The following is a 285,653-nucleotide window of genomic DNA, read 5'->3' as shown; positions in this document are numbered from 1 at the left end:
GGTACTTTTCTCACACCTCTTGTCTCTTTTAAGGATGCTCTTACACCTCCCTCGCCCCGCTCTATTAAAAAAATTTTGACCTGAACTCCCCCTTCACCTATTTGATTAGACTGGTTTATTTGCGTTAGCAAAACTTCTAGGGAACCCTGTTAAAATCGACGATTTCACTGCTGATTTCTCCTGAGGCACTTTTGCTCGGGTCTGCATTGAAATAAATGTTTTGGACCCTCCAATCAAGCAGATCTGGGCGGGTTGGGGAGAAAATACTCTGGACTTAGATGTTGTTGATGAAAAGATCCCAGATTGTTGTACTGATTGCAAGATGTTGGGACATTCTACTGCTGTTTGCTATTCTCATGGAAAAAATCCTAGGCCCGCTCGGCCCACCCGATCTACTGTTGCTGTCTCTCAGCCTCCTCAAGGATCTTGGGGACACCAACCAGAAGCTCATCATGACTCTAGGCGGTCACTTTACTTTCACTCGAGTGACCCTAGTATTATCTGCGTCTTTTATTGTCGTGTTATTGTTTACATTTGCATTTAGCCTTATGAGGAGGTCTTGGTCTAGTCCCCCTTCTCACTTAGGTGTTATTTTCTTTGTACGGACGACATTTTTATGTTTCAGTTATTTACAGGTAGGAGTCCACCAAACCCCCCCTCCCCCGCCACACTGGCGGCGTTCTTTAAAAAAAAAACCCCTAAACCAAACCAAACCATTCGCCCCAAAAAATTTTCTCTCTAAGTGAATAGTGTCACAAAAAGCCAAAAATTCTCCAAAATTTCGCCCCCATGCCGGAGCTGGTTCCAGGCCGGTTCACCAGACCACCTGAATTGCCTTCTCACGGTGATCAACATATCCAAAAATCAGCTTCATCGGAGCTCGTTTGCTAGGCCAATTGCACGTCCAAAAGTCCAAAAATCGTGCAATTTCCGGCGAATTCATTTTAATGAATAGATCCGATCGCAACTTCGAATATGGAATTCAAAGGGATCAAATAGGAAAGGATAAAACTTTTCTTCCAAGTCACAAGATAAGAGCCCTTTCCAGTATCTTTCTTTGATTACAGATCAAGGTGAATCATCGCCTTGGCATCCGTTCATCGTCTGGCAAGGATTTTTACATCGTTGGATTCCTCTCCTCAAGGCGCTCCTAGGGTCAAAATTTCAGGTCATTTGGAGTCCGTTTGCCCACCCAAATCGACCGGAAAAGTCACGCCATTACTTTTCACACCGATCCCGTTAAAATTTTCATCGATTCCGGCCAACTCCGACGTCAGTTGTGAAATCCAAGACCGGATCCAGAATCTTTGGCAAAATCGAGTCTAATGGTTCAGGCCCCGTCACGTGAAGTCTCCGATTCCGGTGGTAATTTCAGATCTACGAAGTTCGACACCGAAACCCTAGCTGTGTCGGCTTCAAAGTGAAATTACTCCGACATGGATACTTGTTTTTTCATTTCCTCTTTACAGCAAGCTTCCCAAATCATGGGTAATTCAATGTTATCGCAACTGGGCATAATGCTTCTTGAAAGCTGATGAATACTAAGCGTTCCCTTCTTGTTTTTCACACTCTCTCTATATCTTTGCTGACGGTCTTGGCCTGTATTTACAGCAGCAAGATGATCGTATATCAAGACTCAGCGCATGTGACCGTTGCAGTTTGAATGCATTCCTTGGAGTTTGTGTCTTGTCTTTTTCCGACATCTCTTCTGGAACAATTTGTCTTTAAGCTTTGTTGTTCGGTCCATTATTGTCCTTTGACTGGACAAAAGCTTATGTACCTTTGCACACAGCTAGATTCCAATAATGTTGACTGTCGTGTTCCGCAACTGATTGCTCCTGACTGAATTTCTGAACTGGTTAGTTGAACTGGTCTGTAGTTGAAGAGGTGAAATCAGTTGGCTCGTCAGCTGAACTGATTTCACTGGTTCAGTTGAACTGATCAGCTGGGATCTTCATCAGTTGAACACTTCATTAGCTGGCCGGGCTTCTGAAGGTTTTCTGCTGAACTACCTTTCAGCTGGTTAGTCAGTTGAACTGATTTAAGATACATCAGTTGGATTTTTTTCAGTTCATAAGATCAGTTGGTGCGCTCAGTTGGCGTATCCGATAGTCTTCAGTTTGGGCTGTCAACTGATTATTTCAGTTCCAGTTTTCTACGCACTTAAGGTAGATTATTATAAACACAATAACAAGTTTTGTTAACATCAAAATCAAGTAAAGATTGCAAACATAAAATGTTCCAACATAGTTGTGTTGTATATATCTGCACCAAGGGTTCCAAAGATAACCAGACTTATTTATAGTGTTGTTTGAGTTGTCACTAAGAGTTTTGTGTTAGGCAGTGATAAATCCTAAATGAAGTGAGTTTGTACGAGGGTTTTATAAGCCAAAGTCTTTTAGCGAATTTCTTCCTAAGTGGAAGAAGATGTGACGAATGAATGGTTAATATTCGAACATCCATAAGTATTATGCCTCGTCTACTTGTACTTTTGATTTCAGCCTGCTTTATTGTTTTTATCTAACCACATTGTTAAATGCTTACTTACATTGAATATATTGTATCACTAGTTTAGTCGAACCGTTTCCACACTCAAAATCTTTTAAGTAGTATAGATACTTATAGTCGTTCAAGAAAAGACTATAACAGCTAGGGGTGTTCATCGGTTGGTTCGGTTCGGTTTTTGATTTTTTATTTCAGTTTTTTCGGTTTTTGATTTTAGAAATATATGATCCGATATCCGAACCATTTTCCTTCGGTTCGGTTCAGTTTTCTACCAAAACGGTTTGGTTTTTTGGTCGGTTAATTCGGTTTTGGTATAATTATTTAAATTAATAATATGAATATATTGTAAAATATAATATGTTAACTTTTTACATGTTTCTTAGTAAAATATTTAAATATAAGGTCTAAATTAATTAAACAAACAACAATCAACTAAAAATTGTTCAAAATGGTTCTTCATTCACTTAATATTATATCAAAATATATAATATAAATAAGAGTAGGTCTCTTGTGAGACGATCTCATGAATATTTATCTGTGAGACGGGTCAATCCTACCGATATTCACAATAAAAAGTAATACTCTTAGCATAAAAAGTAATACTTTTTCATGGATGACCCAAATAAGAGATCCGTCTCACAAAATACGATCCGTGAGACCGTGTCACACAAGTTTTTGCCTATAAATAAAAATATAAAAAAAATTATTAATTTAATGAAATTTCAGTTTTTTGGTTTTTTCGGTTTCGACATATATAATCCGAAACCGAACCAAATAAACTTCGATTTTAACATTTATATCCGAATTACAAAATTCGGCTTTCGGTTCGGTGTTCGTTTTTTTCAGTTTGGATTTTCGGTTTTATCGAAAGTTTGAACACCTCTAATAACAGCTAATACAGTCAACTTGTTGTTCAATAAATTTTAAAAGAATTCATTCACCAATTTCTAAATTCCTTTTTGATCCCAACATTGTCCTTGCTCACTTGAGCATTGTACTTATTAGTGACATTATCTCCATCGTTCGTACTTTTTCCTATGCGCTAGGAGTGTCTTTATCAGTTAAATTCTCATTCAGATAGTCATCATAATCTATAGGCTTGGGACTTTGTCGTCAAGCTTCAAATTATTGAGTTTGTGATTTTATACTTCTTGACGACAAACTTCTAAATTTTTGATATTGGAATATCGTTTTCTCGCACCAATGGTAGTTTAAAATTTTATTTTTGACATTCAAAAACTTTCTTCAGGTGTTGTATGAAATAAATCGTTCACAAGGTGTTTAGATCAAATTTACCTTTGCGTACTTAATGTTGGACAGCGAACCAGTCTGAGATTAGCGGAGTTGGTTGGACCTGCTTATAAATCCCTGCAAACAGATCTTTCTCCTTCTTTGATTGTCAAATAAAGACTACGATCAGAGATTGAATTCCTCATATAGATCTCACTAGAGATCTAAACGATTTAAGGTCGAAACTGGATCCCCAAAATTTTAAAAATTCGCAGCGTTGTGGCGACGTCGGAGCGGGACGCTGGTGGTGGATGGGTGGCCAAAATTTCCTTGTGAAATTAAAGGGTGTGGCCAAAATCCTTGTGAGTGAGGATAAGATTTTTGCGTGTATTTTTCTTGTATGGTTATATTCCTATGTTATCAACATTGATAACATATTGATAAAAAAAATTCATCAAAACCCTAATTAGCGTCGTCTCCCAAATCGTAGAGGAGAAAGTAGGAAAGGGAGAGAAATTCATTCATCTTCCATTGATCTCATCTGATTCCTATAGTTTTAGGTATTCATATTTGGTTTTGCTATTTTATTTCCGGACTTGATGATTCAATTTCTTAGTTTTTCTTAAGTACTTAAGAATGTCCTTCATGGGTTTCCAATGAAATGGACCAGGATTCGATTGACATCTTCTTACAACACTAAGTGCAAATGCAATATCAGATCGAGTAGATATCATATCATACATTATACTGTCTATAGCAGATGCATATGAGATGCGGCTTATGATTTCTATCTCATCGTAAGTCTTAGGACTCATAGACTTAGATAGAGTCAGACCATGACATATTGAGAAATATCATCTCTTGGACTCCTTCATAGAGAAAATCCTCAGTATGGTGNATATCAATATTCATAATACATAGGATGCTTCACTCATATCTTTTATGGAGAATTTACTAGCTAACCATATTTTAGTGGACTACAATATCCCTACATCATTCTCAATAAGTAGTATGTCATTAATAGAAAATACTAGGAATGTTATTGCACTCCCACTAACCTTCTTATATACATGTGGTTCTTCAGGGTTTTTAACAAAATCAAACTCTTTGATAGTGTTGTCAAATCTGAGGTTCCAACTCATTGATACCTGTTTGAGTCCACAGATGAATATCTGAAGTTTGCATACTTTATTCTCACCTCTTACTGATGTGAATCTTTCAGGTTGAGACATGTAAATCTCTTCCTTAATGTCACAGGACTGATGTTTTTACATCCATCTGCTATATTTCATAGTCATATTATGATGCTATGAATAGCAATATCTTAATAGACTTGAACATTGCGACTGGAGAAAAGGTTTCCTGATAGTAAATATATTGCCTTTGAGTATATCCTTTTGCCATTAATCTTGCTTTGAAGGTCATTACTTTCCCATCCGTCCTAAGTCTCCTTTGTAAATCCATTTACATCATATGAGAACAATTCCCTCTGGTGGATCTACTAGGGAGCATACTTGGTTCGAGTACATGGAGTTTATCTTAGACTACATGGCTTCAAGTCATTTGGATGAATTGACATCTGATAATGCTTCTTTGAAGTTTTTTGGATCACATCCAAGAATAGACTTATCATGGCCCTCTTCAAGAAATAGGCTCATCCTCTTAGGTGACCTTGAGACCCATTCAGACCTTCTAGGAGCACATGTTTCCTCAACTGGTAGTTGGAGTATGGGTTTTACCATTTGAAAAGTGGGTGGTTCCTGAATATCTTAGAGTTTTATTATTCCGCTTTTTATATCTAATAGAAACTCCTTCTCCAATAAGATATCATTCCTTGAAACAAGCACTTCTGTTTCCTTGGGATCATAGAAATAGTATCCAGCAAAATTATTTAGATATCCCACGAAGTAGCACAAATTGATTCTATTATCCAATTTGTCTTCTGCTGTCTTCTTCACATAAGTAAGATATCCTCATATTCTTAAGAAATAATATTTGTGTGATTTTCCCATCCATATCTCACAAAAAGTTTTATCAACTGCATTTGTATGGACTTGGTTCAACAACATTGCCGCAGTTTCAAGGCACAAATCTCCAAAGAGATGGTGACAATTCAGTGAATCTCATCGAAGATTGAACCATGTCCATCAATGTCCGATTACGACATTATAACACACCATTCAACTGCAGTGTGGCTGATGTGGACTGCTGTGAGATAATATCATTCTCCTTAAGGTAGTCTTGAAATTCAGTACTTAGTATTCTTCACCTCGATCAGATCAAAGTATTTTAATACTCTTTTATAATTGTTTCTCTACATCAGCTCTGAATTCTTTTAACTTTTCAAAGGTTTCAGACTTTTATTTTATTAAATGCACATACACATATCTTGAGAAGTCATCAGTAAAAGTAATGAAGTATGATTGGTTATACCTCGTGCTAACACTTAGCGGGCCATACATATATGCATGAATCAAATCCAATAGATCATGTGTATGTTCTACTTTCTCTTAAAAAGAGGCTTTGGTTATCTTTCCTTTGAGATATGACTCACGTATTTAAGAGAGATAGTTAATATTTGACATGTCAAACATGTCCTATCCTACTAATTTATACATTGTTTTTTTGGGAAATATGTCATAGTCTAGTGTGATTGATTTAGATTATCTTGTTTTTTTTTGTTGATATCGTGTTTATTTGGACATTGTTAATTGAAACATCTTTTATTTTTAAGTTACACAGATTATTTTGTAATTCACATGTTCCAATTAAACATTCATTCTTGTAAAATATTGTAAACACTTTTAACTAATAAACAAGAAAATTCATTTTTATCAAGTATAGAAATACAAAAAAAATGTTTTCAACTAAGTTATGAACAGTTAAAATATCTCTGAAACGATCTCTATAACTTAAAAACAAAGTTTTTAAGTATTCTTCACCTCGATCCGAGAGCTAATTGATCCATATGAGTCATATATGGATCCAAAATGATGGGTTCCTAATCCAATATTACATAAGTTTAAAATATTTTACATTTCTTCGATCTTCAAAACTCTTGAGGATCTGGGTCCACCATATTCAAATATCGATCTCCCACTAAATCTAATATTTACATTAAATTTCCATGTGAGATACAAATTTATGGGTGGGAACGGGAATCCCTGGCTACAATGTATTGGCTCCTACGTATTTCGAAACTAAATTCAACCACGTCACCTGACGACCCTCAATCGAGTCGTTAAACAGATCAAAGTGCATGTTAGTACATAGAGTTTCTACGTTGTCCCAAGTCAAAGGACTAATGGTGAACAACCAAAACTGTAGACTATTCCACTCGATAACTGATAACCACTTGGACAGTTCGAGGGAGGAATACTAACATCATCAACATTGTCCAAAGATATGTCAGTGAAATATGTCATTTACATCACAGATGCTAGTCTCAAACTCAGGCGACCTATATCCTTATTTTAGGCGGCTGATTCGACTAAGAACATGTTTAGAACATATGGTAAATTTCCTAATGAGTTTCATGATCTTACGTTGAGAGGAAATCCTCATGGTACATTTTGAATATTCAAGGGTTTTACCTATGCGACTTCCATGAGTATACATATAAAGTAATTATCATAATTGAATAAAATTATAAAATATTATTAAAACGAATATTGTTTTGCATAAGAGTCAATAAAACTCAAACCACAAGTTGGCTCGTTGAGCACTTTCTAACAATTAATATGTTCAGGGAGTCTAATTTATGATGTGAGACTCCGAATATTTCGATGTAGGAAGGATTTGGATGCCACTGTTACTGAACCAGCTGAGGATGGATGTTGATGCGAGCTATAACGGAGATAAGAATATCTACAATATTGAGGCAGTAGTAAGAAATTCATTTGGCCAAGTTGTGAGTGCAAAAGCTTGTGTGATCCATAATCTTAGTTCAGTGAAAGGAGTGGAATTGGTTGCTATTCATACGAGTATGGGTTTCTGTCTTCGTTAAGGTCTTACCAACATTTGCATTTACTCGAGCTCACTTCTGGCGGTTCGAGAGCTGATGAGTAAATATGAGGATTGTGGTCCCAATTGTTCGGTTGTGTTGGAGATTCAATCGATTACGGAAAACCCAACTTTTATTTCCTTACTGCTTATGAGAAGATCGGTTAATGATGTTGTTCATCAGTTAGCTCATAAAGCTATTACATCGGAATTGAATCTTGAACAGATTAATGAGGATTGTCTTCTAACATAACACAATGATAAATTATAAATATCAAAAGTGCCCGTCAAAATAATTTTTTGAGGCATAAATACAATTCCTCTTATTATTATCAGTTTTGGAATCACTATTCTCGCTAGGCAATTAACTCAGTCTTGCGTAGCGCACCTTGCACCGATCATCATATAACGGATGTATCAACACGACATACGTTCGTAGAGTATCTCAACATAGAAATGCACATTATTTTGTCTGTTGTAACTAATAACTAGGAAATCATATTCTGCAAAACTTCTTTTTTATTTTTCCTTTTTGGAACTAAAAAACCAAATATTCCAAGAGGAGTGGTCTGCAATATGATATATATTCCTACGTATGGTCTGAGAATAAATCACTAGACTTGACGACAAGTATCAACAGCAGAACCATCTAAAAATGGCATGTCAACTTCAGACATACAACATCCGTGCCTAGTTTCATATCAAAACACACAGAAAACTGTAGGAAAAGTGCAACGTAAAGGAAGACTAATAAGGCACTTCATCTCCTTCGCTTTTTTGCAGCCTTAGTTTCACTTTCTTGAGACTTCGCACTATCTGGTGATTTCCCTCTGATGGATTCTTGTGATTTTGCCAAGTCAATGGTTTTTCCCTTAATGTGATCAGTTTCTTTCAACTTTGACGAACTAGATTTTGCTGTCCCTGTTCCGTTGACACTACTGGATCTGCCACTTTGTGGAGTATTACCTTTAGAATTGACATTTCGATGGCGGTCTGGTTTCGAGTGGCTCGAAGTTTTGGCAACATCATCTCTAGATCTACCAGATGTCTTGGCAGAATCTTCATGAGATTTGCCCCTGTGTTTCTGAGAAGGGTTTTTATCCTTGACAGGATCTGCTATAGATTTCCCACTGGATTTTGAGTTACTTTTGGACTTCAACTCTGCTTTGCCATCATCCTTAAATTTGCTTCCAGATTTCCCACCAGACTTTACATCTTTCGGCTTACCAGAAGATGTGGACTTGCTACAAGCCATTGATTATTAGTATAATTTGACCTTTAATTTTAAATAAAAATGTACGGGGGAACTGAGAATTATAAGAACAACCTTTTAAGTGAACCGTCTATCTTCCTCCGCTTGCTTGACAATTCAGAAATGGGAAAACCTTTCTTCTTCCTGCGCCTAGTAAAAGAAAGAAATAATCAGCATAAACATTCACAAAATGATTCCAAAAGATAATTTCTCCATCAAAATTCTCCCCACTAAGGAAATTTCCTGGTCAAATTTTAGCAAGGTTTTCCAGCAAGTCTAGGAATTTGTTTTGGGATTGGAGAATTTGTTTAAAGATATGCCACTATAAGCTTTTGATGGCTTTAAACCATTTCACCTTCTTTCAAGATTTGAAAAGTCCAAGTTAATGGAAAAAGTACTTGAACATTATCAACGGATAGTTGCTAAAGTTCAATGGATAGTTGCAACTTGTGAGAAAAGCATGCGTTTTCCCGTTGAGTGAATTCATATATGCCTAAAAAGTAACACAAATTATCAGATTCATTTGGTTCGTGTTGCATGGGCCAGATGATAAAATGTTTATCATATATGGACATACAAAAGTTCATCTTAGTAAAATAATTCCCTTTGCCGAATAGATTCAACAAAACAGGAAACAATAGGACCAAAATTACTCCCTACAAAACATATTACCATACTATGCATACAAGCAGCCGAGTCTGGCGGGATTTACATTTTAATTCTGACATCCCGTTCTATTTAGTTCCACATTGTTAACATCAATGAAGGGATAAATATAAAATAATAAGAATAATAAGAAAAATAATAATCATCATCATCATCATCTATAGACTGACTAAGGAAACTGGTTTCAGGAAGGAAACATAATTCTAACGGGGAAATGCAGATGATCCAGGGATCTTCCCATTGCTCCTGCACTAAAAATGTAAATCTCATCCCTTAATCCCAGACAATAGTTCAAGGATGGATACCCAGCTACCATAAATTGACACAGTAGATATAGCTGCAAGCCTTAATAGTTGAAGATAAATACCTTATTTTTCATGAAGGGGTACTAGGAAGTAACAAAACATGGAAGAGGCAGCAACTGGAGAATAAACTTACATGTCTGAGGATGCATCAGGACTTGAATGCTCAATAGATTTGCCCTAGTCACACAAATTGTCAAATATATCATATATATGAGGTCTTAATAGAAATCAGCGAATTTTTAATTCTAACCACGGCAGCAAATGAATCATCTCCAACCAATTCCCATCGCTCCCTTCCTAGATTTAGTACTTCTTTGTCGCCATCATTATACAACACCTATTTCAGATGGAAGCCAGTTTACACTGAAACAAGTTTTACATGCAAATCAAAGTAATTAATGAAAGAAAGAAAGATATTTTTTCCTCACCATATGCTTCTTCTTGACAGAATCAAAAGAAGAAATAACACCTTCATAAAACCTGACAGCGATGAAAGCATCATAAAAAAAGTAATTTTGTTCATAAACACTTTTATGTACAGAGTGGAATGTAAGGAGGATTTACATCTGATCTTTTGGCCACCAGACCTTAACTTTTGAGCCAACCAATTCCTCCCCGTACTCTTTAGTCTCAGATGTCTGACACAAAATAACAATAAACTTAACTGAACTGACTTATATTGTTGAAAGTTTGGTTGTGCACTTTCTCTAAATGCCAGCGCAACAAAGCGGTTTTACACGTGTTTCAAAAGATATTTCAAGGGCAAAAACAATACTATTACATGCGATGCATTCGTTTTTTTAAAGGAAAAATAAGAAACAAACTATCAAAAAGGGAGATGGACATTCACCACTTCCTATGATGTCCTTACCAATACTTGATGAGGAACCCACCCAAATTTTCTCATTATCCAAAATCTCAACATTTTTTCAAAAAAAAAAAGAAGCAACTGGAAATCTCTCTGACCAAGCATAAATAAGACAGATAATAATGTCCTCGATTTGACCGATATCCAAACTAAACTTGAGGAATACAGGTGCAAGAAACCTCTGGTTCTATAGTAGGATATGAAAGTCACGATAAAAGAAAAAAAGACATGACGCACTTTCTGTATGCCTGGAGATCGTTTTCTCTTATTACTCATCCTTTTAGTTTCTTCCACACTGTCCTCATTTTTTGATGATTTTAAAGGAGTCCTTGGTGAGGCAACCATGTCCTACAGATGAAAAAGAGAAGCATGTGTTGAAACAAAAAAATATATCGGTCAGGAAAAGTAACTGAAAAAAAAATTAAAAATAAATAAATAAAAAATCAAGAGAAAACATGATTACTTGTCCATGATCTTCTTTGGAATAAAATTTCAAACTATCAGGTTTCTTTTGTGCACCCTTTTTCCTTACTTCTTTCTGTGACAAAGAGGATCCATCCTCCACCTTGTTACTAGCATCCCCCAACTTTTCAGTTGGATCCAGTGATCTTGCCTCTGAATCACTGGTACTCATACGATCATTCTTGGATAAAACTTCTTCCGCCAAAACTTTATCCTTGTCAATTGTCTTGTCAGATTTCTTTTTCAATGAGCGACGCTGCTGTTTTGCTTTTAAAATATCTGTTCCTTCAAGTGCCTTCTTAGTCTCTTTTGTACCCAAGTTCTCCTTCCTGTTTGCTCGACCAGCCTTCTTAGATCGACTATTGGCAGGTATGCCAGGGCTTTGAGTTGAAGATGCTAAATTTACATCCACTTTCTCAACTGCTTTTAATTGCAGAGGATGAATACTAACATCATCAACATTGTCCAAAGATATGTCAGCTTCAACAGAGAGAATCTCATCAGGTGAACCATCTTTAGCTGCAATGTCTTGGTGACATGGCACTTGCTCATTTTGTTTCTGATCATCAAGAAGATCTGAAGACACTGCTAAATTATTATCAGGTTTAAACTGTCTTCCCTTTCTCTTAGCATCGGTTTCCACTTTAAGCCCCGAGATCTTTGGTTTTCGAGCACCCAAATCATTAGATACATTTTTGGACATTGATTTGTCCTCGACATTTCGGCTAGAATCTGCCATGTTTGAATAGTGTGCATCAGGAATTGTTTCTTCAGTCATGATCTCATTGATACTGCTAATTGACTTGGGTGATCTTGTCACAGGGGCATCTTTATCCAGCACAGGTGTCTCAGCTGAACCCTCTTTAACCACCTGTTCAAAACCAATGAGATCAAACAATCACTTTTAAAGCAAATGGGAAAGGCTGGTGAATATTCACAATCCACCAACTTGATTAGTCGAATGTGATCCTTCTGCCCCTTTTGGCGAAAAGAAATTCTGGCTAACAAATATATTTTCAAATTGAGGCTACCCATGGTCTCTCTGTGTCCAGAATTATCCATCATTCATTTGGTTTCAAGAATTAGTACATTTTTTGGCGAAAGAAAAAGTCATTGGCTAGCAAAGCTCGTCATGGTTACCATGAATAATAAGAAAATGAGAATAACATGTCAAGTTATGCTTGCAAGATTTTAACCCTAGTCAGACTTCACAATAACACTTGTGAGAACTTTATTGCAGGAATGGCCCAGGAGAAATAGACAAGGTGGTCTTGAGCAATGAACATATTTTAAATCATAATAGAAAAATAAGAAAAATGAGGGGTTGCATCAGCAAGAAAAAAAAATCGATTTACAGTCATACACTTACAACCGAATGAGAGCTTTTGCCCATAAAAAATTATTGGCTTTCAAAGCTGGTGCAAAAGGCAAAAATATATAAATATATTGTCACTAGTATCCCAAAATATATGAAAGAATCAACAACTTCCTTTACAATTTTAACATATTATTTGACTTGTTGAAACTTTACAAAAACAGAACAGTAAAAGGGCGAGAACTAGATGGGGAAATTATTTCAAAGTGATGATTGCAAGACAGAATTGACAAATATAATGAACCCATTTGGAAAGGCGTATATAATATAAAAAAGAACATTTAAGCGGGTTTACTTTTTACAACATAAAACAATGATAAAATTATAAATGTCAAAAGTGGAGCGTGAGAAAATTTTTGAAGCGTATCTATGTTCTCGCTCCGCAATCAACTCAGTCTTATGTACCGCATATTGCATCAATATTCATATAACGAATGAATGAAAGTGACATATCTTCCATAGAGTATCACATAGAAATGCACATTATTTGATCTGTTGTCACTAATAACTAGGAAATTATATTCTGCAAAACTTGTTTTTTTCCTTTTGAACTGTTATAACTAGGAAATGCACATTATTTTCTTTTTGGAATTAAAAAACCAAATATTCCAATCAACTAGCTTATCTGCTAATAGAGGCAAAACATGTAAGTTTATAAAAACAAAAAATTGAGGCAATACAAGCAAGTTTTTTGAAAAATAAAGGTAATACATGTATTAAAAGGAGCTGAAAAACAGAATCTGACAAATCAATTAACTAAAATGCCTGAGCACCATTCCTCAAAAGTAAGGTATGCCAAGACTTAATAGCAAAGATCTCAAACTAAATCCTTAATGACAATAACAAAACCACAAAAATGTAACAACATGACATATAGATATAGTACTTCCCTAAATGTTTGAATTTGGAAGAAAGTAAAACTGACATCACATGTAGACTCTGGGGATTACCAAACCAGAAAGCAAGAACTCATAGGTAAGATGATTTGTGATAGAACAGAAACTGTACCTTCCGGTATTTGGAGATGTTTTCATTACTGTGCCCACCAGTACTAGCATTTGGCTCGCATGTGGAAGCTACAACTCCGCTATAATCATCAAAATTAGTATCTGAAGTTTTTAATGCTTGTGTTAAATAAGGTCTAAGCTTCAGTGCACAATTCTGAATAACTTTCTCAGCTAATTTCTTTGCGATTGGAAGAACCTCCTGTCAAGCATCTATTAATTAGCAAAGAAATAAAGGAGGGTTCAAAGTTTGGATAAAAGTCTAAAAATTAACCTTATTGTTCCTTTTCAAGGTATCTAAAATGGGATTGAGTAGCTCTGAAGAGATATCTTCACTTTCTTCTATGACCAGTGTCATAACGGTCTCCATGGATGCAAAAATGATTTCTGAATGATGAACTCTGGAAGTATCACATTAACAATACTTAAGCAGTTCAGACTGAACACTGCCATAAAATAGCATAGCTTTCATGGTTAATCGTTACACAATCCAAAATCCAACAAGTATTAATTGCCATCCCTTTTCAAATATGATGCAGTATAGTGTACAGTTGTGTAGATTACCCACCTAAAACTCCAAACTTTGAAGGCACACTAGATATTCCTAAAGATTCTCAAAATTCAATTTCTAATAAATTCTTTCAATAAATCCAACATCAAGTTCCCTTCATCAATACATTGCGTAATTATTAATCTCAGTTTCATCTCTTCAATTGAAATTTTCATCAATTTAATTGTGTATCTCATGATTAATAATGCCTGATGTCACCAGAAAAGGACTTAGGCTTGAGGTACAAACCACAAGGCATGGGCAGCAAAAACTCAGCAGTGAGCCATTTCTAAGAAAGGCGCCTAAAAAATACTATTTAAAGTTAGGTAGGTAAATGTCAACACGAAGAGCAAAGAAAAATGATAAATATTTCCGTGCATATCAACTAATTATCAATTTTCTGTTTTTGAATAATTGAAAAAGAAAAATTTTGCAAATTTCAAAATTGCCTAGTTTCACATATACTTACTTCAGTACTTCACTTTATCCTTCACGTGTTACCAAAACTCTTACTCAAGTACCTCTATTGTTTCTTTTCTAGATAGTTCCTATAGCTTTACTGAATTTTGTAAGATTTTGATCAAGTTTTTGAAATATTTATCAAAAGATTTCATTTACTTACATACTTACTTCAGTACTTCACTTCATCCTTCACGTGTTACCAAAGATTTCATATACTTACAGAACTCAAATTTGCACGTACAACGACGAGGAAAAATCAGTAGAAAGTTGGCTAATATGGGCTTGAAGGAATGTGAAGCAAATAAAACCTTGTCAAAGGCTAGACATAAAACAACACTCAATCAATACACGCCCAATATGTACCTTATAGCTTTAAGAAAGTGCTGAAACATCTCAATGATCATCTGATCACATTCTAAATCCAACATGATGACACAAGACCTGACTTTTGCCACAGTTTCAAGAATAGAGGCCCTCTTATGATGAGATCTGCTAGATGTGTCTGACAAATCCTCAAAAGATGATACAATCAAGTGAAAAACATCCTGTATTATGCCCATATGAAAAGTTATGAAAACATCCCAGGGGAAAACACCCATGTAGTGAGAGATGGGGTAAGAACTGAATCACCTTCATTTTGTCATCATCATATGGAGCATCTGGGGCAGTAATTCGGGTGATCTCACCGACGCAAGAAGCCACACCTACTTTTACATCAACATCAGAATGCTTTAGAAAATATTTTGTAATCAACGCATCCATTAGCGGTGAAAGGGCAGTTAGCATGGATTTGGCAGGTGACTGCTCCACTTTTGATAGAAGTTCCTCAATTCGCTTAAATCAAATCAAAAGAACAAAAAATATAAGAGACTGTATACCAAGATAATTAATTAGCTGGCATAAACAAATTGGAAATGAATTTTTTTCATCTTAATGAATTTAAGGATTGTTACCCCCGATTAAAGCATTTGGTGGCTAATGAATCTTCTTTTGTATTCCATCAGTAATAATGTAATATGTAGAAGGAGAGTTATATTCTACTCAAAAACATGCATCCCCTCTTTAAAAAAAAAAAAATAAGAGGGATATACTCATATAAGTGAACAGAAACAAGGATCAAGTTGCTCCAACAAAGAACATATGTATATAGTTACATGGATAAAAATAATTGATTTCTCGTACAAAATAAAGGTAATTATTAACAAGGCACCTTGTGATGTTTATAATTTTTCAATCACTCAGTTTACAGTGAATCCTTTTAGTAGGTTAAACTACTAGAAATTCTGAACAATGGTTCCAGTAACTGAGTGTCACGCCTTCCAGTAAAAAAATTGAAGATGAAACAACACAATTCAAGAGATTAGTTTGGAGGGAGAGAGATAGCTTACATCGAGGAGACGGAGGAGCTCATCGAGAGAAGAGGGGGGCTGAGAAAGAGCGTTCCCAGCTGCTGTGAGCTGTTCTTCCAGCTCCATATCTGAAAGCGTCGGCATAATTTTCTATCAACAGATCGTTCTACACAAATAAACAATTTGCAGCTCGATTCAACAGCACCGAATAACGTGAACTCAGGAACCCTAAGAACGACGGGTAGGGAGAAATTTTAGTTATTTCTTTTGATCCAATATAATATAAATTAAATAATATTATCAAAAAATATATAATATTCATATTTTGTATATATTTCATATGTGAAAACCCTAGAATAACCCTAGAAGTGTGAAATTACTTATTAAACTATTTCTTGGTAATTGGTCGCACAGTTGAAAACGTTTCATGTTTTTTTTTTTTTTTTCACATCAGTACCTCTCTCTCAATAGTACGCAAAAGTTAGAACAATGTCAAAGTTTTTCTTGATTTCGATTATCAAAATCAAGGGATTACGGTATAACACCGTTCTTCAATTAAATCGAAAAAATTTGTGGGCCTCAACTTTTTAACGCATAATATAATATCAATATATAATAGTGGAAGTGTTATTAAAATTTATTTAAATCCATGGCATAGACGCTTTTCTACACAATCATATTTTATTTTATTTACAATGCAATGCAGTACAATACAACGAATTAGCCTTTTTTTTTCCTCCGGTTGTGGCTCCGTTCACCTGTATCTGGATTTTATAGTAAATAGAAGAAACATAAATTCTTTGAGGATTTAGTGTATTGAAATGAAAGAGACAATGAAGTATCATGTCATGACTGTCCCGACTTTAGAATCGATATGCAGGCTAAAGAGGTGTCTGGAACATTATTTTGTGTAGCACTTTTCCTCACATACTCATGTAGAATCTGTATAATTGATTAGTACGAGCCAAGGTGAACTTACGATTCCGGACCCAAGTCATGTTGTTCAAATCAACCATATACCCGGATTTTACCTCGTTGTCGTTGGACTCACTTTCCGGACCTAAGCCACGTTGTCCGGTGAACTGGAAATCTGGTACAATGACCGTTGTTCCGGCTCCATTCAGTCGTTCGTTTTCAATCATATCTCATTTATTTTACCAAGAATCAAGTACACCAGACAGTCAGATAAATCAATGTGATCATATATAGTTCGATTTATTCAATATATTGTATTTTATGAAAAAATTTAATAGTTGAGAGAATTACGATAAATTCCAGGCCAAATGCCAAACAAGTCATTTTAAATAAAACCGATAATGAACATAAACTTCATATCTTACTCAGTTATTTGTTTTGACAATCCAATTGCTTCGATATTCATATATACATCAATTTTATGATAATTCATGTGCTAGTAAGATTCCTTGATAAGTGATTTGCCTAAGTTCAGATCTTGATTAAATTTGAGTTAGGACCCAACTTTAAAATTACGAGAAAAATCATAATAATTCCAAATTAATTCCAAAAATCCTGAAATTTTCACATTAGGTGTATTTTGTAAAGTGCTATAACTTTTGTATAGAAAGTTTTTTCAAATTCTGAACTCATTTTATCCAGATCGTATATTTCATGTTGGTCTACTATTGGTTTTTCCGGCCTGAAAAAATGAGACTTTCACTACTGTTTCCGGCCATTGACTTAACCTTTAGCATACTTGGCATCATGTCCAACATTTTCCTTTCTATAATTAAGTTCAAAAACAATATGCATGATTGAAATCCAGAAGTATCAAAATTAAAGTTAACCATCCCAAAATTTTTAGGAAATTGATTTTGTTTTTCCTCCAAAAATTCATAGAAATTTCTAGACTAGTTTGAAAGCTTTGAAATTTGAAATTATAGTCTAGAAAAAGTGGAGAAACCTTCGAACGCGAAAATTCCGATCATCGGAGCGACGCGTGTAATGGCGTGTGACGATGATTCCGACGACATGTTTCGGCAGACTCCATTCATCAATATCTACAACTTTTGTATACAAAGTTTTCGGAGAAAAACAACATAATTTGCACAGAATTTGAATTTTTAAACTGGACGGCTAGCAAATTTGCTATCGGAAATAAGAGCTTCCGTTGACTTTCTAACCGATTTACTAAAATGCATGGATTCTACTCAACACCAGGAACAACATATGTGTTATAACCGAAACCTAAATAAAGATTTAAGTAAGATTTTCAAGTGGATTCTACTCACCAGGAACAAACTCCCTTCCTTAAAAAAAATCTGGTCCCCATATTTTCTCGTTGCTCTTAAATAACTCGTGATATTGTCTTTTAACATCTTCTTCTTTTTCCCATGAGGCTTCTTCAATATTGTGATTACGCCACAGCACTTTTACGAGTTGAAGTTGTTTGTTGCGTAGCTCCTGAGTTTTTTGATCAACTATTTGGATCGGCCGTTCCTCAAAGGATATATCTCCTTTTAATTCAACTTGAGTGTGGTTAATAACTTGATCTGGATTCCTTAAGAACTTTTGAAGTTTTGTGATACATGAAAGACGTCATGTAATCCTGAGAGGTTTTCTGGAAGTATTATTTGATATGCCACTGATCCGATTCACTTGATGATTTTAAAAGGTCCAATGAATCGTGGCTCCAAATTCATACAATGCTTTTACTCCTTGGATAGGAATTTTGTTTCATCCATATCCCCGGATGCTTTTCTGCTACGTCAACTCGAATTATGGCTGGTTGATGTATATTCTTTCTTTCAATTTCTCTCAGTTCTGTTGATATATCTGAAATTGAGAAGCTATAAGCTCGTTAGTACCAACCTTAGATTTTCTCTTGTCAGTTTGAGTTATAAAGTTGATCTCTCCCGAGGTGAAGTGTTGACTTGAAGGCTCGAGATAAATATCCAGAACTTCAATTTTTGCTTTGTCCAACTCATCTAAAGATGATTCCGACTTAGCACTTGTACTAGGGTTATTTGAATATCCTGCTCTATGTATAAATCCTTGTACTCGAAAACTCTCCATTTAAGAAACCAGTGGCTTCTTAATAGTCTGGAGGATCGCGTTTTGCAATATTGATCATATCTGAGTATAAGCCTATAAACAACCTGTTATTCGATAAGAGACAATGCTCTTATCAACTTATTGTAGCCTATACCCTCAAATTCTGTATTTAAGGAAAGCTTATTGAACTCGATTTGAAGTATTTCAAGGTGTTCCCTCAAATGTCTCTACATTTTCATGATGGCATCGACATTAGCGTTGTACATCTCTTGTTAAGAAATTTGCAAAAATATTTTCATGAGATTTAATAATAAAAATATCAAAAATATAATTTTGACACAAAGCTTACCATCTCAATAATCTAGCATTCTCAGGTTGAGATTCTATTATATTGTTAAAAAAGTTTTTACATGTGTTATCAACTTTTAAGGTAAATTTCTTTGTAAGTAAAAATAATGAATGATGATACCCCCGGGATAGCCCGGGTCAGGGGTATGAATTGTGCCCGGGCTTTTAGGAAAATTCCCGAGACAATTGGTAATGCCCCCATCGGTGCCTAGGTCATAGACGATCCGAGATATTAAATAGATAACCCAGATCAGGACAGAATTGCAGAAAGAGATCATAAGCAACAAGAGGTCCGAGCTCTCGGGCGGATTCCCAGCTGATGACTCACTACCCGGGAAAGCCTCGATATGAGCACCACACTCGAGTGTACTAGCAGAATAGGATATGGGCAGTCGTGCCATCTCTGACACCGATCCAAGTGGTTGAAAAAATCAGACAGGCGAGATATGACTAGTATGGGATTTGACATGTCAGGATATAGGGTACAATCAGCCGCCCTACTATAATTAGTAGGTAGCACAAAGAACGAGGTCATTATTACTTCTCTTACTATAAATATCAGGTTCTCTCTTTGCACATTCATTTTATTGCCTACACTCTTACACCAATATCACAACCATCACTTGGTTACATTGGTTTTTTGTTGAGTCATTTACTGACTTAAGCATCGGAGTGGCCACGCCGGACACCCCTCCGGCACCCATTCACGAGTTCATCTCCTTGTCTGCAGGTCACAGGGAAAGCCATATCTCACACTGCTCTTATTCCCTTCATTATCTTGATAGCAGATCCGGTGGAACACCCGACCCGGCTCATCCATTTCACCCAGATCGCATCAATGACCATTTTTCAAAAGCACTTTTTATTGTATAAAATTCATTTTCATTGATATGTTATCGTGTGACTTGTGCATATGATAATAGTCCACTGCAATGCCTACATGTGTGTTCTGCATCTAGTGTGAGGTTACAAGAATCGCTGACCACCAATGATCACTGATATCTGCATATAATATCATATTATCTCCATCTTGAACAATAAAAATTTTTGGAAGATTTTGGCAAATCTCTTTTAGCTGGCTAAATCTCTTTATGTGTTCTTCTGTCTATATAAATATTGCATTTTTTTTAAGTAATAGACTAAACATTTTCCTTGTTTTGCTAAATTCTTAATGAACATTCCAACAAAGTTAACAAATTCTAAGGAACTTTGAAGTTGTTTCTTCTCTTGAGTTCATCAGAAAAATTCTGCATCTTTTCCGATATGTGTTCTTGCATAATTTCTTCTAAGTCATCTATTTATACTCTTAAGAAATTAAATCTTCCTAGTAGCAATGACTGTCTTTTTTTCGGATAAGACTAGCATTTGTTTTTTTACAAATCTTAGAGAAAATATCTAAATATTTAATATATTTGTTCATTTTTTCCGATGCCATAAAAAATAATAAATATAAACAAGCATAAAATTAATATAATCTTCTAATAGATTATCCATTTTTTTAAATATCTTGGGTGCATTAGTTAAACTCATCCGTAATGCTTTCTAAATATAATGACCTTGTAGTGTGGAGAAAGTGGTGAACTTCTTGTTTTCTTCCGTCATCCGAATCTGATAAAATCTAGACTTACAATCAAACTTAAAGAACATTTTTGCATTACATATATAATTGATTAAATGATCTCTACTAAGTATGAAATATCAATCAAATTCCAAAATTTTATTAATTTCTTGATAATTAATAGCTAATCTGGATTTTGTTTTTTTTTTTTTTAATTTCAGAAATCATGGATTGCTAGAAGGTGATATTCATGTTTTAATTAAATCAAGGTTTAAATGTTCTTTGATAATAATTTGCATATCCTTTTGATCATTTATATTTATCGAGATATGCTTACATCTATTGAACTCATATTCTTTGTCTTCCTTAATTTTAAGGCTGACTTGGAGTTGGTTTCTGTCTTACCATGCTAAGGGATTTTCATTGTGATTTTTTTTTTATCATTTTCTTGAAATTTTCTAAGGATACTTTTGTTTCGAATTCTACATCATTATGGTTTAAAGCTATTTTGAGGAATTTTATTTCATTTGGTTGGAGGTTTTGATCTGCTTTTAATTGAAGCATTGTTCCTCCAAATCGTCTAAAATCCTTTATTCTTTGGGTTCAGAAGTTTTTATTCATCACCACGCTTGTTGCGAAACTGAATTGACAATTTTATATAAAATTTCTCTCTTAATCTCTGAAATATGATTTTGTGATCATATGATGTTGTGAACACTATTATTCTAGTCTCATTTTCCTAGCAGAATTTCTACTCATGTATCATGGAAATTAATCGGTGGTATTTTCACCTTGTACCAAAGTGTTTGTCCAGTACTTCCGTTTAATATTTCCGTCATCTTGATCTCTTTACATAAAATTACGACTCGCTTGGAGAAATATAGTCTAGCAATCTAATGTTTCTTCTTCCAATTATTTTGGAAACACACCTCTTTTTTATGTACATACTCCCGTTTCGTAATCAATATAAGAAGCAAAATATTCTACTTTATATTGTTCATATAACATCCCTACTGAGATGTATATTGTGAATGAGCTCGTGATCATTGGATTTTCCACATTATATCATCTACCATGAATTCCAATCCATTCTCTAGATGTTTTTAAGGTTTGTGTTTTCGAGAAATCTAGTCCAATCACTAATTGATCTAATTCTTTTCCTTAGATTCATTTAATATGAATTTCAAATTCACCAATATTGATAATTCTTGGGTAAGTTCTTCTGATATGTTGTTCCAAATAGTATATAATATTACAAAAAAATTGATTTCATTGTCTAGTAATATCAAATAATATTTCGACTTCTCTTCACCATTATGGGCATCTAAGTTTTCCTATTGTCGAAAAGCTTTTTAATACTTTTTGGGCTTCCTGGACATGTGGTTTCCCCACTTATGACTTTTTATTCTATCTCCTTGAAAAGATAGTCTTATTGACTCTAATATAAGACTTTGATTCTTTTGTAGAATCGGTTTGTCTTAGATCTGAATATCTATTTCTTGTATTAAAAGAAACTCGATTTTTTTTTGATAAATTGTCAGAGTAACTTTTCCAATATTTCTGATATTTCAATAAACTCATTTCTAATAAGCAATTCTGAGTGATATGTATTAGATATAACATATGGAATTTGATATATAATAGAATATAGTCTATTACCATTTCCAATATTTCTGATATTTCAATAAACTCATTTCTAACAAACAATTCTGAGTGATATGTATTAGATATAGCATATGAAATTTGATATGTAATAGAATATAGTCGATTACCATCTTTTATCAGCCTCTTTTCTTCGAAGTTTTGATGTAATGTTAAGGCTCGACTGAAATCTCGATCTTCCAGGTTTTAGAAAATTCTTGGGTAAATTACTCCTACAATTTTTCATGCGCATAGATTTCTTGAGATTTTTCTCAGTATTAATATTAAAGATTACTCATTCGTTTACCGCATATAACAATGTCAATAGGTGAAGCTATTTCATATATAAAAGTAGTTTTTATCATCATCTAGATTGTTCTGATACGAATCCAGGACATAGTTCGTGCTACTTCTATCTTGAGTTTTTGCAATTCCTCCTTAATTTCTTCATAATGAATTAATTGCATCTCTATCTGGTTTCCCGTAAGTTTCATTGGATTTAAATTTTCATTTTGGAAAATTTATAGATTAGATTATGCTTTCTGTTTTTTATGTCAAGATTTCCTAAGAACTTTTCTATATATCATGTAGATAATTCTCGATATCTCTGTAGGCTAGGATTTTCCATCATGTTTTTTTGGATCATGTTATGAGATATTATTGTTTGGCTAAAGAAACCAGACAATTATTCATGTGTTTTGTGTCGAAACACCTTGTCTTCGGTCAGATTCTGATTTTATTCTATCAATTCTTCCCGACTCAAGATTTCTTCTTCTTCGAATATCTTCAAACTGGTATACTTGAACTAGATCTTTATAATAAATCGCTTCTTCTATATCCAAAGTTGGTTCGAAGCATTTTATTCGTTTTTGGTTATTTTTTGGACAGTTGGTTGAAATATGATCTCTTGCTCCACATCAATTACAATTTTTAAAACTTTCACTAGCTCGTGTTTGAGCTCTTCTGAAAGTTTTCTTTGTTGGTGTACGTCCTGTGCTTCGAGATGAGTTCAATGCTTGAGATGACATCCTAGTTCTTGATGGTAAACTTCTTTGCCCAAATTTGAAAGATACGGCTTTTGTCTAGACCAGATTGTTCTTGGTTTTCAAGAACTACTTATACTTATGTTATAGGAATGAGATTTAAACATGTTCCTTTTCTGTCTTTGTGGTTTACTTTCAATTATTTTTGGAAAATCATTTTCTTTACAACATAAATGAGTACGTTTATTAATGCCCCTTAAGCGTTTGTAATTCTTTTGGTTCTACCAATTTTCCTTTGAGAAAAGAGGTCATTCGTGCTAAAGTATCTGGATTGCAAGTGACATATTCCCTAATTAGCATTTCTCTCATGTGACTTGGCATTTTGGCGAAAAAAGTTGCATTACTATATTTTCTCTGACTCCTGAATTTCATTTATATTTAGTGAATAATATAATATATACATCCACCAAACAGATGTCATGTAATTCAAGACTTAAAGAGTTTGAGTGTATTTCTTTTTCTTCTACGTGTTTTGACTGTTAAAATAGTTCACTCCATTAAATTGTGCTTTAAATAGAGTAGTCATTCTCCCAACTTTCTCACTCAGATTCTCAAACTAGGACTGACGCTTTGGTTTCTGCCGAAATCATGTCTCAGACGATTTTAACTAATCCAATGAGACTCATTTCTAAAATTTTAATGAATCCCTCTTTGTTGAGATCATATGTGTCTGATGCGATTCTCATAGTCGATGTCCACTCATATATTATATCTTCTCTGTTTTTAAAATCCAGTACATCAAGGTTAAGTATAACCCCACAAGGATATATTGATTCTAAAATAGACTTCCCATAGTGTGTTTGGTATAAGAGAATTTGATTTCTCCTTGACCTTTTTCCCGTTGGGTGTGCTTCTCCACCTTCTTGAAAATCTATTTGGGTCCTCTCATATTTGTATTATGACATCTCACACTTTCTTTTGGTAGTTCATGGAAAGATGACCAAGTTATTGAGGGAGGTTCACCCCCTATTGTATTCATATTCAGATCTACGACATTGAGATTCGCAAAAGATTTCTCACTGTCTTGAAAATCTTCTAGACCAATCATTTCTATAGTTGTCATCAACCTAATTTATTTTATGAGACAGTTTTAATCAGATTGATCATTTTTTTTGTTGGTTAAAGGTTTTGGCATTACCTTAACCTTAACCTTCTCTCTTTGGTGTAATAAGGGTTCAGCACCAAAAGATGTTGGTAACTTTCCTTCCGAGATTCTTTCACTAAAACTTGGTTGTTGTTCTAGAGTTTAAATTCTTGTTTGAATATCCTTCAATGTTTATAGAATTTCTTCTTGTTTTTCAAGGATTTCTTCGATTTTTTGTGATACCTAATATAGCTGATTGTCATAGTTATATATCATCTTTTGAATTTTTCTGAGATCTCCGGAGAGTTTAGAGGACTCCATAACTATTTCTAAGAACCTATTATTTTGAATAATATGTTTTAGGACTCTGATGTGTTTTTTTTTGTTTATGTTGTCTAACATTGGTTAACTCTTCTTTTAAATATTCTAAAATACTGGAGTAAGTTGTATAAATATTCAATAACATATGGATTTTGCTGCGATCACCTCAATTCCTTCGGAGCCTCATGGGGAATGCCACGCGCCACAAGGGACAACGGACTTGGCGCGTCGGACCTGTTGTATGGCTAGCCGAAAAAGCACCACCCCCCCAGCAAATATGAGAATAGAAAACCCTATTGATTTCCCCAAACAAGCACGCGCCGCCTTTTTCCGCTGTTCCCAAAAGTTCTCTCGCTTTCTACCTGCTTTACTTCTGTAGCTATTACGTTCATAATTTCCACCTCATTTTCAGACGCAAAATTTGGAAATTCCATATTTATCTGCATTTTGTGTTTTGCGTATTGAACTGAGTTTATTGTGAATGATCGATCTTGATTGAGAAATAGCAATCTCGACGGTACGATTTTTTTGTATTAAAATTGTTCTTAGCTACTAGTTTTCTTGAACACTCTAAATCAGGAAACTCTAATACTTTTTATTGGTCACTGAATGCCAAGGCGGATTTTATAAAACCCATCAAACTTTCTGATTTTGGGATTAGATTTGAGATTTATTACTTTTAAAGTGTTCTTCAGATCGGTAAATGAAGTCGGTTAAGTAGTTAGACATTGTAGCTTTTGTTTGTGATCTTGATTGGTTTTTAGTCTCGTGATTGGGGGTTGAATGTTTTATTAGGTGGGTTCTTATTTAAAAGAGCAAACTCAAGGCTTTTTCATATAAAGCTTTGGTTTTGTGCTATTTTCTGGTGTATAAAAATATGGGAAAGCCAACCGGGAAGAAGAAAATTTCCCCGGCATCAAAACCCATTGATGGCAATGGGAAGCATACCAAAACTTTGGAACGTAACTCCAAGTCATTTGATGAAGACACTGCTATCTTCATCAACATGTCTCAAGAACTGAAGGACGAAGGAAACAAGCTGTTCCAGAAACGTGATCATGAAGGTGCAATGTTGAAGTATGAAAAGGCCCTCAATTTGCTTCCAGCAAACCATATCGATGTTGCTTATCTGCGCAGTAACATGGCTGCTTGTTACATGCAAATGGGCATAGGCGAGTATCCTCGAGCTATAGATCAATGCAACTTAGCACTTCAAGTAACTCCCAAGTATAGTAAGGCTCTTTTGAAGAGGGCAAGGTGCTATGAGGTCTTGAACAGGCTTGACCTTGCTCTAAGGGATGTCAATAGGGTGTTGAGCATGGAACCCAATAATTTGACTGCATTGGACATTGCTGATACCGTCAAAAGGGCAATTGAGAAAAGGGGTCTGGTGGTTGAAGACCATGAAATAGTTCTGCCCCCAGACTATGTTGAGCCTTCTGATACACCTGTTTCTCGCAAGGTTGTGAAAGAGAAGGGGAAGAAAGGGAAGAGTAGCAAGTTTGACAGGAAGAATGAGGAATCCAGGGAGAAGAAAATCAATGAAATTAACGAAAAGAAGGCTGATGAAGGTAAAATGGTTGTAGAAGAGAAGAGAAGTGTTAAGGAAGAAAAAGTGATTATGAAGTCTGTGAAACTGGTTCATGGAGAGGATATTAGGTGGGCTCAATTACCTGTAAATTGTAGCTTGCGTTTAGTGAGAGACGTAGTTGTCAACAGATTTCCAAGTTTAAAGGGTGTGCTCATTAAGTATAAGGATCAAGAAGGTGATTTGGTCACCATCACTATGACTGATGAGCTGAGGATTGCTGAAGGATTGGCAGATCCTCATGGATTTTTGAGACTGTACATTACTGAAGTTAGTCCGGATAAAGAACCACTTTATGAGGGAGTGGGCATTAAAGAGGATCTGCAAAGCTATGAGAAACCAACCATCATTTCAGAGAACAGTATTGTGGATAAAGTGCCATTTTGTGTTGAGGATTGGATTGTCCAGTTCGCAAGGCTGTTCAAGAATCATGTTGGGTTTGATTGTGATTCGTACTTGGATCTTCATGGAATTGGTATGAAATTATACTCAGAAGCAATGGAAGAAACTGTTACGAGTGAAGATGCACAGGAGCTGTTTGACATCGCTGCAGCCAAGTTCCAAGAGATGGCTGCATTAGCCTTGTTTAATTTGGGAAATGTCCACTTGTCTAAGACAAGGAAGAGGTTGCTTCTTGCTGAAGATAGTTCTACCGAATCCATATCAACCCAGGTCAAAATTGCTTATGGTTGGGCTCAAAATGAATATGTGAAAGCAGGGATGAGATACGAGGAAGCTCTAAAAGTCAAACCAGACTTTTATGAAGGGCTTCTTGCACTAGGTCAGCAGCAATTTGAACAAGCAAAGCTTTCTTGGAGTTACGTTATGGGAAGCAAAGCTGAATTAGATATAGAAGAATCTGCACAGGTATTGGAGTTCTATAATAAGGCTGAGGATAATATGGAGAAAGGTATGCAAATGTGGGAAGAAATGGAAGAAGAACGTCTTAATGGACTCTCTAAATATGAAAAGGATAATTTAGAGTTGCAAAGATATGGGTTGGATGGGCTGTTTAAAGATATATCTGCAGATGAAGCTGCCAAGCAGGCAGCAAATACGAGGTCTCAGATTTACCTCCTTTGGGGTACAATGCTATACGAGCGTTCTGTTGTGGAATATAAGTTAAGTCTGCCAACTTGGGAGGAATGTCTAGAAGTTGCAATTGAAAAGTTTCAACTAGCGGAGGCGCTAGAGACAGATATTGCAGTTATGATAAAGAACCATTGCTCAAATGAAACTGCTCTTGAAGGTAGTGCATTCCCATTTTCATTATTTATTGTGGTCTGTTCTCTCTTACTATTTTCTTGCACTTTCATGAATAGGTTTCAAAGTTGATGAGATAGTACAGGCATGGAATGAAATGTATGATGCTGATAGGTGGCGAACTGGTTCCGCATCTTTCCGGTTAGAACCCTTGTTCAGGAGGCGCTCCCCGAAACTTCATTCTCTATTGGAGCATCTTTGAATTATCTGCCTGTTAAGGTGGTCTGTCGGAGAAAAAAAGCTTCGGAATTATTTCTAAACTGTCAGTGGTTGTACACCTCCACATTGTTTCAGGTAATTACTGTTTAGATTTATTATTGAATTCTTTTGGATTTTGATCAAGATGCTCTCGCCTTTCTCAATATTTTACATTATGCTTGTGGTGTTTATTTTCCATTAGATATTTACTCTACTCTTTTGTGCACCATAGTAACCTTGTATACAGTAGGTACTTAGTTCTAACCTTCCAGGGTGATCTTTTTACAATGATATGAATTGTCGACTTTTCTCTTATTTATTCATGGTTACCTTTTCCTATTTATCCTCTTGTTGATTTGGGTTGAAATTGGAAACGGATGAATTATAAATCCAATTTTTAATGTTTTGAATTCTAATAAGTTATACCACTGGTTGGAGCTCTTATCAAGTGTAGAAATTTAGAGACTGATTAAGCACATGGGACAACTTATATTTTTTGGTTCCAGTTATAGAATCTTAACTCTCCAGATTATATAATGACATAGGTTTTGTTATTAATTTAAACATATTTTACATAACATTGTAAAAGTTGTACATGAAAAGTTGTTTTTTATTAGGAATATTATTGCAAAATAAGAAGATAAAATATCACCAAACATAAAATATTTAAAAGATTGCGAGACTTTGGAAAAAATAAAAAAGTGAACTCCGCCATTGTTTGCTTGTTATTGTTATATGGATCATACTTCATTTATTCTTCATGTTTATAATTTTTTTCTGATGTCATTTGCCAATGATATCTGCTGCAGGTATTGTGACCATATATTTTGTGAGTTATCCAATATTATGAAGCAACGGCAAGCCTAATTTGGTTAGCTTGTTGGCACGAAAAAGCTGCTTGATTTTCTGTTTGTTGGAAGGAGAAATCAGGTTCTTGTTTTTGTTTTTGGATTCAGATGTATGGAGTCAGGGTATTGATGTGTAAAATGTGTGTGTGTGTGTTTTTATTTTTTAAACCAGTACGAGGTGTAAGATTTGCTGGTTTGTTGCCCTTCAATAAATTTTTAATTTTTTTACTACGTTTTCTTCAATAATTTAGGTACACGTCTAACTTGCAAAACAAAATAATCAAAAAGTAAAAGAAGATAATTATGCACATGGTATTCTAAACATGTTTGCGCGTGTATATATATTACACTAATCGAATAATTCACATAGTGATAAATAAATTTGTTGTATTTCTAAAAAAAATTAATTTCAATCCCTAAATCCTTGAATTTGCCTCTTGTCCAATATAGTTTGATTTGTTCGTATGTGTAATTAAAGATAAAAGAATGTGTTGAGTTTTTTTTGAGTCAAATGAGTTAATATACTTTGATTTCACAAAACAATCAAAATAAACAAAATCATATTAATGTTAATCTAATGTGTATTGTTTTGATTGATTTTTGTATAATTAATGTGTGTTCTTTAGTTTTTATTCATCTACTTTTTTGGTTGGGTACATAGATTTTTATGTTAATAATGGTATATTTAACTTTTTTCGTACAAAAATTGAATTAAGAAGTTGCATTCATATGCATTATATTTTATCTTATTTCTATAAATAATAAATTTTATCCATAATATATATGTCTTCTTGTTATTTTAGTTTGAGTATTTTGTTAAAATGTTAATGAACTCACTCTCTAATATTGTCCTTTAGATTTGAGTCAATTAAAATATTATGTCATTTAAAATAAAATATATTCAAGGTAAATTATTTATCACAAAATTTTCAATTACCGTAATTCTCTTATTATAATTATTTATATTACTTCATTTCACAATATTTTTAATTAACACACACTTAATTAACAGTAGATTTTTTTTTAAAATCATGTTTTAATTTTCATTCGGATATGTGATATTTTATCGACATAAATTTGCTTGGTTTTTTATGCAACTACGATACATGTGTCTTCTTCTTATTAATTTTGTAATGTAGATATATTTGATCATGTTTTTTCAATTTTATACAAATTTCATATGATGATTCAGGTAATTTGAATTCCTAAATGTTATATTGTATTGTTTCTTCATTTGTTTCCAGACAATTAAACTTCATATAACATATGTTCAAATTATTTTCTACCCTAGATTGGATATGTAAAATTATTTAATTTATTTTCAGTTATCACTTGTTAAGTTATATTATTTAAAGAAACTATATTTGACTCTTATGGTTTAACTATGTTTTAATTTTTTTTAAAAAAATTTCAAATAAGAGTTTGTCTTTTTCATTCAAATAGAAACATATGTATAATGATTATCCTTTATTATTATTATTATTATGCAATATACGTTGTAGTTGAATATTGAATTGTCAATTGATATGTTTTTTAATATCATTGATTCAATGAAAATATTGAGAAAATTTGATGTATTTCAAAAAATAAAAATATAGTTATTTTTTTATTCTTAGTTCTCTTCATTCATTTCTTTTTCATCTAATTTCGTTTTGAATCATAATTGTAAATCAAAATTCGTACCCATGAATATTTGGACTATGACGTCGAAGTGAATGTCATTTCTTAAAAATAGAAAGTATACAAGTAAAAAATTAAATTTATATTTTATATTTGCCATATAAATATGTGTTCATCTTTCTCGTCTTTTATTATTTGTATTTAGACATGATAAGATGAACTTTCACCTTATGATTTTAAATAATTGATTTATCTGTTTCGTTTATGACGTTTATTATTTATTAATTGAAATTTTTTATTTTGAGACATAATTATCCAACACTTTTAAAAAAGAAAACATAAATTACTATTATTTGCTTTAGAGTGATATATAACAAAAAAAAAAAGGTAATATAGACCAGTTTTGAGGTTGTAGTATTATTCATTTTTATTGTGAAAGAATAATAATTTGGAAATAACATATTTTTGGTGGAATATATAAATACGTTGGGGGCATGAATCAAATGAGAGTTGCGTAAATACAAACTAAAAATCAAGCAATATTTTTCTATATCCAAAAAAAATACACAAAATTAACAAAAATAATTTTTTGTATTAGAATAATCGATTTAGATTTGTTTGGTTTATAATTTTATAACCAATCAAAATAATGATGATTGAAAACCGACCTAAACCATACCATCCATGCAGTTTAACGATCGGTCCTATTTGTAATAAGAATAATGTTATAGGTACAACTAAAATATCGTACAACGATATGTACAACAATAATTTCGTGATATTTTGCTATTATATCGTAAGATTTTATTATTATTTCGTGATATTTTGTATTGAATTTATCGTGAAATTTTGATAAATGAAATTTTTGTATTGAAATTTTTATGTTGTAAAAATTGTTATATGAATTTAGTTGTATATGTAACATTATTCTTGTAATAAAACACAAAAACCCGGTTGGGACACCCCTAGTTGAATTCAGGAATGAGGACATGTCATGTTAATTCCCGTTTTGGCCCTGGCTTTCATATGTTATTACCCAGAATGGAAATCCCTTAAACAAATTTGGGAGAAAACCGCGTTTCGAGGCTCAAAATTGTTGGGGTCCAACAACGATAAAAATAGAATAGCGATCAAGATCGATGGCTACGAGTTCCAAGAGCAGTTCGATTCTGCCGTTAGCGGCGGGAGATTCTCCAGTGAGGGCTGAGGAGAAGCTCTTCAAAGGATCCGCCATGACTAAGCGTGGTGCTCAAGCTGCCATCTCGTACATGACTTGTGCCGGTACTTATTTTTTTTTAATTTTTAATTTTATTATTATTATTAAAAGACTTGAATTAGTTGGTGTCGAGAGAGGTTTAGAATTCAATTATTTGCGTTTTCGTTCTAAAGTTTTTTTATTTTTTTTTGTTCAAGTTTTTTGTTTCAGTGCCTTGAGGGATGATGTCGTTTGGAGTTGTCATTTTTTTTTAAAAAAAATTATTGATATTTAATTTGGGCATTTATCGAAATGGTTTATTGGTGATTCTACGGAATTTTTATGTGAGCATCCAACGATTATGAATTTACCGTTGCCCTGTCTACACTCATTTAGTTGTGATACATAATATCAGATTGAGAACTACTCCAGTTCCGAAGAATCGAAATTTATAGTTTCTAGCTGAAACAGTGGCAGATCCCCTCAAATGTTTCGAAATTTTTTTCTCCTCCAGCCCACTAATCCAATTTCCTAGCTCAACTGCTACGGAAACCATATTTTTTCAGTTTGGCGTGCAGAAGGATGGTAAAAATCCAAACTTTAATCTTTATTGGCGCACTTTGGGCTGATGCTATCACTATGTACCTGAAGTTGTATATGCTGAGGGATTAACCTTGGAGCTAATGCGCTTGAATGATTATCATAATCATAAATATGAGATCCTTTAGTTGGAATCCACTTACAGCCTCACAAAATTTTTGTCCCACCTAGTATTTGGGCATCTACTCAACTACTCAATCTCGTCATCAACAGTTACAAAGACATTTGTTGACTTGGTTTTGCAGTGCTCTTGGTAATGTTCAATAAAGCAGCTCTATCTTCTTATGGCTTTCCGTGTGCCAATGTCATCACCCTTTGTCAGGTATCTGAACAAACCTGATTTTCATTTGTGCTCAGCAATGGCTTGTTTAGTTGTGATCTATGTAGCATGGATACTCCTTTTTTTTTCCCTGAAATATCGGACACGGATATGAATCCGATACGCTGATACACGTGTCGGATACGACAAAATTCGTGTTGTTGACTTTTTGTAAGTTTGGCCAATACGTCTTGGACACGATTAGGATATACCTATACCATGGACACGATAGGGATACGTTTCTGGATTTTTTTACTTCTTCTTCTTAAATCACCCATATGTACATTATATATATATATATATATACACAATTGTATAATTATATATATATATATGTAATATTTATATATATTTAATAATTGGCGTATTCTAGCCATATTGTGTCTTATATTTCTAAATTTTGTCATATCGCTGTATCCGTATCGTATTTGATACGATACCCGTACCTATATCCATGCAATATAGGTTGTTATGCAAATCTTTCTTCATAATTTATCTTGGTGTCAGCATCTTCTTAGTGTGAAATAAGTATTTTGTAGGTTGACCCTTCCAAAGGCTTGTTTCTTTGGTGTTATGGTATAATCTATGACAATCAGCTATCCTTAACTGTTTCATTATTCTCGGCATGCATTGTGGATTCTTTTCTTGTCAATCTTTCTTTATTGTGTCTTGTATTACTCAGTATTCTGTAAATTATTGGTCATCAAAAATTGCCTTATAAGATTTCTCACATTAATGTGCTCAATAATTTATCTACTGCAGATGATAAGTTCGTGCTGTTTCCTTTATGCACTACTACACTTAAAGATCATTTCTTTTTTCTCAAACGAATCAATATCCATCAGTGATAGTTCCAAAGCATTGGTACCAATGAAGACATTGTTTGACACTTCCCCTATCGCTCTAACCTATTTGCTTTACATGGTGATAAGTTTTCTCCTTGCTGATCTTCCATTACTCGTCTGTCGTAAATAGTAAGATTCTTCCTCATAAAAATGAATTGCTTACATGTTTTCCGGATTCCTCTGAAAGTTAGCCACCATGGAATCTGTCAGAGGTGTAAATGTACCCATGTATACAACCTTAAGGAGGACTACAGTTGTGTTTACGATGATAGTTGAGTATGTTCTCGTGAAGCAGAAGTACACCATTCATATCCATGGGAGGTAATTGGCCCTTTTATCCTACTGATACTTTTCATAGAGATCTTATTCTTTCGAATTGTTAGCACCTCTGTTTTGGGTTTGGATTGAAGGCTTTTGCTATTCATTTGAATTTGTCAAAGTTAATAACTTGTTTAAATATGATACATATTTTTTTTAATACTCCTTCCACTTTCTTCTTCACGATCTTGTATGGAACTCTTTGAGCGGAAACATTAAGTAGAGTACAACAATGCTTGAATTTACTTGTTCTGTACACCTTTGTTTAACAAATGAGTGATTTTCCAGTGTAGCATTGATCGTCCTGGGTGCTTTTATTGCGGGATCCCGGGATTTGTCATTTGACTTCTATGGCTATCTTCTTGTTTTTGTATCCAACATCACCACTGCCATATACCTGGCAACTATAGCTCGCATTGGTAGTACTTCATTTGCTGTCCACATGTCTGCTTTGCATCTTGCTTCTTTGCCTCCTTGCTGATATTTTGTGTACCAGGAAAATCCAGTGGGCTCAATAGTTTTGGTCTCATGTGGTGCAATGGTGGGTATTTGAACATAATATTTTCCCTTTCAGAAACATTTACATGTCCATTCTTTCGTTTGAAATATCATGACACTCTTTTTCCAATATAGGAATTTTGTGTGGACCTGTTTTACTTGTGTGGACTCTTTTTCGAGGTGACTTGGAGATGACAATGAATTTTCCAAATTTGTTTTCTCCTGGTTTCCTGGTAATATTTTGCTGCTGACATGAACTTGATTATATATCAATCTATTCTTCCAAATTTGTTTTCTCCTGGTTTCCTGGTAATATTTTGCTGCTGACATGAACTTGATTATATATCACTCTATTCTACGTTTTTTCTTTATGACTATGTCACTTCATTCATAGACGAATTTATATTTTTCAGTTTTCAATCGTCTGATTAAAACTAAACATTAATAATCGTTCTCTGCTGCCAGGTTTCTAGCCAGTTTTGGCTGATTACTTCTTCATAATGTTTCACTTGGCCCTTTCATCATGTATTTACCAACTCACTTTCATTTGATTGATGTCCTGAAAAATTCAGAATAAGAATTTGGTTGAACCATTAGTAGAAATCATATGGGCCAACCAATCAATCTCGCACCAATAACTTCAATCCCATTTTGGCTTCAGATTGAACTTTCCTCGAATTATATTCAAATGCATTTGAAAATTAGAGATTCTATAGAGCTGAACGGACCCCCTGAATTATTACAAGCTAGAGAAGTTGATGTAGTCAGAGTCAGCATCTCTGATAGATTTAGTAAGGATCCTCTTCAATATTTTTAAATTCAAACTGTTCTTGGGAGAGAAACCGTTCCAGCTCATTGTTTTGGATAAGCCTGTAATAATCATCATGAGTATGAATAATGAAAAGTGTACTTCTTTTTTTTTTTTTTTTAAATCTTTAATAAGCATATTTATTGTGTTCTTGAAATAAAAAAGGATCATAAAGCTCACTCATTGGTAAATTGTTCACGCTGTAAACCCAATTTTAGTGAAAAGGATTATGGGAGGTTTTGCCCTATCTATGTTTGGTCGCAATTTTATTCTTGTTTCTTAGACATTTTAAGATTATTTCTGATGGCAGGCAGTGTTGTTCTTGTCCTGCATACTGGCTTTCTTCCTGAACTATAGTATATTCCTGAACACCACTCTGAATTCAGCACTCACACAGACGATCTGCGGTAATTTGAAGGTTCGCTCGTAATAATCGGTCCATCTATCTTCCTCCCATTTTTTTCTTTTGGGGTTCTCGGATAATGCTCTGATGAATATCTGTGGTGTAATATCTACCTCATTGCAGCAATGACCTGGAAGGGCTAAATGCATAATGGTGGCATTTAGCTTTCGCGTTTTGTACTCGATTCTAACTTTACCTACTGTACTGTTTGTTCAGGATCTTTTTACGATTTCGCTTGGGTGGGTAGTTTTTGGTGGGCTGCCATTTGATTTAGTAAGTGCAGTCTCCATCTTGTCACCTTGTTTTGCCTTCAATTTATGATGTGACGATGATTTTCATTACATTTGCAGTTGAATGTTATTGGGCAACTTCTTGGCTTCATCGGCTCGGGACTGTATGCGTATTATAAGCTCATTGGGAAGTGAATCCTTGAGCTGAGGAGAGTCAATTCTTTTGTAGTTAGGAAGGAAGCAACTGCAGCCTACACTACACTTAATCTATTGTTTTACTCGTAACAATATAATCCTGGAAAACACCGAAAGCTTCATTCCCTTCTTTCTTGACAAATATATACTCGTATATATATTTTTTTTATTATTATTATTTATTAATTAATATATTTTATTGTTGCAATGGAAAATTTAAAAATAAATCCTATTTCTTTAATTCCCCAAGCATATGTTATATTGGTGAAAAAGGAATAACGAGTTTGAGTTTTTTTACTTCATTTGCAATTCTTTTTAAATTAATCGCAATCTCGACAGTTCCGCTTTTACAGTTAGAAGGCATGTTATTGGACCGGATAAAATTGGTTTTGTACCTGATTAAATTAAACTGGTTCCGGATTGTCAAGTGATGAATCTGAACGAATCATCATGTACAATACCGGATTTGACAGGTTTAGGATTCATCAGAATGTAAGTATAATCCAATTCAAAATCAAAATCGAATTAAATTGGAACGAAATCGGATTTGACTGGATTAAGATTAAATTGGAATCAATTTTTTAAAAACTATTAAATAAAAAATTAGATATAAATATCGGGAAATTGGGGATCAGTCCCCAGCCGTCGTTTTTTTTAGTGTTCAATCCCTTGGTATTTTTTTAGTAAACTTCCCCTATAAATATCATGTCAATTATTTATTTATTAATTATATATTTATATGTATGTAGTGAATATACTATCGATCTTGGTCGGTTCTGATATCGGATTCAAACGGATCAGATTAAAATGATTTCAGATTGATGGGCCCTAGTATTTATATGATATAAATACTAATTATAAAAATTATATGGGGCTTAATTAAACGGTTGACGTAAAGCTGATAAAAATATTTGACTAAATTGGTTTGTATTTTAAAATATTTATTTTTACCAATCGATGGATTAGTGTCGGGTCAATATCGGCCCGGTTTTGTCGAGCAAACTACAAAGTACTCCAACCGAATTAACTAACTGTCTTCTAGAATCTTTCCCGACACAATCAAAACTCTCTAACCCCAAATTCTTCCCAAAGAATCGAAACCAAATTCTTGTTGGAAGCTAATTTCAGGGCACAGGTGATTCCATTTTCTCTCGAAAATGCATACTTGGGGGAAAGGGGACGACTCTTACCAGCGTAGGTTTTCTAATGGATCAATGTGTTTGTTTCTTCCCGTAGTGTCATGCATCGACACCGCCCAACCAAGGAGAAGCCTTTCTTACGATAAGCTTCCTCCAGAGCCCATCAGTCTCACCGTTCTTAAATTGGATGGCTCATCTTTTGGTACATTGCGGTTCCTTTCATGTTTGATCTGTATGACATTCGTATTTTATTCCTGTCTATTTTATGTCAAACGTTTTCATTGTCCAGGATTATATTTTTTCTCTAGTTTTATGTTTATAGGAATTAAGTTGGCAAAGACAGGGACTGTTGGCGAACTCAAACTTGCTGTGGAAGCGGCATTTGATCATTTGCCAAAGAAGGGGCCGACTAAAGTTTCATGGTAATTTCGTTTGCATGTGTGTGTGTTTTTTTTTTTTTTTTTTTTTGTGGGGGTTCCATGGTTATTTGGTTGTCTGATTAGTATCTGGGAGTGGTGGCCAGTATTGATAATTTTGATTGGTCCAAAGGATGTATAAAAATCTTAGGCCTTGCGTAGCTCTGAAAAATTAGAGTTAATAAGAAATTTAGAATTTTTATATCATTTGTACTTCTCGAAATATTTTTTTTTTATCATGTAGTTATCTGATAAATGATTTTGATGCCATGTGAAAGGTATCGCACTACGATATGGTGTGCAGTAACTTGAATTGTAGTGCTGTGAAGATTTGAATTTCATTAGTTGTCTTAAGAAATGTATGGCACCAACTCAATATTTGGAACTTTGGCTCCAATTGTAGTACTGGTTGACTGCAGCAGATTAAATTGCATAATCGTCTTGCATGGATTTGTTAATGATTTTCCTATTTCGATAGAGAGCGTGCAATCTATATTTGGATGTTTCTATGATTACTCACTAAGTAATGTTGCCAATAGTGTAGGACTGGATGTTTTATGGTTCAGTAAGTAAATTGTTGTTAAAATGGCTGGTTGCTTATACTGTGTTTATTTTATATGGTCTATACTTGTACAAATTAAATTTGAAAATAATATACAGGGCGCATGTATGGGGGCAATTTTGTCTTTGCCATGATGGCCGGAAGTTATTGATTGATAGCGATTATATAAGAATGTGTGGGATCCAGGATGGTGATCAGGTTGGTTTACTGATTGGAACAGATAACCATTATCATTAATGCACTTACTTGTTCTTATTGGATAAAGTTTTGTGAACATGATGGATATAGTTCACTTAAACTTCTAGCTGTATGATAAATGTGCTCCAGTGGGATGGTATTCTCAGACATGATTTCATGCTGCCGTAGAATAATCAAGCACTCAAATGCCCAAATGCGCTAGCCTTTTTTCCACAAGTAATAGAAACATTATAAATCATATTAACTGATATTTCCTTCATAAACTATAGCTTGTCTGAAGCAAGTAATGTTTTTGGCAAAAAAAGCCGCAATAGTTGAATTCCTTCTTTGCTTTGTCAATAATTGCCTCTCCCTTCTACACTTCTGAAAATCCTTCACTGTATTTGAACTTGGTTTGGAAATTTTGGACCACAATTCACATAATTTGTTTGGTTTAAATATGTTCATTTGATAACCACTTGGAAAGTCCGAGGGTGGGTTGTTCGGTACAATCATCGTATGATTACTCATCTGCATGATTGGACATCTCTATGCCCTTACCATGAAACACGATACACAACATCACAGACGCTAGTCTCAATCTCAAGCGACCTTTATCCTTTTTTTAGGCGGTTGAATCGACTAGGAACGAATTTAGAATATACAGTGTTTACAAATGGGTTTCAATATTGAATTACGATTCATTTGTATTAAAGTATAATCGAGGATTTTATCTATGCTGATTGCATGAGTATACAGATAAAGTAAAATGAAATCATAAAAAGTTAAATTATATTAAATCAAAGATTGTTTATTACACTTGAGTTAATAAATTCCTTAGCCAACCGTTTGCTTGCAGGGCATCTACTCTAACATCCTTATCTTTGTGCACTTTCAGCTTCAGTTTGCTCGTCATGCGTCCAATTATGACAATTTAGTTACTGTGTTTGATAAAGATGACAGTGATTCAGATTATGAACTCAAGTATGTAAGTTGTCTATGCTTGTATCTTCTTGGTTCTTATGTAGTCTTTGTGGGAGCTATATTACTTGGCAGCTCCATCATGAGTTATGTGCTGAGTTCTGAGAGGATCTAGTCAATTCCAGTTGGCATGTTAGAACTAGGTTTGATATACTGAAACCTACTCACAGGAATTGAAAATCAATTTTCTCCGTCTTTCTCTCATTGATAGTTTTGGCTTTTAAGCCAAGATTAAATCTCTGTCTGATGTGTCAAGTTGAGTCACTTTGCAGTTCATATGGCTACAAAGGAAGACAACAAAATGGTGAAAAGAATAATGTTAATGGTGGGCAGAATGTCGCTAATGTCGAGTTGGAAAGTGGCGTTCATTCACAGTGTGAGCACAAGATAACTCACATGTTGAGAGGGTTGTTTTCATATAGGAAGCTGCATGGTGCCCCGATGAGGATTGGAGATGGAACTATTTTTTCAAAATTTTCCAATAGAGGACTAGGAAGTTTAAGAAAGGTGATAAGATCATACAACAGCAAGTATGATTCTCAAACATAAACTTGCAAAGTACAATAAATACCATTGTACTCCACTCGGGTGGATGGATTTAGATTTGACTTGGATTTTAAATGACAAGATATGGAAATTAATGGATCCGAAATGACAAGCTTTGGCGCGAGTTTCAAATATCTCAAACAAAGGAATGTAATATATCTGAATGATGAATTTAAAAAAATTTAATTTCTTTTGTTTTGCCAAACATACTTGATGATTTGGATGACTGATCATAAATCCATATAACTCAGATGTATCAATCCAAATGCAACCGCGGGAGTTCTTGACCAGATTCACAAGGGAGTCAACTGTGATTGAAATTGTGCTTTTAGTAATAATGTATGGGAGGCTGGGAGTATCTCTGTAAATTCTTGACCGCATTTGAAGTAAAAGAAAGACTTGGTTACTATTAAACGTGTTAGGTGGCAGATTTTGTTACTGGAATTGGATGATCTTTAAGGCTTGCTCCTGTTTCTTAAGTTCACTTGTGTGATTGATATTCTTGTGGTAATACTGATACATCATGTTGGAGCTACTTGGGTTCCTTCTTATAACGTAACTGATGTTGAGTCCTCGTTTATTATTCGGATTAGTGCACGCTGGAATCAGATTAAATTGGAAAATTATTGAAATCGTAATACATAGAGGAATATCTACAGCATGAATAGATTATTATAGTGTATTTAATTTTTCAAAGTTGTTGAAAATGAATATGAAACTAATAATATACAAAGGAAGGTTCAATAAAGGAAAGAAAACAAGATGAAATATGCCACTTCATATATATTTGGGTTTGGACCCTTCCAAGTGTTCAAAGTTCTTTACGGAGAGCGGAAGTGGACGCTGTTGAGCTTTGAAAATGAAGACCTTGTAAAGTGTCAATTTTTTTCAAATTGCCTTATTTTAATAATAATAATTAATTTTAAATATTGCAGTAAACTGTAAAATTACCCTATTTTTTGCGTATTTCCTTTGTTTGGAAAATTTGTTTCATGCTTTTGAAAACCATTTTGGTAACTGGAACGGCCTTTTCTATATGCTTTAAAGCTCAAGCCTCTATGTATATTAATATCACAGTGAAAATAATTCAAGCGTCACCATATATCCTGCGAATAAAGAATGTACATGTATTATTTTCTATATTAAAATTATATCAAATTTTGGTCTCTATGTTAGCACGTTATTATTTTCACTCACACAAGCTGAAATTTTTTCCCAGGTCAATGGTTATTAATAAAAGGCATTTCCAAGACTTATTATGATACAAATGAGACAAACGAATCCTGGAAAATACAAAACATCTCACAATTTGAATACCCAATTTTCATGCTTTGCCGTCCTGGAATATCAAGCTGCGAAGCTAGAGAGCCCCAACAAGAGCTTCACACACAATAACTTCTTTCACCACGGAATCAACAACACACGAACTTAACAAATCAAGTTTTCATCACAAACGCAACACATCAATGCCAAGACTACTCTATAAGATAACCCAGGAGATCTAATCAAAAGAATGCAAATATACTCAACATAGAACGAGAGCATGGGTGTGCACCAAATCTCACTTCAGACAAGATGGAAGAGTGGGTCCATGGCAAACAAAACCCATAACAACATACACAATTACCAGCAGGAGTATCACCAACGCAACCCTGCAAAAAACAGTCACATATAACTGGCTTGGAGACAGAGTAAAAATAACAGGTCATCATATGACACACTCACAAAGTGAGTTCTATATCAAGTGGAAACAGCAGGATATTAAATAAAAAACTTTTACTACATCTATAAGTGCATTTGTTGCAATAAATCGTGTAAATTCTTTCAAAGAAGAAACTGCCAAGTCCATTCAACTTACGTAAGCCAAACATTTCTCCACCAGACAGTCCTTCTGAAACGTCGTGTCTGCTTCCTGAATCTTAAAGTGTTTCCTTGCATAGTGGCAGTCTTATCGACCAGCAGCTCTAACCGATCACCCCTGTCTAAGACTTTATCGATATTTTCTATCATGACATTTCGCACCTGTTATAGGTCACAATTAAAAATTTGACCTTTCACTGCTTCACAGTAATCAGAGACCAAAAGAAGGAATCATAGAGTAACATTTTGCTATATTAGTGTGAAGAAGATAGAGCAGGCTACATTCAAGAATGAACCAGGCCCAAACTAGAACCCAACCATGGTGAATGGTTTGGTTAACCAGGTCCACAACATTTAATCAGCATGCCGTTAGACTGGGCGAAGGATTGGAACTTTCCCAACCCTTAAACCGCAGGTTCAATCGAGTAGTTCCTGGACTGCCTGTTTGACCCATGGTTCAGCCCCTTTGTTTGTAGATGCCCACAATTTCATGATAGCTTTTGTAAAAAGCTAATATTAAGTGGTAGTTGGTTAATAGTCATAAACCCGTTGGGTTGAGTTGACAAGTCTTACCCGACCGGTTCAGCCAATCTTTTTTCAATAAAGGACCATGTTCACTTGACCATTTTTTATCGATGGCCAACATCAAAAGGCCATTAAAAACCGGCCATGTTCCATTTTTGTAGAAATCTTTTTGATAAGTTAACTCATGTTCATGTCTAAAATCTATAAACACCTCATTACTTAATTTTTTGTCACAAACAGCTCTCTAATTCTTTCAACTTTTAAGCCCTTGACTCTTTCAATCCTCTCAACTCAAGTGAAAATTCTCTAAAATCGCTCTGTTCTATTCTCATATCATACTTCATTAATTCATATTAAATTCTATTATTTATTTAAAAAATCAAATAGAGAGTTCAAGTTCATCCAGCAAAGATGAGGGAAAGTTAGCAATTCATTACTTTGGTTCAACACCATCACCTTCACCTCAAGCGCAATAACCATATCGATATAACCGATGTTAAGTAACATCATACCTTTCCAACTCAATAAAATATGAGTGATGTCCCAACCCAATGGAATTGAATGTACAGGTTATTACAAGATTTTTTTGAATATAGAGATGCATTAGGTACGTAGTTTTACACAAAATATAATAGTACAAATGTATATTAATTTTTCCACCAACAGATATGTTTAGTCGTATTTGTAAAATTCTAAAAGTTTTATTGACGTTATTCAACAATTATCTGTAGTTTATTATCCAAGTTCTCTCTCTTTTTTTTTTAATCATCCAAGTTCGAACGAATTGTTGTTAGATTGCAATAGTTTTAAACAAAGACTCTAATGATGAAATTCAGTCTCATTGTGTTTTAAAAATGAAAGCTGAGTTTTATTACCTTCCAGAAATTATTTACTTGATTTTGCTTTAGACCATAGGCTTAAATTCGATGTTTTGTGAGGGATGTTAACCATATTTATGTTGCTTTAGTTCTGATTAAATATGACTATTCTCCTGATCCTTCATTTATCCTACATAATATTAGAGAACGTTTACATGATATTTATGAAAAAATATTGTTTTATGCTTGTAGACGTGTTAGTCTACAAGAAACAATGAAACATAAATTACTAGCAGTAGAAGTAGCTTTTCTAAACTTACAAAAACCTCACTGTTTGTAAAAGAATTGGACAAAATATCTGAGAGGATTTTCATGTTCTAGTCAAGAATTTGAATATTTATCTTACCACTAACTTTGAGTTAAGTTATACAGAGTGATTTCGCAATAGCGATTGCAAAAGGTTTAGAGTTAACTAGTTCTATCCATATAGTGAAGGAGATTCTAGTTTGCCTTGTCTCAACAGTTGCTGTGGAACAAGTTTTTAGTTCCGGAGATAACTTGTTGGATGAAAAGACGTTTCATCATTTCTCTCAACCATTGCTCGATGATTGGACAATAATAGCCGCAAAACGAATACAAGGAAAGGCTTCTGATTCTCTGAATGGCAAGCAAGGTGGATTTGACACGGAAGCAGCAATCACAATGGAATGAGAGTGATTGAGTCACGACATTTTTTAAGGTAAGAAACTACATGGGCTTTGATTCTTCTACGTCTTATGAGAATATGTGAGCAACTTAAATTTAAAGTTCAAGCAGTTTTTTCCCTTTAAGATTTGCAGAATTAAATTTTAGTTGGAATTTTTTTTATGATTTAAGTTTCAATCTTTTTTTCATACTTAGGGTGAATTTATATACATAAATTGTAGCTTAAAAAACACTTAATTAAGTCCAAGTTTTTAAAGTGCTACGGTTTTGGTTATTGGATAAATGTTGAAAATTGTTTTTGTTTTTTATTTTTAGATATAAGTAGAAGCAGAAACCCAGAAACCATAAATTCTAGCTTCTAAAAAAGCATTTTTTAAGTGTTTTTTAAAATAGTTTTCGTAACCAAATAATACTTTTAAGAAAAGCATTTTTTTTTAAAAAAAATTATTTTAGCCTATTGGTTTCTCCAACCAAACGGGCTCTTAAGCTCAAAACTTTAAGTCTTTGAAACCTTTTTTTAGTTTTAAAAATTCGAATGGTTAAATATAATTGATAATTATTTTTCCTAAGTTTTAATTTTAAATTAAAAATCAAAGGTAAGTGGAACGATAGTTACCCAAAACCACCATTTTAAGGGTGGTTCCTGGAGCCGGCCAATAACCACCATGATGGGTTATGATTTAAGGGTTTGGAAATCCAGATCCTTCGACCTGCTAGTTCCAACCAGAAAACCCGCAGGCCATGGACCGCGGCCTAGTCTAAAAGAAGTTGCAAATTATTGGCATGGAAATATGTGTATATAATCTAGTGTCATTTGTTACTTTGCCCATTTAGAGAACTCTCAAATCAAACCATCTAGGTATTTCACCACTACATTCAAGTGATTGGAGTTGGTATGATTTAAACAACGAAACTTGAAACATGATAACGTCCTGTAAACCTTTGAGGGGATGAAAACTTGGAGCAAAAAAGAAATCTAAGAAGACATCTCAACAAGAGCATGAATCCCCTGTATATGATTCCAATATCTTTAGTTACCTGACTCATTTCACCTCTTAGCCGGTTTATCCTGTCAGCATTTGGATCATTGGAGAAAAATTCCATTTGCTGGCCGAGGACCCTTGAAAATTCATCATTCATGGCATAAGCTTGTGCCGACAATACAGCTCGGCCATATGTCCTCACAAATTTTTGATGAATGTCTTCCAGAAATTCAAAAGGAATTCTCCCTGCACAGGTGTCAAAGTATAACAAAAAGGTTTGCTCAAGCACATACAAAGGATGCATGACATATAAATCATGAAATTGCCAAATAACTAGAAAAATCTCGTTGTAATTATGCAAGTGTTGGGACTGCAAAGTGCCACCTAATCAGATTAGAATGCACAACTGAATAGCAATTTGAAATAATTACCAAAAAAGAATACCATGTAGCAACCAACGCCATCATGCTGCATCAGGCATTTTCCCAATTAATTGCAAAAATACCAAATCCTAAGCAAATGCCGAACAAAATATCCAGTGGCTGGTGAAGTACCACAATGATCAGCGGACAACTGCTTTAACTAATGGTGTATTGCATAATTAATATCATAGGACTAAATCCCTCATAAAGTTAATATGAATCTAGTAATCATCCTATCCAAACGCCAGCATTTGGCTTGTATTCGTAAGTATATTTACATACCCTACTTCAAGCCTTGAGCTCGTAATATTTACAAAAGGTATAGTCTTTCTGTGATTCCCAATCATGTGTTTTAGACATCACAATATAATTAATTTACTCAATAAGTAATATGCAAACAAAAGCTTTTACTCCATTTTAATCCACGATTTTTTTAATGTGGAAACACCAACAAGCTAGGAATAATCTTTTTCTCTGTACAAAATAGTTTCTCTGACGCTGCAGGCATAACAAAATTACTGACACCTGAATTTATAAAATGAAAACTCGGTAAAACGTTTTCAAAAAAAAAAAAAAAAAAAAAAACACAAAAAAAAAAAAAAAAAAAAAAAAAAAAACACCCTCCAGCAATCAAAACCAAACCCAAAGAGAGAATTATCAACGCCCAGAAAATTAGGCATATTGAAAACCTCAACAAAACAAGACAACTTTCCAGATCCATATGTGCAGCCAGAGATGAGAATACATATACATGGCATTCTCATAAGCATCCATGATCCATCCATACGTTAATCCAGAAACAAAGTAATGAATCGCATTTCAAATTCCACGTTCATGAAACAAAAAAGCCATGATATCCATCTCCAAATTCCGATATGAGGCAATTTTTATGAAGCTAATCTTAAGCATAATAAAATTTCATGAAAAAAAATCGAGAAAAACAAAAATGAAGAAAAAGATCAAAATTTTTCTCGTACGTCCAGCTGTGTCGTCCGCCATACAAAGAACGGTAAGTCCATCTGTGCGTTTGACATGGAAAATGTAGCGATCCTGAGAATAAGAAACGTTGGTGTCGTTGTTTCCAGGGATTTTCTCCAGGATTTGGCGCGCAATGGAATTCGCCGTCGTCGACGCGGAGCTGAATTCCGCGAGCACAACGGGCCCACGTGCCACTAGCGCGTACAGAATCGCCATTCCCTCTCTTTCTGGAAGCCTCGCCCTCCTTGGATTCAATTTTGATTAAACTATTTACTGAGAGAAGGGGGCGTCGACCACTTGACTTCTCCTTAATTACAGAGTGTTCTTATTTTTATGAAAATTGATGTATATATACACATGACAAATAGAGAAATATTTTAAATATAACATAGAATAATCACTTTAAAGGATCAGAAATCGGTAATAATAAAATAAATTAGGTGCATCCAAGACACTTATTTATTGCAATGTGGGAGATTTAGGAGTTATTATGTCCAATATAAATCATTAAAAAATTATGATAAGCTGTCTTTTTTCATAAAATCATATGTATCTTGGGAAATTTGGAGAGAAGGGAGTGCATTCTGAAGTATTTTAAAAAAAAGGATCCATAACTCAATTTACTTAAATGTCCTTGTGTTTTAAGTGTAAATACATCATTAAATTTGATTACATATATACATTTATTTTAAACACGTAATTCATTCTCATCAGTCGACACAAGCGTGAATCGACCAAACTTAGATCGACCATCTATCCACTTTTGGATCTATCTAAGACCCAATAATGATCGACCAAAGACCAAACAATGATTAACCATTGTTTGGTCGACCAATTATCGATTATTGATTTGTTCAAAGACCAACATGTTGGTCGACCAGGGTCGACCAAAGCCAAATTGCAGACCAAAGCTTTGGTCGACCAACAATTGTTGGTCGACCAAGCAATTGGTCTTTGACCAAAGCTACCAAAGCTTTGGTCGACCAATTAGCTTTGGTCAAAGACCAACAATTGGTCGACCAAAGTTTTGGTCTTTGACCAAGCTTTGGTTGACCATTGAGGGTCGACCATTGTTCATTGTTGGGTCTATTCAATATCTCGATTTGGGGAAAAACTCGTAAATTTTAATTGAGAGAAGATGTGTGTCGATCGAGAAGAAAAAAAAAGAGAATTAATTAAGTTTAATTGCAGTTAATATAATAATCAAAAGTCAACTCCTTGTTTCTTAAAAAAAAAGTCAGAGTCCTTATTTTTTAAATACTTTCTATCTCACTCCTACTTTTTTAACTGACCCGTCTATCTTTAAGTCCAATTTATTTAGGGTTCACAGTCTGAAACAAAAATAATCATCATTTTGTTTTTTAAAATCTGGTATTGATCTGTTTAAATTCAGGAAAGTTTTCAACATCGTGAAAAGATAAATCTTTTGAAAAAAACATATAGCATGTGGTGGTCGAAGCACCGATACAATAACGTATGAAAAATTTCACGCATTCTCAATTTACGTAACTCTAATATCTGAAAGTTTCCACACTTGATTTAGACATTTCTATTAAATTTTGTGATGTTTCAACTTAATACTTTACATTAAATATAAATAAATGGATTTATTTTATTATATTATATCAATATATTAAAATATTTTTAGTTACTAAGTTGTAATTTTAGTAGTACATAATTATAATATTATAATATAAATAAAGATTAAAATATCATTATACCATCTTAGGCTTGGAATACAAACTGAATCTGATACGTGACATAGTTTTACTAAATATTTCCTTAGTGGCTTTCGCACATATGGAGATTATTGGTTCCCAACCTATATACCATATTCAAATCACTGAACTAATAAAAGGAGGTATTTAATTTCGATAATAATAATGAATATAAGGTTCATATATGACAATTTTACAAAACATAAAAAGAATTACAAAAGATATACCAGAGAAATTAAACAACAGAGGATTTCCTGAAGACAACTTCAGAAACATAAATTCAAAAAAAATCACCCATAAACGCCTTAAACGCCATCTCTTGGCTAAGCAGGCTGAAGAGCTACAACAAGAATTTATGCATACTAATTAACTTTGAACCTTATGTTTACTATTTCTTGGTTCGTCTTTAAACCTTATGTTCCAACCATTAACTCTTATATTACATCAAATCCCAAAATTTAAATAAAATCTTTTATCGTTTCAATTTAATTCCAAGTTACAAATAAATATAGATCATGGTTTAGTAATATGATGATTTAACATTAATGTTTTAGCATGTCATTCAGGCTAATATATGAAATGTAAATATTAAAAACAGTAAACAGAAAATAAAAACACAGTAAACTTACAGAATTGTAATCAGTATAGAAACCTTGATTGAATAAGTGGAAGCTTTTATTAAAAAGAATTTTTTACAAGATAGGAATAGAGGGGAGCAGACTCGACCGTATTTTTTTAAGAACACAGAAGTAACCTATAAATAGATGGAAGAGCCGGATATGAAACCCTGGATTCCAACTAAAAATATAAACAATACAATGCTTTATTAAAGTAAATAGTAACATTGTTACAAAATTCAAAAAGTCTACAGTGATATGCCACCCACTTTTTGATGTGATATGCCACCATGATACGGCTTGATTAAAGATGAATATCCTAATCATATTTAATATTATCTTTTAGAGAATTTTTGAGATTTTCAAAAATATCATCAATTTGAGAAACTTGAAGAATATCATTCTCTGGATTTTGTGCATCTTGCATCTGCATTAGATGGATAAATTGATTCTCGCTGGATTCAGACGCCATAGATTTATCTGATTTTGAGTCTGAGCATCCAATATTCTGATATAAATCCTTTTTCATTTCTTCAATATCAAATTCAATCATTTTTTCTTTTGAATAAATCTCAGAATATTTCTGAATGAGAATCTTAAATGGACTCATAGAGGCTTTCTCCTTCTCTTGTTGATTATGAAATTCTTTCTGATATAACAAATTTTTTTCCTCCATTTGATGAAGAGTGTCATAACCATAAGGTTTTTCTGTTTCTGGATCATCTCTTAATAATTAGTCCCTAAATTTAGGGGAACTGACTCGCCATATGCAAGGGATACCTTCATCAGTGTACCTAAATTCTTGTTGCCATTTCCAGATCCATGGAATTCCAAATTCCATAAAGAACAGACATAAAGTCTTTCCATCGATCCAATGTCCAGAAAAGATTTTTTAATACTTGGGGAAACATTTAACCAAGTATTCATAGATTTTATAAAAACCTTTGGCAAAATTTTTGCTGATGGTCCAAATATCTTCCACCAGATGAAGAACTAATTTGGAACATGATGATGAAAAACATTTTCACAAATCTTTAGAAATCATGTATGTTTCCTCTTTTCATTTTCATAAAATGGAGTTTTATTAAAACTCTCAATATAATCTCAAAAATTGAATTTAATACTCATTTTATGACTTTCAGAATAAAATTCTTTTTCAACCAATGGAGATATACTCCATTCTTCAATAGATATTATCTTTTTGATAATGAACTTAGAGAAGTTATAATTTCCTTTTTGCTGAGTATTACTGAAAAAGTGAGTTATATCCACATTTTTTTGTAGAGATTAGAAGATTTTCATAAAATCCTCTTTGTTTATCGGAACTATATACATATGATGTATTGGTTAAATATCTTTCCATGATAGTCCATGGAGTTTTCTTCCATTGAGTATCTTTTTCTTCTATAAGAAGAATTAATTCACGATGTTTTGTCTCTGTATATAGAGCTGAATCATTATCATCATCTTTAATGATATTAGCATATGATGTTGAATCTTGAGAATGTGTATTATTTCTCTGCTTTTGTTTCAAAAATTCTTGAAACTCATTGTATAACTCAGTATTCTACTCAGTATTACTGGCTGATGAACTGGATAAGTTCTGGGCTATTAGCTTCTGTTTGCCATGCTGTGCTATAATATTAGAGGGTTTTCCCCTACCACCTCGCCCTCTATAAGAGGACTCTTCTCTGCCTCGAGAATTCATATCTTTGAATAAAGACATTATGATAAATATTCTCGAGTTAAAAAATCAGGTAAGTGATTATCTTCACCTTTTTTATAAATGATTTCAAAATCAAAAAGAGCTAAATGAGTCTGCTATCTCGCAAACATTTGTTTAGAAACATCATGTTTAAAATCTTTTAAAAACATAAATTTTGCAGATTTGCAATCAGTTTTTATAATAAACTTTTAATTAGATAAATCATCTTGAAATTTTAGAATACATCTAACAATAGCTAAGATTTCTTTTGCCACTGTAGAGTAATTTTTCTGGGCATTATTCCATTTCTCAGAATAAAAACGAATCAGATATTCCTGTTTAGTTTGGGGATCTTTTTGTTTCAAAATTCCACCAAAACCTATATCAGAAGCATCTGTTTCTACAATTTTATCCCATTGGGGATTAGCAGGCATTAAACAAGAAAGATTTTTAACTTTTTCCTTGATGTTTTTAACAGCTTCTGTATGCTTATCTGTCCAGGGTAAAAGATTTTTCTTAAGTCTATCATATAAGATAGCAGAATCTTTAGTAAGATTTTGAATATAATGAGAAATAATATTTAAACTTCCTAAAAATCTTTACAACTGAGTTTTATCAGTTATAATATCAGGAAATTTTGATCCAAACTCAATACTTCTTTGAATAGGAATAATTTTTCATTTTTCAATTATATGATCTAAAAATCTAATATTAGTTTGAAATAAAATCATTTTAGATTTTGAAATAACAAGGCTATTTTGTATAACAATATTTTCAAGCATTTCTAAATGTTTAAAATGAGATTCAATATCATTAGAAAATATTAAGATATCATCTATATAAACTATTATAAAATTGCTATACCAATAAAAAAATATTATTCATTATTTGTTGAAATTCTGAAGGGGCATTTTTAAATCCAAATGACATTACTGTCCATTCATAATGTCCTATAGGAACATTAAAAGCATTTTTATATCGATCAGATTCTTTAATTTGAATCTGCCAAAATCCTGATTTTAAATCAAATTTTGAAAATATAATAGCATTAACCAATCTATCTAATAATTTTTTTTTATTAGGAATAGGATGCTTAATCCATTTTAAAACCTTATTAAGAGGTTTATAGTTAATTACTAATCTAGGAACTCCTCTTTCCTGCTCAGAATGTTTATTAACATAAAAATCTGTACATGACCAAGGAGATTGAGAAGGTGTTATTAAACCTTTATCTAGTAAAGAATGAATTTCTTTTTTGCATAATTCTAAATATTCAAAATTCATTTGACAAGGTCTTGCCTTGGTAAGAATATTTATTTCCTTAAAATCTTCTTCATATGGAAGATAGATTATATGTTTCTTTCTATTCCAAAAAGCATTTGGAAGATCATTACATATTTCTAATGAAAATTTATTATAAATAAATTGAATTTTTTCCTGTAATTTGGAATTTTTTAATTTATCATCTATAGTTAATATTTTCATTTTCTCTTTTAAAGAGTTAAGTTGAAAAGTTTTTCTATCAATCTTTTCTTGTAATTCATTAAGAATTCTATGAACATGTTTAGTTATAAATTGAAAAAAAATAGGATTACCTTGATAAGTACCTATCATACCTGTTTCATCAACATGTTTTAAAGGATATATTTGATAAATAAAAGGTAAACCAATTATTAATTGGCTAGAAATATGTTTTTTTAATAAAAAATTGGTTTGAATACAGTTTTTATCTTTGCAAATATAAGCTTTAGCTAATTTATAATTTATTTCTAAAGGTTGTCCTCCTGCATGAGAGAGAATGAGTAGTTTTATGAAAATATTTTGTAAGAATTAATCCTTCTTGTATAACATTTAAATTTGCACCACTAACATTTAGCCCAACATTGATTAGCATAATGTCCTGGTTTTTTGCATTTTCTACAAATTATTAATTTATTTTTATATTTTTCTGTTTTCCGTAAATCACAGATTTCTTTTCTTTTCTTCTTTCTATCTTTTTGTCTTTCGGACAAATGTCTTTTCTTTCTATATGGTCTTTCGTCTTTATCTTTTATTTTCTTCTTACATTTATTAGGTAGGTTCATACCAAATTGATCACAAAATTTACCTAATTGTTGGGTAAATTAAATTCTGTATTGATCTTTGCTCTAGCAAAAGATCATTTAGTAAAATCAATTTTTTGTTTACTATTTATGGGTGATTTTTTTATGAATTTATTTATTTTTCTGAAGTTGTCTTCGGAAAATCCTCTTTTGTTTAATTTCTCTGGTATATCTTTTGTAATTCCTTTTATATTTTGTAAAATTTCCATATATGAACCTTATATTCATTCTTATTTTGGAAATTAATTAATGAAATTAATAAATCCTGATGGGAATAGGATTATGAATCTTAATAGGAGAAGGACTCCTGATGTGATCAGGAATCAAGCTCTATAAATATTTCATTGATGGTCATATTAAATAAGACTGTTTTGCACACAAATTTTGACCACCAAAATTTTCTCATCCCTCTCTCCTCAACAAGTTTTCTAGCAACATAATTTTTAAAGAAAAAAATTTCGACCACCATCCACCCCATCGCCGCTATATTTCTGAAATTGCGGAGATCTAGTCTCAACGTAAATTCGTGTAATATTTCTAGTGCAGTCTATTTGAGGATTTCAGTCTCTAATCGTGGAATCTATTAGACGATCAAAGGAGGGAGATATGTTTGAAGAGATTTACAAGAAGTGTTATTTCAGCTTAAAAACCAGAATAGTCGGAGCTGTCGTTAATCACGCAAAGGTAAACAATTCTAAACATTTTATGAATATTTTAATTCATACGACACCCAATAAACATTTCGAACGTCAAAACTAAAATTTTTAAACTTTTGATGTGCCTTGGGTATGAGAAAACGTTTCTCTAATAGCGGTATCAGAGCATTGGTTTATAAATTTAGGGAGTGAGAACAAACCATAAACTAGGTTCACTTTAAATAATTAAAACACAATATGTAAAATATCATAACATACACCTAGAAAATTGGTCATGGCTCTCGGCTATCGACAATCTTTTATTATTTATAATACATGTGATATATTATAAATAAATAGTATATTTGCATTATTATTAATATTATAACAAGAGTTGCATGAATTCGGCAAGCATACAAACAAATATGACACAATATTTTAAAATTAATGATGAGAAAAAATTTTAAAATTAAAATTCTCCTTTTGGATAAGATCCAAAATTTAAATCAAGCCCATTAAAAAGAAAGTTTAATATTACCTTGCTTTTCGTCAACAGTGGTTGCATGATGAGCGTTACCTGCGGTCAGTGTCTGGCTCATATTATTAGGGAGGCCTGGACGTCGAAAAGCTGTGACTTCCACTGACATACTTGATGTGAACTACGTGGAATTTCATGACTTCGGCTCATATTATTGAGTGATTTCATGGCGACCGTCCACTAAAGTTCAAAATTGATGGGTCGGGTTTGACACGTAAAGAGAAAATACGTGAGGGTTGCAAGGGGTTGCAACTTGCAATTGAGCTTTACCTTTTGAAAATGTGATTGCCTGATATTATTCTGGATCATGATTTAGAAATTAGACCTTGCATACTCACTAAGAAAATTGGATTTCCCGTTTTCATCAGAGAGTGGTGAAAATGTCAAAATAGTGAGAGACAATTCATGAAAACAAAAGTCCATATTCTATGTCTTATAAAAGATTTTAAAATACTTAGTAATGTTTATTCTGTTTTTTTTCAGTATATTTACGATGTCTTCGTGAAATCCTCTATCTGTTATACTCGATCAAAACAAGTTAACCAGATTTAACTACCACGACTGGCTGAGAAATCTAAAAATCATTTTAAACTACAAGAAAATGACATATTTTCTCAAGAAAGCTTCTCCAAAAGAGGCTGCTGTCAATGCCTTTGCTGAGAAATTGACTAAACTTGAGAAATGGTAGGACCAGGATCTACAAGCAAGAGCTATATGATGGCTTCTATTTCGAATGAGTTGCAAAGGCGGATTGAGGAAGCTGTAAATGATGCTGACATTTACGGACACTTATAATAGTTGTATGGTGAACAAACAAGTTCATTAAAGAATGCTATTGTCAAATAGTTTATGACGTCATGCCTACAAAAAGGGGTCTCAGTTCATGATCATGGTGGGAGGATGATTGGGCTCATCGAAAGGCTAGTGGGCCTGGACCTTGTTATTCCAAACGAATTGTCTACAGACATTCTACTGCTTCCACCTTCGTTTGATGGGTTTGTGGTGAACTTCAATATGAACAAGTTTGAGGCCAGTCTTGAAGAGTTGGTTAATATGCGAACAAGCTATGAAGGAACCATCAAAAGGAAAAAAAACATGTTTTCTTATCGCTCTTTGTCATGGATAAAGAAAGAGCCAAAAAGGAAAGGGATGAAACGTTCTACTCCTTAAAAAAAAAAAACAAACAAACCGAGTAAGGAACAATCACCTAACACTTTTAAAAGGTCCACATAGCCCGATGAAGTAGAAGATGTTTGCTTCCATTGCCAGGAACATGGACATTGAAAGCGCAATTGCAAAGAATATACTACACATAAGAGTTCTGTCAAGGGTATGTTTTATATTGAAGTAAATGTTTCAATTAATTCAACTTCTTGGGTATTAGATATTGGATGTGGATCTTATCTATGCAATGATTTGCAAGCGATGACAAGAAATAGAATGCTAAGGGATGATGAGACCTTCCTGAGGATGGGCAATGGAGCAAGATTTGCTACAAAGGCCTTGGGAGACATTTACTAAATATTAAACAATAACTTTAAGTCGTTTTTGACAGATGTTGTATACGTTCCAGATTTGGTTAAAAACATTATTTACATTTCTATACTTGATAAAGATGGATTTTCTTGTTTAAAATGGTCGGAATGCTGTGTCAACAAGTGGGACGTCCATAATACCTTTTCATGTTAAGCAAAAATAACCAAAATCTCCCTTAGTAACGTCAAGTGTCCACTCTTATACCACTTGAAAGGTTATTGTTTAACATAACAGTACTATGTAATTGAAGAATTGTGTGTTTCAGAGGTATATGTTGTGTGCGGTGTTGTAAAACCTAAAACAGCATGTAGCGGAATAATTCAACATATAAAACTTTACGTAAATAAATCAAGACCCAAAGAATTATGCACAAGTGTGTTCACTTGTGCAGTGCCTCAAGGCAAAAGATTTACTAGAAAATATTGCCAGTTTGCACAAACGAGATACTAGTGTATTAACAAAAATCTAACTACCTTAACACAACAAGTGAGCAAAGTGCATCAAAAATATTCATCACCAAAATAATCAAACAACTATGGATGCAAACTCTATGAAGTCAAAATCTTGTTCAATGAGCAACTCTGAAACAACACTTTGATATGTTGTTGTGGTTAAGCTTCTTCAACACAACCATACGCCTCGACTCGAATACTTGATTTCTTCCTATTAAATCACATATTTATGTTCATTCTCTTTCTCACTTGCAGCGTCTCTCACTCTTCATTTTGTAGCCTCTATTTTATATATATATATATATATATATATATAGTTTAATTAGTAAATAAACTCTTTTAAATAAATCAAGACTTAGTATATATCTTATCATTAATAACATTAGTCTAGAAAGACAAAACTCTATATTTTTATGCACAATATTATTAAAAAATATAATAAAAAAATAAATTATGTCTTGCCCGAAACATTTTTCATTTCATAGGTCAATAAGATTGTGTAATGTTTGTCTCCAAAATTATTGCCAAAACCACGACTAATCGACTGAAGCATTTCTTCCCTCATATTATTTCAGAGGAACAAAGTGCTTTTGTGCTGGGTAGATATATTATTGATAATGTTTTGATTGGTTTTGAATGTTTGCATACTATCCAAAGACGTGGAGAGAGAGGTCTTATGAACAGAGAGAGGTCATGATATGGCATTTTGACAAGAAGGGTGAATACTGTCAAATCCGGTTATAAGCTTGCTATGAATATAGAAAAAGATGGAAATAGCGTAGGGTCACATAATTGTGCATCATCTTATCAAAAAATTTGGAACTTGAATCTCCTCCAGATTTAAAATTCATGTGTGGCGAGCCATTTTTGAAACACTACCTACCAGGGTAAATTTATGTATGCGAGGGATTGCAATCGATTGTACATGTCCAAAATGCAAGAAAATATTAGCGGAAGAATGTTCGCATGCCCTTTGGTTATGTAAAAATGCACAAGAAGTTTGGAAACTTTCTGCATTATGGCCAGTTTTAACTTGTTTTAGTAGTGGACATTTGTTTGATCTTTTTTGGTGGGTAGTGGAAAAAGGAAATGCAGAAAAATTGGTTGTATTTGTGATGCTATGTTGGAGTATATGGTATGGTCATAATAAATGGGATTTTGATGATATTTGGACAGCACCAATAGAGGCTATAGATTGCGCGAACAAAATGTGGAGATCCTTCTTGTTATGTAACAACACTTTTCCTTCGGTTTAGTTTGATTCAACTCAAAATGTTTCCTGGCAAGCTCCTCGTTCGGGAACCATCAAAGTGAACGTTGATGCGGTGTCAAACAGAATTTGGATTATTCTTTTGTGGGAATAGTCACTAGGAACAACACTGGAATGATTCTTTTTGCGAGTGCAAGAATTCTTTCTGAACATTTTGAACCATATCTTTCTTAAGTGTATGATGTGTTGGAAGGTTGCAAAATCGCTTTAAGAGACGCAACCAAAGATTGGCTTGTGGAAACAAATGCTCTTTTGGTCACTCAAGTTATCTCAGATTCAACTATTACAGGCCTAGCCTTGGAACTCTTTTAATTGAACAGATACGAGTAACATGCAGATCATTACAAGGAATTTCTATTTAGCACAGCCCACGATCTGCCAATGAAGTAGCTCATGTTATGGTTACACATGATCTCACTATTAATCTTAGAGCATCTCCATCAGCCTCCCTAAAACCAAAATTTATCTTAAAATTTATATTTGGTACTAAAAATACTTCTACATCAGCTACTCAATCAGATTCGTATATTTAGATTTTATGAACAGTGAACCAGTAAATTTGGAGAATGAAATTCATTTCCTAAATAATAAAATATTATTTGACTCTCATCAATCTCATTTCTCACTTTCCCCTTTATTTTTCTAGTTTTTTCTTCCCTCTCAAGTCTCAACCCACTTTCTTCTTCCCTCTCAATTTTTTTTTTCTCTATTTTACATATCGACAAAAAAACAATGGAAGAGCACATGATGATATAAAAGAATTATAATTCAAGGAAAATATCCCGTCAAAATTCCGGTATGAATTGGTCGATTTCGTTTTTTTTCTTTCTGCAATTTGGGGGGAAAAATAAATCTAGCTTGCTTTTGAAATGAGTTTGTTACTACTTTGATATCATCTAACTTGTTGTTTCAATTCTGCAGATTTAATTTATATTTTTATGTAAGGATTTTTCTTTGCATGCACAGATCGTCCAGGACTTTGTTGTGATAAACCTGGACTATCCTTGTGTAAACCTGGACTATCAACCTGGACTATCCTTGTTGATGGTATTTTGGATTCCTATTACATTTTTGTGTGCTATTCAATATATTATTTAGTTTGTTATTTGGCATAAGGTTATTGTGGAGAAGATTGAAATGTTTTTATCTGTTTTATTGTTTACAACTTTCTAAATTGTCTTTGCTGGAATCTTGATCACTTATAGTCAATTTGCTGGTAATTTTGATCTTTGCGTTTATTTTTTGTGTGGATCTATTTGAATGATGGACATTATTCTAGGTTATGTTTGTATGTTTCCATGGACATTAAATTTCATTTGTCAGTACTCGAATTCATTCCGAAGAAAGGGGTCAAACTCGAATATAAAAAAAGGCTACCTTCCCTCTTAGAAACTTCCTTGAACAGCCACCGCCCCTGGCATCTCCTCTGTAAACTGGATCTCTTCTCTTAGGTTAAATAACCGAATCCCCTAGCTCTCGATCAAACCCTTATCCCCCAATCACCTTCCGGAAAGGAAGCCATCGAAATCGTAATCTTTTTGCATAAAAGGCGATTAAGATTCTTCACTCAAATTTTACAAGATAAATATCCAAACCTTCTGAATGATTTGGCGACGGCTATTCCGACTCCTCAAACTACCCCCAAAGGTACCAGTAAATAAACTTGACGAGGTGTGAATTTCACTCGTGAGGAAGAAAAATATTAGTTAGTGGTTGTCTTACTACGAGCTTAGATGCAAATATTGAGAGCAATAAAAAATTCACCACATTTTGGAGTATGATACATCAATACTACCATGAATGCAAGAAGCCTAACTTTCAGGAACAAACTGTTCACTCACTAACAAATTGTTGGAGCTCTATCCAACGTTCAGTTAATAAGTTTTGTGTTAGCTTAGCTCAAATTGAAAACTTGCATCAAAGTGAAAATGATAATGTAAATTTTTTTTTTGCTTAAGTTTTTATGTTTGATATCCAAGCACTTTTTGGATTTTTTATGCTAGTGATGTGTATGTACTTTTGAAAACCATTCTTTTGATCATGATAAATTTGCATTCATTGCAGATTAAGATTGAAAATGCAAGCTATAAAGATAATGAAAATAACGAATTTACATTTGAGCATTGCAGGGCGATATTAAGATATCAACCAAAATGGATACTGCAGAAACAAAGAAGTCTAGGAGGGGAAAAAAAAAAAAGAAAATTCACTTGCGCTTCTCCTTCTACCCTAGAGACTAAAAATTTGGGAGATGAAGACATCTCTTCAATGTCACCTCTTTGGGAGAGACCACAGGGCACGAAGGCTCAAAAAAATCAAGAGAAGAAACAGAAGCACAAATAAGAAAAACTAAACAAATAGAAGCAGTGGTTGAGAAAATAACCAACGACAAAAAGCAACTCCATGATGAGAAGATGGCCAAAATACATGTTGGAAGTAATTGAAAAGGAGAAGATTAAGCTGAAAACAAAAATTGAAAAAGAAAAGGTGAATTAGAAAGATCGTTTGATCACGATGGTAGAGGAAGAAAAAGATTAAAAATTATGATGATGGATATTAGTGGATTGGTTGCAGAGAAACAAGAGTACATTATGAAACGCCAGTTACAAATTCTTCAAAATATGAAGATTTGATATTTCAGATTTTGTACTTTTGGTTTTATTTTTTAAATATACTAATGGATTCTGGTTTTTGGAACGACATTTTAAATTTTTTTATGATTTTTAAATATGTTACTTCATTACACAACATTACATTAAAACCAACTTTAATTCAAATGCAAGAACATTTTAAATAAAATGTAAAACCCATATTTTAGTTTATATTGTTTCACTCTTCACCTAGTAGCATCCACTGATGTTCAATAATATCAAACTGGAGTTGTGAATGAGATTCTTTGTTTCTAATGCCACGATGCAATTGACGGAAATCCACAAATTGAGTAGTGGGATAACGAGAAATTGGTTCCAGGTTTGTATCATCTTCTCGGTCATAATCAAGCTCATATGCTCTAAAGTAGGAATCTTTCTCATCCCCAACGATCATGTTATGCAATATTATCCAGGCCGTCATAATATCTTTCAGTACACATTGAAAAAATATCGTGCCGGTCCACGAACAAATGAAAAGCGTGCTTGTAGAACTCCAAAGGCTCACTTAACATCCTTCCTTGTAGATTCAAACAATTATTGTCTTTTACGACCTTGTGGTGCTGGATAGTTTTGACACATGTAGACCATGGAGGACAGATTCCATCTGCAAGATAGTATCTCATAGTATAATCGTGACCATTGATTGAGTAGTTAACCTTAGGAGCACGGCCTTCAGCAAGTTCTGCAAATATATATTAGACCTTTCAAGCAAGTTGATATTTATTATGCGACCTATATATAAACCGAAAAATGGATGTCATATCCAAATATCATAGGATGCCACCGCTTCCAAAATGATTGTTGGCTCCGGAGCATGACCGATATACATACCTTCCATATAAATGGACAATTCTTACATTTCTAGTGTATGCAGTCAATACTCTCCAACATGTCTGGAAATACTCGTTTCTGATCACCAACTGCTAGCAATCTAGCAATGTCATTGCTATTTGGAGACCGTAGGTAATCATCTCCAAAGATCGAGATTACTGCTTTGACAAAAAGTTTCATACTTCTTATTGTGTTGTTTCTCCGATTCTTATATATATACTCATCCCTGAGATCAACTCCAACTCCATAAGCAAGGATCCTCAAGGCAGCAGTCACTTTTTGTAAACATGAAATCCCAAGCGTTCCAACAACATTTTTTCTTTGAACGAAATATGGTTCATGACTCTCCACACTATTAAGAATTCGAAGAAAGAGGTCACGATTCACCCGAAACCTTCTCCTAAATATATTAGAAGGATACACTGGTGCATCAGCAAAGTAGTCATCGAAAAGACGTAGGTGACCCTCTAAAAAGATTTCTCCTAATAAACGTATGAAATCGTTAATTTGCTTGGAGTACGTAGTTTGTGAATCGTTTACACCTTCTTCGTTATCCAAATGAATCTTCAATTGAAAATACAGTTACATTTGTTTCCAACTCATTATATCAGAAAAAAGTAAAGACTTGTAATTACGAATAAAAAGTGACATTACCAGAAAATTGATAAAACAAGTTATGTTTGTATTAGCTCAATGATATATATGGGCATGTGGTGATGACATTTTAGCGTAGTTTTATACTAAAAAATATAGCTGTCGAAGGAATATGGATATTAGAGGAACATAGCCTTTGCAAAAATAAAACTATTACAAAGATAATAATAATAATAAAAATATGGAGAGAAAAATAATAATAATAATAAAATATAAATACATGATAAATTATAGGGCAGCTGATGTAGTACTGTGTAGTGAAAAGTGGATATCTAAATTTAATAATGTAGTTTTACCCTAAATTACACATTTTGGATAGAGAAGCTAGCTGGTGTGGATGCTCTTTTATTTTTGATTCACTCCTTTTGTATCTAATAATAATAATAACTGCACATGTACACAAGGATTCATACATTTTCCCAAAAAAAAAAAAAGAAAAAAAAATCATATAAGAAACAAAAATTAAATATATTTTTTTTAAGCAATACGATATTAATGTAATTCAACCGGTTTAAATGGTTCTGGATTGATCCGAATCCGACAAGCATATATAGAGCCACGAAATTGTCTCCTCCAAACCGACGCCCCAAAAGGACTCTGGATAACGTCTAGCCACTCCAATGGCTTCTCTCTTGAAATACTGCAAACCTTTGCTTCCCCTGGGCCTCCGCAGAGGCTTCGCATCAAAATCCATCCACTCTAAAATCAATTTCCACTCACGCTTCCGTTTTTTTCTCCCAATTAGTTGCTGCAATGCTCGTCATTCATTGACCACTTCGAGTGGGGAAATTAGTCGTGATTCTGAGAAAGATAATGATTTGCTATTGAAGGAACTGCGTCTGTTCAATACAATGACCAAGCGGAATGAATTGTTTAAGCCTAAAGTTGAGGGTAAAGTCGGGATGTATGTCTGTGGCATCACCGCTTATGATCTCAGTCACATTGGCCACGCCCGTGTTTACGTTGCTTTTGACGTTCTCTACCGGTACATTCTTCTGTTTGGGTGTAAATTAAGATTTTTATTTGGATCAATGAAAAGTAAATGACGACATGATTACTTGAGATGTTTGGTGCTCGTATTATCGAGCACAGTATGGGGCTCTTCATTATCCATTGGTTATCAGTAGCCCAAAAAATCAGAAGACCTTTTGTTTTCTAATGTCATTTCTGAATTCTAATTGGAAACCTTGTTAAATTAAGCTATGCCAAATATAACTCGTTGCCAGCTATCTACTTAGGCACACCCAGTGGCTGCGGACCCTGGGCCTGGGCTGGGGGTGCAACAGAGGTATCTAAGTTCTAATTTTTAATGTTATCCGTGTTTGTGTGTGAGTGTCAGTGTGTATATATAGACACACATGAGGAATACGATAGTTTCTTCCTCTAAAAAAACTGAGAGAAATTAGAGTTTTGAGACATTATATTGGATAATTGTGATATATATTTGGTTTTATTTTGGGAGAATCAAAGCATTTTCTCAAACATTACCCATTTTGATAAAATTATTCCATTTCAGAGGTGACTCTCCGGTTCATCTCTGCTATCTGCTGAGAACGAATAAAATCTAACATGTAAGGAGTTTCTAGAAGATGTCAAAATTTTTTTTATTTGTGACAATAGCGTGGAAATCTTCCTTTGCTTATGAGAAATGATGGGTGGTAGATCTGAAGGACAGTTAAAAAAGTGAAAAAAAAAATTAGAAAACAGTTGAAGTCAACATTATTTAGTTATCGATGTTTGTCTGCGAAATGAGTTGCTTTAGTTACAAAGTTTTTTGCGTAGTCCAAGCCTAAGTCAAAATGGTTTAAGCTCTGCTTCATGATTATTTTTGCACTTATTGAATTGCTGTTTTGTTGAGTCTTCCTGCTTATTGATGGGTGCATTTGTCAATATTTAGTATTGTGTTAATTTTTTACTTATGTTCTAACTTTCGAAATTAGGCAGATACCTCAAGTATTTGGGTTATGAGATCAACTATGTCCGCAATTTCACTGATGTCGATGATAAGGTACGCTCTGGCATTCTTAGAAAATTGAACCATGAAGCTATTCATTTCTATATACCTTTTTTTACATTTCATGTGCTTGCAAAAACTATTCTTAGGGTAAAATGGTGGTGAAACAATTTTAATTTTTTGTAGCAATTGCTGAATTTTATTCTTTTTGGAGCATTTTTGGGGGGGGGAACAACCAAATTTGTTTGTTAAGAAATACCAACTGCTTCTTACATATTTATGACAGGATAGCTGAGCCCGCATTTTCAAATTCTGTAGATCATTATCAGAGCAAATGAATTGTGTGAGGATCCTATCAAGTTAAGTAGACGATACTGCGATGAATTTCATCTTGATATGACTTCTCTTAACTGCCTTCCTCCTTCAGTGGAACCTCGTGTCTCTGAACACATTTCGCAAATCATTGGCATGATTGAACAGGTGCTATACTGATATTTATTCGTGTTGATCTTTCTGTTTTGGTCAATGATAATAGTATATCCTAATGCAGTATGGTCACGATAATTTCTTCTGATAAATTAAATGTGGATGGGATTTTTGTTGAGCTTTAAGTGGTGACCTAACATGCTTTCATTCTCTTCTTACAGATACTTGAGAATGGGTGTGCATATACTATCGGTGGGGATGTTTACTTTTCTGTTGACAAATTTCCCGAGTATGGACAATTATCAGGGCGTAGATTGGAAGATAACAGGGCTGGTGAGCGGGTAGCGGTAGACTCAAGGAAGAAGAACCCAGCTGACTTTGCTTTATGGAAAGTAATTCCTTAACTTTAGAGTTCAAATGCATTTCTACATCCGCACAAAAGCAGCTTCTTGTGACTTGAATTACAATTAAACATCTCATTTCTTTGAAAAAGAGATGTCCCTGTCCATTGACAAGAGCAGTTTCTAAATTATGCTCTTTAAGTTTATCAGCTTTATCAATTATTTAATGTTATGGGTGATAATGACAAGTTTTCTGGACATTACAATTTAGGAGACACCACAAAGTTCTAAAAGGCCTTGAGCTTCATATTTTTTGCCAATTAATATGTCGACAGTGAATTTACGGATTTACCTCGATGTTCTCACACATATTTGAAGGGATGTCGTTGAGGTCAAATCTGAAGGTGGGAGAGGTTATTATTTAGCGAACTGGTTTTTATTGCGTATATGCCATCTAAATGCTAATAGGGAATAAGACCATTGTGTTTTGTGTAATTGGAGAAAATTTGTAGCCTTTAGATTTTATTTGGTTTCAAGATTATGATTTTCCTTTTTATGCAGTCATCAAAGGAGGGTGAACCTTTTTGGGAGAGTCCATGGGGTCCTGGAAGACCTGGATGGCATATAGAATGCAGTGCTATGAGTGCTACTTACTTGGGCTATTCTTTTGACATACATGGTGGTGGAATGGATCTCATTTTTCCCCATCATGAAAATGAGATTGCACAAAGTTGTGCTGCATGCCATCAAAGTAATGTTAGCTATTGGATACACAATGGATTTGTGACCATCGACTCTGAGAAAATGTCAAAGTCTCTTGGGAACTTTTTCACTATCAGACAGGTGCAAGTATTAATATATGGTTCCAACCTTTTCTTTCTCTGGCACACTTACTATTGGTGTTCACTTTTGAGAAATGTTAGTTTGTGAGTGTACACAATTGAGTGTCTGCTTATGAATGTAGATAATTTGATTTTTTTGGTTTTAATTTCAGGTCATAGAGCTTTATCATCCACTGGCTTTAAGGCTTTTCTTAATGGGCACTCACTATCGTTCCCCAATCAATTATTCTGACATGCAGCTTGAAAGTGCTTCTGACCGTGTTTTTTATATTTATCAGGTTCAGTAGTCCTCAATACATCATTAGGATTGATGTAGATTCTATTTTTTTGTTCATTTGTGCAATCAACAAGCTCTTCATTTTTCCCATTATAAGCTTTTATCTTCTGCAGTGGTATGGTTTCTGATGTGTTTTCTGGTCTGGTCATTCTGATGTTTTAAGCAGTTTGGTGTGTGCATTGTGCCTTAAAATTTTGAGAAATATTATGCCTGGAAACTCAAGGTTGCCACTAGTGCGACAGAGCATACCTAGTTCACATATGGTGGTTCTCCATGCAACCAGGGAAGTGTGTTACTTGATCCAAAGAAAATTAAAGCTATAATTTTGCAAAACACGAAGTGCTTTAGAAACTTTTACCAACATTCACTTTTCACATATGGTGGTTCTCCATGCAACCAGGGAAGTGTGTTACTTGATCCAAAGAAAATTAAAGCTATAATTTTTCAAAACACGAAGTGCTTTAGAAACTTTTACCAAAATTCACTTTCCACTTGTTTTATACTCGATGCAATTACGAAGAAAGTCCACCTTTTACTCATCTCGGATATTAAATTGCTATGAAACTGTGCATTTTTTGTTTGTGAGAGATTTTCAACCATGAGTTTGTTCTGACTGCAGACATTGCATGATTGTGAGAATGTCCTCATCCAGCATGACCTAGCTGGTTTGAAGGACTCCATTCCAACAGCAACAACAATTTGCATCAACAAATTCCATGATGAGTGTTTGACATCAATGTCAGATGATCTTCACACACCTGTAGCATTGGCTGCTATGTCTGAACCATTGAAAACCATCAATGATCTCCTGCATACTCGTAAGGTGCTTTATTCGAATCTGGAAGCAATTTTAATTTTTGATGTAGTTTCACAGGCTCCATGTTTTTACTCAATGCTTTTACCTCCTTGAGTTCAAATATGTCCTGCACTAGATATTTGATTAAATATTGGCATCAATAGTAAGATGGTACATATGGCTTGCATTTTTAATAGCTCATTCAGTGGTAAAGCTCCATTGTCATATATGAATTAATTTCCGTTTCCTTTTTTACTGTGGCAAAGTCATTTAATACATTATTGGAAATTTGAACCGGACAGTTGTGACCCGTGGGCTTCTTTCTGCAGGGAAAGAAACAAGAGTTAAGAATAGAGTCACTTGCAACTTTAGAAAAGACAATTAGAAGTGTACTTACTATTTTGGGGCTTTTGCCTGATAGCTACTCTGAGGTAAAATGAGCTTTTTTTCCGCCCTATTCCCACAATCATTCTCATTTTGCACACACACAGAGGGGGCAGGGGGAGGATGTACTTGTTTGCAGCTGATGGCGAGTCCTGGTTTTCTAAAAAGTATGTACCTGTGGAGCTGTGAGTAAGTTGTACAATTTCATGTCATGCTTGCATGTAGTCATTGCTCTCAGATCAAGAGTTCCTTGTCGTCCTTTTATATTCTGTGAATACTGGTTGTATGCAGTCTAATTAAGATTCAAGACTAATAGGAATATCTTTCTCAATGGTCTTGGAATTCTGTTTCATGACCTTTTGATATTGAACCACTTCTGCTGCATAAATTTATTGGATTTGCTTTCGTAAAGTGATATCAATTCTTACCATTTTGTTTCTTCACGTTTAGCTATTAATTTGTTACTCAGTTTCCAAACTTCATGTCTTGCTGTCAGATTCATAATTTTCTTTATTGTTGGTGTAAAGGAATGTGATTTTAGTAAGTTTTTATGCATATTCCAGGCATTGCAGCAGCTGAGGAATTATGCTCTGAAGCGATCAAAGTTGACTGAAGATGAAGTTTTGCAGAAGATGGAAGAGAGGAATGAAGCCAGAAAAAATAAAGAGTATGAAAAATCAGATGCGATTAGAAAGGATTTGGCAGCTGTGGGCATTACACTGATGGACAACCCAGAAGGCACATCATGGAGACCGACCATTCCTCTGGCCTTGCAAGAACAATTTACTGGAAGCTGAGCACCCTTGCGAAATCAGTTTCAGAATTATACTTTGATTGAAATCCACGATGGAGGATACAAATTCACAATTTAAAATATGTTCGAGTTTGTGTGGGGCTGTTTTCTAGGAAGAAGTTTACTGCCTTTTCTTCTTAACATTGGATTTGCGCTTGATGTGAAAAATCAGGACAAAGAGCAAACCATCAAAAGTTCTCTCTCTCTATCCAGTTTTGCACATGTATTAATGATACAATTCTTATTATTGTTATTTTTAAATCATCATCATCATTTTTTTTTATTACTTTGAATAACTCGTTGTTATTCTTCTTAATAATATCATTATTTGGAAAATAATCTAATTAGACATAGTTTGATACACTGGATAAGAGATAGATTGATAAATAATCATCTTTATCTCACGTTTGGTACCTTTTTAGAAAGCTCATGATAATATCATGGGCCTGTGATAAATAATTTTATACAAAGATAAAATATCATTTCTATTAGGTGTGATAATTTTAATTTAATAGTAAAATACACCACAAATGATTTAATTGCCCTCAATTTATAAAAATCCTAAACCCTATGTTTGATATGGAAACCCGATTTTGAACACGTTGGATTTTTAATTTGTTAATTGTAGTAATTTTGGTTTTTTAGAAAATAACCAATATTAGTTTATTGTTTTTCAAATTTTTTGAGTACTTTTTTTGTTTTATAAGTGTCACATGTAGTTTTAAATTTAATAAATTACATAATTATTTTTTTTATTTTTCTTTCTTTTTTGCCATAAATTTATAAAAATAAAATGATATTTAAATTATCAAATAAATTTTTTAAAATTATATTTAAATTGTAACGCGATTTTGAAATTACAAAATTTATTATGAACAGATAATTATGAACTCAAGAAACAACTTTGAAATTATAAAATTTATTATGATAAAGTTAATTTTATCATTACAATCTAATATATAAATTTAATCACTCTTATTAAAATCATATCAAACATTAAATATAATATCCTACATCTTATTTATATTTAACTTATCATATTATATAGCACATGTTTATCTATGTCTTAGAATCCACTTGATCCAGTTGATATGTTGCTATTTTATATGAACATTAGAATTCATATTTATTTTTCTAATAATGTTGCACAAAAATATAAAAATAATAATATTATATTGTTTTAACTACATTACAGTGTCTTGTGAAAATTATCAAAGATGTACTCAATTGGCCGTTTGGCAATATAATTAATTAAATATTTATAACATAAACATTAAATTAAATTATGATTTTTTGGGGGGCAAAAGAACATTCAACTTCTGGGAGTAATTATCAGTTTGTGCCTGATTGCCACTTAATTGCTCATTCATTCATTAATCTGAATCAACCGCACAGCTGAAGATTGCAGAAGGAAGGGATGAAAATGTTATTTTAGCAGTTACCAATCTGAAAATGCTTTTCCCCATCGCTCAAACATTATCAGTTTAATCGACCTTCTGATGTTGGTATTATCCGTCTTCTTCGGTACTTCTTTTGTGATCGCAGTTAAAGCGCATGATCTTGAAGACACCCAAATGTGATAAATGACAAGCCCATATATTATGGGTCCAGTAAGCATTAGGATCAATCTAGAAGAATTTATTGTTGAATCGGTTGTAACAGAATGCGGATAAGATTTCACGTGTCAATAGCTGGTAGCTTGATTCATCTGTATAAATAAGTTATCAAAGTGTAAATGAAAAGCAGAGAAGAAATGTTTCACACCTGTATTGTTTTTCCCCTTCATCTACTTTTCTAAGTTGGTATCAGAGCCTCACCATGGCTAACGCCAGCACCGGCAGTGCTTCGCCCATCCTCACCGAGGTGGCAGCAACTGTTCCAACCTTTTTGTCTATTAACCCAGCCAATCAGATTAATTCCGTTAAGCTAAGTGACGATAACTTCCTTCTATGGCATCTTCAAGTTCTTGCTGGAATTCGTGGCTTGGGATTGGAGGATTTCATTCTAGCAGACCCCCCCATCCCTTCCAATGAGATTTCTGAAGATGGCACCACTATTACTAGCGATCTTAAAATCATTAACTGGAATAGACAAGATCAGCTCCTGTTTTCCTTCCTCTTATCGTCTATGACAGAAGCTGTTCAAAGCCAAATGATTGGGTGTACCACGTCCTCTCAACTCTGGCTTCGGGTCTCACGCTTATTTGCCTCAAGATCGAAGGCGAAAGTAATGCAATATAAACTACAGTTGCAGACCTTGAAGAAAGGAAATCAGAGTATGAAAGATTATCTGAGCAAAATGAAACACCTCATGGATATTTTAGCAGCATGTGGTCATTCCATCAGTGAGGACGATCAAATCCTTTATATCCTCAGCGGAGTAGGCTTCGAATATGATTCTGTCGTAGTTCATGTAACATCAAGGGTTGATACTTTATCATTCTCAGAAGTTGCTGCTCTCCTTCTCACTCATGAAGGACGTCTGGAATTGCATAACACTAGCAATGACACTCTACCTCATTCAGTGAACATAGCTACACTCCCTCCACAGAAAAAGCCTGAGAATTTCTCTTCACCTCGTGGATTCTATTCCCGTGGTCGTGGTCGAGGTCGAGGAAGGAATACTCGAGGAGGACGACGTTTTTGGAACAATAATAATGGCCGATCTATCTATCAAATTTGTGGGATTGCGGGCTATTTAGCAGAAATTTGCTATTACAGGTTTGATGCTGAATTTGTTCCTAAACCTGCAAGTTCTTCTCGGCCACCATCACAGGGATTTTTGCCTTCACCGCACCAAGGTCATCCACGACCTCCTTCACCAATCTATCCATCCGCAGCTTTAGCCACTGCTACCTCAGAATCTGCCGAGGATGATTGGTGGTTTCCAGATTCAGGTGCTTCTCATCATGTTACAAACAATCTTGGAAATCTCGCAATTGGCTCCGAGTACACTGGAGGTGGTAAGGTTCATATTGGAAATGATGCAGGTCTGCCTATATCTCATGTTGGTGATTCTAAATTTCGTTCTTCTTCCTCTCGCCCCTTTATATTAAATAACTTACTCCGTGTCCCTCGTATTACTAAAAATCTTCTAAGTGTTAGCAAGTTTGCTCATGATAATAATGTCTTTTTTGAGTTTTATCCTTCTTTTTGTCTTATAAAGGATCTAGCCACGCAAGCTGTTCTTCTCCGCGGAATTTTGCATGAAGGTTTATACAAGTTCACTCTTGGGACTCCTCTTCCAGCCACCTCTCCACGACCCACATGCCTTCACTCCACAATTTTAGCCTCATCTACTATTCCTCACCAGCATTCAATCAAGGACTCTCCATCCATTTTGGACCAGTGGCACTATAGATTAGGACATCCACCCCTTCCTATTGTTAAGCAAATTTTATACAAATGTAATTTGTCGATTCCAAGAACTGCTGTTATGAAATTATGTGAAGCTTGTGAACTTGGCAAAAGTCATAGACTCCCTTTTCCTAATTCACAAACAGAATTTTCAAAGCCTCTTGAACTTGTTTTCTCCGATGTTTGGGGTCCTGCACACACTCCTTCACGCAATGGTTTCAAGTATTATGTCAGTTTTGTCGATGCCTTTAGTCGATTCACATGGATATACTTTCTTAAATTCAAATCAGAAGTTGTTCAAGTTTTTTCTCACTTCAAAAACCATGTGGAACTACAACTCAACAATAAAATCAAAGCTGTTCAATCTGACTGGGGTGGGGAGTATCAATCCTTAAGTTCATTACTTCAAACATATGGGATAACACATAGAGTTTCCTGTCCTCATACATCAAAACAAAATGGTGTCATTGAACGAAAACATCGTCACATAGTCGACACTGGTTTGTCTCTTTTAGCTCATGCTTCCATGCCGTTACATTTTTGGGATGATGCTTTTTCCACGGCTGTTTACCTCATCAATCGATTGCCTACAGTTGCTCTTCAGGGGCTTATTCCTCTTCAGTGCCTCTTCAAAAAGTCACCAGATTACTCTTATCTTAAAACATTTGGATGCCTTTGTTTTCCATGCCTTCGTGACTATAATCCTCATAAACTTGACTTCTGCTCCATCCCGTGTACGTTTCTTGGCTATAGTGACAAACACAAAGGGTATAAATGCATTAGTACCACTGGTCGTGTCTTCATTTCAAGGCATGTCAAATTTCATGAGCAAAGTTTTCCTTTCCAGAAACATCTTGATGGTTCTAGTACCACTTCCATACCTCAAACCTCTTCTCGTTCATTTCTGTATTTGCCAAAAGTTCCAGCCTCTTTTACCTCAGCATCTCTAGCGTCTCCACTCAATGACTCTTCACCTCAGAAGTCCTCTGCTCAATCTGATAATACACCAGCAACTTCATCTCGTGTTTCTTCATCCCCTGAACAAATAATTTCTTCACCATCACCTTCTCCTCAAGTCATCACACCTGCGCATACTCCATTGAATCTTCACCCGATGGTGACTCGTTCCAAGGATGGGATTTTCAAACCAAAAGTTCACTTATCTATACATTCCAGTTTCTGGGAGCCATCCTCATTTCAAGAGGCCTGCTCACATCCTGAATGGCGAAAAGCTATGGAAGTTGAATATCAAGCACTAATGCAGAATCATACATGGACTCTTGTAGCACCACCATCACATTTACCTATCATTGGGTGTAAATGGGTTTTTAAACTCAAAACAAATCCTGATGGCTCTGTTGCTCGATATAAAGCCCGGCTTGTCGCAAAGTGCTACTCTCAGACTCCAGGGCTTGATTACAAAGAAACATTCAGTCCGGTTGTGAAACCTACCACCATCAGACTCGTTCTGTCTGTGGCTGTTTCTAAAGGCTGGCGAATTCAACAAGTTGATGTCAATAATGCCTTTCTACACGGTCAACTTACTGAGCTTGTGTATATGCATCAACCACCAGGGTTCGAAGTCTCAAGTCATACCTCTAATCTAGTGTGCAAACTGAATAAAGCTATATATGGGCTCAAGCAAGCCCCGCGAGCTTGGTTCGAACGTCTATGTCATTCTCTAAAGCTTATGGGTTTTGTTGAATCTAAAGCTGATGCCTCCTTATTTGTTAAAACTCACGCCACTTCTGTAATTTATGTGTTGATCTATGTTGATGATATTCTAATTACAGGAAGTGACACTACTCAAGTTCGATCACTCATTTCAGCGTTGCACAATCAATTTTCTCTTAAGGATTTAGGAGATGTGAATTATTTCTTGGGCATTGAAGTTTGCAGATCACTGGATAAGTCCATGACTCTCACTCAGACTAAGTATACACAAGATCTGCTTCTCCGCACCAAGATGAGTAATGCTAAAGCTTTGCCAACGCCAATGACTTCTGGTCTCAAGTTGTCTTCTAAAGAAGGTGATCCATTTGATGATGTTACACTTTATCGCAGCACAGTAGGAGCACTCCAATACTTAACTATTACTCGCCCAGACATTGCCTTTAGTGTCAACAAAGTGTGTCAATTTATGCAAGCCCCTTCACACTTGCACTGGAAGGCGGTAAAACGCATTTTACGATACTTAAATGGCACACTTGGATATGGTATTCGTATCACTCCTTCCTCAGCTTTTACTCTACAAGGATTTTGTGATGAGGATTGGGGTAGTGACCCTGATGATCGTCGATCCACCTCTGGTTTTTGCTGGTTTTTTGGGGGCTTCGCCAATCTCGTGGAGCTCCAAAAAGCAACCCATTGTGTCAAGATCTAGTACTGAAGCAGAATATAGAAGCGTTGCTAATGCTACATCTGAGCTTCTATGGCTTCGATCTCTTCTTTCTGAGTTACATGTGACTGTCTCCAGTCCACCTATTCTTTGGTGTGACAATCTCAGCACAATTGCACTAACTGCCAATCCGGTATTACATGCAAGAACCAAGCACTTAGAGCTTGATCTCCATTTCGTTCGAGAAAAAGTGTTGGCCAAAGAACTTTCAGTACGCCATGTTCCTTCCATTGATCAACTGGCGGACATGCTTACTAAACCATTGTCAGCAATAATGTTTCATCGTCATAGGTTCAAGCTTTGCGTGGTTCCTCATCCCCTGCAAAGCTTGAGGGGGCCAGTTAAAGCCCATGATCTTGAAGACACCCAAAGCCCATGTGATAAATGACAAGCCCATATATTATGGGTCCAGTAAGCATTAGGATCAATCTAGAAGAATTTATTGTTGAATCGGTTGTAACAGAATGCGGATAAGATTTCACGTGTCAATAGCTGGTAGCTTGATTCATCTGTATAAATAAGTTATCAAAGTGTAAATGAAAAGCAGAGAAGAAATGTTTCACACCTGTGTTGTTTTTCCCCTTTATCTACTTTTCTAAGTATCGCTCGCACTCTTCTTTTTCCAAGCGTCCTGGTTAGTGTCTCTCTCTCTCTCTGGTCAGATTTTTTTTTATTTAAAAAAAAATCTGACTGGGATATTAGTGATTGATTGATTTATGGGTATCATGGACTGTATAATTTAATACCTGGCAAGCTTCATGTGATCAAGTTCTTTGATTGATTTTCTTTTTCTTATATATTCTTTATCGAAAAGAAATGAGACTCGGAACCAAATAAAATTGTTCCCATCCATACCCGGATGAGCTATCACAAATTCCTGTTTTTTTTTTTTTGCATGAATTATCCTTACGTTTCATTTACACTATTGTCGCAGGTCCGCTTTTTCATTATAAGAGTCTAGTTAATCAAGGGAAGTTGCAACACGATCCTTGCCAGGAAAAGGTTACTTTCGAACTGAATAATCTGCTTCGGAGGTTGAGTCGATACGAGAAGGAAATGAAAGAATTCCATGCGGAACTTTTGCCTTAGATGATGCATTACATAAATTCTTTTCATGTACCCCATGCTTTCTTATTTTTGTGCCCTTGCATTTTTCATAGGCAAACCTTGCGAAATGGGAAGAGGACCCGGAAAATACTCGACAGAAGCTTTTGATAGAGGCAGCGAAAGGGAAACAACAGGAAGGTTCGATTTCATCTGTTAAAAAGCATCGGAATTATTATTTCAAGATGTGGACGTCACGGTGAGGCAACTTTTTTATGATGCAGTTGTGCTTGTGTGCTGCTTGCCTCGGCGCATGTCGCAACTGATCACATTCATGGGGATTAGCTTTGCAGTAAACAAATATGGAACTTGTAGATTGAGAATCTCACATGTTTCCCAGCATACATATGTTGTACTAAGTCATAAATTTGCATACCTTTTATTTTGATTTTCTTTGGACTAGTGTATGCTGAGATATGTTGTAAACAGAGGACAAAACAAACATCATTTGAACGAAAAATTTAATCATCGTCCAGTCTAATTTTCAGAATGTCTATTTCATTATCCGAGTTTGTGGTTTGTGTGGTATAGTTTCTTAGGTCCTATGAAGATAATAATCTCCCTTTTCTGTAGCTTATGACAAGAAATCCCCATTAGATGTTTCGGATCTAGTCACAATCAAATTCATCATGCATCGTGGCATCGATTAAAATTTCAAATACTAGGAGATTTTTGTAGTTTAGTGGATGTTTTGATATAACATTTTATTTAAATTTAGGAAGAATAGACTATCTTTTGGTTTGGAGTTTTTGTAGTTTTGTGGATGTTTTGATATAATCTTTTATTTGAATTTAACTGTTTAGGGTGTATTTAATTTTAGTATTGTGAGCTAAATACAGTGGATCGGAATATTAATCGTTGAACGATGAAGATTGATAATCGAGTTTTATATTTTGTTAAATTAACTGTTGTTGAGCTATTTGATGTTGTATATTGAGATTTTTATGATTATGTTGATACGGTGATAATTATCTGATAACTATTCTTGAATTATATAGATACGCAACAAGACTCAAGATCAAAGAAATAGTTATATATCTTTGATCTTTATGCTTGTGACGTATCTATATAATTCAAGAATAATTATTGTTGATGTTTTAAGTCGCAGTACCATGAGAGTGATGTATTATTGATGTTGTTTGTCTCAGTAGTAGGAGAGTGACGTATTGTTGATGTTGTTTGTTGCAGTAGTAGGAGAACGACATTTGTTGATATTGTTGGTTGTGATATAAGTCGTTGTCCAGAAACAGAAAATGTATTATTCATGTTATGATTTCAATTATATCTCATGGTGTTCATTTAACTGTTATTTATTACGATGATGTGTGTTATGTATGCTCACCCTTCGGGTTATTTTTTGTTGGACATGTTACATAACTAGTGCTAGGATATGATATAGGAGAAAGACTAGGTGTGTCTAATCAAAGAAGTCTTGTAGTTGATAGTTGATAGAGACAGTATAGTTTATTGTCGTATTTGAGTTAAGCGTTGTGTGATGATTATATTGTCTCTGATACACTAATGTAAATAATGTGTTAATTGCATTATTTTGTCATATATGCATTATATTATTATTTAGTCGAAAGATTTTTATGCATATTATGTCACATATTGTATGATTACGTGACAAAGTTTGGGCCGCCACACTACTGTACCATACTCCCCTCAATCTAATGGCATGATAGAAAGGAAAAATCGAACATTGAAAAATATGATGAATGTCATGTTGAAAAATTTGAGCTTACCTCAAAACTTGTGGAGGAGCAATATTATCAGCTAATTATATTTTAAACAAGATACCCTACAAGAAAAATGTAAGACGTCGTACGAATTGTGAAAAAATAATAAACATTCTTAACTTGAAAATGTTAGAACAAACGAAGGTTTTTCAAAGGAAGAAGAACTAGGCGAAGTAAAAGGCTAGAACTTTGAAGTTCTTTGGTCCAGATTTCCACACTTATATGCTGAAAAATGAATCAAATAACTTATAAGATTCTTTGTCTGCCCGGAACCGCCATACTAGAAAGAAGTCATCAATATATAAATAGATTTCATTGTACAAAACCATACTTAAAAACTAGTGGATCTTCCATAAGGTACCAAACCATTGGGACCCTGAAAAGAAAGTATAAAGTTGATGTTACAGTAGGAAAATACAACGCTAGAATTGATGGCTAAAGACTATAGACAGAAAGAAGACCTTGACTTCTTCGATACTTATTCACCATTTTCGAGAATAACTTTCATTCATATACTCACTGCAATTGAAGCTTTTCATAACCATACGATATACCAAATGGATGTCAAAATCTCATTCTTGAATGGTGAACTTGAAGAAGAGATATATATGAAACAATCCAAAGGTTATATTGTTTGGGGTCAAGAAAGAAAAGTGTATCGATTTGTTAAATCTGTACATGGACTTAAACAAGCAACCAAGCAGTGGCATAAGAAATTCGACAAAGTGATGTTGTCATATAATTTTAAAATTAATGAGAGTGACAAATGCGTTTACATTAAAGGAACTCGAGAATCTTATATAATATCATGTCTATATGTAGATGACATACTTATAATTGGGGGTAATCAATATATGATCAAAGCAGCAAAAAAAATTTGACTAAACATTTTGATATAAAAGATATGAGCATTGATGATGTTATATTATGAATTAAAATCTCTAGAACTTCAGTAGGAATTATCTTATCTCAATCTCATTATGTTGATAATGTCTTGAGGAATTTTAATACATACGACTCAGTCTCGGTAAAGACGCCCATTGACATGAGCGTCCATTTGGATAAAAATCACGGAGAACCAGTATCCCAGTTAGAATACTCAAGAATTATTAGAAGCCTTATGTACATCCCTAGTTGTACTCGACCAGACATCGTTTGTGCGATAAATAAGTTGAGTCGACTCACTATTCATTGGAACGTTTTGACAATGATGCTTTGATATTTAATGCATATATTAGAGTATCGACCGCATTTTACAAAATATCATGTGGTACTATAATGATATAGTTATTCTAATTGGATTTCTAATACCAAATACTCAAAATCCATTATTAGCTATATTTTTAGCTTTGGTGCTAGCTCGGTCACTTAGAAATCATGAAAACAAAATTGCAATGCTAAATCCACAATGGATTTTGAATTTATAGTACTAGATAAAGTTGCAGAAGAGCTTAATAATTTTTTTAGAGAATATACCTTGTTGCAATAATGATACATTGCAATAGTCAGTCGGTAATTACAAGGACACAAAACAACATATACAATGGTAAAGCTTGACATATTCGTCAAAACATAATACAGTGCAATCTCAAATAGAGTTATCTCTATTGATTATGTCAAATCAAATGATAACTTGGCGGATCCGCATATAAAAACATTAAATAGAGATCAAGTGCACATATTGTCTAGGAGAATAGGTTTAAAACCTACAAAATAAAGTTTTCACATTGGAAACCCAAATCTTGGTTCAATATGACAACTAAATTATGAAAACTTGAGTGGACATTCGGAAATAATTCTCTTCTCATTCTTAGGACGGTGAATTTTATTTCCTATCAATGTAGTGAGGTTAAGTATCAAAATTTTAATGATTACTTAGCTTGTAATAGGAAGAGTATGGTAGGATACTCTTAAAAAAAGATCACTTATACAAGTGTGAGGGCTGGCGCCTCAACGAAATACTTATGAAGCCAAGATGTGTTCTATGACCAAAATGAACACAGCCGGAAAAAACCAAATAGAAATTGTAGGAAATGTATCGTGTAGGTACTATTGTCTGATTTAATACAAACCACCAAGATGTTCAAGAAATCAAGTTCACTTCAAAGCCTAGGAAATCCGATATATTCTACTTAGGAAAGTTCAAAACCAAAAGTCACCTTTCCTGATGCAATAATTATTCATGTAAGCTTTCTTCTCGACATCATTTGCATTCATGCATTAATTTTATTCATATGGAGGATTGTTGAAATTTTGTTGAACTTAATGAATTGAAATTAAGCAACAAACACAAGAAAGACTCGAAACAAAAGCAAAAAAAAAAAAGAAAAAGAAATTTGGTGCGTCGAGTAATGTCTGCACTAAGTGTAGGGCACGCCCCTACATTGCTGCTCTATCAGGGAAAATCCGAATAAAATTGGGCACAAAGGTGCATTTTCAGCATGCCCACTTTCATCCAGATTTTCCTGGACAGGGTTATGGAGCGTGGGTGTGCCTGTTGTCCTATTTCACAAACAGGTACAGGCAAATTCGAGTTTTCTTGACACTATTTCATCCAAATGGAATCTCCTAGATTAAAATCACTTGTATGGACCAAGAGACACCCGCTTTGATGAAAAACATATCATTTTAGTTTGGAAAGATTAAATAGAACATCAAGGATCAATGAAAGATCACTTTTGCATCAAAAATTATTGTACTCATATTGTCTTACTTCTTCTTTCTAAAAAGAGAGATTTACTATATTTTTGGGTTATTGTGTTGTATCTTTGAGAATTATTGACATATACTAAAGGACCGAGACGAGACAAATTTTGTTAATGAAAGAATATTCAACACTTGTTTCATCTCATTCTCATCATGGCTGCAAAGTTCATTTGTCATTTTCGAGATTCAATATACCTACCAAATAACATCATTTTATGAGGAATAATTAGGCTGAAAATGGATCGAGTTTTGTAGTATCGATGTAAGTAGTTGAAATTTAAATTAAATCCAGGGTGTGAGTTTGACGTTACGTGTTATTCCAAAACTATTCTCTTATAAAGCTTAATTTCTCATTTTTTGGTGCAGAAATTATAATATGAAAGGATTATTTATTGATTGCGTGACAAGATATTTCCATCTATTCTATTCTTGTCCTTTCCTGGCTGATACTGATATCGAAATTCGAATGACCGAAGAATTCATGACAAGTTCCCGAGATGAGATCCATCCACCCACCCACGCTCCTTTCTCTCAGTTGAACTCGATTTACTCGCTCTCTTGTTTCTAGGGTTGGATTTTATTTTAATTTTCTTTTGTTTTTCAATCTGGATCCCTTTAAACAATAAGAATGGAACTCAGGGAATTTAGTTTCGTAGCATTTTCCTTTTCGATTGATATGATGATGATGATCTGAATGCTATGTAAATTTTATCTTTCTGGTCGTTGACTTATTTTTAATTAGGCGAGCTTCTGTCTACCAGTCATCTACGTTGATCTAGACTCTAGACTACATTTGATTCTGCTCCTGATCCTGTTTTTCACTTAATGATTTACTTCAATGAAGAAGCTGCATTTTGTACGTTTGGTTTGAGCCGTTTCTTCTATTATCCCCCCCACCTTTCTTTCTTTCTTTTTTTTTTGTTATTAGGCAGTGAATAACACTTTGTAGAAGATTGCCAGAAGTGTCAAAATCGATCTTTCACAACAGTTTGACTGACTCTACATGATATTTATGTGGTATACTCTGATTGACACTATGGGGTTAATCTGCAGTAGACAGCAACGTAGTCAAGCTGATTCTGAAGAGCATGAGCATGTACATCTTCTATATTTACCCAAAACTTTCTTCACGTGCTTATTGTTTTTTACTATTATTATTAGTATATTTGTATTTAGGCATTAATACATTTATGTGACCTTGATTCCCAGACTGCTGAAATAGAGAGGAGAATCGACCAAGAAACGAAGGCAGAGAAGCATATTCAGAAACTGCTACTGCTTGGTATCCATACGGGAAAACTGCTTATTGATTCTGCCATATGTTCATCGATTTAGATGATCAGACCAAATATAAGGACCTACATGTTTTCTCGCTTGTTTTTTTGGGGTTTTATTACTGCCAACACGACCAGCTACAATTTCATTGGCTACTTTTAAAATGTATCCTACTTTTTGTCCAATCCTTGCATACCCTTCTAGGCACAAGCTTTGGCTTTGGATAGAAGATGTTGTGATACTTTATCTCGTGGCATATTATAAAACATCTCTTTTGGCTCGCTCATAGTTTGAGATGTCTTTTTCCACAATCTGCCTATACACAAATTAGTGAAAAATCTAGTAACAGAAATTACAAGGGTGTCAGGTGTCTGCTTAAGGTCTTCCAAGTTTTGTCTAAAATTGTTCTTGTGATATAAGCACACATCATAACAGTATCTTCTCTTGCCTTTGTATGTGTTCTTCGTTTTTCCATTCTTCTTTAATATTCACTGGAATGTGCTTGTTTAAGGTGCTGGAGATTCTGGGAAGTCCACTATTTTCAAGCAGGTAAGATGTCCTATTATTTTCTCTGTGAACATCACAAATTATTTTATGCACACATTTCTTTTATTATCAGATGACTCAGGTAGGTGCATGTCAAATGTCGTGCAGATAAAACTTTTGTTTCAGAGTGGGTTTGACGAGGCTGAGCTTAAAGGATACATCCCTGTAATACATGCCAATGTTTATCAGACAATAAAAGTATGAAATACTTGGAAGGTTGTGTTGGTTTATTCCCTTTAGGGATCAAGTACAATTTTTTACCAGTGTTGATGGCCTGAGAAAATGAAGTTTCCAAACAACATTATGTAGTACTTGAAGTTGTACCTGCATGATACTATCCAGTTTGAATTGATTATTGATGCTCACAGATTTTACACGATGGATCAAAGGAACTGTCTCAAACCGTATCTGATTCCTCAAAGTTCACCATATCTGATGAAAATAAGGTCTGAACAGTTTTTCAAGATTTAGCAAAGTTTTGTTTGATAGTGATTATTTCAGATGCCCATGTATGAAATTTAAGATTTCCCAAACGTCCGGTTTTGGTGATGGAATTTACTTTCAATGGTATTTCTTGCATTAGCAAATTGGGGAGAAACTCTCAGAAATTGGTAGTAGGTTTGATTGCCCAACTCTTACAAAGGAACTTGCGAATGAGATAGAAGCTCTCTGGAAAGATAGTGCCATACAGGTCAATTTTCCTTCATCCAAATGGCTAGGTTAATCGTTTGCTAGATTCCGATGTGTTTTTTAATTACCCGAATTCGTTAGAGTTTTATTACAACTAATGTTTGAATGTGCTCTGCAGGAAACATTTTCCCATGGCCACGAACTTCAAGTTCCAGATTGTGCAGATTATTTTATGGAAAATTTGGAAAGATTGTCAGATTCAGACTACATTCCTACAAAGGTGAGTGAAAACTTAAGTTCTCACACGCCTCTTTCTTTCCTTTTTGCTTCAGTAATTTAAGGAAACATCTTCTAGCAGTGTCAACAATAGATTTGTTGCCACAAAAAATGAAATATCCTTTTTATGTCAAGTTGGTGAAGATATATTTTTATATTTACATATCCTCCATTCTCCCATCCCTTCGAATTTTCAGGAAACCTTCACCCCCTATTTATGAACCTTGCTGCAACCGATCAACAAGGATAAAATTTTATGCTCTTTGGTCAATCTGGCTGCGTTGTATACCACTCATTTTGTTCTTTGTCTGACCGTCCATGACCATTGTCTTGTGTTTGGCTTCTTTTGTTAGAATATTGGAGAACTTCTACGGAATCAGATTCGATATTATTGATAGCGTTGACATAATTGTGAATTAATATTTGATTCCCTACCATGTTTATTCCAAATTAATATGATTATTATTTTCTGAAGTGAGGGAATGATAGAGTTTTAGTCCTGTGGACATTGTAGCATGGATACATAATTTATGTGTTGGCTCTTATACTTTCTATGCTATATTTTCCTATTTAAAATTGAACATGTTCCAGATGTTTAATTTAATTTTTGTCTTGAAATAGGAGGATGTCCTTCATGCTAGGGTTCGGACAACTGGTGTTGTGGAAATCCAGTTCAGGTAATAAGTGGTTCTTTGCCTCGAGATTATGGATGAACCGATTTTCCATATCTATGTGTGAATAAAAGGTTCTCTCATTTCCTTGGGTAAAAGCAGCATTTATTGTAACAATGTGTTGAGTTACTCTTTATCTGTAGATTGACTTTAATTTTAAGATGATGAGATAAGTGAAATTTCTTCACATTTCACTTACAACGTACCATTATCGACTGTTTGGCTTTAGATTATCGGTTAGCGCTTTGGTGATATGATATAATGCATGCTCTATTTTTAATTTTGGCAGACGACTTCTTTAAAGTTTATTTAAAAAAAACTATTTGAATGAAAATTGTGTTGAAGAATGAAATGAAGTAGGTAGTTTTAATGATGTAAAAAGGTTTATATCATCGTTGCTAATTGTTTAAACATTTGCAGCCCAGTTGGAGAGAACAAAAAAAGTGGTGAAGTATATCGACTCTTTGATGTCGGAGGCCAGAGAAATGAAAGAAGAAAATGGATTCATCTATTCGAGGGTGTTGCAGCTGTGATATTTTGTGCAGCTATTAGTGAGTACGTTTGATATTCCTCCTTCTCGGTTACCATTCAGAAAGAACAAGCTTTTGACATCTTGATGGCTTCCTTGTTGAAGCATTGACATTATTTAGGATTGTGACCTTAATTACCATTACTCGTTACTTCAATCTTTTACAGCTCTTACTGAGAAGTTTGTATTTGTGTAGTTTTCTCATTTGATGTTATGCAAATGTTGTTACTTACACAAGGTGCAATACTTTGTTTCAGTTATGATCAGACTCTCTTTGAGGATGATAACAAGAATAGGATGATGGAGACAAAAGAACTCTTTGAGTGGGTCCTAAAGCAGCCTTGCTTCGAGGTTTTTCCATGACAAGTTACAAGATATTATGTTGTTTTGTTTGCTAAGAGAACTTGTTCCTTTAATATCAATCCAGTTAATGGTATATACTACTGGTCTGCTGGCTAACCCTTTTCCCCTTAAATGCAGAAAACTTCTTTCATGCTATTTCTCAACAAATTTGATTTATTTGAAAAGAAGATTCTGAACGTAAGTGAATGGAGGTCCACGACTTCTGTTGGCTCAGCATCCATGTGATTGTGATCATAATTTTCTTGTATACAGGTCCCATTGAATGTATGTGGGTGGTTCAAGGATTATCAGTCAGTTTCAACTGGAAAACAAGAAATCGAGAACGCATACGAGTAAGTGCATTCTTTTACCCTCTTTGAGACTCGGATGAGGTTTCCGAATGGGCTCTAGCCTCTAATCTGAGATTGTCTTTTCCTTAAAGCTTCTTCGATGCCTTTTAAGATCATCATTTGAACCCTGATATACAACAGGATAACACATAAAATTACTCGATCTGTCATAATTTAGCATGCACTCAACTTGTGATGCTTGACATCAGGTTTGTGAAGAAAAAATTCGAGGAACTGTATTTCCAGAGCACGGGCCCTGACCGTGTAGATCGGGTCTTTAAGATCTATAGAACGACAGCCCTAGATCAGAAACTTGTGAAGAAGACTTTCAAGCTTGTTGATGAGACGTTGAGACGAAGAAATCTATTTGAAGCAGGTCTATTGTAATGACAAACTCAACTTCAAGATTTCATGTTTGCATACAGCAGAGAACGATTTAAGGTTGGCCTCTTTAAGTTCCACAGTTTGCAATCCCAATTAAGATTTATGTTGATAATTTTCTTGCTTGGAAACCTTTCAGGTGCTTTTTTGAATAGGAGGATGGATAAAGTGCCACTTTAGAATTTGTAATCTTTAACATTCATCCTTTGTGTAAATCCCATATATTTTCATAATTATAATTTGACCGTATAGCTCTTTTTGGATGAGTGCCAGTGGTAAATGGTTTTAAATTTGTCAAAGAATAATGAAAACGCGCCTCAGATATATATTGATTCAAAAGTGAAAGGTGCGAAATATTAAATGCTATGCTAGTGGGAGAAAACAGAGGAAATGGAGATGTTCAAGGCACTATGCAAATAGGCATTCGGTGGTTGAGATTATTCATTGTTCTATATCGAGAATGTATTTTTACTCAGTCGAAAAGGCAAAGCAAGAGTATTTGACTACAAGCAGCAAAAAAATTGTCAACTTTAATATTTTCTGGAAAATAATTTTCGATTCACATGATACTGCAAAATCAATTATTAATTAATAATTGTAAATGATACGAAGCCAAAACTGTTTTTAACTTCAATCCGATAACTTATTCGTCAATCAACGAGTTGAATAAGTTAAAAACCAAACGAAGCATTAGGAAACAAATGAAAACCGATGCTTCGGGTTCTTTTATGGTTGGTGGTGATTTAAGGGGGATGGAATGCCCTTTGCTAATGATTATTACATACGAATGACTATGGGACTGTTAAGGGGTCTGTCCGGATGCTATGTATGAATAATATAATACAATGATGATTAATTACATACTATTACCTATATAATTATATTATATTATATTATACTTGTATAAAAGAGCGAATGTTTTTAGAATTGTGATTTATCTTTTAAATATTTTATTAATTAATATATTTTAATTAATTATTAATATTAATTAAAATATATATAATCTATTTTTTTCTATTACCTATATTTTAATGAACTTTAATTATCTATTACCTATATAAAAAAACAATTATTATTATTATTATTAGCTATATAAAATAGACAATGTTTTTAAAATTGTGAATTGTCTTTTATGTCCTTCATTAATTTATAGATTTTAATTAATTATTAATATTAATCTATTATTACCTATATATCTATTATCTATTACTCTATTATTATCTATATAAAAGAGTCAATCTTTTTAGAATTGTGATTTGTCTTTTATGAATTGTTGTTTTGAACCAAAACATTTTGATGATGTTGTATATTCCTTTATGGCTTCGTGATGCATGAGATGATTTATCCAGAATTAAATTTGTTCACTCTTACATGTAGAACAATTATTATTACATCAAAGCAAGCTGCCAATCTTTTTAGAATTGTGATTTGTCTTTTAAGTCCATCATTAATTTAAATTGTGATTTGTCTTTTATGAATTGTTGTTTTGAACCAAAACATTTTGATGATGTTGTATATTCTTTTATGGCTTCATGATGGCTGTATATTCCTTTATGGCTTCGTGATGGCATGAGATGATTTATCCATAATTAAATTTGTTCACTCTTACATGTAGAACAATTATTATTACATCAAAGCAAGCTTTAAAAAATTGAAAATAAATCAATAAAAAGCATGTTGCAACTGTTTCAATTCTGTTACCAAAATTATCAATGGGTTTGATTGCACCAATTGTGTGAAGCTGAATATCGAGATCATCCTAAGTTATTGCAACTATAATTAATTTTACATGCTTAAAAACATTTAATTATTTTGTATACTTTCTCACAATTAATTTTTCAAGTACCACATAACAATGTTGGTCCAAGATGAAAATGAAATAGCTAGGGTGATGTTGTTCGAAGAGGTTGCTCAGACATTTATTGGTTGCTCCATCAAAAAATAATTGACATGCATACTAAGGTGAATTAAAATATTTACTTGAATAATATTATAATAATTTAATACATATTGCCAATAACTACAAATTTTATATTGCATAAAAAAAAGTAATTTGGAGCATGTAACAATACTTGATCAACCAAGAAAATAAGATCACAATTTTCTTTTCGAATTAGACAATTCTGTCTCAAGTAAAAATGGAATAACATCAATAATTGTGGATGGATTAGAGAAACGACAACTCAAGAGAAATACTGATAAGAATACAAAGAACTGAAACATCAATGAAATATTAAGAAAAGAACGAACGCAAAGGAAAGAGCAAAACAAGTACAACATGAAGATAAGAAGACACGAAATACTAAGGAAATGAAAAAACCACAGAAAAAGAAACAAAATTCATCATGTTCCAAAGGAGAAACCATGAAATTTAAGATAATGAAAAAATAGATGATTTCAGTAAAATGATGAGAAAACTTAGACAAAACAGTCACACAGAGATGATCCAAAAACTGAAAATTAAACAAGAAAAAAATTGATAATGCTTTTTTATATTATGAATAGTTAATAGAAAATGTCCTTTCGATTTCACTTAATATAAGTGTTTTATGTTCACTTACTCGTTACAACGTTTATTCACCACGTGCAACGCACGTGTTACTTGCTAGTACATATAAATGTGTGGATGTGTTTACTTATTTTCATTATCAAATAATATATGTGGTAATTTCACACTTAGTCTATTAGTTAATAATTAATACTAATTAACCACATTTTATGCTTATGGTTTTGTGTTTTTGATTTTTTTCCCTTATCTTTTTAACATTATAATATTAATTATGTAATATTTCATTCTATTTCATTTTTAAAAAAAATTATTCCATTCTATATACATATAAATATATGGATGATAGAAAAGTTTTCCAATTGTAAACGAGCGTGAGAGAAATAAAGTTGAGTTATATTCATAATGAAATGACCTATTATAAAGTATATAGATTTTTAAATTTATACATTCAATAAACAAAATTTGATAGTATTTGAAGCATATGCTAAAAATGTTTATCTAAAGGTAAATTCGACCATGGTTTTCAAGAACACTGAAACCAAAACCAAAACTAAAATTTTTCTTGACTTCAGTTCCAAAATCAGTTATCATAATATATAAATTTAAGGCATAACTGTTAAACAATTATTTTCACCGTCTCACATATTGTATAACTATTTTATTTAATATTTAAAAATGGATAATAATAGCAATTTTTTAAAAAATTATATGTTAGACAAATTTATAAATTCAGTACACAAAATTTGGTAGTATGTGGTCTTTTGATATATAATTTTTTATTTATATATATGTTTTTTTATTATTTATGAAATTTTAAGAAAATAAAAAATCTACAGTCAAGTAGGTGACAGAAATATTGAATATAATTTGATGATACAATTCTAAAATTTAAAAACAAATGATTTTAAATGTTTAATATTACGACCTATTTGATATTNATATATATATATATATATAACTAGCCTTCACATGTACATATATGTATGTATGTATAAAGTTTTCCAATTGTGAACGGACATAATTACCCTTCACATGTTTACTTATTTTCATTATCAAGTAACATGTGTGGTAATTTCACACTTACTCTATTAATTAATAACTAGCCACCGAGGCACACGCGTTGCGCGTGTCATGAATATATGAGCCTGATATATTAAACATTAATGATAGCACAACACCGTGACACCAAAATATTTTGTATCATGAATATATTCTTGAATGACAATGGATTTCGAAGCTTAAATAAATATGCAAACCTCAATTTGTTACCTTACATGATATTGTTTTTTATCATTAAAAATAATATTATTTTGAAGCCGTAATATCATATCATGTGAAATAATGTTAAACTTCAATGTAAAAAAAGTAAACAAATAGTCCAAAGATTGTTAAAAAAATATCAGAATATCCTCAAACTAAATTTATTAAATAAAAAAAACTCAAATTTGTCTTCTAAATTAAGCTAATAAATTGAAGAAAAAAACTATTACAGTTGTATTTATCGTTAGGCATTTTATGCATAAGTTAAATTTGTCGGATTCCTACCTCCATCATCCGCGTTCTCCATGTATGAATCTTTAGTTATAAATACATATGCAGCAAATATTCAAATACGCCATATCAGTATATATATGCAATTGTGCCAGTTGAAAGTTTGGATTTTTGTTATCGCAACTCTCCTAGATCTTGAAATATTTGAGTTTAATATCTATAAACCAAAATGTAAATTTATCTGTAGACATTATAATAAAACAATGTCCAAGAAGACCTAATATAATGATTTAGTGACTTAGTTGAGAATATGTGAAATATTATATCATAGGACCTTGAAGCTCGTAATAAATACATTATCATCTGCAAGATCAAAACGAAAAAACTAATTTGATATGATCACTAATATAAATCAACATAATATTTCATAGACTATAAACTTATTCATTATTAAAAACGAACCAGATGAAGATGTGGGCGAATAGATATGATCCATTGAATTGAGTATGTCATTTCTATAAATACTTTATTTGCAACGTGTATCTTTCAGCTTTTGAAAAAAAAAAGCACAAAGAAAATTCATAACCAACAAAAAAATTCAACTTATGCCAAAAAAAAATCATAAATAATATGTTTATCCATTAGACACTAACAAAGTACGGTGCAAATTTGAATCAATAAATATAGAAAGTGTAATACCCATGCCAAAAATGGTTATTTGGGAGACGTGATAAGATAGAGGATGAGAAATAGATAAACGTTGGCAGAGATAAAACCATGTACAGAATACATGGTGCCACATATAGCTGGCTGTGATTGAACATAGATAATTGAATATATATATTAGCATCCCCCAAATTCTAACGCTGACACATATAGCATGTATTTAACGATTAATGTAATTATTTGTGCATAATGTATTTTTTAAAATTTACAATAAAGAGAGTTGATTTACTTACACTTTATCATTCTCTATTAGGTAGCAATACGTCTTTGAAAACCACGTTTCTTGTGAATACACTAGATCGACTCTGTAAATTCCCGTCTTTTACCAAAATTTTTGTAGAATTTTGGGAGACTCCTCTTGTAAGTGCCACATGTAGCTGACTGTGGCTGAACACATGGTTACGCAAAAATATGCCAATATTTGGGATTTTTTAACATTGTGCTTTGTTTATTGTCAAAACAAAACTAAGCCTTACTGTCGACGTGTCAACTCAAATGGTAATCCAAAATTATCTTCACTTTCCAAGGACATTCTATGTAGAAAGCACCTAGTACCTTTATGAGGACCTGTTATGATCTCGGAATCTATGAAATTTCTACCAAGACTGCGGCGCGGCATATTAATCTTGTTCCACTACATAAACCAAGTTCAGGCGCAACATTTCTCAAGAGCATGATAGGACTTCCTACTTTCAATATGATTTTATGTGGTGGCAAACCACTTGGACTAAGGAAATTTAAAAATTCTTCTTGAAAAATGTTGTGATTGTCGTATTCTACACTATCCCGATGTATACTCTTTTCCTCTCGAAGAAACTTGAAAATGAGCATTTGATTAATATTGTCAACATCAACATTTTTTGGTGTGATGATGGCTCTATAGACCATATAGTTTTCATCATTAACATGATTTATCATATTAGGAAAAACAGAATCAATCAACATTTGAATTGATTGTTCACCTTCCCGTGGTATGATAATTGAACTGGTAATTTTATGAAATCATGATTCATAGTATGTTGCAATCCATCACCTATACGCAAGAGAAATTGCGAGAACTCAATATCTTGAGCATACCTCATATTTTGTTGAAGTTGTATTATCTTTACGCGATGCCTAAATGTTGACCTTGAAATACTTGCAGCAATTTGTTCTGCCTTTGACCCTCATTTAACAACCGGTAACACTTGTCGAAAATTGCCACCAAAAACCATTGTCTTCCCTCCAAATGCTATCTGATTTTTCATAATATCTTGGAAACTCTTACTGACGGATTCAAAAGCATAGCGATTTGCCATTGGAGCCTCGTCCCATACTATGGCTGATGCACGCCTTATTAGTTCTGCAAGTTCTGTCTGTTTTTTTATTTTGCAAAGTGTTGATGCATTTGGTCTAAGTGGAATCTGAAAACATGAATGTACGGTTCTTCCACCTTGCAACAATGTCGCAGCTATCCCAGATGTTGCTACTGCAATTATAATTTTATCCATTTTTCTTAGATGTGCCAACATTGAGCGGTATAAAAAAGTCTTACCAGTACCTCCAGGACCATCAATAAAGAAAAGTTTTGATTGGTTATGCATAATACTTTCTATGATGGTGACAAACACAATCCTCTGTTGAGCATTCAAATGTTCAATAGATCTCAAATCATCATCAGAAATCTGATAAGAAAGCTCATCCTCAATTATTCTTGGTAGCGGTTTGTCTACTAAAAACTCAGCACTTATTGATGGCAAATCAAAATCATCAAGTTTCTTTTTGTACTGATGCAACAACCTTCGTATCTCAAGCAATAACTTATTGATGATTAAGTTACTTGATGAAATTTCTTTACCATAATCTTCACACATGTAAGGATGGAACTCATCCCGGAGTTCTCGAACTATTGTTGGTTGATAGAACACCAGTATGGATACAAATAACCTTCTCAATGAAGATGACATTTTAACAGAGCGTGCTTCTTGCAGACATTGTTTTACATAATCATCCTGTTTGAGAAGCCCCCTTATTTGAGCAGACTCCTTAAATGTTGAATATGTTATCTCATTCACAGTCATCAGATCTTCAAAAGATGTTGGACCCCTAACATGATTTAAAAGGATACGAAGATAAAACCTCTCACCTTCAGATGGCGACACAATATATACTCTTCCAACCACTTTATTGTTGCTTTTTCAACGAATTCATTTTTTTCCAGATTTTATCCATGTGTAATATTGTAGAAATTCTCGATATAAATACTTTACAATCAATTCAGGATCACAATTTATTTTGAAAAATTACGTAAGCATAGTCTCGAGTTGTCATCATCTGCAAGTAGATCACTTATGTGTTGTTGGGGTCAAAATAAATCAAATGTAGGTTTGGTGTATGTATTTGTAACCTAATGACTGAAAGATACATCTTACTGAACTCAAATAAGAAAATTCGCCATAATGCTTCAGGCGCACAAATCCACCTTCCATCCACATATTGTTGGATTTCATCACGATTTTGTCTATTTCATAACTCTAGTGCGACTCGATCAGGACATTTATGGATGTACTTATATATGTATTTGACACATTTAATCCCTCCACATACTTCAACATTAATATGACAATCATATTTTAACAAAAGCCACTGATTGTATGGGACAACCCAACCATTATCAATGAAAGCATCGTCATTGTTGGGAATTGATACTTGGTCACCTTCACGTCTTCGATACAAATGATATGAATCATTTCCTCGAGATGTGTATTCCACAAATGGCTTTGAAAAGTTCTTCTTACATTTACCACTTACCATACATGGACAATTAGGATTGATTGATCCACATAGCCCATGTATCATATGGTAGACAACTACTTTGTGTAGATTGGGATTTTCTGTTTGTAAAGGTATTTCAGCACGCAACAATTGAGTCAAAGTGATCGGAAGTATACAACTTGTCATTATTTTCAAATATGACTAACATATGAACATGAGGAAGCCTTCTTTTTTGATACTCAATGACGTACGAATAAGAGCATATCTTATCTAAAACCCTTCTATCCACAATATCTTTCTTAAACTCCTCAAATCGTCAAGCAGTTTCTCTCATGACCACACGATTCGTTGTTACTCTGGGTCTTAAAACTTGTTCTTCTTGTCTTACCTCTTGTCTGCAGCCACTACAGGTATAGCAGGGGATGCTGCTGGCTGCCATGCTATAAATTCGAAATCCTCTCTAGACTCAATAATGTCCATTGGAAAGTCATTTTTAGGCCTCAAATCAAAAAGAATCGGATGATCACTATCAAGTGCTAATCATGAATCATCCATATGTGCCTTTCCCTTTTCCTCCATAGTATATCTCCCCTCACAACCTGCCAAAGTATTACTGTCACCAGCAAAGCAATCCATCTTATCCATTTCCCATCCAAGGTTCGAATCTTCTATATTATCATTAGAAGTCATCCTGACGCCTTTTTGTTCACCATTTGCTTTATATCCATAGTTAAAACCTACAATTTCCACATCATCATCACTATCATCAGATTCAATATCAATAATTTCTACTCTGTTTTCTTGAGGCCTTTATTGAGCATATGAAATTTATTTTGTACCGAAATTTCGATATGATGCATGTATATTTTTTTTTCTATATGAAATTTATTCTGTATATTTATTAAAATTTTATTTGGTATTTCAATCGATATATACAAAAATATCGAAAAGTTTCAAATCTCATAACGAACAAAATTCTTATAAATAATAAAATCATAATACTTTTAAATAATTAATATACAAATAGATTAAGATGTGAAAATGAATCTATAAAAAAATTAAAAAAATATAACTAATAACGGTAGAGATGGTATTATATTGATACCATACCGAAATTATTGATATGAAATGTATGAAATTTATTCCATACTGAAATTTAGATGTTGTATCGATATATTTTTGTACTATAACGAAATTTTTTGTACGCTATATAGTTTTCTGTGAAAATTTCGATATGTCGTACCGAACCATCCCTACACCAAATATTTTTTTTTTTGTAAAACGACAAATATTTGGTTCTACATAATATAATTTATGGACATATAAATAATACGCAATACAATTATTTATACATATTATATATTGTATATTATGTGTGTATAGATAATATAATATTATATACATTTTTATACACATATATTTATACAGACTACAGACGGGGGATTGAAATGTTTTGTAAATATTTTTTTTAAAAAAATAATTTACCCCGTTTGTGCTAGTAGCGGGACATATTAAATATGGTATTTTTTTTATGCTCTTTCCCTGCAAGAAGCAGGGAGTATCATTTTTTTTAGTTTATCATTTAATGTTTTATAAAATATACAAAAACACGCTAAAATTTTAGGAAAAATACCACAATCTAATAAATAAAAAAAATGAATAAAAAACCGCCATTGTGGTGATTGATGAAACAGCTGAGAAAGTTTAGCTACGTACGAAGAGTAGGAATCCCCGAAAAGGAGTAGTATGCGTTTTGCCTATGAGAAATTGGACTTACACTTGTCAAATACAACAAAGTAGCCTTTTTCTTTGTTTTGCAGTGGAAAAGAAAATTAGATAAAAATATATATATGGGTTTGGTTAAAGGGGATGGACGGGAAATTATCTTCAAATACAAATCATAGAGCGAGCCACACAGTAAAATGAAACTCATCACATGTATGTATGATTTCACAATACAAAATAACTGTGCGAAAAGAAGAACATTTCAATTTTACAACTAAATTTGGGTCAGTCATGCCATTTGAATCTTTAAAAATTATTATGCATTCCGTTGACATTTGAGAGAAGCAATATCGCATCAAAAGGAAATGCATCCAACAAAGTAAATTTATCATACTTACTAATAACAATGGATTTCAAGATACTTCCATAGACACGCGGAAGTTAATTCACCAATGCATACACTATTTATTAATGCAAATAATGATCGAACGATGCTTTAAGATCTCTCATCACGTTGTTGATAGGCTGCTAAAGATTCGTTTTAAACTCGGGCATGCTGCACGGAATGTTCCCATGCTTGATGAAGATACCTGTCAAGAGCAAAAAAATTCACCGATATCTCAGAGTTCACCTGGAAATAAAAAATAACAAACAATACCAAATGGATCGAGCATGAAATTCTCTAACCTTAGAACAGAAGCGGACATCAAGTGTCTCCAGCATGATACACTGTTTTACTGCAGCTTCAACAGCTTCCCCATCGATATTACAAGACTAATCGATATTATATGCATAAACAAAGTATAAACTTAGGTTTAATTGCCATTGAGCAATATTTATCACAATGGTTGTAGAATTACATGAAATGTACCTGAAGAAAAAGACTGGTTAACCGAGGACAGTCGAGCTTCAAAACTTCTAATGAGTTACAATTGCTGAACAAGAAAACATGATGACAAAAGTTAGCAAATGAAGAGATAAAAATGTCATGGGGTCAAACACAGAGCAACGAGATCATGTCGGAGACACTACCTCAAGTTAAGAAAGAACAAATTGCAACATGATAAGTCAACTTCCTTCAAGTTTGACGACAAGGATAGGTTTAACAATGATAAATGGAAACATCCCGCTGCAGGAGGAATAACCACCTTCCTGATATTTGGACAACCAACACAATTGAGGTTCTGCAGTAGACGGTTGGTTCGGTCTTTTTGGAGGTAGTCCATTTCTGAAGAAGAGTCAAACGACCCGTAGAAAGTTTCAACTAAAGATCTTTTATCACAGTGAAAGCCCCGATCCAGATCATGCATATTGACACAACCATTAATGCTGATGTGTGTTAAATGTATACAGCAAGCAAGCAGCTCTTCTACTGCTGACTGGCAGAGCGTTCCATAGGACAAGTCCAGTTCACAGAGCTCTGGTAGGGCATTGCCTTTATAGAGAGGCTCCAGTGACGTGTTATCAAGATACTTGCATGCTTGCAATTTTAGAACCTAGATAAAAATGAAGCAGCAATACAAAGTATGTTCAGATACAATTCATGTGATCATATATAGTCCCTCGGATAATTGATAAAAGCACCACAACACTCTTAACTTCTCTGCATAAACAACAGAAGGGATGAAAGGGGGAAAAAGAATAATTATATCAGTCAGCACCATGGCTATGCATGGGTAGCAACTAAATTGGGCCTTACTTGGATGGTGAAAAATATCATAAATAATAGGAAGCAAAATATCACCTTCAAATACAAACAGGACTTGAAAACAGGCTGCAAGTTAACCAAAAAAGTGTAGGATAAATCTAGGTAGGTCAAATTTGGAAGGCAGCGTAAAGATAACTGTCCATCAGGGCCAACAGAAGGACACGACATCAATATCAATGATTCAATGAGAGGACATGAAGATGCTGTAGCAGACAAGCAGTCATCCTCAAGTTGGCTGCACATGTAGTCACAAGAAGAATCAGTCAGACACATGAAGATCAAATTCAATGTTGTGTAAAAGTTGCCAGGCTGAACAACCACAAGTAGAATCACCTGCAGAAAGATGCATCCAAAAAGGTCAAAAGAGGGCAACAGATTAATGCCTCGGATAATACGCCACACCCCTTCAATTCAAGGGAAACCATGTGTGTCGCTCCAATACAGAGTACATTCAATTTAGGGCAAATGCCCAAATTCAGGCACCGAAGACCAACCTGTGACAGAATCATGATAAATCCAAAAGTATGCTAAGCAAAATAAATCAATTCAGAGGGCCATAATTTGCAATGAGGTTGAGCAAGCAATTATAAAAGCTTGACAAACTGGCAAAAAGGTATTAAACACAAACAAAACTATTTCTACATCAATTTTCCCAAGGAAATTCACAGGATGCTTGGCAGCAGTCATTTAAAATGGATTTCAAGCCCAATACAAAGGATTAAAGGTAGATGTTCACTTACAGGAGAAAATGAAGCTCTTTCAAGATGATCGCAACCATCCAAAGAGACGTGTTCAAGACAAGGGCATCTAAGTTCAAGAGAGGTGATTGATCGGCAACCGCTAAGCGAAAGACTGATTAAAGATGTACTGTAGAAACTCACAGCTGTCAAACTCTGCAAAGAGCGATAGTTGCAATTAGATATGGCCATCATGTTTACAACGAAAACCTTACCAAACTACGGAGGTAAAGTAAGATGATGCAGAAAACATAACACCTCACAAGGTATGAATTGGCAATCTGAAAAGGATGTTGTATAAACTACAGAAAAATGGATGACGAAATAAGATAAAATTTGAAAATAAATGAACTGACAAAATTATTGCTAAGCACATATTTTCAAACACAAAGAGAGCTAGTTTACCACACCCATCCATCCTAGGGAATTCGATAATATATGGTGCCAATGCTATGTTCCACATGGATAACCAAAAATATAGTCAAAAGGTAAGAAGAAACCTATGAAGAAATGGCATGATATAAGTTGTTCTACAAGGGAGGACTTACCAGAAAAGGACGTGTGATTAGCTTATCGATATATAAGGTTATTGCTGATTAAGTTTTACAAATATACAACCACAAATATTTGATAAAGTAAATATAAAAAAAATTAAAAATGCAAATTTGCAATGACGAACCTCGCAGCTATCAAGAACTAATGATCTCAACATAGGGCAGCCTCCTCCGCTACTATAAACTTTGCAAATAGAATTCCTCAAAGATTCACATTCAGTGAGGTCTACGTCTTCCAAGCAAGGACATTCCAGTGCTAAACTAGTCAAGCTTTCTTGTTTTTGCAAAACTAACTTCTGCAAGAATAATTCAGGGAACTTTGTCACATGGGTATTTAGTTACATATATTTAAGGACATGACACTTTCCTTACACATATTTAACAAGTTGTACACAATCATTAATAGACCACATACTTTAAGGACCTTCGAGGTAATGCTGATTCTCTGGAGAGAAGGGCAATTAGAAACAGTAATGGATAACAACGCACTGCTTCTCAGATTTAAATCAACAAGTCTGCAAGGAGGCAAATAAATTTTAATGTATGAAAAAAAAGATATTTGAGTGTAAGAGTAGAGCATACTTGCGACAGTGTACAAGCCTTATGGTTTGCAACCGCAAAAGATCCAAAGATACCGATGTCAATGAACTGCAGCTATCAAGTTCAAGAACCTAAAACAGATATATAAATCCTATCAGAATACATTTTATTATATAATATGTACTCACAAAACCATGAAAGAATAAATGATGAAATGCGCAAAACAAGTGTTAGGTCAAACCTCTAGCATATGACAATCAGATATAGCAGCCATCGAAGCTGATGTAACACCTTCACAGCTATGAAGCTTAAGAACTGTTAACATTCTCAGTCTAAGGACTTCCAGGGAGAGTCACAATGTTAGAGAAAAAATATATAAATAAAAATAACATAAATTAACAAAATTTAAAAAGTTATATTACTTCTAACGAGATGTTTGGGCAGCATGAAGCATCAAGAATGTGGAGATTCTCACAAGACCTAGATATCTCTAGTATTGTCTCATCACTGACAGATGAACAATTAGACAAATCTAGGGATTCCAAGAGTGGGCATGATGTTGCGGCAGAACGGATTGCAGCATCTGAGAGCTTGTGACAAGAAGCTATATCAAGCTGACGTAAGAGGGGACAATTGAGAACAGCTTGTGGCATACTACTGCGTTTCAGAGACAATGTTTCGAGCTGGGGACACCTGACAAGGAAATATGAATAATAATATAGAAAAGATCGATTAAAATTTGAAACTTGCTTCACTGCTTAATCACCTGATGGAAACACGTAGCACACGGCATTTCACTATCTGAAGATCGAGCAGCGTATCATGATAAAGGGGTATTTCCTGAATACCATTACCCAAAGTAGTATCATTGACAGTTAAACTCCTCAACATGTGGTAATCTGTTAGTGCTTCGAAAAAAGTCTCGCCTAACTGGCCTTTACCCAGACTTAAAATCTCAAGATTCCTGAGCCACAAAAATCATATCAGTAAACATATAGGCCACAAAATTATAGAATTATCCAACAAGATCAAATTGAAATTACCTTAATGCAGAGATTGCTTTCATTGCAAGTGAATGGATTGCAGGAGTACCATAAACATTTACAGCAGTAGCATTTGGATATCGTTGACACATCTTTTCAACTGAAACATCAACTAACCCAAGTCAATTTCCATTTGACTAAAAAAAACTTAGACATGGGGGTAAAGCTAAACCAGAATCCATCAAGTATACAAGGATAATTCTTCAGTAACTTCAAACGATGTTTATTGTAGGTGCGGTTCACATTTTTATTATACACAAGAAATCATTATTGTTCATGAGCAATAGTAAAAGCCGTTTCAGGCAGTTGAGATACTAGCCATCAACTTAAATAAATCCTCCCTCTATTTTAAAGCTACATCCAAACAAGTTAATCTAACAGGTTATGAGGATCTATATCACGGGATCATTCAATATGTCTATTTCTCAAAATCTGTTTACAAAAAGCTGTTGAATAAATAAGGACACAGGAATAAGGAATAAACTCACAACGTCGTGACGATATGAACTGATTCTCAAAATTCAAATACCACCCGAAATCTTCATGAGAACTTGCATCCCTCCACTGCCTACAAACCATTGCAGCTCGGCAAAGATCAATTTGGTCCAAGAAAGAAAAGACCTAAAACAAAACACTAACACTTAAACCTCACCATTCAGAACAGCGGAAAATTAATTTACTTTCCTTCAGGTCATTTAAAATACATACCATATGCAGTAAGTCATCGGTAAGATCCATTCGAACCTCTAGATGATCCATTTTTAAGGGATCGAAATCATTTCTAGCATTGTCAGATGCAACACGTAAATCATACAAATTTTCATCACCAACATCCTTATGCACAGGAGCAAGGTAATGCATTTCATTCCCGAAATCCGAGTCCCAATCCCTGCAAAACAAAAAAAATATGGCAAGGCTAATTGTTAACTTATATAATACATAATCACATGAAATGACTAACGCAATCCAGTAAAGAAGTACAGCAATGATGGTATGATTTGGCCACTCGCATCAAGGTTCCAGATTAACCGTGCAAAAGTTGAAAAAGAAAAAAGTAAGAAACTCGTTCAAAAAACCAGAAAGCTGATGATTCGTTTAGCTGACACAGTGACACCAAGCTTTGGCAAGAAATTTAATAATTCTGAAAAAATATGTACTCAGATGACCGGATATCCACAGAAAGGCAGCTACTTATATCGCAGAAATATTTAAACTTACTGTCTCACGACCAGGTGGCTACAAGTTTACATATAAAATACGCTGAAAAATATTGTAGACACGGATAATCTTGATACAACAAATTTTAATTTTAACAAGAAAAGTGTGAATGAGGACACAAAGTACAAGGACACAGCCCATGAGTATAAAATCAATGACATCTTATGAAGCAAGCAAAAACAAATAAAGTGGCTTGGTCTTGGTGATACTCACATAGTTCTCAAACCTAACTCACAGACTTTGTAAACAGTTATTCGATCTCCAAACATAACTCGACAGCCCAACAAAATCTTTAAAATCAACGTCTAAAACTACAGAACAATTAACAGACTTTTATTCCTGCATGTCCTCGCCACGCCTAATACAGGGCCAAGTAAGAGCAAACCAATGACATTCTCAATAAGGTAATGGCTGCTGAACATTCAAATCTGCACGTAGAAAGATGGTAAAACCGAGTTATTTATAGAACCTCAATTTAATTGGGGCAACAAATTTCATCAGTAGAGGGAGTTTTACAACATAATATAAAAATGGTCACAAAATTTTATATTAAAAAAACATATAACAAATTAGCAATTACCATGTGCAGACAACCTTTTAAAATATGATCGAAAAACATAATACTGTTCAGTATTGAAAACACAGGCACAGGCGAACACACACGTGTAGCGAGAGAGAGAGAGAGAGAGAGGTCTCACAGAGCAAAAGAGTGAAATTTTGGCCGTTTATTTGGTAAATCGCGATCATATTTCTCTCTACCCATATCCACAGCTGAAGATGATGAAGAAGGCGGCTCGCCATTAAAACCTAATTTCATATTAACGTCCACTTGACTTCCGCTGCCACCACTAGCAGTATATCTCAACCCCATATCGTTCACCCACTTAAAAAAATCCTCACCTCTCTCACCGATAACACCATCGAGATGTAACCTGTCATTATCCTCTCTTCCAGTGGCATCGGTCACCCGTAACCCTATCCCTAACCCCTCTCCCTCATCACCATCTCCGATATTGCGTAAAGGTAGACAAAACCCTAATTCAGAGTATCTTTCGCCATTTGCTCGTCCCGGTTCTCCTTCATCGGCCCTCTCCCGTTTTCAACACCAGAAGGGTATATTGTATTCACAACAGCATCCATTTTATCATCCTCCTCGTCTTCAACTCCAAAGCATTTAAAAAGAAAACACCAAATCTTCATACACCAAAAACAAGAAAGACAACTCAAAGTAACAATGTCACGTACGTACAAAGAATCCTAATTTTACCAAAACAAAAGAAAAAGAAAAAAAAACCCAGAAGTCGAAAACATGTCACAAAGAACAAAAAATAGAAATATCATGCCTTCTTTACTCCCAGTCCGTTCAAAATCGTAGGGAAAAAAAAATAAATTAAGACAGACAGCTGTACGTATACGCGATCGGGTGACCTGGGAGCATTATGGAGCGCTTGTGCTTCGATTAAAGATCGGCGGCAACGGAGATAGTTGTCTTGCTTTCCTCTTTTGATCTTTATGGTAAACTTATCGTACGACGTCGTCTAGAGCAGTGAATCGGGCTACGATTTGGGTCACGTAGATTGGGCCCGTTCCTATCGGATCAGGCCCTTTCTTGACCAAACCCACACCCAAACCATCGTTTTATATTTTATTATTATTTTTCCCGATTTGTATATATAGTAAAGTAGTTAAAGCGTTAAAATGATAATCACTTAGATTGCCAAAGGGCAATTGTCAAATGATAATTACCAAAATAAATAAGTTTTATTTTAAAAGTAATAAAACTACACCAACTTATATTTTTGTCTCTTATTCCTCAATTTTAATATAATATATATTATACTGGTGGTGTAAGTGTTGCATGCTTGCTTATAGATAATACGATTGGGACAATATAAAAATTGGTATTGGCAGTATGGTAATGATTGGGGAAAAAATAGTGGCAGTGCAACCAGTCACGAACTTTAAAAAAGACATTGGTTATGCGGATCTACGTATTTCAGAAGTCATAGACCTTATAAAAAAAAACCCGTAGTTGCAGATTTTATTCATGAGAATAGATTGACTAATAATGTAGCTCATAACATTGCTCTTTTTTCTTCTTACTACCATTCCTCTTTTGTGTGGATGAATGGTGAGTTTCCCTCGTACTTAATAAATCTTGTAACAATTGATCTATCGCAATAAAATTACAAGTTTTGCTGTCAAAAAAAAAATTAATAGAAGATAGAAAGATATATATATTTAGTGGTTTTACACAATGTTTTCATAATTGGATATGTCGATCTATTTTAAAATAACTGGTCAAGAGATCGGATAGGAGCACTGTGACTAGTTCGAATAAACCGAATCGACTGGTCTAGTTCTGAACACAATGATTCTAGCAACGCAATTCATGTCTACATGTTAAAAATATTTTTTGATAAATAATTTTTGTGCAAAAAAATCTTATGTTATGATATTTTAAAAAATAATTCAAAATTATATATTATGATAAAGAAATATTTTTATTAGGTTGTGATCGATAGTTGTAGATGATAAACCAACAATTTCTTATGATATTTTTATTAAATAAAAATGGTGTATTTTTGTAAATAGAGCCGATAAATATTATGATTATTAAACAACGAGGTATTTATATTACACCAAGTATTTAAGTGATTTCATAATATATTTAATTATTGTTTAAAAGTGACAACATGATGGATGTTTTTGCATCAACTTTCTTAATTCTCCTCTCTTTTTTTTTATCAGTCTGTCACACTCACACCAGTCCTCTATCTATTCCACTTTTAATTTATACATACATACAGCAAACACAACCAAATTACAAAAACAACTCATGACTAGATAACAAAATGTTTCATCGTTTCGTACATGGGAAGTCTACTGTGTCCAAACGACGACAAGTGATCCAGCTCGAACAAATCCGAACTCGAATCACTCATTGAATCCTCATCATCTTCTTCTTCCCATTTTTTCCTGAAACCATACGACATATCATCGCTCTTCTTATCATTTTTATCATCCTCTTCAACTGTCCTATTCTTCACTCTTATCCGCCTCAATTTCAAGTCATCCAATAATTGATTTGTAATTACCGATGAATGTCTTCCAAATCCTTTACAATCCCCACCAATTATGCTCTTAGGCCTTGATTCTCCATTCAAAATGACGCTCACAGGATCAAATCTGACCCTTCTTTGAATACCATTCCTCGTCTTCTCCCTTGATTTTGGCGACTTCTTGCTCAAACACGGCCTAGATGCCGAAGAACAATTTGACGATGATCCCACCGATTTCAAATCTCCTACTTGATTCCCTTTGCTTGAATCAGCATTTTTCAACTTCTTTTCGTTAGCATGATTGAAAACAGAGTTGATAAAACTTGTTAGCTTCCCGCCAGGCGAGATGGGCTGCTTCATTTTTCTCAAACTCGCGTAAATCTTCAGAGCTCTTGACTTGGATTTAAACAAATTTTCGTCCCCCATTTTGTAATCATCCAACTCATCTTGTCTGTCTTTCCCTCCGACTCGGACAGGTTTTGGCCTCTCGACCGATGAAAAACAAGAAACTCTCGACTTCGTCGAGGAACTGAAGAAGTCAGCGTCCGGTGAAGAGGAAAGGGCACCAGAACTGTCTGAAGAAATCGAATTTGAACTGAAATAAAACAAATCTTTGTCTTGGAATGACTTGTTTTCAGATTCTGCCACTAATGAACCCCTTCTCACCAAAAGATTATCATTTTCTTCTTTTAGCATCCATTTTTCAACAAAACAAGCCCTTCTGAAACTAGCCATCTCTTCATCTTCTGCACGGCGGCTGCGGCAATAATTACCATTCCCACTGAAATTCACCTGACCTTTTACCAATTTGTTATCTCTGTAAAAAAAATTCGAGTCCTCGGTATTATCAGCATTTGCATTAAGGGACCGGTAGATTTCATCAAGAAGGGTGGAGGAAAAAGATAGTTCGTCGCGGTGATTTTTTCTTGATTTTTCTCGGCTGTACATTTTATGAATCCGGATCCGGATTATTGATTTCCAAGCCAAAGGGTTCCTGAAAAACAAATAATAAAAAAATCAGAAGGGAGAGAAAAGATCTGCTATCAAAGAGAGCGAGAAACGAGAAAGAGCTAGCTTGGCTTTGATGAAGGGATAGGAATAGGTAGAGAGTGTATTTATAAAGGACATATCTCCTAATCTAATTTGGCATTTTTCTGTACGGTCAAACATAATTAAATGATTTTTATCTCAAAATCCATTATTTAGCAAGAAATATAAAAGGTCGTTAAATGTATTATTTTTTTTTGCTAAATATAAAAGGTCGTTAAAAAAAAATAATACATTAAATTGACGACCATGCCATGCCCATATATAATTTGAATTTGAGGACAGTATATATATTTTATAATTCTCAATTGATACCCATCGGAGAACTTCTCAAGCTTATAAATGGTTATGTTATTTTATAAATATTATTACAAAAATATTTACTTAACCTTAGTTATATCCTACTAATCTATATATATTATACGTAACAAGATCAGTAAAATCTGAAATACTTGGCATTTGAGAATCTTCTTCGTCTACTACTTTGGACAGAGTTTATTCAAATAATTTAAAAGACATCCATCACTGTTACGGCTAGCTTGAGAACTTAAAAGGTCATTCTTTTTGTAACGGAAAATATTATATAAAATATAACAATTTCAATATATAAATATTTATTTGACATACGATAAAGTATCGATTATACCATATGTAATAAATAAATAAAAAAAATTATAGTTGATGATTTCCATTGTTTTAGACAGTTTCTAAATCGACCATTTTATATAACGAAAAAGTAAAAAAATCTACCGTGATTGATTACAATATTGAGACAAAATTATGGTCGGTGTCGACTTAATTACCTAAAATATTTAAATCCTTCGAAGAAATTTACTAGAATATTGGCAATCAATGCCAAATATATATTGTTTTAATGAAATTAAGGATTAAAATGAAATTTACTTCTTTTAATAACTCATTTATTATATTTAACAAGTCTGACTCAAAAATAAAATTTACTTCTTTTAAATACTCATTGAGCTCGTTTTCTAGCTATTTGAGCATTCTTAGCCAAAAATTTAACTAATATATAGAAAATTGCATGGCGAGTTTCTTATTTTATAGCATTCACATGTCATTTATTTACTAAAACTTCAATGTGATACAACAAGTAAACAATGCATGTTGCTAAATTCACGGCACAATAAACTAGACGAACTTGAGCCACACAAACGAGCTCGAGCTTCCAAACTTATGAACCAAATACCATTAAACTCGAGCTCAATAAATTTAATTCTCACAACTCTATTATATTAAATAAAATATAATTTTTTTGCATAATATTATTTTTTCCAACTTTTTAAATAATGTCGTTGTGAATTTTTTAAATATATTGATTTTCTGTAAATTGATATTATTATTATTAATCTTAATTATGACTTTATTAATTGATATAAATATTTTTAATATATCCTAAAAATAATTTAAAAAGTTGATCAAAAAATTCATCTAATAAATTTTTTGAAAAATATTTATTTATTGTTTAAATTTTGATAAACAAAATAATATATTTTTTTAAATATCTTTTTTATTATTTTATTAAAGAAATCGAATGTAACAACATAATATTATTATCTTTATTTGAGCATTATCTCAAATGACATATATTTTTATAATACTATTTAAGATTTTAATATATTTTTTTATATTATTTCAATAGTTTTAATAATTATTCAAACAATGATATTTTTTCATTTTAATTATTAATTACATAAATTAACATATTGTGCATCATACGTGTGAAATATTAATATACATAACAATAACAAGATATGAGTGTTTTATTAGGTTGTCACGTCTGACTAGACCTAAAATTGAAATGTGTTTTGCTCAAAAGTAGATTTTGTCCATTCTACAATTGAAACCTATCCCAATATATAATGTGATGAAAAATTAATTTTTTTTAGATCGATCATCAATATATAATGTGATTTTTTAAAATATAATGTGATTTTTTAAATATATATATATACACACACACAAAGGAATGATTAGATGTTGAAATGCGAGAAGAACTACTTCAGATGAAGGATATAGTACCAATAAGAGCACCCACATTGTGGTGTTAAATGGACATTATAATACTCATTTAACACCCCCTCTCCATTGTGAGTTGACATTATAATGCTCACTCACAGGAGAGAGAGGGGCATTCATTCAACTCTTCCCATTTTTTATTATTTTTTTAACTTTTTTAATATTTTTTTTTACTTTTTTTAATACTTTTTTATTATTTTGTTTAATTTTTTTATAACGGTTTTTTTATTTTTTTTTATTATTTTCAATTTTGTAAATTAAATTCGAATTAAATTATTAAAAATCTTAAAAAAAATTTAACGGCTAATTTGAAATCTTTTCTATAAATATCCACCAATGTGTACACATATTTTCATTCCAAGTCACTACACTCTTCAATTCTACTCTCTAACATTCTACCCATCTATTTTTTTAAGTTCCAACAATCATATTTTCTATCCGAAATGCATGAAAATAATAAGGCATTTTTTACAAATTTCTTGAATTCTATGAACAACCCGCAAGAATATTCATCTTCCCAAAATCCACAAATCCCACCAAATTATCAATACCCACATTCATTTCCAAATATGTCGTTTCCTACACAAAATCTTCAAAATTTCCAAGGTTTTGGGAATTCTATGAATCATCATAATTATGCCCCTCGAGGTCCATATCAACCGCTTCCAGCCGAATATTAACAAAATATGAGTCATCCGTATTTCACATCGTCGGTTGTTCATGGCTATAGTACCCAGCACACAACTGTTATGCCTTTCACATCTCCGATATTAAATGAACCTGCAACTCCGACTTTTGTCCTGGAGACGCAACTTTCCGATCGTGAATCTCTAATTGAGGTGGTCAATTTAAAAAAAGCGGATTCAAACGTTGAGAGTTCAAGAAAACGTTCGAGTTGGACAAAGGTTGAAGATGAGGTCTTAGCGAGAAATTTTGTCACTATCAGCGATGATCCAATAATCGACAATGATCAAAAGACGGATGTTTTTGGGGGACGTGTTGCAAGCTACTACAATGAGAATCGTCCTCTAGGTTCAAACACCAGAAGTGCAAATGTTATACGGTCACATTGGCACAATACAATCCAAAAGAAGGTATATCGATTCAACGCAATATCTAAACTATTTACCAAAAGTTCATTTTTTAGTATTATTGTATTTTCGAGTGATTGTAATTTTTAATTATTGTATTTCTCATTTCGATTAATGTGATTTTCAATTATTATCATCTTTGCAAAATTGTCATTGTAAAATAACTGTTGGAACATCTAGAAAATGATTTAAATATTGTAAAACATGTGTATTTAAAAAAAAATTTAAGATGATTGAGTGGACTGTGAGACCCATAAATACTGAGTGTTAATGTTAAAAGGAATGTGAGTGAAAGAGATATGTTGTTATAATAAGTATGTAACAATGAACTCCACGATTTTTGATGAATTGGTGAGTGTTATAACAATTCACTATTGCGGAGGTCCTAAGCTGCTATGACCAGTTAGAAATCTGCTTTGCCAAACAAATAATATATAATATTATTTATATTTTTTTATGAGAAAGTCTGTCATGCAGTCCGGTGAGAGAAATATGGAGAAACCATATATGTCTTGGACATTAATTAGTTAATGTGTCAGTATGTCATGCGCATAGGATAAGGATCTCTGCCCCCCATAAACCTAGTCAAGTTCACATGCTCGTTTGATTATTATTAATTCAATTTCAGACATAAGAGGTTGATTTCCTAAGATGCATCACTTTCCGTGCAGAATTCTTGTCTGTCCAATATTTAAGATTGTTGAATGTTTATGATTCCCATGCATCTTCCCTTGGCTATCTATACAAACCATACATACATATTGCTAGCTGTATGTATGCTAGCTAGCTAGGATACTTAAAACAGTACTCCATGTAATTTGGTGCATGTGAGACAAGAACGGGTCCAATCAGCAGTGGGAATAACTGAAAAATATCTGTTATTTACTATGAAACAAGAGGAAAAAAATACTACGTACTAGCCAGTAATTAAGACAAGGGGGACACGTGCAGATCCAAATGACAAGTTATTGCAAATCTGCTTTAGCTTACGTATTATATACCGACATATTTAGGCTCAGGCGCAGTAATATGCAAAATAGATATATTGTCATAGTCTGACAGGCAAAGTTGTTTGCGTTTAGCAGTAGGCTGTCACTTTATTCCACGTGCACTTCGAGGTCCCAATTCATGTCATCACGTGCTCATATATACCCCATTAGACTAATAGACATTGACAGAAAATGACTTCGATTAAATTCTTAATACCAAAACGTTAATCTTTATCTATATCTGTTCTACTCAGTGACTGCAAAAGTTGAGTCCACCAATTAAATTTCTCTACCAGCTTAAAAAACTAATCTAGCTTTTTTCGATCATAACTAGTAATTCAACGATGGGTGCACAAGGATTTGTTGCCCGTGATTTTTAGATTATTACGTACCAATGAAGGCTTGCTAATTAAGGTGGCCTCACAAGAAGGTGCATCCTCCATTTCATCTTATGTCAGTGTCAAGTTTTTTTCAGACTTTTATAATTTTCGGAAAATGGAGCTAGCTAGCTAGTATCAAGAGGCAAGTTTAAATTCAAATAATGCATGCGGAAGGGCACGTGTTTTGACACAGATACACGAGCTTGAACAAAGTCTTGCCAATACATGTGGAGAAAATGTGGGCTGAAAGTTTTTTGGGCATGTTCGATTTCTTGACCTGAATTTGCATCCATCATGATGTATATTTCAAGATAAAATATTTACAAGACAAGTAGATCAAGTCTTGCTATTCGAAATTTGCACCACTTATTTCACTCATAATTACGAAAAACGTTACAAGAGTTTAAACAAAACGCTGCAGAATTTCTCTCAAGAAGAAGCACAAGATTTCGAGACATGTTTTTGAAAAATAATTTGTAAGTGAGCTTACATATATAAAATTTTGCACAATTGTGTTTGTAAATGAGCTTACTGTTTTAAAATTAGGCATATATATGTTTTGAAAAATCCAATCGCGCAGGGTTCCTTGTTCTATATTTTGTATATGAAAGAATTATTATCATTGTTATAATTTAAGTTTGATATGAGAACCCTAGAGCATTAAGAATTAGATACTGATAAGTAAACTATGAAAAATAAGATGAAATATTAGTGTTATACATTTTTGATTTGTTATGATATGTCTTGCCTTGGTATTCGAAAATTATGTACGCATATATATTGTGCATCAATCGTTCTTATTGTTCAGTGTTTTTCCAAATAGTTACAACTCACTTTCTTTCTCCAGATAATAACGAAGAACAAATAGAGAAAGATGGACAAAATATGTTTTATATATGGGGCTGATGGTAAAGAATAATTCAAGATTTCGGATTTAGTTTAATTTTATTATCATTATTTATTGTTCAAGCTGTAAAACATTTTCTTAATTCTATTTTGTTTTTGGAAATATTCATTGTAAAAACAAGTTATTTATGAAATAAATTGGTTTGGTTTATGTTGCGCTGCGAGACTTATTGTTTTAGTTGTGTGATTGTTAAACAACGCTGATGTCGAAAACGGCTCGGTCTCGAGGGTGTGACCCTTTGCTTTTCAACTGACCTCTAATCAAATTTTTGAGGGATTTGATGAATATTTAGTGAATCAAAACATGTTTACTTTCACTTTCTGGGAAATTTACATTTTGTAAAGTCTAATGGATAAGGTCTTAATTCAATGGAGTCAAAATGCCTGGCAACATCGATATCTTCTTTAAGGAAAGGGCCGAAACAAACTTTAGGAACATATCAAGCAAACCTAAAAGTGTTGGTCGTTTGACCTGATATTTTGATTGATGGAAGCAGAGATTTGGGTTGATTTTTCAATTTTGACAAGGGAATTATTTGACAAAAGTTATTGGCGCATATTTCTCAAATAGGAAGCAGTGAACACGAATTTTAATTATGGCATATGAGACGATCTCACGGATCGTATTTTGTGAGACGAATATCTTATTTGGGTCATCCATGAAAAATTATTACTTTTTATGCTAAGAGTATTACTTTTTATTTTGAATATCGAAAGGGTTGAACTAAAGATTCGTGAGACCGTCTCACAAAATACCTGGTCTTTTATTATTTGTCCACGTCAAGTTGATGGCGTAGCAGAAGATTGTGCCGATGAATAATTCCTATCAGCAAAAATAAGCTCGTAGAATAAACCGAGGGGGCAAATACGTGTGGTTAAAGGTGAGACGGGGAGAAAAAACGTTGAAACTACAGGCATATGTTGTGCAGGATCGAAATGTAAAACTGCGGAAGAAGTTTACCGTCAGAGCAGCTTCTGATGAAAGACACATCGCGGTTCTTGCAGGCATGACTTATGAGAAGTGTTTTGAACTCCAAGGTAGATTCTTTCTGTTTTTTTCCTCTCCGCATTTCTGTACGAGTTTAGATTTTTGAAGTCTACAAAGAACACCAAAGTTTTGATCCAAATGACAATGTTGATGGAATTGTCATATGTTGATGCCACAGAGATGAGCAGAAGAGTGGTGAATTTGGACTTCAAAGGATTTCACTGGACGGGGATGAGATACGACTGGAAATCGAAGGTGGGAATATATCTGCCTGATCTAAGGTCTACAGACGTGAATGCGGAACCAAAGCATCCACGGTCAGGGCCATGGCCTGGTTTTCTGCTGCGGTGTCTTCCGGGATCCCTCTAATTTTCTTGAACGTCCAAACCGAACAAATCATCACTTCGGTATGTATCATTTTTCTTTGTACTCTTCAAATCTTTACATTACTATCGGCTCTAAGTTTGTTTAAATACTCTTTTTAAAAGGAGAACAATCAGGTGAAAGGCACGGAGTTGACTCGCAGCAGACAACAAATTATCAATACCACATTAAACATAGTGCAAGGTATCCGACTCTGGTTTCTCCCTGGTGTGTCAGAGGTTTCACTTGTACAAATCCCAGAACCTGGAGAAACCCGATTCGGAATGGACATGAGACGAACTGAGTAGGTTGATACGTCTTGAACCTCGTGAAATGTTCTTTATTATTTGAATGTGATTAACAAATGTATGTATAGCAAGGATTCGTCTGCATTTCCTCTGTAGCGAATGGGACAGCAGCAGAATGAGCAACACAAATCACTTGCTCGTGATTTCAAGGCTACAAGGGAAGAGCTTGATGCCTTCAACAGTTGATTTAGAGTCTTTACACACTGTTGTGACAATGCCGAAATCAAGCAAACATTAGTTTTGGCGATGGAAAACGCTGAAACCGTTCAGCTTCATCTTATGTCGTGGCCTAATCAGACTCCAAGGGAACTTGGGGCTCCGACTCTTCGGCCTCCTAACTAGCACCGCCTGAAACTTTGAAACATTCGTGACGTTTCTCTACATTTTTTCTTTTTATGTGGAATAAACAAGTTATTTGGATTCGATCAGTGTAGATATACCCCTTATATCTGTCTTACATTCTCAATAAAATTTCCTACAATCTATCTTCTTCTTCCTCTTTTCTAGTTGAGAAAATATTTGTTAGAATTGAGTGTCAAACTCGAGATCGCATCCTAAATTTAAGATCTTGGTTTCAGAAGGACTATAAGTCGAAAAAACTAATCCATATGATCGTATAATGTCTCGTATTTGGTGTATGAGAAAAGAGATGGCAACGGCCCCTAGCTTAAGTTTTTTGGCCTTTAAGTCGAACTTAATAAGTTATGTATCTCAAATAGTAGGTGCGTTTAGTTTTGTTTAATTAATCTAAGTTCTGAAGAACTTTTCCCACATACGGCTCAAAGACATAACAATGATTGATTGACAAAGAAAGTAAAAGTGGCGATACTTGGGCTCTCTTCACCACTGATTCAGGCCTTGAGTTGATCATCTGATGAATGCACTCTTCCGTGTAGGAAGAGTTGTATATGAAGAGAGATTGACTCTCCGAGTCACTTACAGACATGTCTCGCGGGAACTAACTAAAAAATGGCCAATTATCTTGCAATATCGGCACATGCATATGCACATGTACGTAATACCAAACTATTTTATTTTATTATAACTGATTTATCTTTTAATTTTTCATACATATATCTTAAACTTTGAATTTTAAATAAGAAATTCAGATTATTTTTCTGTTAGCATTGTAACCAAATCAAAATTATACAATTAATTCCCTCATCTCCTTCAAATTTTCGAGGTTTAATTCTTAATTGTCATTCAATCAAACGTCAGTTTACATTTGTATGTGTATTAAATGTAAATAAAATGACTGCATGGAGCGAAAGCAAGAATGTGGTATTTTAGAAAATCTATGTTCGATCGCACATAAATTATCAGTGTGACACCCTAAATCCCACTCAATAATGTAACAATAATTACATCATGGACTCAAAAAGATATTCATGAAAAATCTTGATAATGGATTTATATCATATACGTTCCACTAACAAAAAGAGTGTCATAAAGTGAGAGTAAACCACATCGACATCTCAAACCCTAGAAAACTAAAATTTCTTAACCACGAGAACAAATTTATTACAAATCCCGATGATAGCAGAATGTGTGTGATGATAAGAGGCATAAAGAAATTACCATGCATTTCTACATTTTTTACAGAATTTACATTGAAGATGCTATTAGGAAGATAAAGTAACTAAAACCAGGGGTCGAAAATACACAAAACATTTCCTTACCCCTTTCTTTCTCTTCCTCTCCCAAAGCTTCATTGCACTTAAAACTCACTAAGCAAAGTTCTCTTGAGTTTTGGTTGAAAGCCGCTTAAGAAACTCATAGGTCGTGATCATGGTCGTGGCAGACATTGACATAGATGCCCATCTAGGTCCCAACCCTCTGTAACAAGCACCTAATCCACCTTCCCTCAGTAACTTCTTCACGGTTTGTAAAATTGTTGGTGACCTACTACGCACACTTTCTTCGCTGTCCAGAACCTGCAACCGTGTCTTGATCGTATCGAGTGGCATTGTCACCAATGCCGACACTCCACTTGCCATTGCAGCACTCAGGCCCTGAACTGCCACTACAGTTTTTCCATCCGGCCTATAACCACTTCCACCATTGTCGTTCTCATCTTTCTTACAGATATAACAACTGACACCACCCCAGATCGTCCTATGTGCTATAGAGTAAGACGCCCACCACACTGCATTGGAGGGTGCATAAGTCAATATAGATATCCCAAATCCCCTATATAACCCCCTTGCTCCATCCATATGTATGATCTTACTAAACGCATCGATCCCACCGCTGTATTTTTTCAAGCCCACCATGCAGGAATTTGTGTTACAACTACCTCCTCCTTGAACCATTAGTCTCTGGCTCACAACATCAACTGGTGTCCAAACTAATTGTGCAGCCATTGCAGCCGTTAGGCCTGCAGCAGCATTAGCAATAGCCGAGGCCGAGGCATCAGAAAATCCAAATCGACTGCTTGCTATGTACCCGACATTACTCTTAGTCACTTCAAGCGCACCCATATACAGGGCTCGTGCAGGGATAGTTCCCATTATAGAAGTCCCAAAACCCCGATAAAATCCCCTGAACCCCTCGCTCCTCATGATGGAACCCGCCATTTTGAAACAAGACATCTCATTCAACATCACTTGCTGCCGTGTTTTCAACATAACGATAGGATAAAGAGTGCCCGAAACACCAGAAAATAAAGCAGCCCCAAGGAAGAAAAACTTGGATTTATCAAGCATCTCCCAATCTATATCAGCAGGAAGATGGATTTCCGTTGCAGGATCATCTTCCGCAGCACTTAAACTCATCTTCGCCACTTTTAGTTTCTTTATAAGAACAACTCCTTCGCTCAAACACACTCAAACTTTCCCCAAAAAGAAAAACACTAAATCTTAGCTTCTAGCATAACAAAATCCCAAATTTATCTATTTATTAACACACAAAAAACGAGAAAACAATCTAGAAACTCGCAAAAACACCAAACAAAACGAACCCTGGTCGTTATTTATAGAATATTAAAAAGGGTCGAGCTCAAATTACACTAGAACCAACTCAATCTTAGCGACGAATGTAATATTATATAGCAAAACAAACTACTTTTTGCGCTTACGCAAACAGATAAGGGACCGAAAGTGAGTAAGCACAAAAAAAATCCAGCATATCCTCACCAGGAAATCCCAGCAGATCATCTGGATTAAAACAAGAAGATCTGATTCAAGAGAAGCAGTGGAGATTTCTTAACATGTAGCTGAAAAAGTGAAAAGGTTGGCGCAGTGAGTGTGTGCGTGTTATTAATCCCTAATGGATTTGGGCGAGGGTTTTGCGGATCAGAGAAAGACGGACACGTGTCGGTAGAGACTTCGAGAATTTCTCATCTCTCTCCTGCAATGCAATACATTCCTACCGGCCGGTGTTAAAAAAACGGTTCAACTTGTAAATCGGTTCAGTCGGACTATAAATCAATAAATTGTTATATTGTTCAAAATAATAATATAATATACTTAAATAATATATTTTAAANAAGAATAAAAGAAAAAACAAAAATTTTAAAAAAATTTAAAAATGGAGTGAACCAGTCAGACCGAACCAGTACAACTGGTTTTTGACAAATTTTGACTTATTTTTAATCGGTTTGATAATTAAAACGTGTGACGCCCCAAACCTTATCATGTAATCATATAACATATGATGTAACATGCATAAAAATGTTCAGTCGACTACATAATAATATAATGCATATACGACCAAAGTAATATAATCAACACACTGTTTACATCATTGTATCAAATACAGTATAATCATTACACGATAGATAACTCAAATACGACAATAAACTATATTGTATCTATCCGCTATCAACTATAAAGACTTATTTAACTAGACATTTATAGTCTTTCACCTCTATTATATCTCATGACAGGTCATGTAATATATCCAAAACAAACAGTGTTCGATACAACAAACATCATCATAATACATATCAGTTCCATTAACAATAACATAAAATATTCTTTAGAAAAAACATAAATAAAAATAAACTTTATACTAATAAAAAATTAAAAAAAAATAAAATCCAAATAATCTTATATATATATATATATAGGAAAAAATAAAATTTTAAATAGAGAATTGATTTCTCGCTTCGATTGAGGTACCACACACAATCACACGACAATTGAATGGGCGAGTGAATTGATTTATTATATATATACATATATATTCTTTTGATTCAATCTAATATTTATATATAAAAAAAACTTAATTAATTTCTCATTTACATTAATGGGAAATCGAGACATAAGAGGGTATACAAACCAAAAAGTGTTCTTGAATTGTTTTCGATTTGATTTTTTAATGTATTTAAAAAAATAATATGACACAATTGTTGTATCAAATTCCCAAACAAGTCCAGTCCACTATAAATAGAGAAGCCCAAAAGCATGACCTCATCCAAAACCCTACTGCGGATCTGAACTGAAAAATGGCGAGCAGCACCTCAGAACCCACGACTTTCAGAAAATCCGAGGAGGACGACGACGAAGACTCCAAGCCGTCCGCCGAAGATGAAGATACTGGAGCTCATGTTGCCCCCATCGTCAGACTTCAAGAAGTCTCCGTCACCACCGGTGAAGAGAATGAAGATGTTCTTCTTGACTTGTGAGTGATCTACTACTACCATTTCAAGTGAATTTTTAAGTTTTTTTTTTTGGTTTTTGTGTAGATTGCTTAAGGTTGCTTGGATTTTAGGTGATGGATGCTAAGATGTAGGTTTTTGAATCGATTGATACAATGGTATGAAATTTCAAATCATTTTTTTTTTGTTTCTGCCGGAAACTATTTTTGGCCGCTGAACGCTCCGATTCATTAGATTAAGGCTTATTTTCTATTTTTTTGGTGTTCTTTCCTCTGTACAGTAGTGATTTTGTGTGATCATCGATCTGTGGCAGCCAAACTAGTTGTGATTGATAAATTTATAGTTAGATGAAGTTCTATTTGTTAGGAGCTTTGCTGCACTCACTAGTGGTTATAAACATGCTGGCATTTCCTTTATTTCATGTTTTGTGGAAAATTTATTGAATAACTAATTGACTGCAGTGGAATCATTATAATTGTTATTGTTTTTAATATCAAATCTTTTATGTTGGTAGGAAAGCAAAATTGTATAGATTTGACAAGGAGGGCAACCAATGGAAGGAGAGGGGAGTCGGCGGTGTGAAGCTTCTAAAGCACCAGGAGACTAGTAAAATTAGGCTTGTCATGAGGCAGAACAAGACTCTAAAGATCTGCGCCAACCATCTTGGTTAGCTAATCATATACTTACATTTGTTTATCTAGTTGAACTGTATGGCTTTATGTTTATACGACGGGATATATACTTCTCATATCCATGTCGGTGGTGTTAAAAGTGATATTTCCAAATTTATATAATTTGTGCAACTGTTCATGTCTTTATTTTTTAAAGAAGCGTGATATCTGATTAATAAGGTGGTGCGTATACCTAAGTCTTAGGTTTACCTTTGTAATTACAGTGCTGCCCTCATTGTCGGTGCAAGAGCATCAAGGGAATGACAAGTCATGTGTATGGCATGCTGCTGATTTTGCCGATGGAGAGCTAAAGGAGGAAACTTTCTGCATTCGTTTTGCATCTGTGGAGAGTGAGATAATTTTACTTTACCTATAACATGCTTTATTGCGGTTTTCAAACTTGCAAGTCCAAGCCTGGTGCAGGGCATGAGTTTTGCAGGGGTAGCGAATCTTCTTAGTAGGTTTCACTTTAATTACTGATAGAGGCTATATTCAATTATTTCCTGTTTATCGGTGTGATGTTTAATACTCAAGTCTCAAATACTAGCTATTTAATTGTCTATGGTGGTATTGGGCTAATCTTATGGTTGGAAATGTTCATTTTCAGCAATGAAATTGCCACTATCTTTTGGCATCTTCAACTAAACTTTGCAACCTTTTCCAGATCCCTATTCCTGTGAATTGTTAAGATTCCATCGGATATATTTTCTGTTTACTTGTGGCAGTTTATTTTTCCACAATTTTAATGGTTGTTCCGTGTATAAATATTGCTTATAGTAAGGCATACAATTGCCTCTTTTTTTTTTACCAAACTCGCGTTCCCCAAGGTTGTTGAACCTTATTCTTTGATTTTAATTGTCCCCATCATTGTGTAATCGTCTGCTGCTAATTCGAATCAAGCATTGCCTCTGGGCAATAAGTACTAGGCTTTCATCAGTATTTTTGTTGTCCAGTGCTGCTAGTTCTGTTTTAGTTTTTCATACCCTGACCAATTCATGATTATTTCAGATTGCAAATCATTCAAGGAAAAAATTGAAGAAATCACAAAATCTCAGGGAGAAGCTGTTGGAGACAGTGCAGAAGGCGTCACTGCAGCCAATCTTATTGAAAAATTGAGTGTTGAGTCGAAAGAGAATGAAGAGAAGAAACCAGGGGCCAAGAAAGCGCCTTTATCTGAGGAGGAGAAAAAAGAACTCGATGAGTAACCAGAAAATTTGGCTACAAGGAGTGAGATCTTTGATTTTCTCATCTGGATTTTTACCGAGCAGGGGTTGAACTTTGAGGCATGCTTTATTAATTTGAATAAACCCAATATCAGATGTCAGATACCAAATTAATTGAGTGTGCAGACTTTTGGCTTGGTACGTTTGTATATTTCTAATTGGTGTCAATTGGTGTGGTTTGAGTTCAGGGTCTGGGTTACATCTGAATGAGTCCATTTTCTATTGCTTTAAGCGGGGCATCACCCTATAATATTTCTATATCCACATCTCAAGTTTGACAGAGCAACTTCACTGATATTTGTTTTTGCCCCCGAGTGATTTGCAGTCCTCTGAGACCTTGAACTTTAAACCGTGGAACAAATGATGAGGCAGATTCATTTAGTTGGCCACGCCAGCTTAGGCTGATAACTTATTGGCCTCCGTTATCTTGAAGCATTAAGATTTAAGACTCTAAAGGTTCTTCTAGTTGGATGTTTTGGCTAATCTGAACAAAAGTTTTTGTTGTCTTCTTCAGACACATCTTATTGATATTCCCAACATAAATTCATTGCCCTGATTATAAGAAAAATAAATCCGGCTACTTAGTAAAACACAAGCACCTGTTATAGTCACCAAGTTTATACATTCAATCTTCCAGGATGGATAATTAGAAGTCCGCTAAATGTATGAACCAGAAACTTCTGCCCCAAGAAAGAACAATTTTAATTTTCAAATGCCAACCTGGGCAGCCAGAGCCAGTCTAACACAACACTCTCAATACCTATTGCACAATTTATCTAATCATAAAATCATGTTCGTGTCCTACAAGTTGATGCATTTGATACTGTATGCACACTTGAATGATATAGCTATGCTGAAACATGAAGTTGGGGCGAGAAGCCTACAAATATACCGGCATAGGCCGCCATTGTTTGAGAAGTTTTTCCGATTTCTTAATCATGGGGTTTATTGTCATGGATACATCATCCATTGATGTGAACATCCGTCTGTCAGATTCCTCTGTTGTTTCTTTTCTCACTCGGCTTTCCTTAAAATCACCTAGAAGATATAGGTATCATTGAATTAGATTCTAAATTAAGAAAGTTTAGTCAAATTGAATGTCTCTAAGAAATGCCTCACCAAAAATGGTATCAATCGATGGCCGACTTGGTAATGTGCTCCTTGTATGATCTGCAGTATTTCACAGCTTAAATGAGAACATGATGAAAAGTTATGATGTACTCTCACATACTATTAGCAATCTATCTCTTTTGGCAGAAACATGAACTCCAAAATACGGGTGGGTCTCTATATTTTATCGAAGCAACATGATAATGATGTACTGCACCTACTTTTTAAGATAAACAGGGACGTAAGAAGCCTCTAGAATCCCACCAGAGTAAGAATTTAGATGTTCAGTATTCAGCTCAGGCGGTTTACAATATGTAATGAATAAAAATATTCAGAGGCCAAAGCTCAAGACACTCATCAAATTGTACTGTACTTCGACAGTAACAACGGTATGCCAGATGTTCCATCAAATTTGCATATTTAATATTAGTGCTGAGGGATGTTCAATTAGATCACAATCATGTTTACACATAAAATAACTAAATTATGGTAATGGAGGCCACATATCCGGTTTGCATAATCAATATGAAGCACATAATCTACAACAAGTATCCGGCAAATACAATAGTAACAAATCAAAGAAAATGCAAGAAGAGGGAAACACCTTTCGTGAGGGTCCTAAGCCATATCTTGCTGGTGTTGAAGTATCCCAACTGTTCAAATAATTAACAAGGATATTTCAAAGAGACAACAAAACACAAGGAACTCTTCAAAGTTATAAAAAAGTGGATGGCTTCAAGTTGCTACTTAGCAAGCATACCTAAGTTATGCTCGAAATGTTGTCAAAACATATATAATATATTATAATTTAGTACACCAATGCCACAAAATAAGAAAGCCATAGCTGCCACGATAGCGAGGAACAAAGGTACAAAACTAGCAAATTAACAATAACACGATTGCAAATCAACAGTTATCTTCAGTTTACACAGGAATACATGATGACTACTTTACATCTTTAATTTCTAAGAGCTGAAGTAAACACATAACAAATGGCTCATCGCAATGAGGTAAGCTCTTTTTAATTTTCACCGCAGTGTAATGTCGTCCATTATCATGACAAGTAGTACCAATCAAGCTAACAAGAAAACTCCAACGCAAGTTACTAGTACAGGACACTTGAACATGAATTAAATCCACTGAGTTTGCCATATAATTCAATCCAACACGAAATTCAACAGGCTGATGCACCATATAACCATGACATTTTTGTCTATAAACTAGGAAATAGCACTTGCATTGTAATTGGTATCTCGATGATTATTACCCAAAATAATTATGCGTAGTAGACTTTAACTTAAATCATATAATAAAAAATTATGTATAAGATAATGCGATGGTGATATATAATCAGTCAATCAAAATAATAAATGTTTAAAAAATATATAAACGAACATTTATTAATACATAAATTGTAATTTAGGACATAAATAAAAAACAATAAAAAAAACATATTGCAATAATTGATGACGAGTTCAAAGTTTTTTTTGCTTGATATTCACAGATGACGAGTATGGTGAAGTACTTCCATTATGCACAAAACAAAACACATTTTAGTTTTAGAGTTTTAATCCTTAGATGTAATTGGTAGTAATGTGGTTTGAATTAACCTCGTCGACTGGCTTAATATAATCTTTAACAGGACAACCGACAAAAGCAATAGTCACACTTTCAAACATTGTAATTCTTGCCTTCACATTGTCTTTTCCGGCATTTATCGTCACTCGATATCCGTGCATGTGGCAGTATGATTAAAAAATATATAAATTTATGCTAATTTTTCATGAATAAAAAAATTTCCTTACGGATTTTATACATTGGCAGTGCTTTGACAAGTATATGAACGAATTTGCTACAAGTTGTCGCATCTTTTGTTTTAATAACAACCCTCGAACAATTGTTACAAGCTTCGTACCAAGTCGATCTATTTTCAACTTCAAGTATATACCCATTGAAAAATTAGTACGCGTTCTAGTTCATTAAAACATAAGATCGATGCATTTGATATACAAAATAAAATTGGTGTTTTGGATAATTGGGAGAAACAATTAGTGCAATAAAAGGAAAAATTGTAAACTTTTTCTCTGACCTCAATTAAATTTTTGTGTTCATTGATCAATTGTCTGATGGTGATTTCTTTGGAACTTTCATTTTCGTATCCAGCAACAAATAATTGAGATTATGATTTTTAAAATCTGAGTTCAACCTGTTTGACAAGACCAATGTGAAATATTAGTAATGAAAAAATGTGTTTCTAAGATTTTTTTGTCAAAAGTGAATTTTTGACTTGTTATTATGTAATCACCACGTGTCTTTGTTTATAGATTATATTATACCATGCTCTAATTGACTCGCTCATTTTAATGTGCAATTATTCTAAATTGCATATATGGAAGTGCAAACCGAATAGAGAACAAAAACATTTATCCTCCGAACAATTCCGGATAAAGTTATTTCTCATGACTTTCATCAAGACTTTTATAGTATTTTCATTAATCTGGGCGTTATCCATTATATTCATTCTATTATTTAGTTCACTCTGAATATCTCATAATTATAAATGGAAATGAGCCGTCTTCATTAGGCACTAAAGACGGAAGGTTGTGAAATATTTGGCTTAAGGTTCTAAAAGTGTAAACCCCTTAACTCAAAGAAGCTAGTTCTTCATCAATCTTAACGCCCGCTGAAGTGAAGGCGAAGATACTATTGTAAGCTCACACATTTTTCCGAAATTGCATAGCTTCTATTGATTCATAGTCAGTGAAAAATTGATCATATCAGTTGACACCTTTGTAACTGCGAGTTTTATCTTGCCATTATCGCAACAAAAATTTGGAGGCTTAAATTGAAATTTCTTAGCACCACGATAACAACAAATATGCATTGGATGTACCTCATGTCGCTGAAGCAATGTCGACTCATGTGTTGATAAATCTAATCACAATAATAAACAAAGAATAAAAGGTAAATGATAAATAAAAATTATATCTTTAATATATTATAAATTTCACATTTGACAACAAATGTCTTGATAGATACCTAGATCTCTTAAAGCTTCGAGCAACTCATTACAATTATGTTTGTGCGTTTTTTGATATGTGGTAGGATGAAAATCAACAACTTTTCTTTTCTTCCGATTTTCCAAAACTTTATCAATATATTCTCTACGCTCCTGAACCGATAAGTTCTTATATATTTTTCTTGAACTCTATGAGCTATTCTTTCTCATTTCATCTTTAAATTGTATGAAGTTTAGGTAATTATTATAGTATATAAGCATAGGTTGTATCGATAAGCTAAATAAACTTTTTAAAGACGTTGAAAAAGTTGTCGTGTTTCTAATTCACTCCTCACGCCAATTAACATAATGTTTGGAAAAAGATGTATGAAGATAAATGGTAAGAACTTTCAATAAAATGATCTATCATATTAAGTACTAATTAAATGAAATAAACAGAATAATACATAAATAATTATATAAAAGGATTTGAACTAAGCAATCTAGAGTATAAAGAAATATCTATTGGAATATGATGCTGATGTTTTTCTACCCATTACATCAACCAACTCACAAGTGTGATCCTGCAATTGAAAATGTTTCATATTCAAGATCCAAAATTGTGGGACTATTTATTAATATTTTGTTACAATTTTTTTTAAAATTATTTTCCAAATATATTTTTATGCAAGTATGGATGTATATCAGCCCAAAATTGATGTTCCATAAATCAATTTCAAAGAATTTAATTTTTTTAAGAAATTTTAAATATACCGAATATATCATAATCTCTCCCACTAACTAAAAGAAATATGTTTTATATTTTGAAATGTTATCTCCTCACTAGACTAATATAATGTTGTAGAGGTTCCATGGTACGTGTTGACCGAAATAAACATTGAGAGCAACACAAAATTTATATGATTTTGCATGAGTGTTGCCTGAAGATAAAAATTTATTTCAGCTGATATTGAAATGAACCAAAATGCAATACAGAACTTGAGGTATTCTCGTGTAACTCTCTATCAATTGATGTTGAAGTTTTTTAGGAATTGCACAAATCAGGCATAGAAGAAGATTTGAAAAAATGAAGAGAATTTAATAATTCTCGATTAATTGATTGAGCCATGTTTTAATTCTTAAGTAATACGTTACATTTTTAATTGAAATTATAACGCTCCGATGGACAAGCAATTATTGGTATTGTTAAGTTAAGAAAAATGTGAGTAAAAATCGAAATTAAAAAAAAAATGAGAAAAAGTTGTAAAACAAATAATTTGTTTTTCCATCATCCATCCCTAACAAGTAATCAACTTTATGAAAATACCCATATTCATGAGTTTCATGATGTAAACATAAAAATGAGGCTAATTGTGCCAATGCATAATTGGAAAATATTGTCTTTTACCCCAGTATCGTTAGGTCTATATCATAATTAAAAACTTAAAAAATGAGTAAATAAGACTTTTCTAGAATTTCTTCAGCTAATTCCAAGATGAGATAGCCAGTTATGCGCAATAAGGAATGAGTTTGAAAGTTTTTCAGCGCTCAAAATTTTTTTTCTGAACTCGAGCCATTGCAAATAAGCTGAAACTTGAATAAAATATATTGTGCAAAGTGTAATTGTGTGGCCTGTAACTACCTAGCTCGTGAATATTATTTTATTTTCTTCTTTTGCTTTTGTATTTTTATTATATACTAGCAAGTAACACGTGCGTTGCACGTGGTGGATAAACGTTGTAACAAGTAAGTGAACATAAAACACTTATATTGAATGAAATCGAAAGAATCATTTTCTATTGAAAATTCATAATATAAAAAAATATTATCAAATTTTTTCTTATTTAATTTTCGGTTTTGGGTATCTCTATGTGACTGTTTTGTATAGGTTTCCTCATCATTTTAATGAAATCATCTATTTTTTCATTATCTTGAATTTTTATGGTTTCTCCTTTGAAACATGATGAATTTTGTTTCTTTTTATGTGGTTTTGTCATTTTCTTAGTGTTTGTTGTCTTCTTATCTATATGTTGTACTTGTTTTGTCCTTTCCTTTGCGTTCGTTCTTTACTCACATTTTGTATTTCATTGATGTTTCAGTTCTTTGTTTTCTTATCAGTATTTCTCTTGAGTTGTGGTTTCTCAAATCCATCCACAATTATTGTTGTTATTCCATTTTTAGTCGAGACAGACTTGTCTAATTTGAAAAGAAAATTGTGATCTTATTTTCTTGGTTGATCAAGTATTGTTAAATGATCCAAATTAATTTTTTATGCAATATAAAATTTGTAGTTATTGGCAATATGTGTTGGATTATTATAATATTATTCAAATAAATATTTTAATTTAATTCACCTTAGTATGCATGTCAATTATTTTTTGATAGAGCAACCAATAAATGTCTCAGCAACCTCTTCGAACAACGTCACCCTAGCTATTTCCTTTTCATCTTGAACCAGCATTGTTATCTGGTACTTGAAAAATTAATTGTGAGAAAGTATACAAAATAATTAAATGTTTTTAAGCATGTAAAGTTAATTATAGTTGCAATACCTTGGGACAATCTCGATATTCAGCTTCACAAAGTTTTGAACAAAACTACTTCCCTCCGGTGAATACCAATGTCATCTTGTTTTTGAAAATTATTTAATGATCGAATCTTCTTGATGATGCCAATGATACATGTGCATAATTATATTATTCGATTAAAAAATATACGTAAATATCAAAATAAATAAAATGGAAACATGCTTTGCTCATTAGTGTAACTTGAATTACTTGTTAAATGATCAAATTCTCTTAAGCGAAAATTAAGTTTGCCTAAATTTGGCTTCTTGCAACTCGGTGACTAAAGTTTTTTTTTTTTTTTCGTATTATCAACTAAATATTCGAGTTTACATTTGGATAACAAGAATTTATTTCCTTAACGATTAGATTTCATATAAGTAACATTTGTTACACTTTAAAAGCTGTTCAAATTGTTGAATAACATTTGAAAAAATCAAGTCATGTACCATAGTTTCCTGTAATTCCATATTCATATTGTTAGTACATAACTCGTGGTCCGAAAAGAATACTATTATCTGTTTTAAAGAAATATAGCATTTGAAAAGTAGTCACTTGTGCATTTTTGAAAGTTAACTTTTGAATAGTCTTTGAGTTATATCTTGTTGAAATTTGATATCTTTGTCGAATGATAAATACTTTTACTACTATATTTTTTTGATCATGTTGGAACATATCAATCAGCATTACATCAAGATTTGTCATTGTTAGTATGTCTTTACTACGGACGTGTAAAACTTTTCTTTGGCTAGTGAAGTGGGTGCATGGTCTGCCGTATATGATTGAATCTGATTTAAAATTGTTAATAACCATCGTGACAAATGATATTAAATATCTGCTTTGAAGTAATTTTCATTTATTTCATTAATATTAGCTATTTTTCTCTTCAGCTACCCCAATTATTATCTTCGTTAGACTAATTATGTGATATACAATTAAATATATAATAGTTGTTTATTAATTACACGTTACAAAACTTATGATAATTGAATATGTTTTGATTTGTTTATTATTATTTGAATATAGTGAAATCTTTATAATAATCTATTTAGCACTGATGATATTTATATGTGTTAAATTAAAGCACTTAATGTAGGACTTAAAAAGATAAATCACAATTAAATNTAAATTCCATTAATATATATGTAACAGAAAAAATAAATTATATATTCTTGTGTTAATATTAATAATTAATTAAAATCTATTAATTAAGAAAGACTTAAAAGACTCATATTTTTATATAGACTATGAATGTACACGTGCGATGCACGTAGGTGACTAATAATGAAAAATATTATCACGAGAATTAGATAATGTTTAAAGTCGTTTGAATAACATCATTTTATAAGTATTTATCAATCTAAATATATCAAAACATAATACATAAAAATACATGATGACAATAAATCATATATATTCACTTATTTATATAACATTTTTCAATCCGCGACATAATACAGCTCTCTTAAATGATAAATCAGCAAAAATATTTTTCATTCAAATATCATTCAAAATGAAAAAACAATAAAAATAAAATTAACAGAATAGTGAATTTACCAAAATCAAAACTAAAATTTACTTAAATAGAGTACACATACACAAACGTCAAATAAAATTTTCTTAATTTACTAAATTATCATAATAATGTTAAAATAAAATCATTAAACTTGTTATTAAGGTAAATATCACTTTTGTTTTTGCTAACTTTTAATACAGTACGAATTTTATTTAATTTCTATGTTTTTTTAGAATACATATTATAGATAATTAATTTTATATCAGAATCAATCATTTATAAATTAATATTGGTGATTAATAATTTAAGAGAAATAAAATTTTAACATAATACCACTCAAATAAATATATATGGTAAAAACATAAAGAAATAAAATAATATGTAATACTCAATTAAAAAATTTTATATGTAAAATTGTAATATATAACAAATGATAATAAACAATCAATATAATTCATATTTATTATAATGATTATATTGATTAAATTTTTTTTAAAGATTATATCATAAATTTAGTGTAAAATTTAGGGGAAAAAAGAAAAGAAGAATGTGTATTAAAGAGAAATAAAATTTTAACGTAATACCACTCAAATAAATATATATAGAAAAAAACATATATAAATAAAATAATATGTAATACTCAGTTAAAAAATTTTATATGTAAAATTGTAATATATATCAAATGATGATAAACTATCAATATAATTCATATTTATTATAAAGATTATATTGATTAAATTTTTTTTAAAGATTATATCATAAATTTAGTGTAAAATTTAGGGGAAAAAAGAAAAGAAGAATGTGTATTAAAGAGAAATAAAATTTTAACGTAATACCACTCAAATAAATATATATAGAAAAATATATATATAAATAAAATAATATGTAATACTCAGTTAAAAAATTTTATATGTAAAATTGTAATATATAGCAAATGATAATAAACTATCAATATAATTCATATTTCTTATAAGGATTATATTGATTAAAATTTTTTTAAAGATTATATCATAAATTTAGTTTAAAATTTAGAAAAAAAAAGAAAGAAGAATGTGTATTAATGTCCAAATATATATAAGATGGACAATGAATCACAAATATTGACTAAGAAACGTAAATAAATAATTTTTTTACATAAAATTTAGAAAATAAAAAAGAATGTGAATTAATGTCCAAATCTATCTAAGATGGACAATAAATCACAAAAAAAAACCCTTAAAAAGACATATTAATTTAATTTGCTAACTTAAATGAACAAGGAAATGTAAAATAATAATTTTTTTGGCATAAAATTTAGGAAATATAGAGGAATGTGTATTAATGTCCAAATTCATTTAAGATGGACAATGAATTACAAAAAACCCTTAAGATAACCTAATAATTTAATTGGCCAACTTAAATGAACAAGGACATATAAAGAAATTCACAATTGAAGTGGTATAGTTATATGTATATGTTAGATAATAGAAATAAATAGATTATATATTCTTGAATTAATATTAATAATTAATTAATTCTATTAATTAATGAAGAAAAATTATTAATTATTAATGAAAGACTTAAAATACAAATCACAATTCTAAAAATATTGGCTCAATAATAATAATAATAATAATAATAATAATAGATTAATATTAATAAGTAATTAAGATCTATAAATTAATAAAGTATTTGCTCTTTTATATAGGTAATAAATAATATATTAATATTAATAATTAATTAAAATCTATAAAATAATGCAGTACTTAAAAGAAAAAGCACAGTTAGGTATAATAGATAGGTAATAGAAATAAATAGATTATATATTCTTGAGTTAATTTTAATAATTAAGTAAAATCTATAAATTAATGAAGGACTTAAAAGACAATTCACAATTCTAAAAAGATTGTCTCTTTTATATAGGTAATAATTTATATAGGTAATAATAGATAATAGATTAATATTAATAATTAATTAAAATTTATTAATTATTAATGAATGACTTAAAAGACAATTCATAATTTTAAAAAGATTGGCTATTTTATATAGGTATAATATAATAGATTTTTTCCCTGTAGTTTTTTAGTTTTGCAATGACAGGGAGCATCCCGAATCCACAGCTTTCCGGGTTACTTACTGCCCGAACAGTCAACACTGAGTGCTTATAATCAATATAACCCCAAGATTGATTCCTTGGATTTTCTCCAAAAAGATGTGAGGACTTCTGACGGTCCTCCAGTTTCAGGTGGACAATCAAATGTTCTGTTTGTAGACGGACTTCCAACTGACTGTACAAGAAGACAAATACGACGTATCCTTGCTGTTTCATACTCTTCATATGAAACAGCTAACGTCCTGATCAGATTTTGGCTTTTTTCCCATCTCGTATTATTTAGCTACCATGGATTAGTCATTAGTGTTCTTTTCTTATGGTAGCTATACTTAAAAACCCCTCTCTCTCTCTCTCTCTCTCTCTCTCTCTCACACACACACATGTGTGTGTGTGTGTGGAAATTGAAGCACTCAACTGTAAGTTTGCCACTCGCCTAATCCTGTATCAGGATATCAGGACACGCCATAAACTCTGTTACTGGATTTTTAAACAGAGGCTCACGTCTATATTCATCTATATTGACATCAATGCTATTTTTCCACATCGTTGGCAGCGCGGAGACAAGGCCATGGCGCTCTGCTTTGTTGAATTCACTGATGCGAAGTGCGCACTCACTGCTCTGGAAGCCCTTCAAGTTTAGAGCTTAATCACAACCCATTTTGTTTTATTATAGGGCGAATGATCCATGGACCTCTTCAGTTTAAAAAAAATAAAAATTGGATGCCCATGCTCGTGCCATGTTAAGCAATTGGACTCGCAGGTTACAAATTTGATGACAAGAAACCAGGCTCTCATATTCTAAAAATCCATTTTGCACATTTTCCTTTCCCCTTACCATCTGAGGGAGGTAGAAGAGCGGCGATTTGGAGGTGTACGATAAGATTTACCTCCAAACAATGAAGATATTGGCACACACGATATTACTCTATTCGTATGGTGGCATCGCTATATTTTCTTGAATGTAAAGCGGTCTTCAAAACTGTCAGTGCCTGGATGTTGGAAATATCTTTGTTTTCATGTTTTAATTTTTAGTTAAGGTACGATTTAGCTAGCATATTCATGACTTGCTTGGCTTTAGTTTTTTTTTTTTTTTTTTTGTTACACCAAAACTTCGCTTCATTATGATTAGTAATCTTTGATGTCACGTCCACTATATGGAAATGGAATTGAAGGTCATATAGCTTTTGTTACAAGCTGGAAAAAACACACGGCTGAGAAGTGCTTTATAGAGAAAACATGCTTATAATCCATATAGTAAAGTTCAAGCAAGCAACGTTAAATGGCAACTTGAATCTTTGATATAGGATACACTGTTAAATACAAAGGTTCTCAAATCCTAGTGCTTACATCTATCTAAAATTCAGGTTTTACGGTTTTCCCAATACTGTTTGTGTGCAGGTTATACGATTGCACCTTCCACTTGGATTTGTCATGATGTCATAAATGAAAGTACACACCGGGAACTTTACGTGGGTATGTAGGGCAACCCATTCGTCAGCCAACTTGGTGTTGGCATAATAATGCCGCAAAATTACTGAAAGATGCATACCACACGTAAAAATAAGTGAATTATACAGGTCAATTGAGTGATTTCCCAGCCCATTCTCGTTGTCTTCTCTTTTCTCTTGCCTGCATTTTGTTGAATTTCTCATTTCCCTTCTCCAACAGAGTGTCATGCACCGCATAATCATTAGGATCATCACTGCGTGACATATTATCCTGCATAACGACACAAGCGTCTGTAAGTAATGGGTCCACAACGGCATGAAGTGAGCTGAAGAATACCTTGCCAGGCTCAGGAGCGAACCACAATGAAACTCCCATCCAATCGGTTGAATCATCTTCGCCGCCACCAGCATTTTCATCATTAGACGAGTTGGATTTGTTTGAGACGTGAAACTGAAATATATTTTAAATTATCATATTGCATTGAGGTTATAACATATGATTCTATGTTACAAATATACTTATTTGCATAATGAAATATGCGTGCTTAACTCCCCACTCCAATTTCAAATGGTTTTCCATGCACGGCACACACACAAAAAGAAGATTTGAACTCCTCAACTTGATTCTACTATTCCAACCATCAAATAGATATAATATATATAAGTCGAGCGAAAAAGGTGACTAACGATATTGCTATCTGGCCGAGAGGACAAGTTCGTGTTAGTGAGGTGGGGCCCGCTGAATTAAAAATTAAGAAAATTGATATCCCACATAGATTTTTTCTGAAAGCTGGACGAGGGAATTAGTTATTAATAGAGCTCAATTCCTTCAGTTATTGTATCCCAAAATCAAAAGTTTTTCAGCTTTGATAAATAGAGAGTGCATAGAAAAAAAGAGTGTATTTTTTTTCTTGAGTGCGGGAATTCTCTTGTGTGAGTTAGAGAAATTATTTTCTCGGTATACTCGGGTTGGGAGTGTGAGAAATATTGAGTGTATTGGTGTATACACTCGTTGTAATATTTCTTCAAGTTATAAAAGTTGCAGTGCTCCGTGGACGTAGCCTATATTGGGTGAACCACGTAAATCTTTGTGTTCTTGTTGGTTATTTTATTCCGTATTTTTGGGTACTATATTATCATCGTGGTCGGCATCGCTCCGGGGATGTAATTCCCCAACAACTGGTATCAGAGCCTTGTTGTGAAAATTCTTAAAAATTCTGAGTATGCTCTGTGGTTGCAGCTTTGTCTGATCTTCACATCAGAAAAGATTTTTTAGATTTTTTGCTAAGGCTAGAGAAGTGATGGCCGGAGATGATGGATCGGGACCGGGAATCAACAAGTTCGACGGAACAGATTTCTCGTTCTGGCGGTTACAGATAAGAGATTATCTGTACAGTAAGAAGCTGCATCAACCCCTATCAGGAAAGAAACCGGAAAAGATGAAGGATGATGATTGGGAGCTCCTTGACCGACAGGTTTTAGGTGTCATACGATTGACCCTAACAAAGTACGTGGCGCATAACGTGGCGGAGGCCAAAACCACGGAGGAGATGATGACCATTCTGTCAGACATGTACGAGAAGCCATCAGCAAACAACAAAGTACATCTCATGAAGAAGTTATTCAACTTGAAGATGGGAGAAGGTGCTTCGGTGGCAAAACACATAAATGAATACAACACGATTGTCTCCCAGCTGACATCGGTGGACATCAAATTTGATGATGAGATTCGGGCACTTATTCTTCTGGCGTCTTTACCAGACGATTGGGAACCGATGCGGGCAGCGGTTAGCAACTCTATTGGAAAAGGAAAACTACAACTCAATGAAGTTAGAGATCAAATCCTTGCTGAAGAAGTTCGCAAGAAAGACTCGGGTGAAGCAACATCATCGAGATCTGCTCTAAATCTTGATAACAGAGGAAGAGGCAGGAGTAGTGAAAGGAGTTCCAACCGATGGCGCGGTAGATCCAAGTCAAGAAGTGGAAAAGACAAAAACATCTTTGAAAAGAATATGAAGTGCTGGAGCTGTGGTGAGACTGGTCACCTGAAAAAGAACTGCAGATCAACGAAGAATAATGCCAATGCTGTCACTGAGGAAGTACATGATGCTCTGCTATTATACATGGAAAGCCCTGTTGATTCTTGGGTTATGGACTCGGGAGCTTCGTATCATACCACTGGTGATCGCGATGTATTTGATAATTACATCGCTGGCGATTAAGGAAAGGTTTTCCTGGCTGATGGAAAACCCTTGGAAATTGTTGGTATGGGTGATGTACGGATGAAGATGTCAAATGGCTCTGTCTGGAAAATCAACAAAGTCAGACATGTACCAAAATTGACACGCAATCTGATCTCGGTGGGACAGCTCGATAATGAAGGCCACAATGTGACCTTCGGTGATGGTTCCTGGAAAGTGAACAAAGGAGCCAGGATTGTTGCTCGAGGAAAGAAAACTGGAACATTGTATATGACTTCCAGTTGCAGAGACACAGTAGCAGCTGTGGATGCTGGAGCCAATTCAAGTCTATGGCATTATAGACTTGGACACATGAGTGAGAAGGGAATGAAGATGTTGGTGTCACAAGGAAAGCTACCAGAATTAAAGACTGTTGAACACCAACTATGTGAAAGCTGTATCTTTGGAAAGCAGAAGAAGGTGAGCTTTTCAAAAGGCGGTAGAGAACCGAAAGCAGCAAAGTTGGAGCTGGTTCATACTGATGTATGTGGACCATCTCCTGCGACATCCCTTGGAGGCTCGAGATACTATGTCACATTCATTGACGATTCGAGTAGAAAAGTTTGGGTTTATTTTCTGAAAAATAAATCTGATGTTTACGAGACCTTTAAAAGGTGGAAAGCCATGGTGGAAAATGAGACCAACTTGAAGGTGAAGTGCTTACGGTCTGACAATGGTGGAGAATATGAAGATGATGAGTTCAAGAAATTTTGTGCACAGAACGGGATCAAGATGGAGAAAACCATTCCTGGTACACCTCAACGGAATGGTGTAGCTGAAAGAATGAACAGGACCTTGAATGAACGCGCAAGGAGCGTGAGATTGCATTCTGGATTGTCAAAATCATTCTGGGCTGATGCTGTTAACACTGCAGCATATCTGATCAACGGAGGACCTTCGGTACCACTGGACTACAAAATACCCGAAGAGGTTTGGAGCGGCAAAGAAGTAAATCTTTCTTTCTTGAAAGTGTTTGGATGTCTATCCTATGTTCATATTGATTCAGCAAGCAGAACAAAACTTGATCCGAAATCAAAGAAGTGCTTCTTTATTGGTTATGGAGATAATGAGTTTGGTTATCGTTTCTGGGATGACCAAAATCGGAAGATCATTCGGAGCAGGGATGTAATCTTTAATGAGAAACTTCTGTACAAGGACAAGTCAGACATTGGAGCTGGAGATGAATGTCCTGAAGTCAAGAAGACTGATGAAGTGCCATTGACAAACATTCCTGTGAATGAACCGAAAACCAGTAACCAGGAAGATGAAGAAGAAACTGCACAAGATGATGACCCACAAACTCCGGTGATTGAACTCAGGAGATCTTTGAGAACCATTAGACCACCTGAGAGATACTCCCCTGCACTTCACTATATTTTGCTGACAGACAAAGGTGAACCGGAGACCTAAGAAGTGGCAATGCAAAATGATGATTCAACCAAGTGGGAGTTGGCCATGGAAGATGAGATGGATTCACTGTCATCCAATCAGACGTGGGAGTTGACAGAACTTCCGCAAGGCAAAAAGGCGTTACATAACAAGTGGGTGTACCGGTTAAAAGAAGAGCATGATGGTAGCAGACGGTACAAGGCAAGACTTGTTGTAAAAGGCTTCCAACAACGGGAAGGAATTGATTACACCGAGATTTTCTCTCCGGTGGTTAAATTAACCACTATCAGGACTGTACTTGGACTAGTGGCGAAGGAAGACTTACATTTGGAGCAGTTGGATGTAAAGACTGCGTTTCTTCACGGTGACCTAGATGAAGAAATTTATATGAAGCAGCCACAGGGCTTTGAAGTACGGGGAAAAGAGAGAATGGTGTGCAAACTTCAGAAGAGCTTGTACGGTCTCAAACAAGCTCCAAGACAGTGGTACAAGAAGTTTGATGGATTCATGAGTGAAAATGGATTCCTAAGGTGTCAAGCTGATCACTGCTGTTATGTGAAAAAGTTTGACGGTTCTTATATCATACTACTGCTATATGTAGATGATATGCTGATAGCTGGAGCTTGTCTGGAAGAAATTGATAAACTCAAGAAAGATTTATCAAAGGAATTTGCCATGAAGGATTTGGGTGCTGCAAAGCAAATCCTTGGAATGAGGATCTTTAGAGACCGGGTGAATGGATTCTTGAAGTTATCTCAAGAAGAGTACGTGAAAAAGATGGTTAGCAGATTTAATATGAATGAAGCTAAATATGTGAGTACTCCTTTGGCTAGTCATTTCAAACTAACCAAAACACAATCACCATCGACGGAGCAAGAGCAGGCTTATATGAATAAGGTTCCTTATGCTTCTGCTGTCGGAAGCCTCATGTATGCAGTGGTGTGCACAAGACCAGACATAGCACATGCAGTGGGAGTTGTGAGCAGGTTTATGAGTAATCCCGGAAAGCAACACTGGGAAGCAGTTAAGTAGATTCTCAGGTATTTGAAAGGTACTGCTAGTTGTTCTTTATGCTTCAGGAGATCAAAATTTGGCTTACAGGGTTTTGTCGATGCCGATATGGGTGGTGACTGGATGGCATGAAAAGTACTACTGGATATGAGTTCACATTAGGTGGTACAGTTGTAAGCTGGGTGTCTAAGCTGCAAAAGATTGTTGCGCTTTCGACTACTGAGGCTGAGTATGTTGCAGTTACAGAAGCTAGCAAGGAGATTATATGGTTGAAATCCTTTCTGGAGGAATGGGTCAGAAGCTTGAAGATAGCACATTATACTGTGACAGTCAGAGTGCTATTCATTTAGCAAAAAATCCTGTTTATCATGCTAGGACAAAGCATATACAGGTTAGGTACCATTTCATCATATCAGTGCTGGAAGATGGAGTCTTAATGCTGGAGAAGATTCCTGGAAGTAAAAATCCAGCCGATATGCTCACGCAGACGATAACCGTTGACAAACTGAAGTTGTGTTCAACTTCAGTTGGACTACAAGTATAAATGGAGATATATGAGCTGCTGCAATGGTGGTGTGAAGACATGATTGAAATCAAGTCTTCAAGTGAGATAAATGTTAGGTGAGGTGGGGCCCGCTGAATTAAAAATTAAGAAAATTGATATCCCACATCGATTTTTTCTGAAAGCTGGACGAGTGAATTAGTTATAAATAGAGCTCAATTCCTTCAGTTATTGTATCCCAAAATCAAAAGCTTTTCAGCTTTGATAAATAGAGAGTGCATAGAAAAAAAGAGTGTATTTTTTTTTCTTGAGTGCGGGAATTCTCTTGTGTGAGTTAGAGAAATTATTTTCTCGGTATACTCGGGTTGGGAGTGTGAGAAATATTGAGTGTATTGGTGTATACACTTGTTGTAATATTTCTTTCAGTTATAAAAGTTGCAGTGCTCCGTGGACGTAGCCTATATTGGGTGAATCACGTAAATCTTTGTGTTCTTGTTAGTTATTTTATTCCGTATTTTTGGGTACTATATTATTATCGTGATCGGCATCGCTTCGGGGTGTAATTCCCCAACCGTTCGATCTCAAGATTTACTGTCTCTGCCCTCTGGCGGCCACGAAGTTTCTCCTCTCCTCTGTTTACGTTCTTTTTTGTTTTGTTTTACGACAGATAGATTAGATTAAGCCCCATTCACACCCAACATAAATAAATATCAAGCGCAATTCTCTTCTATTCACTCTGTCTTTATTATTATGTAATAATATAAGAATATCTAGTNTATGATGTGTACATGTACATATTAATACTATTAATAAAAAGTAAAATTCCATTGAGTTCCGAGTTATAAACATTATTTGAATATTAATATCGATGATGTAAGTCTATACACAAACACAAATTCAATTCGAATCTAATCTAGAACCAAACATAGCCAAACGGAACGATCTTTGCCACTACTTGTTATAATGGTAATCCTTAATTCAAGCAATTTAAGGAATGGATTAAGAAGAAAAGCAATAACACCAAATGATACACGTACGTACATGTTAAACTGAAAGCCAAAAAAAAGAAAAGAAAAAGGTTCTTTAATTCTTTTGAAAATTTGTAGAAAATAATTTCTATCCTTATGGGAAGAAAAATTGCTTTAGGTGAATGCCCATCAAAGCTACAATCAATCATGTTACAATTTAATATATAATCAAGAGTAACTTATGCATAATCTCATCGATTATTGATCTTGCAACAATTTTTTGATGCAGTTTCATTCCTGTGCGGAGCCATTACCGGCAAGAAAACTCCACCACACAGCCAGTCCAAAACACCGAAAACAGAATACCCCGACTCCTCCCCGGTGAAGGAATCGTCTGCAGGATGGGACTCCCCAGAGGAGCAGCGGCCCAGCACCGCCAATCCACCACTCTCCGATCAAGAAGAGGTTCAAAATCTGCAGCAAATCCCACCACCGCCTGGGAGGCAGCACCACATGAGGGCAGCCTCCTGCCACCACCATCACAGCCGATCAAACTCCTCATTGTCGAAGCTCACGTCGAGTCTGAGCATGAGGGTTCTGACGGCGTCGTCGCGGCGGGAGGATTCTGGCAACAACAAGAAGATGATGAAACACGAGGACTCAATATGGAAGAAGACGATAATACTGGGGGAAAAATGTAGGGTTACGGATGAAGACGACGATACCATTTTGTACGATGAAAATGGGAACAGGATTTCAGCGTACCATCCGAAGAAAAACGCCGCCGGTGTTTTGTCTTTATCAAGGCAAACTTCACGCGCAGACCAAGATTCAGTTCCTCCAAGGTTAGGGGCACGCAACTAAGAATTGTCATCAAGGAAATGATCAGTGCAAGTTTAGGGATTAATATTTATTTTCATTAGATGTCAAAATTATTTGTACAACATTTTTTTGGATAAGATAATTGATGACTCAGTACGTACAAAGGCTTCGAAATGCATGGCTTATTTTTAGTTTCAGACAAAATTAAACTTGAGAAATAATGTTGCACTCTCAGGTTCAATAGAATATATATGACACATTAACCCAAGGAATTATGCCACTTTCTCATGCAACAAAGCGCATCAAATGATTCAAAATCTTATTACGTTTAATTATTTGTTCCTCCACCTCATATCAACACTGTTAATGGTCAAAAATTTGATTTCACCACCAACATTTTCTTAGACGAGTTTGTTGCTCAGAGTTTGTTTAGTACGATTTACAGGACTATCGTGGTTTGCAGGCTACTGCATTAGCCAAGATTGGCCAAGGATTTATTGAGTGCACACCAAATAACACACATATATATCGACTCGGCCAGAATAATTTTTGGCCCATTAAAATAAAATAAATTAGTGGATAAAAAAAATATTTTCCCTAATAAAGAGGGTAAAGCTCTATAGATTAATAATATTGGACCATGAACTCTTATTAATTTAAAGATGTATAATTCCTGATTTTATAGTGTATTTTTTTTATTTTATCAGCAAACATAAATTTAATTACATAAAAAAAAATCATTGTGCTTCTCTTATAGTTTCATGTATTATATTAATCCTTGAATTAAAATTCATTGCACACATTTTCAATTAGTTTAATTTTATTTCTAATTATTAATATATAATATCTTTAACGTTATAAGATAGTCATATAATACTACATTTTATACTAGTAATGGAATACACTGCACACGCTGTGTGTAAAATAGCACATCGTTTATTATTTATATATATTAGCATATCTTGACATGCGCGCATATTAATTTTTTATATTAAATAATATTTTTGTAAAACGTCTGCAGATATATTGAAACAGAAATTTTTTTAAATAGTTTCTTATATATTTTTTTAATATTAAATGTGAGATAATCATTTAAAAATTCAATAGTATATATAAAAATAAAAGAATATTTTATTGAGAAATGTAGTTATAGTTCAAAAAAACTAAAATAGAATTTTATGATATTATTTTATTAAATAAAGATGAAATATGTTTATAATTTATAGAGATATTTTTGGTTTATAAAACATTAAACAATGACCACAAAATTTGTTACTATTGGTCCTTCATGTGTTATAAAATGATATAGATATACGGTGTAGATATAGACATCATGGTATTTCTTGTAATGAATTGCGAAAAAATTCTCGTGTAAAATATTTAAAAATTAATAAAAAAAATTATATAGATTATTTTTATATGTTTTTTGTTTTTTTTATAATAACTTTTAAATGATATATGATATGATAGTTTGAATTTAGATAAGATTCAAATATATTATTTGCTGATAATAAACTTTATTTTAATAACAAATGTCAGATAATTAAACAAGAGTAAGTTTGTTATTGAATAAAAAGATGGATCATCATGACATCAAAATTTGTTAGTATAAATAAGATTGAAAAGTTCAATTTGTGCACTTCTATTTTATTAGTTTTAACTTGGATTCTTTTTTATTTCTCGAGTGAGTGATATGATGCGTCTTTTGTGTTTGTTTGTAGGAGTTTAGGTAACGATCGACCATATTTATTTAGTTGATAAAATGCGTTGATTGTGATGAAAAGACAGAAAGAAAGCGCTTTCAAGAAACGAAGGGAAAGAAAGAAATTGAAGCAACAATTGAAAAAACATGGAAGTACAGATCGTCTTACATTTCTAATCTAAAACTCTGAAACACCCCATCCAATTCTCTAGACCCTGCCTACTTAAAAAGGGCCATTGGGCTATATTTTACTGCACGATTACCCACTCATAAATGTGCCAAAAATTTCAAATTTGAGCTGTCTAAAATAGTTGAACCCATATATTCCGATAATTGTCCTGGACAAAATTTGCAAGAGAGAGATGATGATACGACCGACCGACCGACCGACCCATCAAATTTTTGCTGCAAGATTACTCATAATCAACCTTAATTATTTAGAGTTCATTGATAACCACCCTGAACAACCAGTAGGATTCGTCTTAGAAATAAATCAATCCAGAGCTATTGTTTCAAGAATGAAGCATTCAGGCCTCTTTCTTCCTCTTCAACTATTGTATTAGTACCTGCATCTGCAGAAAAAGAATGAAAAGACAGAATTGAGCTCATCGGTCGACACTTTCGCCTGGAAAATATTAAAGACCAAAAACACAACTGAATTTAACTAAGAAAAGGATACAGAGAGTTCGATTAATTATTTGCCTCCAACCGAGCTCACGTTCCCTGAAACCAAAAGAAGACAAGAAGCATATCATATATAGTTATAAAGGCACATCGATGCTCAGAATTGAAAATGAACCACACCATACCTAGTGTGGGAACCGTCAAAAGTGGCGTCGAGGCCAAAAAAACATCACATTCTTAGAGAAAATAACTTCTCCGGGCTCCAATTAAAGAAATTCCAACTGATCAACAAGCTCTTGTAGATCTTCATCCCACTCTGGAGTTTCAGGAACCAAATTTCCCACAGCTACGTCTGTCTGTTTATCAACGGCAGAGACTTCTTCAGCGAACTCAAGAACTGTAAGATCATCACCAAGAAACTTCTCCCATATTTCTTCCGTGGTAGGATTTAAACTTGCAACACCTGTGGAGGGAGTTTTCTCTGCACAAGCATCCTTTTCACCACTGCTAGATCCATCAAACATTGCAGCGGAAAGAAATGTTTCCATTTCCAGTCCAATATCTTGGAACTTCTCCTCATCTTGGTCTTCTTGAACATTCTCCGCGCTTGGACTCATGGTCAATCTCCTCTTTTGCCCAATTTCTATTCTCTTTGGATCTTTTTTCTGCGAATATTGGTCATAGTATTGCTGCAGGAACACTGGACTACTAAAGGCTTTCGCAAGAAAACTCATCATTTGCTGTTGTTTTGCCTCCGCGCAGTGTATCCTTTCTTCAATTTCCAGGATTCGCTCCCTAGACTTTTGCTGCTGTTGTTTAAGCTTCAAGATTTCCGCCATCAAAAGATTTCGATCTCTTTTCAGTCTTTCAACCTCTTCCTCCATTCCAAATAGACCCAGCTCTACACAAGAACCTTCACTTGGTTGAATAATGCTGCTTTGCACCAGGTTTCGTCTCCTTTTGATGGTTTTCAAGAGATGTCTCTGTCCTCCCAAAAACCCTCCATTGGCAAACTCCCATCTATCTGGATCAACTTTTCTAAAGCCCTGCAGATTTCAATATTTTAGTATCATCGTAAAACTCACACTATATGTGCTTCCAACTGATTAACATCAGAACCAGAGCAAAAAATCCATTGCAAGCATCGTAAATTATCAAATCAAGCAAATATTTTATTTTTTTTCCCTGCCAGCGCATTGAACTAAACTTTCGCTCACACTGGTAAATAGNAAAAAAAAAAAAAAAAAAAAAAAAAAAAAAAAAAAAACGATAGTCTTATCCAATAGCTCAAGGCATTATAGGTTTCAACCACCAAGTAATGAACATTTAGCACGTGTTGGCTTCAAAAAATATAGGTGTTGCACATGTTGATTCATCAGAGCGTCAAACTGAGCGGAGAAACGCAAGTCACTAGAACTAACAGAATGATTTATTGGAATGTATGCAAAGATTGTAGTAAACATAAAAGGCAAGAAAGAAATTTGAGACCTAGTTCTTGAAGACACTTACATAAGTGTTGAGTTGGCGAACGAAACTAGAGAAATTGCTATGCTTGAAGTGTCTTGGAAGCAAAGTGGATGAGAATTTATGAGAATCCCATACAATGAAGCTGTTCTTAGTCTTGCTCCAAGAAATCACCGAATCAGTTGAAGAATCCTCAACCATTTCAAAGATCTTGATCAAGAATGGAGGTGGGCCCATTTCATGCAGACCCTCCATTGGTCGTGGCGAAGAAGATGACGACGACGAGGCTGCACCACCAACGCCGCCGCCGCTGGTGTCGCGCTCCCCCTCTGATTTAGTTTTGACGCCTTCCATTGCCTTGAAGATCGAAACTTTCTTCGAAAAATTAATCCCCAGAATTGAATTGTGAGTTTATTTCGTTGGGTTTTGTGGTTTCCAGTGAGTGAGAGTGACTTTATTAGGGTGTGACCGTGGGAACGAAAGTTCTGGAAATTTGGAGAACAAAGTTTCAACTTTACTTGGATATTTCTTGGATTTGTCAGCATGTTTCAGAGTGGGCCTACTGCTGCTTTCCAAGATAGCTTGCCACAATCTGTGAAATGGTCTAGAACCTTCTAAAGACTTCATTTTTAGAATTACGAACTTCATAATAAAAAAGAAATGATAAAATTATAGGACAAAATGTTTATTTATTAATATAAAATTCCGGAATTAGGATCCGTCAACGAAATTAATTTAATTGAACAAAAATGAACGAGACATGTTTCTTTTATATAAACCCGTCAAGCCAATCCGACCGTATTGAACAAGACATGTTTTTTTATGAGTTCACTATGATGTACACCCCTCGGTTTCAGTTCATATCTCATCACAAAATGACCCACCCATAGGTATACATAACCATCGAATCAAACTCTGTTTTAGAGACCGCAATTACCTCTTTCGGCATAAATATTGGACAACAATACATAGTTTCGTGAATTCCATGGTTATAAGCTCCTCAATAGCACTCGGCAAGTGTCCATGTATTTCTGACACATGGAGAAGGCTTCGTTCTACCTCTTGCCTTGTTTGCTATCCGAATGAACTTGGAAACTTGAGTTTGATGATTGGAGACTGAATGAAAGTACCGGTTCTGTCGCCTGGTCCAGGTTCAATCCCTCAAATTAGTTTTGAACGTCCATCGATTTACCTACAATATGTTTGTACCATTTTTTAAATTTTGTTCCTAAATTATTCACACGCTTTTTATTTCCTTCGATTAATATAATGTTTCTTGTACAAAACAAAGAAATCAAGAATCCATCTTCTTCGCGGATCAACGAATAGCTCCTCCCATTTCCGATCACCTCTCACCTCAAATTTTCCCAATTTGTCCAAGTTTTGAAATTCTTATTGTGGCAGTTTTGAAGCTTGGAAAGGAAAGATTGTCATAATACTCTGTTGCCTGTAACTTCAATGAAATTCTCATTTAATCGGAAAGATTGTCATAATGCTCTGTTGCCTGTGACTTCAATGAAATTCTCATTTAATCGGGTTTGTTCTTTGGAAATTTAATATTCAATTTGTTGCTTGTATCCATTGAAATGACTACTTAATCACATATATCGTTTGGATGTTTGAGATTCAGCATGCTTTCACTCGCTGCTCTGCTCTTGTTTAGCGATTCCCTGCGCATTCCTATTATAGGTAAAAAGGCAACAATGTCAACTGAGGCAATTTAGCAATTTAGCTGCCCGAAGTTACAGAACTTCACCATATGCTAGAGGATGTGGTACATACCCTTTCTTTCCCAGCTAAAAATTTATGTTCAGCTCCTTGCAAATGTGTTATTATTTTTCTATCAAAATGACTGTGATACTTTCTGCTTCACGGCTTTGGCGAATGATAGCACATGGAGTGTTGCCATTTTAGATTGATAGATTTCTATTCAATTGTATTCTGATGATTTTTTTACTCTTTAAAGTTTGTTTTCCAGTATTTGTTTCTTCTGATTTTCTGTGGAATGCTACTAATGCGTGGCTGTGCTAATTGAACGATGAATGTGTTTTATGATGATTATATCTCATCACATATGTGGGTAACATGAACTTGGTTGAACTAGCATAAGAGTTGAATATGTAAATATTATTTGGCCTAGAATGAGCCAATTACTTTTTATACATAGCTTGCATGTGTCAAATTGCACATCTTTTGTAGCTCATGAAAGCATTCAGGTTTTCCCACAAAGCTCTGTTTAAACTAGCGATACTTTTACTTATTAATTATGCATTGATGAAATCTTTTGATAAATATTGTCTCCTTATTCTGAACAAGGCCATGGCATGTCATGGAAACACTTGGGATTGATAGGAACGTGACAGTCCTAGACAAGGGTGAAAAGGTCTGTAGGTTATTAAACCCATTCATGTCCTTGTGCGTTTTAAGTTCTAGCACTCCCTCTTTCACCTCTTTTGTTCCAAATGCACTTTGAAATTGATTTAATCTACTGCATCTTTATTTTGTTGTCATATTTGCTTCATGATTAACATGATTGATTTATCATAGAATATTCAGTAATGTCATGCTACTCCCTTGATTACATTCTGTTCCTACCTATTATACGCATTCATGCTTATCACTCTTTTGTTTCTCATGTGGTGCACAAACTTTCTAGTACTCTAGGAGCAGATTCAATTGGAAGGCCCAAAACTTTGGCAGTCTAGCTCGTAGATTGCGTGAAACAGATGGATCAAGTGACACTGCTTATCTTAAGGAGCTATATCGTCGAAATGATCCAGAGTCAGTCATAAGGATGTTTGAGAGTGAACCTTCGCACACTCTAATCCGCAGCTTTTGCTGAAAATGTCAAGGCTTTCGTGAAGGTTGATAGGCTTCATGAAAGTTAGCTTCTCAAAACATTGCACCGAGGTGAGGATCAAAAAGAAAATTTTTTCCAATAGTAAGACGTGTTTTTTGATGAATATATTCCTACCTCAGTATAGCTATATCGAATGAACTACTTCCCATTGTTTTGTAACTCCTCTTCTGTGGTTACAGATTTTGTTTTGTCCCTTGAAAACTTATATTTTAACTGAACTTTTATGTAAGAATCTCAGGTGCTACTAGCTCGCAAGTGGATAAAGAAAGTGTTGGAGCACTTTCAGCTTTTAGAAATTCGGGGAAATCTTCCAAAGATGGAATTCGGGGTACTGCAAATGCGCCTATACATATGGTGACCGCGGAAGGAGGTCACTTTAAAGAGCAGTTGTGATGGACTGTCCGTGCTTTGGGTTTGTCATTCCTTTTAATTTCTGGTATTGGGGCTCTAATTGAGGATAGAGGAATTGGCAAAGGTATTGCCCTATGATTCAGTTTTGTCTCTAATTAAATGATAAATAATATGCTTCTCACTTTTCTGACAGGGCTTGCTTTACATGAAGTGCAGCCTAGTATGGAATCAAATACAAAGTTTAAGTGAGGTGAAGGGAGTTGATGAGGCAAAAGCTGAACTGGAAGAAATTGTTCACTATCTTCGTGATCCCAAGGTATTGCCTTTATGGGTCTATTGTTTTGTAAACCCTCAAATACACGCCAAAAGAATGGAGTACTTGTGAACATATTGCGGTTTTAAATGTTGGTTCACGGCAATTGTTTAAGTAGACTAGCATTTAACATGATGCCGAGGGATTTGACTTTAGACCTTGTGTGTTTACTCTAAATAAGTTTGGTATATGGCCACTGTTCTAAAACTCGGGCTAAGAGAGTGGCGCCGACCGCACCGACAAGGTGTTAGGCGGCAAGCGGGCCTAGGCATTTAGTGTTGCTGCTCTAAAAGCTGCAATGGATGGTGCCAAAGCAGTGACCATGTTTGATCTAGAGCATGCGAATGACAAAATTATGATGGGCAGTGAAGGGAAATCAGCCGTTATTTCTGGAGAATCACGGAAACTAACAGCATACCACGAGGGAGGAGATGCCCTGGTAGCGATTCATACAGATGGTGTGTTACCAGTACACAAAGTAACTATTGTTCCACGAGGTAAGTTGCCAGAGAAGGATGAAACGAGCATATCTCGTAAACAAATGCTTGCTCGTCTTGATGTCGCAATGGGTGGCAGAGTAGCTGAAGAGCTCATTTATGGGGAAAGCGAAGTGACTTCAGGTGCGTCCAGTGATCTTCAGCAGACGACACACCTTGCTCGAGTAATGGTAACCAAGTACAGGATGAGCAAACAGGTGGGCGTGGTCACTCACAACTATGATGATAATGGTAAGAGCATGAGCACCGAGACTCGGCTCCTAACTGAGCAGGAAGTCAAGGAATTCTTAGAGAGGGCATACAACAATGCCAAAACGATTCTATCCATGCATAACAATGAGCTTCACGCCCTCGCTAATCAAGACCTTGCTTAACCAAGTGAACTCTCAGCATACTCAACAGCAGCAGATCATCGCAACACTAAACGGTGGCAATTCACAGTCCACAGCTCTCCCAATGACACCAAATGCAGCTGCCAAAACCAAAGTGATTGCCCCTGTAGGATCTTAGCATGTACATGCTTCAGTAGTAGCAGTGGCGGAAAGAAGAGGTTCTATGTGGAAGATTCGGGCTATTCAACAAAGGTGCTTAGTGGTATATGACGTGCATATGCTTGGTTATTTGCTTGAAATCTTTTTGCCCTGTGAAGAATGATTGCAGTTCGTATTGCTGCCAATGCGGGCATTGATATGTAGCTTTTAAATTAAGGTTGAAATTCGAATAGGCAAACGGCAATGAATTCTCTTTGTTCCAAGTGTCGCCATTGAACTATTATTATCCTCCTTGTTCATCTTACCATCAACTTTACACACCCAATTGCATAAATTTTTTTGTTTCAGAAACAATCACTGAATTACCAATGATATTTTGGACCGATTCATGAACAATCTGTACCTGCGCCGAATATGAATTCAAAATCGGTTGGTTTACAATGTCAAGTAGGATTTTTCCAAGTGTTTCTTAAAATAAAACGCTAACGTATGTAGAATATGTTTTAGAGGACTGTGTGAAAAAGAAATCCAAGCCTAAGCCGGCCGAACTCCGCGTTGTGTTGCCGCACAAGTAGTCAGAATGTACGGGTTCTCGTCTCTAGCTTGTTCGTGTATCATTTGCCTTTGTTTCTTTTCTATTTTTCAGTATAAAAATAAACATTGAAACTCGAGCTTCAATGATTGCACGCAGCGGAAATGAAAACAAATTCGATTTTATGTGGTTATATTTCCGTTGTCTTCTTGTTTAAGATTCGTATATGAACATTGTAGCAGTATTAGATTATTTAAGAAATTTAAATAATATATATTTACATCTACTTGTGCCACTACCACTTATATTTAAATAGTTTAATTTAAAACTTTCGGTGCTTCCTGAATCATAGCCCATAGGGAGTTGAGAAGCACGATGAATTTGGCTAGAAAGAATTGAAGAAAGGATATGCTGTCATGCTTATATTCTTGGGATCCAAAACACAGTTTCCCATTCTATAATAATAATAATAATAGTAATAATATTGAGACACATAACATTCATAACCTTTCTAATAAGATCTACAAATATTATTTTCAGACACACAATCATTGATTTAAATTGACGACGTGTATATAAAACATTCTTATTTTAGAATATCAAGAAATAACAAACATCTCATGTGAATTTATGTGCAAAAAGAATAGAAAAGTAGCGAAACACAGCTCTTCCTTTACCTCTTCATTTCACGCACACAGAAACACACTTTTTGGGATCAGTTTCTCCATCTCTCCCTCACTTCGATGAGATAAAAAGGGGAAAAATCCCATCTTTTTCTCAACCAGAGAAAGGGGAGAAGGGATAAAGGAAAGGATTTTTTCCTCAGATCTCTCACTCTCTCCTCCATCTCTCTTGCTTTCACTTTCTTGCATCTTCAGTGGAAAATGGGTGTCCAGAAAAGGTACATTACATCAGATGAGCTCAAAACCCACAACAAAAGAGGGGATCTTTGGATCTCAATTCAAGGGAAAGTGTACGATGTTTCAGAATGGGCGAAAGATCACCCTGGCGGCGAGTTACCGCTCTTGAATCTTGCGGGCCTAGATGCAACTGATGCATTTGTTGCTTATCATCCAGGCACAGCCTGGCAGTATCTTGACAAATTCTTTAACGGGTTTTACTTGGAAGACTACTCTGTGTCCGAAGTGTCCAAGGATTACAGAAAACTAGTGTACGAGTTCTCTAAAATGGGGCTTTTCGAGAAGAAGGGCCACGGGGTTTTGATTTCAATGTGTTTTATGGCGTTGCTGTTTGCTGTGAGTGTTTATGGAGTGATTTTCTCTGAGGGTGTGCTGTTGCATTTACTCTGTGGTGGTTTGGTGGGATTTCTTTGGATTCAGAGTGGTTGGATTGGGCATGATTCTGGTCATTATCAAGTGATGATGACTCGAAAACTCAACAGAGTTGCCCAGGTTCTGTCTGGGAATTGCATCGCAGGAATCAGCATTGCTTGGTGGAAATGGAACCATAATGCTCACCACATCGCTTGCAACAGCCTCGATCACGATCCAGATCTTCAACACATCCCGTTCTTCGCCGTGTCTTCCAGGTTATTTAACTCAATCACTTCTTGCTTTTACGAGAGAAAACTGGAATTTGACACTTTGTCAAGATTCTTGGTTAGCTATCAGCACTGGACATTTTATCCTGTGATGTGTTTTGCTAGGATTAATTTGTATGCACAATCAATCTTCTTGTTGTTATCTAAGAGAAAAGTGCCCAATAGAGGGCAGGAGCTATTAGGATTGCTGGTGTTCTGGATTTGGTACCCTTTGCTTGTTTCTTGTTTGCCCAGTTGGGGTGAAAGGGTGATCTTTGTCTTAGCGAGTTTCACGGTTACGTCTACTCAACATGTTCAGTTCTGTTTGAACCATTTCTCATCTAATGTTTATCTTGGATTGCCTAATGGAAAAGATTGGTTTGAAAAGCAAACAACTGGAACTCTCAATATATCTTGCTCGTCTTGGATGGATTGGTTCCATGGTGGATTGCAATTCCAAATCGAACATCATTTGTTCCCTAGATTGCCTCGATGCCATCTCCGGAAAGTCGCGCCCTTTGTAAAGGAACTCTGCAAGAAACATGGATTGCCTTATAACAGTGCATCGTTCTTGGAGGCGAATGCTATGACTATCCAAACACTTAGAAATGCTGCGTTGCAGGCTCGGGATTTCTCCAAACCAGTTCCAAAAAATCTAGTCTGGGAAGCTGTCAACACTCACGGTTAAATCCAGAGAATGCTGTCCGCATTTATTTATGCCTATCTCACAATTGGCTTGCATTGTTTCTTGAACAATTTTTAAGCATGACAAGTGATGTTCTTGTCGAACAATGTTGAACATTTTATTCAGTACTTTGAGAGCTTCAAAATGTTTGTTTCAATATGTAGTGAATGCTGTCTGATCTTGATTGCTTGGAAGAGCGCATTTCTCAATTTATCATATGTAATATGGGTTCCTTAGTTCTTACTTTTAATGCAGTAGGCTAGAGGGTGACTATCTGGTTGAGTTCGATGCTCAAATTAAACTCTGAAGAATAGTTTGAGCAAACAAATTTAGCTATCACAGTAAGTCAGCAACAATTAATTTAGTTTTCAAGTGTGAGTTTAGTTTTTTAGTCTGGCTGCATGCATTTTTATTGGAACAATAGCAATTNAAAAAAAAAAAAAAAAAAAAAAAAAAAAAAAAAAAAAAAACCAATTCCATCCGGTACAGCCTGGAATTTGACACTTTGTCAAGATTCTTGGTTCATGTGATGTGTTTTGCTACGAGTAGATCCAAAAAACCTACACTCTTCCCTCTACCATACTGTCCATACATGCTTTAATAATGGAATGGACACAGCTGTGAATATACCAAGAAATGTGGTCCAAATCCCAAAATAGCAAAAAACAAGGGAGTTTTTCGAAGTGTTTGGATAGTCATAGCGTGGCAGTGTAATTCAAGCGATTGGACTTCGAATTGGCTGGGCCTGTGGTAGTTTTATTCTTGGCCCATTATCAAATGGTTGCATTATTGTTCATTTCATTTATTATTTTCTTAATAATATAATAGTAACAGTTATTTATTAATTAGAAAATACTATGACCATAATTTCAATTATGCTATATGCGGAAAATAGCTATTAACATGAAAATGGATAATAAGAAATACTAGGTAAGAATTACGGATTTAATCGTCATAAAAAATAACAAATCTGAATAAATGATTTTCCACTACATACAACGAGTCCATTACTTATAGTTGAAAATTTTCCCGACAACTCAAGGAGGCCATTGTAATAATCATAATATTTATACTTGAAAACGTGATTCATTGCATGTGATAATAAATAATATAACAATTATAAGGTTTTATTTGCTTACTTTTCCATGAAAATATTAAATCTGTCCAAATATAGATTTCTTATTTGTCATGCATGCATTATTGTTAATATTTGATTGTTACAACAATAGTATCACTTGTAAATAATATTAATGTCTAGAGACTTGATATTGATGTTGCGCTGGTTATCTTGATATGAGATTTGTCATTTATTTTATATTCTTTGAGATGAGCATGTTATTTGTGTTATTATTATGTTTTATTTTCAGCAAAAATTGCTACTATATCTGCTAATGTAAGTTGAGTGTCGATCCTTAATGACACAAATTTTAAGGATTGGAAGGTGAACATTTTTATTGTTTTTGGCTGTATGGATCTAGACCTTGCGATCATGATAGATCAACCTACCGCTCCTACATATACTACTTCATCTAAACAAAGGGTTAGATATGAGAAGTGAGAACTCTCTAACCGCATATCTTATGATCATTAAGCGCGACATACCTGAGGCTTAGTGCGGTGTCTGACAGTGTCAACAAAGCTAAGGAATATCTCGATGAGATTGAGAAGCACTTCGCTAAAAACAATAGGGTGGAAACAAGCACAATTCTGAAGAGTCTGATTTCCATGAAGTATAAAGTTAAGGGAAATACAGATTTTTCCAACTTGCATCATAGTTGAAGACACTTAAGCTTGAATTTTCGGAAAACATGCATCTTATTTCTCTTCCAAATAAGTATGGTCAGTTCAAGATAAGTTATAATTGCCAAAAAGAGAAATGGTCTCTTAATGATCTCATTTCATATTGCGTTCAGGAGGAAGAGAGATTAAAATAACACAACACTGTTCATTATGCAAGCACCTATAAAGATAAGGGCAAGAAAAAAATGAATTAGGCTGCTAATGGCTCACATGCAAAGAAACAAAAGCAAGATAAGAACAAGAAATGTTGTTTTGTTTTTGTTTTTTGTTTTTTTTTGTAAAAGAATGATCATGTCAAGAAATATTGTCCTAAGTACCATACATGTCGTGCAAAGAAAGTTACATTTTCAAGTTTGGTATGTGTTGTGTGTTTTCTTGATTGCTCGCAAGAGCACGACGTCAAGTTATAGTAAAATGTATTTTTGAGTACAAGTGTCAATCCCACGATGAGTGTGTATATAAACGTATATCAATGCTTGTAATTAGAATAGTCCCGACTTTATCTAGAAAATTTAGTAAAATGTTTGTTTTGCTTAAACGGATTAATTGAAAGCAAAGAATTAAACTAATCACTGAGTTGAGAAATAACAATGAGAGAAAATATCTAGAGAAATGATTTCACTAAGTTTCCACTATAATTATTCTCGGTTAAATTTATATTCATGAATTCCAATTATTTAATGACCAAGAACACATAATTATTTTATTCCCCCTTTCCCAAGTGACGAATAAACTGTATCATTCAAATCTCGATTCAAACATTCCTAATAAGAATCTAAATTTAGATGATAAATGCAAACTATATTCTTGCCTAATCCTCGCCAAAGTTATACGCCTTTCGAACGATATAAACATTCAACGATGTGTCTCTAATGATCTATAATCATAGTCCCTCTCTCGAGTTATATAATTAATCAGACAACACACAATTTATGGCCAGTAAATTGCAGTAAAATAAACTCAGAGAACACAATTAAACAAAAGCGGAATTCAATCAAATAAACCATCGAGTCAAATCATCGTATCCACAAAGATATGTCATTCTCTAGACTAGAGAATTAGTTCATGACGAATTCTAAATAAAAACAACACATATTCGAAGTTTTAGACATCAAAATGCAAGAAAATATAAAAGCGAAAGAGTATATGACAAATCCGAAGTGTCGTATCCGTCCCCAGATCCGTCGTTCTTCGTATTTGCGACCGTTTTTCGCACTCTAGATCTTCGTCTCTTCTCCACACCTGTTCTCCTCTGTGTTTTTCTCTCCAAAACGGCTTGTCGATTCTGAACCCTTTTTTTTTCTTTATTTCCGCGTCCGGGCCTTAAATAGAGGCCCATTTGATTCCAACTCGCCGCCATTAACGCCACGGCGCTGGATGAGTGGCGCCTAGGTGTATGTGCTTCGCTGGTGTAGGCGCCGCGACGCTAGATTCTTAACGCCTAGGCGCTTATTCTTCGGCAATGAGGAGCCACAGCGCTACTTAGGCAGCGCCTAGGCGCTTGTCCTTTGCACAAATGAGCGCTGCGGCGCTGTGGCTCTCGTATTTCGCAGTTTCACGCTCAAAAATACCTCTGATTGCTCTAAACCATCAACTAGTTGTTTATTCCTTGCACGACACAAAAACAACAAAAACAGGCGTAATTCTGTCCGAAACCAACATAATTCAAATGAATTAACTTATAAATTAAGTGCAATTCTTGCACTTCTCAGTATGTTCTTTAGTAAATTTAGCTTCAGTATCAAGAAACACTTGGTGGTTCGATTTTGGTGCTACTACTAATATAATTGTTTCAGTGCAGAGTTTTCTGAGCTGACGAAATCCAAGTGAAGCTGAAAGATGCATTTATTTAGCTGATGGCAAGTCGATCAAAGTGGAAGAAATAGATGTTATTAAGTACTAGTTATTATTTAGACTTAATAGATAATTTTTTTGTACCGTCGTTTAGACAGAATTTGGTTTCTATTTTAGTTTGGACAAATTAAGTTATTTTTGTTCCTTTGGAAACAATCGGTTTAGTTTATCTATTAATTCTAATATTATTGGAACTGATTCACTTACAATATATGATAGTCTATATATGCTTGATATGAATGATTCTTATATTGAAACCCTAAATGTGGAATCATGTGGTAATATTCTAAATGTAATAATGAAAACTCAGGTGCATTATGGAACAAGCGATTATGACAATATCTAGAAATAAAGTTGAACGATTTGTATCTGATAGAATTTTTAACTCTGTTGATTTTATAAACTTAAACAATTGTGTCGAATGCATCAAAGGAAAACATACCAAAATAAAGAATAAGGGTGCATATAGAACCACATAAGTATTGGAATTGATAAATACAGATATTTGTGGACCATTTTCATCACCTTGGAATGGTCAACAATATTTTATATCATTCATTGATTATTATTTTAGATATGCATACCTGATTCTTATTCATGAAAATCATAGACATTGGACGTTTTCAAGTCATTTAAGGTTGAATTCGAGAATCAACTCGATAAAAAAATTAAGAAAGTCAGATGTGTTCATGGTGATAAATACTAAGGTAGGAATGATGATTCAGGTGAACAAAGTCCATAACCTTTTGCTCAATGCCAAGAGGGATGTGGAATCATCCCGCAGTACGCCATGTCAGGCTCACCAAGCATGAATTGTGTAGTTGAACAACGAAATCAGACTCTTAAGGATATGGCAAGAAGTATGATCAATCATTCAACTTTACCAGAGTCATTCTGGAGAGAATCATTAAAACAGCAGCTTACATTCTAAATAGAGTACCAACTAAAGTAGCTAATAAAACACCTTATGAGCTTTGGACAGGGCGAAAACCAATTCTAAAACATTTTTATGTTTGGGGATGTCCGGTTGAGGCTAGGCCATATAGACCACAAGAAAAGAACTGGACTCGAGTACAGTCAATAGCAACTTTATTGGGTATTCTGAGCGATCATGAGGCTATAAATTTTATGATCCCAAAGTAAAGAAAATATTTGAGACGAGAGCTACAAAATTTTTTGAGGATATTGAGTTTGGGAGGAAGAATAAAGTAACAGAATTTGTCTTCAATAAGGAATGTGTTATTCAAGACGAAATGATTCATATTCTTATGATTCATAAATATTCATAATTGTATTCCTGTCATCGATCAAGATGTGAAACAAGAACAAAAGACATTGTTAATCAACTCCCAAGCGAACAAAATCAACAGCCTCAAGAACCAGCATCTGACAAACAATTGTCTTTACGGAGGTCCACTAGAGAAAGGAAGAGCTCTATTCCAGATGGTTACATAGTGCTACTCCAAGAACACGAGGAAAACAATGGTATGGCAGAAGACGATCCAATCAACTTTCATCAAGTCATGAAAGATTCAGACGATGATGTAGAAAGATATAAAGCACGTTTTGTAGCTAAAGACTAACTCAATAGTATGAGATTGACTTTAAAGAGATCTTCTCTCCAATTTCATCGAAGCACTCGAGGACAATCATGACACTTGTCGCACACTTCGATATAGAACTCCATCAGATGAATGTCAAGATAGCTTTTCTCAATGGAGACATTGATGAAACAATTTATATGGTGCTGCCAGAACACTTTGCATTGAGAAATCCAAAGAATGTGGTCTGAAAACTTAAGAATTCTATATATGGGTTAAAGCAAGCTTATCGTCAATGATACCACAAGTTTCATCAAATAATTATCTCATTTGATTTTGAGGTGAATGTAGTGGATGATTGTGTGTATCATAAATTCAATGAGAGTAAGTGTATCTTTATGGTTTTATAGTGGATGGTGTTTTTCTTGCCACAAACGATAGAGGTATGTTAAACGATACAAAGGAATTTTTCTATTGACATTTTGAAATGAAAGATCTTGATAACGCCTCATTTGTGTTAGGAATCCAAATACACCGAGATTGTTCTCGAGATATTCTTGGATTGCCACAAAAAGCTATATCGTTAAAGTGCTTAAAAGATTTGGCATGCAAGGTTGCAGCCAGGTAACACCCTGGTCACTAAATGGGAGAAATTTAGTCATAAACAATGCCCTAAAGGAAGTCTCGAGATTCAAGAAATGCAAAATACTCCACATGCTTCGGCTGTAGGAAGTCTTATGTATGCTCAATTTTGTATGCGTCCGGATATTGCATACATTTTTGGAATGTTGGGCAGATATCTAAGCAACCTAGGAACAGATCACTGGAAAGCATCCAAAATGGTAATGAGATACCTAAAAGGAACTACTAATCACATGTTCACATATAAGAGATCGAATAGTCTCGAGATCATAAGATTTTCAGACTTTCGCTTTACGCCAAGATATCATGAGATCCACTTAAGGCAATGTATTTCTTTTGGTTGGCTTAGCTATCTCTTGGGGAAGTGCCAAACAAGCACTAACAGCTTCCTCCACCACGGCGGTTGAATTTATAGCGTGTTACGAAACATCTAATCATGCAATGTTGCTGATGAATTTTGTCATTGGGCTGCATATTCTAGAAAGTGTTCAAAAACCATTGAAATTGTTTGGTGACAATAGATCAGTTGTATTGTATTCAAACAATAATAAGAGCTCAACAAAATCGAAGCATATCGACATCAAGTTCCTTTTTTTCAAAGAAATAGTACAAAATGGACAGATTTCGATAGAACATATAGCCATATAGGCACAAACTCCATGATAGCAGATTATTTTACAAAGGTTCTGACATCCAATGTTTTCCATGAGCACACTACTCATATGGGTGTAATTCAGTTTGATGAAGTCTAGATTTAGTGAGAGTTTGTACTATACATGTTATGATGGATCGGTTCGAGAACCCTTGAAGGTGTTTCAAACACAATATTCTCCATGAGCTTCAATAGCTTATATTCTAAGAATGTATACACCGATGAATTAAATCGAGTTTGGTGTTAAGCCAAACGAAAAATACTTGAAGTAATCATTCGTTAAGAAAGCTGTCTAATTTGAAAGCAATTTAACTTGTGTAAACTGATTAACTGAAGTAAAGGGAATTAGTTCTTGCATATATCAGTTCAGTTATGGTAAGAACTGAACTAATAACTGCTCGAACTGATCAAATCAGTTTTAAAACGAAAATTAAGCAGTTAAGTACACAAGATATTTTTATGGATATCCGGAGACTTCAACTGCTCCTACGTCACCCCTTCTACCACCTCGGGTAGGATTCATTAGAAGACTTTGATTTATACAACACCTTGTACAAACCCACTCAGCTTAGGACTTACCCTACTGCCTAACTGAACTCATAAATTAAATTGAAGGCAGCACCTTTCACCCAATACTTGTTTAAAGTCTGTGTGTCGAAAACTACATACACAAGTTTTACGTCTTTCTGTAAGACCCAATCAGCTATTCTTATAAGCTCAACTCTCTGTATATGTAAGTGGTGATATATGTGTGTGAGAACTGAAGAATGATTACAACGGGAAGGTGTTCTCACACACTGAGGGAAATAAGCTTCTAAACTAAGTTGGTATAACTTTGGTGTATTCCCTCAACTGGGCTGATTGCTTCTTTGTAAGCTGATATGCAATATGCGTACCTTTTCTTTTCTCTGTTTTTTTTTCCCACTTACTTCTCACTGAACTTCATCTTATATTTATAGACGGAAAGCTTGATCTGTAATGCCCATGGGCTGTTCCCGATCCAACTGGCGGGAGTCGGTTATCCCATGGCCCATTACTCAATGACTCCTCCAGCCCAGGCACTGGAGTTTGTACCTCCCCAGACTCGAACCTAAAATCTTCTGGACATATAGATACTTAGCACAAGTCTGGTACGTTTGTACCTCCCCAGACTCGAACCTAAAATCTTCTGGACATATAGATACTTAGCACAAGTCTGGTACCAATTGAGCTAGCTCCAGTGCCTGGGCTGGAGGAGTCATTGAGTAATGGGCCATGGGATAACCGACTCCCGCCAGTTGGATCGGGAACAGCCCATGGGCATTACATGATCGTACAGTGAGACTCAATAATTGTATATGTTGCCGCTTGAATGCGCTCCTTGAAATTTGTGTCTCGACTTTTCCGACAGCCATTCTGGAACATTTTGGCTTTAAGCTTTTCTGCAACGTCCATTATTGTATTATTGATTGTACAAATGCTTTTGTATCATTATGCGTAGCTGGATTCCATTAGATAAGGTTGTCGTGTTCTGCAAACTGATTGATTCATAACTTATGCTTTGAACTGGTCAGTTGAATTGGTCTTGAACTGGTACGGTGAAATCTGTTGACTCGTCAGCTGAACTGATTTCACTGATTCAGTTGAACTGGAAAATTGGGCTTTTTATCAGTTGAGCTCTTCATCAGCTGGCTGGGCTTCTGAAGGTCTTCTGCTGAATCACCTCTCAACTGAACAATCAGTTGACACTTTCAATTTGCTTCTCGAAAGCTTCAGTTTTGGCTCGGGTAACTGAACAGTTCGAAGCCTGATCAGTTACAACTTCCTGCACACTTCGATAAACCATTAGAAACAAAATAACAAATTTTGTTAACATCAAAATCAAGATTACGAACATGAAATGTTCCAACATGTTATGTTTAATTATGTTGTTCAAACTTATGTATTTGGATTTTTTTTTCAGAAATAAAGTTTACTATTTACTTTACACTTTGTCTAACCGAGGTTAAAATTTTGATCTCACTTTGGTAAAGAAGGATCGGTTGAAAACTGACATGAATAGATCAACTTGCATATAATTTTCATGCCACACATTCATGATTGATCCATGTCATTTGATCGTATTGATGGCTTAGTTGTGATAGATACAACAAATACTGCATTGAACTTATTTCGATATAATTAATGGACGAGATTGTTTAAGAAATCATATGGTTCTGATGACAAAAGTTTTGAGCTCATTAAGTTTAACACATTTATAAGATTACGCATATGATCAGTGAGGGATTGTTGGAATTTTAGGGGTCATAACCGTAGTTATAAATGCTTAAATGTCATCATTTAAATAAGTCAGAAATTGATGTGGTCTAATTTAGAATAAAAATTGACTTAAGGCCTTAATTTCATGATATTATTGTGTGGATATTGTATATGATATTTCTGAATTTTTAAGGGGTCAAATAAAAAATAATGAAAATTTGTTTAATTATAAAAGAAGATTATGGTCCGAATTTTGCATAAAATCGATTAGTTTTGTTTCTCATCGACGAAACTCTGTGGTTTGGAAGGAAAACTACAATATTGAATATCATTACCCATAGTCGTCTACAACTCATAGATTTTGGTATGCTTCCACAATTCTGATTATTATTTGTTTGATTTCTTGAGAATTGGATAGAATTAATGTATTTTTTTTTTCCATGTTTGAGATATTGAATCCAGTTGTTTGTTTATCATCACCGGGAGAAGGAAGGTGAACAAGAAGCAAGTGAGACAGAAGCGGCGGCGATGTTTTGACGTGGGAGGAGGCCGGTTGAGGTGATTGTGGAGCTTGGTCTTATTGGAGGGTGGTTGGTCATTTTGGAGATAGTGAAGTGGATGGTGTGGGCTAATAAAGAGTGGCAAATTTTGCTTTTCATTTAAATTTTCTTCAAAAACAAGTAGTACCTTTGTTTCTCATTATTCTTCTTTTATCAAGTGACCATTTCTCCCTGTCTTTCAAAATATTAATATAGAATCATAATTTACGTTATATTGGTAAACATGTAATACGAATGAGAAGATTGTAATATTTGAGTTTGAAATATAATGTAATCTATTCAATCTGGTATAGTGCAGAGTCTATTTCGTCTTAAAATCCACATGTTAATCAAACAACGACTCTAAAATTACAAAAGCATCCACAGAGTAACGTGAAATGGGGGTCGATGGATCTAGTAAATCTTTCATGTGAAATATGGAAGCTGCTGACGACTGACGAGAGTGTTAAATTGAATTCCGGCCAAATTTGTCCAACTATTTATTTCCACAGCCTACTTACTTATATGATCCAATTTTCCCAACAAGCCTAAAAATAGCTAAATATGTCATATTCCAAATCTATGCATATAAATCCAACTTAATTCAGTATCCCGAAGCTGTTTCTAATTTATGTCAACTACATCGCGTATGAATCGAACCAACATTAGAACAAAAATTTTTGGAATCAAAATCACCAACAATATCACCTCCTATCTATCTCTAAGAAGAAAAACTATCATTGAAAACGATAAAATAAAAAATAAAAAATAAATAAATGAGGTTTGTCTACGGAAAAAGAGAATAAAAAATCAAGAAATTGCATTGAATCCGAAGCGAGTCAAATTTCGGCTGATATGGCTTCCGTCGGTTGGAGTCATGCCTGGCGGTGAACCGGGAAACTTTTCTACCCCGGTCAACATTGAGGTAGGTTGGAGTCAATCCCTCGCCATGCTTTATGATATGGCCCTTACAGAAACCGACAGATGTGAAATTCGATGCATGCTCGTATTGGTGAGGTGAGATTGATTAGATGTAGATGCGGGTTGTAACAGCATAAAGAAAATATTTAAGTATGGCGAAACTTTCAGGGATGGGAGCTAAAGCAAGTATGATTAGGTGTTTAATTGGGTTCAGTGCTTAGTGCAGAATCGGAAGACATCGTACTTTTCTCCCCGCGATAACTCATTTGGGAGAGCATCTCCGGTTGGAAGAAACTCTCCTCTCATAAATTCAGTCAGCTATTCGATCGTTAACAAACGAAGTAGTCTTGTCATTTACTCTTAATCCAAGGTTTATTACATTAAAAACAATTCCGAATCAAAGAAAAAGGTCCAAAATGCATACATCTGGTCGAGACCACAACGTTCAAATTTCAATAATACTATCGATGCACCACATAAAATATGGAGTAGGTTAATTGTGACGCCGTCTCACTGACTTAGTGCGCCAGATTCCCCAGTTCCCCCAAATATAATTTTCATCATTCAAAACAAACCAACAACTTTCATTAATCCCAAAACAACCCCTAATCGACCGGTAACAGAGAGTTTAACATGATGAGTAGCACCAAGTCCCAGTATTTATCCAAAATTACAAAACAACCCCAACAATATCGAGATCACACTTTCTACCTCCCTCCTGTGGCTCTCCCTACCATGTCCTTGTACCTGATAATAGAGTCCAGCCTCTGAAGCTTCAACTGCTGCTTAAATTTGTTGATAAAATCATCAGCTTTTGCATCCACTTGTTCATCACCGTCTGAGACTTTAGCGTTCCCATTCTCCTTCACAGTCGCCGGCCTCCGCCCCTCGACAATGTCCTCTTCTTCAAGATGACGAAAAGGGGATTTCAAACTGGCCGATTTCTTCATTCTTGCAGGGAGTTTGGCCGGGATCTCGCCGGAAGCAGGTTCCGTGTCTGATTTAGTCCTGCTAAAGTGACCGCCTTGTAGGTGACTGTAAATTTCATCCATGGTTTGCCACTCAGTTTCTTCACCTTTCTCTTCATGGGCAGGTTTAAAACCTTCCAAGCTCGAATCTTTCGGTTCAAAAATGAATTGGGTTTGCGTTTCTAGGGGATTCTGTACATGGGCTTGTTCGAAAATGAATCCACCTTGTGACTGGGAGGTTGTTTCAAGATTTTCTGGGGGATTTTCCTGGAAAAAATAGTGGGTCTGTGTTTCAAAAACTTGAGCTTGAAACTGGTTGTCGGAATCTGCGCTAGATTTTTTATTAATAGACAAATTTAGAGTATCATGAGATGTGAAGTGCGGGTGAAAATTGATAGATTTCAAACGCTGGAGAAAAGAGGATGACTTGGAGATTTTGGGCTGATTGTTTTCATTTTGAGATGAACTTTCTTGCAAGTTTTGAGGTTGTTCTTGAGTGGTAAAAGTAGAGGTAAGAGTTATAGTACCTATCATGAGATTTAGAAGTACAAAAAGAACAGTGGGAGTGAACCAGCTGTTCATGAATGCCCATATCGAAGAAGGTATTGCAGATGCAGATTCAGATTCTTCGAGCATTGTCTCTGTTGAAAAAGTTTGGTTCTTGACAAAGATAAAGATGTTATCTGAGAGAAGAGTTTGGGATGTGGTAAAAGAAAATGGGAGTGGTGGGTGGAGTTGGTATCTCCCAAAAATAAAGTGTAAGTTATGGTTGCTTTAAACTTATTACCTGGATTTATTAAGCATGAATGAAACGTAAATTCATATTTGAATCCAGAGACCTTTTTTATTATGAAATATTAATTTTGGTGGACATTCATACCGAATTCTTTTTTTAGGAAATACCGACTCCATTTTTTAATTTTACTAGAATCGATCAAATTCAGATTTCTTTCCCCGCACTTCGGCCGTTTTCTATTTGTCTGATTTGAGAACCGTACGATATTATGTTCGGTTATGAGTTACGAACTTATTGTCCATGCAATTTAACCAATTGAATTTTTTTTAAAAAAATATGGGCTCGTAGTAGATTTTGAAATTTTTTTATGGGAAGAAATCCCGAGTAGGATGGACGGTTCAGTTGCAGTTCATCTTCTTAAGCATGCTTAATCATGGTGTTTTTTTAATTATAATTGAAATCGAAAGAAGAACGAGATTATAAAATTTTAAAAAAACATATGAAAGTTGGAATAATTTTTCATAATAAATTACAACATTTTTTGTTAAGAGATTTGTTTTTATTTTGATGGAGCCGTTTAGCAAAAATTGGGTAGATTTTTGTAGAGAAATGGACAAAATAGAAAATGATGGGTGTTGGATTTTAATTAAAAGTAGTGATGATAGGGACAGGACAGCAGAACATCGAAGTGGGAGTTCCCGTTCCCATACGAGCACCTTTAATTTATTCAGGGCTGTTTTTTTGTGTTATGAGTTTGATTCATTTGTTATGTTTGCTTGGACAACCTGAAAATAGATTTGTCGTTGGAAACTTGATTCCTTCAAACCTCGGCAACCGATTAAAATTGATTGGGTTATTCCTTATTTTGAAGAAATCTAGAAAGCTAGATTAGCCGGCTTACACAGCTTATTCAGGAGAATAAATAGTCCAAGCTCCTCATGCCATCTATCATGGCCTTCTTTTGACGATTCATGTAAGTTTAAGTATTGGTTTTCTTGAATTTCACTTTTGTCATCCAAGCGGTGACTTCATCAACAGAGAATCGTGGGCATGATGATATCATTATCAAGGAGATTCATTCTCTCTTTTTCATTGTATTGCTCATCATGCACTTTCTCATCCTTCATTATTTTCTTGGATCGAAGGTGTCTTTCTATGATCAGCTTCAGTGATTTTGTATTTTCTAGGCATGGTAGGAGGAATTTTTTGCAGGAGGCATCAAGAAAGAAGGCAAGGAAGCATGTGGTGTGGCATCTTCCTTTCCACTTTACACGTCGGCCAATAGTCGTCCTTAAAATAGCTGCTAGATCTTTTGTCCATGGTGGGTCGAAACAACCCTTTATTTTCTCATGTTAAAGTCCAAAAAAATTATGGGGTGGCTGGCTCATCAATTTGTACTTGTTAGGGCTAAGCTTAATCGATCAATAAGATGCCACTCTATCAAAAACGCGAGATATCCTCCAAAGGGCATAAATTTTGAGTTTGTTCAGGGTACTACCACTCTCAAGCTATTTTGAAATCTAATTGTTACGAATGTCTATTCCAGATAAAAAAATAATAATTAATTTAGTACAACAGCGTTTATCGTTTACCTTACTAGTGTAGCTTGCATGTTATTTCGTTGATCCATGATTTATCCGGTGCATATCGAACGTCATAGAAAAAAATATTCATTACTATTTGTTTTTAAATTGACTTTCTAATTTATAAATTAATTATATTTTATCACTGTGAGAGGGTATCAGAAATTTATATAATGAGATGAGTTGACCGGATAATATTTATATTAAAAAATAATATTTTGAAATATAAAATAATAATATTTTTATGAACAGAGTTGAGATAGTTTGTGAAACGGACTTTCGAGTTTGTGTGATAATTTGTTTGAATGAAGTAGTTTTAAGGGTATTTAGTTGAATTGAATCAAATGAGACGCTAAAAGAATGAACGAATAATAATCACTTCTGCGCTGACTCGACTACTTTGTTTCAGAAAGTGTCGACACCGTGTTGCTCAGTTCTCTCGCAAACCGCACAAAAATCCTTTGGTTCCAAAAGTGTCGACCTCTCTTTCTGATCTGGATTACCCATTTTGTTCCGTCCCACGATTTCATTTCATGCATATCGATTCTATTTACTCACCCAGTGTTTCGTGCTTTGTGTCGGTAGTCTGCTGAATTTAACACGAAACTCCAATAACGGTGGAACTAAATCGAGTGGTTTGATTGACGCCATGTCATATCTCGAGGCTCTCTCTTTCGTTGCGATTAAGAGTGGTTTCTCTTGAAAAATTTCACTGTTTCTTGGGTTATTTTAAGATGAAAAAATATGATCTTTCTGCCATTTTTAGTTGGGAATTTTCGTGATTGTTCTGTAGGATTTGTTGCCGGTGATCTGGAGTGGGAATATCAGAGGGAACATACAGTTTTACTCGGGTAAATCCTTCCTGAAAGTTTCTGGATACGTGCAAAAGATTGATCTTTGTATTCTCGGTTTTGCATTTTATCATGAGGTCAAGAAACGAGGATTATTTAAGAGAATTTTTTGTCGTGTGAATAACTCGATTTTGACTGTTTTATAATGCCATTTAAGTTCCATTCTTCGTCTTTCATGGTGAAAAGTTTTGATTTTGGTTGAATTTGTTGAAGTTAATTAGCTTAGTCGTTTGCGTTTGAAGTATTTTAGGACTGAATTTTCATTAATTTTATTCAAATGAAGGTTTATAGTGCTATTTTCCCGTTCCTTATCAGCATTATGTGTTAAGCTCAGGAGCTGGGACGATCAGCATTCAAAATACCCACTTCTCACTAGCGTTCAAAATACATGAATTCATGATCACCTGGAAATGGTTTCTCGTTGACATTATTATTCAGCATAAATACAGTTGCTTTGCTCGTGAATGCTATTATTTTACCGGATGTATGTTGTTTGTCGACAGTCTTTTGTGTTTGTGGCAAGTGTAGGATTACATAGCTTTGATTTTGTTGCTGATTCGTTAATGTTGCTGAAAATCTCTCTCTTAATTTACATCTTTTGTTTCTCTTTGGGAATTCTCAGTTTAGCCAAATACGTGCTCTTTGCCGTTTTTTATTTATGAGCAACACACAAATTGTCTGGATTGTGTGTGATGATACAGACTCAAATTTTCGATTTCATATCAGGGATTCTGTTTATTGATTTTGATCTACCGAGGTTCCAAAATTTATATGCTTTTTTCATAGAACTAATTCCGATAATTATAGTGTTCTGAACGCACAGGGGTTAATGCAATGGCCCTCTCTAAGACGAAAACGTTTGAAATTTTATGTGCTATTTTTATAAAGTCGCAAGTGTGCCGGCCCCTCCGAATTTCTGGGTCCGCCCCTCGATAATTAAAATTTCCATGCTTAGCTATCTAAATTGTTTGCCTCCCACACAAGTTTAATTCTCCTTGTTGCTTTTTCTTCGGGGGTTTTAATAGACTTATTTCAACAAAAGCTTTCTCAATCCATGTCCAACACCGTATGTGGCCCTCAAGACGAGGAATCGGAAGGATGTCGGGACGCAGACTATGCTCTCATCCTTAAAATGGTGGCGATTGCAGCCATTCTTACTGCAGGAGTCTGTGGTGTGGCCATTCCTCTACTCGGCAAGAAACGCCGGTTCCTCGGGACTGATTCAAACCTCTTTGTAACTGCCAAAGCATTCGCCGCCGGTGTAATCCTCGCCACAGGATTTGTCCACATGTTACCCGATGCCATTTCATCGTTGACAAGCCCTTGTCTTCCGGAAATACCATGGTCCAAGTTTCCATTTTCTGGTTTTATTGCAATGATGGCTGCATTGGCCACATTATCAGCTGATTTTATCGGTACTCAGTTCTATGCGAGGAAACAGGAAAGGCAAAGCCCCATTGTTACTCGGTCCAATTTGTTAGATACGGTATCTGAATCAGGGATCATTCAAGTGGAGCCAAGGGGGTGGAACAGTAAAGTGTTTGGAGAAGAAGAAGGCGGTGCGATGCACATCGTTGGAATGCATGCACATGCGGCACATCACGGACACAGCCACTCACAAGAAGAGGGAGCCTGTGAAGGGCGTATTCCAGAGCATTCACACAGTCATTCCCCCTCACATGGGATTGGACACGGAAACGATGACACGGGAATTAGACACATTGTTGTTTCACAGGATGGAATTAGCCCCTACCAAACCAAAACCAAATGGAAATACTTATGATCTTTTTATAAAACAAATTTCACCCCTAGGATTGTTCTCACCACCAGTTGTTTTGGTATCTGAAATGACCGCTTTCCGGCACCTTCTAATTTTCCCCCCCAGTAATTTAGTTCATAAATTTTGTAGTTCACAATTTTCTGTAGGGGTGTCAGCGGACTTGGGAATATGCATGAATCTATCCAGCGTCATCCGTATGACTAGGAGTCTTTTAAGATCTATGACAAGAAAAATAGTAGTCATTTCATGATTCCAGAGTTGATACAAACTTCCTCGCATCTGAGAGAGATTATTTTTTGCAGGGTTTAGAACTTGGGATTGTGTCACATTCTGTGATAATCGGTCTATCCCTTGGAGTTTCACACAGCCCGTGTACAATTAAACCGTTGATTGGAGCACTTTCATTTCATCAGTTCTTCGAGGGCTTTGCTCTAGGAGGCTGCATTTCACAGACTCGTTTTAGGACCCTTCACTCGACATTAATGGCATGCTTTTTTGCCTTGACAACCCCCATAGGGATTGCTGTGGGGATCGGGATTTCCTCGATTTATAATTCTAACAGCCCACGAGCTCTAGTTATCGAAGGAGTGGTGGACTCAGTATCTGCTGGAATTCTTGTGTACATGGCTTTGGTGGATTTGATTGCTACTGATTTCTTGAGCAAGAGAATGAGCTGCAATGTAAGGCTTCAAGTGTTGTCATATTTTGCTTTGTTCGTAGGTGCCACAATGATGTCTTTGCTTGCGTTATGGGCCTAACTTGTACTATCTTCCATTTTTTGATTTGGACGATATTAGATTTTGCGATGACAATAACTAATACATACCCCTTCAATTCCATGATGTGAGTTGGGTTGATTGGGTTGGGTAATCATGTAGGATTTCACTGGTAGGATTCAATTGCATTCCTAAATATATCGCATATATTCTTCGATTCAATCTTTATAAATAATTAAGAGGGAGCCATCGAGATGTGCGCCATGATACTTGTAGATTTTTGTTTTATAAATCTGTAAAAAAAATAATTATTGTTCAGAAACGTTTGCAAATGCTATCTATAACTATTACCCATCTACAGAATATACATTTGGCTTAAAGGCGAGATCACAATGTATTTAGTCCAAGTTTTCAATTTTTTTTTTTTTAAAAAAAAAACTTTGATACAAAGGCTGCCAACAGAACCTGGCCTAGATTTCAATGTATCACAAGGCAAGGCCCCACACTAAGACAAGATACACCAACTCCCCTCATTGATTCTCAAGCCACCAACCAAACTTAATTCGGAACAGTTACTGTCATTCAATCTTTCATTAGTGTGGTATAAAATATAGAGATTGAAATATATAAAAAAAAAATGTAGTTCCTTAGTTGGCATTAAAAAATTCAGAAACTGTAGAATATCCAAATAAAATATTTGCTGGTTCTTGGGAAAAAACACAACCTAGCACATAATTTATTTAGAAAAAAAATTTAATTTTGCGGTAAAAGCTTTTGTATCCAATCGCAACATCCACCCTTTTATTAAAATTTCATTTATTGTATTACTAAATATGGTTTTTATTCTTTATTGGTACAGTAGTAACTTTTTGTCTAACTAAATTTGTTTTCGAATGCAATTACACACACAATTTCCGGAGTCAATTAAAGTTGTAATATTTTATTTGTTGAGTTATAATTTTACGACAAATAGTGAACACCTTGGTCCAATTTGTATCACCTTTTAAAAGAAAGAAATCACATGATGAATATCTTAACTTTGTTATTTTATTACCACTCAAAATAAGATAAGCCAATCAAAAAAAAATAAGATAAGCCAAGAGTGTGAGAAAATCATTTTGATCCATTGAATCTCAATCTCTTTGCCCTTCCATACTAATAGAGGTGAATTCACAAAAGGCTGGATTTTTACCCAAAAACCATTGGCTGCAACCATTCACCACCAAATCTTGAATTTCTCCGATTCTGCTAGGCCTTTATGTGCTGGTGAGTACCTCACCTCAGCAACCCCATCCATTATCACTATCAGATCACTAATATATAAATTTTATTTTAAAAAAAAAAAAAAAAAAAAACTCTTTTCATATCATAGAGAGTTCAAAAAGCAAAGCTAGGCTTTGGTGATCATCCTCCATCCCTTGTTGGGGTGTTTTTCCATCTTAAGATAAACAATCTACATAAAAAATGGAGCGCGCTCGCAAACTGGTGAACCGGGCCATTCTCAAACGCCTGGTTTCAGAATCCAAGCAGCAACGCGGCGGCGGATCAACCAGCCCAGTATCAATGTACAAATCCTCCAGGTACGTCTCCTCGTTATCTCCGAGCGGTATACCCGGTGGCAGTAATGTTTTTAAGGTTTCCGCTTCGAATCCGAGGAGTTTGCTGCATTACACGAGCACCCGATCCATTTCTATGGAGGTCCTGAAACCGAGCGACACCTTTCCGCGCCGCCATAACTCGGCAACGCCGGAAGAGCAATCCATAATGGCTGAATCTGTGGGTTTCAATAGTCTTGATTCACTCATCGATGCAACTGTGCCTAAATCTATTCGTATTGATAAGATGACGTTGCCTATTTTTGACAAGGGCTTGACAGAGGCACAGATGCTTGAACATATGAAAGATTTGGCATCTAAAAACAAGATTTTTAAGTCATATATTGGAATGGGATACTATAATACTTATGTTCCCCCCGTAATCTTGAGGAATATAATGGAGAATCCAGGGTGGTATACTCAGTATACGCCTTATCAGGCTGAGATTGCACAAGGGAGGCTCGAATCCTTATTAAATTTTCAGACGATGGTGACAGATCTCACTGCTCTGCCAATGTCGAATGCTTCCTTGCTGGATGAGGGGACTGCGGCTGCTGAGGCTATGGCTATGTGTAACAATATTCAGAAGGGGAAGAAGAAAACGTTTATTATTGCTAATAATTGTCACCCGCAGACCATCGATGTGTGCAAGACTAGAGCTGATGGATTTGATCTTAAGGTGGTTGTGTCAGATGTTAACAAGATTGACTATAAGTCGGGGGACGTCTGCGGGGTGCTGGTTCAGTATCCGGGGACTGAGGGTGAGATTTTGGACTACGGGGAGTTCATTAAGAATGCTCATGCCAATGGGGTTAAGGTTGTCATGGCCTCTGATTTACTGGCTTTGACACTGTTGAAGCCACCAGGCGAATTGGGTGCAGATATTGCGGTTGGCTCGGCTCAAAGGTTTGGTGTACCCATGGGTTATGGAGGCCCACACGCTGCTTTTTTGGCTACTTCCCAAGAGTATAAGAGGATGATGCCCGGAAGAATTATCGGTGTTAGTGTTGATTCTTCAGGAAAGCCTGCTCTTCGTATGGCTATGCAGACGAGGGAACAGCATATTCGGCGTGACAAGGCTACAAGCAACATCTGCACTGCTCAGGTGTGTGATCTTCGTCTGCCTTGTCTTTGCTTTTTCAAGATTTCTCTGTGTATAATCTTTTTCATATCCTGGTCCTTGTATTCATACAAAGATGTTTTTTGAACACTGCCAGCGTTTCAACTTCACTGAAGTTGATTCTAAATGCCAAACTGAGAGATAATAGGAGCATACAACACTACTCCAGCTCATAGATGGAATGAATTTTTCTATATTTAATTCCTACTGAAAGTATAGCAGCAAATATTTACGTTGAATATATCCTTTTCCGTTCATGTAGGCGTTACTTGCAAACATGGCTGCTATGTATGCTGTTTATCATGGACCAGAAGGCCTTAAAACTATATCCCAAAGAGTCCATGGACTGGCTGCAACCTTTGCTGCTGGATTGAAAAAGCTTGGGACTGTAGTAGTCCAGAGCCTTCCCTTCTTCGACACTGTGAAGGTCAAATCTGCAGACTCAAAGGCCATTGCCGATGCCGCTTGCAAGAGTGAAATAAACTTACGTATTGTGGACAAGAATACTGTAAGCACGCAATTAATCTTTGTGTCTCTTGATAAATAGGTATAATTAGTTCCAAATAGTCTTCCCCTTTATGACTCAGATCACCGTTTCATTTGACGAAACAACTACCTTAGAAGACGTGGACAAGCTGTTTGAAGCATTTGCCTGTGGGAAGCCTGTAAGTCTGATGCTTGTTTCTTTGTAGGAGGGTTAAAGCTTTAGTTTAGGACGTGAGGTTGATAATCATGATCAACAGGTGACGTTTACTGCTGAGTCTCTCGCACAGGAGGTTCAAAATCTGATTCCTTCAGGGCAAGCCAGGGGGAGTCCATACCTGACTCACTCTATATTCAACTCGTAAGGCCAGATAATAAAAGGTTGATCATGGGGATCATTGTTTGAAGGGATAATCTAACGTCTACATTGCATTTGTAGGTACCACACAGAGCATGAGCTTCTAAGGTACCTTCATAGGCTTCAATCAAAGGATCTATCGTTGTGCCACAGCATGATTCCATTGGGATCCTGTACGATGAAGCTGAATGCAACGACAGAGATGATGCCAGTCACCTGGCCTGCATTTGCAGACCTTCATCCTTTTGCCCCAATCGAGCAGTCCAAGGGCTACCAAGTTAGTATAAACTATTTAAATTATGACATCCCTCTATCTTTATCTTTGCAAGTGGAATTTCATACGCGCCAATGTTTATGTTATATCGATGCATATTATATTCTTCTTTCAGGAAATGTTCAAAAATTTAGGTGAAATGCTGTGCACAATTACTGGGTTTGATTCCTTCTCTCTACAACCCAATGCCGGTGCTGCTGGAGAGTATGCTGGACTTATGGTCATCCGGGCATATCACATGGTATTTTTGGCTACCTCCATGAGAAATTAGAAATGTTGCGACACTGTACAATGTCAATCTTGAAATTTCATATGCACTCGACCTTACTTTTGATATCAGTGACATTCTTTAACACGCCAGTTAAATTCTTATATAGTCGAGAGGAGACCACCACCGAAATGTATGTATCATCCCAGTGTCGGCACATGGAACAAACCCTGCAAGTGCTGCCATGTGTGGTATGAAAATCGTTGCAGTTGGAACTGATGCAAAGGGAAATATTAACATTGAAGAGCTACAGAAAGCAGCAGAAGCAAATAAAGAGAACTTGGCTGCTCTTATGGTGTGGATAAACCATCATTCTCATAGTTCTCTCAATGTGCTTCTTTGTCATTTTCGTATGGCTAGTGTTGATACATTTTCTGCGTGAATTCAGGTTACCTATCCTTCAACCCATGGAGTTTACGAGGAAGGCATCGATGAAATATGCAAAATAATTCACGACAATGGTGGACAGGTTTACATGGATGGAGCTAACATGAACGCTCAGGTACTGTAAGCCTAACATTCTTCTGCGCCAATACGCAATGCTTAAGTTGTTAGCTTAGACAACTACTCAGTTTATTATTAAACTTTTCCCATGTTTGCCAAAAAAGATGGTGTGTTTTTTAAGACTTGCTCAATCCTTTTTTGTGCTTAAATAGGTTGGTTTGACAAGCCCCGGATTTATCGGTGCCGATGTTTGCCATCTCAATCTTCATAAAACATTCTGTATTCCCCATGGTGGAGGTGGACCTGGTATGGGGCCAATTGGGGTGAAGCAGCACCTAGCACCATTTCTACCTTCACATCCTGTGGTAAGCAAAAATTCATTACGTATCAGTATCTGTAATTGTGGTAAGCAAAAATTCATTACGTATCAGTATCTGTAATTGTGACGCAATATTTTTCTAAATTTTAAGTGTGATTTTTTCTTGAAAATACATGTCTTCGCATCCACAACATGACCCACTCATTAGTCCCACCTCAGCCCCTGTCTCGGTTCTCCTCTCACTCATCGATGACACATGCTTTTAAATGATAAATGCAGATACCCACAGGAGGTATACCAGCACCGCCTCAATCTCAGCCCCTTGGTACTATTTCTGCCGCACCTTGGGGCTCTGCTCTCATTTTACCCATATCATACACTTATATTTCCATGATGGGATCAAAGGGGTTAACTGATGCATCTAAGATAGCTATCTTGAATGCAAACTACATGGCAAAACGGTTGGAGGTCTCTGGTTCTTGAACCCTTTATCTCTAGTAAAAAGTTGGCCCTAAAATATATCTCTACTAACATTAAACTCCTTTTTGGCTAACAGGATCATTACCCCATTCTTTTCCGGGGCGTCAATGGGACAGTTGCCCACGAGTTCATTGTAGATTTGAGAGGATTTAAGGTGATAGTATCTGTACCTCACCTTCATCCATATAAAGCTTCCCTTTAATTTCTTATTTAAAGTGGCAATCTTTTGCCATAGAATACTGCCGGAATTGAGCCTGAAGACGTTGCAAAACGTCTAATTGACTATGGATTTCATGGACCGACAATGTCATGGCCCGTTCCTGGTACACTCATGATTGAACCTACAGAAAGTGAAAGCAAGGTGAAGCAAAAGTTTTTAAGCATCATTGTCGCCCAACAAACATCTTTCACATTTGGGATTCTTAATTTGCTTCATTCTATTTACAGGCAGAGCTTGACAGGTTCTGTGATGCTCTTATCTCCATCAGAGAAGAAATTTCACTTATTGAGAAAGGAAAAGCTGACATCCACAACAATGTTCTCAAGGTATTGTTGAACTTAGGATTCTTTTATGACAAAGGGATCCAGTTTTATATATTAGCTTCTTCATTTGTTTGCTGGTACTGGTTTTCAATGGTATACGTTGTTCCAGGGGGCTCCTCATCCACCATCATTGCTCATGGCCGATACCTGGACTAAACCATATTCACGTGAATACGCTGCTTACCCTGCTGCTTGGCTCAAAACCGCAAAGTTTTGGCCAACTACAGGTGTGTCCAGAAGCTATTGGTCTTTTCTGATTCCATTTTTGGGGTTTTATTTTCTTTCTTTTTTAACATCTGAACAATAATCAGAGAGCAAAGAGAGAAAATGCAATATGAAACAAATATGATGTTCGGGCCTAAGGACTACATCCATGGTCAAATGCCTGATGCATAGAAGTTTTTAATTCTGGCTTAAATTTCAAATGCATTCAATACGCTTTATATAGTATGAGGACACCATGAACATGATAGTATACATTATGATTTAAAATTTGTAAAACAATATATTGTAATATCCCATCCCACATATCCGCTCATCGGTAATGAACTTGTGGGTCCTAGGGCGTGGCAGTTGTTTCTCAGATAATTGAGTTCTACAACTGAAATTGTGTAATCTCTTTATGACAATTTTGTTTTGCATCACAGGACGTGTGGACAATGTATACGGTGATCGCAACCTTATCTGCACTCTCCTTCCGGTATCACAGATGGCTGAAGAAGCGGCTGCAGCCACTGCATGAGAGTTTTGAAGAATTCTTGGGTTCACTTCTGTCTTCTTGTTGTACATAACAGGTGTAAAATACTCACTGTTACATTCAATATCAGTAATACAATTGTTGCTGATAGCAACTTTCTTTTATCCTAATCAATCACCGCTTATTTCTTATTCCCCCACTCTCGTTAGTCTTTTACATAACAGGGGGTTAGTTTTTACATTTTGAGTCACTTCTGGTAATTTCATCCCAGCTGATAAAAATTATGTTTATTTGATCATTTGTTTCTTGACTGATACAAACAAATATTATTGTAGTGTAAAGATATGTTTCACCGTTAAACGTAAAAAAAAAACATAACATACATATTTTGTCCTTCCGAAGAAGCAGAAAAGACATTGAATCTATTAAGATCATGTACTTGGGTCTAACTCTATCTCAAAAGTTAGCTCAAGGGGATTCAAATCCAATCTAATCATGTCCCACCAAATAGAAAAAAGGTCTGCACTTTCAACTTGGTTTCAGCAGGTTTGGAAACTTTTGATTTTCAATTCTTACAGGGCACCTAAACCTGGCGATTTGTGATGAAAAGGAAACAAACTGGTAAAGTATGAGGTCAAATCACAGTCGTGGGAGGACTCCGATAGACATAAAATTACTAAGAACACGCTTTAAACATAAGACATTTATTTGGAAATGAAATGAAAAACAATAGAAAAATCTGATCAGCAGCAGAATATCCCAAAAACACTGAAGGCCTTCTAGAGGTGAAGATAGCGAGGTAGCTCACGTCTTATGTTTGTTACCTGCAACAGCTTTATACCTAACCAACATTTATGCTCCATACTTTGGAGACTTCCAAAGTTTGAAAGCTACTTCGTGTAATAATCTATCAGCAGGTATAACGAGGTTTCCTCCATTCTGTATTAAACGAATTCAAATTTTAATTCAAAGCAGAAATTTATTAAGCGCCCACATCCAAAGAAAGTTTGATATGTACCGCTTCAAAATCTCTAAAAGAAAACATCTCCACCATATCCTTGCGAGTCACGGCATTCTGAAACTGAGCAAGCAGCATGGGGTAGTGGTGCCTGTAAATAATTTTATCATATGGACAACTAATGCTCAGGAAATAATATAAGAAACTCGCTAATATCTCACTTACCTAAAATTTTCCCTCGGTTTTCCTCCTTTGACCGTGTAACTTTGGCGAGGGGCTACCGATGAAAGTTCTCTACATGTTATGGAATCAGTATAAGGTAAGGAAAAATTTAAAAGGTCATCCCCAAGGGCAGATCCATAGCTCATTATAATAGACATGTGCAAACGAGAATTTATATCGATTCCAGATTCTGCAATTTTCGTTACTTCACCAGCCAAATTGTTTACAAGTTCAATCTCTTTTGAATCGAGAATCTTTTTGTTTGCACCAATATGCGCAAAAACTAGATCAAACTGGCTGGTGTTTAATGTCTTCCCTTCTTCGAATCCAATCAATCCCAGTATTCCCGAGGCTAAATCCGGCATCCCGACCTGAGAATGACTGTCTTTGCATAGTTCCTTCCATTGGAACACGGTTAACCCAAGTTTGTCTCCAATAATTTTCAAACTGAAATTGTCAGTGATCATAGCAGCCTTCATTCCCATGAACCTAAAATCGAATACGAAGAAGTGAATTCCAGGGGACAAGTTTTGTTTTGTTTTTTTTTTTGTTTTTTTTTTGCGTTATACTGAAAAATAAAGACAAATTCACATTTCATTGCTAGATGAAGGAATTTGAATGGAGTACTCAACCTCTCTCTTATGGTCAGGCATTCACACTTTTCTTGAGATTTATGTTCAAATAACACTTGTGCGTCCTGACGCATCACAAAAGGAATTGTTAGGCACTGTAGCTTCATTACCTATGTGATCATTGCAAGGACTGGTAAAATTCAGTACTGATATAAAACAGCAGTCTCGAGTAGTCTTAGTGTCTCACCGCATTGTCAAATGCTCCATTTGCATCTAGCAACTCCAAAAACTCCCTAATTATTCTCGCATCCTCATTTCCTGCAACATAATCTCCAAGTAAATTTGTCGAACAACAAATGAAATAAAAATTTCTCGAGAATGAATAAATACAGACGAAATGAAAGCCTCGACATGTTTACAATATATATGTTCAGAAAAATGTCTTCTACCCCAATTTGATATTTCAGAGGTACATGATCCAGGAGAAATTTTCAATTTTTAGGTTCTTCTTGATCGGCAAGAAGGGTGCATGATTAGGCAACTGCCGTAACCAGAGAGAGAGAGAGAGAGAGAGAAGCAAACATATATGTCCACAGAGTGCTAGCAATTAATATAACAAATGAAAATAAGAGAGGCGGATGAAATAAAAACAAGAAATCTTCAAGCAGGACCTGGAGGAGGAGTATGAGGAAGGGCCAAGAAGCCACAACAGGCCCGCGACGCAAAGGAATGTAGGTGAGTGTGATCCAGCTAATCCGTCTCCGTACAATAGCAACGCTCTGCTTGGCTTGTCTGCCATTTTTGAAGCAGCTCCCTCCCTGACCTGTCCCAGTACAAGTAAACTCTTTGGATTTTGATATTGTCTTTCCTCCCTTTAGTTTTTGCATAATATATTTACTTGCCTTTGTTTCAACAATCGAGACACTTGTACAAAATGGATACAGTTAACGTAGCGTCGGTGGAACAATTCTTTTTTAATAATTTAATTTAACAAAATTGTTATTTTTTAAAAAAAAATCGTAAAAAAATTATTCATTCATAATTATAATCTATTCCTTTTTTATCTAGTGTTTAGAATTGGGCGTTGAAATAAAACGTTATTGATTTTGCAATTCTTCCAAAATTAGATTTTATAAAATGTCATAACTTTATTGCATCCCCCGATTTTGATCCGACTACGAAAAGAAAAAGGTCAGACACACAGACAGAGACGCATGGATGTCACAAGGGGCCAAACCTCCGCTTCACCCACGGCAGCGCCGCCGTCGCCGTCACTTCACGGCGGCGGATTCACACTACCCCCGGATGTATTTTCGAGTGAGGACATACTCTTCTGCATCGACGTGGGCCCAGAAACCATGGTGGAAATGAAGGTGAACGGGCCGAATGGGCGGCCGTATACGAGATTGGACTCCATAAAGCAGGCGATACTTTTGTTCATTAATGCTAAGTTAACTATTAACTCCGATCATCGATTTGCTTTCGCCGCCCTTGCAAAATCCACTTATTGGGTATTCGTTCCCTTCTCAATTTTCGCACGTATCCTTGTTCGTTCTAGCATTAAATCTAACTTATATTATACTTGTCCTAACACGAACGTAATTCTTTGAATCGGAGCAAAAATCTAGATTTTATAAATTAGTGACCAAAAAATTGAAGTTGGTTCGTTGCTAATCATACGACTTTCCAAAATGTGAATCGGTTCGATTGTGAGTGGAATGGGTGGTGGTAATGTACTCATGTACTCAAGTGTAAAGATCTTGACTTTCTCGGTGTTTTGTGAGCTCTATTCAGTTTTTNGTTTTTTTTTTTTTTTTTGGTGGGCATGTTCCTCATAATTTACAGAGGCAATATGTTGCTATTGAGCTGATGAAAGTTGAAATTTCGTTGGCTCTACCAGATATATTTTTTTATATTTGCTGAATTACATTTGATGAAATTTAGATAATGGTACTAAAGTGTAATATGCAGGAAAGCTCGGGTGAGTTTTAATGGTGAATGTGGAGGAAAATATTTATCTAGGATTAATTGGAAGCTCGGGTGAGTTGTAATGGTGAACATAGAGGAAAATATTTATCTAGGATTAATTGGAAAGCTCGGGTTAGGAAGAATATTTTTTATCTCTTAAAGGGGCTCAATAGTTTCTAATTGACCCCGTACGATTTTAGAAGTTTTTTTGGGCATTATACTTCTATGAAGTGTGTGTTGGTCATTTCTATGTGTATTCATTGTGATTTTTTTTTACTTTTTTTTGGTGCTCTGAGACTTGTTTTTTTTTACCTAATGAACCTATGCCTGCATCCATCAAACCTCATTTAACCTTGTTTTTTACATTTTTTTTTCTCTATTTTTGTTTGTGAAGCTCCAAAAGGAGTTTAGCAGTGACGTTGGCTCCGCAGTTGCGGCACTAAGGGCAATCTCGGTAGATTCATCTTCCAGCAATGCAGATCTGACTCAACTGTTTAGAGTATCGACACATGAAGCAAAGAAATCTCGTGCACAGAATCGGATCTTCCGAGTGGTTAGGAACAATAATTTAACTTTTCTCATACTTTTTAACAGTCTAGTTGATCACATACAATGGTGGAATATTTCCCTGCAAGCCATATTATATGACTGCACCTGCTTTGGTTTGTGGTTTATTGGAAATTTTATTAGTGACCGTTCCTAGTGTATTTTCTTACATGTCCACGCTGTACGTTCTAAACTTATAACGAGGGATTAACTTTTCTCAGAAAACTTATTGTATGACCTCATCGAGAGTGTTTCCAACCCAGCTCCAACCTCACAACACATGCTTTGCTGAAATGATATCAGCAATACCAAACACTTTTATACTCGTTTTTTTAACTACTCTACTGAACCAATTGTAATAGAAACTGTGGATAAAGCAAACCGGAGACACCTTCTCTGATAGTATTATATGATTCTATATTTTCTGTAACAAAAATTACATGCTAACACTCTACATGTTTTGTGCCATTTCAGATCTTACTCTATTGTAGGTCATCGACACCGCCGCAATTCCAACTGCCAACATCTCCAAAAATTTTCACCTTGGATGTTATGTACCTGCATGACAAACCAGGACCCGATAATTGCCCACAAACAGTGTATGATACCCTGGTGGAAGCCCTTGAACGAATCAGTGAGTACGAGGGATACATATTTGAGAGCGGTCAAGGACTGACGCGAGCTCTTTTCCGTCACATGTGTGTGCTTCTGTCCCATCCACAGCAGCGTTGCATGCAAGATGATGTAGACTTACCCAAATCTTTGACAAAGAAGTCTCCCGTTGCAGAATCAGCTCCAACAGATGATAATATAGTTGTATCCGGCTAATATGATGAGGTATTGCCGTCTTGGGTTATGGCACGAGCTATCAATGTTTTTAGTTCATCACTTCACCAGAAACTATGTTTTTGCCTTGTAAATTTGTCGTCTGTAACTTCTTCATCGTTTATATCCTTCCAAGTTAAATTGGTATTGAATGAAAGGAATCTTTGAACTCAGGTTCAGTGTTTTATCTTCTTTGGAGAATTAAAAGTCTGTTGCATTAATGGATTGCTTTTTGTATGAGATGGTCTGGAATTGATTCACCGTGGAGGCTTGTATCTTCTATGTTCAACTTTAAAATAGTGTGCGTTTTAAAGAATGCCTCAATCTCTAGTCCCATATTTGAAACAAGTCGTGGCGCATGCTAGCCCATTTAGGATGTAATAAGAATGTCGTCTTTAAAAGAAGTTGCCTGGGTCGAGATTATATTATGGTTCCAATACAAATGGAATGATTCTGCATTCTGTAGATTATGTTGTATATGTTGATGGCAACGCTTGGAAGGTCTGAATTTTTGTAGTTATCAGTCGCCACTTTCCAAAGATTTGAAAAGCTATCTATCTTCATTTAGGATTTGGTATTCATTTTTCAGAAAATGAAAAAAAGTCAACTTTCACCATTCCAACTATGGATTTTTCGTATTCGTTAGACCTTTTCATCGGATTTTTATTTAGATCTTAATTACAATTAAACTGAGTCGGCTTAATTAGATGAAATTAATTATACATAGATCCGTTTATGTGATGCAAGGTTAACAGTCGAATTATTTATTTTATTTCAATTGAAAACTAGCCCAAGACCAACATATAATAATAATAATAATAAATAACATATATAACCGAGTTATCTTTTTTATGCATCGATTAACGAGATCTTTATCACAATTCACAACACGTCTCTGATTAAAATATATATCTTATCTTATTTATTTTTTCAGCATAATTCTTCAAAAGATTATCGAATTTAAAACACGATCACTTTCTAAAGCTTGGCCATAGCTTTTCTTCCAAACTTTATAAAGTCAAACTAAATACTAGTGGTTATTACATCCCCAAACTGATAAATCCTACGTAAGTACACCTACGATGCCCTTTGAAATGAATCTTGGGTTACTCATAAATAATTAAAAACTATCAATTATTGAAAAAGATTGGGTCTTTAAACTTATTAAATGCCACTAGCACTCTTTCAAGTATACAAATCTGTATATTCCATGGTCCCCAATTCCCTATATATGGGGCCTTCTCCTCCATTTGTTGGATTCTAAAGTATATGCACAACAAGAAAACTTTCGAGCGTTGACAAAAACAAAAAAATGGGAATCTGTGCATCTGTTTCTTCATCGGAAATACATGATGATTCTTATGGCGATGAAAATTCTGTATATTACAGAGAAGTCATGAGTGCTTGTAAAAATAGATTCCAAATTGGTTCCACATATTCCCATGCAGGAAGCAAAGAGTTAAATCAAGATTCTGCAATTCTTTACCAGGTACATCTACGTACTTTTGCCTTTTATTTAACGACTGTTTTCGTGTATGATCCACTGGTATAACGAAAATGTTTTTTTTTAATTTATAAAACTATCATGCAAAAAGAGGGAAGACTGTCTTTGTTCGATCGCCTAGTCCGCTAATTTCTCATATTTAAGGGTATGTTTGGTGTGGGTGATAAGTAAAGGATAGATTGTTAAATCTATGTTTGTCTTATTTTTTATGAACCCAATTAATCAAGAAGCCCATGATAAAAAATACCTATTTGATTGAAAAGGCATCCCATTGTTTTGGTGGCATTGACAATCTAATTCTTAAAATATAACATAAATTACCATTTTACCCACAAAAGACTCAACATGAGATATCTACAATTTTAGATATGCTCTCGGCTTAGGTTTAAGGAAATCAAAAATTAATATTCTTTGATGGCTTATTTTTTTTTTTTATTTGCACACACATCACATAAATAATTTCATGACGAAACTAAAAAAATAAAGAAAAAAATAATTAGAAATCAATATTAAAAATGAGATAAAATGCAAAATCATATTAATTTTTATTAAAAAATAAATTATCAGATAAATACATAATCTATAATTTAAAATTTTATAAAATATTTATTTATTAATAGAACACATGATTTTGAAAACACTGTTACAAATATCATTTTATAAACCAAATTGTCATCAATGCTAGTTTAGGGTATTTTTGTCTCAACAAAAAAAAATGTAAAATTTATCATACTCATTAAAATCTTACCAAACAAAACAGGATTTATCACAACACATTATATATCTATCACCTCGAGTTTTTTCATCAATCTAATTAATTATCTTATCCTACACACCAAACATAGCCTAAGTATATTCCAAAGATGATTTGGATACATGGAATTTTCAGTCTTACATGTTTTCAAATACATATAGTTTGAACTGAACAGTTTGTTGAGACTTGAGAGGCTGTTGATTCTCTAATCCTATTTGTGAAGATTCTAATGTTATCAAATGAGATTCTAATCTATCCTAATAACACGTGAGTATGTGGTGTAATTTAGTCGAACGTTGGAGCGATACTAATTAAACTTCCTGGCACTTATGCAGGGCTATGGCATTGAAGATGGAGCATTTTGTGGAGTTTTCGATGGACATGGCAAAAACGGACACATGGTAAGCAAGCTAGTGAGAAACAGGTTACCTTCTCTGCTGCTAAACCAGAGAAATGCCATAGCAAAGATCGCCTCGTCTCCAACAAATATTGCTCAAAACGATCTGAAAACCGAAACTTATGATAAATCAGAACCAACTAAGAATTTCTTTAAATGGAAAGAGGCCTGTTTGAGTGCATTCAAAGCAATGGATAAGGAAATCAAGATTCTTGACAGTTTGGACTGTTCTTGCAGTGGAACTACCGCCGTTGTTGCTGTCCAACAGGTATTGTGAACAAATATTATCTGAATGTGTAGGACAAATTAGAGGTATTTGATTAATGTTTGGAGGAATCACGTGGTATTCCCTTTTTTCCCTACAGGGTGAAGATATAATTATTGCGAATCTAGGCGATTCGAGGGCAGTTTTAGGAACAAAAACCGAGGAAGGGGTTGTGGCGATTCAGTTAACTACTGATTTCAAGCCAGGACTAGCCTGTAAGATTCTTTTTCATGATAGAAATGATAATAAAAAATAAATGCATATAAACTAAGAAACCCAATAAAAAGTAGGCTTTTGCCATGCTGAACGTAGACTTTTGGTTTCGATCCAGTAAACACCCTTGAATCAATCTAAAGATGTGTTCTAGACGGGTTTAACATAGAATTTCCCCGAAAACATCTACGCAACACGGTTATTCTTGTGTATCAACGATGCTAATATTTGCAAAAATCAAAATTTTGTTTTTCAGCCGAAGCTGAGCGAATAAGGAAGTGCAATGGCAGAGTACTGGCCCTGAAAGAAGAACCGCATATTCAGAGAGTATGGCTTCCTCATGATGACTCTCCAGGCCTTGCCATGTCGCGAGCTTTTGGAGACTTTGTGCTCAAGTGCCATGGCGTAATTGCAATCCCTGATATCTATTATCACCGTTTATCTCCAAATTATCAATTTCTTGTTCTGGCCAGTGATGGGGTAAAAACAAAAAACCCACCCAAATACAAATCTAATTTCTGCATTAAAAATGAATCAAAAAGTTGTTGGTTCTTACTTTCTACCACACATCATATAAAACCTTGTGTATAAGTTATCACGGTTTTGACAATCATGGATATACTTATCACACGATGATATAAATCGAAATATTATTGAAATAATTTACCAAATTTGTGACTTTTTTTTCCAGGTGTGGGACGTATTAAGTAATGACGATGTAATTGCAATAGTTTCTGCTGCACATAGCGAAGAGGCGGCAGCGAAGTCAGTGGTGGATGCAACAATTGCTACATGGAAACGTCGGTTTCCGAATTCAATGAGAGATGACTGCACTGTCATTTGCCTCTTCTTGGATAAGATGAATGCATGATAAAATTTGGAAGAGTTCAGATTCTTGGGTATGCACAGTTAGTTCTCTAGCTCATTATCGCCCAGTGGTCACTTGGGTGTGACAAAACTTGCTTGTTAGAACCTGAAACGTACTCGATTACAGTAATATAGAGTTGGAAGTGAATATTGGTCGTTGCTGGTATTTGTCACGTTTCGATGCAACAAGACGAATAAAGCATCTTTGTTTTTGAAAGATGAATAACGATTATATATTACATAATAGTTTATTGGCGTCGATTTTAGGATCATGTACACATGCATGAAGTAGAATTTTTTTTCAAACAAAAGAAAGTGCAACGAGAATCATCATAGTATAACCCCAAAAAATTGAAATACATGAAGAAACAAGCATCAAGCCAGCCTTCATGTTTCTGATCATTCCTCCATCCAAGAGGCACGAAAAGGAAAATAATCAACACAAATAGACCTAGTTCCCAAAAAAGGTGTAGAAGGAGGATTTGGATGAAGTTCAGGGACTTTCAAATTAAAAATGGTTCGATCACAAGTTCTATCCGTCTTTGGGATCCTCTCCTTCGAGAAGATCATCGTATGTAACTGGCATTCGTATTCGATTATGAACAGACGTAAGTTTCTCTTCGGTAGAAGACTGTTCAAGCTGGTTCTGATCATGTGACAAAAGCTCCGGACCATTCGATATCTTGGGTTTAATCTGGTTAACTGTATTGAGAACCCTTCTTTCAGAAGAAGATTCTGATTGTTGTGCATGTGCTTGCTTATTTTGATGATGCTGCTTGAATTGCTTCTGCAATAAGTATCAAACCAAATTGTTACTAACTCGATTATAGTCTATGTGATGCATGTATTGGTTGCAGATATACGAGGGAAAACAACCAGAGAAATCATGATTAGACCGTAATAAAATACAAATATCGTCGATGGCCAACCAGTAGGAATAGTGATGAAGAAATTGGTATTAAGCAAGCAATTCAGTACTTGAATCACATAAGTGAGTGCATATGTAAAAGGGAAAATAAATAACTAGAATACAAGTGTAGAAAGTGCACCTCAAATTCTTTCCCCTTTCTCATGATCTCTTTGTAAGCATTTGGATCACGAGCTTTGATTATATTCCACAATATACCACCACCATTACGAAAACGGCCACCATCAGCAGTCTTCTGACCTCCACAGGCCTGAATGGCATCAACCTGCACGTTCATGTTCAACGTAACATTTTTTTTTGAGTGATGGGTGAGAAATTTAAAAAAAAAAGTCAGAGAAGAGGAAACTAATAATAATCCTATCAATATGGAGAACTAAGATCTTTAAAAAACCGAAAGTCAATAGTGATGTTCAGCCATTCACAGCTTATAAGTTCAAAAATATCAACCTTCATTAAAAAATTTATGAGTGGTTCATCAAGAAGCTATCTCAATTCTCAGATCAAAGTTTCAGGAGAGCGATAGCAAGAAAATCTTCAGCCAAAAGAATCTGCGATTGAGGGAAAACAATACTGAGAATCAGAACTGAGGGGGAAGGAAGTAGACTATATCCCTAAAAGTTGTAGAAAAATATGGTTAACCAGAATCTCGCCTTTAATCACAATACCAAGGGTCAATTCCAGGTTTTACCAAAACAGTACAGTACTAGTGACAGATTCTAATACTTTTCATTAGTTAGCAGTACCAGATAAGTTGGAAAGGGTTCAAAGGTGAGAGCAGCGTGGTTAGTTTATGATAATGATGTCATAAAACCTAAAGCACACTGCCCCATCAAGTAAACACATATCAAAGTTCATCCAAATAGGGATAAGTTCTAAGATTAATGTGGATCATTTTGTCATCAGAACAAGTTTTGGAACCATGTAGAAAAAACGCGTTGCGTTGTAATGAGAAAGCCAAATGTCGGCAAAGTCAGTTTTTTATCAAACGCACTTTATCCCATTTTTAGATTGTAAATCTTGCATCGCACTGCAGGGTAAGTACAATAACTCACTCAAGTCAGTTAACCAATTAAGAGATCATAAACATGCAAATCATTCAAGCAAAATTCTCTAACTACAGCACCGTTCAAGCCGTCAAAATCAAGTTTAGTACAATTTGTAAATTTAAAATGAAGATCATCAGCAATAGGTGGCCAGAGATGAATTGGTACAACAGAACAACGCAACAAAGTCTTACCTCTTTGACGAGATCACTCAAAGCAGAAACGCCAAGACAACCAACAGCAGTATACATAAGATAAGATTTCCTCTCTCTCAAATGCTTACACGCATTTAAAACATACCTACAAATATTTATACAAAGGAAACAGTCACAAAAAATGAAAATAATCCTAAAAACAGGGAAATGTTGAATTTGAAGCTAGCAAAGTTAGAAAACACTGCATCAGGAAATATGAATCCTTGTAAGTAGGCGGACTATATAGTACATGTCCAGAATATAAAGAAGCAGGCTGCGTCTGTGATGGTGTTCGTTTATCAACACAAAAAGGTACAGAATTCTATTTTCCTCTCTATAAGTGATATAGCAACTTCTAAGGCCACCATGCCGTACAAAAATAGTGTCACATAAGGCTATGGATGACAATAGATAACCAAAAAAATACGACGACGAAATAATGCCAAAGGGATACTATAAAATGAACAAAATCTTGCTTCAAAATGTATCAAACCTGTTGATATCAGTAACATTTGGACCAATATCGCTGTCTGTCTTTTGCTTGTTTTTCTTTTTCTTCTTCTTACGTCTTGAATTCCTCTTGTTGGAAACCTGATTAACTTCAACATTACAGCTTACTCCTGATTCAGCCTTTGAAATAGGTTCAAGTAACTCACCCTCTTCAACATCTTGCATCTCAACATCTTGGCCATCCTCAATACCTTCATCATCGTAAATTGTGTCCAGCACACTCTCTCCTACTTCCATGAAATCAGTAAACTGCGGAAGTCTCAAAGTCAGATATTCACCACATAGAACCAAAAATGAAACTATATTTTTACTCCTAATTTTTATTAATAGTCAAATTCAGCTGCAAATGATCAAGCCTGGGGAACAATTCACATTCGCAATACAGCTAAATTTAATAATCGACATATCTCAAGACCAAAAGCACAAAAAAATTAAGAATATTTCTGGAAAATGCTAGGAACAAATATGCATCTAGTTACCGAGCATTTCCAATAACTAAATATAATAGCACATTTCTTTATTAATCAAAAACATTAAATGGATTATTAAGCCAGATGTAATAATTTTTCACATCGATGCAACCATTACAGGTAAAATTTAACAATTTGCAGAAGCAAACCTCGATAAAAAAATTTAAAAAAATTAAATTAAATATGTTCACATGCCAAAGAAAAAACCATTAGAAACCCTACCAAAATCCAGAATTCCCCAAAACAGAATAGAAGTGACCAAATTTCCCAGGGAAAAAGCCGAAAACATAAAATCAAGCTACAGACGAAAGTATAGAGAAAATAAGAGAACGAGAAAAACAACCGCTACCTGCGAGTATGGAAAACAGTGCGTAAGGGATGTTACAGCCCCACAGCATGAGATGTGGGTTAGATGATTGGGCCATATATTGTTGGACCAAAATTTTCGGTTTTGGGCTTTTTATATCTCTCACTTAACCAACAGCCCATTCAATCGAATTCAGACAAAATAATAAATAAATAGCCCATTCAATCAACCTCCCATGAGAAATCCTCTTTTTTTTTTCTTTTTTTTTTTTAAGTCCTCACATGATATAACATTGTATATCAAAATGTATATTCTCTCAAAAAAAATTTATTAAAATAATTATTTTTATACGTTTTATTTGAATTCATTCTTAGAATAGATCGTTTACTTCTAAAATTTGACGTGTAAACAAAATTCATAATTAACATTTAAAACTTATTTGTAGAATAATATTTTTTGATTGATAAATTTGGCATTAAAAATGGTTTTTCCAAAATGACCTTTTTTGATATTTTTACTTATTTAAGCTTGAACTTTGTCAAAAACTCTATTTTTTGAGTTTTAAATTTATCTTGTATGAAGTTTTTTCTTAATAAATTAAAAATATTTGGGTAAAATATATTTGATTTCATAAATACTCTTGAAACGTTTGTTTTGAAGTCAGGATCGATTTGTGTCCTGATTGAAAAATAAACAGTTTTACCTATTAATATAGATTTACATGGTAATGATGTTAACAATAATGAAATCAAATGTCAATATTTCACGATTGACAACCAAAGCAGATCATTTGCTTAACAACACGAGAATTGTGTCAAAAAATTTCATGTGACTTTTTTTTTGGATTGACGATCAAATCCATCAATTAATTTTGTGAAATATATATTATTTGAGGTAGTCGCTCATTAAACTTGAGCCCAATATATTTAAACCTAGTGATTGCAGGAAGCTCAACTTCAAGGATTAACTCAAGTTATGGTAGGCTCGAAGACTGTCCCGAGAGGTTAAAAATCAAAGAAAAGAGTGAACTATGTCCAAGACAAGGAATCATAGCTTGGAGCTCGCCCAAAAGAGCCAAGGGCCAAACTCTTTCAAAGAGATCGAGTGTACGTCTCAAGTCAACGAAGGATCTTACTAAAAACGACAACGTATCGATTTGAGAAGGGCCAATGTACTTCATATGCTCTTAATAGGGATCCCATTAAGGATATCTGTGGATTTAATGATGTAAACTGTTTGTAATCATGTTAGGGTGATCGTCGACACGAATAACTAGCGATTCTTGAAAATGACTTGTACAAGGGTTCTGAGATTGGTTGTTTAGCCGAATTCCAACAAGGACGATATCTTAAGAGGGACAAAATGAATTTTCATTCATCTGAAAACTATCTAATTGGACAATGGATTTATATGAATCAAGGGGATTTAGTTTTCTAGGACGTAGCAAACCTTGCCGAAATTAATATCATGCTCTCTTTATAAGTATCATTTTTGGTTTATGGTTCAAGAACTAATGTATCTTGCATTCGATTTCACTATATATTTTTTAGTATTTAATTTGAGTGTCGGATAAAATATGACAGAGCACACCACCGACCTCTTTCTAACATTCATTCCTTGATTTTAGGCAACTAGATCGTCTAGATATTCAAGTTGGGCATTTGGTTCATTATATCAACACTACAAAAAAAAAGGAGGCAAAAAACCGTCGCCGACTGTCGCTAATTTAAGCGATGGTTTAAGTTAACCGTCGCTAACTTCAGCGACGTTTTTAATAAAATGGTCGCTATATTAAGCGACGATTTTGACAAAACCGTCCCTATATTAAGCGACGGTTTTTGAAAAAAAAGTAGCTTAATGAAGCGACGGTTTTTAATCAACTTAACTTAATTATTTATTAAAAAACTCACGAATGATTTACAAAATAAATAATCTACTACGCTAAAATTCATAAATAAAATACTGCGCTAAAATTAAAATTAAATATTAAAGTTTCTATAAAGAAAATGCTTTAAAAATCTGACGTGCGCGAAGATATGCAGATCCACGTAACGCTGGAAGATCACAGCGACAAGCAAATCTACGAAATTAATACGAAAATATGTTAGTACAAAGTAAAAAATCCGAAACTGCGAAAACATTGAAGCTGCTCTCCCCATATATCCTCAGTCTCTGACTTGAGCGTCGGAGGGGCTACGCCAGGACACCCTCCTGGCCCCCTTCTAAGGATCTCATTTGTGATTTTCAGGTCCAGGGTAATTTTGAAACCCGCGTCTGGACTAGTGACACTTGCTGAGATCGGACCCTAAATTTCTCGTGAGTCTCATAGTTGATTTAGGCATAACACAGTGATTTTTTTAACAACTGTTGTGAAATTCAAAGTCACGAAAATAATGTCATTTGAAATATATAACCTCAATTTGAATGAGTTCAATTTAAAGAATACATTTTATAATCATTAACGAATATGAAATCTAAAAAAAAAACCTTAATCATTTAAAGTAATGGAACCGAATTAATCCTTAAAAAAAAAAATGGAACCGAATTAAATTATAAGTGGTTAGACACGACGCGATGAATATGTGAATTCAATTAGGAAATACATAATATATATGGGCATCAATATGTACACGTCTCTCTATTTATATATTCCAATAATAATTTGTCATTGAATAAAATTTTAGGTGGACTATTTTTATCTGACAAATAATATCTTCATCAAGAGCATTGAATTCTTTATGAATCAATTTCGTAGTAACTTGACATGGATTTTTATTTTTATTTTAAAAAAACTAATATATATTATTATATCTTATTAAATGTGACATTATGTTGATTTTTTTTAAATATTAAATCCCAGTGAAATATTTTTATTAAAAAAGTAAAGATTGGCCCAACCACTTGGGAAAATAATGACATATATTTCCTTGAATTAATTAATTAATTAACATCGCAAGAGCAGTCATGACGAATCGCTCCGCCTGTGCGGTATACCTCCTTTTATTCTCCGTAGTAGCCATCGCCGATGCCCGGGATGACTTTATCGTGCTACCTTCTGAGGTATTCTTCGAGGACGATTCCGTGGGGATCAGGTGGGCTGTCTTGTTGGCCGGATCCTCTGGTTACTGGAATTACCGCCATCAGGTAATTACGGCCCTCTTAAATTGCTTAATTTTTATTCATTTAAGATTTTTTTTATATATAAAAAAAATAAAGATTCTTGTATAGAATTTGAGCTCCGAATTTATGATTTGATGACCTGTGATTATGAATTTTTGATGAAATTTCGCGATAATTTTGTCTAGCGTGTCAGATATTTACTTCGTCTCGTTAATTGGTAATTATTCCAACGAGCGACTTACTAAGTTCAAATTCGCTTGTCAAACCCATGATCCGACCTTATTAATAAGTTTATGAACAAATTTCGTTAAACATAATCTGGACTAGCGAGCCAACTCATGGACCAATCTCTAGCTTATGCTTGCTCCTCTATACAAAACTCCATGAGCTTGAGCTTAATTTCTCGCAATCGAGCTAAACTATTCGATAAACTACTTGTTACACACCATTATTACTGTCTAAGTCGATCGTGTCGTGTGACCACACTCTTCAAATGAGTGTCTGCAACAGGCTTCTTAAAAGTAAAGAAAGAAGATAAGAAAGGTGGATGGTAGGGAAGGGAACGATACACAAACTAGAATGTGAGGGACTAGAGATGAGAAGCACAGGGAAGCAGCTCATTTTCTATATGTTACAAAACTTTCCTATGTTTAAGATATATCTATTGTATTTATATTCTAAACGATATAGGCCATTTGCGACTAAATGTAAAATTCCTAGTCAATTATGATGTCGTGTGAACACGTTTTTCTCGAAGCATCTTTGTTTTTCATATTCATTGATTTATGTAGGGGGTATTAGGGGAATGTCAGTTGGTATTTTTGTTTTAACTTCAACCATGTGCGAAGCAACCTTCACAAATAAATGTAAATAGAAAAATTTAAAGTATACTTTTATTTATTAAGAGAATGTAATTACAGGCTAATAATAGCCAAGCAAAATTAAAGTTGATGATGGAACTCTACCTGATGATTAGGATGCTCTAATACCAAAAGAAATATTCCATCTACACTGCAAAAGAAGAAGAAAATAAAGTGACTATGAAAAGTATACATCTACCAGTACTATGCAGTCCAGCTTCAAGATACATGTCTTTAAAAAATGAAGCCCTTTATGTTCAGGATATACATTTTGACTTTTTGATGTTCCTTCAGTGAACCGGCACTGATACTAGTCCTTAAATTTGTGATAGGCTGATGTATGCCATGCATATCAAATCCTAAAAAAAGGTGGTCTCAAGGATGAAAATATTGTGGTTTTCATGTACGATGACATTGCTTTCAATGTAGAAAACCCAAGGCCAGGGGTCATCATTAACAGTCCTCATGGTGAGGATGTCTATAAGGGAGTTCCAAAGGTTTGTCTTATTCCCGTGTCTCTAATTTGCATAGTGACAGTTGAAATTTATTTCTCTTTTCTCACTCTCCTGAGGCAGGATTATATTGGAGATGATGTAACTGTGGACAACTTTTTTGCCGTGCTTCTTGGGAACAAAACTGCTGTTAGAGGAGGTAGTGGGAAGGTTGTTGACAGTGGTCCAAATGATCATATATTCATATTCTATTCTGATCATGGTGGTCCTGGGGTGCTTGGTTAGTGAGCTACTATTAACATATATTTACCGTACTTTTGAAAAACTTAAGCTTACAGTATTTAGATCTGATAGCATAACTTTCTATATCTTCTTTCCATGTTTTATTCATTGACTATGCATGTTGTGTAAGCATTTGATTGCTTATTCGGTGTACTATATTTTATGCTCAGGGATGCCTACATTTCCTTATCTATATGCGGACAATCTGATCAACGTTTTGAAGCAGAAACATGCCTCTGGAACATATAGGAGCTTGGTAACGATTCTGGCTTTTATTTCGTGTTGCAATTTTTTACCTGTTGAGCGAGATTAAAGATCTTGCACAGCTGATATATCAACTTTTTTAGGTATTTTACCTTGAAGCTTGTGAATCTGGAAGTATATTTGATGGTCTTCTTCCTGAAGGCCTGAATATTTATGCAACCACTGCATCAAATGCGGAAGAGAGTAGCTGGGGAACCTATTGCCCTGGAGAATATCCCAATCCTCCCCCAGAATACGAAACTTGCTTGGGTGACCTGTATAGTGTTTCCTGGATGGAGGACTGGTATGCATTAGTTTTTGCTTTTTGGGCTTCTATGGTTGACAGGGTATGACTTGAACTTGAAGTGCATCAGCTTATATGCAAACTCAGCAAAGTTTACCTTTAATTTCAATGGCTACTTTACTGAAGCTAATTACCCACTCAAAAGCAGTTCCATGAATGAACCTATTCCTACTTCTAATTCCACTTGTCATATTTATGTTTTTTTATTGATTTTCATTTTGTGACCATGAACAGTGATATCCACAACCTTCGGACTGAAACCTTAAGGCAACAATATCAACTGGTAAGATCTCATCAAACTCTGTCTTTACATTGAGCAATCATATCGAACTAGTATGTTCTTTGTTTCTTTTTCTTTTTTAAAAAAACACCACACTGGGCGTGCTCTTACTATAAACTTTAAGAAACTAGGAAGGGGGACTAAACAATCGAACTAGTCTGTTGGTTGATAGAACAATGTTGAACTCCTCATCATTTTCATACAAAAACTGTGCACAAACTTTCCATGTATTTTTATTATGGACTCACATGATCTCGGGAATGCGACTTTACAAATATGGGGTTAAATTGGTTTTATGATATTTTGTGTATCATATCCTAAACGTTCCATGTTTTTCCTCATATCGTTTTGGAATGAATATATATGTTGATATGTGCAGGTTAAGACACGAACTGCTAATGAGAATTCTTACTATGGCTCCCATGTGATGCAATATGGTGATCTGAAGCTAAGTGTGGGTAATCTTTACACATACTTGGGTACAGATCCTGCAAATGATAATTTCACTTTTGTTGATGAAAATTCTCTTCGGCCATCTTCAAAAGCTGTTGATCAGCGAGATGCTGATCTTCTACATTTTTGGCATAAGGTATATTCAACTTTTGTGAAAGTGAATGTGTTTATCATGGTGAGTCTGTTTTTTGTGACTACATCTGGAGATTGTTGTAGAGCAATTAAGCTGCAGTTATGACTGAATAGCTGATTAAATAATGTTAAGCCCATCATTTAATAAATTGTGCCACTTGAAGTGCCTACCGTTATACTTGGATTTGATGGATGTATAGTTATAGCAATCTGTACACGTACAACTCGTAACAAATTGAAGGAGGTAGGCCCAAAACTTTGAGAGCCAATAGACATGGCAAGATTACAACCTAAGAATAATTTTCTCCGGCTATAATTGTTTTTATGATTGCTTTTCTCAATTCACCTGTGACAGTATCGCAAAGCTCCTGTAGACTCTGCTCGGAAAGTTTCAGCTCAAAAGCAGCTGGCTGAAGCTATGGGACACCGAAGTCATATTGACCACAGTATCGAACTTGTTGGAAAACTTCTTTTCGGAATTGACAAGGGTCCTCAAGTGTTGAAGACCCTTCGACCTGCTGGGCAGCCGCTTGTTGATGACTGGGCTTGCCTCAGAGCAATGGTAACTTAATATCATAATTCTGTCCCTGTAAGAAAATTTGTCAATTATGAGTGTCAGGAGTCCGCTAAAATGTTCTTCTCAAGTCCTCACTCCCTAAGCATAGTTTGCTTTTTCTGTAACCCATAATGACAACTCAATAATACTTTTTCTCATACTTCTGAACAGTTATGCTGAATCAACGCTTTGATTCTATTGATTGATGTGCATCTTAGTTCTTTTCCAGGTCTTGCTCTGATAGTAAAGATCAATTCCGAATGACTGGCGTTTCCCTCGAAAACAATATAGACAAATTAAATTTAGCATTATTAATTCTGTGCAGATCATATAGCTGTCAATCTTAGATCTACATCCTACAAATGATCCTTTTGTTATCTTTTGTACAGGTTAGAAGCTTTGAGACTCATTGTGGATCGCTGTCTCAGTATGGGATGAAGCACATGCGCTCGATTGCCAATATCTGCAATGCTGGTGTGAAAATAGAACAGATGGCCGAGGCCTCAGCTCAAGCCTGCACCAGTTTTCCTTCCAATTCTTGGAGTTCTCTCCATAGGGGCTTCAGTGCTTGATGTCTGTCAGTAAAATTCTGGAAACACGAAAACTTCTCTTTCATAATGTAAATTGTTGGCTTCAATTATAGATTACAATGTTGATATAATCAATTGTCAGATACAATACCTCCAATGTTTATACAGATTAGAGGTGCATCAAATAATGTTATATAGTTCTTGTTGATGTTGTGCTCTCTGGGAAATATTATAGATATCCCTCAGAGCTGGGAAACTGGTCGAATTTGGCCTTGTTATTATATCTTATCATAAGTGGAAACTTTGTATTATTGTCTCGTTCAAGCTGAGTGTTTGCGTATCATGAAATATAGTACTTAACAGTTCATATCTTCTAAATGTTCCGCTGTGGATGAAATTGTTAAATATAAGTTAAAATGAATTTGCTTGATTTGTTAATAAAATAATTGGATTGGAGTGTGTCTACTTATCACAAAAAATTTCTTTCTCATGCCAACTGGTAAGGTCTCTTGGTATTCATTAATAAACTTACAGATAACCGTTTACCAAATGGATTTACGTTAACCTAATAATCAAACCATGAGAAATGTTACTCCATACGGTGATGTTCAACAGTGGCAGACGTGTGGGGGCTGTGACATTAGTAGGCAATGGAGTGCTAGAGAACATGTGAGTCTGGCTAACATGGTGGAATATCCAGTTGTTTAACATATAAATAATATAAATAGTAACTGAATGGATGAGATTTGCAATTTTTTTATACCATATTTTAGGAAATGTTTGGATTCATTTTTCGGACCACGCCTTCCCTTTCGAGAAGTTATTTCTCCAAATACTGTTTTCCCCCCATTTTAATTTACGTTTTCCAACTTAATCATTTAAGTTCACTCCCCAAAAGCACTAAAATTATTTTCTTCTTTTAAAAAAACTTGACAAATTATTAAATATGCTAAAATGACGTTATATCCATGAGAAAAATATCTCATCCAAAATAAAGCACATATTCACATTGTGTAAAAAAAATTTTAAAAAAAATATTTTCTAGAAATTAAGCAGCAATGCAAATCCAATAATGGCCTTATGAAACTATAAATTTCTATTTTACTTACTTTTTTTTTTTAAAAAAAACACGTGTAGTTAAGAATCATGGACGTATATTTATTGCATGCCCGTCTCATTTAACCCTAGAGAGATGCAAGAGAAAAAAGTAACATCAGATTATATATGCCATATGATAATAGAATACAAATTATTTTTTTCAAAAAAAACCTCCATATGTGAATCTTTTGGTGCTTGCATGAACTGACTTTGTGTCTGAACCGCAACGCTTACATCTGGCCTTGTAACAGTAAGATACAATAGTCGACCTATTAATCTCCTGTATGGTCCTGGATCAACCAACATTTTATCATTTGTTTTTCCTTCCAACGCAGTGTCATCAAATTCTGTAGTGGTTAACTTCAGATGCTGCTCCATTGGTGTATTAAAAGGCTTCGATCCCGATAAACCTGCTTTCGAAATGAGTTCCAGTACATATTTTCGTTGATTCAAATAAATCCCCTCCTCATATCTAGCAATCTGAATGCCAAGAAAAAACTTTAATGGTCCCAAATCCTTGATCTTTATGGCAGAATGCAAGTGATTCTAAAGATCTGCAATCGAAGCACCATCATTCCCCGCCGTAATCACAATATCATCCACATAAACTAGTAGGATCGTAATACTCTTCTCTGTTTTCTTCATAACAATGAATGGTCATGTTTGGATTGTGTAAAACCCGCCTGCATCAGAATACTTGCAAACTTTTGGTTCCGTTTTCTCGAAGCTTGCTTGAGACCATGTAAGGATTTGATCAATCTACATACCTTCCCCCCATGAGTGCCAATGCTCGAGGAAGAACCATGTAAATTTTCTCATCCAACTCCCCCAAAATAAAAGCATTGGTTACTTTCCATTTGATGTAAAGACCAACGAGAGGCTGCGGCAATGCTCAATAGACATCTAACTGTAACGATCTTAGCCATCGGAGAAAAATTATCATGATAATCGATACCAGCAAGCTGCGTATAACCCTTAGCAACCAACCGAGCCTTGAAAGGATCCACGCTACCATTAGCTCTATATTTAACTTTGTACACCCACTTGTTTCTAATTTGTTTCTTTCTCAGGGGTAAATCAACGGCAACCCAAGTGTGGTTACTGTCCAAGGCAGCAAGCTCGTGATCCATGGCTGCCTTACACCGAGGATCTGTAATTGCCTCATCAAAGGTAGCATGAATGGAAGAAATAGAGGAAACAAAGGCTTGATATTGAGGAGAAAATTTAGAATAAGAAATGTAGTGGTGAAAAGGATAAGATGTGGATGCTGGGGCAGATAAAGAAGAACAAATGTAATCCTTGGTCCAAATAGGAGGCCTAGAACTCCTAGTAGAATTACGAAGGGGAATGCACACTTGAGAACAAGGGGAATTAACACTGGAAAAACCAGGGGCAAGGTCATAAAGAACAACTTCAGGTGAAGAAGGTGTGGTCAATGGGATATCACTATCATTAACAAAGGAAGGCGAAGGAGTGCGAGAAAAACATGACTGCTAGGTGTAGGCTTGGAAAAAAGGAAAGATAGTTACATGAAAGACAACATTACGAGAAAAAAATCTTAAGGGAAGTAAGATCCTGCACTTTATATCCCTTTTGAAAAGTCGAATAACCAAGGAAAAGGCATGGACTTGATCGAGGGGAAAGTGTATCTGGGCGAGGTAAAATAGAGCGTAACAAAGACAATCAAACACACAAAGACGTGAATAAAAAAGTGGTTTATGGAAAAGCATTTCATAATGTGTCTTGTGTGCTAGATGTGGAGTAGGAATTCTGTTTATGAGGTACCCACCAGTGAGAATGCACTCCCCCCAATATTTTCGAGCAAATGTGCCTGAGGTTTTAAAGATAGAGCAATATTTAAAATATGTTGATGCTTACATTCAACCACCCCATGTTGTTGAGGTATATAAATTTAAATGGACAGAATATATTATACCATATCTAGAAGATTTGATGATAAACTTCCATGCAATATAATAGTCCAGATAAATTTATCCCACATATACCATAAATTATAACTCATATAATTTATCCGAGTTTATATTAGAGCCACCAAAGGGACTTGGTCGGATTCAATTAATTTAAGCTCCAATAAATTAATTTGATCCAATCAACTCATGATTTATCAAAATAATTTATTAATCTTATCCTACTCCACTAAAAGGATAAGATTGCACTCTCAAATTAATTGATATTAATGAAGCACAAAATCAATAATAATATCCTCTAATTTATCGACCCAACATGAATTGCGTATCAAAATAAATTTTTGTAGGAATTGTATATGCTGCTACAACTGTTGTTTATGTTTGGAATGATTTGAAGGAAAGGTTTGATAGGATCAACGGACATAAGATTTTGCTTTGCATGGAGAAATTGGGCGGTTATCACAAGGTAATAGAAGTATTTCGTGCTATTATTCGAAACTGAGGCAGCTTTGGATGAGTATGACTCACTTGTCAAATTACATGTGTGTGCGTGTGATTCCGCTAAGAAGTATTTGGAGCTTGATCAACAGCAAAAGTTACTGCAATTTCTTATGAGGCCTTAAGGACAGTTATCTTCACATTAGGAGTCAAATTCTGATGACGAGTCCTTTACCTACTGTTAATTAAGCTTTCTCTATCATCTCACATTAAAAGAATCGCACAGGTCAATCATGACAACTTCACCTCGAGTCATGGATGGTTCGTCATCGGTATTTTATTCTGCTCAAGTTTGCTCCGAGGATAAGTGTAAATAGTCAATGAAATGTGAGTATTGCCATTGGCCTGGCCATACAAAAGCGAATTGTTTTAAGCTAAAAGAATATCCTCCTGGCCATAGGATGCACAAAAATCAGAACAAAGGATCAAATTCTAAGCGTCGAAATGACTGGAATAAGACCTTGAGACCATCAGCGAATGTTAACATGATGAATAATGCTGAATCCAGACTGATAAAACAGAAACCAAGGCTGATGGAGCTTAAGGAGTGCTGTTCACACCATCGTAGTTTGAGGCTATTTTGAAGTTGCACTAGCTAAGGAGAGTTTTCTTGGCAACTATGATACTCATGCAATGAACATGGAAGGTATTGTGTGTTCATCTTTTGCAAATTCTTGTTCATGTTGGATGATAGATAGTGGTGCGAATAATCATGTGCTTGGTTGTGAGTCAAGTGCACCAGATTCTGTTCCTTGTACTGCTTCCCTTGGAACTGTTCGGTTGCCTAATGATAGCAAGGTTCACATCTCCAAAATAGAATCTGTATCTCTATCTCCACATATAATTCTCCAAAATGTCCTTTTTGCACTCATATTTCATTTCAAAATCCAAGTTTACTAAAGAGCATAATTGTTCGGTCGTTTTTCATCCTCATTTTTCTCTCTTTCATGACATGTTGAGTGGGAAGACAATGGGGATTGGTAGAGAAAAACATGTTTTATACTACATAGATTCTTCTAGCTTCCAATCTGGTAATAGTTTTCATATTTCAGTTTCCGATTCTCGTACAGTTTCTTCTTTTATTCCTGTGACTACTGAAACACATGATGTGAGTTGTAATGTACAAGATGTTCAGCTTTGGCATCAAAGAATTGGGCATAGTCTATTTATATGTGAGTTGTAATGTGCAAGATGTTCAGCTTTGGCATCAAAGAATTGGGCATAGTCTATTTATAGAATGAAATGTTTACCCTTTTTGTCATCCGATTTTGAGTTACCTCATTGTGCTATTTGTCCATAATCTAAACAAACACGGTTATCGTTTCCTTTACGTAATACCATTCATTCAAAGGCTCCATTTGACATTGTCCATATGGATGTTTGGGAGCCTTTCCATACAACCACTCACAGTAGTGAGAAAAATATTTTCTCACGATTGTTGATGATTTCACTGGGGTCACTTGGATCTATCTTATGCTTTTTAAGCTTGATATACTTCAAATAATTAAGAACTTCTTTGCTCTTGTTCGCAATCAGTTTTCTTCCAATATTACGATCATTCGGACCGACAGTGCGTCTGATTTTTTTAAGAAATAGTGCACTGAATTATTACTTTCTTTGGGTATTGTTCACCATAGTTCTTGTCCTAAAAGATATCATCATTATCTTTTACGTTACAAGATATCACAAATATATTATATATATATGTGATATTGTAACAAGTGACCACACACAATCCTACGTTTAGAGTTTGAGAGAACACCGAAGAAGACTTGGAGGTTTGAAGCGTAGATCCAGTGCAGAGGAAGATCGTAAACACGCTTCAAGGGTAATCTCTAATTTCCTGTGTGTTGTAATTAATTAATTCGTGTTAAATACGTAGAACAATCGATCCTGTGAAAGAAGAGATGATTGAAATCACAAGAAATTAATTTTTGTGATCCGATCTTCTCGATCTTGGCTAACATGTGGTATCAGAGCCACGGGTTTTGATATTGTTTTGCGTATTTTGAATTAATTAATTATTTATGCATGTTTTAGTTTAAAGCGGTGTTAGATTTATGTGATTGTGGTTTGTATGGAGTGATTTATTTAATTTTTGAACAGTTTATGGCCTTAGTTTTTGGTGAAATTGTATTTCGTATTTTCGAGTCTGTAACCAAGGGGGGGGATTACGACTCAATGTTTCCCCTTGTTTATTTTCGTGCAATTTTGTTGTATTTTTTTCAAATTTGGGCCTTTTGTTTCTGATCAAAGAACTGGAGGGCTGGATGCCATTCAATTAAAACTACAAGGACTAGACGGAAATTTCGTCCAAAAGATTACAGGGACCAGAGTGCATCTTCTTCAAATCGTCAGGGACCTGTTTGTAATTCTCGAAATCCACCATGGAATGCAAATCTGGATCGAGAAATATAGAGCGCCACGGCCGCAAGGATGAGGGATGAATGTGGAGGTGATTTCCGGTCCTTCTCATGCGTCGTTCTTCACGGTGGAGCGGCGGGGAAGAAATTCGAAAATCACGAAATTTTTTTTCGGCCCTAGATCTGGAAATCGAGCATCTGTTTTTCCGACTTCGAATTGGATATGGTGTCTCGGTGATTTCCCGATGACTAGCGCGGTGGAGATCTTCACTTTCGCATGTTTCCGGCGACTCCTCCAGCGGCGGCGCGGCGGCGGCAATTTTTGTAAGGAATTGCAGAAGACGGGTCGTGGGTCTGGGTCGCGGGTTCGGGTCATGGCTTTTGGGTCGGATCCGGAAAATTGGGTCAAACCAGATTGCTGGGCTTACTTCTTGGGCTGGAATTTTTTTTATTGAAGTATTGGGCCAATTTTGGGCTCAATTAGATCTTTAATTTTATTGTGTCTAGGATGGGCCATAAATTTGTTCTTGCTTAATTATTGCTCATATTTGTCATTCATGTATCATGCCATGTAGATTGCATAAACACCGCTTTAGGTACCATATTGTCATGCATAAAATTTTATTTATTCTATTTTTAGAGAATAAATATTTTGATTAATAATTGAACTATTTTAAGAGTTAAAATAGTCATGATTTTATTAATCGGATAAAACCCAAAATTAAATTTAAAAAATTAAGTGTGAGAGGGTATATTTTAAATAAGCCCACGGTCTCCCTTATTAGTCCATTAGTAAGAATATATGTATGCCTTGTGCCAATTTTATTGGTCTCCCTATAGGAGGGTTACATTGTTTTGGTTACTTGATTGGACCTATTATTTTATAGTAAAATTAATTGTGACCACCCTATAGGTGACATAGTTAATTTGGTACTTGATAAATAATTAATTTAAGGGTATACACTTAAGTCAATGATATTGTGAGAATTTCCTATAGACTATTTTTACAATATCTTTTGATGGCCAAAATCAAGCAATACTAAATTAATATTGCATGAGTTGCTAGATATATTGAATTTAGTGGGAGGGTCCTAGCCTAGCTATAAATAACATGTTTTTTTCTAAAGAAAAAATTATGTATTTTGGAGTTTTAGGTAAATTGCAGTGTTTTAGTAGTTTTTGGGATCTACAAATGCATTTCATGCATAACACATAATTTTATTTATTGCATTGCTCATTTAAATTTATTTTAATTTCAGAAAAATGACTGGAAATTCACTGTCTATGATATTAACCAACAACCAATTAGTTGGAGAAAATTACATTGATTGGAAACGTAATTTGTTGATTGTCTTAACTGCGGAGAAACACAAGTTTGTGCTCAATGAACCCTGTCCATCGGTGCCTACGGCGGAGTCCACACTAGCTCAAAAGCAGGCTTATGATAAGTGGATCAGTTCTGATGAGATGGCCCGTTGCTACATTTTGGGATCCATCTCAAATGTGCTGCAACAGAAACATCAGAACATGGACACTGCTACAAAAATCATGGATAGCCTCCAAGAAATGTTTGAGCATCAAGGACGTCAGGCACGACAAGCAGCCATTAGAACCATTATGAACATGCGCATGAAACCTGGGACGCCCGTGAGAGATCATATGCTTGCATTGATCGCTCAGTTTAACGTGGCTGAGGTGTTAGGGGCTGAAATCAAATCAGAGACTCAGGTTGACATGGCACTTGAGACTCTCCCTGAGATGTTCTCACAGTTTAAAGTTAGCTATAACATGAATAAGCTAGATATGTCCTTGACTGAGCTGATGAAGGAACTCCAAAATGCTGAAAGTGTTCTTAAGACTAAAACTGGTGATGCATTTGTTGTTGCTTCTGCTGGGCCATCTTATTCCAAACCGAAAGGTAAAAATGGAAATAAAAGGAAGAAGCCCAACAAGAAGGGTCCACAACAAAATGAAAAGAAGGTCAAGGTAGATGGCAAGCCTAAGGGAAAATGTTTCCATTGCGGGGAAAAGGGTCATTGGAAGAGAAACTGCCAAGGATATCTAGCTTCCAAGAAGCAAGCTAGTGGTGAGTTATCTTTTATTGAGTCTTGTTTAGTGGTTGATTCTACTGATACTTGGATTGTAGATTCTGGAGCCACTAATCATATATGCAATACTTTGCAGGGGTTCCAAGTAACCAGAAGTCTCAATGAAGGGGAACATACTCTAAGAGTTGGCACAGGGGCTGTGGTGTCTGCAAAAGCTGTTGGAATTGTTTATCTTTATTTTTCGAATAATAAACATTTGGTTTTAAGACATTGTTATTATGTTCCGGAGATTACTAGAAATTTGATTTCTGTTGCTTTATTGTTTAGACAAGGATATTATGTCCATTTTTCACAAATGGTGGTTGATATTACCTTGAATAAAGCCCTTATTTGCAAGGGACATTTGAATAACGATTTGTATGTCTTAAAACATGATGACAGCTCTTTGCATCACATTGAATCCAACAAGCGAATTAAATTGTCTCCCACTAATGAAACTTATTTGTGGCACTTGAGACTTGGTCATATCAACCTTAATAGAATTCAACGGTTGGTAAAGGATGGTCCTTTAAGTAATTTAAAGGTGGAATCCTTGCCTGTAGGTGAATCCTGTTTGGAAGGTAAGATGACTAAGAGATCTTTTAAATCTAAAGGACATAGAGCCAATGAAGTTTTGGAATTAGTGCACACTGATGTATGTGGACCAATTAATGTACAAGCTAGAGGAGGATTTGAGTATTTCATCACCTTCACTGATGATTACTCTAGATACGGTTATGTTTACCTAATGTCCCACAAATATGAATCTTTTGAAAAGTTCAAGGAATTTAGAAATGAAGTGGAAAAACAATTAGGTAAGAGCATAAAAACACTTCGATCAGACAGAGGTGGCGAGTATCTATCCAATGACTTTAGAACATACTTATCAGATAATGGGATAATATCCCAATTGAGTGCACCAGCTACACCTCAGCAGAATGGTGTCTCTGAAAGGAGAAATAGGACTTTGTTGGACATGGTTAGGTCCATGATAAGTTTCTCTAAGCTCAGTACATCTTTTTGGGGATATGCTATCCAAACTGCAATATACTTATTGAACATGGTTCCTTCTAAATCTGTCTCTAAGACACCTCTTGAATTGTGGAATGGGCGCGTGCCTAATCTAAGACATATTCGGATATGGGGATGTCATGCTTATGTGCTAAAGAGAAAGATGGATAAAATGGAACCTAGATCAGAACTATGCATGTTTGTCGGATATCTTAAGGGAACAAGAGGATATTACTTCTATAGTCCTCAAGACAAGAAGATATTTGTAAGTACAAATGCAACCTTCCTAGAGGACAAGCACATAGAAGAAAGTGAATCAAAGAGTAAGGTTCTTTTGGAAGAGATTGCTAAATCATCTACTCCAGAGATCCGCACTGAACCTACTCAGTTTGAATTCACATTTCTACCACCATTAACCACTGGTTTCCAAACAAATGAAGTGGTAGAAGACATTGGTTCCAATTATCGGTCACCCCATCATATCCAAATGGAGAATGAAGGAAATGATCAAGAAGAGAACTTAAGACAACAATAATCAATACCAATCAACCAAGAACCTCCACAACTTAGACGTAGTGGGAGGGTCATTCGACCACATTCTAGATACTTGCTCTATGGAGAATCGTTTGATGCGGTTTCCATTGAACAAGAGGAGGATCCTATCACGTACAAAGAAGCTATGGAGGATATTGACGCTGACCAATGGAGGAGTGCCATGGAATCAGAAATGAGATCCATGTACACTAACTCCGTCTGGGTTCTTGTAGACATTCCTGAAGGTGTGAGACCTATAGGGTGTAAGTTGGTCTACAAGAGAAAGAGAGGAATAGACGGAAAAATAGAGACCTTTAAGGCTAGATTGGTAGCCAAAGGTTTTAGCCAAAGAGAAGGAATCGATTACGATGAAACCTTCTCACCTGTGGCTATGATAAAGTCTATTCGGATCCTCTTATCCATTGCAGCTCATTTTGATTATGAGGTGTGGCAAATGGATGTCAAGACAGCATTTCTTAATGGAAATCTTGACGAAACCATTTATATGGTACAACCAGACGGTTTTATTCACAACGGTCAAGAGCATAAAGTATGCAAACTGAAAAAGTCTATTTATGGACTTAAGCAGGCGTCTAGGTCTTGGAACATCAGATTTGATCAATCTGTGAAAGATTATGGTTTCGATCAAAATCTTGATGAGCCTTGTGTCTATAAGAAAATTTTGGATGACAAGGTGATTTTTCTTGTGCTATATGTGGATGACATCCTACTTATTGGGAATAATGTAGGGGTGATGACATCTGCCAAAAATTGGTTGTCTCAACAGTTTGACATGAAAGATTTGGGAGAAGCAAGTTATGTTCTAGGTATCCAAATCCTTCGGGATAGGAAGAACAAACGGATTGCTTTATCTCAATCTTCATATATTGATAAAATATTGGTGAGGTATGCAATGCAAAATTCCAAGAAAGGTCAAACACCTTTTAGACATGGAATTCACTTGTCAAAGGACCACAATCCCAAGAATCCAAGTGAAGTGGAATACATGAAAAGAGTTCCTTATGCTTCGGCTGTAGGAAGTCTTATGTATGCTATGCTATGCACTCGACCAGATATTTGTTATGCTGTTGGGATTGTTAGTAGATATCAGTCAAACCCAGGACCAGAGCACTGGATTGCTGTAAAGCATATTCTCAAGTATCTTCGCAGAACTAGAGGGTATATGTTGGTTTATTCGGCTTCAGAGTTGGCACCTGTGGGTTATACTGATTCTGATTTTCAAGCTGATAGAGATTCTCGTAAATCCACATCAGGATCTGTGTTCACATTGGGTGGTGGTGCCGTTGTTTGGAGGAGTATCAAGCAATCATGTATTGCTGATTCCACAATGGAAGCGGAGTATGTAGCGGCTTGTGAAGCAGCAAAAGAAGCCGTTTGGTTGAAAAAGTTTTTGCTAAGCCTTGAGCTTGTTCCTGCTGCATCAAATGCCATTACTTTATATTGTGATAACAGTGGTGCAGTGGCAAATGCAAAAGAACCAAGAAATCATCAGCGTGGAAAACACATTGAACGAAAATATCACCTAGTAAGGGATATTGTTCAACGAGGAGACGTGACAGTGTGCAAGATAGCATCTGCTGAAAATCTTGCTGATCCTTTCACCAAAAGCTTAACTGCTAGAGCTTTTGAGGAACATATTCAAAATATGGGTGTACTAGACATGTCTCATTTACTCTAGGGCAAGTGGGAGGATAATGAAATAATGTTCGATAGTATGATGCCCATCGAGTACTTTTGTTATATGTTGATGACATTTTGAAATTAAAATAATGTTCATTTATTTATTTAAATAAATTTATTTTGAGCAATGCATATGTCCATTGGATTGTTGTATTATTATAAATTGAGTGTTTAAGTCGTTAAACATAGAAAGATTCAATTTGTAATTCAATCCAAAGTTTTATTGTCCACGATCGGTAAATAAATAAGGACAAATTATTTTGATAAGATCGTCTCAATTTTATTGAAGCCTATCTTTGGTTTGGTAATAAAATTGAGGATACATTTTGTTGTATTGGATTGGACCACGTGAGATTTGAATTTGATTTGACCATACTAATTCAAAATCACTTGATTGTCGTACATAACACCTTAATCCTGAGCGGATAATGAACTTTGATTACTAACGTGAAGTTCTTTGATACATCAATGAGTGAGACCAAACTATTGGTCAATATCTCGATGTTTTGGGAATCAAAGTGAAATAACAAAGAACATATATTCGTAATATGGAATCTGTCACCTAGTCAATAGGTATGATCATAAACTCACAAGTTCTTCTAGAAGACAGTAAAATCTGAGCTCAGTAATTCAACATTCTTGTTGAATTAATTATGTGATGTGATCACATGGGACTGTCAGAGAGAAGATGAGGGTTGAGAAGCTATGAATATCTAATATGGGTTATATGGTCATGATACCCTGTTTTAGATGTTCTAATTGATCGATAGGGGTGATATGTTGGGTCGATAAATTAGAGGATATTATTATTGATTTTGTGCTTCAGTAATATCAATTAATTTGAGAGTGCAATCTTATCCTTTTAGTGGAGTAGGATAAGATTAATAAATTATTTTGATAAATCATGAGTTGATTGGATCAAATTAATTTATTGGAGCTTAAATTAATTGAATCCGACCAGGTCCCTTTGGTGGCTCTAATATAAACTCGGATAAATTATATGAGTTATAATTTATGGTATATGTGGGATAAATTTATCTGGACTATTATATTGCATGGAAGTTTATCATCAAATCTTCTAGATATGGTATAATATATTCTGTCCATTTAAATTTATATTTTAAAAGATATCATCATTATCTTTTACGTTACAAGATATCACAAATATATTATATATATATGTGATATTGTAACAAGTGACCACACACAATCCTACGTTTAGAGTTTGAGAGAACACCGGAGAAGACTTGGAGGTTTGAAGCGTAGATTCAGTGCAGAGGAAGATCGTAAACACGCTTCAAGAGTAATCTCTAATTTCCTGTGTGTTGTAATTAATTAATTCGTGTTAAATACGTAGAACAATCGATCCTGTGAAAGAAGAGATGATTGAAATCACAAGAAATTAATTTTTGTGATCCGATCTTCTCGATCTTGGCTAACAATTCATAATCTACATTTCCTTCAAATCATTCCAAACATAAACAACAGTTGGCATATACAATTCCTACAAAAATTTATTTTGATACGCAATTCATAATCTACAATTAACACCACTGCATTACATCTCTCCCAATTTTGAAGATTAGCGTCCCCAAAATCAGGCTTCTTACAGCTGCCATCGATGAGCCCCCAGTTTGTCCTTAGCTCGCAGTGCAACAAGCATTGCACGACTCCAAATCGCGTAATTATCATTGCCAATCCACTGTTCCGTGATCAAATTGATTCCAGGCGTATGAGATGGATGGAGAAAAGAGGATCATTCACATCGATTGTTAAGCAATTGAGTCGTCATCCAGGAACGAAAAAAAATGAGAAAATACATTCTCCGTATTTATTTTTGTACATGAGTTCTGCTATTGCCTATTTATACATTTCCAATGAAAAATAAAACGCTACTGCTAAGAATACTCAACACGACTTTAAACTAAGTATTCCTATTTTAACAATAAATAGAAGCTATACCGCCTATACGCCTTTTTTTTTAAAAAAAAAATATATGTTGGGTTTAATCAATGTATATTGTATCTTGAACAGCCCATTATAAACAAAACTCTGGAGTCCCCTGTGATGCCATTTAAAGGCGGTGAGAGAAGAGCTCCATGCAATTTCTCATTCGGTATTTCATAATAAATAATAGCAAAAACAACTCATCAACAAATATTTTGTTCCCGTAATTCAAATTCCCAATTACTTTTAGATGATCGTGGTAAGTAAGTCATGCAAACAATGACTTTGTATGTGTTTGCAGTTATTCAAGCAATTATTTGTGGGACTTTTGTCTTGAGTTGAGTTGTATGTAAATTGCTTAGATAACACTCTTCAACTAATTAACACATATATACTACAGGACAGCATTGAACAAACTTGAATTGAAAACAAGAAAAATATAGTACTTTACAATGGAATTCAGATGGATGGTTGTGATATATTTCTTGCAAATTTCTTTATCGATAGTTAGTAGTAATATGGTAGTCAATGTCTCTCTATCAAAACAAGAATCATTTAGGAAAACAAATCTTCAGAAACTTCATGCAGTTACAAGCATTCAGGTATGCCTAATCCCTTCTCTCTTTTTTTTTTCTTTTCTTTCCTAAATAATTCATTCATTTTTATCATCTTGTTTGGTCTATCGTTTTAATCTCAATCGTTAGACAGACAGTGCAAACATATATATGTATGTACTTCATGAAAAAAAATCATAGTAGGTGTCGCGTCCCAAATCCCATGGGCTCGTTGGACTTGCGGTTGTTTTAAAATCTGGTGTATGATGCAATTCAAGTATTTTGACATCTTGAAAATATTGAAATACCTGTTCTTCCTTTTTTGTTTCTTAATCATTCTTCGAAGGGCTACTTCAGATTTTAGTAAAAGTATAAGTCCTGTGGTTTCTTTCCTTCACTGCAGGAAATATAAAGTTTTTTAAATATGAATTTTTATCATCTCTGTCTTGTTAGAGTGAGGATGGAGATATCATTGATTGCGTAAACATCTACAAACAGCCAGCTTTTGATCATCCTACTTTGATGGATCACAAAATCCAGGTACCCTTTCTCAAATGATCAATATTTTATATCATAGTATCGCATTATATCAGTTGTGCCCAGTTAAAACTTATATTCTTAAAAATATAATAGCTCCTGTAATACGGTAATAACATGGTAATAAAAAACTCAAAATCATTGCTTCTCAGTTGTACCCCAGCAACGCCATAAAGACGGATGCAGCATCCTCCACGAAAGGCAAGAAAATGTCTGTGGGAAGAAATGTAGACTCTTCCAGGACTGTCATGACTCAACTCTGGCAGAGAAGTGGTAGTTGTCCAAAAGGAACGATTCCCATTCGACGAATACAAGGAAACCACGTTCCAAACAAAGACAAAATCAATGGCTATGGTAGGAAAAAGCCTACTGTTCTGCATTATGATGAGAAGTCTAATGAAAGTAAAATGTTATATCTTCAACAGATAAATCACTCGGTATGTAACTTGTAAGACCATCCTTGAATCCATTCTCATAGGTCAAAGGGTAGAACAGGAAAGTTCTCCACCCTTCATATATATTTTCTTATATTCTTACATACAACTAGGAAGAGCAGTAACGTATTTCAGCCCCTTAAATAGTTGTCATTAGTTTTCACAATCTCTCCACTTTTTGCAGCTGGCAATCTTGCACACGGAAGGGTATGCTTATTTAGGAGCCAAAGGAGACATCAAGGTTTGGAACCCTTCGGTAGAATCAGATGATGAATACAGCACTTCTCGGGTGGCTTTAAAAAGCGGCCCCTACTATGATTATGAATCGATGGAATCAGGATGGGCTGTGAATCCCAGTGTCTACGGAGATAGGCAGACTCGACTATTTGTTTATTGGACCGTAAGTCGATGAAAAAAGAATGCATTAAGCGTTTTTGCTGATGTATGTATGTATCTACATAATGCTATATGCTTTGTCGAAATATATCAGGCTGATGCTTCAAAGGAAACAGGGTGCTTTGATCTTACTTGTCCTGGATTTGTTCAAATCAGCAATGAGATAGCGCTTGGTGCCGCAATCTATCCTATTTCAAATCCTACTGGCCTCCCATATCAAATAACCATTTACATCCACAAGGTTAAAAGAATTCTTTAACTTCTCATATCATATAGGTTTTACCGTTCTAGTCCAAATGTGCTGCTTTTCGCACTCCATAGCACATCTTTTATCCAATCTGTGCCTCGGTTCATATTTTATTTTACAGATAAATAAACTCTAAGTATATATATTTTGGAAGTAGTTTAAATTTATATGAAAACAAACTGATTCGGACCAAACATTACGGCTTGAGCCGCAGATTAAAGCTAGAAAAAAGAACTCCTTTGTCTTCAAGTTTCTTTTGAACTAGAGCTCATTGAAATTTAAACTATTCGATCGAAGATATTTTGTATCACGCATTAATAATAAGGCTTCAAAATCTACACAAAGCATGTATAATTTCCGAAACTATTGTAAAAGTAATAAACTTTGGTTTGCATGTAATCTGACTAGTCACTCCATTTCCTTTTATCATTTGTTTCACACTTGAGGATTCCGCCACAAATAACTGGTGGGTGCAATATGGAGAACGAATCAACATCGGATACTGGCCGCCCAAACTCTTCAGTGCTCTCAGCCACCACGCCGAGACCGTACAATGGGGCGGCGAAGTCTACAGCTCGAGAGTGGGAACACATCCCCACACCGGCACGGGCATGGGCAGCGGCCACTTCGCGGACTACGTATCCGGCGATTCCGGGTACGTAAAGAGAATGCGAGTACTCGAAAACAACCTGATTTTGAGGTTTCCGCAATGGGTATTCAGTTATACAGACGAGTATGATTGCTACGATACGTATTATATCAGTGATTATGTGCAAGATCCTGAGTTCTACTATGGAGGACCCGGTAGAAATCCCAGATGTCCTTGAGACTTTACAATTTACTTTTAGTTTATGTAAGATTTAGTTTCATAAAGTGATATATTTCAATTTTAAGAGATATGGAAGTGCTTTTGACCGGTTGATAATGGTTATTGTGTGTCACATGTTTATTTTTTTTAACTATAATTAATAATAGGATGATTAAACAGGAAGAAAAAAAAACATTCTGACTCATGACATTTGAAAAACTGAGCGATTAAATCACGAAAGTACGATAAAGTGGATGACTTGCTTTCTTTCATTCCCATTTTTTTATATTGAAAAATGAGATACTGAATCGGGTAAAATTGAAGGAAGCCTACATAGGGATTATTATCCCAATAATTTATTTTCAAAAGATTTTTCGAAGAAACAAGTCGCCCGACAATTCATTTCTTTCCCAGAAAGAAAAGTTTGGAAACACGTTTTCTATTACCAACCAATTATTACCTTTGTTATTATATTAAATCTGCAAAATCTCCTCCAAAATTCCAGGCTGATAGAATCTAATCATCGGTCTACACAACAAGTCGGTACTAATTTACTTACGATTTGAATTATATGTTGAGATATAAATTATTTATTTTTCGTCAGTAGAAGCTGTCAATTTTTACGAACTTTTAGTTCCCTCTTGTTTGTCAGATCTAAGGTTCAAATTTGACGCAGTTTCGGAATTTGTTGCAGGTTTGAGGATTTCAATTCTGTTTCTATTTTCCGTTGCTAATCATAGGTTTGAAAAAGATAAGCAACGATGTTTTCGGGACTCTTCGCAAAGCCTAAGCAAGAGACGAATGCTCTTGCTACTTTAGACAAGTTAAACGAGGTGCAATTCTGATCCCATTTTTTTTAAATCTTTTGTGTAAATGAATATATGCTGCAATCTAAGTATTTATTGTTTATTTCTGCTTCTAGTATCATGTGAGGAAACATCATCACGTTTATAAATTTATTAATACGGAAAATACTTTTGTCATGAAATTATATGGGAGAAGATAAGTTATTCTGTAAATGGTGAAAAAAAATCAAGATCGTTTTCAAATCTAGAAATTCAGAATGCAATCCATTTGGTTCTATACAAGCAGCATAATTTACCTATTCTTCCTTTGGAGGTGTGCAGACTCTTGAAATGTTAGAGAAAAAAGAGAAAGTTCTCTTGAAGAAGGCTGCCGCAGAAGTCGAAAAGGCTAAGGACTTTACTAGAGCTAAAAATAAAAGGGGTATGATATACTTGTGAAGTTGCTGTTCTTAAGTTAAATAGTAGTTAATTAAGTGTGCTCTAACATTTTATGAGATTCATTTACCTCTCGGGGTCACACCTAGATTTCAATAATCCACTAAATAATGAGCAAGTGCAAAGGTATTATTGCAATTAAAAGATTCCCTCATTTATATTGGAACTCAACATCTTGATTGTGAATAGTGTAGATTTATTCTTTGAGAGCTTTGTCAAGATACTCTTGAATGTTACAACTGGACGTTGAACTCACTTCAAGTGGATTGGTGGCCCTCCTCCAAAGACTTGCTTCAATCTCCCAAAAGTTATACAAAATATCTTCTCCCACAGGCTTCCGTGCAATCTCCTGAAACCAAAAGAACTAAAATATCATGATGAACAATGATGTTAGCTGCATTCTGTGTGTTTAAAGACCAAACATCAGGAGTAAAAGTGAAATGTTTACATGAAACTCTTGTGTAATGGAAATATGAACTTCTATTTTTTTCCCTGCAAAAGCTTCGACATAAATCCTTAACTCAATCATTTTAATGAGCATACTGCAGATATTTGAGTCAATCTTGAAAAAGATTCAGTGGTGTCTTACAAGGATACAGACTTTCCCAATAGTTAGGAAAGTTGCTTCCAAATACATTCCACAACCTGCATGGAAATTTAATTAATATATTTTTACATTAAACATTCTGTGCAAGTAATCTGTATTTTAATTGTAAAATTCGATCCTTCCTAGGACATGAATTTGCCTCAAACCTATATCTCGATATGTCGTGTCCATATTAAGTAATGTCCATATTAGGTAAAATCCAAATTGCTTATGATAATTTGTCAGCACAGCAACTGTGTTAACTCACCATCGTAGCAATTAATTTACAACAGAGCCACCGAGGTCTACATTAGACATGACATGGTGTCATTCGGCAACTTTTCTATACAGTAATTATCATAGACAGAGAGAAAATTACTTAGCATTCAGTTTTACTTTTATACTATTGAATGTGCCGCACAAATTTCAAGTCATATGTGTGTTTTCAATTTCTTAAGATTTCAATTGCAGTATATTCAGTGAAATGAAATTCTTGTTGTATTTTAATTATTAGCGGCCATACAATGTTTAAAGAGGAAAAAGCTTTATGAACAGCAAATTGAACAGCTAGGAAATTTCCAATTGCGCATTCATGACCAGGTCAGTTTATATTGATGTAGTTTTCATGATCACGTAGCTTTTCTCAAATGTCCCTGTTATCTTGTATGTGCACCTCGGTTCCAGATGATAATGCTAGAGGGGGCAAAAGCCACAACAGAAACGGTTGACGCTTTGAGAACTGGAGCAGCTGCAATGAAAGCTATGCAGAAGGCCACGTAAGCTGCATTGCTCCCCACTGAGCCATTTGGTTGATTAATATATTGCAACAATGAAATCTAAAGCAGGAAGAAATTCTAGAGCAGATAAAAACCACCACTGACACACGTGAAAATGAAATTAAAGAAAATAAATAAATACCTTACAATATGAATTAATAACCTGGCACCGCTTCACATTATTCTTATATGTATCGCTATAGCAAACTAATGAACCAGAATACACATTTTTAGCAATTCTAGGCTAGTGGCCTTGCGCCTAGAGTCTAGAGATATACCATGGGCAACCCTTTAACAAGTCGCGTTCGCTTCGGCGTAAAACATGCAACTTTAACACTCAAGGTGAGTTTTAAACACACTGCAAATGAAAAGATTTGTTGTCATTTTAATTTAATGTAGTAATCATTCTTATTTACTTTACTCAGTCTAACAAATATTTGGCCCATCATGGTCGAAGGGCTTGTAATTACGTAAGCCCACGTGAAACAATTTCTTTCTACATTTAAATTTTAAATTTTTTTCGCACAATAACCTCTCTTCTATCAGATGTCAGATGTGCCACTTGACTCGCGTCTTAAGCCTGGCCTCTAGTAGTGTGCTTTGCGCTTTCATTAACTATAATTTCATTATTAATATAAGGTTAAACAAATTAGCTTAGTGCGCCACCAACTTTATCTGATTCACGTTCTATTTGTGTTTTCATGGCATTGCAGTAATATAGATGACGTTGACAAAACAATGGATGAGATCAATGAGCAGACTGAAAATATGAAACAAATTCAGGAAGCATTATCAGCACCACTTGGTGCAGCAGCTGATTTTGATGAAGTAAGCTGTGGTTTCTGACAGCTTCATCTTCACATTACTTGTTTCAGTTGTTTGGAAGGATTCTCTTACGCTTTATTCCTCCACAGGATGAGTTGGAGGCAGAGCTTGAAGAACTTGAAGAAGCTGAGCTGGAGGAACAGCTCCTGTATCCTGCGACGACGGCTCCTGCTGCTCCTATTCGAGTTCCTGCTGGGAGGCAACCAGCAAAGAAGGTCAAAGATGAGGACGATGAACTTGCTGAATTGCAGAGGGAAATGGCCCTTTAAGCAGGTATTTTCTGACCTGGATTAGTAATCAGCCTCTTTTTAATTGAAATTAAAGGACTTCTTTGGATCATGCAAATTCACTATTGGTTATTGGCCTTTGATGAAATATCCATATATAAAACATGTGGCAAAGATGCATTTTACTTCGTCATATTCGAATGTAGTTAAAAAAAAACACTGTAAAAAAGGGCGTAAAATCCTGTGATTTAAATATATATAATCATGTACCTATATGCGCACTTTTGTGGTTATTTAATCGAAACTCTACACTTTATTCTAGTAATACTAAAGTTCTTTATTATTCTTCGTTAATTAGCGTATATGAGGAAAATGATTTAGAAATTGGTCATTAAAGATTGATATTTGATATTCAGCTGTTTTATATGTAATTTCTAAGAAGACTAAATCTTCAATTTTAATTGGCGAAATGTGTGTATTTGAGTGATCACAGCTTCAGCTGTTGGCCCATTTTCGGATTGATTTCGTGGAGGTTACGTTCACGGATTTAGGGAACTGTATATGCATATGAGACTAGATATTTGTGATCATCTACACGCATTTTTCTTTGCGGCATTTGGGAGTCCATTTCAAGTATATTAGCTAATATAAGTGATTCAGTTCACTCATTGAATCGTTATTTGTGCTAATATTATGAAAAGGACGTCTAAGACTTCAAGTTTTATATGTCAAGTGTGCATTTTCGCCCACAATTCATTAAAAAGTTGAAAAGATAATAATAATGGGTTAACTTGAAAATCTGCTGCAATTGAAGCTCATCTGATAATCATATTTCAGTAATCATCATAATGCTAATAATGGCATGATAATGAAATTATAGTGGAGAATAAAGTTACACGGAAAAAAAAAAACTTTAAACAGAATATATGAACACACGTGCCTCCATCAGGGCTTCAATTGAGCCTAGTTACTCGAGCTCAATTATTCTGCTCTTGAGCTCGAACTCGATCGAACTCAAATTTCGATGTTTGACTTGTACTCGAGTAAATCTCTGCTTACTCAGTTTAAACATACTCGTTTCTTTTGAGTAACGTTGACCTATCTTAAGACTCAGCTTGATATTATTAACATCAATTGAGCTAAAGTAAATTTGATATGGGTCCGAACCAAACTTCGAGCGTTTCAACTGGTACTATCTAATTCCGCTGGTCTAATATATGATTCTCAGTCTCATTTTTAAGATTCAATAAACGACTGTGCTACCCTTGTGTCTCATTTATATGTTGGTAGGAGTCAATAATAAAAGTAAAATATTGAGAAAGTTCAATAAATATTATATTTAACAAGAAAAGGGTCAAACACATTAAATACATATTAAATATTATATTTAACAAGAAAAGGGTCAAGCAGCATTCATGTGTCAAAGGGCTTGCTTTTAGGCAGAAATATCATTTTCAGATTTTCAATAAAACAATTGAGAACCCCAAAAGAAGGGAAATTTGAGACTTTTCTTTTTATGTTTTGTTTTGTGCAGTTCATCTACTGTATTCTACCAATTAATCAATAGAGTCAAACGTCCTTTTTTGGTTTCCCCCTCTGTCGGACTTTTGCTTTGTTCTTTTACGCACAAGGGGACAAAAATCATCACGCGGTAAAATTTAAAAACAAATAATTTCTTCTTTTGTCCCTCGTTAAGATTTATAACTCCGATGTATTTGTGTCTACGGGAGATGATTGCTATATACCTGTGTAAGCATGTTCAATTTTATTTAACTAGGGCATCTCCAGTTACGAACCCTTCATTTTTTAACACCCATTGACCCTCACAATCATAAACCCAAAAAACAACTATTTTGATCCCCACTATCCAATCGCACCTTCCCTTTGTAGTTGGATTGTGATGTAATTGGGTTTAACGTCGACATCAACTTTCTAATACTGATTAGATATTTTTTACGGTCAGTACTACCCCATCGACTTGGGATGGATATGGTGGGGTTGGGCAAATAACTTGATAATAAATATCGAAATAGTTCACTGTTGTAAAATATATATTGTTCGTAATTTGAATCGAAATTAAACTTAAAACTATAATATTGCTTCTTCTGAGAACAGTACATATGAATAATGCTTGATTTAGTTTATTATATTGCCTCTTTTGTGAATTAGAACATTCATATGAATAAAATGCTTGTCAAAAAGCGTTCGTAACTAATCGTGTAGGGGATTTTGGAATAATGCTTGATTTAGTTTATCGTCTGCAACCCCTAAATAAATACTATAATATTAAACAAATGGAATTACAATCTATCTATCCCACGTACACAAATGTTCGTTAGAATGACTTACGAGGTAGATCTAGAGACCATTGATTCTCGTTCCATACAAGACAAATACGACTCCAGAATACACAGAGAATTTAGACTTTTAATTTACAAGATTACAAATTCCTTGGAAAATGTTATCCTCCACAACCCCTAATAATAATACAATAATAGTTCCAAGGAACCACAACAAAATAGAGATAAATTGATTAGCACACCGTATTAACAAACCAACTTCTATGAGTCAGTCCGCTCGCACGATCAGACTAATCAAATATGAGTTGACCAATTTGGATCATCCAGATAACCCGAACCCAATTCATTCAATAAGTTCCGAGACCCATCCAACATCTGGATCCGTATTCGGAAAGTCAACTAGTCCGACCCGAAACTGCGGGTATTCCATCAATTGAGTCCTCTTGGCAAGACGTTTCCCATATGTCGCAAGGACCCAATCTCGCATGTTTAAGGGCACGGGTACGAATAGGAGTAGATGGCAAGCTAGTGAACTTGGTTCGGATCATTTTTGAGCTACGGGGCAACCCGAATTCGGCTCCCCGAGAGGGTGGGCTCATACCCAAGCCCATGCCCATTTTCATATTGTTGACTTGCAAACGCCCTCGCATCGCTTCAGCGAGTTGATCGACTGAGTTTATGTTCATTAGCTCCCCACGGGCCAGCGGCGGTGACAATGTTTTCGGAGACACCGGCGGCGAGTATGAACTGGATTTCGGCGAAGATCCGAACAAACCCAAGGCTACAAACGAGACGCCTCTAAGTACACTTGGGGACGTGTCTGGGCTAGTAGCATGTGGCAAAATTCGTAGCTGCTCCGGCGTGTGAGCGAAGAAACAGACGCGACGCCGGCAGCGAGTCCCATCTTTACACGGCTGCGTGCGGTATCGAGCTGGGTGGAGCCAGCACTCGAACACGCCGTGTGCATACTCACAGGCGTCGCCCCTTTGGCACGCACCCTTCCGAAAATCCGCGCACGGGCTGCCGGAATAGTGACACCTCCGCGGGTCCCGTCGGCGAGCCTTCTATCCCGGATGAGCAAATGGGCACTCCGTCCAGTCATGAGACCTCGCACGCACACATTTCCTCACTTTAAACTCGAACATCCGGAAATCATCGCACGAGAACGCGTCAACCAGAACTTCAAAATCATCTGAATCTTCATCCGCTCCCTCGACGCTGTCGTCTTTGTTCGACGGAAGGTATCCTAGCAAAGCCGACAAAGCACTTTCGTACTGGCAACCATCGTTTGCATAAATATCATGGGTGATGCGAGCCAACGGGTCCTCGACCGTGGGATTGGACCTATGAGGTTCTCCGATCGTCATCATCATTTTGTACTATCAGTTTAGTGTAGTGGCACTGTCTTGATCGCCATGCGATCGAATGCTGAAGGGTTCAATTTAAACTGATTTTTTAACCATGGTTAAAGAATTAGAGATAACTATGGTTGGGTTCAGATGCTGTTGGATATATGTGCAGATATATTTTTTGGCAGATTCTCTAGAGGGATGGGTTAATTTACAGCCTTTTGACTTGCGGGAGATGAGATATTTATCTAGCGGAGTTGAATTTTCAACCAAATGCTTCGCTTCGATTCGATTCGAAGTACTGCAACATGCTGTGTCTTTACAACAGTACTCGTAGTGCAATCTCATATATGTTCATAAATTTACCGCCTAAAAGATGAAAGGGAATAAAACGTAAATATTGGACCGATAATGAGCTCGATTTTCCCACTGTTTTAGATAGAGATGGAGAACATGTTTTATTTATTTATTTGTGGAGAGATTATTGAAATTGAATTCGAAACTAGTCTCAAAACTTAGTCCGGCGTTTTATTCAATAGCTTTTGAACAATTTTCTTTCAATAAAATGTATGTTAGTTATTGATGGAATAGAATACTGCACCTCATTGTCCATGACACTACCTCATTGTCCCCTACTTTTCTATCGTTTGTTCGTGACGTAAGTGGTAATTAACAAAGTTTTTTGTTTACCGGTCTACGATTTTTTGTATTTGTTTACGAGCCGATCGTCTACAATCATGTGAACCCTTTAACGAGCCAATCAGATCTTTCTATTCCGGTCTACAAATATATAGACTCATTTACTAGCTAATCAAATCTTTCTACTTTGATCTGCATAATTGGAGCAATTAAAATTTTAGCAACTATCATTTTCCTTACTTGATTGTTCCATATATCATTATGAAAGTTTGTGTACCTTGTTAAAAAAAATCAAGTACTAGACAAACACTTTGATACAAGGTATCATCGATATTTTCATGATACTGAAGCTGATATTATGTTAGGAAACAATTTCTTACAAATATTTAAATCATATACACAAGAAAATGAGACTAGAAGATTATTGTTCACAACAATATGCGATTACAAAGTCATAGTCCATAGCTAATAGAGATATTTTATAGAAAAATGTCAATCGAGTTTCGTAGCAAGCATGGTGTTGAAGGAAAACTTCTGAAAGCAAAAACGAAAGTATCTCTGGAATATGTCAAGAAAAGTATCAAAGAAAATTATAATAAAGATCCATTGGTATGGTGGGATAAAAATCAATTCAAAGTCAGCCTTAAAATCATGAAAGACAAAGAATATGAATTTGTTAGATGCAATCTTATCCCAATGAACATAATTGATCAAAAGAATATGCAAATTATTATCAAAGAACATCTGGACATTTGACTAATCAAAATTGGAATATCATCATACAACAACCTAGGTTTTCTGGTAAAAAAATCATAGTGATATCAAAAGAAACAAACTCATGTTGCTTATTAATTATCAATCAAGAAATTAACAAAATATTGGAGTTTGATGGATATTTCATATCTAGCAGAGAACATTTGATTAATTGTATATGCAATGTTTAAATATTCTATAAATGTAATTGTAAGTCTGGATTCTATCCAACTTGGATTGAAGAAGAAAGCAAAAAGTTCACTGCTTTCTCGACACCACAAATACACTACATTTGATAAGTATTATCAATGAGATTGATAAACTCACTCCAGATATTTCAAAGAAAGATGAATAATCTATTTAAAGATTGTTTTAATTTTATGTTTGTGTATATTGATTATATTTTAATATCATCTAAAAATATGGATGAACATATTAAACATTTAGAGATTTTTTTTATAAAGTTTATAAAAAATAATGATTAATCTTATAAAAAAAGAAGGTGCTTGTTAATACAAAAAGATTGAATTCTTCGGAATTGAAATCGATGAGTCATGAATAATTTTGCAAAAACACATAATAGAAAAATGTGCAAAATTTTTCGGATATACTAAAAGAAAATAAATAATTTCAAAGTTTTTTGGGAAAAATACATAAAAATGTTTAGTTAATTACTGAAAAAAATGCAAGATTACATAGATAAAAGAACACACAAAAAGAATTAGCCACCTAAAGAAGATTTGTAAAAATCTTCCAAAAGTGGTTATTCTTCAGATGAGACGGTCTTACGAATTGTATTTTGTGATACAGATTCCTTAATTGGGTCATTCATGAAAAAATATTATTTTTATGCTAAGAGTATTATTTTTTATTGTTAATATCGGTAGTGTTGACCCGTCTTACAGATAAAGATTCGTGAGACCATCTCACAATATACCTACTCATTTATTTATCTGTCAAATCATTATTTTTTAAAATATATCCGATGCCTTTAGTATATTTGTTTAGAACAAGCATAATTCCCAATCCATTTCCATATATCTTAGCCCCTCACGCATCATTATTATTATTATCAAATAAAAGAGAACAAACATAATTCCATTTACATGATTTTAATTATATAAATATTATATTCTCTCTCGATAAATGTAACCAATGCCTTGTTTAAAATTGGATATCGTGTGATCCACATTCTCAAATCTTGTCCGCAAAAGTCCCAACATACACAAGGAATGTACGCCAGAGAGTAGAGTGCCACACCCCATAATACTTTACACTAGTTAAAAAATTTACATGTAAAATCCATTTTTAAATTATTATCATGCAAAATTCCTAAAATATAAAAGTAACATTTAAATACTCGGGAAATGATAAAAAAATAATAATAATAATAAATGGTGACAAATAGAAATATACCGGACGAAGATTGTTCTTTTTCCCATTTATAAAAAAAAAAGATAATAAATTTCTTTTTTTTTAAGTGACGATTGTCAACTCTATCGAAATTACGCGTGATACTTTGTATGAAACTTTGGTCCATAAACAAAGGGTAGCCTTGGATTCCCTTCATGGGCCCATTATCGTTCGATAAATAATATAATGGGCTAGCTTTGGATTCCCTTCATGGGCCACTTATCATTTAAACAAGACTACAATGTTTATTTTAATTATTATTATTGGGTATGAAACATGTACGCGTCTGTGTATATATATGGGGCAAAAACTTGTGTGAAACGGTCTCACGGGTCGTATTTGTGAGACGCATNTTTATATTTAAATGAGGATCAAAATATAATTATAAAAAATAGTAAGAGACTATATTATAATTTTGATATATTAATTAAAAAGAATAAAAAAATACCCAATAAAGATATGAACTTACAATTTGATGTTTAAAAAACAAATATTCTATTCACTAAACTACATGTAATTTACATCAAAGTTTTAACACTTTATTAATATATATATAATTATTAAAACAGATCATGACATTAAAATTTAATTATTTTATGGTTTTAAATTTAATAATATAATATAAATAGTATATGTATAATTAATGATCTTCATCGGTCTGTTCAGTTCGGTTTGGTTTTCGATTTTTTATTTCGGTTTTTCCAGTTTTCGATTTTAGAAATATATAATCTGATATCCGAACCATTTTTCTTCGGTTCGGTTATTTTGGTCGGTTAATTCGCTTTTGGTATAATTATTTATATTAATAATATAAATATATTGTAAAATATAATATGATAACTTTCTACTTGTTTTCTTAGTAAAATATTTAAATATAAGGTCTAAATTAATTAAACAAACAACAATCAACTAAAAATTATTCAAAATAGTTTTTCATCAACTAAATATCATATCAAAATATATAATATAAATAAAAATATAAAGAAATTATTAATTTAATGAAATTTCGGTTTTTTCGGTTTGTTCGGTTTTGACATATATAATCTGAAACCGAACCAAATAAATTTCGGTTTTAACATTTATATCCGAATTACAAAATTCTGCTTTCGATTCGGTTCGGTGTTCGGTTTTTTCGGTTTGAATTTTCGATTTTTTCTGTTTTATCCGAATTTTGAACAACACTGTGTATAATAAGGGTGGAATAAAACCAGGAATATCCAATATTTATTTAATTAATTTTAATTAATGGACATAAGGGAGGGAGCCTTGTATTAGTTTTTCCCAATGTTGACTGACTAACTAAATCGCAGTGAGATTTTCAACAACTGAAATCGCAAAACAGTGGTTCTGAAGGATTTGGATCCGCTGTTCTGCTTGCCGATCAGTTCCTAGGTAAAAGTTTCCTTTTTCTGTTGGACGGATTGAATCTTTTATGCTGAATCTATTTCTAAGTCACGAGGATTTTAATTTTTTTTTTGGGTAATGAATATCTAAGAAATCTCAACACTCTCGCAAACCAGCTTGCTGTACATCTTTCTGAATCATCGGGCACTGCTAAGAGTCCAGCATCCCTTCAATCCATGTTGGCTCTGGATCGGACATCTTAATCTCTGATTCATGAGTTTAAGTTGAAAATGAGGCGACGTGTTTATATAAACGACGACAATCTAGCTGAGGATCTCTACGGTGATAATCGGATATCTAACAGAAAGTATACCATATGGAACTTTCTCCCAAAAAATTTATGGGAACAATTCAGGTAAACTAGTTGTTTCTGCAGACCCATCAGTAAATTCTAATGTGTACTAGAAAAATTGGTGTTAATCAGTTTATGCATACTGGTGTTGCATGAATAATTATATTTATATGTGACTGTGATGCTAGTTAGTTATTAACTTGCCTCCCTTTCACTAAGAGGATGAGCTACGTTTCCCTTTGATGCACTCGTAATGGAATTTATTTTCCAACTTTTTTTGGCCTCATCGTGGTTTCCTTTGGACAACTGTGCCCTTGCCTCATTTATTTACCTACTATTTTTGTTTTAGGAATCTCATAGCATATCTGTTTTCAGCACTTTTACTTTCTTCTCTCATTTTATGCTTCATTTACCGTTTCAAATGTCTACCAACTGGCTGCATGCAATTTTATATGAGCGAAATGTTTTATGTCCACATATTGTTTGTCATAATCTGCATAGAATGCTTTACATTATTTTTATAGTCTCTAACGATTCTCTTTGTTTCTAGCCGACTTATGAATCAGTACTTTTTGTTGATTGCGTGCCTTCAACTATGGCCTCTGATAACTCCAGTGAATCCTGCTAGTACATGGGGTCCTCTTATATTCATATTTGCAGTCTCTGCAACAAAAGAAGCATGGGATGATTACAATAGATATATCTCCGATAAGAAAGCAAATGAGAAAGAAGTGTGGATTGTGCGGCAAGGAATAAAAAATCTGGTATTTGGTGCTTCATTTTTTATTTGCTTATGTATTATTTTTATTATATTATTTTCTAATTTTCTCTCTCCATTTCTTATGGGGTCAAATGGGATCCATTTTGGCTTTGCAATTTTATGTTTGTACTTCTAGCAATTAGTTCTAATTCCCTAGTTGTTAAAAAGAGAAGAGAGGCTCCTTTAGTTCTCTCTTTACTGTTGGTTTTCATGGTAAAATAATTTCTGCTAATTTACTATTCTATTTCCCATTGTTAATTGTCATGAGTTCAAGTGCTGCCACTTCAAGGTGGTTGGTCTTGGATGCACTTGAAATAGAATATCTTGGTTCTGTGGTTTGAATAGCTTGCTATGCTTCTCTGAATGAGTGCAGGCAAAATGTAATCAGGCAAAGTAAGATTAATGTTGTCCGAAGTCTTAACCAGGAACTGTTACTTTGATTCCTATATAGATCATTTTCTTGTAAAAAACCTGATGCTTGTTATGTTCTGAGATTTATAATTTACCCTTTTGACAAGCATGGGTTATCATTATGCTGCCATCGGTCAATGTAGCATATAGAATAGATGAAACTAGTGTTTTGGGATAAACATGATGCTTGCCGTGGAATGCTGGTTCTGTCGTATCAAATCATTTATCTTTTGTCCTCATAATACTCTTCTAGATTCAAGCTCAAGACATTAAGGTCGGTAACATTGTTTGGCTGCGTGAAAATGATGAAGTACCTTGTGATCTTGTCCTACTTGGCACTGCTGATCCACTGGGTATATGCTATGTGGAGGTAAATATATTTTTCCACCTTTGCTTTAATATTTCATGTTGGTTTCTTACCCCGTGTTTAGCTTAATTTTCCCCCTTTAATTTAAAATTTTATGTGTTTTTACGATGCTTAACCGAGATCACACAGTAAATGGACACTTGCAGATTTTCTTTATATGCTCTTGTTCTTTGGATTTTTCCAACTCGATATTTCTTGATACTGCCTATAATAGTTGATTATTTTTCAAAATTTTCAAGTGTGTTGGAGGTTTTAGTATTAGCTATTGGACAATAAAAGTTAAAGTGAAAGTGTCCATGAAATCAATGGCAAGAAATCAATCAAGTAGACTATGCCTCAGTACAAGATTTTATGCAATTAAAGGGGAATTCAGAGAATTTTGCCAGTGTTAGTTGAGATTAAAGGAAGTTTGTCTAGTAAGTCACAAAACGGGATTGGAACATGGTAATAGAGAGAGAATTTTTTGAAAATGCTCGTTTGAAGGCAGCTTCCTTTGTAACTCATCTTCATCAACCAGTGTCATCATATTTCCGATCATCGCCGACCACATCTCTTCGCTGGCTGCCGCCAGCTGTCGGGGCATTTTCTCTTCGGCTTTTTTCACTACCATCTTGTTTTTTCTTCCGTTATTCATCTTAGCTGAAATCCTTTTAATATCCAAACCATTTGAAGAGCGAACCTTAGCCCTGGGACCAGATTCTCATCTTCGCTAAAATACACGTCACTTTCAAACTGAATCTCGAACCTTAGCCCAACGACCCAGCTTCAGTAGAGAGAACCTTAGTCTTGTGAACCCAAATTTCCGAGACTAAGTTCATGAACCATGAAGTGTCTAGCCCTACAAATCCAACCTGTTGAACCAAACCTTGTGAATCAAGCCCTGCTGCGAACCTAGACATGAACAGACGGGAATATTGGGACCGTTCCATCTTTTGGGTAGTAGAAGGACTTAAAGTCAAGCAAAAATTGTTTCTAATCAAGGTGGGTAGGAGAGGGGATTCAATCTGTCTGACACAAAAAACTAGAAATGCAAGGTACATGCTGGAAGCGGACTTTGAGTGCGCTGTGCGCCCATTGACTATGGTCGAAAATGTGGGACTACATTAACAATCCAAAATCATGTCCGAATTTCAACCGGTTCAGGGGTAAAGAAGCAATAATATCTATGCAAAAATATGTCTATGGCCAGTTTTCTTGAAGTGTCTAAATATGGACGGACGGGCTATAGGTAGTGTGTCACAGTACCAAGTGGACATTATGAGGGGGGTGGAAATGCTTGGCAAACGACGTATCCAAATTTATGCGGAAGAGGAATGTGAATGGAATATATCCACGAGCAGACGGATTCGAGCAACCATAGCAAACTGGAAAATTCATATCGAGTACAAGAGATTCATGAAACATGGATGCATATGAACACTTTCGTCCGTATTTGGTTAAGGATTGGAAGAAAGCACTTATTATCACAAAAGAATGTGTTAATATTTCTTGGGAAATGGTGCATATCGTTCTTGGTAAGGCGGTTAAAAGGCGGATAAATATGTTTCCATTCCAAGCCATTAAAACAGTTTGGTTGCCGAACAACGAAGATGACGCTTCCTTTTATTTGAAATTGAAGATATGTTTCCTTGAGAAGAAAGTTGCCCTGTCTTTTGAGTGTTGCAAGAGATTATTAGGAAGATGAAGTGTTTGAATGCTCTAACAGTTGAGTGAGAATTTTTGGGATACCTTGGGACTTGTGGACGACAGATCCGTTCAAGAGTATAAGAGAGCAATGTGGAGGATTGGTGGACATTAGCCAGGACACTATTTTGCTCAAAGACTTGTCGGCAACCAAAATTAAAGTTGTAGGACTTGTAAGTCGTTTCATTAATAGCTTTATGCAGATTCTAACACAACGTGGCCCAATGGGTGTCTCTATTGTTGTTGATTCAGTCAATATATCAGCGTACGACATTTATGAAAACCGATCTTATATAACTTTCGCGCTTTTCCATTTTACAATGTTTTGGAAAGCTCTAGTCCCAACAAAGATTCAAGTATTCTCGTGGGCAGCGGTTCTGAGTAAGTTGTCGACCTCGGAGATGATGCAAAAGAGATGATCTACGTGTATTTTGTGCCCAAATTGGTGTGTGTTGTGTCGGAATGACAGGGATACACATGATCATATATTGATTCATTGTACATTCACGAGTGGATTGTGGGCGAGAGCTTTAGAGGAACTGAGATTGGTTTGGATGATGTCGAAATCCACGCAAGATTTATTCGATACAGATCTTAGACAGTTTCTTGGCCAGAGAGGCATAATTTTTTAGAAAGTGGTGGTTCATGACATATGTTGGTTCGTGTGGATGGAGAGAAATAGAAAATTTTTTGATAATGTTGAGGATACTAGGAAATAGTGCTGAGAAAATATCAAGATCAAAATATCTATTTTGATTGGATCTCATGTAGAATTTATGAATATGTCAATATCATATTTATTGAGAGATTGGACTCTTGTGTATTATTTATAGTGCTAGAGTCTTGTCTAGTATTTTGTTGTGAGTGGATTACTTGTCCGCTTATTGTATTTAAAAACTATTAAGTATTTAATAAAGTATCGTTTCTTATAAAAAAAAAGAAGTTGGTCTGCAATATTCTGTATTTGAAATTACAGGAAAATGATTTGTGATATTCTATACTCAGTTGAGATTAAAGGAAGATGATTTTCTCATATCCTATCTTCCAGTTTAGAGTTCGACTTAAATTTTGCAGAAACACTCCGTTTTAATGGTAATTTGTAGCCATGTTATAACTGTTGAGAAGATATGTCAAAGACTGATAATATGTGATGTGTTTTAGCTTTGCTGATTTTTCCCCTTTGAATTCTTTGGTTATTCACATTTTCAAAATTTTGAGCTTAATTATCGGGTAGTATTCTGAAAATGATCTCGTGTTCTATAACATTGTATTGTACTTGTGAACATGAATAGTTAGAAATCTCAATACTTTGATTTTAATATCGTATGTTTTATGCTATGACAAAGTTCCTAGCTGATATACCTAATTTTACAATATGGAAATTAATAATGTGTATTTTTTTGTAGACAGCAGCACTAGATGGTGAGACTGACCTGAAAACACGAGTGATACCTTCTGCTTGCATGGGAATGGATTTTGAGTTGCTGCACAAAATCAAGGCAAGGCATTTTGTTTGCATTTAAATAACCCGATGGTGTGCAGGAAACAGAATTAAATAATATCCTCTTTACCAGGGAGTAATTGAGTGTCCAAGTCCCGATAAAGATATTAGAAGATGTGATGCAAACATGCGGCTGTTTCCTCCATTTATTGATAATGATATATGCCCGCTGACCATAAAAAATACAGTTCTTCAATCATGCTACTTAAGGAATACAGAGTGGGCATGTGGAGTTGCTGTTTACACAGGCAAGTGTGTAACTATTGTGAGCTGAGATCAAGCTGTATATTAGACATTAAACTTATTACTCATTTAACTGCAAAATTGAGTTTTCTTTAGGGATACCGATAAAAAAACATTATTATATTTTTCTTTTGGTAAGAAGGAGCTGCAATTGATAAGCAAGATACCATGAGAAGTGGAAGAGGACTTTTACCTCCTATTTGGATGAATGGTTCTGAGCTGGAATGCATTGTTTGTATGTTTTGCAGTTCTACCGGGAGCTAATCTATTTTGATCTGTAAAAGGATTCGTCATTACTGATAATTTTTAAAATTTACTGTAAAGTTACCATTAATAGTTACAAACACCCCCCTCCTCGTCCCTGTTCTCTGTACTTCTTTGGTTGCACATACTTGGTTTTCATTTGGGTGCCAGTACTTCTTACATCTCTTTTTGTAATTATTTGTTGATCCTGGACTGCACTAAATATTCCAAATTGCTATGCTTTGCCTCCTACTCCACCTATTTGTTAACAGAATTGGTGATCTTAATCACCGTTTTATGTGTAGGCAATGAAACCAAGCTAGGCATGAGTAGAGGAGTGCCCGAACCAAAGCTTACAGCTGTAGATGCAATGATTGACAAATTGACTGGAGCAATATTTGTCTTCCAGATAGTTGTCGTTATTGTTCTAGGCATAGCTGGGAATGTTTGGAAGGATACAGAAGCGAGGAAGGTTTGTTTCATTAAGAGACTATGTACTTGTTGCTTTTGTCTTCAGTAATTAACTATTCCACATTTTGTTGATTTGCCTTGTAGCAATGGTATGTCCAATATCCAAATGAAGGGCCTTGGTATGAACTGCTCATCATACCTCTGCGATTTGAGCTTCTTTGCTCCATTATGATCCCCATATCTATAAAGGTAAACATTTGAGTCTTGTAGTTATAGAATCAATTTTCATGGGTAAGTTGGAGCCCAAAGACATTTAAATATTTTAAAGAAATTGTGATCTGGTTACATTTTTGTTAGATACCCTTTCTGTATCAATTTATGAGATTTGCTATTTGCAATTGGCAATCACAACTTAAATTAACATGTGACGGTGATTGTGAAATCATTATCTTGGTATACGTTCATTCTTCTCTGATGAAGGTATCCTTAGATCTTGTGAAAAGCCTGTATGCAAAATTTATTGATTGGGATGACCAGATGGTTGATCTAGAGACTGGAACTCGGTCTCACGTGACCAAGTAAGAAACTTTAGATGCTCGTGGCATTTTCTGTGGCTATACATGCATGATTTGATATATTTGAACTCTTTTCTTGTATTTGCCAGCACAGCTATTAGCGAGGATTTGGGGCAAGTTGAATATATATTGACAGATAAAACCGGAACGCTTACTGAAAATAAAATGGTATTCAGAAGATGTTGCATAAACGGATCTTATTATGGGAATGAGACTGGGGATGCTTTATCAGGTAAAATTATTTGATGTATCTGGAGTTAGCAAATATCTTTCAGTCTTAGCCCATGAAAGTTTGATTATTGCTAAAAGTCATTTCATGTGCATCATCTATGATTACGGTGTGATGGGACTGTTGTAGTTTCTTGTCTTTGAACATAATTTTTGTTAGTACTAATTCTATCTGCTCAGTTATTGTAATAATTAAACCAATATAATCTTATATGTCTTGATACTATATCAAACAAAACTGTGTATACTTGCTTTTGTTGTATAGATTTGTATGTTCTATTATGGTGATTTTTTTTGGAATTAGAGAAAGGAACGCCTCTCAGACTTCCCTATATGAAGCAGAAAACTCGTGCATGCTATTTACGTTTGATGTCCGATTTTGGTGATGCCTTAACGAAGCAACAAATGGTTGTTACACGAGATTATAATTTTGAATTTGGATATAAAGTTGGGTAGTGTCATAGTCATTTGATGTTTGCTAAAGTGAAAATCTCATCCTTGTGGTACTAGTTGCTAGTGTCGTTGGTTTTCGTGCAACATTTGTTGATTTTGTTAGTGTACATGGTTTTACTCATATTATTTAACAGAATCCTTTTTGCAATTCCTGGGTTCTGCGCATGCAAGGATCCTTTTAGGCAGACATATGAAGTGTAAGGGATTGACCGTCCTGTATTTTTCCATGTCCAGATGCAGAAATGCTTAATGCTGTCTCGAGTGGAACTCCTGATGTGATTCGATTTCTAAAAGTTATGGCCATTTGCAATACTGTTATTCCCGTGAAAAGGTATTTTGTTATCAAATGCTTGCCACGATAAGAATTATACAGAAGAAGCCAGAATTCTTTTTGATGTTTAGTGTATTTAACGATGTCTGTGGTATCATTCAATCTATTGGCCATGTCTGTTGCTGCATTATCTTTGTTTCCCTATGCAGCAATAGCGGCACAATTTCATACAAGGCACAATCCCAAGATGAAGAAGCTCTTGTACGTGCTGCTGCACAGTTGCTTATGGTTTTTGCGAAGAAGAGTGGCAATATTGTTGGTAAGCATAATGGTTCTGGTGTATTCTAGGCATTGTCAATAAGCATGATGCTTTTCGGTGTATTTTGGTAGTTTATACGTGAGATATCATAAATTTCTTGGTTATGCAGACATCAACTTTAATTCCTCGCTAATACAGTATGAAGTGCTAGACATTCTAGAATTCACTTCTGATCGGAAAAGGATGTCTATAGTGCTTAAAGACTGTCAAAGTGGGAAAATTTTACTTCTGTCTAAAGGAGCAGACGAATCTATTCTTCCTCACGCACGTGCAGGTACTTTTTCATGATTTGTTGTCGACTTTTTACTCATTGCTGGAGAAAGTTGAAAAATTTGTTAACGGGTTGTATGATTTTAAACTCAGTGCTTGAGAAATCACACCCGGAAATTGGACTACTACTTCACGACCTTCCATTAACTTGCATACTTCATACCCAAGGTTGCACATGCTTTGTCTTTTTTGCTACACAATAAAACTATAGAGCATCTGTGTTGAATTGATTTCTGATAGCTTTATTAATCCTGGAGATGGACCTTATTAAAGGTATAAACTAGTTATAAATATATTGGAAATATGATCGCAGTCCAAGAAATATACTTTTGTAGCGGGAAAAATATTGATTTTATACGATTACCTTTAAGAATATCATTGTCAGTCTCTGTTCCACGTTCTTTAACTTTTGGAAGATTTGATCATTATGCATATACTACTGGTCATGTTAAAAGGAAAAAATGATTACCAGATGCGTTTGTTGCCTTTTATTTTTGTGAAAGTTGATTCCTCTAGTGATTTCGACTGCTCGATTGACCAAAGTCTATTTACGTATTAGAAGCTTCATTTACGTTCTTGGCTGATACAGTGAACATTGAACAACTACATGTTGGACCATTGAGTCTACTCTATGCTTTTATTGTTCTTGGCCACAATCACTTAAAATCTTCAGCGAGTTTATGTTGACACACCCATAGACCTGGTTGGGTGGATCTTATCTGTTCAGCTTGAAATGTCATGTGAGATTAATTCACATCATATTGAGCTAGCAATACATCAATTTAAAATTGAATACACTTTTTGTCAACATGATCTCTCTTAATTGAAATTCTTAGGTAACCATAAGTAGCTATCATGTCCCTATTTTGTTCCCAGATATATATTTCGTAGTCCAAGAACATAATTTACATTTAATCTTTATCATTTTTTCCCACAAATATTGTCCTTTTATTTGCATTTATACTTGTTGCTTTGCCATCCTGCTAGTTTCTTTTGAAATATTTATCAGTCGGTTTGCTTGTTCTGTTTCAGCATTTGCCCAAGGGTTTTAACTTTTGGTTCCCACAATATCGATTTTCGTTTTGCAGAATAGGTTGGAATTTTTTCCTTGTATATTTAAATGTGAAGTATTTGTCAGGGCAACAGATACGGACCTTTGCTGAAGCTGTGGAACAATATGCTCAACTAGGCCTCAGGACCTTGTGCCTCGCTTGGCGTGAATTAGATGATGATGAGTATCAGGAATGGGCGTCATTGTTCAATGAGGCTAATAGTACATTAGTGGATAGAGAGGTTGTGCTAGAAATTTTCCACATTTTGTTTCTCGTTCTTTTCCACCTGGCTAAGCATCTGTCTATGCATGTAGTTATATGTTTATTGCATAACAAGATAGTTACCTTTTATAGAATTTTTCAGTGGAGAGTGGCTGAAGTCTGCCAGAGATTAGAGCATGGTTTTGATATTCTTGGTGTTGCTGCCATAGAAGATCGCTTGCAGGTAATCCTGTTTAATTAGGGAAGTCCTTTTCTAGCAGATTCACTGCGCGTAACCTCTATGTTTCCAGCTGCAGCTTCCTTAATCTTTTACTGGTGCAGGTTTTCCCATTATGCTTATTCTCTTCTTTTTTTTTTTTAATGAACAATCTCATCATGCTTATTCTCTTCTTATAATGACCTAGGATGGTGTTCCAGAAACAATCCAGACACTCAGGAAAGCAGGCATTAACTTTTGGATGCTGACTGGAGACAAGCAAAACACTGCTATTCAGATTGCTCTTTCTTGCAATTTCGTGTCCCCAGGTGATCTCGAGTTTGGCTTTGTTTTTGTATAGTACTAGCTTGTAACAATTTAAACTTCAGAAAATAAATGAGTACCAAATTCACAAAAACAATACTAGGAATTCCGCTTCATATATGTATAATCTTACATGTCAAACCAGCTTCATTCATTGTTGACAGAGCCGAAAGGTCAGCTTCTGATACTTAATGGGAAAACTGAAGATGAAGTGTGTAGGAATCTAGAAAGAGTGTTGCTTACAATGAGAATCACGGATGCAGAACCTAAGGTATATTTTTCATGTTCACCAATCACCATTTAAGCGGAACTACAATTTGTAGGTACTTAGAAAGTTTTGTGTTTTTTACGTTCTTTTTGTGTTAATTGTTGAAGCAAAATGATGTTCAATCTACTGTTTGTTCAGGAGGATTCTTAATGATTAATCATCTTGTACAAAGAAACAGATAATTTGACATAGTTATCAATTCATTTGTGTGCCCTGAATATATGTAGCATGAGAAAAATGTAGTGGGTTTTACAATGTACAGAAATTGGCCCTTTTTAGTTGTAGCAGTACGGAATATGCAAGTAAAATCCCCTCGCTCAAAAAGTGTATGGGTATGAAAGTGAAACTACCTGCGCACAATCAATTAAGGTTCCATATTTATCATACTATGTTTCTGTGTAATCCTTTTGGGGGTTCTTGCAATATTTGAGTTCTATCAATGAAACTTCACTGTATTTCATTCCTACGCAATTCATTGATTGGTTTAAAGATTCGGAAATTTCTTAAAACTGAGATTCTGTGTCGCAGGATATAGCTTTTGTTGTTGATGGGTGGGCTCTTGAGATTGCCCTTAAGCACTATAGTAAATCATTCACAGAACTTGCAATTTTGTCGAGGACAGCAATATGTTGCCGCGTTACTCCATCTCAAAAAGCACAGGTACCTTTCTCAATATCATTTTAGTATCCATCTGCTTTACTCACTTGAAAAGTTGGTGTATGCGTATTCTGGTCTCAACAGCATCATGATTGTTCTGATTAATGGAAAAAGGAGAACCTAGAAAGACTTGAGCATATTATGCATCCTCCTTTGAAATGATATTATAGGTTTATACTCACCTTCTTATCTGGGTAACACCAGTGAAGTTTTTTTTCCCCCATCACAGCTTGTAGAACTTTTGAAATCATGCGACTACAGGACACTGGCCATTGGGGACGGTGGAAATGATGTCAGGATGATTCAACAAGCTGATATAGGGGTTGGCATCAGTGGCAGAGAAGGACTGCAGGCAGCAAGGGCTGCTGATTATAGCATTGGAAGTAAGAACTTCATTTTTCTATTAAAAATTAATAGGATCTTTATGTTGTTCGACTACCCAGAGTTGCTGGGACTTTTTATTTAATTTTCCATGAAGTTATAGCGAAACACTTGTAAACTATTGAAATTTTTATTACTTGCTATGATTTGAAAGCAGACAACTATCGTAAGCGGGTATAGGAAAGATATGAAATTGCTTTGTGGCCTGTGTGCATGCGTTACTGCTGAAGATAGTTTACTAGCTTAATAAACTAGTGTATTTGAAAGATATTTAGAACTCTACATGCATTATTAATTTTTTGTTGTGAGGAGTTCGTATAATTTTCCCTTTTCTTTCGGTTCTTCCTTCCCGTGTTCATGAAAAGTGCTGTGGACTGATTTTAAATGGCCATCTCACGTTTTTTTAGACTCAGTGTTTTTTCCCGTAAAATGCAATTTATTCCATCCGAAATAATGTTCCTTGTATCCACCTGCATGAAATATTCATCGACTCACACATCGATTCACTCTAAATAGGTTTTTTTAATCTTTCCAGGGAGAATAGTGTAAAATTGTTTTGGCAAAGCATTCATATGTGGGAATTGGGCTTGAGCTATATCTTACATTATACCAAGCAACCACTAATACACTAAACAATTCCTGTCTTGCAGAATTCAGATTTTTGAAAAGGTTGATACTTGTGCATGGACGCTACTCTTATAATCGCACGGCATTTCTTTCCCAATATTCCTTTTATAAATCCTTGCTGATCTGCTTTATCCAGATTTTGTAAGTTTCTTTATTTGATTTCCACTTATTTTCATTTCGTTCCTGATATCTAGCTGTAATGTTATATTTATCTGCAAAACTAGTTATTAACAATAGAATGCTTCCAGTTTCTCTTTCATTTCAGGCATCTCAGGGACCAGTCTTTTCAACTCTGTCAGCTTGATGGCTTATAATGTTTTTTACACTAGTGTTCCCGTGTTAGTCAATGTCCTTGACAAAGATCTCAGTGAAAAAACTGTAATGCGACATCCTCAAATTCTATTTTACTGCCAAGCTGGAAGGTTAGAATCTGTGTTCTTGCTACACATTGTTCATTATTGTTTCTGTATGTTAAACTCAAGCGTAAACAGCAGGTCCCAATTTTCTCTCTCTTTTAAATACTACTATTTGGTATATTGACTAATCAAGTCAAACTTGAAACAGACTTCTTAATCCTAGTACATTTGCGGGATGGTTTGGGCGATCTCTCTTTCATGTGAGTATCTTTAGTTTTTTATTTCTGCCTTGTTTTCTTACACAAATGCAGTGAAATGGTTCTGAGTGAGGAAGAAATGTATTAAAGTCAGAAATGCAAAACAATCTACCAGTTTCTATTATTTTCCTTGGACATCCTTGTGGCAATCTTGAAGCAATCAACCTTTTGGTCACGAATACAGCGTAAATTAATTTATAGGCATAGCAAGAAGAATTGGATTATAAAGATCTCCACAAAAACATTTTACATCATTGGACGAAGGTTGGCTGCACCGAGAATTAATCGAGTAAATGAGTGAAGCACTATAAACCTTTTTCCATGAATGGGTGGTGGCTCCTATTCTATAGGAAGTTGGAGCCCAAAAGCAGGTGGATCATATCTGTCTGGAGCTCAGAACTTAAATTAACTGAGCCCATTATCAGTCCACCATCAACTCATCCTGTGAAGTTTATTTTGTTTGTTGTTCCTATTTACTTTGGTGAAATTGTTGTCTTTCCATGGCAAAGTACTTAGTGGTGTTAATTCTCTATGCTCTTCAGGCAATTGTTGTTTTTGGTATGACCATACACTCTTACGCTCTTGAGAAAAGTGAGATGGAGGAGATATCTATGGTGGCACTATCTGGATGTATTTGGTTGCAGGCATTTGTTGTTGCAATAGAAACCAAGTGAGTTACCTCTCTCTCTTGCATTTTATCTTACAACACGGTCATCTGATAATCATCATGTGATGAGTGGGCATTTTTATATTTTGTTTGAAGCCTTTTAATGCAAAAAATTAAGTTTTGTTACTCTTACAAATGATGATAATTGGTCTGTTCTTTTACTACAATGCAGTCAAAATTTTAATACAACTTGCGGCTTTAAACCAAGTATGAAAATAATTCTTTTTCCTTGAAATTATATGCAAAATGGGAAATAGTTTCTGGTTGGTCTCAGGTAGTTTATGTTTCTTTTCTTGTTCAAAGTAGTTACCTTTTGTTTGATTTTTTGGATTGTTTTTGCAGCTCTTTTACAGCGTTGCAACATTTGGCAATATGGGGGAACCTGGTGGCCTTCTATGCCATCAACTGGATTGTTAGCGCTCTCCCGTCATCCGGGATGTACACAATCATGTTTCGTCTATGTAGGCAACAATCATACTGGTGCACAATGATTGTAAGTTCACTTTTTCAATTCTCTTTCCCCCGTACCCTCCCCCAATTGACACTCTCGTTAATTTTTAGGACCGTGTGCATTGTTGGTATTTCAGGTAATTGTGGCGGCAGGAATGGGTCCTGTCCTTGCTTTGAAGTACTTTCGATACACATACAGGTCAAGCAAAATCAACATACTCCAACAAGCCGAACGTTTGGGAGGGCCAATCCTGTCACTGGGGAACATTGAGCCCCAGTTGAGATCTTTGGAGAAAGATCTTTCCCCTTTATCTATATCACAATCCAGGAACCGCGATTCTGTATCCGAACCTCTGCTGTCTGATTCTCCCAATGCCACCAGACGTTCTATCGGAACAGGAGCACCATTTGATTTCTTCCAGTCACAGTCTAGATTATCTTCTATTTATTCAAGAAATAGTAAGGATAACTGAAGATTTCAAAGGTGAATAATTTTTAGGATAGCATATTACCTGGTTTTTTATTCAGTTGATTAAAATATATAGGGCAAGCTTACTCTTGAACTTACTTCACAAATTTTGATAGGAAATAACGAATACTTGTACTTTCTTTTGGAAAGAGCGAGTAAAGGCAGATATATGCAATTATGAAGAGGCAACTTTTGGATCCAATATTCATGATCGACTTCAACTAATTTGGAGCTAGTTCAAGGATGAAAGCCAACTGATACCGGTGAAAGTGAACACTACTTTGAAAAGTCCCAAACCCTCCTGTTGAAATTGCTTCACCCTGTGTGTGCGCATTGCGTTCATCTTCCACTTTTGGGAAGAATACTCAACAGAACCGCAGTGGAATAGCAATAAAAGATATCGATCAACTGTACAAAAATTAATAAAAGAATGGTGGGTTTTGATCTGAAAGTTTCTGCTTTGATTTTACTATTTGAATCTTCAAAAATTTTATCAACAGAAGAACAATCAAATCTTAATTAGGAAACAAGAACCGATCAAGGAACAATTTTCAATACAAAAACCAAGAAAATTCGAGTTCATGCGAATATTAAAAATGATATATAAACCTCAGGAAAAGGAAGTGAATTGAATGAAATATTTTGGAAAGTAATCTAACCTTTAAAGCCACAGGCCCACAAATTTAAACGCTGAAATAGAATCGTTGAGATGTAGTAACAGGGACATCGGATAATCGTTGTTTGTGATGATTAACACGTATGCAAAACGGCCGCCAGATTACTACACATATTTTATTTTGCGACTTTATGTTAAACCTTATTTATTTTCTGGATTTGGTTCAACTCGATGAATAATTTATCTTACTAATCCACACGAATCAGATTTGTTGAGGAACATATTGAGTTGTGTACGTATACAGGTATACAATTCCTCCCAAGAACACAGTAAAATACACCAGAATCGGATATAAATTCTTGAAAGGATCAGGCGGAATTAAACTTCGTTCAATTTCGCAACCTCATTTGCAAATCCAAACTGCTTATTTCAACTCAGAGTCGTTGCACTGAAGTGAATGTGTTGCTGATAGTATCGGTTCTTTCTCATCAGATGGTCCACAATTCTCACCATTCGGTGATTCCCCACAAAGTGATGAAGATGCAGGGGGTGGTTCGTTGCAAGAACTGCCAGCTTCTGGCTGAGAATCAGCTGTAACGCATTTGCCTTCATTTTCAGTAAAAAAATCTTTGTCCAAGTTATTAATCTTTGCATGCTTGGTAAAAGTCGATGTACCCTTTTGTGTAAATTCGGACTCTACCAAAGTGGAGCATTCCGGTTTATGGATGTTCTGAGTTTCAGGTAATAGAGCAATAGGACTAAAAGGGGGTAGGGGATGGACTTCTGGTTCACTGCTTTTACCAACCCCATCTTTCATGCCACCTGCATTGCAGATTTTCGGATCAAATTTAAGGAAAGGAACGTGCATGATTATGGCAATACTATCTATTTGCAAAACCACAAGAAAGTTTTGGGAAGGACCTGATTGAGTGGCATTACACACGTGGGCACTCGGAGGAGTGGATGAACCACCTGTTCCTTTCTTGATCCTCGACTTAAATGCACAAACAAAATATAAAATCCATTACCCAGTGCAAACCAAAATTACGGAATTAATATTTGTGCTATTGCAACAAGAAATTGATTTCTAAGAGGCAAAATTAAGTTGGAAATGACTTGGTGGCAACCTTCACCAAACATAAAATCCAAGACACCCGCGTTTTCCATTTGATGGATTACATCAATGGCATGAATCTGACTCAAGCCTATGTTCTAAGTCTAAAATTTATCAGAAAGCTTCTCACTGTATGCTTATATTTTTCTTTTCGTGGCCGAGTATTTATTTCCTTTTGCATCAATTACATGATTGGTTTATCCGTGTATATATTAACAAGTCGTACCTTTGTGTTCTCTTCACAGTACTTGATAACATGTGAGATGTTTGGGCAATGGCCATGCAAAAGTGAGTAAGCCCATAACAGAAGTTTCCTTGAAGTATTCATGTCAAGTATGTCAACCCCATCAATGCCTGGTTGGATATATGTTTCTGTCGCCAGCTGAGCAGGTACCATATAAAGGTTTATACCAGATGGAAGCAATGCGCAAGAGGTATCCTTATAAAAGTTGTAAGAAGATCTGAGAAGTGCGGCTGCCGTTTCCAAATCTTCATCTGAAACTCTCTTGATTATAACATTCTTGATCTTCGACAATGAAGGGTTCCATTTGGTTTCAAGATTCTTGAGATGATTTGAATCCTCAAAAGCTGTACTCCACAATTCTTCTGATTGCAGATCAACACAAAGCAGTGGGTCGCTTTCCAGTCCACCACCCAATAAATTCATATCACAAATCTCAGTTGAGAGCCTTGAAAGCAAGGGTGTAATAACAGCCATGCTAATGACAAGGGATCTACACCAGGCAGCAGAAACATGCCTATATATTTTAGCACAAATACTGTTGGACAACTTGGGATTCTTCAGTCGCTTTCGGATCTTCTCATTTATGCCTTCAAGTGTTTCTACCTTTACGTTTCTCTCCAATAGCTGTATGAAGTCATAGAGATATCTGCAAGAAAGAAAATGTAATGGTAAGACAAATGCCATGCAATATCAAGCAACCCAACTTAACTATATATTTCAACTTGAAAATAGACATTTTTTTGTTCATTAAAATTTTCAACTGGAAACATAGAAACCCTTTATGAGTGATTGCAAACAATAACAAGAAGATTAAAAAAAAAACAAATGCTGATGAATTTATCACTTTTGTTGGAATACTAATTCTCTCTGGTACACTTACCCGTACAGGCTGCTTTCTGTCAACTCCGAGCCCTTTAGCTCAGGCAAGCTGAAAATATCATGCCATAAATTGACCCGCTCCAAGAACAAATTGAATAATCTCTCCAACAATTGCTCAATGGATTCGATAGTAGCATCAAAGCCAGGACCAACTTGAGATATACACATGGTCAAGGAATTGATGTACCTCAAAAGAGCCACAGGAACCAGATCTTCTAGGCACAAGGAGAACTGCATTAACCACTGAGTAAGACATAACAGTTTCCAGTATAAATATTTATCGTAAAATCATTCTCACCTATTTAAGGTCAGATTTATAGACTCTTAATTAAAAGAAACATTTTTGTACAGCAAAGTGGACATCAATCTGGATTTCCCTATAGATACTCTAATTAGTGGAAACATCTCAAAGTGTTTCCATGCCAAAGTACTTTCATGGCATTCTACAGAAAAGAATAAACAAAGTAGAATAGTCATGAACACGTAGCACTTTCACCGGAGGAGAACCTAAAGGGAGAGGCAATGCAACGAAAATGAATTTCCAAGTTTTATCTCATTTCATTTCATCCAAAATTTACCCGTTCTTCTGGCTCTACGAAAATATTCCACACTGGAACTCATTCTGTAACATTATCGCTCACGGCAACAATTGTAGAAACACATAGGTTACTTTTCCATGTTGCCACCAGATGTTTTGAACTTGCTTGCCCAAAGACATCACATGGCCACAGATGATGTGCACTCATGTATCTAAAACCGAGGAATGAAATTGGAAAATAGAAGGCTCCATAGATCATTTGAAACGGATTTTTTTAACGAGTATATAAAAAGTTATTTTGGCAATTATGCGAGCCATTAGTTACTCTGTTTCAATATGGTGGACCACTTTGCTTTAGTTAGAATCATTGCAGCCTCTTCATCATGATACATCCACACAATTCTGATTGAGGGGGCTGTCAAAATTGAAAAAATTTCTAAACAATGTCCCTCTCTGCTAGCACCCAGTACTCTGGTAACTGCAAGAATATTATCATAAGCCAGAGGCATTAAGACGCAATACCCTTTTATCAGCCCGAAGAAAGATATAAGCTCGATCAAGGGTAGAGATATCTCCACTCTCCTCCAGCAACTTCAAATAAAACAGTGTGTACTTCCTTATGCAAGTTATGAATTTTCGAGAACTCTCTGCTAAGTGAACTTCAAGAATTCTCCTGTTCCCACAAGGACCTTGAGTCTTGCGCCTGTATTACAAAGAGATGATATTAAAAGTACAAAAGATATTGTTATGGTCCCAGGTTTGGATCATGTTATGGGATGATCAATATATTTTGGATAGAGTTTCGAGGCTCGTTTTGAGAGAACCACGCGATCTCCTAACAGAGTAGGATGATTCAAATAAAGAAAATCATATCCTAATATAAATAAAAGTCACTCTAACTATATAATGATCTTATTTATTTAAAACTTAAATAAAGGATAAGATAACAACAAATCCTACAAAAGATTAGCAGAATAATCCTTTGGGCTTGAACCTTCCGTATTGATGCAATGAAGGCTCATGACATATGCCAAGTAGTAAAATTGGAGTGACTTTGCAAAGATTAAAACTAATGAATTAACAACAACCTAATTGACGAAAAACATATGATAGATTGAAAAAGATGACGCACATGCCAGCTAAATTTCAATTTTATCAGTATGTCCCAACCCTTGAAACTTTCTAAGCCCTTCTGTTAAATTCTCAGTTTTCTAATACTCCTTTGGGACCTTGGATGCTTAAGACCTATTCAGAGATGCAACAGAATAAGCTTCAATATTGATATTATAGCTGATGTGCCCATGATTTCTGTACCTTCCTTTCTTTACCATACTGTCAATCTCCCACATGTTTATTGTAAATGAAGAGCGAGATGACTTGAAGCAGAAAGAAAGCTCCTCCTTTGCTTTCTCTAGATCCCCAGGTCCACCTCTCTGGTACAACCCTTGAGAAATCATATATCTGGCTTTATGGAAATGTTTGAGGTCTCCTTCCACGCAAGTTTCTAAGGCAGAAAGGCAATCGCTATAAAGCATATTCCATATCTTCTCAAATTGATGGAGTCCAACAAGCTTGGAATTGGTGCAAGAAATTCCATCCTCCACATACATTGATGACTTGGAATTTTCACAACCAAGTCCACTGAAAATATTCATCACAGATTCCTTGGTTGACTGAACAAAGGAATGTGCCGCAACTACCTGCAACACATAGAATACTGATCAAAACCACAATGTTTTAGCAGTAATCAAGAAGATGTCATGTAGACATTGATCAATCAAAGATCACAAAAATTCAACAAAGAGCTCATAAGAAAATCATTTCTGTGGATTCTTTATGCAAATGTAACCTCACTTTCACCCATACAAAAGAATTTGTGCACTGATTTCCGTAGCAATAAAAAAAACAAATAAATTGGAGAAGTAAAGGCATATACAATCCTCAGAAAAAGAATCACATCAAGTGTACTAGATTAGAACCTTTAAGGCCTCTTCATCTTGCTTCCCACATTTGCAGAGCAACTTCAGCCGTGATGCGTGCATCCTGTAGAATGGATCTACAGCTGATGGATTTAAGGCAATAGCCTTGGTGTAATAAGAGAACACCATATCATGAGAGTACCCAAGTTTCTCACAGAGTTTCCCCACATAAAATGGATGAGACCAATCTTCCCTGCAAATTTTTTAATAGATAGGTAGCATAATCAGATTATGGAAAGAAAGCATTTGAGATATCAGGATTCAAGAGGATGAAAGTTACTTGTGTTTCAAGGCTTTCTTGAATTGACTCAGAGCATTCTCGCAAAATATCTTCCATTCCACACCTTTTAGCGGTATAATCGATCTTTGATCATAGAATGGTACAACATTCTGAAGTCCATCATAGTATACTAATGCCAATAACTCGTGTATCTCCCTCTGATACCAATAAAACCGTAGCAAACAATGAATAAGAGTAGCACAACATTGTAATCACAGGCATCAGCTCAAAAATCAACACAATCCATAATCCAACACCACAACATCGATGCAGAGAATATTCTAGCAAAAAAATATCCAGCCAGCATGAGGTGCATGGAGTTCTTATCATCGCAATATAAAAATAACCAGTGTTAAAAAGGGAATGAAACCTGTTGACTTGCTGTCTTTGCCAAAGCCAAAGTCATCAATAAACACCTTCTGCTCCTTCTTCGACTTGCCTCAACTCTCTGAGGTAAATTAGAATTTCTCCTCCAACCCAGAACATTTATTTGCTTACTGCCATCATTAAGCAGCAAGTCCACCTCCTGCATGATAAAGTACATTAAACATTAGGCAGTATCAAGCTTGGATCACTTAACCTCCCTCCTTTTGCATTTTATGTTGTCTGAGGAAAGAAGAATGTCATAAACTTTACCTCGTCATATAAATTGGCAAGCTTTTGCCAACTTTCAAAACGCATGGGATTATACAGTAAATCATATTTGAATAGATTTGCATTCTGCTCTACAAATTCTTCTCCTTCATTAGTTAGAACAAAACCAGCCCATTTATCAGTCGCGCTCATTTCCTCGGACTGTGCGAGAAGATGATACAAGTTGCAATAAACTTCCACGTAAGGGTCAGAACTGAAAACAAAACGTTTATCATATACTGAAATTAGCTCCAATTGATAGTCATGTAATAAAAAATTTAACCGAATCAACGACCTCAGTATATATTAATACCTTTCTACTGATGATGTGTTCTGTAGTTTACCAAATGAATTCTCTGAAAACATAACTTTCATAGTGGAATCTAGAAATCCGTTTGATTCAGCCTCCTCTAAGAGCTTATCTTCACATAATTCAGGATCGTCTAAGAACTTATCAATTGCATTTGCAGCTAAAACATCATCGGGTGGTTGGGAAAAATGTTTGCGTATGGTTCTGAGAACCCTTCGAAGTTTAACCAGCCCAGTCCTCTGAAAGTCAAACACATCTTAGTACACCAAAGTAAATTCAGTGGCTCAGTTCTAGAAGCATTATCCCGTATATTTTAATCATAGCACAACAAAAAGGATACTAAGCCATATTGATGGAGGGAGGTCTTGAAAGCAGAAAAACAGAAAGGAAGAAATAGACGAGTCAAGAAACTCACAGATGAAGCTTTTGCATATGGAAGTATATATTGGAAAACATCAGCACACTGTTCCTTGGTCTGATAATCTCCCTGGCTTGTGTTTTTATGGGTTACCAAATCCTCTTCACAAGATGAATCTGATCTCAGATTCAAACCATACAAACAGTAAAAGCATTGATCCAAAGCATTATCAATGCCAAGCTCAAGTTCCTCTCTTTCATCCTCAGCTAGTTCATCACTGCACTCAATAATATGGTTGTTCTCTATTTCTCGCTCACTGTGTGTGCCATCAGACCCATAACCAACATTAGTGTTGCTTTTCCCTAGATTCTCTTTATCTAAGGAAGATGGAATGCTTTCTGAACTTAACCTCTCAACAGATACGTTTTCTGAAGTGTTAGCTGCATCCCTGTTCTTTTTGTCCAGTTCATTATCAAGAACATGGGATTGTTGTGATACATTTGGAGATCCTGGGATAGGACTATCATGGGATAGCTTCTCTGACTCTGTAAAGTGATCTTTGCTGGAAGTGTGCAGATCGAACTTTGTTTCTTGCCCTTTATTAGGAGAGTGAATATTAGATTTAAGCTTCATATCTAAGGTTAATAGATGCTTAATTGCAAGTTTCAAGAACGTTCCTTCTTCTGCTTCATCAGTCCCTCGAGCACAGCAGATACCAAACTCCGCAAGTGTATCATGAATCGCCACGACCAACTCAGTCTGATACCAATAAATGAAAGAAGATTAGAATGTAAACTGGAGAGGGAAACAGAGGAGCAATGATGGACCAATTAAACAAAGCAATCACAGGCAGAAGCTAGGCACATGCTCACTTGAGACTTGATTGGAGCATTAAAGTTCAAGTGCTGAAGTTTACAAAAGGCAATAGCAGCATCCACAAAGTAGCATCGTTCAGTGAGCTCAATTGAATCTGGGACACCAATCCCAGAGGACTTCTTAGAGAAGTATAAATTAGCAATATTGCACATGAGAGTTAGCAATAAACACTGGATATCACCAATAATTTCCATGGGAACTTTATTCTGCAAGACATTGACAAACAAGTCAGGAAATATAGCATGTCAATCCAGTAAAATTTCTCCAAGTTCGGGTATAAAAAGAGATCTATGATTGCCTCTTTCTATCCAGAACTGAACAATCTCAAGCATTTTCTCAAGCATTTTCAAATTATTGCTCTAAACAATGGGACGTGTTATGGAATATCAATACTTATCGAAATTCATAGACAAAGAACTTGACAAAATTAGCTCATGTGAACAGTAAATAAATAAGAATGATCTAATCCCAAACAAAAACTTCTAAAGTGATATAAACATAAAACATGTGAATAAGGCAATAATATAGATGGTAAATGTACAAAATAAAAATTCTAAAAGGCATAAAATGATATCCAGCAAAAACAAAATTATTCAGCCTTTTTACCAACAGATATATAGTCAGGATGATAGCATGTTTCACATAGTTGATCACCACCGGAATTTTTCATCAATGTCTGTATTTCAGAATGGCCATTTTGGAAGATAAACATATTTTGGTCTTAGCTGCTGGTACTTTATATCCGTGAATGAATCAATACTAGCATACATACTCTGCAAATGGTTGCACAAACCAGTTGGGTATGAATATTATACATAAGTTTCCTTTGCAAGAAAATATATAATCCTGATTAACTTGTTACTGTCACAGATTATTAACTTGTTACTGTCACAGATGCATATAAAACCTACAAATGTTCAAGCAAATGCCTCTAAAAAGAGGGGCTAAGAAAAAAATTGATCTGCTATTGATAAGCATGTCATTCCCCCATATTTCTAAACAACCCACAGTAAACTGGAAGAATCCAAGGGATTACAAGATGATAAGGGCTGCCTAATTTCTTGGAACAAAATAACTAAAGCACCCTGAAAGATTATAAGGAACCTCTAATGTTCAACCATAGACAAGATAATAAAAAATCAGAAATACAAACAAGATTGCACCAAAAAGGGAGATCAAACAAGTTGATTGTCATATTAGCTAAGAATCAATAAGTTCGTGCTTTCAGATAGAAAAGTACCATCCTAACTCACGAATCATGATTATCTTGTTGCTGTTTATTGTTAAATCCATTGCCAAACCCTATTCAAGGCTTTCCGTAATAGTCAACAAAAACCAAAATACAATAACAAATTTGAGGAACAATGACTTACAATAAAGTCAATGGGATTGATGGTGCTCTTGATTTTTGATGCAGATTGAGATATAGCCTTCACCTCTTCAGCAACTGAATGGTTCCACTGCTGCCATAAGCTTTCATTTGATTGACTTTCAGAAAAAGAAAATGCATGGTTATCAGTAGAACTGCCTTCCAGACCAGCTCTAGCTAAAAGTATTTGGAGTTTCCTTCTATGACAACCCAAAAAAACATCAACGTACATCTGTTCTACTAATTCACACGATTTGATTAAAACATCTAATGCAGATAGCTCGATCGAAATAAACCCACTACCTTCATGACCCGAGGCGCATAACACATCAAAATGAACATCATTTACTGATAATAGAAGAGGGGCAAGAAGATCAACACATTCTGCATGCATGTTTTTCTCAAGCATATCACTTACAGACTTCTTTAGCAAGTAATTAACCTCCATCAAATTGATTTCATGAAGAACCCTATCAATAGACAGCTTTTTATTGGCTTTGCAGTGCGGCAAGCAAATAGAAACAGGAGGGCAGTTCATTTTATCCTTGTCCATGAAAAGGGACGATACAACAGATAATTCCCTTTGAGCTTTTACCTCGTCACCTTCCAACTGAGACAAGTGTGCACTTAACCAGAAAAAACGTATCCAGAAGCAATGGTTATAATTTGACAAAGAATTGTTGTCCATCACAGTATTATGGTTTTTTTCAGAAACATCTGTCATGTTGCAATTTTCTTTCTCATCCATTCCAGTAATATGGAAAGGAAATTCCATGGCTACAGATTCTATAATTTTGCAAAGATGGTAGGATGCCTCTGACATCAAACTGCTCTTTTTTGATGTTTCAGAAGACAGTAGCCCAATGTCATAATAAAGCTCAGAAAGAAAAAGACTACACTCAGGAGTTCTTTCCTGTCCCCAGAGTCTTGTCAACTTCTCCAAGTCCAATATTTTTACAATAGTATCCTGATACAAAATGCCTCTATTTGCAATTTTCTCTAAAAGCAAGTGACTCACGTGGTAAGCACCACAGTTATTGTAAGTACTCTGAACAAATGCAATGACATCAGCAGATTCCGAATCTAACAAATTGGAAGCTTCTTCAGAACAATCCAAAGAAACCTTAGAATTCTGCTCGCCGTTTATAGTACTAACTCTGCTGACCAAATAAGGTACTAGATATTGCTTCACAACTTTAGCAAGATCCTTATTTGTGGAAAATTCTAATTCTTCTTTCCCTGGTTTACGAGTTCTAAGTCTTTCAAGGCGACTGCTTCTTCTCTCTTGAGGTTGTTCTTCGAGTACAGTTCCTTCCTTATCATTAGTAGAGCTATGATCAACAACAGGCATGCCTGTACCACCTGGCTTGCACGCGAATCCTTTCTTCTCAATAAAACTTGTCACTTTTGCCGATGAGGAAGACAACTGTATGCTCACTCTAACATCCCCAGATTTCTGTCTCCCAATTATTGATTCAGAGCTGGGTATCGACAACGGTAGTAGGATCTCCAGTAGCTCACAAGCAAGTGCTATCCAGGAGACTTCTGAGAGTTGAACTTCAATTTTTTGCTTCAGCTTTTTAGACGCCGTGGTATTGTCCAATTCCCCATCTGATGCTTTTCTCTTCTCTGGAAATTTCAGTCGTGCATGTTTCGGTTGTAATTTATCGATACCTCTCGGGGTAAATGGTATTGGTTCAGACTCCTCGATGGTTTTTTTAACATGCAAAGCGCGAGAATGAGATGGCCAATGTTCTAATATTAGTTTTGAAACAGAAAGACAGGCCACTTCATCACCAATGGAAATAAGAACTTCCAAGAGTTTCTCCATGCAATTCCCTGCAGTTCGTCAATAAACCATACATTAACTGGTAGAGACATGGCTTATGTCAACAATATATCCTGGGGAGAAATGTGGCTGTTAGATAAATTAAAAATTATGAAAATATCTAGTACAAGATAAAAGGGAATATGGGTGGCATATAGTAGCATTTAAATGAAAATGTAAAAAGTGAAAGGTGGAGAAAGACAAAAATAAGCTTACAGTTATTAGGGCTGCAAACAAGTCCTTGTTCAAAAGCCCACCGAGAGATGCTTAAAGACCCCATCGAGCATGACAGAGTGCCTAACTGGTTCCAAAGAACAGAATCTTTGCCATCAATATCGACAGCTTGCAGATAGCACCGCAAAGCACTCTCATAATAGGTAGGGCCCTGTTGAACAAAGACCGTGCCAAGGTTTTTAAGTGCCAAAAATCTGCAGACAACCAAGAAGTTGAGTCATAAAAAATGTTTACAAATCGCTTCAAACGGATCATAACTATTCCTATTGCAAATTTCCAGAAGCCAAGTTCTGGTAACTTGCAATCAAACAAATATAAATCGTCATTGATATACTAAAAAAACCCTCAACTGATACCAAATTGTGATATGCTCAATTATAGCTTAATTGACTACTAGATGTTTAAATAACAGAGAGAGTATAAAGTATAGTAAGAAAACAGTAACATTCAACTACCAAGAACCATTTCAACATGGTTATAGTTAATTTGCATGTAGATAAAAGCATTATAAAATAAATTGAAGGATTCTTTGTTGAATATGCTATGACTGCGTAAAGCCAAGGTAGCCAAAGGGATAAAGCCATCAACATTTCAACTATAGACAAACTTGGTATAAAAATGATAGTGGGATCAAGCAATTTGTCCATCTTACAGGATAGACGAAAACAAAACATAGGCATTCCTGCCTAGCAAACAAACCAAGAAATGAACGCCTCCATATAGATGCTGAGTGATCACTGAAAAAATTATCTCCAATGGAGTACCTAACATAACCATATATATATATATATATATATCAAAACCGTTTGAAAGGAAATTTATTTGTGAATGTTTATTACCTGAGCTGTGACAGATGACCACCACTAGCACTATTTTCCACCTGAAATAAACAAAAAATATATATACAGAATAACGTAAAGCGAAAAAAATCAAAAGAAGAAATAGACATGAAAGAAGAAAAGATATCAAAAGAAAAGAAAAAGCTGAAGATTAGAGCTTGCACAACCTGAGCATTTGATGTCAATGGATCTTGTAGGACCGACTCCAAAAGTTCCCGGGCCTTTTCATAATCTTTAGCTTGTAATCTCAACAGTCCATCGTGATATAATTGTGATAAACGAAACTCCTGGGAAACAAAGTTCAATTATAGAAAAGAGGGAAGTTTACAACCAATACCTAGTGGATAAGACAAAATAGCTAGAATACTTCGGAGCAGATACTACAGAAAAATGATCCCAGTCACTCGAGATTCAACCTCTTGATGGATTGCTAAAATCCTTGTTTGAGCTCAGGTATCTCATTTTACAAAAAATTGAAAATCATTTGTTCTTGGTTGATTAGTGCTCTATAAGCTAGCAACGTAAAAATAACAGAGAAAATATTATCAAGCTGCTTGAGATCGACTCTGGCTTGGCTCAGGAAAGAACTGTTAAGATAAATTCCTCAAATGAACAAACCAAGCTTCGTGATTACTTCATGCTACAATGAAATTAAATCCAAGGTAGAACGCTTCTTTGCAATATCATCAGCAACAAAGCGAGAGGTGGTATCAGCCAAGCAAAGGATGACTTAAAACCAGTTCCATCCATAGTTGAAATTTAGTGTGTCTCAGACGGTAATATTAACAGAAAATTACAATAGGGGTGACGAAATGCATACTTAATGGGGAAATGGTTACTTCTCAAACTGTTAAGTTAACCCAAAACATCGACGCCACAAAATTCTTGGCCCGAATAACTGCCACGACAAACTACTTGATAATGAAATCCCATCAGCTTTCCAAAAATGAAAACACTAAACCAAGTCAAACAAAACTACATAATTGCAAGCATGAACGAAAATTGGGATCACGAGCACAAAATTTTTGCCTGCGCTTCTTTTGTCGGAGCTAATGGTTGCCACAGGTTTCTGGAGTCTGTATCATTGATAGCTGCGATTGAAAACTGCAACCAACAAAAATTAAGAACGGAGGCAAACTATTCTCAATAAATCGGCTGAAATTAAGGCTTCTCCTACACTAAAGTTAACGCTTACCATCATTTGGGGTATTGGGATTTTAGGCGGGGGCCTTGAGAAGTTAAAGTGGTGTGCTTGAATTCCAGTATTCTCTCTCAATTCATCCACCTCTCACTTTCAGCAAGCAAGCAACACTGCGTTACCCTACCCCCCCTTATCGATGGCCACATTGCACTTTGTCATTCTATATTTTAATAATCAATAAATTTTAATTGATATTCTTTTTATTAAACAAGAAAAATAAATATAATTAATACCACCTTTAATTTGTTAGATTTAAAAATAATAAAGATAATGATAATAAATATATAAAAAAATTTATAATGATAAGTTAATGAAAAGTGAAATTAAATAAAAGATTGATGACAATAAAGTTTAAAAAGTCATACAATATCGAAATATGTATATCAACACCAACTGTCATTGTAAAATGGTGCAATGTTTGAAACCAGATTACACACGTGGTATTATGAAGTTGAAGATATCATGTCGAGCTTCAGTATGTATGCTTCTTGTTTCTCTCTTACATCAAAACTTTGTTCTGCAATATTCCAGATTTGACGTCGAACAGAAGAAGAAAATTGCTCAACACAGAAAAGCTGATTTTCAAAAATGATTTCTATCTTTTGAAGTTTTGCAACATTTGTGTATATAATTTTTTCTGTTTTTTGTCAATGACTCCTTACGCGCACTTCGTCTATGTCTTTGAAGTTCAACAGAGGCTTTTGCATCGGAAGTCTTAGCTTTGATATTGTAAAGTTATATGCGAATTATTAAGATATCGCCTCAGCTTTCTCGTTTTGGTATACAAAATTATTGGTTAATTGGCATATTGATAAACAAACTATTTGAAATGATTAAACTGATGCAGCATATTCAATAAAAATGGGAAGAATTACATATATAAAGGTAATTTAATCCCATGTATCAATTATTTCATGTTTTACTTTTGTATACGTGCTTAATGATTTCATGATCACAGATAAACTTACTTCAAAACATGTTGATACTTTTAAAATAAACACACACACATGAGTATATATATATATATATATATCATAATCAAATCAAAATTCAATGATTGTTTGACTTATTTATCTTTTTAAAAACATATATAAAAAAGAACTTTTTAGATATTAAAATCAGTAAGATTAGTCTTTAGATAAAATATTAATTGTTGGTTATGAAACTTTTTGAAGGTCTTTAAAAAAAATTAATTTGATTTTAAAGTTTATATGAAATAAAATGATGGGTGAATAATATCATCGTAAAACCAAAAATTAAAAAATATCGATGAAAAATAGTTTAGAAATAAAGTCGACTGCAATAAATATTAGAGCTTGTGTGTGTAGATATATATATATATATATATATATATATATTTGTTTTTAATATAAAGAAAATATTTAATTTTTTAATGAATATCGCGTAATAAATAAGATATTCGTTAAGATACGGACAAAGAAACGATGGAAAAAATTTGAAAAGCAAAACCAACCACGTGGGGAATATGACCGTTGCATAAATTAAATTAAAAACAAAATAAAAAAAATACCTTCTTTCAATCCCTTAAATTTCAAATCAAAATCAGCACTGCACCGTTCGCCTTCCCCGAATTCTCTCCGGCTCTCTCTCTCTCTCACATTCTGAGCGTGTGAGTTCGTGTGGTTTCGGAAATGGCGATTGCCGAGTCTCAACAAGAACACAAGGTAATAGAGTCAATGACGTTCCTTTTCAGGAATTTGCCTTTTCTTTTCCCTTCTCTTCAAATTTTGTTCACGGACAATGGCGAGGATTTTGCGATTTCTTGTGTCTTTCCTGTGATAAATTTGGGATTCTTTCTACTTTTTGCCCTTGTTATGTTTTAGAAAATTTTGGCTAGGGTTGTAGGACGTCACCGTCTTTTTCATTGACATTTTTGTGACGTTCTTGGATTAAGGATTAATTTGACAGGAAATAATAGAGGATGAGGATTAGCCGTTTTTAGTTGGTTATGAGCTCTTCTTTCTGGCTCCAGTTCATCTTTTTTAAGATTATGAATTCGCAATTCCATAATGCCACGTGGTTTTTATGAGAAAAAGAGATTTGGCTGGGGATCTGGCATGAAGATTTATCATAAAGTATTTGTGTACCATATGTGAAAACTGATTATCTATGCTGGGTAGATCTATGTGAGATAAATCACGGCGTTTGAGGAAGTTCATCTTTGTAAGTTTGAATTCTGTATAACTTTTGTTCGACGTTAAGTGCAATTGTGGTGATTAATTTCTTTCATATTAGATTTTCTGTACTGGAACTAAGGAGAGTTCCTCTAGGCTGAGGAGTCTCTAGAGTCTACGTTATAAATTTTGTTTCCTATTATGATATACATGTCACCTATATGAGAATATGGTTGTACGAGTGGCATTCCCTATATCTGCACGCTCTTTGTAGATATGCTTGAGTATATGTTTATGCTCTCCATTTTGCTGTAGGCTTCGTCAGAGAGCACAACAGCAGAGGAAAAAAGGTGGACTATCAATGATTTCGACATAGGAAAGCCTCTTGGTAGAGGAAAGTTTGGGCATGTATATCTCGCTAGGGAAAAGAGGGTGAGTCTACTCAAATCAGGGGGCTTCTCTTCCATTGAACACCGATGGATGACTTCCATTGGTTATCTCGAACATTTAATGTTAAAATATGTCACATTTTCTTCATTTGGAGTGGTGCTAGACATTAAATATGGTCGCGCACAAACATTTGATTTGTTTCATTTTGACGGGAATGTTATTTGTCAAGTAAAAAAAGGGGGAATGTTGGGGAATAATTTTGGAGTATTTCTTGTACAAATGAACTAAACAACCCCTTTCCTCTTGAAAGCAGAGCAATCACATAGTTGCACTGAAGGTGCTATTTAAGAGCCAGCTGAAACAGTCTCAGGTTGAGCACCAGCTTCGCCGTGAAGTTGAAATACAGAGCCATCTTCGACATCCAAACATATTACGACTCTATGGTTACTTTTATGACCAGGCATGACAGCTTTTCTTTATTTTTGCGCATGAAATAAATTCTGTTCAAGACTTGACGGTCATCAATTTTCCACAGAAACGAGTTTATTTGATTTTGGAATTTGCTGCCAAGGGAGAACTCTACAAAGAGCTACAGAAGTGCAAATATTTCAGTGAAAGACGTGCTGCTACGGCGAGTCCTCTCTCTATCAGTGCTTGGAATATATTATAATTTCTTTTGCCTTCTCATTTCAAACAACTTGAATTTTGAGTACCTATATTGCTTTTCAAACATGCCCATGGTAGGAATGATTTTAATTTCCTTGGTGCACGTTTTGGCTAATGATCTGACGAGATGTAATGGTTTTCATATGTTTATTGGACGCATTGAGCAGTATGTTGCTTCATTAGCTCGTGCACTAATATACTGTCATGGAAAACATGTGATTCATCGAGACATAAAACCAGAGAATCTATTGGTTGGAGCACAGGTAATTTTTGGTTTTTGTTTATTTTCTTCTCTAATTTTTTCAGAAAGAGTGCTGCTGCATTCTCTCTCTCTCTCTTTGGTGTCCTTTGTCAGGGTGAGCTCAAAATTGCAGATTTTGGTTGGTCCGTCCACACATTCAATCGCAGGCGGACTATGTGTGGAACTTTGGATTATCTTCCACCGGAGATGGGTATACGCTTTTTCTAGTAGGAATGTGTTGTCAGCGCATGATTGAGGATTGGTGGGAAAATTTTCAAACTGCTATGTTGCCCATTTTAGTTATTGAGTTGATGGACACACTCAATGTTAAGCGAACATGTCAATTAAGCGAACATGTCAACAAATTGTTTTCTTCGACAATATATGAATTTCCAGTTTGTTAATATTTAACATTATTTTTTCTACAGTGGAGACCGTGGAGCATGATGCAAGTGTGGACATTTGGAGTCTTGGTGTCCTTTGCTACGAATTTTTGTATGGGATGCCCCCTTTCGAAGAGAAAAAACATTCGGACACGTATAAAAGGTAAATGATTTCCGAATTCTCACATTGCTGAAGAGCACGTTATAGTTTGCTTTACTTAATATTACATTTGGGCTATGTTAATGTGCAGGATTATCCATGTGGAATTTAAATTCCCCCCAAAGCCTATTGTCTCATCACTCGCCAAAGATCTCATAAGTCAGGTACGTTAGATTATTACTTGTATTCTGTCACACACTCCATTTAAAGTTTGGATCTTTGGCCTAAGTTCATAGTTGTTTGATTGTGTTCACAACAGATGCTCGTCAAGGATTCTTCACAGCGTCTGCCCCTGCACAAGCTGCTTGAGCATCCATGGATTGTGCAAAATGCTGACCCATCAGGTGTCTACAGAAGTTGAACCAACTTTTCGCCAAAAACCTCACATTGATGTGTTGCTATCTTTGTAAAATTAATCTGTAATTCCGTTGCATCCTTAAATTGATTGAACTGATGATTCACCATCGTAATCCCAAATTGTTCTTTTGTGATGTTAATGGTGCCAAATCGTGCAAACATGAAGTATTCAAGTGCGAAGCACTTTTATGTCAATCGTGGTGTCTGTTACCTGAGCACGTCTTCACAATTCCTCCCACTATCCAGTAATTTGGTCCGAGGGTGTTTTTCTTTTGAATTGATCTATGTCTTTAGGGTTCAGGAATCTCGGTTGATAAGTCAAAGACATAGCCTTGTCCAACATCCTGTCAGTTATGGCAATCTTGTTTATGCTTTTCGTGTTTAATGTGCTTGAACATTTTGCACAAACTGGTATGAAACTTAAACTGGTTAAAGAGTCGAACTGTCACTTTGGTCAATAAATTTAATCAAGTGCATAACACAAAAAAAGGTTAGGCCAATACAAATGACTATTTATTTTTGATAGTTAATAACAAGAAAGATGAGAATTTTCGGATACATATCACATTTTATGGTCAAATATAATAAAAAAATTTCCCCGGCCCCATGATACCCAAGAAATGATACGATTATGGTAATTAATTGGCTGCAAAAAAGCACAAGTCTCTAACATCAAATGCTCATTACTACATGAAAGATGTTAAACACAGCCAGCAATGGATGATTTTGGATTCAAACTTTCCAGTGCACTTCAACTAATGCCAACCCATTTTCTAAATGCCTGAACATACTCAACCCTCCGGAGTTGAGCCTCATTTTTCGCATCAGACATCGTTAATCTCCGATAAAGATCCCTGTGAAACATCAAGAACTCTGTTTTATAATTCCACTTATCTAGGTACATGCTATTCTTTGACATAAATCCAATGAGCTCCATGACCCTTTCGAAATAGCCACCCCGAAGAAAATTTAACAACAATAACTCGTACAGATCTCTGTTATATACTGTATTCTGATTCGACATATACTTCTTGATATCACCCCATAAGATTGTGATTTCACGATACATTCCCAACGAAGAATATCCACAAATCATATAGAAAAAAGTTGATGTGGTGGGCTGGATGTTCATATCTTGCAGTTTTCGGTATGTCATTATGGCATCTCCCATCATTTTGGCCTTTGTAAAGAAGTAGATAGAGGAATTATACTCATGCACCATTGGGAAAACTGATCGATCCTCAAGTTTTATACTATGGGCAATGGATTCTGCTAAATCTGATTCACAGAATGAAGTGAGCTCTTTCAAATATGAAGTCCTGGTTTCTTCAGACTTACTAGAAATATCTGAGGAGAAAACCATTGTATCAGAAACATTTATATCAGGACGGATCCTCCTGATATGCCTTACTAGTCCTTCTGCTTCTTTTAACATATTTTTATCGAAATAAGCTGCCAAAAGGGAAGTATACGAATCTTTGCATATAGGATAATTTTCAGATTTCAAGTCCTCTAAAATATCATGAGCTGTCTCAAGCCATCCCAAATGGATACAAGAACGGATCAGATATGAACAAAAAGTGTTGTTTTCAGATGAAACTAACATATCCTGAATCTGAATAAGGATCTTCGAGAGCTCATTAATTCTCCCACCTATCTTATATCCTATGATGAGCATAGCCAACCCTTTATTGCTGAGAACAAATTTTCCGTTCTTATGCATGATAAACTCTTCTCTGCAATCTACTTTACAAACAGAATCCATGTTTACTTGAACGGGTACAAACTGAAGTCTCAACCCCTTTTTGATATTGTCCGATCCAATTGAGACCGTACATACCTTATGCCGTGCTCTCTCACCGCTTTGAATCGGATTTGACTTGCAACATCCACAAATGTCCAGCAAGAGAGCAGAAGCAGCATCAATGTCATTGAATTTAAAATTCAAGCTCAGCAGACAGTCATAAAACTGCCTATAGTGGCGGATCAAAGTGACTGGAACTGCATCAATATAATTCTTGAATTTCTTTAACTCGTCTCTCATGCCATTCATTTCATGGATCCGGGCAATAATAACAACAGTTTGAGAATCCGCAACAACTCCTATTTTTGGCATCATCTCAATAATCTGCTGACCCTTTAAAGGTGATCCAAACCTCATACAAGCATCAAGAATGAGGTTAAAAATGGTCACACTGGGCTTTGTCAACACTGTTTGAGCTGATTTGTTTGAATCTAACTTCTGAAAACAATCGCAAATTTCACCTAAAATATTTGCTGCTAAAAGAGTTCCAATCTCCGTCTGCACTAAATGTAGAAAGACCGTTTGCAATACATCAAGTGATGGTAGATTTTTTTTCTCTAACATCAGTCTAAAAATTCTAGAGGCTTGAGCAGGAATTTGAGCCCTTGCCAAAGAAAGCATGAGCTTCGTCATCAAGTCAGGCTGCAGGGAAATTGCTTTCACTGTCGAAATAGAAAGAACTAAATCAAAAGCTCTACGGAGGCATTTAGAGTCAGCTGAATAAGACAATTCAGTTATCAGATTGGACATAAGAATCTGGCCGGGGAAACCATACAGACGCTTGAAATCCTGGTATGTCTCCCATGCCTCATCTAGTTGATGCTCTTTCAAAGCCCCTTCAATCTTTTGCATCAAAATTGAGTCAGATGATTCTTTCAACCGTAGCTTTTCTGGCTTTGCACCAACAATAGATAAATACCGGGAAAATGGATTTCCATCAAGTTTATCATATCCATCCAACAACTGAAAACTCCTAAAACAATGGCTGGGTGCAAATTTGCAACCAAATATCAAACTCAGGACTCCCCTATGCCTAACTCTGATTAATGTTCGCATCATATGTTAAGGCAAAAAATGCCACCCAACACATTCATTACGATAATATAATCCAAATCTCATCATTAAGGAGCTTCCGTAGCTCAATTAGTTCTCAGGATATAAACTTTCTCTATATTCCCCAAACAGAAACAACTACTGGGCATTTGAATTTTTTTTTTTTAGGGAAAAAAAAACCTGCAGGAAGTGGAACCAAAAGGTGCCGTTTTAGCAGGCTCCTTCCATCTCCATTAATAAAGCTTTAATTCCCATCACCAGATTCCCTGAACCCCAACTTCACTAAGCGCCGACGATTACACTCTGTACTGTTTTCAATCTCCAACTCCAATTTTTCACTCTGAAGTTTGTTCTCATAGCACAAAAAAGGAAATTCAAGGGATTAAAAAATGAGGAACTATTGTTTGGCAAAAAAAAAAAAAAAAGAAGAAAAAAAAAAGCTAGGGCTTCTTCAGTTTACGACAATATCAAATTCAAATTTTATGTATGCTGCCACCTTCAATTATTATTTAATTCAAATTTTAATAATTTTTATTGATATATTAAATAATTATATTTTATTTTTATTTAAAAAAAAAAAAACTTTTCTTCATGCTATGTTAAATTCTATTCTACCCAAAGAAATAAAGAAATGAAATCAGGAAGTAAATTTATTCAAAGTCAGAGTTGTGTATGCAATTGCATGGTAGGGAGAGAGTTGTGTTCAGAAACAAAACACAAACAAACATGACCAAAGAAGACAAGATTATTACGGCCCAAAAATTGCATCCAAGGTAACAGATACATATCGTATTTTTGCAATGAAATTGTCAAAAATTCTACTAACAAGCCCATTTCTGGATGTGAATGTTTTGCACAAATTTGCAGCTGGTTGGCAGGCTGGATTCAAAGCAGCTCAAATATTGTTACTTTTTGTTTTTAGAATTATTTATCACGGAAATTCATTTCATATCAAAATCTATCTTTTGTAAACTAACATTAGTGATTATTAATTTCTTGTTAAATGTAATTTTAAAATAATAATTAAATCGACATATATAATGAAATACACATTCAGATAAGATTTTATGATAAATATCAAATAAACTCGTACAATAATTATTAAATACAAATTTTAAATTATTGGTGTGATGTTCACAATTAAAATTTGAAATATAACAAAAATAATAATAAACTTCCATAAAAAATACTATTTTTTTATTTAGTGAATTAGTTAGTTTGTTCAAAATAATCACATAATGATATTAAAATCTCATACGTAAAAGTTTTAATATTTTGACAAATGATAATGAATGATCGTTATAATTATATTTATTATAAAGATTATGTCATATATTGTTTTTTAGTAGAAAATAACTTATATGTCTTTTAATTATTCATTAATATATCTTTTCGTGCATGATATATTTAGGATTTTGATTGATGATCGATATCAATTGCATGAATTTTTTTAGTTATACTCTCTCCGAATTCTTCCAAGAGACTTATATTTTATGAGATTATTAATATTCGTAATTGTTGATATAAATTCTCCTAAATACTTTATTAAACTTTCTACTATCAATTTTTAGTTAAAAGACCTATAAAATATATTAGTATTAAACTTTATACTATCATATTATTTTATATTTATTCTGTATATTATAGGTTATATTTTATTATTAATATTATTATTTCATTAGTTTTGATAATATTTTGATGAGTTAGTCACAAATATTTTAAATTGATAATTATTTGTCCTTAGTGTACTTCACTTATATAAATTATGATTAATGCATTTATAAAATACATTTTTTGATTCTTAGATATATATATATATATTTGCAAATTTGTTTCAGTTCAATTGGTTTTATATATTATGCTCATTATAATTTATTATATAACATAAAATCAACATCTTGAATTTTAATTTGAAAAACAATCTTGAAAGTAAGGTATATAAGTTCTTAATTAATTTATTCGTCTAATATGACAAAAGACTAAACCCAGATAAATAAAAAAATGATTCAAATTATTTTTTTAAAAAATCAAATTTTAATTTTTATTAAATAATTAATATTTACGTGCATCGCACGTGCTTCTTGCTAGTCCTTTAAAATACACTACCTTTACAATCCAGGGGGATTTTTTTTGTATTTGCTATCTAATTTGTCCAAGTGTTACACAAGGCTCACCATACTAGTGTCACTTAAATCCATCAGCTTCTTCGAATTACACCTATAGCTTCTTAGATACTTGTCATCATGAAGAAGGGGTGCCACATCGTACTCTTTTCCCGTCTTTATGCCGTCGTAAACCTCCAGAGATCTACACCGATGGAGAATCTGAACGACCTCTTTCATTGAAGGCCTGTTTCTAGGCAATGTGCTGGTGCAAATGAGCCCCAATTTATAAACAATTGTCATATCTTCCAAGTAGTGTTCTTCTTGAACCTCCGTATCTAAAGCATCGGTAATTGGCTTTCCTTCTCCATAGAGCCTCCACGCCCATTCGGCAAGACTTGTGTGCTCCTCCCCACAGTTAGCTTCACGCCCAGTCACCAGTTCCAACAGCACGACGCCAAAGCTATATACATCAACCTTCTCGTTTACTTTGCTTGTATAGGCATACTCTGCAAAAAGTAGCGACACACGGTTAGATGGTACAAAGAGGTGTGCCTACACGGTTAGAAAGGGGTTAGCATTATATTTTCTTTATGATCCTAGCTGTCCGTATAAAAAACTAAAGCTGATAAGAACAACAAAAATCGAATATCGTAGCCAAAGATACATGTTTCTATTGTTGTGCCACATAGTCATCTACTTGAGACCCCAAAAATGCTACCACAATGCAAGTCATCGGAATCAAATGTGTGATATTGACTGTGACATTAATTGTAACGCTGAGGCACTGTATAAAAACTTTAGCTAATAGTTACTGTGCAACTCTTATCTTGTTGATTATATTGCAACCAAATCGCATGCTCGATCACATAGGCAGCTACTCAAGAGTGTAGCTAGAGAGGGGGCAAAGTTGGTTTCTAACACTTAGTATAGCATTATTTATTACCTGGGGCAATGTAACCAAATGAACCAGCAACAGCAGACATGGTGTAAGGCTGATCTCTCTTAATCAAACTCTTGGCAAGCCCGAAATCAGCAATTTTCGCCTTGAAATCAGAATCCAACAAAATGTTGCTCGATTTCACATCACGGTGAATGATTGGTGGTGCGCAGTCGTGATGCATGTACGCAAGGCCCTGTGCAGCTCCAGTGGCAATTCTTAACCTTGTTGGCCAATCCAAGGTAATGTTGTGAACAGAAATATTGAGAGACAAGTCTTTCTGTTTCTTCCCATGTAGCCATCTATCGAGACTCTGATTCTCCAAGTACTCATACACAAGAAGTTTCGAATCATCACTCGAGACGCAACACAAGAGCTTCACGATATTCGAATGCCGTACTGAGCCAAGAATTTGAATCTCAGCCAAAAATTCTTTCTCCAGCAGATGATTCAACTTCCTGTCACTCCAAATCCTCTTTACAGCAACACATTCCCCTCCTCGATCAACCGAAACTTTGTACACTTTCCCCGATCCACCACTTCCAATCACATTGCTTTCCGTCAAGTTTGAAAGAATGTCGTTTTCAGTGAAATACAACCTCTGGAATGAGGTTAGTTTCCACGTAGCGAGGTCACGTTTGAGCTTCTTTCTTCTGCAGTCTCTAAACACTAACAGGGTCATCAAAATGGTGATCAAGAAAAGTGTAACAGCCAGAACTAGAACCACAGCAAGAAATCTCGTTGACAGTTTCTTGGTTTCTTGGATTTTGGTGTAACATTTGGGAAGATTGGAGGTTGGATTGGAGGCACAAAGATTAGGGTTGTCCAAGAAACTGTTTCCATAAGCCATGTTATCAAATTCACGTGGGATGGCACCGGTTAGTTGGTTCGAAGACAAGTTAAGAGATGTGAGCTTCAAATTGCCTAATTGAGACGGAATATCTCCCGAAAAATCATTATCGGACAAGTCTAAATCGAGAAGGTCGGGTAAAGAGCCCAAGCTGGAGGGAATTGGACCAGAAAGTTGGTTTCTCGAAAGATCCAATGTAGTTAAAGATTTCCAAGAGATGATCTCAGGTGGGAGCCTACCAGAAAGTGAATTTCCATCAAATTTCAGAGTTGTAAGTTGACTGAGACTGGTTAATTCTACCGGAATCGACCCCGAAAACATATTGTTACCGGCATCAAACACAACTAAACTTTCCCAAGTCAAAATTCCGGCAGGAATTCCGCCGGAAAACTGGTTGTTACGGATCTCCAACCGAGTCAAATTTCCCGCTACCCGAGTCGGGAGCCCGCCGGAAAACGAGTTATCACTCAGCATGATTTCAGTCATGTTTTGCAAAGTAAAAAGCTCTAATGGAATCTCACCTGTAAAATTATTCCCATACAGCTGCACCGAGCGGAGAGTCCGACAATTTCCAAGTGATTTCGGAATCTCTCCGGTTAAATTGCTGTGAAAGGCAACCACACCAAATAAAGAACCACCGGAACACAAGTTTTCCGGCAACCCTCCAGTGAAAAAGTTATCACTAACCTCAAAAGCTTCAAGATTTGAATACACACCCATTTCAGGTGGTAATAGCCCGCTTAAATTATTCTTGTAAACCCGAAAATTCTTCAAGCTTGGCAATATGCCGATGCTTGATGGCACATCTCCATAGAATTTATTGGCGAATAAATTCAAAAGCTCCAATTTTTCCAGCTTCCCAAAATCTTCTGGGATGCTTCCATTCAATTTATTCCCAGAAAGATCAAGCTCAACCATCCTCAAGGATTCGATCACTTGAGGAATGGAACCTGAAAATCTGTTATTATACAAATAAAGATAGGTCAGATTTTTCAGCAAGAACAACCCACCAGGAATTTCGCCTTCCAATTGATTCATAGACAAATCCAAATGATTCAGACTTGACAAATTCCGGAAACTGTCCGGAATTTCGCCGTAGACGTTCGTGTCTTTCATCCAGATATACTTGATATTCGTCAACTTTCCGAACTCAGGTGGTATCACCGCTGGCAAGAAGTCATTATAAGCCCATCTCAGAAATTCAAGGTTCACCAAATTCGAGATTTCCTTCGGGAAACTCCCATTGAAAAGATTCATATGCAAATTCAATACTTTCAGCTCAAGCAAATTCCCTATAGACGGAGGAATATCTCCGGTGAAGTCGTTGGAGCTGAGATCAAGGTATTGAAGCAAGCGGAGCCTGTCGATAGCCTCCGGAATATTTCCAACAAAATTGTTCTGAGAGAGGTCTAGATATCGAAGGTTCGAGAAGTTTAAAAAAGCTGTGGGAAAATTTCCCGGGAGAAGATTGTAAGCGAGATTGAGAAAAGTGAGGTTTTGGAGCGTAGAGATGGAATCTGGGATGTATCCGACGAGGTCGTATTTCTCAAGGGCTATTCCAGTGACGGAGCCCTCAGGGGAGCACCGAATTTCCGGCCAGTCGCAGGGGGAGGACGTGGAGTTCCATGTCTGAAGGAGTTGGGGGTTGCCGAATTCTTGTTTCAGGTCTAGGAGGGCGGCTCTTTCCGCCTGTGAGAACTGTGATATTACGAACAAGGGTAAAGAGGAGAGGACGAGGAGGGCAAAGGAGAGTTGGGTTTTAGTACCGGCGAAGGGCAGATTCGCCATTTGATGGCTGCGGCACCGCGGGAGGGGTAGAAAGGAGCTATGTTGCCTGCCTGGTGTAATCAAGTTTGAAAGGATTGATAATTGAGATTTATAAATTCTGTCTGGATAAAATTATATACGTTATTATTATTATTATTATTATTATTATTAATTACATTTAAAAAAATAAGTACAGCATTTATAAATTAATAATAATAATAACTAACTGATGATAACGAAATTATATGGTCAAAATGCAAACAATCAAGAAATTATTTATTTTCAAAAGATTACTCTTTCAATAATAATTTGTGACAGCTGGAGAATAACTTATTTAAATAATATGCTTTTATAAATATAATATTTTATTCTTAAGTTACATAATACTGAACTCATAATTAAATAACAGTATAGCGTAAGTACAATTATAACAACTGTGAAATAAAGGGATGATATTGTTTGATGATGAAATTTCGTCTAATTTAAAAGTATAACAGACAAGTCAACTTAGATCAAATGAGAACGACTTCAATCGGTTTTGTCTCTACAAATTAATATCTTATTATTTAACCTTAAAATTCACTCATTGGTCGCCTAATGATATGATCTTATAGAGATAGACAAATGTAACAAGCTAGCGATATCTTTTACTAACAGCAATATATATGGTTACTGAATTTATATTTTCTGGTTGAAAATATAATGACTAGATTCCAACATTTTGTTTATTTTTAATGGGGAAAATTTAATATATTTCTTACAAATAAATTTTAATGTTTTTAAAAGACTGGACGAGTCGAGTAGTTTGCAGGCAAAAAAGTACAAACAGGATGAAAACATTGTATTCATTCCATGTAGACCAAATGTTCGTTTTTGGCAACTTCATTCTTTTTGTAAGAAACATGATTTCTTCAAGATTTGGCAACAATACACTCTCACTGGGCCCATTTTCTAGAAGACAATCATTGTGCCTATTTTTTTTTATTTTTTTATTTTTGGCAGATGAGTGGAAACTTCTTTACTTGATGATTAAAATTATCCCAGATAAAATTTTCAAATTTATATCCATCCCAGATAAAAAAGAAATTGCAGGAATTGCAATTACGCTACTTGAGGCTTTCGGCTTGAGGTGAAATAAATATTTTATTTGGGGGCCAATAATTAGTAAAATTGCACCCAAAAAAATTTGTAACTCGTTGAGTACAGACATGTGCATATGCTCAACTACTTTAACAAAATAGCTGTGGATTACACGAACCTATGTTCATGTTCAGTTGATACAAAGTACATTCGACACAATTTAAGGCCATACAAAGTTTCTTCTCGGACGATAATAATATTCATTCAAAATTGAGGGCTGCCTACCTATTAACTATGTGGGCCTATTAGTTAGCTTGTATTCAACTTTCTTCTTTTTTTCCCAAATGAAAATATACACAAAAATGATTGTAACATGTCTTTTTTTAGAGTTTATAATTTTATATTTTCTTCATTTTACTTGTAGCCATTAACCAAAACTATATGTTTAAATTGACGTTCTATGCCTTTTTTTAGAGTTATATTTTTCTGATACTAATATAATCTGTAATTTTCAGACGTCTCCTTGTGTTTCTCTTGGAAAAAGGAGGGAAAAGAAATTACTTCGATAGTCGCATGTTAGAATAGTTATCGTTTTTCTTTTAAAAAGGCATAATCAAATAACCTTTTAAATCCAAACTGATCCTTCGTATTTATTCAATCCGAAGGAGAAGTGAGAAGAAATGTAGCTGTCCTACAAAATAAATGCTTCACTCTCTTCAATCAACTTATAGCAAATATATCACTACATGGATAAATATGGATACATAATAACAACAAAAACACTAAAAAAATATGCATACAGTGAGTGAAATGAAATAAAAGAACAAATGAATAAGGATCTTCCATGCGGCAACCAACTGCGAAGCAATAGGAATAAATACATTATATATATTAAAATAAAATAGAAGAATGAGACTACAATAATCCAATCCCCACTGAAACTTGACCCGACAAGAAGTTTCAGAATAATTACTGTACAAGGCTATGCAGCGTCTCAAGGCACTCAAAACTGCAGAAATTATGGCCAAGTTATGCACTTGATAGTTGATAGTCCACAATCCTGCACCAAAAGATAGCATCTATCACAGTTTCTTCGGCAAGTTGTATGTTTTCTTGAGAAACTTTGACGCAGTTTCATCGTTCCTGTGGCACAAAACTCGCAGCAACGTATTTGGTTCAATTGGGTTCCACTGCCCAGATGTTGGAGGTAATGGGAGTCGATATTTGACAGAGGAACCATATGTTTCTAAAGTCAGGCGCCTAAACCGCTCAATGAGGCTCTCTGTATCCGTTCGAAAAAGGGGAAGTATATCTCTTGCTGTGGTTGCAAACTTATCAATTATGTCAGCAGACAATCCATCCCCATTGGCCCAGAATATATCCTTAAGGGACTTGAAATCATCCTCTATTATCTGTGAGTCATGGCGAGAAAAGGCTCGTGTAGGGCCCCCAGCAAGCAATACCAATAAAAAACCTTCAAATGAAGCTCGCATTATGTCAGCAACAATACGGGTGCGCACTCTTTCTTGAACAGTGTCTGCTACAATAGTGAGAGTGTTCTCAAGTTCATGGAGGAAGGGCTCAACTCTAGACGATGCAGGGTCACCAACATACAGTGAGTCCCATAAAATATGGCCGAGATCATGGAAGACAATTTTGTAAGCAGCTCCTTCAGACAATTGTTGAACGGCTTCGATGCAAGCAGCTGGTGTGAGTTCAAACTTCTTACTCAATCCGTTTGAAAAATCTTCTAAATTAGAAGATTCCGAGTTCCTCAATAGGGTTACTATTCTTTTCTCAACAACTTCCAACTCCATTCGTACTTTATGCAAGGTATTTATACGTACACAAAGTTGCGGAACCCCCAAAGAACTACCCCCGTTAACTGTAGCAACCTGAGGATTCTTCTTCTGAGAGTATATTGATTTATCCTTTTTCTTCCATTGAAATTTCGCTTCAGTGGTACATCTGGTTAATGCCGGCATAGTGGGAATATAAGTGTTTCTTGATCCTGCGTACCAAAGATTTCATAAGTAGACTTCTGGGACATTGACAATTTCATCAAAATTTTAGTTAAGCTAAGCAGTATTACCACAACAGCCCGATTTTGCTTTTGTTACATAATATTGAAGACATTTATCAAGTCCAGTCATTAAGTCAGGGAGCAGTGCTGGATGCATTGGTATCGGCAACTGAAAGAAAGCATCCAAGGTCTCATCAACTATTCGCAAAACCTCTACAGCTGAAGGAGCACATCCTTCTTGATTGGCTCGTGGATTCCAAATCTAAAATTGGAGAAATACAATGGCATGAAAAATTCCATTACAAAGAAACCATTTCTACCACTGTCAAGACAGAAACAGCAGTAAGTGAATTCTTTCTCGACAACAGCCTTTGATAACAGTAGTAAAAAAATTATTTAAATAAAATAAAAATTTGATCTTTTCAATTTATGAACTTGTATAAAATCTGAATTTTGCTGTTATAGTAGAGAATCAATATAAGGTACCTCTTGTTGGAGATTTCTGTCAACCCATTCCTTCAACCTCTCTACTCTAGTCTTTATCCAAACTTTTACCATTTCAGCCATTGCACCTTCAGCTTCATAAGGAGGCATCTCACGAATAATAGCCTTCCCACCATCATCACAGTCCACTGAATCTTCAACCGCAATTCGGACAAGATCTTTCTCCAACTTATCTGCAGCTCTCAGTATCTGTACAGCATCTGGGGTCAACTCTGTGATACCTGATATGAATTGCTTCAGCTCGTTCCCATAGCAAGCATGTAAAGTGGCAACAGCAACACCTGCGGCAAAAGAGTGCCATCTCTTTAAAATAGGGCTAAACATGTCCTTTTCTTTTGCTGCAAGCTCGCCAACATCCTTTGCAAGGATTGCAAGAACAGGAAGGGGATTTGATTGGCTGCTTCTAGATGCCCTCCTGCTGGAATCGGCCTTCTCCATCCTCTGTAAAGTCAAGACTGTAAATATCTTTCTTATCTGAATATTTCATGAGTTGATCGGAAAAGGAATAACATGGGAGAAAACCAGATCCATTATATACCCCAGGAGGGTTTCAAATTCAGGAAAGTACCACAATCATTTGCACATAATCCATTGCCGTTACTATGTTTATGTCTTTCTAATCTTTTTCCTAGCCGGAAATAGCTAATTATGTGATTGGACCCTAACTCAAGACAGGTGGAATTTGAAGAAAATAAATTGTTTGCTAGTTGGTAGACTGATCATGGATGAGGAGTATGATCGATGTAGATGCATGTGTTTGTCATAAAAAATTCAAAAATGTGATCACTCAAAATGTTTATGCATTAAATAAGTAATGAGACTACAAAGGATCACAGAATTACATATGCATCACCTGTACAGGCAGAGGAAGAAATTAATTAAGCTCACATGCCGAGGCAGTCACTGACCACCTGACTCACAAATTTAATGAAGATTACCAGGTTTTCCTTTCAAAATTGAAGCTCTAAAAGAACAACAGAGGAACTTGCCTGAGCAAATGCCGTGCGCAGAGATGACCTTATATAAGTGTCTATCCTGCTGCGAGTCACATCAACTTCATTTTTTCTTCTGCGCCGATACTCATTTGATATATCTTCAACCAAAATCTTAGCAGCTGAGACCCCAACCGACACAAGGCTCTGCATGGACTCTATATTTCCACTATCAAATGTTTCATGATATGCCAGGAGTCTTTTCTCTGTCCATCCCAACATAGCAGTCAAAATAGCATTTAAAATCTTCGAGTAAACTATATCTTTTGTTATCTTTGCATCTTTTGTGACTTCAACAAGCTGGCTATCAGCGGCAAATATTAGATCATTTTCAACTTGCCCGGTGGCCACATAGCGATTAAACAGGACCCAGGTGAAGCATAAATTATGTAGCATTTGGTTTAGTCCAAGGATTCCCCAAGTTTTCTTTATGAGCTCCATCAGCTCGTCAATTTCCTCTACAATAGATGTTTCATCATTTATGTCAAAGCAGGCTTCGAGAAGCATTTCATAGAGCCGGATATTCAATGGGTAACCATCTGCCCAGTGGCAAGACTCCAGAGATCCGTCAGATGTTCTTCCAGCAAGCGCCATTGTTGTAGTGCGAAGGACTTGCATTGATTCATTGTTTCTCCCAGTTTCCAGTGGCTTGTCAAAGGCTCCTTGAATAATTTGTCGTAGTCGTTGAGCAGCAGTATTAGCTTTATCCAATGGCGTGTGCGGATGCAAAAGTAGTCCAGCTTCGAGCATTTTAAGGTTTCTCTTCTGCCATGCTTCATATTCTTCTTGAACCGTAAAATCCGAGGCTTTAAATTGTTGTAAAAGCTCTAGCGGAAGAACCATTGACTCGGTCCTCCTTCCAACCTATAACGACCCAAAAAAAAATTCTTTTACCTTATGGTTCAGTATATGAAGCATAGACAATCCATTAAATCTTTGAACTAGCGAAAAAACAAAATACAGTACATCTACAGTTGAAAATAACATAGTAGAATAAATTTCCATATATGTGATGGTATATAAAACTTTGAAAGTCAATTGACAGATAAAGCCAGCAGGAAAAAATTAGAGAAATAAGCCCATTAGTCACATTTTGGAAAACTCAAAACACTAGCAAACAACATATCATCAAACAAAATCACAAATGACGTCATATAACTCCTAAATTGCTTCTTACTCCTGAAAAGTCGAAACATAAATTTAGTCTAGTCATCAAGAGTCGACCTTACATTAGGATAAAAACCAAGGTTATAAATGACGGGAGGCGGTGGAGGGGCGGTCACCAACCGCCTACCGCCTCAGCCGCCTAAGCGGTTGAATTTTTTTTAAGTAATTTTTTTTATAGATAATCATATATAATAATACAATATAATCACAAATAGTAATCATTTTTTATGTAAGATGTGTAATTAAATAATATATAAGCACAAAGAAGCTTCTTACAATATCACAATATGATGCTTCATCCTATAAACTTCTCCTTAATTAAGCTTCTTACACAACTTGCATGTGATCCAATCTCTTTTCTCTTTTCTCTTTATTATACAACACCCTATATTCTCAAACAATATCATTAGACTTTGGCTAATTCCAACTCCGGTTGTTTATCCTTTTCCGCCATTAATCTTCAACAATAAATCAATAATAATTGGAAAAAAATTTGATTTTTGAAATCACAAAATCTGAAATATTATAAAAAGTATGATATATAATAAATATGCAATGCCTAACCTAAATATTCTGGCAGCTGGCGGTGGGCGGCAGACGGTTTGTGATGGGCTTGGTGGTTGAGACTTGAGAGTGAAAACCAAAAGTAAAAAAAAAAAAAAGTAGGGTGCGCTAAGTTTTGAGATTTAAAATTAGTTGATTTTGACTAGATTTTTAAAATTGTTGACTACAACTTAAAACACTCGCGTCAAGCTTAGGCGGTGCGGTCGAGGGCCGCCTACCGGCCGCCATTTAGAACACCGAAAAAAACTGAAGTCTTTCAAGAACTCAAGAACAAATATAAACAGCTAAATCATGAAGAAAACTGGAAAAACATAAAGAATGGAATTTTTTGGTCCAGACAATCAAACATATCATTAACTATCCAAAAAATTTATCAACAAAAAACAAACGAGAGATGAAAGAAACAGTAACAAATCTACTCTTTTAATTACATCCATACGGCATCCATCAGATCAAGCAGTTCCCACTTTCTAATGCCTCTCATAAACCTCAAATATCAAATTCAATCTGAAAAAATAAAAATAGAAACAACACTTTACAGTACCAAATCCGACAGATCACTCCTTTCCTTAACAAATTAAAACAACGGTGACATATTACAATCAAAGACAGAATATTTCTTCGATGGAGATGAAATTGGGAAAAAAAAGAGAGTAATGTGATAGCTGACCTGGCTGGCAGAAATCCTCAGCAGACCCCTCCGAATTCTAGTATCCATGGCCTCCGTAACCCTCATCTGTACCCTCATCAACTCCCCCAGAGTCATTGGCTTCTTAACTTTCCCACCCGAACCCGAATTACCCGGACTCCCACAATCGGAGCTCCGCTTCGAACTACTGGATCTCATCCCTAGCGCCTTCTTCATCTTAGAAGCCGCCGCCGAAGTCAATGACCTCTGCAAAGTACTACTCGAATTGCCGTTTGAACTACTCGAATTGTTGGGCGAATTACCGTGATTGCTGCTGGGAATGTAGGTGAGAGGCTTAGTGGAGGCAGAGCGAGTGGCGGAAAGGAAGATCTCGTAAGCCGAGGCGCGAAGGTCTGCAGAGGAGAGAGTGGGAGTTAGGTCGCCGAATGGAGAGGGAAGCGGCGACAAAGACGAGGCACTTGAGGTGGCAATGAAACGTGAGGTGGCCGATGGCGGAGATGCGGCGGCGGCGGAGTTAGAGGAGGAGAAGGAATCTCTTCTGCTGTAGCTGAGGTCTCGGAAGAGAGACGCCATTGTTACGCCGCGTGATGGGTAGAGAGAGAAATATACTGAAGGGGAATTGTCGTTAATCCCGATTTAACACATCAATTGTGATAAATTGCCATAAACCCCTCCCCTCTATTATCTTAAAGACTTAAACTATAACAATTATTTACAAAAATGTAAAATTAATTAAATCGGGAATAAAAGATACACAATTTTTATTACATATATTTACAAATATTTTCGNTAAAATATGAATGAGCATAAATAAATTAAGACAGTAAATGCAGTTAGCTGTTGGTGAGACGAGACATTCAGCATAATAAAATAATTAATGATTGTGGCCACCTATCATTTTCCATGTTGCATTACATTACAGCTTATCTTATTATCATTATATATAATTGTAGTGCGATCTTCTATATATCATTTAATTAATGAAGATTATTAACCTCACACACTCTTCCAATGATTTACCTATTCATTGATACTGATAATTTTATTTAAGCACTCACTAACAGATTTTATTTTCATGCATCCATATTAAAAAAAATTATTGAAATAGCAAATTTCATAATTAAAAAAAATCGTTTGTTCTTAGTTAATTAACGCTTTAATAGAATATAAAAAATTGATCAGAATAGCTAATGTATTTAATAAATACTTGCAAATTGATAAAAATAAAGAGAGAAAATAATACTAATACAAGCATCAGACTATATATTTTGGAATGAATGAAAAAAATTAGACTTTTAAAACATTTTATACTTGACAAATTGTTTAATTCCTACACAATTAGTATGCATGGACCAATATTAAGTGTGACACCGGAGTCGAAGAGGGCAAGGGTGATCCTCGGTGCATGAAGTTATGCGGACAATGAGCGGCTCCTTGCAAACTTCTAGGCGAAGGGCACATGACTGAACCGATCACACATCATAATGATAGAGATTCCAAAACTGTTCAAAAATGAGATTATGCAGTTGAGGACGACATAAAAGATTTGACAGATACTACTTATGTAATCAATGTTCACCTTCTTTTCGAGAGTTTATCACTTAAGAACTCCAAAGTTAAGCGTGCTTGACTTTGGTTAATTTTGGGATGTATGACTCTTAAGAAGTTTCTCGGGTGCGTGTGAATGAGGACATAAGCATACTAAAAAAACACGTGTCGATACAGTGGGGAGAGTGAAGCAATTTTAGATTAATATAGGTTGGAGATTTATTTCAAATGTGAAATATGATTAAGCCTTGGTGGATCCGTTTCATTAAAGAAAAGTGCTTTAGAGCACATTTTGTGGTGTATTTGTTCTATTTCTTTCTGTTCGGGTCAAGGTTTCTCGGGGTTTAAATTTAATACTGATCAGAAATTTTATGCACATTTTAACATGATCAGATATTCAATGACTGAAAACTAATATTGTGAATTATTGAACTATCGGAAATGTAATTTCTGCTCTCTCTTGAACCGTCCGTCTGTCGGGTATGTAATTTTCACTATTTCCACAATTGATGTTTTGTGCAAGAATTTGGAGGATCAGTAACCAAATTATCTTAATGCAGTTAATTCGTAGTCCGAATTATGTCAATCTGACTGAACTTTACAGTGGGAAATCATAACTTATTTAGAAATAGACAAAACAAAGAATACTGTATATGTCCGCTGGGACAACAGGTGAATTGGTATCACTATATATATGTTTGTTGGTGTTTGGTGCATTGGTTTATTTTGCTAAAACAATTTGTATATCAAATGTTTTTATATATTTGGTTTTATGCAGACCACCCAGGACGCAAAGCCCAGATTTGGGAAGGAAGTTGTGGTGCTACGACTTTGCAACAAAGCGATATAACAGGCTTCACTGCCAAAATAACTCTCTGTCGGTTAACAATTATAAAAGGAAACACATGGTTGTGCAAAATGAAATGTACAGGATACCCATATCTTTCGTTAAGTTAGTTTTGGTTGGCCGTTCTTTAATTTTGAACTTGAAGTTTTTCAATTAACAATAACCAAATTCACACTGATGGATGCATGCAGTTTTGTATGTAACATTATATTCCATACTCCAAGACTGAATCATTTTCTCGATTTCAACAACTCCTCAATGTTTCAGAGTTCAGCCTTTTAATTATAATTGTAATTATTATTTTTTGTTATTTTAAAAGTTATTTAAATGTTTGATTCTCCATCGATTAAAATTCTGAAATGTCCAGGGTTCTAGAAAGGTGGTTCAAGTCTGGTACCTAATACGACTTTAGCTGCTTTATTCAAGAAAGCTAAGGAGCTTGATATACCAAGGGATATTCTAGATCGGAACATCAAGAGAGCTTCAGCGAAAGACCAGGAAGCCTGCATAGAAAAATTCTATGAGGTCATTACTTCATATTTAATTAAAGCAAGCTAGCTGGCAAATCCCATATTTATCTTTTTCGGCCAATTTCCCTACGTCAATACCTTTGTATGCATATTCAGGTCAATGGTAGTTATGGTGGAGTGGGTATGATAGTTTCAGCGTTAACAGATAAATTAAACAGATCGGTAGTGAAGGACTGTGGTGGGAAATTGCAAGCTATGGATCCATCATGTTGTAGTTTAATCGTGCTCGGGTTGTGAATATAAAGGCTACGGAACCTGACAAAGATCAACTTCTTGTGCTCTTGCCTTAGATGCTTGCGCTGATAATGTCATCGTGACACTGAAGAGGTTTCTGAAGGTATGGAAGATTTTTTCTTAATCGACTGAGAAACTTTCAAAGGGATTTAGGCTCTAGTTTGATAGGGCAAGAAGTTCAAACAGCAGCAATTTTGTCTAGGATACAACAGTGGAAAAAGTTTTTTTAATAAAATTATTTTCAAAAGCTTTTCTGGCTCCAAATAATATGTTCAAGGCAGTGTGATATGCAATCTTTTGTCAAACTGAATAAGAAATGAAAGACAGAAATATACAACGATGGTTGTTCGGATTGCATGTCCTTTGAAATTTATTCATACGTAGAGGATGCTTTTATACACCTACATGCTGCTTAAATTTAAAATTTTTCTATGTCATATTCCCTATGGCCCTAAACCATTTCTTTTAATTCTTACTATCCTTGCGACCTTGCTTAGATATTTTAAAAATAATGAGTTCAATGACAACTTCCCAGTCATCTATCAAAACCGCGGGAGGAAGAAATTACTTTAATTTGAAACGAACAATGGATTCGAGCTTCTTCCTTTAACACCTATTGAGGTACTTCGACAATTCTTTATACCATTTGTTCAGATCGCTATATTCGATCATGTATAGCATCAATATATTGTTTTTTCGGAAGCACAAATATTTGTAGCCGTATGGAAACAATATAAGACAGCGTCTGATAAATTGACTCAAAAGAGAATAGTGACTCCCTTTTAGTTAAGGAACAAGCCCATGAGGAATCTGATCGTCTTCAGAAAGAGAGTGACCACAGGCCGCCAGAATATCAATGTAGCGCTTCATTTTAACTAAGTAATCTTTCATGGAGAGATTACCCTTTTTCAATGTTTGAAGCTATAGTTTATATTGCATCACCTTGGCTTTAGATCGAGACGCATGCAAAAATACTCATGACCATAACTTAGTGGAACTTAGACAACCTAGTATGGTCTGTCCATCATACATTCTTATCCATTTAGGGGCATACGTGAGGGTAGCTGTCTTGCTGCGAGTGGGTGATTGCTCCCCCCTCTAAACGAAAAAAATAAAGAAATTTTATGTAAATTTCTTCTACAAATTCAAGTTTCGAGTCTCAAATTTTCCAGTTTGTCCCGCCATTTTTCTCGTTGCGCGCGAATCCTGGGCTCATTCTTGTTTCCATGCATGTTTTCCATATCAAAAAAATTTTCGGTGTATGAAATGTATGTTTCAGGTCGATGATGAAGCCATGGATTTGAAAAAAGGATTAATGTCACAGATTACTTGAACTTGACGATGTTGATGCCGTGTATACAGATCAGAAATGGATTTCCCAGACAGGACAGCAACGGCTTGGCTCTCAGCTTTGTTAATCCGCTGCTCAGAAAATAAACCAAAATCAGAATTCATCAAAAAATGCCAAAGTCTTATGCTCGGGAAAAATGCAATGCTCATTTCATTTAAACTTTTAAACGTTTCTTGATAGTTATCTCTGTACCTATATATATTTAGTTCGTTCGTTGTGCTTATATTTTGACAGTTGATAAGATTTTCTTTGATCTTTAGCCCATAAATTGTCTCGGCCCATATATTACGAGATTTAATAATGTCCACCTGTGGAATTCTCAGCCCGGCACAAATGCCTTAGAAGCCACTTTCAACTGTATCGGCCCATCAAGTTTATTCGAATTACAACATAGCGTAGCTTTTTGCAAGTCGCTATGTACTCTCACAAGCTCATATAGCCCACAAGTTGGCCAATCGTCATCTTAAAGAACTCTCCCCACACGACTACTTTTAAATGTTGTCTTGCTACTGCCTCGAGTTTTCTCATAAGTCTTTTAAGTGTTATTTTCCGGAACATATATCTGTTCTTGAAAGTTACATTTGGCTCGTACCCAGATTCCAGTATATGTTAACAAAAAATTCATCAGAAAAATTTCCAACACCCATCCGTGGATCGATCTGACTCATGTTTTGATACTATCGCTTTCTTATATGTGATAACATTTTCTTTCACTAAAAGCAGAATTCACTGGCGATGATGTTGATGGTCCATTCATTTTGAAAAGTCAAAAAACTGTTTAAATTTGTGGTCCTAAAATTTGAATAGATATGGTCCAATTATTTCATGGGATTTAGGTAGAATGTATGTATAGTAAGTAGGGTCGTTACTCGTAATTTTAATGTCAAAAATTTTACTCCATCAAGGCGTTCAGCTGGCACCATTCATGCAGTAATCACTAGAAAGAAAGAAATCAATCATAATAATATATTCATCTTTTTTTTTTCTGGTCTACCGTGAATTTCAAATTATCTATGTTCGGTGGAAATATCATTACAGACAAACAAACAACTAATTTTTGCAGAACACAAATTGGAAGACGCAAAATCTATTTATTTTCTTAATATTAGTTAATAGTCAAAAAGCTTAAATATATGTTAAAATTACATAAAGAAAGTCTTAAATTTGTCAAGATAAATTAAAGAGAGCCGCAAAGCGAAGTGTCTCTCTCCTCATGTTAGATGAAAAGACATGTCCGTACAGAAGACTGGCAGAGCAGGCCAGACCATACACCCCCAATAATATCATCATTAACTCAAAAGATAAAAACATTAAATTCCCAAATTTTTTAATATTTTACTCCATGCCGACACCAAAATACACACACTGTTCATATTATATTATATCTACAGCCGCCAGCTTTTATATAATAATAATAATAATTATTATTATTATTATATTGTTACCAATACTGTGACATGTATCTTTTCCCACTTTCCAAACATATATGATATTAATTAATGTTTTGTTTCTTTATAGTTGTTTCGCAAAAAGATAGAGAGACAATGATATTTATACACAATATATATATGTGTATTTATATACAGATACGGAATCGGAAACAGACTTTAAAATATGTTTTGTATAATGACATGTACAGCTTATACACAATTATACAATTATTATGTATGACAAACAAAAGATTACAGGATAAACAGATTACTGTCCAAACCTCTTTTTAAAATCATACTGATTTTAATTATCAAATTCTTTCAAAAGATCTATTACTATTTATAATACTATACGTCTCTACAATAATCACCATTGTTTTTTATACTTTGAACTTATAAAAGTTCCAAATACCCTTAATTCTTAGGTATTTTGTCAAATAATTATATTTTTGGCCCAATATCTTTTAATTTCCTTGTGTTTAGATATACTATGAAATTAAGCCATCAATTTGAGTGTTTGCTTGAATAAAATGTTTTTCCAACAAAACTAGTTAAGCTCTATATCGAGAAATCCACTTTTCTTTTTTTATTTTTCATTGGAAAAAATGATCGATTATATTTAGACGTGCTTGAATTCTTATCATATACTTCATCTTTTAAATGTTATCTTGTGCAATAAATATATACAAAAACTCTTGCATTAAATATATACAAAAACTCCTGTAAGATATCTCATGAGTCAATTTGTAATACAGATCTTCAACCTTACATGTAACGTGAAAAATTATTATTTTTTATATCAAAAGTATTATTTTTATTTGTAAATATAAAATGGATTAATCTTTCATACATATATATACAAGTGAGATCATATCACAAGAGAGTACTTATAAATATAATATTGAGAAACATCGAGCTAATGATGGAACATGTTGTTTGAGCATTGATATAAATGAGTTAAATATAAATTTTAGATTGATAAATAAAGTTACCCAATTTTAAAAAAAAATTATAATTTTGATGTTGTCTAACACTTGAAAATTTTACCCGACAACAACAGCATGCAAGACTAGTAATCTAGTATAGGTCAAGTGTGATTTGAAATAATTAGGACCACCTTATTGCTGGAAATCCGAATGAAAAGCCAAAGAGTACGTTATCCTCCTAATTTTTTCTTGAGTGGATGAAATGCTCCTTTTAGCCAACTGAGCACTAACTCCATCATCTTTATGTTGAACTGAGAGTTTACCCAGTCGATCTTGGAGGATAGCTAAAAAAAATTATTTTGGATGTGCCCTCCAAGAGTAGATGCAGATGCAACATGCGTTTTCTTATTTGATCCAAGTGCATGAAGACATCTTTGATAGAAATTGAAAGCTAGCTAGGAGACTTCTCTGAGCATTTTTTCTTTCAAATTTTCCATTGCAATTTAGAAGTCCAACTGTCAACAAACTAAATTATTCAGGCTGGATGAAATAGATGTCAGTCTGGCATCATTAATATCCTGATCAAGAGGATCAGCTAGGATTTCCAATTCAGGAGACTAGAGGATTTTTAGCAATTCTTTTGATCTATAAGGAGCTATGTGAGATAATAGCCAAATTAAGGTCTTGAACCTAACTGGAGAAAGAGGGACCGAATTGTTAAATGAACAAATTTGCTCGGACTTGACCTCTTCAACTACAGTAGAAAATTGTATAGAAGAGTCTTGGGTAGGCTTTTTGAATTTGATAGTCGTTCCCGAATATGGAGGTTGGTGCGTCATATCATCGTCATTTCTGATATACCGTTCATCATGGATAGTGTTGTGGACTTTGACATTCCACCGGATTGATAAAGTTGTTATGAAGATCTTATATGATGTATCAGTTAGGCTCTAAACTTTAGATAATGTTCGATAGAAAGACTGAAAGATTCAGTTAGGTAGGATAATTGGTTGTTCTTTAATCAGTGATACTAGAATCAATTATCTTTCATCGTCTACGCTTTGATATCAGTTAGGATTACAAAAGATCAGTTCTGGGCAATTGGTTCAGCTCGAGAAACGTTAATTGGTAAAAAAATTAGGTTCCCTTATGGAATCAGTTCAGCTCTACTTTTAATAATTCTTCTTTGATTAGTAGTATTTTGTTAAATCACTGAAAATTAAATTATCCAACAAATAGGATTTTATTGTTTGTAGTTGAATATTCTTTATTTATTGTATTCTATTTAAAATTATAAATAAAAAAAGTTAACCCTAAATTAATTTGTTAACTATGTGATCTCGAAAGCTAGTGATCGATGTCCAATCATTAATTACACATGACATTATAATTCCAAAAAAATATCCGATGTGTTGTATTTTTGTTAATATAAATATGATTAACAACTATTGACGTATATATTTTAAATTAAATAATAAATACTGAGGTCGGCCATATTTATATACATTGTGAAGTAATATATCTNTGTGTGTGTGTGTGTGTGTGTGTGTGTGTGTGTGTGTGGATAATGTCAAAATCGCGACTTCCGGCCTTATAGTCTCTTTACCTTTTGATAGCTTTGAGCTTTACTAGATTTGGTCGACATGATCAAATTTCAGAAAGGCAAAATGAAAAGAAAAAGGAATATTTATTTCACGATTTAAATTTTGCTAGTGCAGATAGTAGAAATTATATTAAAATTTAAATTAAATGATATAAGAAAACGATAGAGCGCAAAATTCGTTACTTTTGATGTATGTTTTTTTAATATGATTTTTTGGCCTTAAATATTGGAAAAAAAAAAAAAAAGAAAGAAAGATGGAATATCTATATGATTAATTAAATTTGTGTATAGTGACTGATTTGGCCCTGTAATGTGACACAAAACAAAATTTACATATATAACTATTTTATTTCAATTAAATTTATTCAGATATTAACAAAATAGTTGAAAAAACTAAGAACTGTATAGAATGGAAGCTGGAAAAATCGATTTAAATATATATAAGTTTGAAAACTGCTTTTCTAAAAATAAAAAATTACATACTACATGCATTTGCGTGTGCCGATCACTAATAATATGATCATTATCAAATAGTCGGCAGTGTAAAGATGATTAAGTTCATCTAATTATAATGTTCAACTAATTAAGGTAATTAATTATTTAGAATGCAAGATATTAAGTTCATCTAAATTCAAGCTTGTAAAATGCATATTTAATTAGTTCATTATGTAGATGAAAGGTTCTTATATAAATATTGCTTATATTTAATTGCCTTATCAAAAATCTTTTAAAAAATTATATTCTGATAGCCACAAAGAACAAATAAATAATGAAAAACTAGGAAATTGTCTTGTGGGGGTGGTGCTGAGAAAATCAATTCTCATAAGTTTTAGCCTATTTTATCTAGGTTAGATCTCTATATTGACATTTCTGATTAACTATTTGGAAGTCACTGTTCATGATCTAACAATAAGTAATTAGTTACACGATTATTCAATTTTAAATATCATTCAACACAAAAATTAACTCACGGTCTCATGGGTTAATTTTGTTATATCTATAAATAATTCAAATATCTTATTACCATCTATAAATATATTTTTATAAATTTGAATTAATTCAAAGAAGTAATGCATAAATACCAAATTTTTAAAAGAAAAATAAGAAAAAATATTAAATATAAAAATTAGCAAACTAAACGCTATAGAAGAAATAATAAAATATTAAAAATATTATATCCAATCACATTTATTCTACAAAAATAACATCAGATCAATATTAATAATTTTATTCATATCATTCAACAATCATAATTCAACAAAAGCACGTTAGAACTAACAAAATAAATTTAGCTTTATAGTGATATATATTATAACTTAATCGAGTATCTGTTCGGGTATGAGTGAGATGCTACTAGACCTGGCTCCCTCCCCGAACTCGAAAATCCTCATACCTAATTATCTAATTATTTAATCGAGTCTAAAAAATCCATTCATACCGTCATCCATCCGGTAACAAATTTGGAGGAAATTGTTATCCCTGTCATGTATTAACGTTAATAATTATGTGATGTTATATCCTACCAAACATACCATTAAACAACTAGGTTAATATCCTTTGGAAGTTACCACATATTAGAAATTTTTCAAAGACTATCGCCCTTTCTTTTCTACCCTAATCTAAAATTAAATCATAAAAAAATCACCACAAAACCCTAAGTTTTGAATAACCATCTTAATCATACCCTACTTACATAATTTAATTAATCGGAATCAATAATTCCATTATTAGTAGTGCCATTAAAAGCGAATCTTAACTTAATCATAAGGGGACGCACTAATAATTTCTTAATTAGGCACCATACGTAAGATTTTTTGTTCTTATTAATTAAATCGGATCATTTTTCTGGGTTGTTTTAAGTTTTTACTCAGCTACAAGATTCCAATATTTTTATATGGAAAATATTACTTTTCTTTAACACATGTAACTTTGAAGGCCTTTCATTACTGTTTACGTAGACATCTCATGTCTCCTTAATCATTTCTTTTTTATATATATTAAATAATAATTTCCAATATATACAAGCCTCAAAATTGGTTTATATAATTCCCGTTAAATCGTATCATGAGATAATTTTATGAGATAATTTTATGAGATATATCTCTTATCTAATATAATTTATTAAAAAATGTTATTTTTATATTAAAATATTGATTTTTATGATAATTATGAATCATGTCAACTCATCTCACGAATATAAATACGTGAAACGACATGATATCTAATCTATAAATAAAAGTTTTTGAAATTATTAATTCTTATTTTTTATTGCATTTTTTTTTGTAAATATTTGTAATACAGTTTATTTCCTACATTCACCCCGATCGAGCAGCATATTGTACATCAGGTTCTCAAAATTAACATATTTTATTTGTTTCTTGTGATGCCCCCCCACCTTATAATAATTAATTAAGCGATTTACGAATCCAATTAAAGTCCATTTTTTTTACCTTAAAAATAATTATTAAAAGCATAATCCCATTTTAATTTAGTCATTATCAGTTGAGATCAATATTCCACTGATTTATTTACATTAAACAAGATTGTCGGGGAATAATTAGTTGCTAGATTTGACTTTAAAAAAGGGATTTGGATAATATAAGTAGATAAAAAAAATTTATTTGACTACAGTTGATACGGTTTTTTTTTGGTGTTTTACTTTAAAATTTACTAATAATTAATCATTATTAGTAATCATAAAAAGCATGCGATTAACATAATAATTAAAAATATACTAATTGTATGTTAATAGTAATTATTTGGCAAGATTAGAAACGTCCAAAATTAGAATGTGATTCGATTGATTTATTATTAAATTACCCCCAAAAAACGTATCCATTAATCCAATTATAGTAAAATTAAAGAACTTATTACTAGCTAAGCTTTAACGGCTGATATATAGGATTATTAAAAGGGAAAATGACCAAAATTTTAATTATCATAACAAATCATATCAAAACACACAAAAAAAAAAAAAAAGTGGTAGGGGATTAAAATTTTCAGAAAAATAGACAATGGTTGAAGATTATTTTTCTGAAAATAAGTTCAGAGAAGGTATTTAATTTTTTCAACGCAAAATCATTATAATATTGAGCAATGATAGCCTTACCCTGTATGGAGTTTTAGTTTAAATTAACAACAAAAGTAACCTTTATATTATTTCTATCAGCCCGAAGTGGAATTATTATTTAATTTCTATTAAAAAAATGGGGAATGAAGCTTCATGGAGACGCATATTTGGTAAGCCTCCCTCCTGCAGGTTCCAATCATATCGAAATCATTTTCTTATTTTGGCATGTCCCTATTTGTTTTTGCAACTTAAATTAAATATTTATGATCAGTATGTATATTTTAAATTAATTTTCTAATAAAATACCAACTTTACTTTTCCCCACAAAATGGTCAAGCACGGTGGCCGGTTGAGAATATTTGTATTCCACAAGCGCAATATTTATTTATAAAATCTGAATTTTTATTTGAGTTAGTACAGATTAAGTAGAATTATATTTCACATTTACTAATTTATAACCCTTTTGCACTCATTTTGAATTATTTAAAAATTATACTTTTGTGAACATATATTGTAATTTAGTTTGACCAACCAGTTACATTATTCTTCGATAAGCAATCGGTTGTTTTCCTCTTATTTATTTTTTGTTTTGGTTAGAATATGGCTTTTTTGAATTTTCTTTATAGAATTGAATGATTAAATTGTCGAGAAAGAATAAAATATATAAATAACTGTGACAGTTTGATTTCTTAAAAGTATGAAATAAATCTAAAACGGAACGCTTCAAAAGTTATATGTTGGGGAAAAAGGTTGATTTTATTTCAAAGATTTTGGTGTCTGGTATGTGTTGGATTACATTTTATGTGCATTCAGTTTGACCTTAAAGTTCTTTAAATTTTTATCAAATAATTATTTGTGGGGTTGATTTATAAAAAGTTAAAAGCTTGATTTTTTGTGACAAAATAAAAAAGTTAATGCGGAGTCGAAAAATCCCAAATAATTATGAAAAGAAAATACATGTTGAAATCGGAAACATCTGATTATCTAAATCTATACAGCTTAAAGGAACTCAAAACTCAGGGACATATGATGTAAATATGCAATTGCAAACATTTTTATTTATTACACAAAATTAAGTGGTCTACCAAAAGTTTTTTTATTTTTTTTGAAGGACTACCAAAAGTTAATTAGATGTAAAATTTAAGAAAAGTGTTCTTTGCCTTCCCAAAATGTTAAGCACGCTCTATTTTAAGTTTGTATTTTTTCCCCAGACAATATATTATACACATTGAATTCGGGCAATAAAACTGGCAATCAAGTTTGACAAATTAATTTATGCAAAACTTCTTGACATTAAAGGCATAAAAAAATCAAAGTAAAAAACGAATTGGATGATTCAGAGATTATTTGACTTCCTTAAAAACGTGAAATTTATAATTTTATAATTATAATTTCTCCAGACTCAGAATTTTAAAATAAATCTATCAGAACGTGTGGTACGCTTAACACATTGTTCATTATTTATTTTTCTGCCATCTGGCCATATTTATTATTTTCTAATCCAATAATTTTTTTTTAAAAAAAATCATTTGAATTACATTTTGGATAATAGTACCAGCATTTTTTTTTTATTATTGTGATTACAACTTAAAATATGTACAATGTAGTCCCTAGCTACTATTTCAAGCAAAAAACATTAAACATCCAAATCCTTGTGTATTTCAAGATTATATTTACAGAATTTCGACCATGCAAAGTGATATTTAAAACAATGACTGTAACGACCTCTTTTACATGTGTATGGATTATTTATTAAAAAAAACTTATATTTTAAATGTTAAAGACTTCAAAATAGAAAGTCATCCCTTAATACCTTTATAATTAATACTTTTCAGTTGAATATATAGCTGATAATATTTATATTTTAAAATGCTAAAATAATTAATGTGTTATACAATATAAACACATATAAAAAATAATGTACTTTTTCGAACCCTTAATTTAATTTTATTAGCATATGATAAATAAAATTTGGTAAATAATCGTGGAAAAAGAAAATGACACTATTCCCTTAATGGAAATCTCATCATCATTTTCATTAATTCCAAGCATCAACCCCACCTCCCGATTAACCCATTTTCCCCCACCATTCAACTCAACAAAACACACAGAAACTCAAGTTCGGTTTCAGAATTTCAGGCAAGATAAAAAAAAAATTAAAAAAATTCAATGCTTTTCAACCCATTTTCATGAAATACTTATACAGAATAATACTTACAATGTATGAATAATGTTCAGATAATTAATTATCACCCGAATATTGAAATTTCTCAGAAGTATAAGAACTCGGGTTTTTTTTTTTAAAAAAAAATTCATTTAAAAAAAAAATTAAATTTCAGAAATAAGGTTGATTGTGAGATTTTGCAAAATTAAGACGAAACACTACCATCAATGACAGACACTGCGATATAATTTTGCTTTAAGTTTGCAAAACCCATCATATATCTTATTTTTTAAAATTAAATTAAATTTTTAAAAAAAAAACTGATCGAACTCGCGTAAATGTAAGATTGAAAGACGTTTATGAGACTATATTATTGTTCATTAAGATCGCTGGCATTTCCACGACTATCATTCAATGTTACAATAAAATTTAGTTTCGAGTGCAGTAGTACTTGTTACACATTTTGTCAGGGAGAATCTAGGTAGCCTACTTTGGATTTGTGTGCTCATGAAACTTGTGAAATCTCTGCTTCTTGGGTTGTTTTCCAAAATCCAAACACTTGGGGAATTATTATTTAAACGATGTACAGTTTGAAGAGGGTTTTAACAGACATACAGTTCAAGAAGAAGAACGAAATTGAAATTTCTTTAGCCCTTTTAATGAAAAATGCAAGGACTGATACCTACACTCCTAGTCAAACCACACAATTTCACAAAAAGATCAAACACAGAATTAAAATAAAAACACACAGCGTACATCAATAATTCCACAACAAAGATTCAAAACAGCCCGAAATCCCACCATCAGCATCGACCCCACCATCAACGCCGCCGACCCAAGGCGGAGGAGAGTCCAACCACTCCTCCATCGCCGTGTTGTCGACGTACACAAAGTCACCCCTCAGGCCCAGGTTGTCGAAACACGACCCCAAACTCGGCAACTCGACAATCTGGCTCAGTTCTTCCGATGTTGTCGAAAGATCAATTGCAGAAGCCAGAGATGAAAGCGAAGAAGAAGATGACGAAGTTGTGCAAAAGGAGGAATAAGTACTCGAAGGAGAGGAGAGGACATCGAATTTGTCCATGGCCGCTGCCTTCGCCGCTGCGGCCTGCACGTCACGTGGGCTGAGGGAAACCGGACGCGGCAGAGCAGCTGCCAGTTCCGGGAAATTGAGAATGGCCGAGGCCCCTTTGATGCTCAACGCAGCCACGTCATGCGCACGCGCCGCCATTTCAGGCGTCGCGAAAGTACCCAACCATATTCGTGATTTCTTCCGTGGCTCCCGGATTTCGGACACCCATTTCCCCCAGTTCCGCATTCGAACTCCCCGGTAAACCGAGTGCTTGCTGCTGGAAGTACTGTTGCAGTCCCGGATTCTCTTGACTTTCTTGGCGGTTTCCGGAGACTGATCCGCCTTGGTGGCGGAGTTATCTGAGGAGAATGAGAACAAAGAGGTGTTTTGATCGTCAGTACACAAGATTCTTGAAATCGAATCCATTTTCAAGCAATCTGCGAAATCTTGATCGTATATACACTAATCTTTACAACAGAATCAGTGCTGCATGAAAGCAGTTATATTTCCATCGTTGGAAAAGTACATGGAAAGATCAGAAGATTTGAGGAGAAAGGTATATATATATACACACACAAAGTGTGCAGTCATGATATGCAAAGTCGTGATAATTAAATAGCAATTTGGTGAATAAATATAAGAGAGACGTTTTTTTTTTTGGTATAATTTCTTCATGACTGGTACATCACTTAAAACAAGAGTAGACCAGACCCCATCGTTGTGGTAAATCAGGTCCCTTTCCAAAATCCAATTTAGACATACCATACGTAACCCCTCACCATTCAATTTCAACCCGTCTATATATATATATATATATATGTCTCTCTCTCTCTGTGTGTGTGTGTGTCTTGTTTCACCTTCGTAAATCTTCAGTACTGCTCATTTATCCCCGGACATTGATGCATAAATTATCACGTAAAAGGTTAGAACAGGAAATGTGTCAAATCAACTAGCTAGGTTCTATTGAGATTCTTGTTTTCAAATCACACTCATACTAGATCATATTCCAAATGTATTATAATTATTGTGAAATTATATGACTTGTCAAATATATCATGAATCCAACCATAATCTTATGTAAAATACTACTTATGTCTACATGTTTGAATTTTATCAAAACTAAAAAATTATTTTGTTTTAGATGAGAATTAGTATTTGAACATGTTTCGATTTGTTCCATTCGTTTTACCCCAAATAAAATTGTCTCATTCATATCCACACATATTATATATGAAACGATAAAATGAAAAAATTGTAATATTGTTCTTTGCGATTTGATAATTTATATTGTTCAATTTCAGTTTTAGCTTTGTATCTTTCTATTCTTTTTGGCGATTTTAGCTTTTTTTCATAGAAAATTTTGATATGTCATCACAAACATCAGTTTTGTCAAAGTCATGTATAGAACACGGCATATGTGTCACATCAGAAAACTACTAAACATTAAAAAAACTAAACTAAACAAAACCAAAGATAGCAGACTAAGATTAAAATTGATAGCATCGAATACCAAAATCGGAGAGACAAATATACATGACTAATATTGCAGTTTTGCCCGATAAAATTTTCAAGTAATTCTATTAACAAGTTTAATATCATAGGTGGTAGATGTATTCCTTAACCCCAACTAATTACTAGTTAAAATTATCTTTAGGTTTCGATCGGTATGTGACACGANTGATAAAGACATTTTTTGGAATGGAAAAACTTCAAATTGTATCATCAGCTAGATAAAAGTTAAGTTTATATGAATTCTGGTAACTTTTAAACATCACTTCTGAGTTGAATACTTTTTTTAAAACATGCATGGGAAACAACTGGCTATCTGGGTAGGATCTAATGGGGCCTCGTTTAATCAAACGTCGACGCATTAATAAAGAAAAATAACAAATAAATAAATAAATGATTTGTCTCATAATACCAAAATTGTCAATTCATTTGTTTGTTTGTGTAGGGGTTGAGAAATATGTTGTCCCTGGGGTTGCTTCAGATCTTGATGAAAGAAATTTGAAGATCTCCTCAAGTTTTATTGGTAGGTTTACAGTTTACACTAGTACTTAAGAAAAAAATTTGAATTATATTGGATATAATAATTGTCCTTAATTTTATAATATAACAATTAAACATATTATTTGAGTTGTTGTACGATTTATAAGAGTATTTGCANAATTTAATATTTATATTTTTATAAAATCTCTCACCTGGTTAATTTGTATTAAATAAGTTACCCACATAATCAAATTAAATTTCTTGATGATGAGCTCTTATTACATCCATATTATAAAATATATATGATCGATGCTTACAGAAAGCTAGAGAATCCAAATAATTTATTTATTATTAATATGTATTTGGAAACAAATGAATTGCCGTGTTTGATATGTGGATTATGTTAGAGTTGGCCCCAAGAAGAAGGTGAACCGCGGAACTGATAGATTTCATCAAAGGGTCCGCTAATAAATATCCACATGAATTAATTTAATATTTGGGTCCGATTAAATATTTATTTTTCATATATCACCTTGTTGTATTAACCATCGAGAATTGTAATTGCAATACAAATATTGTGAAAATCATATTAATACCAAATAGCTTTATATTTAAATATTATTTCTATTTCTTTAGTAAATGAATATATATTTTATAATAATGTTGGTTCAAGATATAATATATTTATAAGTTAGATGATTTGCATGAAGTTTAAGTTTTATTCAAAACATGCGAGATTTATAACATTAATGAGAAAATTTTATTGTCTTTTGTCTATAGTTAGCGTGAACAAATTCTTCGACGGACGGATAATTTAAAACATTGTGAGGGCAAACGTTCGATCTTATAAATTTATTTCCACGTTTTTTCTTATAATAACCACTTTTGATTTTTCTATTTTTTATCCTAGGAAAAATTACATTTTTTGTCCCTTATCTGTACATTTTACGATTTTGATATTTTATGTTGTCAAATTTTGGTCTTGATATGTTATTTTTGCTTCTTCTTTTTTTTTGCTTTCATAATTTTAATCTTTTTTCTGCGTAATGCGTACATAACAACATGCAACAGTGATTTGGCGTTGATGTGTATATTGACACATCAATACTCTGATATAAAATAATTAAAATTATCAAAATTTAAAGATACAAAATTAATATTGAATTTCGATAATATAGATAACAAAATTTGCAAAAAGATAAATATATATAACTAAAAAAAATGCAATTTTCCGTTTATTTGATCCTCAACCTACTTTCATTTCTAAATTTTCTTAATGTTACCAATTAATAATACTTATAGATCAGTCAGTATTATTTCCAAAAATATTTATTAAAGAACATTTATTTATTCATTTTAGATTTCTATCATTATCGTTGTAGAAAAGCTAAATGTGTGGAATCGATTGAAGATATAATTAGAAACTCATGTCAAAAAATAAAAATGATCTTAATATTTTTAAAATCGACATTGGATTAAAAATAAATAGAATAGTGGTCAAATTAAATTAATTGGATATGAAATGGGTAAATATTATTTAGTAATTGTTTTAATTTATTTTTTTACGGCCATTCATTTAAAAATATGTAATTGTAGAAGGAAAGAAGAAAAATGATTTCTCCAGCGCATTTTAACGTTTGGAAATCGGAATTCCATGTATATATATTTAGCATATTTACCTTGCATGCACGCACATGTGTAGATAATACATTTCCATATTTTTGCGAAAAAATACAAGTTAGATTTGCATGACACCAAAACCCAACAATTTGCCACCTTAATTCAATCAATCAATAATTGAAAATATAGGTTGAACCTGCACGTCTTAATGAATTCATTCACAAAAATGTATTTTAATTATTTTTCGAATCAGTTATATATGTCCAAATTAAAATGAAGCTCCAATAATTAATAAGACATTTATTGATGATATGTCCTTTTGTTGGTAATANTATATATGCATGATCTGTATTATTTTTTTGGGAAATTTTTGAGTCTGATTAACAAGCTAGTATGCATGCCTTTCAAAAAAGCAGTATAATAAAAAAAAGTGACGAGGGGAAAATATTAAAAACAACACATTTTGAATTAAAGTTGCCATCGCGACATGCTAAATTCGTTTTCGAACGTCAAAATCGGAGGGTCCCTTTGTGTGAATGATGTTTGAAATGCGTATAATTGCAAAATCTTCCTAAATCAAGTCATTATCGCTGTTTTATTGAGATCGAATGATATACTATTTTAACCATTCAAATAAAGGTTGTGTTTTTTAGTTACCCCAAAAAATAATAATAATTTTTTCTCCTTAATCGAATGAATATAGGTAATCGTTCTGCAACTATATATGATCTGTTTTTTCATCCATCCATCCATCGATCGATGGTATATAAATCTGAAATAATAGAGAATTTTCCAATAGATTTTCTTGGTTTCTAATCTGTCAATCAAAACAAATAGTTGTTTCTGGCATGCACCAGTGATTTCTTCAGATATTTTGCATCTGGGATTTCTTTTGAAAAAGAACTCTTGTTGGTTCAAAGACAGCTAAAATTAATTTCAGGTTCATACAGAAAAAAAAAGTAGTGTTGTGAAAAAGTAAAAATTTACGGTAAAAAGTAAAAATCTCAAACTCTTAAAATTATCACACTACACACTTTATAATATTTTTCTCTCAACTCAATTGTGATTTTCTTCACAAATGAGAGATCTATTTATAGAAAATTTTTACAAATAATCCAAAAATAAAATACATCATTACCTACATCATCACACACTAATTTTCAATATTCAACACCTAATTTTACCTAATTTTCAACATTCAACATTCACATTTTCAACACAAATATTTTTCACATTTTTAAATAATTTTTCAACACTCCCCCTTGTGATGATGATCATAATGATTGTCTTCATTACGTGTTTTTATACTGCCTCGTTAAAAACCTTACTAGGAAAAACCCATTGGGATAAAAACCATAGTAAGGGAAAAAGAGTGCAGTCACGTAAACTCCCCCTCATGTTGACACGAACAATTCTTCACAAATTTCGTAGATTGCGCATCCCAATATTATATATGTGCTTTCTGAATATTGTCGTAGGAAGTGCCTTTGTGAAGAGATCTGATGAGTTTTCACTTGATTGAATGTGACGAACATCAATACATTTATTCTTCTCAAGCTCCTTGGTGAATGCGAAGAACTTAGGAGGAATATGTTTAGTTCTGTCGCTTTTTATGTATCCTTCTTTCATTTGAGCAACACATGCAGCATTATCTTCATATAGTATCACAGGCTTCTCGTCGAATGATAATCCGCATGAGATTTGGATATGTTGAGTCATTGATTTTAACCACACACATTCACGGCTTGCTTCATGTAGTGCAATAATCTCGGCATGATTTGATGAAGTTGTTACAAGTGTTTGTTTCTGTGAACGCCAAGAAATTGCAGTGCCTCCACGAGTAAATACATATCCAGTTTGAGAACGTGCTTTGTGTGGATCAGATAAGTATCCAGCATCGGCATAACCAATTATACTTGGATTAGCATCTTTTGAATACAAAAGTCCCAAGTCTGTCGTTCCTCGTAGATAACGGAATATATGTTTAATTCCGTTCCAATGTCTCTTTGTTGGATATGTGCTAAATCTTGCCAATAAATTTACGGCAAAAGATATATCAGGCCTTGTACAATTTGTAAGATACATAAGGGCACCGATAGCACTTAGATATGGTACTTCTGGACCAAGAATATCTTCATCATCTTCACATGGACGGAATGGATCCTTTTCTATGTTTAATGATCTAACAACCATTGGAGTACTTAAAGGATTTGATTTGTCCATATTAAAACGTTTAAGGATCTTTTCTGTATAATTTGTCTGGTGAACAAATATTCCACATTCTTTTTGTTCAATTTGTAAACCCAGACAATACTTGGTTTTTCCAAGATCCTTCATTTCAAATTCTTCTTTCAAGTATGACACAACTTCTTGAATTTCCTTATTTGTTCCAATGATGTTTAAATCATCAACATATACAGCAATAATTACGCATCCGGATGTTGTTTTCTTAATGAAAACACAAGGGCATATTGAATTATTTACATATCCCTTTTTCATCAAGTGATCACTTAGCCTATTATACCACATTCTGCCGGATTGCTTCAACCCATATAATGATCTTAGTAATTTCACAGAATAACATTCTCTGGGTTTTGAACTTTGTGCTTCAGGCATCTTAAATCCTTCAGGGATTTTCATATATATATTACTATCAAGTGATCCATATAAGTAGGCTGTAACAACATCCATAAGACGCATTTCTAAATTTTCAGATACTGCCAAGCTAATCAAATACCGAAACGTAATTGCATCCATCACAGGAGAATACGTTTCTTCATAATCAATTCCAGGCCTTTGAGAAAAACCTTGTGCAACAAGTCGAGCTTTATATCTTACTATTTCATTTTTCTCATTTCGCTTTCGAATAAAAACCCATTTGTATCCAACAGGTTTTACACCTTCAGGTGTAAGGACTATAGGTCCAAAAACATTACGTTTATTTAGCGAATCCAATTCAACCTGGATGGCATCTTTCCATTTTATCCAATCCTGCCGATTTTTACATTCACCAAAAGATTTTGGTTCATGATCTTCATTATCATTTATGATGTCGATTGCCACATTATAAGAAAATATATCATCAATTTCTTCTATATCTTTTCGGTTCCATATTTTTCCAGTATTAATATAATTGATAGAGATTTCATGATTCTCGTCAGTTTGTGGTTCTGACAAAACATTTTCATCATCATGTGTTTCTTCAGGAACATCATTCTCTATTTTGTGATCATTATGTGTTTCTTCAGGAACATCATTCTCTATTTTGTGATCATTGTGTTTCTCTATGAATTTTCTTTTTCGAGGATTTTTATCCTTGGAACCAACTGGCCTTCCACGCTTCAGGCGTTTAATGACATCATGACTATCTTCAATTTGTTTCTTCGGAATTTCAATTCGAGCAGGGGCATTTGCAGCATGTATATATGATTTAGTTACCCCTTTTGTGTCTGCAAATGCATCTGGTATTTGATTTGCTATTCTTTGCAAGTGCACAATTTGCTGTACATCTTTTTCACATTGTTTTGTTCTTGGATCCAGATGTAACAATGATGATACATACCATGTAATTTCTTTTTCGGTATGTTTCTGTTCTCCCCCTAACATTGGGAAGATTTCCTCATTAAAATGACAATCAGCAAAACGTGCTGTGAACACGTCGCCTGTCTGTGGTTCAAGATATCGAATGATCGATGGACTATCATAACCAATATAAATTCCAATCTTTCTTTGAGGTCCCATTTTCTTTCGTTGAGGTGGTGCAATAGGCACATACACCATACATCCAAAAATTCTCAGATGAGAAATGTCTGGTTCTTTACCAAATGCAAGCTGCAATGGGGAGTATTTATGATATGCACTTGGTCTGATGCGAATTAATGAAGCAGCATGTAAAATTGCATGTCCCCATATAGAAATAGGGAGCTTTGTTTTCATAATCATTGGTCTAGCAATCATTTGCAGACGTTTAATCAATGATTCAGCCAATCCATTTTGAGTATGTACATGAGCAACAGGATGCTCAACAATGATTCCCATAGACATACAATAATCATTGAAAGTCTGGGAAGTAAATTCACCAGCATTA

General features: G+C 34.7%; 28 protein-coding genes, 3 long non-coding RNA genes and 7 pseudogenes across 54 annotated transcripts; 22 read left to right on the top strand and 16 right to left on the bottom strand.

Moving 5' to 3' along the window:
- Positions 1–8,238: 8,238 nt before the first annotated feature.
- Positions 8,239–16,322, bottom strand: LOC140960848 (sister chromatid cohesion protein PDS5 homolog C-like). Of its 3 annotated transcripts, none has more exons than XM_073419148.1 (13): positions 16,070–16,322; positions 15,312–15,515; positions 15,045–15,226; positions 13,944–14,070; positions 13,674–13,871; positions 11,292–12,161; positions 11,066–11,176; positions 10,525–10,598; positions 10,389–10,440; positions 10,211–10,297; positions 10,094–10,137; positions 9,065–9,139; positions 8,239–8,981 (listed from the first exon to the last, which is right to left on the bottom strand). In XM_073419148.1, exons 1-13 carry the CDS (start codon positions 16,172–16,174, stop codon positions 8,498–8,500), a joined length of 2,613 nt encoding a protein of 870 aa, XP_073275249.1. In that variant the 5' UTR covers positions 16,175–16,322; the 3' UTR covers positions 8,239–8,497. The 3 variants fall into 3 exon arrangements, with proteins under 3 accessions (XP_073275249.1, XP_073275250.1, XP_073275251.1); XM_073419149.1 differs by having other exon boundaries at positions 9,065–9,133; XM_073419150.1 differs by lacking the exons at positions 15,312–15,515; positions 16,070–16,322 and having other exon boundaries at positions 13,944–14,115; positions 15,045–15,184.
- Positions 16,323–25,246: 8,924 nt separating this feature from the next.
- On the top strand, positions 25,247–29,074 carry LOC140961446 (protein PHOX1). Its single transcript, XM_073419960.1, has 4 exons — positions 25,247–25,554; positions 25,833–27,874; positions 27,948–28,182; positions 28,896–29,074. The coding sequence occupies exons 2-3, from the start codon at positions 25,915–25,917 to the stop codon at positions 28,088–28,090; spliced, it is 2,103 nt and encodes a 700-aa protein (XP_073276061.1). The 5' UTR covers positions 25,247–25,554; positions 25,833–25,914; the 3' UTR covers positions 28,091–28,182; positions 28,896–29,074.
- Positions 29,075–31,531: 2,457 nt separating this feature from the next.
- LOC140961588 (UDP-N-acetylglucosamine transporter UGNT1-like) lies at positions 31,532–36,159 on the top strand. 2 transcript variants are annotated; one of them, XM_073420225.1, is made up of 10 exons: positions 31,533–31,835; positions 32,595–32,671; positions 33,431–33,592; positions 33,701–33,834; positions 34,120–34,250; positions 34,328–34,372; positions 34,465–34,562; positions 35,448–35,555; positions 35,757–35,813; positions 35,891–36,155. In XM_073420225.1, exons 1-10 carry the CDS (start codon positions 31,694–31,696, stop codon positions 35,963–35,965), a joined length of 1,029 nt encoding a protein of 342 aa, XP_073276326.1. In that variant the 5' UTR covers positions 31,533–31,693; the 3' UTR covers positions 35,966–36,155. The 2 variants fall into 2 exon arrangements, with proteins under 2 accessions (XP_073276327.1, XP_073276326.1); XM_073420226.1 differs by lacking the exon at positions 34,120–34,250 and having other exon boundaries at positions 31,532–31,835; positions 34,338–34,372; positions 35,891–36,159.
- An 832-nt stretch (positions 36,160–36,991) lies between these two features.
- On the top strand, positions 36,992–40,273 carry LOC140961765 (uncharacterized). 4 transcript variants are annotated; one of them, XM_073420451.1, is made up of 5 exons: positions 36,992–37,306; positions 37,427–37,526; positions 38,181–38,280; positions 39,158–39,243; positions 40,038–40,273. In XM_073420451.1, the coding sequence occupies exons 1-5, from the start codon at positions 37,123–37,125 to the stop codon at positions 40,102–40,104; spliced, it is 537 nt and encodes a 178-aa protein (XP_073276552.1). In that variant the 5' UTR covers positions 36,992–37,122; the 3' UTR covers positions 40,105–40,273. The 4 variants fall into 4 exon arrangements, with proteins under 4 accessions (XP_073276552.1, XP_073276553.1, XP_073276551.1 ...); XM_073420452.1 differs by lacking the exon at positions 40,038–40,273 and adding an exon at positions 39,513–39,795 and having other exon boundaries at positions 36,995–37,306; positions 39,158–39,247; XM_073420450.1 differs by lacking the exon at positions 40,038–40,273 and adding an exon at positions 39,513–40,015 and having other exon boundaries at positions 36,996–37,306; positions 37,448–37,526.
- A 797-nt stretch (positions 40,274–41,070) lies between these two features.
- On the bottom strand, positions 41,071–46,380 carry LOC140961786 (vesicle-associated membrane protein 711-like). Its single transcript, XM_073420480.1, has 4 exons — positions 46,077–46,380; positions 44,733–44,923; positions 41,645–41,808; positions 41,071–41,438 (listed from the first exon to the last, which is right to left on the bottom strand). Exons 1-4 carry the CDS (start codon positions 46,291–46,293, stop codon positions 41,348–41,350), a joined length of 663 nt encoding a protein of 220 aa, XP_073276581.1. The 5' UTR covers positions 46,294–46,380; the 3' UTR covers positions 41,071–41,347.
- A 14,964-nt stretch (positions 46,381–61,344) lies between these two features.
- Positions 61,345–66,866, top strand: LOC140961636 (cysteine--tRNA ligase, chloroplastic/mitochondrial). 4 transcript variants are annotated; one of them, XM_073420284.1, is made up of 9 exons: positions 61,345–61,771; positions 62,731–62,794; positions 63,059–63,220; positions 63,388–63,558; positions 64,069–64,350; positions 64,502–64,627; positions 65,246–65,449; positions 65,752–65,853; positions 66,370–66,866. In XM_073420284.1, the coding sequence occupies exons 1-9, from the start codon at positions 61,407–61,409 to the stop codon at positions 66,601–66,603; spliced, it is 1,710 nt and encodes a 569-aa protein (XP_073276385.1). In that variant the 5' UTR covers positions 61,345–61,406; the 3' UTR covers positions 66,604–66,866. The 4 variants fall into 4 exon arrangements, with proteins under 4 accessions (XP_073276385.1, XP_073276386.1, XP_073276389.1 ...); XM_073420285.1 differs by having other exon boundaries at positions 61,545–61,771; positions 62,727–62,794; XM_073420288.1 differs by having other exon boundaries at positions 61,545–61,771; positions 62,727–62,794; positions 63,027–63,220.
- Positions 66,867–72,954: 6,088 nt separating this feature from the next.
- LOC140962141 (uncharacterized) lies at positions 72,955–73,987 on the top strand. Its single transcript, XR_012172472.1, has 4 exons — positions 72,955–72,987; positions 73,288–73,424; positions 73,514–73,598; positions 73,682–73,987. It is a non-coding gene; the product is annotated as an uncharacterized lncRNA (long non-coding RNA).
- Positions 73,988–78,318: 4,331 nt separating this feature from the next.
- Positions 78,319–83,232, top strand: LOC140961305 (guanine nucleotide-binding protein alpha-1 subunit-like). 4 transcript variants are annotated; one of them, XM_073419748.1, is made up of 15 exons: positions 78,319–78,471; positions 78,831–78,998; positions 79,112–79,184; positions 79,689–79,726; positions 79,832–79,921; positions 80,092–80,169; positions 80,307–80,414; positions 80,532–80,633; positions 81,251–81,306; positions 81,721–81,855; positions 82,087–82,180; positions 82,310–82,369; positions 82,445–82,524; positions 82,731–82,962; positions 83,042–83,232. In XM_073419748.1, the coding sequence occupies exons 2-14, from the start codon at positions 78,906–78,908 to the stop codon at positions 82,906–82,908; spliced, it is 1,185 nt and encodes a 394-aa protein (XP_073275849.1). In that variant the 5' UTR covers positions 78,319–78,471; positions 78,831–78,905; the 3' UTR covers positions 82,909–82,962; positions 83,042–83,232. The 4 variants fall into 4 exon arrangements, with proteins under 4 accessions (XP_073275849.1, XP_073275848.1, XP_073275847.1 ...); XM_073419747.1 differs by having other exon boundaries at positions 78,326–78,471; positions 78,645–78,998; XM_073419746.1 differs by having other exon boundaries at positions 78,330–78,710.
- A 9,365-nt stretch (positions 83,233–92,597) lies between these two features.
- LOC140961720 (F-box/LRR-repeat protein 15-like) lies at positions 92,598–99,414 on the bottom strand (annotated as a pseudogene).
- Positions 99,415–100,680: 1,266 nt separating this feature from the next.
- Positions 100,681–102,053, bottom strand: LOC140961764 (protein BIG GRAIN 1-like A). Its single transcript, XM_073420447.1, has one exon. The coding sequence runs from the start codon at positions 101,915–101,917 to the stop codon at positions 100,751–100,753; it is 1,167 nt and encodes a 388-aa protein (XP_073276548.1). The 5' UTR covers positions 101,918–102,053; the 3' UTR covers positions 100,681–100,750.
- A 6,215-nt stretch (positions 102,054–108,268) lies between these two features.
- On the top strand, positions 108,269–109,194 carry LOC140960814 (uncharacterized). The gene is made up of 3 exons (XR_012172261.1): positions 108,269–108,457; positions 108,586–108,814; positions 108,896–109,194. It is a non-coding gene; the product is annotated as an uncharacterized lncRNA (long non-coding RNA).
- A 1,380-nt stretch (positions 109,195–110,574) lies between these two features.
- Positions 110,575–112,349, bottom strand: LOC140961849 (uncharacterized). The gene has a single exon (XM_073420591.1). It carries the CDS (start codon positions 111,850–111,852, stop codon positions 110,806–110,808), a length of 1,047 nt encoding a protein of 348 aa, XP_073276692.1. The 5' UTR covers positions 111,853–112,349; the 3' UTR covers positions 110,575–110,805.
- A 1,115-nt stretch (positions 112,350–113,464) lies between these two features.
- On the top strand, positions 113,465–115,803 carry LOC140960670 (ran-binding protein 1 homolog b-like). Its single transcript, XM_073418909.1, has 4 exons — positions 113,465–113,701; positions 114,193–114,344; positions 114,574–114,699; positions 115,358–115,803. Exons 1-4 carry the CDS (start codon positions 113,526–113,528, stop codon positions 115,552–115,554), a joined length of 651 nt encoding a protein of 216 aa, XP_073275010.1. The 5' UTR covers positions 113,465–113,525; the 3' UTR covers positions 115,555–115,803.
- Positions 115,528–117,463, bottom strand: LOC140960671 (uncharacterized). Its single transcript, XR_012172239.1, has 2 exons — positions 116,692–117,463; positions 115,528–116,610 (listed from the first exon to the last, which is right to left on the bottom strand). It is a non-coding gene; the product is annotated as an uncharacterized lncRNA (long non-coding RNA).
- A 16,037-nt stretch (positions 117,464–133,500) lies between these two features.
- On the top strand, positions 133,501–134,451 carry LOC140961333 (uncharacterized). The gene is made up of 2 exons (XM_073419788.1): positions 133,501–133,588; positions 133,700–134,451. Exons 1-2 carry the CDS (start codon positions 133,567–133,569, stop codon positions 134,272–134,274), a joined length of 597 nt encoding a protein of 198 aa, XP_073275889.1. The 5' UTR covers positions 133,501–133,566; the 3' UTR covers positions 134,275–134,451.
- A 1,572-nt stretch (positions 134,452–136,023) lies between these two features.
- On the bottom strand, positions 136,024–138,498 carry LOC140961332 (heat shock factor protein HSF30). 2 transcript variants are annotated; one of them, XR_012172332.1, is made up of 3 exons: positions 138,068–138,497; positions 136,744–137,604; positions 136,026–136,657 (listed from the first exon to the last, which is right to left on the bottom strand). XR_012172332.1 is itself a non-coding variant. In XM_073419787.1 (2 exons), exons 1-2 carry the CDS (start codon positions 138,374–138,376, stop codon positions 136,825–136,827), a joined length of 1,089 nt encoding a protein of 362 aa, XP_073275888.1. In that variant the 5' UTR covers positions 138,377–138,498; the 3' UTR covers positions 136,024–136,824. The 2 variants fall into 2 exon arrangements, 1 of the variants encoding a protein (XP_073275888.1); XM_073419787.1 differs by having other exon boundaries at positions 136,024–137,604; positions 138,068–138,498.
- Positions 138,499–139,538: 1,040 nt separating this feature from the next.
- On the top strand, positions 139,539–141,371 carry LOC140961124 (ATP-dependent zinc metalloprotease FTSH 4, mitochondrial-like; annotated as a pseudogene).
- Positions 141,372–141,438: 67 nt separating this feature from the next.
- LOC140961123 (ATP-dependent zinc metalloprotease FTSH 4, mitochondrial-like) lies at positions 141,439–142,643 on the top strand (annotated as a pseudogene).
- A 1,070-nt stretch (positions 142,644–143,713) lies between these two features.
- On the top strand, positions 143,714–145,541 carry LOC140961728 (acyl-lipid (9-3)-desaturase-like). The gene has a single exon (XM_073420396.1). It carries the CDS (start codon positions 143,951–143,953, stop codon positions 145,292–145,294), a length of 1,344 nt encoding a protein of 447 aa, XP_073276497.1. The 5' UTR covers positions 143,714–143,950; the 3' UTR covers positions 145,295–145,541.
- Positions 145,542–155,846: 10,305 nt separating this feature from the next.
- Positions 155,847–157,227, bottom strand: LOC140961383 (uncharacterized). The gene has a single exon (XM_073419873.1). The coding sequence runs from the start codon at positions 157,080–157,082 to the stop codon at positions 156,186–156,188; it is 897 nt and encodes a 298-aa protein (XP_073275974.1). The 5' UTR covers positions 157,083–157,227; the 3' UTR covers positions 155,847–156,185.
- A 1,149-nt stretch (positions 157,228–158,376) lies between these two features.
- LOC140961384 (zinc transporter 4, chloroplastic-like) lies at positions 158,377–162,306 on the top strand. 2 transcript variants are annotated; one of them, XM_073419874.1, is made up of 4 exons: positions 158,377–158,503; positions 159,559–159,616; positions 160,642–161,347; positions 161,695–162,306. In XM_073419874.1, exons 1-4 carry the CDS (start codon positions 158,501–158,503, stop codon positions 162,152–162,154), a joined length of 1,227 nt encoding a protein of 408 aa, XP_073275975.1. In that variant the 5' UTR covers positions 158,377–158,500; the 3' UTR covers positions 162,155–162,306. The 2 variants fall into 2 exon arrangements, 1 of the variants encoding a protein (XP_073275975.1); XR_012172342.1 differs by lacking the exons at positions 158,377–158,503; positions 160,642–161,347 and having other exon boundaries at positions 158,899–159,616; positions 161,699–161,927.
- A 1,005-nt stretch (positions 162,307–163,311) lies between these two features.
- Positions 163,312–168,857, top strand: LOC140961807 (glycine dehydrogenase (decarboxylating), mitochondrial-like). Of its 2 annotated transcripts, XM_073420513.1 has the most exons (16): positions 163,362–163,378; positions 163,485–164,812; positions 165,090–165,335; positions 165,415–165,492; positions 165,571–165,671; positions 165,750–165,945; positions 166,058–166,183; positions 166,320–166,505; positions 166,599–166,712; positions 166,867–167,019; positions 167,253–167,441; positions 167,530–167,607; positions 167,689–167,814; positions 167,901–167,999; positions 168,106–168,223; positions 168,644–168,857. In XM_073420513.1, the coding sequence occupies exons 2-16, from the start codon at positions 163,577–163,579 to the stop codon at positions 168,736–168,738; spliced, it is 3,141 nt and encodes a 1,046-aa protein (XP_073276614.1). In that variant the 5' UTR covers positions 163,362–163,378; positions 163,485–163,576; the 3' UTR covers positions 168,739–168,857. The 2 variants fall into 2 exon arrangements, with proteins under 2 accessions (XP_073276613.1, XP_073276614.1); XM_073420512.1 differs by having other exon boundaries at positions 163,312–164,812.
- Positions 168,858–169,346: 489 nt separating this feature from the next.
- LOC140961808 (uncharacterized) lies at positions 169,347–171,255 on the bottom strand (annotated as a pseudogene).
- A 324-nt stretch (positions 171,256–171,579) lies between these two features.
- On the top strand, positions 171,580–174,021 carry LOC140961980 (uncharacterized). Its single transcript, XM_073420794.1, has 3 exons — positions 171,580–171,956; positions 172,808–172,966; positions 173,434–174,021. Exons 1-3 carry the CDS (start codon positions 171,660–171,662, stop codon positions 173,785–173,787), a joined length of 810 nt encoding a protein of 269 aa, XP_073276895.1. The 5' UTR covers positions 171,580–171,659; the 3' UTR covers positions 173,788–174,021.
- A 967-nt stretch (positions 174,022–174,988) lies between these two features.
- On the top strand, positions 174,989–178,030 carry LOC140962085 (probable protein phosphatase 2C 72). Its single transcript, XM_073420942.1, has 5 exons — positions 174,989–175,273; positions 176,378–176,707; positions 176,805–176,919; positions 177,174–177,397; positions 177,609–178,030. The coding sequence occupies exons 1-5, from the start codon at positions 175,097–175,099 to the stop codon at positions 177,786–177,788; spliced, it is 1,026 nt and encodes a 341-aa protein (XP_073277043.1). The 5' UTR covers positions 174,989–175,096; the 3' UTR covers positions 177,789–178,030.
- A 73-nt stretch (positions 178,031–178,103) lies between these two features.
- LOC140962087 (uncharacterized) lies at positions 178,104–183,317 on the bottom strand. The gene is made up of 5 exons (XM_073420943.1): positions 183,261–183,317; positions 180,443–180,708; positions 179,950–180,055; positions 178,834–178,977; positions 178,104–178,571 (listed from the first exon to the last, which is right to left on the bottom strand). The coding sequence occupies exons 2-5, from the start codon at positions 180,694–180,696 to the stop codon at positions 178,317–178,319; spliced, it is 759 nt and encodes a 252-aa protein (XP_073277044.1). The 5' UTR covers positions 180,697–180,708; positions 183,261–183,317; the 3' UTR covers positions 178,104–178,316.
- An 863-nt stretch (positions 183,318–184,180) lies between these two features.
- LOC140962084 (vacuolar-processing enzyme-like) lies at positions 184,181–188,759 on the top strand (annotated as a pseudogene).
- Positions 188,760–202,035: 13,276 nt separating this feature from the next.
- On the top strand, positions 202,036–204,692 carry LOC140961742 (protein neprosin-like). The gene is made up of 6 exons (XM_073420418.1): positions 202,036–202,217; positions 202,623–202,709; positions 202,859–203,143; positions 203,325–203,540; positions 203,631–203,777; positions 204,230–204,692. Exons 1-6 carry the CDS (start codon positions 202,068–202,070, stop codon positions 204,608–204,610), a joined length of 1,266 nt encoding a protein of 421 aa, XP_073276519.1. The 5' UTR covers positions 202,036–202,067; the 3' UTR covers positions 204,611–204,692.
- Positions 204,693–204,929: 237 nt separating this feature from the next.
- Positions 204,930–209,013, top strand: LOC140961744 (vacuolar protein sorting-associated protein 32 homolog 1-like). Of its 5 annotated transcripts, XM_073420420.1 has the most exons (8): positions 204,930–205,130; positions 205,286–205,424; positions 205,719–205,818; positions 206,933–207,018; positions 207,103–207,194; positions 207,908–208,022; positions 208,109–208,292; positions 208,740–209,013. In XM_073420420.1, exons 2-7 carry the CDS (start codon positions 205,353–205,355, stop codon positions 208,286–208,288), a joined length of 645 nt encoding a protein of 214 aa, XP_073276521.1. In that variant the 5' UTR covers positions 204,930–205,130; positions 205,286–205,352; the 3' UTR covers positions 208,289–208,292; positions 208,740–209,013. The 5 variants fall into 5 exon arrangements, with proteins under 5 accessions (XP_073276521.1, XP_073276520.1, XP_073276523.1 ...); XM_073420419.1 differs by lacking the exon at positions 208,740–209,013 and having other exon boundaries at positions 208,109–208,439; XM_073420422.1 differs by lacking the exon at positions 208,740–209,013 and having other exon boundaries at positions 204,965–205,130; positions 205,332–205,424; positions 208,109–208,439.
- A 1,474-nt stretch (positions 209,014–210,487) lies between these two features.
- On the bottom strand, positions 210,488–212,092 carry LOC140961743 (zinc finger CCCH domain-containing protein 20-like; annotated as a pseudogene).
- A 3,867-nt stretch (positions 212,093–215,959) lies between these two features.
- Positions 215,960–230,525, top strand: LOC140961154 (phospholipid-transporting ATPase 2). Of its 3 annotated transcripts, none has more exons than XM_073419458.1 (26): positions 215,960–216,092; positions 216,221–216,459; positions 216,947–217,160; positions 217,821–217,937; positions 221,024–221,116; positions 221,192–221,366; positions 221,910–222,076; positions 222,160–222,264; positions 222,496–222,593; positions 222,680–222,822; positions 223,506–223,602; positions 223,752–223,861; positions 223,971–224,135; positions 225,270–225,424; positions 225,548–225,628; positions 225,810–225,930; positions 226,090–226,196; positions 226,722–226,853; positions 227,080–227,233; positions 227,882–227,999; positions 228,107–228,280; positions 228,423–228,474; positions 229,014–229,141; positions 229,481–229,631; positions 229,726–230,072; positions 230,208–230,525. In XM_073419458.1, the coding sequence occupies exons 2-25, from the start codon at positions 216,335–216,337 to the stop codon at positions 230,059–230,061; spliced, it is 3,318 nt and encodes a 1,105-aa protein (XP_073275559.1). In that variant the 5' UTR covers positions 215,960–216,092; positions 216,221–216,334; the 3' UTR covers positions 230,062–230,072; positions 230,208–230,525. The 3 variants fall into 3 exon arrangements, with proteins under 3 accessions (XP_073275559.1, XP_073275558.1, XP_073275557.1); XM_073419457.1 differs by having other exon boundaries at positions 230,174–230,525; XM_073419456.1 differs by having other exon boundaries at positions 229,726–230,525.
- Positions 230,526–230,889: 364 nt separating this feature from the next.
- LOC140961444 (calcineurin-binding protein 1) lies at positions 230,890–243,488 on the bottom strand. 3 transcript variants are annotated; one of them, XM_073419958.1, is made up of 20 exons: positions 243,350–243,488; positions 243,184–243,258; positions 242,322–242,441; positions 242,155–242,195; positions 241,298–241,509; positions 239,258–241,092; positions 237,881–238,090; positions 237,066–237,767; positions 236,654–236,889; positions 236,344–236,554; positions 236,078–236,233; positions 235,708–235,865; positions 235,428–235,620; positions 234,763–235,148; positions 233,971–234,151; positions 232,912–233,153; positions 232,014–232,677; positions 231,595–231,667; positions 231,349–231,495; positions 230,890–231,264 (listed from the first exon to the last, which is right to left on the bottom strand). In XM_073419958.1, the coding sequence occupies exons 1-20, from the start codon at positions 243,353–243,355 to the stop codon at positions 231,098–231,100; spliced, it is 6,015 nt and encodes a 2,004-aa protein (XP_073276059.1). In that variant the 5' UTR covers positions 243,356–243,488; the 3' UTR covers positions 230,890–231,097. The 3 variants fall into 3 exon arrangements, with proteins under 3 accessions (XP_073276059.1, XP_073276056.1, XP_073276058.1); XM_073419955.1 differs by having other exon boundaries at positions 230,890–231,495; XM_073419957.1 differs by having other exon boundaries at positions 230,890–231,495; positions 232,912–233,141.
- Positions 243,489–244,899: 1,411 nt separating this feature from the next.
- LOC140961673 (serine/threonine-protein kinase Aurora-2-like) lies at positions 244,900–247,827 on the top strand. The gene is made up of 9 exons (XM_073420333.1): positions 244,900–245,040; positions 245,806–245,922; positions 246,194–246,340; positions 246,416–246,511; positions 246,714–246,809; positions 246,902–246,998; positions 247,216–247,333; positions 247,422–247,494; positions 247,590–247,827. Exons 1-9 carry the CDS (start codon positions 245,008–245,010, stop codon positions 247,689–247,691), a joined length of 879 nt encoding a protein of 292 aa, XP_073276434.1. The 5' UTR covers positions 244,900–245,007; the 3' UTR covers positions 247,692–247,827.
- Positions 247,828–248,316: 489 nt separating this feature from the next.
- Positions 248,317–250,731, bottom strand: LOC140961672 (pentatricopeptide repeat-containing protein At4g17616). The gene has a single exon (XM_073420332.1). It carries the CDS (start codon positions 250,548–250,550, stop codon positions 248,439–248,441), a length of 2,112 nt encoding a protein of 703 aa, XP_073276433.1. The 5' UTR covers positions 250,551–250,731; the 3' UTR covers positions 248,317–248,438.
- Positions 250,732–252,603: 1,872 nt separating this feature from the next.
- On the bottom strand, positions 252,604–256,308 carry LOC140961439 (uncharacterized). The gene is made up of 2 exons (XM_073419949.1): positions 253,593–256,308; positions 252,604–253,155 (listed from the first exon to the last, which is right to left on the bottom strand). The coding sequence occupies exons 1-2, from the start codon at positions 256,222–256,224 to the stop codon at positions 252,704–252,706; spliced, it is 3,084 nt and encodes a 1,027-aa protein (XP_073276050.1). The 5' UTR covers positions 256,225–256,308; the 3' UTR covers positions 252,604–252,703.
- Positions 256,309–258,145: 1,837 nt separating this feature from the next.
- On the bottom strand, positions 258,146–263,814 carry LOC140961440 (protein unc-13 homolog). Its single transcript, XM_073419950.1, has 5 exons — positions 263,204–263,814; positions 260,800–261,666; positions 259,793–260,251; positions 259,376–259,568; positions 258,146–259,294 (listed from the first exon to the last, which is right to left on the bottom strand). The coding sequence occupies exons 1-5, from the start codon at positions 263,753–263,755 to the stop codon at positions 258,366–258,368; spliced, it is 3,000 nt and encodes a 999-aa protein (XP_073276051.1). The 5' UTR covers positions 263,756–263,814; the 3' UTR covers positions 258,146–258,365.
- A 1,940-nt stretch (positions 263,815–265,754) lies between these two features.
- LOC140961122 (probable transcriptional regulatory protein At2g25830) lies at positions 265,755–267,759 on the top strand (annotated as a pseudogene).
- Positions 267,760–277,517: 9,758 nt separating this feature from the next.
- Positions 277,518–278,543, bottom strand: LOC140961782 (ethylene-responsive transcription factor TINY-like). The gene has a single exon (XM_073420476.1). The coding sequence runs from the start codon at positions 278,381–278,383 to the stop codon at positions 277,643–277,645; it is 741 nt and encodes a 246-aa protein (XP_073276577.1). The 5' UTR covers positions 278,384–278,543; the 3' UTR covers positions 277,518–277,642.
- Between the last annotated feature and the right edge of the window lie 7,110 nt (positions 278,544–285,653).

Source organism: Primulina huaijiensis, chromosome 16 (genome assembly GCF_012295235.1).
Source record: "Primulina huaijiensis isolate GDHJ02 chromosome 16, ASM1229523v2, whole genome shotgun sequence".
Classification (NCBI taxonomy): Eukaryota; Viridiplantae; Streptophyta; class Magnoliopsida; order Lamiales; family Gesneriaceae; genus Primulina; species Primulina huaijiensis.
Note: the sequence above shows the minus strand (reverse complement) of the source record. Positions and strands in the feature narration are given on the sequence as shown.

Bases quoted from the DNA above. Each gene is read 5' to 3' on its own strand.
- LOC140960848 (XM_073419148.1), bottom strand. From the start codon at position 16,174: ATGCCGACGCTTTCAGATATGGAGCTGGAAGAACAGCTCACAGCAGCT. The intron at 14,071-15,044 runs GTACATATTGGG...TGATACTTCCAG, and splicing joins CACTTTCTTAAAGCTATAAG to AGTTCATCATTCAGAAATCA. The intron at 9,140-10,093 runs GTAAGTTTATTC...TTCTTTTACTAG, and splicing joins CCTGATGCATCCTCAGACAT to GCGCAGGAAGAAGAAAGGTT.
- LOC140961446 (XM_073419960.1), top strand. From the start codon at position 25,915: ATGGGAAAGCCAACCGGGAAGAAGAAAATTTCCCCGGCATCAAAACCC. The intron at 27,875-27,947 runs GTAGTGCATTCC...TTTCATGAATAG, and splicing joins AAATGAAACTGCTCTTGAAG to GTTTCAAAGTTGATGAGATA.
- LOC140961588 (XM_073420225.1), top strand. From the start codon at position 31,694: ATGGCTACGAGTTCCAAGAGCAGTTCGATTCTGCCGTTAGCGGCGGGA. The intron at 33,593-33,700 runs GTGATAAGTTTT...TTCCTCTGAAAG, and splicing joins TAACCTATTTGCTTTACATG to TTAGCCACCATGGAATCTGT. The intron at 34,251-34,327 runs GTAGTACTTCAT...TTTGTGTACCAG, and splicing joins GGCAACTATAGCTCGCATTG to GAAAATCCAGTGGGCTCAAT.
- LOC140961765 (XM_073420448.1), top strand. From the start codon at position 37,123: ATGCATACTTGGGGGAAAGGGGACGACTCTTACCAGCGTAGGTTTTCT. The intron at 37,527-38,180 runs GTAATTTCGTTT...AATAATATACAG, and splicing joins GGGCCGACTAAAGTTTCATG to GGCGCATGTATGGGGGCAAT. The intron at 38,281-39,157 runs GTTGGTTTACTG...GTGCACTTTCAG, and splicing joins GGATCCAGGATGGTGATCAG to CTTCAGTTTGCTCGTCATGC.
- LOC140961786 (XM_073420480.1), bottom strand. From the start codon at position 46,293: ATGGCGATTCTGTACGCGCTAGTGGCACGTGGGCCCGTTGTGCTCGCG. The intron at 44,924-46,076 runs GTACGAGAAAAA...ACACCTGTGCAG, and splicing joins GGCGGACGACACAGCTGGAC to GGAGAATTCCTTTTGAATTT. The intron at 41,439-41,644 runs GTAAGTTGAATG...TGTTTTTTGCAG, and splicing joins TGGAGAAATGTTTGGCTTAC to GGTTGCGTTGGTGATACTCC.
- LOC140961636 (XM_073420284.1), top strand. From the start codon at position 61,407: ATGGCTTCTCTCTTGAAATACTGCAAACCTTTGCTTCCCCTGGGCCTC. The intron at 62,795-63,058 runs GTACGCTCTGGC...CAAATTCTGTAG, and splicing joins TCACTGATGTCGATGATAAG to ATCATTATCAGAGCAAATGA. The intron at 64,628-65,245 runs GTTCAGTAGTCC...TTCTGACTGCAG, and splicing joins GTGTTTTTTATATTTATCAG to ACATTGCATGATTGTGAGAA.
- LOC140961305 (XM_073419748.1), top strand. From the start codon at position 78,906: ATGATATTTATGTGGTATACTCTGATTGACACTATGGGGTTAATCTGC. The intron at 78,999-79,111 runs GTACATCTTCTA...CTTGATTCCCAG, and splicing joins ATTCTGAAGAGCATGAGCAT to ACTGCTGAAATAGAGAGGAG. The intron at 80,170-80,306 runs GTCTGAACAGTT...TTCTTGCATTAG, and splicing joins CCATATCTGATGAAAATAAG to CAAATTGGGGAGAAACTCTC.
- LOC140961764 (XM_073420447.1), bottom strand. From the start codon at position 101,917: ATGTACAGCCGAGAAAAATCAAGAAAAAATCACCGCGACGAACTATCT.
- LOC140961849 (XM_073420591.1), bottom strand. From the start codon at position 111,852: ATGAGTTTAAGTGCTGCGGAAGATGATCCTGCAACGGAAATCCATCTT.
- LOC140960670 (XM_073418909.1), top strand. From the start codon at position 113,526: ATGGCGAGCAGCACCTCAGAACCCACGACTTTCAGAAAATCCGAGGAG. The intron at 114,345-114,573 runs GTTAGCTAATCA...TTGTAATTACAG, and splicing joins GATCTGCGCCAACCATCTTG to TGCTGCCCTCATTGTCGGTG. The intron at 114,700-115,357 runs GTGAGATAATTT...TGATTATTTCAG, and splicing joins TCGTTTTGCATCTGTGGAGA to ATTGCAAATCATTCAAGGAA.
- LOC140961333 (XM_073419788.1), top strand. From the start codon at position 133,567: ATGGGAAGAAAAATTGCTTTAG. The intron at 133,589-133,699 runs GTGAATGCCCAT...TTTTTGATGCAG, and splicing joins GGGAAGAAAAATTGCTTTAG to TTTCATTCCTGTGCGGAGCC.
- LOC140961332 (XM_073419787.1), bottom strand. From the start codon at position 138,376: ATGGAAGGCGTCAAAACTAAATCAGAGGGGGAGCGCGACACCAGCGGC. The intron at 137,605-138,067 runs GTAAGTGTCTTC...TGAAATCTGCAG, and splicing joins TTCGCCAACTCAACACTTAT to GGCTTTAGAAAAGTTGATCC.
- LOC140961728 (XM_073420396.1), top strand. From the start codon at position 143,951: ATGGGTGTCCAGAAAAGGTACATTACATCAGATGAGCTCAAAACCCAC.
- LOC140961383 (XM_073419873.1), bottom strand. From the start codon at position 157,082: ATGCTCGAAGAATCTGAATCTGCATCTGCAATACCTTCTTCGATATGG.
- LOC140961384 (XM_073419874.1), top strand. The intron at 159,617-160,641 runs GTAAATCCTTCC...GGGTTTTAATAG, and splicing joins GAACATACAGTTTTACTCGG to ACTTATTTCAACAAAAGCTT. The intron at 161,348-161,694 runs ACAGGATGGAAT...AGATTATTTTTT, and splicing joins ATTAGACACATTGTTGTTTC to GCAGGGTTTAGAACTTGGGA.
- LOC140961807 (XM_073420512.1), top strand. From the start codon at position 163,577: ATGGAGCGCGCTCGCAAACTGGTGAACCGGGCCATTCTCAAACGCCTG. The intron at 166,184-166,319 runs GTATTTTTGGCT...ATTCTTATATAG, and splicing joins TCATCCGGGCATATCACATG to TCGAGAGGAGACCACCACCG. The intron at 166,713-166,866 runs GTACTGTAAGCC...GTGCTTAAATAG, and splicing joins GAGCTAACATGAACGCTCAG to GTTGGTTTGACAAGCCCCGG.
- LOC140961980 (XM_073420794.1), top strand. From the start codon at position 171,660: ATGGATGTCACAAGGGGCCAAACCTCCGCTTCACCCACGGCAGCGCCG. The intron at 171,957-172,807 runs GTATTCGTTCCC...TTGTTTGTGAAG, and splicing joins TTGCAAAATCCACTTATTGG to CTCCAAAAGGAGTTTAGCAG. The intron at 172,967-173,433 runs GTTAGGAACAAT...GTGCCATTTCAG, and splicing joins AGAATCGGATCTTCCGAGTG to ATCTTACTCTATTGTAGGTC.
- LOC140962085 (XM_073420942.1), top strand. From the start codon at position 175,097: ATGGGAATCTGTGCATCTGTTTCTTCATCGGAAATACATGATGATTCT. The intron at 176,708-176,804 runs GTATTGTGAACA...TTTTCCCTACAG, and splicing joins CCGTTGTTGCTGTCCAACAG to GGTGAAGATATAATTATTGC. The intron at 176,920-177,173 runs GTAAGATTCTTT...TTTGTTTTTCAG, and splicing joins TTTCAAGCCAGGACTAGCCT to CCGAAGCTGAGCGAATAAGG.
- LOC140962087 (XM_073420943.1), bottom strand. From the start codon at position 180,696: ATGGAAGTAGGAGAGAGTGTGCTGGACACAATTTACGATGATGAAGGT. The intron at 180,056-180,442 runs GTTTGATACATT...AAATATTTGTAG, and splicing joins AATGTTACTGATATCAACAG to GTATGTTTTAAATGCGTGTA. The intron at 178,978-179,949 runs GTAAGACTTTGT...ATGAACGTGCAG, and splicing joins TGAGTGATCTCGTCAAAGAG to GTTGATGCCATTCAGGCCTG.
- LOC140961742 (XM_073420418.1), top strand. From the start codon at position 202,068: ATGGAATTCAGATGGATGGTTGTGATATATTTCTTGCAAATTTCTTTA. The intron at 203,541-203,630 runs GTAAGTCGATGA...GAAATATATCAG, and splicing joins GACTATTTGTTTATTGGACC to GCTGATGCTTCAAAGGAAAC. The intron at 203,778-204,229 runs GTTAAAAGAATT...TTCACACTTGAG, and splicing joins TAACCATTTACATCCACAAG to GATTCCGCCACAAATAACTG.
- LOC140961744 (XM_073420420.1), top strand. From the start codon at position 205,353: ATGTTTTCGGGACTCTTCGCAAAGCCTAAGCAAGAGACGAATGCTCTT. The intron at 207,195-207,907 runs GTAAGCTGCATT...ATGGCATTGCAG, and splicing joins AAAGCTATGCAGAAGGCCAC to TAATATAGATGACGTTGACA. The intron at 208,023-208,108 runs GTAAGCTGTGGT...ATTCCTCCACAG, and splicing joins CAGCAGCTGATTTTGATGAA to GATGAGTTGGAGGCAGAGCT.
- LOC140961154 (XM_073419458.1), top strand. From the start codon at position 216,335: ATGAGGCGACGTGTTTATATAAACGACGACAATCTAGCTGAGGATCTC. The intron at 221,367-221,909 runs GCAAGTGTGTAA...TTTTATGTGTAG, and splicing joins TGGAGTTGCTGTTTACACAG to GCAATGAAACCAAGCTAGGC. The intron at 223,862-223,970 runs GTAAGCATAATG...TTGGTTATGCAG, and splicing joins GAAGAGTGGCAATATTGTTG to ACATCAACTTTAATTCCTCG.
- LOC140961444 (XM_073419955.1), bottom strand. The intron at 242,442-243,183 runs GCAAAAATTTTG...TTTGTTTCCCAG, and splicing joins CTCCGACAAAAGAAGCGCAG to GAGTTTCGTTTATCACAATT. The intron at 231,668-232,013 runs GTACGACTTGTT...TGTGCATTTAAG, and splicing joins ACTGTGAAGAGAACACAAAG to TCGAGGATCAAGAAAGGAAC.
- LOC140961673 (XM_073420333.1), top strand. From the start codon at position 245,008: ATGGCGATTGCCGAGTCTCAACAAGAACACAAG. The intron at 245,041-245,805 runs GTAATAGAGTCA...ATTTTGCTGTAG, and splicing joins AGTCTCAACAAGAACACAAG to GCTTCGTCAGAGAGCACAAC. The intron at 246,341-246,415 runs GCATGACAGCTT...AATTTTCCACAG, and splicing joins ATGGTTACTTTTATGACCAG to AAACGAGTTTATTTGATTTT.
- LOC140961672 (XM_073420332.1), bottom strand. From the start codon at position 250,550: ATGATGCGAACATTAATCAGAGTTAGGCATAGGGGAGTCCTGAGTTTG.
- LOC140961439 (XM_073419949.1), bottom strand. From the start codon at position 256,224: ATGGCGAATCTGCCCTTCGCCGGTACTAAAACCCAACTCTCCTTTGCC. The intron at 253,156-253,592 runs GTAATAAATAAT...TACTTTTTGCAG, and splicing joins ATTTGGTTACATTGCCCCAG to AGTATGCCTATACAAGCAAA.
- LOC140961440 (XM_073419950.1), bottom strand. From the start codon at position 263,755: ATGGCGTCTCTCTTCCGAGACCTCAGCTACAGCAGAAGAGATTCCTTC. The intron at 261,667-263,203 runs GTCAGCTATCAC...GGGTCGTTATAG, and splicing joins TGAGGATTTCTGCCAGCCAG to GTTGGAAGGAGGACCGAGTC. The intron at 259,569-259,792 runs GTACCTTATATT...CTCCAATTTTAG, and splicing joins ACAGAAATCTCCAACAAGAG to ATTTGGAATCCACGAGCCAA.
- LOC140961782 (XM_073420476.1), bottom strand. From the start codon at position 278,383: ATGGATTCGATTTCAAGAATCTTGTGTACTGACGATCAAAACACCTCT.